Below are 288,358 nucleotides of genomic sequence, written 5' to 3' on the forward strand. Positions count from 1 at the left end.
AGGGGATAGTGATGTGCGGGCCGACCTTGCAGTGCTCCACGTGGGTGGCGGACGGGTGCGGGTTGAGCTCTTCTCCTGCTGTCCCCGCCCGCCACCTTCAAAGCTGGCATCCAACTTCCGGGTTCCAGTTTTATAGTGTCGTGTCTGCTCGCCCCGCCCCTTTTGTGACATCATTGTGACGTCAGCGGCGGGTCTATAAAAGGACCCCCGGGAGCAGGTATTAGCAGGGCGGGTGCGGGTATTAGCAGGGCGGGATAGGGTCGTGTGCGGGTCAGGGAAACCCTGACCCGCACATCACTACAAGGTGGTATACTGTCCCTTTAACTATCCTATGGGTGTCATGTTGTCATGTTTCTTAAAATATATGTTCACCCTCAAATTATTACATTTTGCAGGTTATATGTGAACTGGCCTTCACTCTTTTTTCTTGTGGTTTAATAATTATGTATATATTTGCAGCATTTTTCCAGCATTTAAGCTGTTTCCATCTTACTAGGGTTCCACTAATTTCAGTGCTCAGGTCATATCTGTAAATGACACACTAGTGAGAGTAAAAGTAAAAGGATAAATAATACTAACAATTAAAGTCTATCCTTACAGTCAATACGTTTTTGTGCTGCTGTTGGAATTGCAATCTTTCGCAACCAGGGAGCATTTTAAATCTGGGGTTGGGGAATAGGCAAAATAGAAAGACAAGGAATTAGAAATAGAGACTACATACAAAATGGGTTAGAATAGATTATTCTTTTTTAGCAGTTAATTTAGGCTATATGTATGTGCAGCAATACAATTGAATTGTGCTCCAAGATTTATTTTCCTAAGCTTTAAAATGTTTATTTAAACACCCATTAGGATTGCATAAGCCATCAACATGCATTTTATTCATTTTAATTTCACCAACCCTAATTACAGACTGGGCTATACAGGTTTAGCCTACTAACATATTGCACTAGAACACATAAGTGAAGGAGTGCTATGGCAGACACCTTTATTCACATACATTGTAGAAAGCAGGAGACCATATCTCTTTTTCCCATAGAGTCCTGAAGAGCAAGCATTTTTACTATGTTTCTTCATCCTATAGTAGGTTCCATTCTCACTGATCACTAATTTTCCTAATTGAAAGTGCAGAATTGCATGTCATGTGTACCTGGGGACTGCCCCTCTAAACTACTGCATATGTCCCAACATTTTGTAAATAGAAAGAGGGACAAAATGCACTGTAACATTTTTTGACCATACCAATTTTGTGGCCATACCCCCTAATTACCATGTTAATTTTACAAAATTTGGCAAGTTATGAAAGTTTGAAGACATTTATGTGGTTTTTATGTGTTACTACAGTTTTGCTAATAAAGGTGAATTGCCCTTTAAGCTGCAAGTCACAGTTTCCCCAAGAGACCTGCTTATCTTAAATAGTTACAATTGTTTCTTTGCTTAGATAGTCAAGCAATGAAAAGACAATGGGGCAGATAAAGTGGCAAACGCTGGTGACAATTCGCCAGCATTACTGCCTGGGATAACCAGGGACATCTGCAATTTACTAACAAGCGCAGAGATAGTCGCTAGCACTCATTCGCACTCTATCGCCAGACGACAATTCGCTCTGGTGAATGGATGTTACTCCACAAATTACTAAAATGCAGATTTTACTGAATGTTACCTCTTTCGCCAGACTTCCCTTCGCCAGCTCAGACCAAGCAAAGTGCACTGGAGTGCATAGGTCTTCCTTAATCTTCTGTTGCTTACATCATATTCTGTGTGTAGAAAAAGTTCAAAAAACACTGGCGCAAATCGGTCACTGGACTGTTCCTCACTGGTGCAAATCAGTCACTGGACTGTTCCCCCTTAAAGAAACAGTCCAGTGTAAAAGGAATTATTCGGTATAAAAATAAAAACTGGGTAAATAAATAGGCTGTGCAAAATAAAAAATATTTCCAGTTTAGTTAGTTAGCTAAAAATATAATGTATATAGGCTGGAGTGACTAGATGTCTAATATAACAGAACAATACACTACTTTCTGCTTTTCAGCTCTTAAACTCTGAGTTAGTCAGTGACTTTAAGGGAGGCCACATGGGACATAACTGTTCAGTGAGTTTGCAATTGATCCTTAGCATGCAGCTCAGATTCAAAAGCAAACAGTTATGACCCATGTTCCTGCCTGGTAACCAATCAGTGGAAACCAAAAGAGCTGCAAAGCAGGAAGTAGTGTTCTGTTCTATTAGACAAAAAAGATTAGCCAAACAACACAGGCTATTGTAGCGGGGATCTCCCCTGCACGTTTATTTCGTCAAGTGATGTAACGTTTCGGGGGCGTGCCCCTTCATCAGACATGCAGATTCACTCTCAAACAGTGTTTAAAAACCCTTGGTGATTTACATAATTAACACAATGGTTCAAAATATAAGTGAAATAATTAAGCAAAATGCATTTTGAACAGTAATACTACGTGAACAATTTTATCCAAAAGCTATTAAGACATTATAAGCACTTTAAAAAAAGCTTATTAAAAAGTTTAGAAAACATTAAAACTTTTAATAGAAAAATGATTTATATGAAAAAAATTATTTGTGGCCAATTACAGTAGTATTAGTCCCAATTTCCAAGTGATAAAAGTCCTCTTCTATAAAGGCCGATCCTTGCTGCAAAAAATTCAGAAATTGTGCAAAAATTGAGCAAAAAAAGCTTTTTATATTAGATCAATAAATATAAAGAAGAAGATCCATAAACCTAATGAATAGGGAAGAACACAAATACAATTGTATGTACTGCACGAGAACATTATTACGGTATAAATGAGTCCAATGTATAAGACTATCTTACCCTATCCGTAAGCTGTCCCTGGATAGTGGGTTGTTCAATGCAATTATCTATAAAAAATCAGAAGTTAGTGCATCAAACTGGAAACATTTGATGTAAAAATACAAAGAAACAATTTCTAAGAGCGTTAAAAGTTGGATACATTCCAAAAGCACTTATAAGTTGGATACATTTTAAGCTACAGATAGCAGTTCATATTATACTCCTCATTTAACCCACGTGGATATTTAGTATAATATGAACTGCTACTTTAGTATAATATGAACTGCTACTAAGAAATTGTTTCTTTGTATTTTTACATCAAATGTTTCCAGTTTGATGCACTAACTTCTGATTTTTTTCAGTGCCCCTCCCCCAATGCTATCTGCCCCCCCCCGTTCGTGTTTAGCCATCAGCAAAGGTGGCAACCTTAGTTCAAGGGTGGCATGGCACAAGATGCAAGGTACCTCATGCATGTTCAGGACATGGTCATTTGTTAAATTATTCTCCAGCCCAAGCAACAGAGTTCAGATTACACCCACTCTCGATAAAGGTACAGTACAAGTTCTTGGCATGAACTTTTTTGCTTGTTTGTGCTCTAGACAAGTGCACCATCAGCGGGCACAGGAAATACTGCAGTCAGGGCCCCTGTCAGAGAGTGCCACAAAAAGTGTGGGGGTTACACCTAGGGTACAGCTAGACAGGAGCTTACAAATGGCCTGGGGCTTATCAACATAGGTTGTGTGAAACATGGGCAGGGTTTTGGTATAAGGGAGTGTGAATGTGGTTGGTGAGGTGCACCCATTCAGGTATAAATAGCCACGGTATGGTTACCTAGAGAAAGGTCCAAATGTGGATCAAAACAAGGATATGATTTTTTGCTTGTCTTTAATCCTGGTGTTGACGATCTTTTTTTAATATATATTTAAATAAATCCAGGGCCTACTGGGAAAGGGCCCTGCTAACTTAGTAGTAGTATAGAGCCCTGGTGGCTCAAGCATTTGCAGGGAAAAAATAAAAAAAGTCTTCCTTGGGTATACTCTTCTTGATGAAGGTAGCATGACACTGGCTCATCAAAGTGACCTCAAAAGGCTGGGGTTGTGCAGTAACATAGACATTTAAGCAAGTGTCAGTTTATTCAGGTATGACAGTCTTGTGGTACACTGTTACAGACAGCACACAGCACCATTGCTTTGCTATTATCTTCTGCATCCCACGTGCTTGGCTGAGACTCTTGCACCACAGGAGGGAGGAGTAGACTCACACGAGCAGCCGAATCCACATTTGTTTCTTACTATCCAGCTGCTCTCTCACTTCCAACTCACAGCCATTGTCATTCACTCAGCTGTCTCCACCCAAAACATTCTCTCTTCAACACCCTCCAAAGAGACCGGCAGAGGGACTGCTCTCAGTGAACTTTTCCACTGGGCTGGAACCATTATCACTACACAGGGAGGTCTGTTATGTGAATTCATTCAGAGCAGCAGGGAGGGAGCAACCAGAGGAGACAGCTACACACTTGTTTTACTAAGCGTGGACTATATACACATCGTTATTGTGGATTTATTCTATTGATCTGCCTAATTAACCATTACTGGTAAGTACAGGCTTGTTTGGATCCTTCCTAACACTGTTTATTCACATACAGGCCTGCAATCGTATGGGACCACCTTGGGTTTATTTTTATTTGATTAGTAAAACTGTGCATGGAAACAACCCCACTGTAGGGTAGGGGAGCTGATCACATTTTGGGTTTTGCTCAGAGCAAACATTTGATTTTTTTTATGTCAGGGCACTGTATTGTGCTGTTACGGTCTATGTTGGGGTCTAATGTTGCTACACTGAAATAAACTTTATTAAAAACACTTGTTTAAACCTAATGGAAAGTTCCAGCATGTGACTGGGCACACCATGCGTGTTCTTGTGCAAACTCTTGCAAAAACAATTCTTGTGATGTTGTGCAAACTGACTGCTGCTTTGTGTGTGACCGTCGCCACAATATAAAACTATCGCTAATGATTATTCATAACAGACCTGATGGATCTGAAGCTTCCGTAGTACCAAAGCAGCTTTTCAGCACCCCCAACACTGTACATTAAAAACAATTAACTGTGTTTCACCGTTATGTTTGTGTTTTACATTATCCCGTAATGTGTTCGAAAGCACAATGCCCCATTGGCTAGCACAAACAATTGTATTTGGCTTTTTTATTTACATTTCTCTGAGGTAAAAGTAGTGTTTCGTCATATTAACTTGGAAATTTCTTAACATAGTTCATCAAACTCGTCATGTATTAATCCATGTAGTGCTTGCTCAGACTAATGCATTGCTCTCATAGGCTCAGACTTCAGAACATTAGTGTCTTTGTGATGTTGTCTCTCACAAGATAAATTGAAGGTGTGTATTGTTAGTATATCTGTAGAAATAAGTCAAATAAACTGCACTTGTGTTTTTCTTGAAGACGTTTCACCAGTCATCCAACTGGCTTTCTCAGTTCAGAATTGAAACTTATTTCTACAGACATACCATGACCTAGATGAGAATCTTCACACACGTGTATTGTAAGGGTACAGCTAGACATGAGCTTTTGTTGAAGGTCTTGACATTGACTCAGGACATTGTTTCACATTTTTAAAAATAATAAAACTGATTTCATCCGGCACAGCATGACTGTAGGAAGGGAATGCTATATGCAGCCTGTTTCATTTTAGCGTACACTGACTGGCAGATGTAAATGCATGAAAATAAACCATGCAACTTTATCTCATTAGATTTGACATTACAGTATGGAGGATCAGATTATGTCACATCCCACAAAATGTTACACAGTTATGCAGTGTCTGACCAAAGTCTCTTGTGTAGTTCTGCCACAAGGTTTTTAAGCACAATGCATGCTATTCCTTTAAGTTTGCATCAGGTTCTGTATAGATTTACTGGTCAGAGAGTGGCACTTTATTGTTAAATTTACCACTTTGCGGGTGCTCCCTGCCAGCTTTATTAGCTTGCATTTTATGAGGGAATTAATGATCCTTTACAGTGTTTTAAAGTGGCTTTCCAAACAAGTTTCACAAACTTTTCATCCACAAAGCTTGCTGTTCCCATAAGAAATCTTTGGGTAATAGATAACTCTTCCAAATGCTCTTTCTTTATAGATGTATGAACTATATCATACAAAGGAACTCGGGTTTTTCAATCATTTGGATCACTTGGATGACTTATGCTAATGGCACGTGGGTCATTTTTCCTACTGGGGTATATGTAACATATTTACATGGATTCTATGGGACAAGACATTCAAATTATTCAGAGCTTGCTGGATATCACGATTCCAGATGAGACATTCCACACCTGGGTATACATTCTTTTCCCAGGATTGTTAGCTTTTGTATGTATTAAATGGGGAGCATACTTGTACCATACTTGTAAAATGCACTAGTCTGGTGTTCTTTCTATGCACGTGCTGCACTACCAGTTTAGCTTATTCTCCAAGGGATCCTCGCTGCTGCCCAAGGCTAGCCCCAGCACATTATCGCATATTTTTTACATTTACTGTAGCGGCTGGGCTAAAAAAAAAGTGATTTGGAAGAGGTTGGTGCGTAATAAATTGGCACTCTATATAAATTTGGCTTTCCAAGTCCTTTTATACATAAATGTTGCTATATTATCAAATAAGTGCAGGTCAACCCTTTGAATGTTCCTAGCACTGTCGTAATACTTTTTATTAAAAGTTTAAAAGTGTGTCCCTTTAATATGAATACAGTCTGGTTTGTTTTGTAAATAGTGTCGATGTAATGTTTTATGCATAAGAAAACAGTTTGAAACAGGACATTTAATAGAAAAACCACTGAGCCATACATGCTGCCTGTAGCAAACCTATCTGTAAAACATCTCATCAGAAATGGTTCTTTTAAAAACCTGTTTCTAAAGATCTTATCGGACACTAAACAGGGCCCTTCTGGAAGGAATGGAAGGGGGTGCTCTCTAATCAGTATGGCAGTTCAATTCACTGGCTACCAATTAGATTGTGTCTAAATGGGGCTAGTACTTTTTTTGACTTCAGTTATTGTAGATAATCGCTGCCAGGGGAAGTACTAATGCTTTAACAATAATGACAAAGTACAAGGGATATGCAGGATAGCTAGTGGTACGTTATTATAACCTTTAAACTAGGCAAGTACCTGTAAATAAAATCTGATACTTAAAACTGTGGATGATCAGCCCTATCAATATCTGCCCCAGCATATGAACTAAACTTCTGTTTAGTGCTGCCAAACTGTTGTGTTTTAGTACAATTCCCTCAGCATCTTCCTGCCTTCAGTTCCTGGTCAGAAGCCCACAATCTGCTTCCATTTCAGGACACATTTTGGATTGTGGAGTAGGTCATTGTTTTTAATGTCTGTTGATGCATCATGTTCGTTTATGTGGTCCCGCGATGCAACCATCCATATACCTGTGATTATGAGCCGATAGTTGGACCCTAGGGCCCATGATCCGATGAGCCCAATATTGCCAATCTCAAGGTGGGCATATCGGGGAGCGATCCACTCCTTTGGTGACATCGCTAAACGAGCGAATCTCTCTATGTACGACCACCTTTAGGCACATGTTATCAAAGAGATTTAGCAGTGGGAAAAAGGAACTGGGAATGATGACACACTGGCATTATGTAGCCATCAATCTTTTGTCTTTTGTTCTCTAAAATAAACCGAGCACATATCCTCTGTTTGATGTTGGTTTGTCAGAACTGCTGGTAGTGTGGCAGCACTTTGATATTGTTAGTTTATTTGTTTCTGGGATGTGCTGCCTCTGATGGATTGTGCTGCTACCTGCCTTGGGCCAATAGCAATTATGAGTCACTTTGACCTGGAAATCCTTTGTGTGGCTAATGTTCAGAGACACATATTCAATAGGATGGTTTTAGCTAAAGGATGAGGATTACAGGAAATCCCTTTACAGAAAAATAAAGAACTACAGTGTTTTGTGGTAGCCAGATATGAAGGGTCTCTGCCACTGCGATGTAGATCTAAGCTTTGGCTATTTTCTGTTATAGCCATAAGGCATATAGACCTGTGAACCATCTATAATGATTTAGTTACTTAGTGATCTATAAGCTGTCTTATTAGTTTTAGTGAAATATGACACAAATTCCAACCCAATTCTATTTATTTTCTCTTTAAAATACATCAGGTTGATTCAGTAATATAGGTGTTATTTGCAGTTATGGCACAGGCAGAGAAAATGCTCCTCTCCACCTGTTATAGAAATGCCAACCCCGATCCAAACTGATCCAGGGGCGTCTTAGCTGTGTTGGTCATGCTCCTGGCCATGCCCTTTTTCCACCCCTCCAGTGCTCCATGCTTCACTGCTTCAGAGGATATAGGAGAATGTTGGGTTATGATTCTATGCATTTCAATGGATGGGTAAGTTAAGTTTTGGGTGCAAATTACTGACAGTGGGAGACAGACCTGTGTGTTAACAGATGAAATTCCTGACAAATACAGGGATATTTAACAAATCTGCTGTCACCGACCCTAATGTTATATAGTGACAAGCACCCTGGCTGACAAACATGGAATGGTGAAAGCACTCAGTATCAATGAAAATGGTCTCATTGATATCTAATTAGGGCTTCTTCAATTATTAATTAGTCATACTCAAAAATCAGGTCAGTTTAGCAGATTTCAGCCAAACTGTCCTACCATTTGTGTATGTATGGGTCGACAGCTGAAATTTTGGTTATTAAAGGAGAAGGAAAGCTCCAAAACAGTTTATTGCCAACAGATTAGCCACAATAGTGCAAGCTAGAATGCTATATTTATTCTGCAGAATGCTTTACCATACCTGAGTAAACAGCTCTAGACACTGTCTGTCTGTTTAGGATAGAAGCTGCCATATAAGCTTGGTGTGACATCACTTCCTGCCTGAGTCTCTCCCTGCTCACTAACAGCTCTGAGCTCAGATTATAGCAGGGATGGGAGGAGGGAGGGAGGGGAGAGGAGCAAACTGAGCATGCTCAAGCCCTGCCCTGGAGTTTATGCTGTAAACAGGAAGTCTGATACAGAAGCCCATGTGTACACAATAAAAGGAAAACAATGCTGTGTTTCTTTTGACAGAGGACTCTGTCAAAAGAACTTTGAGCATTACTTTGAGGGTTTACTGGTGTATTTATATAGACCTTTCTGATAAAGCTTACTTAATTTTAGCCTTTCCTTCTTTAAACAATGCAATGGCACTCTCTGCACCAGTGATGCGACCAGGGTGCAGAATATTGGGATCCTTTCAATCAGATCACTATCATGGCCAGACTTCTGATGCTCCATCTTGGCACATGGATTAGTCACAAGTAGACAAGGAAGTGAAAGAAGCTGTAGCTCCTCTCCTTTTATACATCGGTGCCACTGGTGTGACCAAATTGCAATATAGCAGCATTTTGTTCACAGGAGGATTGTTGCATGAATGCCAAATTGGACCACTTCAAGGCAAAATAATCACAGATGGATCATCATCATTTATTTATATAGTGCCAGCAAGTTAAGCAGTGTGTTACATTAATTTAGAACGAACAGTTGTCTTACAACAAGGATTTCAGGGTAAAATTAGGATCAGAGGGCCCAACTCACAAAAGCATACAATTTAATGTATGATGGGGTTAGTTATATAGTGTTAGAATTATAACTCTACAGTTCCAAAAAGTATTTTTATTGTGATGTTTTAAAAAAGTAGGAGAGATAGGATGTGTGATGGAATATGTATGAGTTATCACACATGTTGAACTAAGGGGCAATTTCGTATGTGTGCTAAAATGTAATGTTAAGTTCTGCAGTATCAAAATTTGTCAGAGTTGGATACCCAGGGCCCTGATACAACCTTTCAGATCTGATTCCCCTCCTGCTCAAAAAGTGTTAAGCTGGCCATAGACTCAAAGATCTGATCGTACAAATCAAGGATTCGTATGATTTTCGGACCGTGTGTGGAGAGTCCCGACATTTTTCGTCCGGTGGAGATCGGTTGTTTGGTCGATCGGACAGGTTAAAAGATTTCTGTCGGCTGCGGGTAATACCTCTGCATGTATTGCCGATCGTACGATCTTCAGAGGGAGACTGTCACTAGCTTTTGTCGGACTTAACTTTCGTACGATTGCTGTCAGGGGCAGAACATTGGCTGATCTGTTCTTTTGTACTTAATTTGATCGGAATGGTTACTTAGCAGGTCGGGAGATGGGAAAGTCCGATCATATGATGATTCGTACGGTTGGATATTTGCGTCTATGGCCATCTTTACATCAGTAATGAGGAAATTCCATCATCTTGCAGCCTATTTGTGATTATGGTTTGGTATTGTCTGTTGTTTGGTGGCCCCCTAATGGAAAATGGTCTGTGCTATTATCTGCAAGGGTGCTGTAAATAAATCAGGACACACCAGACCTAATTATGTATAGCAGATAAGTGATAAAGCAATTAGTGAGCTATTTCTAGAGAGAACACAATACTAATAGAGTATTTTGTTAGCCAACACAATCTGGTGCAATTTTGTTGTTTTGAATGGTTTATAACTTATATTTTAACACTTTATTGATTTAATGATTTTGTTTGAATTAAGTGATTCAATCAAAATGCAAAATGAGAGTGAGAAAAGTGAATCTTGTTTATAATATAATGCATTGCAATTAGGACTGACACTGATGAGGCAGCTTTACATGTTTGTGTTATGGTAATTCATATCCTTTAGTTCATTTACAAATACATGATCAGTTCATTTAAAATAGCTTCTTGTGCATTGTTTAGGGAAAACAAGAAAACAACATAGCACATTACATTACCATACTAAAAGTGGCATATTCAGGAACTGGGAAATTGAATGCTGTTGCAAATATTGGAGGGAAAAAAATGTAAAAGTATATTACAAATTTATCTTTGAATAGGTTTTAAATAATCTAGATAAATGCCATATTAAGCCTATTCTCAGATGAGTTGGTGGCATTTAATTAAGGTAATCAAGTAATGTGCAAAACCGCAGATTATGTTGGCACTTTATAAATATCTGTGCTAATAATTATAATACAGTAATGTAGGGACACGGTACAATATTGAAAATAGCAATGCTATGTAAGTGCTGATAAAGCAACAGCCAGAGATGTTGCTTAGTGGCCTGTTGGGTCAGTGCCGAAACTACAGAGGAAACAAATTCTGTAGTCTCAGGGGGGCCAGGAGTGTAAGGGGCCATGTGAGGCCTGAATTCATTATCAACTTCAAAATATCTTGATAGGATAAGCCAATTTATCAATGTTTTGGGGCCCTAAATCAAATTTGCTGTGGGTCCCTGAAACATCTAGATATACCACTGTGATGGATGTTTCATGTCCCAGTGTCAATATTGCACCTAAACAGTTGACTGGGTTTCTATGAATTTGCATGTCTTTGTTCCCAGCATATGGCAATCTTTCATGGAGATGAGGCAAGATAATGACACCTATTAATGGCTGCCAGGAAGTGGTGTTAAGAGAATACCTAATGATGTCAATGTTTGGCCCTAAGGTCCAAAGCTTCAGTGTCCTATTGATACTGTAGCTGTTTGTGAGAGCCACAGACAAAAGATCACAGCCCCAGGGCAAGAAGTTAGATGTCATCACAGAGAGCTCATTAATATTGACATTCAGTGTAATGATTTGATAATAAAGTAGTTAAATCCAAATGTACAACAACAGCATGTGGAATTTTCATGGAAAGAAAATACATCCACTTAAATTAAGTTACATATAGTCAATTTGTGCACATTTCAAATATACAAATATAAATAAATCAACAATAGCTATGAGTTAAGAACAAGCATGTCTCTGCCTAGACTTTTTTGTTAAGTTGTTTTCATAAACAAAGGCTGTTGTTGCTCTTGCATTAAATAGTGTCTGATTTACGTCAAACAAAAAGTAAGCAAAATATGGCGTCTGTCGTTTCTAATAACTTTCCTGTACAAAATTTGTGCCTATTACTATTTAAAGGAAAATCCATCAAAAAAAAAAATATATATATATATATATATATATATATATATTTTTTTTTTTTTTTTAAACTCTGACTCAATATACTGTACTTTTGGGGGAACGTAATTAAAGTCGCAAAGAGCAAAACAATTTGCACCAATAAGACTAAAAATCCACATCTCGCAAAGTAATATTGTTCCTTAAAATGTAATTGCATTGCGAATTTTAATTGCACCCTAGGAATTTTAATTGTGCACTCTTAAGAAGTGCTTGAAGGTGTCGTAATCTTTTGGAGCAAACAAACGATTTAATGTTTTATTACATTGACTGTACGGTGGCGCAAACTATAAAATCCGCAAATGGTCTTCCACTGTCGGAAGTGGTGGCTAAACAGTTTCCGGATTTGCAAAAGCTATAATAAATTCACACAAAGCAAAATTTGTTTGCGCAAAGGCAAAACTTTTTGCATTGCGAATAGTTTTTCCATTACCGACTTTTATTACATGTTTCCACTGCAGAAGTTGTTTGTTCTTAAATAGTATTATGTGAAAAAAAATCACCTTATATTGAAATCTGGGGAAAAAGATTGTTCTGTAATATTTATCGCTCACTTTTTGGCTGTAATTTGAAAAGGGCACAATATCCGGGCCTGTCTCTGTGAGTGTGTACACTGTAATGCACTGGTAGGCAGGGGTGGGCAGAAGAGGCACCTGTCTAGGGTGCAATGATGGGGGGAGCTAGGCAGGTATCACGAAGATAGGGGGTAAGGTCCTTCCTCCCAATGCTGCCCCCCATATGGCAAACAAGGGAAGGGGGTAAGGTGGCTGGCCAGGTTTCCTACAGTGGCCGGTGGGCTTGGACTGTCTCTGCTGGCAGGTGAAATGCCATTATGATTATTTCACTTATGGCAGTTGAGCAAGTTATATATAGACTTAAAGGAAAGCTATACCCCCCCCCGAACAATGTAGGTCTCTATGAAAATATTTTGCATAAAACAGCTCATATGGAAAGCCCTGCTTCAGGTAAATAAACCATTTTCATACTAATATACTTTTTTAGTAGTATGTGCCATTAGGTATTCATAAATAGAAAATTGTCATTTTAAAAAATAGGGGCCGCCCCCTGGGATTATAAACAAACTAAACAAACTATACATGTTAGGTCGCATGAGACAAGTAACAGAGTTCTGTTTTTTGCTTCCGCAATTCTTCCTGTTATACATAGTTAGGGGGTTATTTATCAAAGTCTGAATTTATCTCAATATTTTCTGCTACAAACGCCAATCAAATCTGCTTGGGTTTTCTATGCTTATTTATTCTTACATTTTCCCGAAAATTTGCTTTGTGGGAAATTTTGTTTGGATTTTTTCATCCGATTTTCAAGATTTTTTCGGAATATTCACCAGAAAATGCCGAAAACTTCAGGGTATTGCACAAAACCCAGCGCACATCAAAAAATCTTTGGGACTTCTCCCATTGACTTTTAAATGCAACCTCGGCAGGTCTGAGATGCCGGATTTTCTGATTCAGACTTTTCCATCCTCAGGGTTTAATAAATTCCAAAAAATTCGTGATTTTTTAAAAGTCCAATTTTATGGAAAAAAAATCTGAATTTTTCGTGTAAATAACCCCCTTAGAGTTTGAGTATTTCTGGTCAGATGAGGCAGTACAGAGACCATCACAAAATGGTGGTTCAAGGATAAGATTCTTTAAAATATGCCACTTAATTTTATATGAACTATCTGTTGCTTAAGTATTCATTTTGGGGTTATAGTTTTCCTTTAAAAGGTTGAACTTGATGGGTGTGTGTCTTTTTACAAGCTAACTTACTTTTATATTTATTTATATATGTACCCTAATTTTTTCCAAAAAAATTAAATTTATAAATGAGGCAAGTATAAGCAATGTCTATGTAGCCTTTCTTGAAAGGAGAAGGAAAACTAAAATCAGAAAATGGGGTGCCAAATATTTAGGAACCCCCCTGGAAGATAAAAATGGCTCATCTAACTACTGTTAGATGCCAATGCATTTCATTAAAAAAAAAAAAAAGCGCCTGGAGTAGGAAATAAGCAACATTTGCCATTATGCATCATGATCTGGGGTAGCACAAGAGTTATTTCCGTAGCTGTGCTATAACATGTAATAAAAATTGTAAGTGGAAAAATGTGTGTAACGCTAACAATTTTCCCTTGTGAGAACAATAGGAATGTGAAAGTCATTACATTATTCAAGCATGCCTTAACAATGTGCTATTATAACATTAAAATTAGCATTGTAATTACTGAAGGCAATTTACATTGACAAATTCACATTATTGTTCTTTTTTTATTCAATTTTTATTAATTTTGTTTTATTACATTGTCCCACTTGTTCGAAACTTTGTGTCATGCTATTGAATGTGGTACATATGGATGTCACAATATGTTTCTTCAGTAAGAGCAGCTTGTGTGCTGGCGTTAGTAATTTAGTAAATGTTATATTATGCTCTGTGATATGTGAAGATCTGTAATTTCAGAATTAGCACCCGCCACCATTCTGTCAGTTGGAGCCATGAGATCATGTTATTTGTATCAAACTCTGTCTGCATCACTCACTGTACCTTTCTGTTTATTGCTTTCAGGTTCCTTTTTTATCTCACTAAACCTTTGCTTTGTTCTGGCCGCTGTCTTAGAAATTTGCCTTACAGTTCATATAGGCCTGTACGACGCTGTAATTGTATTACCTAAATGATAATAATGTAGAAAATGTACCTAAAGGAAACCGTGATACACAGACCATTTCCCAACATCCCTTAGCAGAGGGACTTCAAGTGCCAAACTCAATCTCTACACAATGAAAGAAGGTGAGGGAGGAGTTGCATCTAGATGTATATGCTGCATATCATAGTTTCCTAGTATTTATTGGGCTGCTTATCCAGCTTAAGTAAGTACAGGTATGAGACCTGTTATCCAGAATGCTCGAGACTTGGGGTTTTCCGGATAACAGATCTTTCCGTAATTGGATCTTCATACCTAAAGTCTACTAGAAAATATGTAAACATTGAATAAACCCAATAGGCTGGTTTTACTTCCAATAAGGATTAATTAATAAATTGTAGTTTGGATCAAGTTACTGTACAAGGCACTGTATTATTATTATTACAGAGAAAAAAGAAATCATTTTTAAAAATTATTTGGATAACATGTAGTCTATGGAAGACAGCCTTTCCGTATTTCAGAAGTTTCTGGATAACGGGTTTCCGGATAACAGATCCCATACTTGCACTAACACTACAAACATATCATATTATAGTTTATGTTTTCAAAAAACTTATGTCAGTACAACTGAGCTGAAGCTGTATAAGATTCAAATTGGAGGTAAAATAAAATATAAAATGAAATATAACTCTTGAATTCAAATCAATTGATATCACTGTAGCCTGACGAGATAATTGTGTGTTTGTGATGCTTCATGTTGAACCCTAGTTAGTTGAAAGCCTATGGGGCAAATTCACTAACCTCCGGAAACTCACAAGAGATGGCTTCGCTCACATCGCCACACTTCGCCAGGTGAAAATTCTCCAGGACAACGCCAATTCACTAAAATGTGAAGTTGTGTCCAGGGTGATGTACGATGGTGAAGTTTCGCTAGCGTTTGCTAATATGCATACGGCGGGAAGTTAAATTTCAATGGACGTATATGTTGCAGCAAATACATTACACTACACAAGCCCAGGGAAACTTAATAAAAGAAAATAGAGTTGTTATAATGCCCTACACATGTGCCCAGTGTATAGTTTATGTGCCATATTTAAGGAAATGTAGGGGGGAAGCTGGGTACCCTAAAATTTACGATCTTTTGTAGCCTATCACCCTGAAAAACTGAAAAGTCGCCAGCGTTTTTGGGACTTAGAAAAATCTTCAATTTTTTTTAAGAACTCCTATCTACTCTATTGCACTTCGCCTGGTCTGAGGTGGCGAAGGGAAGTCTGGCGCAAGAGGTAACGTTCATTAAAATCTGCATCTTAGTGAATTTGTGTAGTTACGTCCATTCGCCAGAGCGAAAATTCGCCTGGCATTATAGTGCGAAGTAGCACTACAGTCTATCTCCTTCGCTAGCGAATTAACACCAGCGCCCGTTAGTAAATCGGCAAAGTCCCGAAATGACGTCACGCGTTAGTCACTTCGCCCTTTAGTAAATTTGCCCCTATGTGTGTACCAGTTTCGGATTCAGCTAAATCACATTTTAGTCAGGCAGATACTTTTCCTTGTGTGACTAATATAATCTCTATACAGTGGCTGCCACACCTGTACATTATATTCTGAAATTAACTCCTACTTTAGATCATGTTTATTCTTGCTCTGCCAGGAAAAAACTAATGTATTACTTTCTGCTGAAAATGCTTTGAAAGGAGATGTGGCTGTTGGCAGAACAACAGAAAAAGGCTCACGTGATCCCTCCTGGTACTGGGACCTGCAAAGGAACTGCAACATAACAGCACAAGCATTTGTTCTAGTGCTCAGATGTTCTCAATTCCATGTTTACAAAACTTTATCATAGGAAGTTGACAAAAATAGCAATTGTGGTTTTGGCTTTCCATGTGCTTTGATGAAATTACAACAAACCCCAGCAGCCATTCTTAATTGTGAGGTTACAATTTAACAGAATTCATTTCTGATATTTAGTAAACAGAAGGCTGTGCAGGAAAGGTGGGGTGCTAAGAAGTGGGAGTACTGTATCTGAAACAGTATGCTGCTGTCTTTATCAACAGCATTAAGAATGAGGCAACACAATTCCAGAATGTTCTGTAACATAGTAACCCTAAAAAATTGGTCACCTATCAGGACTAACTAGAAAGTAACACCCATTGCTTATTAACACCACAATGCATGCTATAATCTCTGAAGATGTATTTCTTTTTAATTAAAGGGCGATTATGTTACAAATATAAACATAGTGTTTAAACTTCCGTGAGAGTACAAGTGACTTCCTTTTTAATTTTTCCCTAGCTAAGCAACTGTTAGTAACCATTATTAACTAGGGGTTGTCATTTGAGGCAATTTTACTGTTATATCTCCATGGCATTGCAAGGCCTTCTAGAAATGGCGGGCTGCCAGTTTCAAGTATTTTATGCTTTTTGAGGATTTTCAGCAAAGTTGCATTCAATGATAATTATAATAAACATAAGTTATTCAGGTTTCCATGTTGGCTTCACATAGTGTACATCATATTCAGCGGTGATTCCGGTGAAGAAGCCGCCTGAGGCAGCTCCTCAAAATGTAGGCCCCCTCGCCGGCTTACCCATCTGCAGGGGAGGCATCCGAGGCAGTAGTCAGTAGTGTAAATGTCCAAACAAATACAACTATGCTTATGATACAAGTAAGGGCTCATATACATGCACAAAAGTCCAGTGGCGGAACTACCGGTGTTTAGGGGGTTTGGGGCCCGCCGGCGGTTTTGTGTGTACACAAAACTACAGTGAAAATTGTTTCAGGATGGGGGGCATCTGCATGGCCTGCACCCGGGCCCAGTAACTTATAGTTACGTTACTGCTGAAGTCATAGTGTAAATAAGCTCCATTCATTAAAGGTACCTGCATACAAAGCCTGTTACTTCATTAGCAGACAAAATGTGCTGTGAAAATTGTTCCTATGCTAGTGGATATAAACACCGGAGGAGCAAATGATATGTGATACCTAATTTTTTAAAGATTTGTTTTGAGGGTCAGACACAGGATAAATGGAAATGTTTTGATGGCTGATGCCTTCTATAACCCCTCTTTGATTACCATTAATAACAATTGTTTTTTAATAGTCGTAAAGGTGGCCATACACGGGCAGATTAAAGCTTATCTGCCAGTTTATGGGGCTTGCGTCAGGTCTCCCCGATCGATATCTGGCCAAGATATCGATCAGAGAGGTTTGATTTTTCTGGTGATCAAGGATTGCATCGGCTAGTTAATACGGTCCTCATCCTGTCGTCGCCTAGTCTCTTTGTTGTAATCCTAGGGCAGAACGTTCCGATTAACCCGATATCGCTCTGCCGTTGGTGGGCATATCGGTAAAGATCCGCTTGTTTGTTGACCTTGCCAAAGAGCGGATCTTATTGTGTATGGTCACCTTTAGTAACTATGTTGCATGCGAAAGAAACCACTATTCCTTGCACACTTTACTTAAGAGAAAATACTTCCTGTAACCAATTATTTATATTCCAAATAATTAACTTTACAAAAATACATGTAAATGTAACCTCAAACTATTTATTTTAATTGTACATTAATTTGCTCAGGAAAGTTTTCCTTTTCAATTAAACTGATTAGGTAAAAATGCATTCTCCCTTCCTGTACCATATTTGAAGTTGAGGACTGCAAGGACTAACAAGTCACTCACTGAGAAACCATGTTCTATTGTCCAAGTGTCTAGAGTCTTCTGTCTGGGGTATTATTTATTATGTTACATCATCATTTAAATATGATTTGTCTTTCAAATGTCCCATGGTAAGACATCGTAAGTCATTATAGGGCTCATTTACAAAACATGAGTCTAATTGCGGTCACAGTCGTTATTTGAATCCGTGCCATAGGTGCAACTTGCACCAGATTTTAGTAATGAATGCTTATGCAATTTTGTTCATTTTGATCACAGCAGTACCAAGGGCAAGATAGTGGAATTGTGGGAAATATGGCTGCATTGTTCATTACTGTGCTCTGAGCTCTGCCCTTAAACTTGTAAATGAGCCATTATTTCTATTTCAGTAAACTTTTGTTGTTCGGGTCTATTTATGTCAGGAAGGAAGTGGTAGTCTCCCTCTCTAGGTCAGTAAAGAAACGTATTGTGTGCCAAAGCCATATCTGCTGCATTAAAGCCAGGACTTTCAGGACACATTCTGCTCTGTACATTTCATTAAAAGGACAGTAATACTCAAATCTCCTCAATGCCAAATGTAACTTTCATATATATGTTTAGAAATCTAGGGCTGAAGATTAAGGGCATGTGGTCTGATATCAATGTGGATTTGGCAAGCCAATCTGATCCATAATTGAAATCTACACAGCTGAAGCAATACCCTGGGGTTTCTTACAGCCTATGTTAGGCAGAATAGCTGCTTTAACTCATATGGAAAACAGCAAATATGCAAAGAATACAAATATACTTGAGACAGTATGCATAGCTGTGACATACAGTATGCATAGCTCCTGCTGGATATATATACACACACACATACAGTGCCTTGCAAAAGTATTTACCCCCCCTGGCATTTTTATATGTTTTGTTGCCTCACAACCTGGAATTAAAATAAATTGTTTGAGAGTTTGCCCCATTTCATTTACAGAACATGCCTACAACTTTGAAGATGTTTTTTTTTTTTTTTATTGTGAAGCAAACGACAAATAGGACAAAATAACAGAAAATTTCAGCGTGCATAACTGTTCACCCCCCCCTAAAGTCAATACTTTGTAGAGCCACCTTTTGCGAATATCACAGCTGCAAGTATCTATTAAGACAGCTGATAAGTCTCTATGAGCTTGCCACATCTTGCCACTGGGATTTTTGCCCATTCTTCAAGGCAAAACTGCTCCAGATCCTTCATGTTGGATGGTTTTTGCTTGTGAACAGCAATCTTCAAGTCTGACCACAGTTTCTCAATTGGTTTAAGGTCTGGATATGACTAGGCCATTCCAACACATTTCCCTTAAACCACTCAAGTGTAGCTTTAGCAGTATGCTTTGGCTCATTGTCTTGCTGGAAGGTGAACCTCTGTCCCAGGCTCAAATCACAGGCAGACTGATACAGGTTTTGCTCAAGAATATCCCTGTATTTAGCACCATCCATCCTTCCCTCGACTTGGACCAGTTTCCAAGTCCCTGCTGCTGAAAAACATCCCCACAGCATGATGCTGCCACCACCATGTTTCACTGTGGCGATGGTGTTCTTGGGGTAATGGGATGTTTTGGGTTTGCGCCAGATATAATATTTTATTTAGTGGCTGAAAAGTGCAATTCTAGTCTTATCTGACCAGAGCACCTTCCTCTATACATTTGGGGAGTCACCCACAGGGCCGCCATCAGAAATCGCAGGGCCCCATATGGAAAAATTTCCTGGGCCCCCTGGGCTGCGCCCACCACAAGCCCCACCTTCAGGTCCACCCTCCCCACCCCACAGGTCCACCCCGCACACACACTAAAAAAAAAAAACATTGGTGGCTATGGACCCCACATGGGGGAAAAATTGGTGGCCAGGGCCCCCCAACCACGTTATAAGAAAATTGGTGGCCAGGGCCCCCCTTAAACGTCCATGTAAAAAAGCTTGCCCCCCCAGAAGTTTAAAAAAAATTTGGTGCAAAGGGCCCCACCACACAACAGGGACCACAAAGGGTTACCTTTAGGGGGGCCCTACCATGTTACTCTTACTTCATTAATGTGGCCAACCTGCTGTCAGTGAGCTGCCAACTACAGAAGGGAGGAGGGGAGCACAGGTGGCTGCATCTTCTTCCAGTGACAGCATTTTCTTCCCTTATTGGTCACAGAATTTCAAGTCCTGGTAAAGCTGCATGGTGATTGGATGAGCTGGATGAGAAGTTCAAACTTCAGCTATCCAATCCCTAAGCAGCTCAACCGGGACTTAAACTCAGTGACCAATAAGGGGAAGTAATGGACAGAAGATACCTCTCCTTGTGCTCCAGCTCCTGCCTTCCCGAAGTCAGCAGCTCTCAGAAAGCAAGGGGGCCCAGCTAATCAAGAAAGTGCGGCATGGCCCCCTACAACTCCCCCCCCCCTGTCCCCCCCTGATGGCTGCCCTGGTCGCCCACATGCCTTTGGCAAACTCAAAACGTGCCTTCTTATTTTTAACTTTAAGTAATTGCTTTTTTCTGGCTACTCTTCCATATAGCTCAGCTCTATGGAGTGTACAGCTTATTGTGGTCCTATGGACAGATACTCCAGTCTCTGCTGTGCAACTCTGCAACTCCTTCAGGGTTATCTTTGGTCTCTGTGCTGCCTCTCTGATTAATGCCCTCCTTGCCCGGTCTGTGAGTTTTGGTGGGCGGCCCTCTCTTGGCAGGTTTGCTTTTGTACCATTGTTGTGGTACAATGTGAGAAAAGGTGTGTTTATACTGACAGATCATGTGACACTTAGATTGCACACAGATGGACTCCATTTCACTAATTATGTGACTTTTGAAGGTAATTGGTTGCGCCAGGATTTTTTAGGGGGTTTCATTCTTTTTTTTTATATATATATTTTTCTTATATCACTCCACCAACTTAGACTATTTTGTACAGATCCATAACATAAAATAAGATTAAGAAACATTTAAATGACAGGTTGGTATGTAACAAAATAGGTAAAAAGCCAAGGTGGGGGGGGGGTTGAATACTTTTGCATGGCACTGTATATATATATATATATATATATATATATATATATATATATATATATATATATATATATATATAATATATATATATATATATATATATATATATATATATTTGTGTGTCCTTAAAATTGGGGACTTTTATTCAATGAGCCAAGTTGCAAAGAGAAGTGTATATTCACTTTGTAGGAGGTTGCACCAGTTCATCCAGTGGTTTTCATGACCACACTCACAGTAGGATGGGAAGTTGTTGATGTTTAAACTAAAAATGAAAGGGAAGAGAAATAATCTACTTTCTATGCAGATACTTGTTTTACTGATGCCTTAAAGAGAATTGGCAATGAAGAGTACAGTTTCATAGTGACTCATTAAGGAAGCGTGCAATTAAAAACACAAACTATCACTCAACTTGATACACGTGATTGAGAAATTATTTTGTAGAAAGAACAGATACTGCTCTGACTTGCCTCAGAATCTCACGTGAGCCACAGTTACAAAACGTCATTTCAATAAGTGATCACAATATTTATCCGGAGAGGTTTACCTCTTTCTTCTGCTACCATAGCATTTGTTTTAAAAATGTAACTATGTTTCCAAAGGGTCTCGACGGAAGTCATTACTAATTAGTGTTAATGAACGTTTTCAACGCGGTGGATTTTTTGGCAGTGAATTTTCGCCACACTTATGAATTTATTTACCAGTAGCGAAACACGGAAATTCGCCACAAATTAGCGCCTGGCGAATTTATTCGCCCATCACTAAATATAATCAATTAAAACTTCTGTGCCATTTCTGAAATAATTAAGTTTATCTTTACTAACCCTCTCTCAGCATCTGTTTCTGTTTTCATGCAGGAGTTGGGTGTCAGATAATCATTGACAGTTAGATCCTTTATATCTCATAGGGGGGCTCCTTTTGCCTAGAAGATGTATTAAAATCGCCAGACATCATGTCTCTCAACATGCAGGATTTGTGCAAAAGGCAGTTATTTTGTTAGATTTTGTTTGTACTGAAATCAGTTATTTGAGTGAGCTCTAATTAATAAAAAAGGATAGTTCGCAATAGTTCCCCTTTAACTTGAATTATGTGTACTTCAGCTAATGCTAATATTCTAATAGTGACCAAGACAGACAGCTTGTAAGCAGCACATAAAGATGTGTATTTGTTAATTTCAGTAACCCATTTTTCAGTAACACAGACAAAGGGCGAAGTTACTAACGCTGGCGAAAATTCGCCAACGTGACGTCATTTCGGGACTTCGCTGATTTACTAACGGGCGCTGACGTAAATTCACTAGCGAAGGAGAGACTCTAGCGGTACTTCGCACTCTAAGGCCAGGCGAATTTTCGCTCTGGTGAATAGACATAACTACGCAAATTCACTAAGATGCGGATTTTAGTGAACCTTACCTCTTGTGCCAGACTTGCCTTCGCCACCTCGGACCAGGCTAAGTGCAATGAGTTCCTCAAAATTTTTTTTTAACTTTTATCTAAGTCCCAAAAAATGCTGGCGACTTTCAGTTTATCAGGGTGATAGGCTGCAAAAGATCGTAAATTTTTTTAGGGTACCCGGCTTCCCCCCTACATTTCCTAACATGGCACATAAACTATACACTGGGCTCATGTCTAGGGCAATATAACAACTCTTTTTTCTTTTATTAAGGTTCCCTGGGTTTGTGTAGTGTAATGTATTTGCTGCAACATATACGTCCACTGAAATTTAAGTTCCACCCCTATGCAAATTAGCCAACGCTAGCACAACTTCGCTTTGCTTGCCGAATTAACGCTAGCGAAACTTCGCCATCGTTCGGCACCCTGGACGCAAATTTGCATTTTAGAGAATTAGCGTTGTCCTGGCTCATTTTTGCCTGGCGAGTGTGCCGATGTGAGCGAAGCCGTCGCTGGCGAATTTCCTGAGGTTAGTGAATTTGCCCCAAAGTGTTCTGACAGAGAGTTGAAATCCATGCAGAGGAGGCTGATATGAATTTAAAATGAGTGAAGCAGTGCAACAGCACACACTGGAGTGCAGCAGACATGGTAATAACCAGAGAAATATAAGCTGGCTGCCGTGAGTTGTCAATGTAATAGGGGTATACCCAGGCAGATAACACTGCATATCCATTTTCTTTCAGACACTAATTTATTATTTTCTGAAATCTACTCCGACCAAATCTGCACGGGTTATTTCCCCTTATTTATCAATACAATTTTCTGAAAATTTCCAGTGCGGGAAAAAACCTGAAAAAATTGTGAAAAATTTGAATCATATGAATTTTTCAGATTTTCTGCCCAAAAACTCTTTTCGGATTTTTGCCCGAAAACCACAAAATCTTCGGATTATTGCATGAAACCCAACACAGATCAGGATATCTTCGGGACTTCTCCTGTTCACTTATGTACAACCTCAGCAGGTCTGAGATGCTGGATTTTTGGATACTGACTTTTTCCATCCTCAGGTTTTATAAATCCTGAAAAAATTTTCAATAAAAATTCAGATTTTATAGTAAAAAAAACTCAAATTTTTCAAGTTTTGGCATTCAGACTTTAATAAATAACCTCCTAAGATGTGCAGGTCTCTAAGGTTAGATGTGTCATTAAAATTTTTTTATTTAAAACTTTTCTTCTATAAGTGAATACTGCTAATATTTCATTTTTCCCTTTGGATTAATTATGTCCCCTTTAAACATACTGGTGATAGGCAAGTTTCCTGATGATTGTGTGTGCATAAATTGTTGATTTATTAAAAAGGAAATATAAACGTGTATTTGACATAAACCAAAGTAATTTGACATATATGTTTATGGGTATAAATCGGTGCATACTTTTTTTGTGCTGTACTTTTGGATTTATTTTTTGCTAGATTTACTGGATTTGTATTTGTTGGAAGAGGGCTTCTTTAGATGAGTTATTCTAATACCTTCACCTGGTGGGCAGTTGGAGCACCATAGTGCTGTTTTCCATATTCTTTAAAGGGATACTGTCATTAAAAACATGTTTTTTTCAAAACGCATCAGTTAATAGTGCTACTCCAGCAGACTTCTACACTAAAATCCATTTCTCAAAAGAGCAAACAGATTTTTTTATATTCAATTTTGAAATTGGACATTGGGCTAGACATATTGTCAGTTTCCCAGCTGCCCCCAGTCATGTGACTTGTGCCTGCACTTTAGGTTGGAACTACTTAATGTAACTGAATCAGTCTCGGTGGAACTTGGCTTTTACTATTGAGTGCTGTTCTTAGATCTACCAGGGAGCTGTTATCTTGTGTTAGGGAGCTGCTATCTGGTTACCTTCCCACTGTTCTTTTGTTAGGCTGCTGGGGGGGGAAGGGAGGGGGTGATATCACTCCAACTTGCAGTACAGCAGTAAAGAGTGACTGAAGTTTATCAGAGCACAAGTCACATGACTGGGGCAGCTGGGAAACTGACAATATGTCTAGCCCCATGTCAGATTTCAAAATTGAAAAGAAAAAAATCTGTTTGCTCTTTTGAAAAATGGATTTCAGTGCCGCATTCGGCTGAAGCAGCACTATTAACTGATGGGTTTTTAAAAAAAAACATTTTTTCCCATGACAGTATCCCTTTAACTTTACTTATCCGCTTTCTGCGTTGATGGGAGCTTGCAATGTCCCTGCAGTTTATCTATGGTTGTAGCCACCTATCCTTTAACCCAAGGAAAAAATGGCATATGACAGATGAGATATAGGGTGCATGGTAGGGTTAGGTATGCTTGTGAAGACAAAAAATATGTCCCTTGTGGTTCAAGAAGTCCAGGATTTACAGTGGAATTGCTTACATCATTTAACTAATGTTCAGTTATGGCAGAATGAATGAACGTCAGGATTCTGTGGGCTGCAGGGGTTTTTATTTTGCTGGTGGTGCGTATGCTTTAGTCTTTTTCTATTAATTGCTCCAATAATATCTTAATTATAGAAATTGATTCTAAAATGTGTCTGTATCATATTTTACTATTATAGTTCTTACTTTAGTACAGTACTCCCCTAGTATAAAAACTGAATATTTTTTGAGTAACCAATTACTATACTTATTAACTTTTACTGATTGTACTCCATGCAGTTACTGTGAAAAAAGGTTGAAACATAATTTTCTAGTGTAGTGAAATATGTTTCACTGTATATGTGACTTTCTTTGTAAATGATTAACAATTTATTTTTTTAAGCCATAGCCTTCACAATCCGTTACTTGTGATGTATTGATGCTTGCTTTAGAACACTGCTAGCATTGTAACTTCTGATGGAACCCTTATCTGTAGAACACGTTGTAACAAGATGCATTTGTTTTTCAGCAAGACAGCTGTGATTGAGAGACTCTGCTATCCAGGCTGCTGGCCAACATTTCTGATAGAATGTGCATTCTGTAAGTTTGGAAATAATTGATTCCTAAGTGAACAGAAGAGTACAGCTTTGGAACACCATTTTATACTTCATTACAAGATTCCTTCAAGATTATAAGCTTGGTTCATTTACAAACGTTTTATTTCAATATTCTTTCAACCAGCTCCCACAGTTACATTAGATATTAAAAATAAATAAAATCTATAAAAAGCAAACCTAGACTGTTGTACAAGCCATTCCAACTGTATCCAGAAAACATCTCTGAACCTTTTCAGAACCTCTGTTAACAATGAAGGGCTTGTAAACAGGGTGATGCCTGTGATGCATACCATGGGAAGCCCGGAATGTGGCTTTTCCCGATCTTCCCAGCAAACTCTTTCCAGGAGTCACTGCAGGAACATCAAGCAAAAGATCTCCCAGTGGGAAGGGAGAACCAGTAACAGTGGCTCGTGCGGAGACCTACTGAATGGAAAACCAGAAAGTCCTCCTAAAGATTGCAATGCACACACATTATCAACTGCAGAAAGATTGGGCGGCAGGAATACGGGTCTGCACAGAACTAGACAATTTGACCTGGATTTCAGGTACAACAGATTTGATGGGGACAATAATAAAATAGCTAAAAAAGATTCTAGTATATATGAGGAAGAGCTAGAAAGCAATTCTTCTTGTTTTAGTGGAAAAGAGAATGAAAATGAGTATGAACTTCCTCCAGGAAATTTTTATACGTCCCCAGGGATGTTCAAAAAAGGTAGTGTAATTTCAGAAGACAACTTGAAGGAAATGGTCCTGGAATTTAAAAGGAAAAGGGGGCGAAGCTATTCAACCGATGGAGAGCTTGATTTAAATAGTTTAAAAAGTCAAAATTTTACAATGAAAAGCTTGGAAAACATTTATTATGATTCTGTGGGGTTGAAAGACATTCCTTCTTTTAACCCTGTTCCCAAGCCCAGAAGGACATTTCGATATAGCACCGACCGTCACCATGAGGAGCGTAAAGATTATAACCACAGAAGGAGGAAGTCTGTGGATGAAAGCGACACAGAATCTTCAGATCCTTCAGTTCCACCTCCAGAACCTAAAAAGACTGGGAACAGAAAGCTCAGACCTAGATCTAAAAGGTCAGTATTTGTTTAGTGTTTTGCCATTTTAGGGTTCATTGCAAGTGTTTTTCCTACACACAGGAACTATTTTATTAAATTAAGCAGTTTGGAAAGAGCAATACCATTTACCAGAATGTACTGTGTAAACAAAAATATTAATGTTATTATTTGAACTGTATTCATATTTTTGTAATAACAGGGCTATTCCTTTTTAACCCTGCATAAGCCCATGTGGATAGCAACGAAAACTTATTGGTTATTAGGTATTACCTGCTGTGATCTTTTTTACATCTAGGAAATCATTTGAATTTGAAGATGTTCAGACTTTCAGAAGGTTCATTCATCAAGCAAACCACCCTGAGATCTCAGAAGGACCCAGGAAACCTTCAAGATCTGCTCTATACCACACTGTGTCAGAAGACAATATCTATGAGGATATTATGTGTAGGTGCTTTCTTAGTCTGCTTTCTTTATTAATTCATATTTAAATATGGTATGGCAGATTAGTTTAAAGGGCACAATTTATTATGTAGGTAAACTTTAAGGGGGTTATTTATCAAAGGTCGAATTTTAGTAATGTGAGTAATGTGTGCATCAAAAAAACTTGATTTTTATTTTTGACACGCAACTTTTTTTTTCCTCCCATTGGAGTCTATGGGGTGTCATTTTCGAAGCAAAACATGTAAAAAATTTGTCTCATCACTACTGTTAACATCTTCAAATAGTTTAAGGGACCTCTGCCATTGACTAGGTGAATAGTCGAATTGGAACTGTTTCTAGGGCCGAGGTGATAAATCAAACATTCAAATTCAAGTTCGAGTTTGTGGTTTTAAATTCGAATTTGTGAGTTTTGACCAAGAAAAAAAACTTGCAAATTCGAATTTACCATTCGAACCTTAGTAAATCTGCCCCTAAATGTAAATGAATTCCCTAAATGACATTTAAAATAAAACTAAATTAATTTTGTTTTTTCCTGATATCTTTTTTTTCATAGTTATTTACATATACACGCATATATATGCATGTGTGTATTTTAGTGATGGGTGAATTTTGCCACGAATTTGCGGCGAAATTCCGCATTTCACTATTGCAGCAAAAATTTGCCCCAGAAAAATTTGCTGCAACAAAAAAATTGCAGAGAAAAAAACCCAATGATTTTAATGCATGTGGATCGACAATAATCATCACATGCGTAAAAAATATCAATACCCATTGACTTCAGTGTGTTTCGCTAATTTTTTGCCGTTTCACAAATTTTTCGGTGCAGCAGAACGGGACAGATTCGCTCATCGCTAGTGTGAATATATATATATATAATGTATGTGTTTATATATATATATATATATATATTCCAAAAGAAGACCAGCAACACCGGGATATTTGTGCATCAAAATAGAGGTGTATTCACATTTTGCAGGGACCTTCCATATATATATAGAGTCCCACAGTGCCTGCACTCGATCCAAAGGATGAAGCCAGAGGTGCACGATCCAAATATAAATGATATATGAAAAGAAGATCAGCACTCTCAAAAATCACATCTTATCCGACGTTTCGGTCCCACATGGGGACCCATGTGGGACCGAAACGTCGGATAAGATGTGATTTTTGATTAATAAATCAACACAATTTCACCAAACTACAGAGAGTGCTGATCTTCTTTTCATATATATATATATATATATATATATATATACATACAGGTATGGTGGAAAACATAATATGGGGGAACGTAAAATCACGGTTTGACCAGAATTCTGGTGGACTGCGAAAATACAACTTTAAAATGCAGGAAGACTTCCCTAAAAGCAATATTTTCTGTCTGATATTTTCAGATCCACCTAAGGAGAATCCTTATGAAGATATTAAAATATCACCTTTACCTGTATGGCGCGTCCCATCAACATGGAAGTTACCACCTCCACGATGCACCATCAAAGCACCAAAGGTACCAATTTCAGTTGACTGTTAATGGATAATTATAGAAGACAAGAGGCAGTAATTTTGAGCTCTATTTTCCCCAGTTACCATTAGCTTTGTAGCATTCAATGCTAAATTACTGAAGTTAAGATCATATGCAAATAGTATAAATGACTTTAAGATTCTTTATATCAGTTTAAATGATATCATATTTGGTCTGTTTGTGCATCTGTGAAATTTAAAAGTTCAACAGTTTCTTTATATAAATGGTCTGATGATTCCATTTTAAGTTTAATATAGACTTGACTATTTCAGGTTATAAGTAATCAGATTGTAACCTGATACTAACATTTTTACTTTTTTTTTTTTTTTTAAGATGCCTTCAAAGCCAAATTTTCTAAAGAGGCAAACATTAGAATTAAAAAGCACAAAACTGTATCTTCACAAGAAAGCACCAAAGGATTCTACCCTTCCAGTAACATTGATGGAGTGGAAAGTTTTCCGCAGTGGAGGAGAGTCAACTAAAAAGAGGAAGGCATTCCCACGGGTACGTTGATGCACAAAAAAACCCAATACATTGCTTAGAGTCAAACCTTTATGTGCCTCTCCATTGCAGGTGGTGCCAAGATCTGTGCTGGGTGTAGGGTTGCCACCCGGCCAGTATTTTACAGGCCTAGCCGGTAAAACACCTGCCAAGGCCGGGGCCGGTATTACAAATTTACCGGCAATGCAGTTGCAGTAATTAGTAATAATTTTTAAAAAAGCCCTCGGCCTGTCCCCAATTCGCGCAGAACATACAGTACCTTTTTTGCAGTGTTCTGGACATTGGCGTGATGTTGCTCTGCCTCCTTTGCATCACGCTGCGTAGCCCGCCCCTTTTTGCATCATGGACTGCCCCCTTTTTGTACCCGCCCCCCACCAACTAATTTTTTTTCAGTAAAGGTGGCAACCATAGCTGGGTGGTAAATTTAATACATTTGTCTAAAAGTTTACTCACAATGTCAGGGGCAACGTTGAGTGCGATGTTGATGTCCGTATGCATGGTCCTCAATTGCACTGTTCAGTAGGTACAATAGCGAGCACCAATTGGTGCACCAGGCAAAGGGAACCCTGTCCTCAAGGGAGATGTTAAAGGGGTTGTTCACCTTCAAATTAACTTTTAGTATGATGTAGACTAGAGAGTGATATTCTGAAAAATTTGCAATTGGTTTTCATTTTTTATTATTTGTAGTTTTTGAATTATTTAACTTTTTATTCGGCAGCTCTCCAGTTTGCAGTCTCAGGCTCCACATTACCCTAGTTAACCATGCATTGATTTGAATAAGAGACTGGAATATGAATAGGAGAGGGTCTGAATAGAAAGATGATTAATAAAATCATTTGTAGCCTTACAGAGGATTTGTTTTTTTAGATGGGGTCAGTGACACCCATTTGAAAGCTCGTAAGATTCAGAGGAAGAATGCAAATAATTAAAAAATGATAAAAAAATAAACAATGAAGACCAATTGAAAATTTTCTTAGATTTAGCCATTCTATAATATACTAAAAGTTAACTTGAAGGTCACGCACCCCTTTAAGTACAGGGTTCCCTAACATCTGAATGCACTGTGCCTTGCTTCTGATGTGCCAAGGGGACTAGAACAGGCAGGGTGGCCCTATAGCACAAGTAGGCACAATGACATTTAAAGAGTGCAGTTCTGCATCTTATTTGCACCTAGCTCTTTGCTTTGCAAAATAAATTAGCCCTGGTAGTGTTTGTAAACAGCAAAATATATCAATGTTACACGTATGACCTCTGCTGGTAACATTTTTAATGTGCATACTTTTAGGACCAGATTTATCAAGGGCTGAATTTCAAGTTCATTGGAGTTATTTAAAACTCCCATAAACTCCCATGAACTCGAAATTCGACCAATCGCAATGTATTAAAAAAAAATCAAATTTATCAATATCAGGTGAATAGGATCGACCTGCAAACTCGAATCAAATCAAATTAGAATTTTAAAAACTTGAATGTCAGCAAGGCTGCAAACAACACCAAATTGATCCCAGGGCGTCTTCCATAGGCTAAAACAGCCATTCGGTAGGTTTAAGGTGTAGAATAATCGAATTTGAGTTCTTAAAGGGCCAGTGTACGATACATTTCGAAAATCAGATTTTTTTTAAAAAAAACTCAAATCGGATTTTAATAATAGAATTTTTGAATTTTCACTTTGAACCTTGATAAATCTGGCCCTTAATGTAATAGTAAATATGCTTCATATTTTTTTGCAGCTTGTTATGAAAATACAAGACATTTTTGATGCAAAGCGTGGAAAGAAAAGAGTGAAAGTTCAGACATTTACAGGACAGGATTCCATCCCATCAAAAGGTACACTTAGCTAATATAAAAACTATACGTACTACACTATATAATATGTGGAATCACTTACTGCAGCCAATAGTTAGCATGTAAAAGTGCAGTGAAATTGCATTTATTAAAATAGTCCAGTCTTAATTTTTTGTCGTGTTATTACTTGCTCAGGTGAAACCAGTGAAACTGAAAGTGACACAGAAGATCGTCAAAAAAGTAAGCAAATGCGATGGAAACCTATGTTAAAATATCTGGCAAGTGGTGTGAATATCAAATTTAAGGACTATAAAGTTAATAACGTATTGCCAAAATGAGGTGAAACAAGGGCATTGTATATCACGAAGGAGCAACACTCAGGCCCTTGCATTATGTACTGCAGTAACATAAGATTCCACTATACTAAATGCCACTGTTAATATGCATAGTTGGAGGTGGGTTTAAAAGCTTTCAATCTTTGCATTATGTTGCTAAATCATTTATTATTGCTTAGGGAAGTAATAAGTGGTAATTTATTAAAAGGATACTTGTCTGGTATCCCAAAGCAACTAATCGGCAGGAAGCATTTACCAAATAGCTGTGTGAAAACAAGCATCTCTTGTTGCTATGGGTTAGTATACCCAGGCAATCTTTAAACCTTTTGTTACATTATCCTAATAGTTTTTACAGGTCCTGCAAAACAACTGCCCTCTTTAAATATAAATCTTTGAAGATCCTTCCAAGTGCTGCAACTGAATAAGTACCATCTTTGCTTCAATGTAAAAGGCAGATAATGATTTAAATGAATCCTGCTTGCCTGGTTGTACTGGATGGACAGACCATATTTTGATTCATGGGAAACAAGTGCAAGTGTTCATCTGAGGTTTGGGCAGTACCGCTCATATTGTTGACACCCATAAACATGTTTGACAACCCTTTAAGAGAGTAGATTCTGGTTTTGAATCTATGAAGAAACCAGCAGCAACAAGGTCCCTATAACTATGTCTATAAACATAAAGCCCATAAAGCTTGCAGTTTCATTGCTTATTGAATAAAGAACTAAGAGAATAAGTAGCTTGCCCAAGGCCAGAAGGATTTGATGTAAGAGTCAACAACATCACTAGACAAGAAACACAGGTCTCCCTTAGTAAGAGGCAGGCATATCATCTTCCACTGTCTGATGCGTGCTTCTCTGGCCTTTATGATGTGGAATAAAACTGCATGGGTATTGGTGCTTTGAAATCCATAAAATGCTACTTGAAAGCATTACTGCTAAAATAATAAAGATGTAAAACACAAAGTTGCTTTAGATAATATTACAAATGAGTGGTGCCCTAAAGATGGAAGAAAGGAGAATATTACAGTCTTCTGTTTCTGTATGGGTTTGAGAAATAATCTCAAGGTATCTTTTCTTTAGAGCACTGTAAGCGGTTGGTTCAGGTGCCGAACTCACTGAAACGGAACCCGCATTATCAGACACTTGAGAGAGATCTCATCGAGCTTCAGGAGCAGCAGCTTTTCGAACTCTTCGTTGTTGTGTCTCTACAGTACAATCCACCAGGAGATGGTTACATTCCTGCTGTAATACAACAGTACCCCCCTAAGGTCTGTCTTAAGATCAGTTCCACTAAGTTGTGTTTCCTTCTTCTTTAGACTAAAAGACTGTAAAGCAGAAGCGGCAATTAGCAACTTCAAAACGGCTCCAGTTAACATGCAAGCTATCTATATAACCACTAATGTAGCAAATAGCCAGCTACCAGCTGCAGTTAGTACAAGTGTGTGTACCAAAAACAGGTCTGTTTAGCAGCTGCCTTGTCTTACATTGTATCAACAGTCTAAAGCTGGCCACAGACGCAAAGATCAGATCGTACGAATCAACGTACAATCGGACATTCCCATCTCCCGACCTGCCACTAACCATAAAGATCAAAGTCTTACCATTCAGAAGTAGTAAAAGAACAGATCCGCCGATGTTCTGCCCCTACAGCAATCGTACGATAGTTATGTCAGACAAAGCTTGTGACAGTCTCCCTCTGAAAATCATACGATCGGCAATACACACAGAGATATTACCCGCAGCCGAAAGAAATTTTCTAACCTGTCCGACCAAAGACCGATCGAAAAATGTCGGGACTCTCTACACACGGTCCGAATATCGTACGAATACTCGATTCATACGATCGGATCTTTGCGTCTATGGCCAGCTTTAGACATCAGGCCAGAAAATAGAAAAGGACAGACAAACACTGCTTTCAATTACAATACATATACAAATAACTTAAAAACCATACAAAATTTTTAATGAATGTATATGGCAAAGTTACTTAGAATAATGTTTTCTTGTATTAGGCAAAATTTTATTTTGGGTTTGACTTGCCCTTTAATTTGGATATATTCTTTTATAAACTGCAATAAAGTAAAAAAAAAAATCATCCTTTTCTTCTTTATAACTTATAATATTCTTAACAGAATGAGACACCATTAAAACAGTCAAGAGACATGGAAGATAGGCTTAAACTTATTCCCCAGTTTTGCTTTCCTGATTCAGAAGACTGGACCACAGCATCAGAATTAAAAAGGTAAGTAGAAATCTGCATTTAAAGGAGAACTAAACCCTTAATTAAAAAAAACCCTACCTCCCTACCCTACATAGACCCCCTCCCTGCTCCCCCCCAGCCTAGCTACTAGTCCGGGAAAATGCCCCTAAATCTTTACTTAATCCTCGGTGCAGATTCAGGGCATCGGAGTTCACGGGCACCATCTTCTTCACTTCAGTAATCTTCGGGAAGCAGCACATGTGCAGTTGGAGCAATCTTCCATTTCGTGACAACTGTGCATTCGCAGAAAGTTATGGAGATTGCAGGGAGGGGGTCTATGTACGGTAGGGGTTTTTTTTTAATTAAGGGTTTAGTTCTCCTTTAAGAACTATGTTCAGAATGTCTTTCCTTCCCTTTTATAAATACAGTGGGGCTAATTTATAAACACTGGGCAAATTTCCACCTGGGCAGTAACCCATAGCAACCAATCAGTGATTAGCTTTTTTTCAGCCAGCTGTAGGTTGAACACTGGAAGCAATCATCGGATTGGTTGCCATGGGTTACTGCCCAGGTGGAAATTAGCCCAGTGTTTATAAATAACCCCCAGTGTGTGCTGCTCCAGTGCATTGCAGTACTGGATTTCTGCTCCCTTTACTAACATACAACATGCAGTGTCAGTAGCACTTAATTTATCTTTCTCCCAATGTCAAGTGTCAGGAGGCCGTCTCTGTAAGATGTTCTTGTTACGTGGCTATGATGTGATTAAAGTGCTATTTGCACAATCACAAACCACAATTTACCAAAAGTATCATTCCTAAGTCCTCAGAAATGCTTTCAACCCAATCACTGATTAAGGTAGAGCCAGTGAAATTGGTTCTATTCACAATAGAATATAATAATATAATAATAACTGAATGATTTCTCTTTCAGTGAAACATTTTCCTTTGTTCTCACTGGAGAAGATGGGAGCAGGTGGTTTGGCTACTGCAAAAAGCTTCTGGTGAGTTTATGTAACTGTAATTATATACTAATCATTTTTCTTGTTACTCTGACATTTGCTCTCAAATCGAAGGTGTTGCTCATCACACAGTGTTTTATTAGCTTTGTGAAATTAAGGGATTTATTAGCTTTAAGAAGGAAAGAACCTTTAATATATACTTTCACACAGTCAGATACAAGAGTGACTCTCAACTTGTTATTGTTCATTCGTGCTGCAAGTTGTTCTCTCCTCATAATTAAGGTATAACTAGTAGTCATTAAGCTCAAGAGGGGGACTACCATAAAGCAGACCGCAGGGGGGGGGCCTCTGACTGCAGTCCTGTATCTTGCAGTGAATAATAAATGTGACTGTTATATCTGATTACCTGCTTTAACCACCAAACTATGTATCTGAATGATATAATCAAGCATTTTCATATAAGTATAGTAGTTTAATTTCCTTTTTATTTTCTCAATTACAGCCACAGGGGAAGGGGAAACGATTGCCTGAAGTATACTGCATGGTCAGTCGGTTAGGCTGCTTCAACCTTTTTTCTAAGGTAAATACCAGCTACTGTATCACTACTGCTGCCATGTGGGTAAAAGTGCTGAGAATAAAGGATTGCTTCTGTAAATCATGTTGCAATACTCCATGTGTTGCCAGTTTCAGCACACAGTCCCAGTTTTGATTTGCTTTCTTTGTAGATACTTGATGAAGTGGAAAAAAGAAGGAAAATGTCAGAGAAGAAAGATCTTGTGTCAATGTTCATGCGTAGTGTCATGGAAGCACCCTTCCCTGCACCTGGACGTACAATAACTGTGAAAAGTTCCCTGCCTGGTTCAGGAGATGGGGTAATTAGACATGCAGAAAATAATCTTCATTTATCCTGTGTTTTCCACCCAGACATTAAAACAAAACATTTGAAAGCCTTAATCTTACTTCTTGTATTTTTCTAACAGTAATAATTGTTGAATTTTTGATTTAAGAGAATATTAAAACTACATAACAACAGCACCCCCCGTTTATCCCATTTAGGTCATAGAGCTATGCAGACCCATGGATTCCAGACTTGAACATGTAGATTTTGATTGCTTATTCAAGTGCCTGAGTGTTTCTCTTCTCATCAAAGTGGTAGCTTCACTTCTGCTTGAAAGACGGGTCATCTTTGTCGCTGATAATCTTAGGTGAGGAAAGCATCATACATATCATTACATTACTGGTACATTAGAACTGCAATACAGAGACTAAGAATAATTCAAGCTTTTCTAACCATTATAGAACGTAGGGGCGGTGTCATGGTATATACATATATTTGGCGTGTAAATATAGCATGCCAAAGACACTGTATTTGCTTCCCCCAACTGATATAATAATCCAAATTATATGAGACTCTCAAATAAATGTTGCAAAATGTGTATGAACTCTTTTAACCCAGAGTAACCAATGTGATATTTGCTTTAAAAACAGTCAGTGATCCTTGCTGGTTGTAGTGTTATTAGGGGGCAAACTTTGTGACAGTTATTACAATATCCCTTACAATACCAATTTACTGTATATATTTTTCTTTCTAATTAATGCATGTATTGATGTTACTGTTCTTTTAATTAAAATACTTTTGTTTTACAAATAATTATTTCTTTATATTGTATATATCAGTTTTCAAGAAGTGCAATGTCTATTTGCTTTGATTATAATTTTCTTGGAATATCCACACCCATGTGGCCTCTCTTGGGTGTTTTTATTCACTGTAATAAGAAGCAACAATAGTGGGTGGTGTCATTACTCATCCCCTTCTTCATGGAATTCATGCAGTGACTTGGGCCTTGCCCACTAAGGCACGCAAAGGTCAAGAGGTACTCTAATTAGATAAGACTGATTTAATTTACTTCAATATAGGGGCCGATTCACTAAGGGTCGAATTTCGAAGTTAAAAATACTTCGAAATTCGACCCTCGGATTGAAATCCTTCGACTTCGAATATCGAAGTCGAAGGATTTAGCGCTAATCCTGCGATCGATCGATCGAAGGATTTTCCGTTCGATCAAACGATTAAATCCTTCGAATCGAACGATTCGAAGGATTTTAATCCAACGATCGAAGGAAAATCCTTCGATCAAAAAATCACAGGCAAGCCTATGGGGACCTTCCCCATAGGCTAACATTGACTTCGGTAGCTTTTAGCTGCCGAAGTAGGGGGTCGAAGTTTTTTTTAAAGGGGAAGTACTTCGACTATCGAATGGTCGAATAGTCGAACGATTTTTCGTTCGATTCGTTCGAATTCGAACGAATTTAACCAATTCGATGGTCGAAGTACCCAAAAAATACTTCGAAATTCGAAGTATTTTTCATTCGAATCCTTCACTCGAGCTTAGTGAATCAGCCCCTAAGTGCTGCCATAATGCTTTCTGTGCAAAGGCAAAACAGGCAAAAGCACTCCACATAACAGTGGCCCAGGTGGGCACATTGTTACAGAATGTTTGCTTGGAGTTGTAGAAAGGTAAATACTGAACTTGACATCTCATGGTTTAGAAGAACTCTGGTTTTGCTTATTAATGAAACTATACAGATTATACATTATGTCAGAGTCCAAATCTGGTCAATGTAACGTCTTTGTAAAGTGTAATGCTTATGATGTGGGCAAATTCTTAACTATTTTTCCTTTTTTTTTTTTCTACTTTAGTACCTTGTCTAAATGCGCCCATGCTGTGCTGGCTATACTTTATCCATTCACATGGCAGCACACGTATATCCCTGTTCTTCCAGCTTCAATGATTGACATTGTCTGCTCACCTACTCCTTTTCTGATTGGTATTCTGTCTTGTTCCTTACCACTGCTCAGTGACCTTCCCATTGAAGAGGTGAGTGCCTAGCTGTTCTCATCACAATTTTTAGTGTAGAAACCATTTTTGGTGTTTGCTCAATGGGCAAGATTTATTTTTAAGTCTCTTGCTAACTGGGTCAAAATTTCCTTTTCAGACAGCAGGCAGTAGGAATGTAATAGAATAATTTCTTCCTTTCTTGAAGGGTGAAGCGTCAATTCGGCCCTTTTAACCACATGGGAAGAGGGTTGTTATTGGGGTACTATGGTGGTGTTAGGGTATTAATGTAAATGGTATAACCCAAGGTCCCTGATTGGCCTGGATGTAGTGAAAAGTGAGTGGTGGGAAAACAGTCTATATAGATAATAGATAATAGAGGTGCATAAGTGGGCTGAAGGCTAGCTGTTACCTCAGCGCTGGCTGGAGAGAGGTTCCCCCACTCACCCATCCATACTAAGGTATATATTATATTGTTAAATAAAAAGTATTGTCGAAGCTGGAGGAAAGTGGAGAGAACATTTAAGCATTTATCCCATGGCTGGGGAATAAAATTCTAAAACTATATAGACAGACTGCTGGATAAAGAGCAGGGGCTAGCTAATGGGTATTCTAGTTATTGGATTTAATAAAGCTGCTGGCCTGTCTCCAACCTAATTTATTGTGTGTTGTATTTATTATTGCGGTTCAAAATTATACAACCTACCTTTACCATGTGATCCTGAGGCTTGCAGTAGTCCAATCCAGAAACATTTAAGCACAAAACATAACCAATCTTTGTGGAATAACTCACCAAAGTAGACGTGTGGCCCAGGTGCTCCTGCCCCAGGCCCTCAACTCAGGGGAGTGGACAATCCGTATGCAAACAAGTGTTGGTGCAAGGCACACTGGTGGACCACGTATAGATCAGACAAAAAATTGGCAGATAAAAATAGATACTTTTATTTAAACAAACATCTCTCGCCTAACGCGTTTAGTGTCACCTATGACTAAGGGTCCTAGCGACACCAAACGCGTTAGGCGAGAGATGTTGGTATAAATAAAAGTATCTAATTTTATCTATCAATTTTTGGTCTGATCTATACGTGGTCCACCAGTGTGCCTTGCACCAACACTTGTTTGTTTTTATCCTGAAGCTTGCCTGGGTTACAGTACAGCAGAACAGCAAAGTGAAGCAGTGGCCTGCTCACCTCAAGTTTACTGGGCAGTGTTTAAAGTAGCACAATTCAAGGAACACAGTTTCATTATTATGGAAATTGTCTTCATTGCTATTACCAGGCAGTAATGGCAAATATATTGATGAAAACAGTAGGCTGTGAAAATTATGATTTACACACTTCTCATTTCTAGCAACCCTATGGCAGTCAGTAATTACACAGCTACCCTGTTTGTGCAGTGGCTACTGATGGTATGCAATTGTACTTAAAAATAAGATATAGGTCAGAATAGTGGCTGAACCACAAACGGAATGCTTTTTGGTGCTGACTGGAAGATGGTTAACTGGGTACAAGTGCATGTCCTAATGCAACCTGCTACCTAATGCAATATGATAAAAGCAGCACATACCTTAAATAAAAAATGCAAATGAGTTGTAACAACAGTGGTATCCAGGGTGGTGTCCTGCAGCAGAAATTGCACTTGATATTAAAAATCCATTATTTTCTAATGATAGATATAGACAGAGGCAAACACCCAGATGTAGCATTTACCCAAATGAGATAATACGCAAAGACTGAAAACATTAGTGTCAAACTAGCGCTAACTGCAATAATAGAAGTGTACCATCTTTGTACCAATGCAAAACACTGTATACTGATTTAGTTGTGATAGACAGAACAGTGCTGTTACACATTGCCTTAATGATTTCTTTCTTATCTAGGTACTGATAGTTGATCTCTGTGGAAACAAGTTCCTGCAGACGGTAAGGCTTTTTCCAAACTCTATAGTAATTTAATTATTACTATCTTTGTCTTCTGTGCCAAAATTGGTTTGACCCTATTTCTGCTGCCATTTTGAACACGTATATGTGAATAGAAATTGGGAGATTTGTTGAAAGAAAAAACAAACTGGTTTAAATATTAATTAGTGGCAGTAAAAAAATTCTTGAGCTAGTCTACACAGCAGAGCTATGACATGAGACAGTCCTGTTGCACTGATTTTCCCAGAGTAAGTAACAGGGTTATAAGGTACAGTTTGGGTGGAACTTGCCTCGCTAAGTGAAGCCTAGCAATTATTCTCATATAGGTCAGTTTATTTTGCATTGGGTCAAATTGCAAAATTAGTTCCCACTTAACAGCCCTTTCTGGTCCCCATGGCTTTTAGCCAGATATTGGGAGGTTCCCGTTGTAATTCTGGCTTTATTCCAGTTTCCTCCACCCTGTGATGTTGCCCAAGGTAAAAACCACACTCTCTGTTTTCTGTGCATGTTCTTTTTGTCCATAACCAGTTTAACATCTGGTTAAAAGTGCCACTGATGGCTTACATGTATGCAGATACTGAAATAAATTGTTTTAATGTGGCTCAACCTAACTATTCTTTCTCTATGGCCGTATTTATTCTTGTGTTATATAGTGGCCGAACACCAAGGGGCAGATTTACATATGGTCGAATATCGAGGGTAAATCCTCAAATATCGAAGTCGAAGGATTTAACCCGCATTTAGTTCGATCAACGATCAAACGAACAACCGTTACATCGAACAATTAAATCCTTCGAATCAAATGATTTTTCTAAGACCAAAAAAACATAGGAAAGCCTACCTTGCACCTCGGTAGGTTTTAGGTGGCGAAATAGGGGGTCAAAGTTTTTTTTAAAGAGACAGTACTTCGACTATCAAATCATTCGTTTCGAAGTCAAACTCGTAGTTGAAGGTCGAAGCAGCCAATTCGATGGTCGAAGTAGCCATTCTTTCTTTTGCCACAGTTCCTAATGGCATGGTAAACTGAGCTATTGTTCCTATAGGTGTTTCCATTTATCCCCTCTCTATAGATGGCAACCAAAAGAACAGGCAACCAGACTTTTGCTCCCTCCTCAGAATTCTGCTTATTGCTTTGTTTGCATCTCTGTAGTAACTTAATGTATTTGATATGATTTTGTTACTGGCAGGTAGGATGCCAGAACATCTGTTGCCCATTAATTTCTTGTGCTTTTTCCTGCAGTTATCTGATGAAGACAACATATTACCTCGCAAGCTTCAGGCTGCCTTAGTCCAAATATTAGAGCAGAGAGATCACATCATGTTTCATGAGCAGCTCATTGAAGGTTAGCTGGGAATCTTCTTTCACTGCAGCAGAGGAATAACTTTCCTATACCTTTTTGCTAACTGCTAGAAATACCTAAATGTTATGGTAATGACTACAGGTTTAACAGATCTCCCTTCATTTATATTTTTTCCTTTCAGCAATTTGACAGCACTTTTTCTTTTTACCCCTATTTGGTTTTTTTTAAGATACAAACCCTGCGAGTGCCATCACTGTATACTTTCTATGAACTTTGCATGCATGAGCACCCAGGTTTCGACTATTTTCAGGGTGTGCGGCCCTATATATATATATATACTCACAATTTGGAATGAAGCATTCCCAGGCCAGCACTGTGATGTGTGAAAAATAAAATCACTTGATTTACTAAGGGAAGTGCTGGCCTGGGAATGCTTTATTCCAAATTGTGAGTATATGATTGATATTTGGCCATGCACCCCTGCAATTGCTTTATTGGCGTGCGGATACTGAACATATATATATATATATATATATATATATTCTCCAAAAAAGAACCAGCAACACTGGGATATTTTTCAAAATCAAAAAAACGTGTATTTAGTGAAGCTTGTCTTAGCCAACATAATGTTTTGGTCCCCACTGGGACCTTTCTCAAGTTGGGGACCAAAACGTTACGGAATTTTTGCATTAAGTTATGTGAGTGCGATCCTCTGTCTATATTATAATATATATATATATATATATATATATATATATATATATATATATATATATATATATATATATATATATATATATATATATATATCTCTACAGTCATATGAAATATCTAATATAAATAAATAAATAAAAAACAACTGGACTTGCTGAGTAATTATTGAAGACGTTTCACTGCTCATCCGAGTAGCTTCATCAGTTCAACTAACTGGTGTGAGAATTCTTGGCACAGAGGGGCAAATTCACTAAGCGCCGAAGCGCCGAACGCTAGCGTCAATTCGCTAGTGTTACTTCGCACCCTTACGCCTGGCGACATAACAGACGTAACTACGCAAATTCACTAATGCGCGCAGTGTACTGAACGCTACCTTTTACGCTAGACTTCCTTCGCCACCTCAGACCAGGCGAAGCGCAATAGAGTAGATAGGGATTGCTTCCAAAAAAGTTCAAATTTTTTCTAAGTCCCGAAAAACGCTGGTGTGTTTTCTATATTATGGGTGATAGGCTGAAAAAGATCGAGAATTTTTTTGGGGCTCCCCTCCTTCCCCCCGACATTTCCTAACTCATGGCAACTTAACTATACAGTGGGCACATGTGTAGGGCAAAAAAAAAAATGTATTTGATGTTTTGAAGGTTTCCCAGGCATTTGTAGTGATTCTACGTATTCCTCCATTGAAATTTGAATTTGGCACCGTATGCAAATTAACCTTCGCTAGCGTAACTTCGCTTCACTTAGCGAATCAACGCTAGCGCAACTTCGCAACCTTACGCTACCCCTGTGCGCAACTTCGGATTTTAGTGAATTTGCGGAGCGCTGGCGAAACTACGCCTGGCGTAGTGCGGTGAAGCGCGGCGAAGTTGCGCCTGGCGCGGCGAAGTTGCGCCTGGAGCAACTAGGAATCTTAGTGAATTTGCCCCATAGACTCTTCCACTGATCCAATCACAACAGCACAATGTAACTCTTCGATACCACATACAATGCTGTTCTAACATCTGTACCCCGGCGGTTTCAGAACACTTCACACATCCATTCATGCAACGATCACAAGTAACACCTGTTTCTAGGAGTTGCATGACACATTGGTAAAGCTATCACAGTAACTACACAGAATCAACACCTCTGTGAATTTCAGATGTCACCTCTCTGAGAGTTACAATGTGCCGTTGTGATTGGATTAGTGGAAGAGTCTATATGCCAAGAACTTCCCACACCAGTTAGTTGAACTGAAGAAGCTGCTCGGATGAGCAGTGAAATGTCTTCAATAATTACTCAGCAAGTCCAGTTGTTTTTTTTTTAATTACTTATATTAGATATACCATGACCTGGATATACTCCTATAGTCATATGAAATGTTTGGGAACCCCAACAGAGATATTACATCAATACTTAGTTGAGCCTTCTTTTGCAAATGTAACAGCCTCTAGACGCCTCCTATTGCCTTTGATGAGTGTCTGGATTCTGGATGGCGGTATTCTTCAACCATTCGTCCATAAATCTCTCCAGTTCAGTTAAATTCGATGGATGTCGAGCAAGGACAGCCTGCTTCAAATCCTCCCATCGATTTTCCATGATATTCAAGTTGGGGGACTGTGACAGCCATTCCAGAATACTGTACTTCTCCCCCTGCATAAATCCCTTTGTAGATTTCGAAGTGTGTTTAGGGTCATTGTGTTGTTGGAATATCCAACCACTGCATAACTTCAACTTTGTGACTGATGCTTGAACATTATGCTGAAGAATTTGTTGATATTGGGTTGAATTCACCCGACCCTCTTCCGCCATACAAAGCACTTTTTGTTATGACCATATAACAAAATTTTTGTCTCATCAGTCCAAAGCACTTTGTTCCAAAATGACTGTGGCTTATCTAAATGAGCTTTTCCATACAACAAGCTTTTTGTGGTGTGAGTGGCCTTTTTTCTCATCACCCTACCATACAGATGTTCTTTGTGCAAATTGCGCTGAATTGTAGCTGTACAGATACACCATCTGCAGCAAGATGTTCTTGCAGGTCTTTGGAGGTGATCTTTGTGTTGTCTGTAACCATTCTCACAATCCTCTGCATATGCCGCTCCTGTATTTTTCTTGGCCTGCCAGACCTGGATTTTACAGCAACTGTGCCTGTGGCCTTCCATTTCCTGATTACATTCCTTACAGTTGAAACTGACAGTTTAAACCTCTGAGATAGCTTTTTGTAGCGTTCCTCTAAACCATGAGACTGAACAATCTTTATTTTCAGATCTTTTGAGAATTGCTTTGAGGATCCCATGCTGTCACTCTTCAGAGGAGAGTAAAACAGAAGCACAACTTGCATTTGGCTACCTTAAATACATTTTCTCATGATTGGACACATCTGCCTATGAAGTGAAAATTATTATGCAGGTTGAGAGGGGTTCCCAAACTTTTTCATATGACTGTATATATATACAGAAAGTGAATATTCTCAGCATGAAAAAAGTCCAATTGTTTTCCTGTTTGCATTTTTCATTTATGTTCTGTAATGTAAATTAAGAATCGTGTGCTGCTGCCCAATTAGCAGCTTTGTAAGCATTTCATTCTCCCATAGAAGAAGTGACCCTGAATTCCCTGGTATCAGAAGCCTTTGTCTGGTTCTTTGTGGAAATTGTGGGACATTACTCCCTGCACATGTACGTGAATGAGAAGGGTGAGCGTGTTTTCCAGAGAGAGCCGTTCCGCAAATCCCACACATCCAGAAGCACACGCCAGTTCCTTGACATCTTCATGGAAACCCAAATGTTTGCAGGATTCACTCAAGATCGGGAGCTCAGGAAGTGTGGGGTGAAAGGTAAAACAAACAAAATTATTGTTGTTGCAGTTAATTACATATAGATTAACTTAAAATAATTTGTATCACAGCCTTTAGATTAAAAGTAGATATTGGGCATTAATAGTACTATATAAAACTTTGGGAGGCATCATTTTGATTGAGGAGCTTTAACCAGATAAACATTCGTGGCCTTTGGGTGTCAGTGTGTAGAATACTAGAAATACACTATTGGTGGGGCTCGCCTTGGGAGGTCAGAATATAGGTATACAATCTGGAATGCTTCAACATTTCATAATGCCTTAAGGAATTGTTTCCAGAACTGTGAGACTGGCCCCCATGGGGGGTCTAGAGCAGTGGAGCAGAAATCCAATTAGTGTGTTATTTGGTAGAATACTACTTATTTATTCTTCAAGATAGTCCTGGTAGCTTAACTTGAAGGACAAATAAAGTGGGATTTGGGGGTGAATACTTATTTATAAATTAAAAGTATAAATAGAAATTGGCAACAGAAAAGAGATGCATTATGAGCAAAATATACAAATGCTATCTGCACCCAGCATCTAACTTTTTGATTGATCAAGTACAGTAATAGCAAATTTACAGCTTATTGTTGAACAGCAATTAACTTGACTGTAACAGTTAAGGAATAAGTTCTCCATTTAGTGCATGCTTAAAGGGATACTGACATGGGAAAACATGTTCAAATCAGTTAACAGTGCGGCTTCAGCAGGATTATGCACTGAAATACATTTTACAAAAGAACAAACAGATTTTTTTATATTCAATTTTGAAATCTGACGTGGGGCTAGACATACTGACAGTTTCCCAGCTGCCCCCAGTCATGTGGCTTGTTCTCTGATAAACTTCAGTCACTCTTTACTGCTGTACTGCAAGTTGGAGTGATATCACAAACAAAAGAACAATGGGAATGTAACCAGATAGCAGTTCCCTAACACAAGATAACAGCTCCCTGGTAGATATAAGAACAACACTCAATAGTAAAAGCCAAATCCCACTGAGACTGATTCAGTTACATTAAGTAGGAGAAATAACAGCCTGCCAGAAAGTAGTTCCATCCTAAAGTGCAGGCACGAGTAGTAGGAGTAGCACTATTAACTGATCTGTTTTGAAAAAAAACATGTTTCCCATGACAGTATCCCTTTAAGATCCTGAAAGCAGATGAAATCAATTGCTAATGTACATGATCTATATATGCAGCTCTCTTATTTACCAGGCTCATATATACTAAGCAGAGACGTTTAACAGGAGCTTGAGAGCATATACCTGATATTATCTTGCCTTATTCTAGTGCTTTCTGACATTCTGTATGTTCCTATCCTTTATACACAGGATTGTTTGAAGTGCGTGCTTGTGAATATCTGAAAACTCTCCCTGAGACAGAACCCAGTGGAGTGAACAAATTTTTAAGGGGATTGGGTAAGAGAGAAAATAGAATTACATAGCGCAAACCTGTAAATGACCATTAAAACAAACGTTTAGCATCTTTGTTGTTCTTCAACAGGAAGTAAGATTAAGTTTCTCCAGAAGAAGTGATCTATTGAGTGAAAGATTGGCTCTTCGATGGAAGATAATACAGTTTACCTTTTCGTAATGAGATTTCATTGCTGGCTGTGCTCTCCCCACTCAGTGTTAGATCCGCCTAAAGATCTGAAGGATGATTTGGAAACGTAGTGAAGGAGATGGCTCCATCTTGACTTTTCCTCTGCTGAAATGAAGGAACTTTACTTCATGAGGAGGCAGATTGTTGTCTTTCTCATTTCAGTAAATGAGGGGATTTTCTGTTTAGAAGACAAATGAAGTCAAAATCAAACTTAGCAACACTCCAGCACTACACATCCTCCCAAGTAGCTGGTTTGTTGATCATCAGTGAATCCCAGTATAAGGCATCACTTGCTTTGTATGCTAATAAATATGAAAACTGCAGTGTTTAACAGACAATACGCCATTGTAGTTTCTAGCACAGTGAATAAAAAGCTGAGACAGACAAGATGATGGATAAGGTGAAATTCAAGATTCTACCTGGATGCTCTCTATCAAATTCATCGATAAACCACCTGATGGCATCACATTGTACTTTTGCACAATAACAATATACATTTTAAATAAACTTTAACTGAAGTGTTCACAGTAAAGCGCCGAATCTCTGCATAAATAATTTATATCTAAGTGTAATACATTTCTAGAATCATTGATTTGCAACCCAGACCCGCGACTTCCGATCAAGAATCAGGAAGTGCTGTCATTGCAAACTGGAAGTGACAGCATCAGAAGTAGGTGTGATCAGAAAAAGGAGTAAAAATAGCTATTGAGAAGACCCGCGCGGCCCAACCCGCAGAACCGCCAACCCACGTCTATACCCGCACCCGTAACTTGTACCCGCAACCCGCAGAGTACCGCAGGTTTTTGCTGGTAACCCACGGGTACCTGACCCGCTGCAGGACTCTAACCAGAATACACAACTAGTTAATCAGTTACTGCTTTGATAATTAGCACTTACTTGCTTCAATCATACATTGTGGACTGTAAAGCTACAACAGCTATAAAGCTAAAATGGATAGTGGTTAACAGGTGACTCCTTCAGTAAATAGTAAACCTTCAGTAAATAGTAATCAAGAATTTAATGCAACCTGTTTCAATGATATGAGATGTATATTATGTTGTGTGATCTATAATCCAGAAACTCAGACAATGCCTATTATAATAAGGTACCTTAATAATAAGACAATTTACTGTTCACAAACACATCTTGAATCCATATTATTGGTAAAGCTGGCCTTCACTTGTCTGATCTAAAGGTAACCATTCAGATTTAAATTATAGGACTAAAGTAGGAAAAATAAATAAGAAGATGTTCTGGTCATTCATTTATAGACAGCAATCATCTGAGAGTTATTCCTCCGGAAATAGTAGGCACAGTCACATGCAAATATATTTTCGTTACCTGACAGATATTTTCTAACCTGTCAGATCAGCTAAACAACCAATTGCCATGTTGCGAAAATTGGCGAATATTCCGCTGACTCAATTTCGTACGACTATATCTGTGCATCTATGGCCAGGTTAAGAATATAGAGCTGTGCAAAGGACTTGCCATATTTCTCTCCTTCTCTGGAAAATTATATATATTTATAATATTTGCACTTATAAGAGAACTAAAGCCTAAATAAAGATGTAGGCTAGAAATGTTGTACATTATGTTTTGGGCTTCTATACCAGCCCAAGGCCACCACAGCCCTATACCAGGGATGATCTGTCCTCCAAAGATGCCCCAGTAGCTCCCGATTTTCTTTTCTGCTGATTCACTGCACATGCTCTGTGCTGCTGTCACTTACTGAGCTTAGGGACCAACTCACAATATACAGTGTATACAGAAAAGAAATGTCACAATATAAGATTGATTAGTACCTAATACAGATAATTATTACACGTCAGCACAGAAACCAGTGCTATGAGCAGCAGAAATAAACAGCCTTGTAGCATCATCTTATGTTACAGACCATCCTCATTTTCTGCTTCATATTTTGTGTCAACCCCTAAGCTTACAGTAGCTTCTCAACAGCTGCTCAGAGTCCACTGAGCATGCGAGTGTCACAGACACTTTCCTGTTTAAAGTCCTGGATCATTACTGCTATTGAGAAGCTGAAACTTTAGGATGGTGCAATAAGTACAGTTTGTAAAATACAACATTTTTAACCATAGTCATTTTTAGGTTTTAGTTCTCCTTTAATTCAGATCTGGCTCAACCTACCCACAAGTTTACAAGTTCAAGTTAGGAGGCCTAATAATCACATAATCAGTGTGGATAACTAATCCCATTCCTGAACCTTTTTATTACGTTTGATAACATGTGTGGCAGGTAGGGTTGCCACCTTTTCTGGAAAAAAAATACCGGCCTTCCTATATATTTATCTTTTTTCCCTATTGATAACATTGGGATCAACCATCATTTTTACTGGCCAGGCCAGTAAAATACCGGCTAGGTCAGTAAAATACCGGCCAGATGGCAACCCTAGTGGCAGGGGACTGCATTACTCTGCTATTTATGTTACATTCTGGGTTGTTCACACGTCAGATTTGCCAGTAAATGGGCAGTAACCCATGGCAACCAATTTGTTGCATTTATTGTTCTACAAGCAGCTGGCTGAAAAAAAGCCAATCACTGATTGGTTGCTATGGGGCACTGCCCACAAGCAAAATTTACCCAGTGATGGTAAATGAACCCTACTATTTTGCTGAATTCTTGAATTTGATCGTTTTCATCTTTAAAAATAAAGCTCATATTCTTTCAGTTTTTTTCCTGATTTTCTGCAAATAAAAAACAGCCCTTGAAACAGTTTATAGGCAAGTTTCCATAAAGTATGATGAAATGTAGAAATTGTCTGCATGCCGCAATAGCTGAAACAACATAGTAGATCTCTGTATCTCTCACCGTGTGACAGCAATTCCTCTCATCTGTTTCAGTCTAAGAACGGAAGACAAGTTCACTGCACTGTATTAAAGAAAAAAACAAACAATATTTGGTATATATTTAGGTATTTAAATGTCGGATGGTTAAATCAAGCCACCCCCATGACTTTGAAATGAAACATTGTGATCTCTGTATTGTGCTTGCATATGCGTGTACATTGACAGGGCCACAAGTGTCTTAAAACTATGTATAATAATTAACTCATATTGAGTTTGTATGAATATATAGATTTGTTTTATACATAAATATTGCTGCTTTACTGTGTGAAAACTATTCTAACATTTTCACTGTCAGAAATAAAGGAAAAATGAAAATAACCTTGTTCTTGTTTGTTTCATTTCAATAGTAACAAGAGCAATGGATTTCATATTTAGCAAATGCCTCATGTGAACAGCAATGTGGGTAAAACTGTCACATTTCCCACATAAAGCAGAGCAGGGGGCGGGCATTGGAAATAGACTGGGACTGGCAGTGTGGAAACTGTGGCAAATGCCATTGCTTCTTTGGTGAACTACAATAGTCCATAGTTAATATTGGGACTTTGTTTCATTAAAATACTAGGGCCTATTTTGAATCCCCGCCCAGAGATGTTTGGAAGAAGCAGAATGTGAGTTTTTGCTTCTGAAATGATCTTATTGACTGGGTCAAGACAATAGACTATTTATTTTGCACTGCAGCAGATGAATAAAGAACCTGGATGGTTAATATGGTTGCAGTGGGCTTAATCTGCTACAGGGGCCTAAGAAGATGCAAGAGTCAGTGATGTGACTAGTGATTTCATGCTGGTGGCGGTTTCACTATTGGAAGGAGTATAGATAGCTTAAAGGAGAAATCAACCCACAGGTTGATTTCTGCTTTAAAGGACATGTAACCCCCCCCCCCCCACACACACACAAATTAAACAGTGAACAGCCTGTTTTAAATGTTTAAATACCTGCCACTCCAGTTGTTCAAAGGTTAATAGCAGGGGCAGGGCTGCAGCATCCACTTAATCACTTCGGATTTCTACTCCTGTAACCCACTTTCCCCCTTCCTCAGAAGTTTGCTTTGGCTGTTGGCTACTGAACATGCTCAGTTCTACTTAGCTCAGATTACTAAACCATTACAGTGCTCAATCTGAGCAGAACTTTTTATCAAAGTAAGTTGTGCTCATGTAAGCCTGCATTCTTTGTTGCATGAACATGTGCTGTCTGCAGATGAAAATGTCATTGATGATGTGTCAAGAGGAAAAATGGCTGCCAGGTAAAAAATGCTATTTGTTTTAGAAAAAATGTGATAGTGCTGGTGAATGGAGGGGATATATGCAGTACAATTGATGACTTTAGGTGGAGGAAATGTGCCCAACTTATATACATGGTAGGAAAATGTAGGCTTTACACATAGGCTGATTTTAATGAAGGCTTGGGGAGGCTAAGCCTCTCCAAACCTAATTCCTCTGTAAATTTAATTTAGCATACAGTATTCTGCTACACGTGAGTCTAACTCATAATCATGAGGGACACAACAGGTTAAAAGCATAAACTGGCAATGCATGTCAGCGTTCTATGGGGAAGTGAATGGAATAGGTATGCAAGTGGAAGTAATCGAGCCACGGTGTTCTTCACCTTGCAGGCAAAGGAGAACTTCTTTGTCTCAGACTCTGCTACTCTTGCCTGTCTTCCTTCCCAGTGTAGGTTTAGAACCGCCTAGCAAAGGGCGGGACTACACAGAGGATCACTGAGCAGAGAAACTCATGTAGATAGAAGCAGAAGGTGTTTAGTGTAACTTAATAATATAATAAGCACCCAGATATTCATTTATTTAACTTAGCTGCTATGCTGTACATAGGATTTTTTTTTTTTTTTTTTTTTTTAATTTTTTTATTGCATATTAAATAAAGAATATCAAATACATATCAGCATAATTATAAGTTACAATATTCTTTTTACACGATATCTCGCTTTCTTTTATTATTTTTCATTCCCTCCTACCATTTCATTAAGTCAGAACTAAACCCAAAAAAAAAAGGGGGGGGGGCTTTAAGTAAGAAGAGGAGCAAGAAGCAGAGTCTTATGTATCTGCATTTTTTAGAGCGCAAAGCGTTATTACATCTCATACAAAAAGTAAAAAACAGTAATTCTTGAATCTCATTAACCTAGACCCATGTCAGTTGGAAATCTGGCAATATAGGGTTCCCAAATAGTTTTAAACTTCCCCAGTTCATTCTTTGATATAGCTGTTATTTTTTCCATAACTAGAATCTCCCCTAGTTTAGCTTGTATGGGTTCCCAGGTCTGAGGTATTGGGCCTTTCCAATATTTAGCAATAACTAGTCTAGTAGCCAAGCATACCTTATATATCAACATTTTTATATTTTCCGTATAGTCCTCCTTTTTTATTATTAGGTTAAGAAGAGCAATTGTAGGGCACGGGTGAACCTGAATATTACATATCCAACTTATTTCCTGGAATACCAGCTCCCAGACTTTATTTACCTGTGGGCACTCCCACCACAAGTGTAGATAAGTTCCTGTTTGTCCACATCCTCTATAACAGAGGGATGGTATCAAGTTATTTATTTTATTGATTTTCTCCGGGGTCATATACCATCTCATTATAGTTTTATAACAATTTTCTTTTAACATAGTATTTATAGAAATTTTTGAAACATTTTCATATATTTTATTCCAGTGTTTTTCTTCAATTACACCCCCTAAATCTCCTTCCCATTTAGATTGATACATTGGAGATCGTCTATCCACTTCATGAATCATATGATAATACAGTCGGGAAATAAATCCTCTGCTTTTTTGACCGGATTTACATTCCACTTCATATTTAGAGTAATTAGCTGCACACCCTTTCTTTATAAATTCTTTTAACCAGTGTGACAGTTGTAAGTACCTAAAATATTCATGGATGGTAATATCATATAATACTTTAAGATTATTAAAAGTGACTACTTTATTCCCTTCTACTAAATCTCCTACCCTTAATAACCCCTTTGATGACCACCAATAGAAGTCAGCTGCAATAGTACCTGGTAAAAAATCCTCATTCCGAAACAAAGGAGTCATTAAGGATCCCTGATTACATAGCTTATCTTTCCATTTATAAGTTGCCCATAATTTTAATGAATGAGCTACACAGGAAGTAGACTGCTTAATCTCAGGTGAATACTTGAGTTTCCATATGCACTCAGACAGATTTAATTTTAAATGTAGGTCTTGTTCGAGTTTGACCCACCTTGGTTTATCCACCTTTAAATGCCATGCCTGCATTTGTGCAAATTGGGCCGCCTTATAGTAGGAAAATAGGTCAGGAAGCCCCAGACCTCCCCTAAGCTTATGCCTAAAAAGGGTTTTTCTGCTTATTCTGGCCTTTTTTCCTACCCACACAAATTTTTCCATAGCCTTTTGTAACGCTCTACATTCCTTCATCGGGTATTTAGTAGGAATTGTTCTAAACAAATAGAGAATCCTTGCTAAAACATTCATTTTTACGCTATAGATACGTCCCAACCATGATATACTATACCCTTCCCATGTAATCAGATCTTTTTTAAGTTTTTCCAGCAGTGGTACATAATTAAATTTATTTAGATCTTGATATCTTTTAGTTAACCTTACCCCCAAATACTTAACTGCCTCAGGTTGCCATCTAAAGTTGAACGAATCTGACATCCTTTCAGCAATTTCCAGAGGGATATTAAGATTCAATGCCTCACATTTTGATAAATTTACCTTATATCCCGAGAATCGACCAAAAACTCCTAGGGCCTTGTATAGGTTTGGTAATGAAATTTGTGGTTGACCCAATGTTAATAAAATATCATCGGCGAATAAGCTTAACTTATACACCTCCCCTTCAATTTCTATTCCTGTAATATCTACTTTTTGCCTGATATACTGTGCCAATGGTTCTATGCAAAGGGCAAACAAGAGGGGGGATAGTGGGCACCCCTGTCGTGTCCCACTTTTAATTTCAAAAGCTCCCGATTTGATATTACTAGTTCTAACTTCTGCCATTGGTTTGCCGTAAAGGCGCTTGACCGCGTTTAGAAATGGACCTCCAATGCCAAAGGTCTCAAGTGTTGCACAGAGATATCTCCAATCCACCCGATCAAACGCCTTTTCGGCATCCAGGGATAGCACAATAGTCGGCAGCCTTTTTTTGTTCACTATATCCATTAAATTTACTGTTCTCCTGATATTGTCAGCAGCATCTCGCCCCCTTATAAACCCCACTTGGTCATAATGTATCAGCTTAGGTAGCTGCAGATTTAACCGTTCAGATAAGGCTTTAGCAAAGATCTTTATGTCTGTGTTAATTAATGATATGGGTCTGTAGCTTGAGCACAGCCTGGGATCCTTCCCCTCTTTGTGTATTACTATTATTTGCGATATCAACATCTCAGGAGGGATTGGTGTATCCCTAAGAAATGCATTAAACATTCTTGTCATGTAGGGAATTAATTCTTTAGCATAAGTTTTATAATATTTCCCCCCAAACCCATCTACCCCAGGAGCTTTTGAGATTTTCAATTTCTCTTTTATTACTACCTCAATTTCTTCCGATGTAAATGGTGCATTTAATAATTGAAGTTGCGCATATGTAAGTTTAGGGAGTTTGCAGTCATGTAAAAATCTACCCATCTCCTGTTCTATTCCCCCTGATTTAATAGTTTTTTCACCGTTGTATAGGCTGGTATAAAAATCTACGAATGCTTTATTTATTTCTAGTGGATCCTTAACCAGTTCCCCCCTTTTTGTCTTAATAGTATCAATCGTTTGTTTTTTCCGTACCCCCCTTAGCATTCTAGCTAATAGAGTGTCCGGTTTATTAGCCCTTTCAAAAAAATTTTGTTTAGCCCATAGCATTGCTTTACATGTATCTTCTGAGAGCGCTAGATTTAATTCTGTTTTTGCTTTTACCAAATTCATATATACTTTATTATCTCTATTCCTTTTATACTCTTTCTCACATTTTAGTAGTTTTTCTCTTAGATTATTTAATTTCTCTCGTCTCTCTCTTTTGCGTTTTGCTGCCACCTTAATTAATACTCCGCGCATCACTGCCTTATGTGCTTGCCATAACGTGGTTATTGAAGTTTCGCCTAAATCATTTTCCTTAAAATATATTTTCAGTTCCGACGCTACACTTGTAACCACCTCTGGAATACATAGCAACAATTCATTCATGCGCCAAGAAAACCCCTGTCGTTCCGAAAAAATGTCTACCAGTGAGGTCACCACCATAGCATGGTCGGACCAAGATATTTCCCCTATGTGGGAGTTAGATATTTTATCAATAATGGAGTGGTTAATCAGCACAAAATCTATCCGAGTATATGTTTTATGAGGGTGGGAGTAAAACGTATAATCTTTGTTTGTGGGGTTAACCAATCGCCATGTATCAATTAGGTTATGATCTTTCACGAGATTAATAAATCTTTGTCTATTTGGATGAGTCTCACCTGCTTTTCCTGGTGGGGATCTGTCAAAAATTTTGTCATATATCGTATTAAAATCTCCCGCTATAATTACTAATGGGCACCAATTAGCATCTAATATCTTAGATAATATTTTATAGAATTGAGCATCTGGATGGCTCGGTGCATAAATATTTCCCAGAAGGCATTTTTTTGAGTTCAATTCACCCTTTAGAAATAAGTATCGACCTTCTTTATCTATAATCATCTCTTGATTTTGAAATTTTAAATTATAATGTAACAGGATTGACACCCCATTCTTTTTCCTAACATCCGCTGCATGGAAAACAGTTGGATATGTTTTATCGCCCCATTTTGGAATTGACCCCTTCATGAAATGCGTTTCTTGGATCATGATTATATCTCCCTTAGCGGCCTTATAGTATCTTAATGCTTGTCTACGTTTTTGCGTTTAGGCCCTTCACGTTATGTGAGATTACATTAATTGCCATCTTACCTTATTTCTTACTCCCCTAATGCTAAACGCTCTATTGCTCCTACTATGCTCCAATATTTGTATTGCATTTATTATTGCCCAAAATAGATACACATAATTATAATTCATTGCGGAAAAAAAAATAAAATACAATTATATATCCTAGATATACCCCCACACAAAAAAAAAAAAAAAAAAATTTAGAAAATTTTTTTAAGGGAAAAACAAAATAAACTATTTTATCACCAATATCAGGATGTTTCCCCAACCCCAACTCCTGATATATGTTTTTTTTTTTTTGAGGGTGAATGGGTCAGGCCGAGGTAGAATAGACCTTAGAGCCACACAATCCCTGTGGGGTATTCTTCTGATACATTATACATATATTCATTAAACAAACCAATATACTTATGGTAACACCATATCTTTGAGGAAGGATAATAAATTATCGGTCGGGTAACTTCATATAGTCTTTCTTCACCAAATTAGTCACTCAAATAAATCCCATCCTAATTGGAATCTGTTTCCTTCACTCCGAGCTTTTGGAGCCAGCTTGGGCCTTCCATAGGGGATCTAATGAAAGTCGTTACGCCATTCAATGTAACAAGCAGTTTGAAGGGGAACCCCCATCTGTATCTTACCCCACATTTTCTCAGAGTATCTGTAATTTGCCGCATTTCCCTTCTCTTTGCCAAAGTAGATGGAGAAAGATCTGTATAGAGCTCAGGTGTTGAACCCTCTATATTGATCTTACTATTCCGTGCAGCATGGAGAATTTTCTCCTTCACAGAGAAATAACACATTTTAATCACTATATCTCTTGGGCGCTCACCCGGTGCTGGCTTCTGTCGTGTTGCCCGATGAATCCGCTCCATTCGCAACTCTTGCCTCGGGATCTCCGGTAGCAGAGTATTAAAGAACCGCATCATAAAATCCTCTATTTCTATAATATCCTCCGACACCGCCTTTACCCTTATATTTGATCTGCGCGATCTGTTCTCAAGATCTTCATGCGCTTCCTGCAGAGATCTGACCTCCGATTGTAATTCACGGACCGTTGTTTCTAGTTTTATAGTTGCTTCGGTACATTCATCCTGACGATTCTCCAGTCGCTCGGTTCTATTACCGATCGCTGTTATTTCCCCTGCCAGCTCTGCTAGGCCGCTCTGTAGATTATCCTGCAGATCCCTTTTCATCGTCGCGAGATATTCACGTAACTCCGCAAAATCTTGCTTCGTACATGGTTTCTCACCTTCTTGTATCGGGTTGCCCTGGGATTTATATTGTGCGTCCTTTGCAGCCTTAGTGTTCATAACATCTTTTGTTTTAGCTTCTTGCAACACCATATCTGTAGCCGCAGCTGCGGCTGAGGCTGAGGCTAATGCTGTAGTTGGAGCTGACGCCAGGGCCGTGTGTGGGAGTATTGATCTCTGCACAGTTCTTAGTAGAGGTTGCGGTGCCGATAATACCGGGGATTTCTTACTCCTTTTCGCCATGTGGGAGAAGATAGCCTCGCCTTAGCCTGCAAACCCCTGTCCGCACAAAATTTCTCCTCTCCTCACGGGGAAGCCTCGGTGTTAAGGAAAGCTGAAAGGTATTCCTTCACACGGTGTTAAAGAAAGCTGAAAGGTATTCCTTCTTTTCGGTTAGATACCCCACATTGGGTTAGCTGCACGCTCACGCGGCCATTTGCCTCGAGCGCAGACTCCTCCCTCGCCACTTTCTAAAGTAAAATCTCACCAGGATTTTTTGTGATATATGTGAGCTGAAATGTTTGCAAGATTTTCCTAACTGTGATTAAGCTTGGGTTTCTATAAAATTCCCTAATACTGACAAAACAAGCAGAGCCTTGGAGCTACAGAATTAAAAGTCTTGGGTCAGGATCTATTGGGTCTGTATGGGATGATATAGTTCTGCTGGGGTGTATGGAGGATTGTCTGGCTGCAGGGTTATTGCAGGGGGCTGATGAAAAATGCAAAATAAGTTTGGGGACTGAAAAAAAGTGTAAGGTATGGAATTCATCTATTTAGAAGGCTATAGGACTGAATGTAGTTAAAAAAGGCGCAAGTTTAAAGGACCAACAACACCAAAAGAATTGGATATTTCTGTTCCCCTGCACTGTTACTGACAGAATCTTTGCTTTAGCACAAAAGAGTTATCAACATGTGTGTGACAAAAAAAATGTTTAGGTGAAGGTGGACATACACAATAAAATCCTGCTCATTTGGCGAGGTCGCCAAATGAGCGGATCTTAACCCAATATGCCCACTAACCTCAGGGCGATATCGGGTGAATCCGAACGTTTGGCCCTGGGGCCGAGCGATCGGATTACAATGCTGCAAATGCATCAAACTTGCCAGATGGACATCTGCCCAATTTTTGGCCTGTTATCAATTGGAAGACCCTGTCGGGAGCCCCCACACATGGGCAGATAAACTGCCGAATCGGTCTAAAGGACCCATAACAGCAGCTTTATTCTGCCCGTGTATGGCCACCTTGAGTCTAGGACAGGTCAGCAACCTTTACTAACAAAAGAGCCATTTTGCCCCCTCTTCCACTAAAGAAAAATAGTCTGGAGCCGCAAAACATAACACAGTTTATAAACCTTTAAAAGTTTTAACCTTTTTTTAATTTTAACAGAACAGAATTACAACAGAATACAACAGAAGTGCAGTGTGTATGTGTAGGCCTACTTTGAAATAAATTAAACACTAAATAGCCCTGTGACAGCGGTAAGATAACCGCTAGCTTACCGCGGTCGCACACTCAAGAACACAACAGGCAAAGCAGCAAGACCGAGCCGCAGCAAGCAGGATGAAGAGCCGCATGAGGCTCCAGAGCCGCGGGTTGCCTACCCCTGCGGATAGACTTTTATGGAGTTTTCATCGCATAATCTATACAATATATACAATAATTAAATGCACAATTAAATAATAATCAGCACTGGTACTGGCATGGTAGTTTTGGGTGCTTACTAGTTATTTGAAATACACCAGAAGTATGCAGTTTTGAGGAATGGTGCTTTGGAAATTTGTTAGTTTTTGATTTATACAAGTCAGAAGTCTCTATAAAACTATATATATTTGGTATTGGCGCGTTCAGGAGACATAGAACTTTCCAAATCTGCTGTGTTCTCTTACATTAAAAAATAAATTATATTTCTATTATCTGTGTTTGTTTTATGGGAAGCCTGATTTTTTAATTTTTTTTTTTAGATATGGCTAGATTATCTTCAGAGCGGCTGTGGGGATTACCTACGGAGCGGTTGGGAAGATTATCTGCAGAGCGGCTTGATTATCTTCAGAGTGGCTGGGAGGTTTATCTTCAGAGTGATTTTATTATCTGCAGAGCGGCTAGGAGGATTATCTTCAGATCGGCTGAATTTTATTTGGAGCGGTTGGGATGATTATCTTCAGAGCAGCTTGATTATCTTCAGAGCGGCCTGGTGGATTATCTTCAGAGCGGCTGGATCATTTTTGTAGTGCCTAGATTATTTTCAGAGCAGCTGGATTATTTTTGGAGCCCTGGGAGGATTATCTTCAGAGCGGCTGGGAGGATTATTTTCCAAGAAGCTGGGAGAATTTAGAAGTGGATTAGAAGATTATTTTAGAGGTGTCTTGGATGATTCTCTGCAGAGGGCCTGGGAGGATTATCTGCAGTGTGGTTGGATTATCTTCAGAGCAACTGGGAGGAAAATTTCAATTTAGAGATGTCATGGAGCAGCCCACTTAAACACAATGGTACAGCCAGAGGAGTCCCAGAAGGGCACAAAAATGGGAGGATTATAGGCATAACAGTAATAGGGTGCCGAGTTTCTTTTTCAGAAGCAAGGAGTAGGAGGAGGAGAGCTGGCTGCAATGGAGGAGGGAAAAAGAGGAGAGACAAGAGGATGCGGGGCCTTCAAAGAGACAAATAGGAAGAGAGTCGGGCAAATCTGGTACAGCTGTGCATTCAGTGCAGAAGGAGGGTACAGTTCAACGAGAATTAAGCGCTACAGGATCTGCGCGGGAGACATCTGTGGGTGAGTTGAATGTACAAATGAATGTATCAGAGTTAGATTCTGAGGGTTCAGATAATGAGGAAGAAGGTGGAAAAAGATAGCATTGATTAAAAAATATTTTAAAGGAAAGGAGGAAGGTAAAGGGGAGGGTAAGAAAGCACAGGAGAAGGGCCAGGAAAGGTTAATAATGAAGCAGGGAAGTTTGTTGACATTTCTAAGTTAACCAGGGAAGCGGTACTGGCGAAGGAAGATCGGGGAAAGCAAGAAGAGCAAGGCAGAAGGAAATCAATTTTTGATTGGTTGAAGGGGTTTTTAGTTTCTGCCAGTGTGTATTTAGAAAAGAACCCTTAGGGCTATTCCACACGGGGAGATAGCCACGCGTTTGCGGTCGCGGCGTCAAAGCGCCGCGCCAGTCGCCGCGACCGGCGCAGGCGACAGTTTTGTATGGGCGCCTATGTAAAAACGCCTGTGCTAACCACACGAGGCGATGCGCTTTTCAACAGTCGCCTGAAAAAGCCTGGCGAGGCATTTTCAGGCGACTGTTGAAAAGCGCATCGCCTCGTGTGGTTAGCACAGGCGTTTTTACATAGGCGCCCATACAAAACTGTCGCCTGCGCCGGTCGCGGCGACTGGCGCGGCGCTTTGTCGCCGCGACCGCAAACGCGTGGCTATCTCCCCGTGTGGACTAGCCCTTACGGGAAGGAAAACTAGTGATGCATTCTATTACCAATAGATTTTTCACAATAGTGCAAGCTAGAACACTATATTTATTATGCAGAATGCTCTACCATACAGCTCTAGAAGCTCTCTGTTTGTTTATGATTGCGGCACCATATCAGTTCTGTGTCATGTAACTTCCCTGCTGAGTCTGTGGCTGCAGGTTCCACTCTAGGACTAGATTAGAGCGAGGGAAGGAGGGGGAGCGAGCGAACTGCGCAAGTACAGCTGCCAGAGGCAGAGGGTTTGAGCTGTGAAAAGAAAATCTCACTCCAAACCCCTATGTAAAACTTGGAGTATAGGGATCGGTGGCTCTCTGTGTTGGCTATGAGCAAATTTAGGGAATGTTCCTGCTGAATTGTGCTTAGTACAGGGTAATATCTATGCTGTCATTTGTCATTTGTCACTTTTGTACAGGCCATGAGCTATTTGGAAATGTGGTAGTGTACGGCTTGGAGCTGTTTATCTATACAAGTGGGAAATCTCAAAAAAACAATATCGATTTGGTATTGGTGTGTTCAGGAGACATAGAAATGTCCAAATCTGCCGTGTTCTCTTACATAAAATAAATTGTTTCTGATACGTGTTTCTATTATGGAAAAAAAAATTGTTTCAATTTTTAGAAGTTTAGAAGCCTATATCTTTTTGCAGAAGTGGAATTACACCAAAATTCGACCATATTTCGAAAGCTTAGGATGTCCTGAAAAAAACAATATATTGTTTTTCTGGGTAAACTAAAAGACCCTCCCAGGAAAGGCCCCTAAAGTGAAAGAGCGTAAAATGTTCAAAAATGGGCTGGCAATCAGCCAAATCAGCTGGCAGTGAAAGGGTTAAAAGCTCCATCCAAACACTCTCTGTCTGTTCCTTTCAGTTCTCTGAACTGTTGGTTCTGACTCCTGAAACCATGCATCTCTTAGCAATTTCATGCAACTCTTAGACTTCCTCATTCTCCCTAGGTTTATAGTCATGTGTAACTGTCATATTGATATGGCTGTTACTCTCTTTCTGTCACTTTCTGTTTTTTGAACTGCTGGTTCTGACTTTTGAAATAATGTAGCTCTAAGTAACTTCCCAATATAAATGAATTCCTCATTCCCACTAGGTTTATAGTCATGTGAAACTGTCATAGTGATTGTCTGTCACCCTTTTTTTGTACTTTTTGTTCTCTGAACTGTTGGTTCTGACTCCTGAAACAATGCATCGCTTAGCAACTTCCCAATATCAATTAATTCCTCATTCTCACTAGGTTTATAGTCATGTGTAACTGTCATAGTGATTGGCTGTCACTCTTTTTCTGTTCTCTGAACTGTTGGTTCTGACTCCTGAAACAATATATTACTTAGCAACTTCCCAAAGTCAATGAATTCCTCATTCTCACTAGGTTTATAGTCATGTGTAACTGTCATAGTGATTGGCTGTCACTCGTTTTTCTGTTCTCTGAACTGTTGGTTCTGACTCCTGAAAAAATGTATCGCTAAGCAACTTCCCAATATCAATTAATTTTTCATTCTCACTAGGTTTGTAGTCATGTGTAACTGTCATAGTGATTGGCTGTCACTCTTTTTCTGTACTTTCTGTTCTCTGAACTGTTGGTTCTGACTCCTGAAACAATGTATCTCTTAGCAACTTCCACATATCAATTTTTTCGTTCTCACTAGGTTTATAGCACGTGTAACTGTCATTGCTATTGTCTGTTACTCTCTTTCTGTTCCTTTCTGTTCTCTGAACTGCTGGTTCTGACTCCTGAAACAATGTTTCTCATACCAACTTCCCAATATCAATTAATTCCTCATTCACCTTAGGTTTATAGTCATGTGTAACTGTCATAGTGATTGCCTGTCACTCTTTTTCTGTTCTCTGAACTGTTGGTTCTGACTCCCGAAACAATGTAACTGTAAGCAACTTCCCAATATCAATTAATTCCTCATTCTCACTTGTTTTATAGTCATGTGTAACTGTCATAGTGATTGTCTGTCACTCTTTTTCTCTTCTCTGAACTGTTGGTTCTGACTCCTGAAACAACGTATCTCTTAGCAACTTCCAAATATCAATGAATTTATCATTCTCACTAGGTTTATAGCCATGTGTAACTGTCATAGTGATTGGCTGTCACTTGTTTTTCTGTTCTCTGAACTGCTGGTTCTGAGTCCTGAAACAATGTATCGCTTAGCAACTTCCCAATATCAATTAATTCCTCATTCTCACTAGGTTTATAGTCATGTGTAACTGTCATAGTGATTGTCTGTCACTCTTTTTCTGTACTTTCTGTTCTCTGAACTGTTGGTTCTGACTCCTGAAACAATGTATCTCTTAGCAACTTCCACATATCAATTAATTTCTCAGTCTCACTAGGTTTATAGTCACGTGTAACTGTCATTGCTATTGTCTGTTACTCTCTTTCTGTTCCTTTCTGTTCTCTGAACTGCTGGTTCTGACTCCTGAAACAATGTTTCTCTTAGCAACTTCCCAATATTAATTAATTCCTCATTCTCCTTAGGTTTATAGTCATGTGTAACTGTCATAATGATTGGCTGTCACTCTTTTTCTGTTCTCTGAACTGTTAGCAACTTCCCAATTTCAATTAAAAGATCATTCTCACTTGGTTTATAGTCATTTGTAACTGTCATTTCTATTGTGTATTGTTCTCTCTCTGTTCCTTTCTGTTGTCTGAACTGCTGGTTCTGACTTTTGAATATTGTATCTCTTAGCAACTTCCCAATATCAATTAATTCCTCATTCTCACTAGGTTCATAGTCATGTGTAACTGTCATTTCTATTGTCTATTACTCTCTCTCTGTACCTTTCTGTTCTCTGAACTGCTGGTTCTGAGTCCTGAAACAATGTATCGCTTAGCAACTTCCCAATATCAATTAATTTTTCATTCTCACTAGGTTTATAGTCATGTGTAACTGTCATAGTGATTGGCTGTCACTCTTTTTCTGTACTTTCTGTTCTCTGAACTGTTGGTTCTGACTCCTGAAACAATGTATCTCTTAGCAACTTCCACATATCAATTAATTTTTCATTCTCACTAGGTTTATAGTCACGTGTAACTGTCATTGCTATTGTTTGTTACTCTCTTTCTGTTCCTTTCTGTTCTCTGAACTGCTGGTTCTGACTCCTGAAACAATGTTTCTCTTAGCAACTTCCCAATATCAATTAATTCCTCATTCTCCTTAGGTTTATAGTCATGTGTAACTGTCATAGTGATTGGCTGTCACTCTTTTTCTGTTCTCTGAACTGTTGGTTCTGACTCCTCAAACAAAATATCGCTTAGCAACTTCCCAAAGTCAATGAATTCTCATTCTCACTAGGTTTATAGTCATGTGTAACTGTCATAGTGATTGGTCTGTCATCTTTTTCTGTTCTCTGAACTGTTGGTTCTGACTCCCTGAAACAATGTACTTAGCAACTTCCCAATATCAATTAATTCCTCATTCTCACTTGGTTTATAGTCATGTGTAACTGTCATAGTGATTGTCTGTCACTCTTTTTCTGTTCTCTGAACTGTTGGTTCTGACTCCTGAAACAATGTATCGCTTAGCAACTTTCCAATATGAATTAATTCCTCATTCTCACTAGGTTTATAGTCATGTGTAACTGTCATAGTGATTGGCTGTCACTCTTTCTGTTTTCTGTTCTCTGAACTGTTGGTTTGACTCCTGAACAATGTATCTCTTAGCAACTTCCCATATCAATAATTCTCATTTCACTAGGTTTATAGTCACGTGTAACTGTCATTGCTATTTTGTTACTCTCTTTCTGTCTTTCTGTTCTCTGAACTGCTGTTCTGACTCTGAATGTTTCCTTACAACAATTCATTAATCTCATCTCCTAGTAATATTCTAATCATAGGATTGGCTGTCATTTTTCTGTCTCACTTTGTTCTGTCCTAACATGATCTACTAAACTTCCAATCAATTAATTTCCTCATTCTCACTAGGTTTATCAGTACTTCATATGATTGGCTGTCACTCTTTTTCTTCTCCTGAACTGTTGGTTCTGACTCCTGAAACAAATTAATTACACTTTCCAATATAATTAATTCTATTCTCACTTGGTTTATTCATGTTCTGATATGACTCTACTTTTCTCTTCTCTCTGAATGTTGTTCTACTCTTAACATGTACTGTGCACTTCCATATCAATTATTCCTCATCTCACTAGGTTTATAGTCATGTAACTTCTCATTCTTTCTCTCTCTTTCTTTGTCTCTGAACTGCTGGTTCTGACTCCTAAACAATGTTCTTTCTAGCAAACTTTCCCAAATCAATTAATTCCTTCATTCTCATCTAGTTTATAGTCATGTGTAACTGTCTATGATTGGCTGTCACTTTTTCTGTTCTCTGAACTGTTGGTTCTGACTCCTAAACAATTTTCTTAGCAACTTCCCAATATAATTAATTCCTCATTCTCACTAGGTTATAGTCAGTGTAACTGTCATAGTATTGCTGTCACTCTTTCTTTTTTCTGTCCTGAACTGTTTGATCCGAACAATGTCTTAGACTTCCAATATCAATTATTATTCTAGTTTTATCTGTCATTATGTCCTTTTGTCTCTAACTGGTTGACTTGAAATTCTAGCAATTCCAAAATTCTCTCTCCTGGTTATACATGGTACTGTCATATGTTCTCCTTTTTGTCTCTGAACTGTGGTTTGATCAAATTATGTGCAACTTCCCAAACAATAATCTCATTCTTAGTTATTATGTACTCATATGATTGCTTCATCTTTCTGTTCTAACTTGTCTGTCGAAAACTAGATCCAATCAATAATTTCATCTCACGTTATAGCATGTAACTGTCATAGTTTCTGTCCTTTTTCTGTCCTAACTGTTGGTTCTGACCGAATGTTGGTTCTGACTCCTGAAACAATGTATCGCTTAGCAACTTCCCAATATGAATTAATTCCTCATTCTCACTAGGTTTATAGTCATGTGTAACTGTCATAGTGATTGTCTGTCACTTTTTTTCTGTTCTCTGAACTGTTGGTTCTGACTCCTGAAACAATGTATCTCTTAGCAACTTCCACATATCAATTAATTTCTCATTCTCACTAGGTTTATAGTCACGTGTAACTGTCATTGCTATTGTCTGTTACTCTCTTTCTGTTCTTTCTGTTCTCTGAACTGCTGGTTCTGACTCCTGAAACAATGTTTCTCTTAGCAACTTCCCAATATCAATTAATTCCTCATTCTCCTTAGGTTTATAGTCATGTGTAACTGTCATAGTGATTGGCTGTCACTCTTTTTCTGTTCTCTGAACTGTTGGTTCTGACTCCTCAAACAAAATATCGCTTAGCAACTTCCCAAAGTCAATGAATTTCTCATTCTCACTAGGTTTATAGTCATGTGTAACTGTCATAGTGATTTTTTTTTTTTTTTTTTTTTTTTTTTTTTTTTTTTTTTTTTTTTTTTTTTTTTTTTTTGAACTGTTGGTTCTGACTCCTGAAACAATGTATCGCTTAGCAACTTCCCAATATGAATTAATTCCTCATTCTCACTAGGTTTATAGTCATGTGTAACTGTCATAGTGATTGGCTTTCACTCTTTTTCTGTTCTCTGAACTGTTGGTTCTGACTCCTGAAACAATGTATCGCTTAGCAACTTCCCAATATCAATTAATTTCTCATTCTCACTAGGTTTATAGTCATGTGTAACTGTCATAGTGATTGGCTGTCACTTGTTTTTCTGTTCTCTGAACTGTTGGTTCTGACTCCTGAAAAAATGTATCACTTAGCAACTTCCAGTAGCAATTAATTCCTCATTCTCACTAGGTTTATAGTCATGTGTAACTGTCATATTGATTGGCTGTCACTCTTTTTCTGTACTTTCTGTTCTCTGAACTGTTGGTTCTGACTCCTCTGAAACAATGTGTCGCTTAGCAACTTCCCAATATCAATGAATTCCTCATTCTCATTAGGTTTATAGTCATGTGTAACTGTCATAGTGATTGGCTGTCACTCTTTTTCTGTTCTCTGAACTGTTGGTTCTGACTCCTGAAACAATGTATAGCTTAGCAACTTCCCAATATCAATGAATTCCTCATTCTCACTAGGTTTATATTCATTTGTAACTTTCATGGTGATTGGCTGTCTCTTTCTGTCCCTTTCTGTTCTCTAAACTGCTGGTTCTGACTCCTAAAAACAATTCTTAAATCAAGACTTAAAAATACTGATGAAAATAATGGCAGACAGACTATAACAAATACTATCCACACTACTTACCGAACATCAGGTAGGATTCCTCAAACAACGTCCTCCGGTCAAAGCTCTTTGTAAAATAAACGAGTTTATTACAGCAACCTAGAAAAAAGAAAACATGGCATTTTAATACATTTAGATGCAGATAAAGCATTTGATAGGATATCACATGCACATTAATTAAAAATAAAATATAAAAAGTAATATTAAAATGCTTAAAACTGTAGTTAGAGTTTAACAACCTGTTTTAAGCATCGTACAGGATTCTGATTTGATTCTGATCAGCCTGTAGTCATCTTGCTGATCTAAAACTAACACAAGAACTTATACTTACTAAAACTTACACCACTGAACTAAATCTTACACCAGATGCTTGAACTATTTTGCTATATAATAGCTATGTGATGTCAGAAACACCTTTTATTATGCAAGGAACATACATTCAATTCACTTCTTAAACCTTAATTCATGAAAAGCTAACAAACCTGCTTATACATTTTGTGAATTACTAACCTAAACCATTATTAGTTACTTTTAAATTTAATTCGGAAAATCATGAAAATTCTCCAAATGACAAAATATTTTATTTTTGCAATATAGTTTATTTCTTTGCTTTCTACTCATAAAGAAATTCCACGTATTAAGGCAATTTTACTGCATTGACCATCTGGTGATAGAACGCAGAGATGGGGGGTGGTCACACAGACCTGGATTTATATCTTCAATCTCATAGAGCGTCCCCTGGGGAAATCAATGAGTCTGTGATTTGGGCAGTGGGGAATAGTCTGGCAGCTGGCCATGAATAGGTAGCTATAAAAATGAAAGGTGAAAGGACCTGACCATTCTAGAGGTTGTAGAGTGTGAGCCCAGGAAAGAAAAAAAGAGTCTCAAGAGACTTTAGAGTAAAACATGAAGAGAAGTCAGCAGGGATCATGTGCACTTGACAGGTGACAGACAAAATGAAAAGTGAGAAAATACATTTATGAAACCACAGAGTCTGTTGAGAATACGTTCCATGTGAAAGTTCACATAATTGACAGGTCTGGTTGCATCTCTTATCCCACAGAGCTCAGTTTCCTTAAGCTATATGCTTAAGGTTTAGCTATAATGGATTTGCATAATCGGATGTTTCCAACAAACAGGTATCAGGGCAATTATTTTTTACAAAAAGGAAAAACAAAAATGATTCTTTATAGATAGTCACATGATGGTAACACAATGCATTCCAGCGGCTAGTAAGATTTGTAGTTATATTAATGTAACCACAAGCTAGCTAAGAAAGCCTATTCTGTCTGTCTCTTTAGACATAAGCAGACTGTGTGCCTATATCTATAAGTGTATATAGTCTGGGAAATGAAATGTACTCTCAAATAGTACAAATGAATTAAAGTGTTGATCAAAACAGTAATAGGCCTTAGTAAAAAGGCCAGCGCGCCTATGCATACAGATACACCAGATGAAAATGTCACGTACAAGAAATTATCTTTAGCTGTCTCTTTAGGGTTATAAACGTAAAAACTCCTGATTTTACAAAGAACCTCTCTTTAAAGGGGTCATTCAACTTTAGATCAGCTTTTAGCATTTCAACTGGTTTTCATTATTTTATTTTTATAGTTTAATTATTTGCCTTCTTCTTCTGACTCTTTCCAGTTTTCAAATGGGGGTCACTGACCCCCCATCAAATGCTCTGTAAGGCTACACATTTATTTATTATTAGTCATCTGTCTATTCAGCCACTCCCCTTTTCATATTCCAGTCTCCTATTCAAATCAATGCATGGTTGCTAGGGTAATTTGAAACTGGAGAAATACTGAATAAAAAAAGCTAAATTTAAATTTAGGGGCACATTTACTTAGCTCGAGTGAAGGAATAGAATGAAAAAAACTTTGAATTTCAAAGTTTTTTTTGGCTACTTCGACCTTCGAATTGGCTACTTCGACCTTCGAATCGAACGATTCGAACTAAAAATCGTTCGACTATTCGACCATTCGATAGTCGAAGTACTGTCTCTTTAAAAAAAACTTCGACTACCTTCTTTGCCACCTAAAACCTACCGAGCACCAATGTTAGCCTATGGGGACCTTCCCCATAGGCTTTCTAAGTAATTTCTGATTCGTTCGATCGATGGATTAAAATCCGATTTTTCGTTTGATAGAACTAAATGCGGTAAATCCTTCGACTTCGATATTCGAAGTCGAAGGATTTTACTTCGATGGTCGAATATCGAGGGTTAATTAACCCTCGATATTCGACCCATAGTAAATGTGCCCTTTAATAAGCTAACAGTACAAGCAATGTATAAAATCAACTCAGGGACATGGCCCTATTGCCACCTGAGGCAGCTTTCATTCTGCCAACCCCCCTCCCCTATGTCACCTTTTTTGACATAGAAGGGGGTTCGAGGGGGGGGGTCCATGTTGCTAGTGCAGTTTCACTTGCTGTTTCTAACTTTTCCTCTATGCTAATCACTGCCAAAATGGCAGCCCCTCTTCCTGCAACTTAAAAACAATAAATAGTCATGTATTAAAGGAGACCTAAAGCTTAACTAAAGAAGTAGGGTAGAAATGTTTTACATTATGTTTTGTGGTTATGTACTAGCCCAAGGGAACCACAGCCCTTTTAGCAGGAAAGATCTGTGTCTCCAAAGATGCCCCAGTAGCTCCTCATTTTCGTTTCTGCTGATTTACTGCACATATTCTGTGTTGCTGTCACTTACTGAGCTTAGGGAATGACTTAAAATATACACTATACATAGATTATAAATGGCAGTATAAGGCTGATTAGTAATTAATACAGATAGTTACTGCATGGCAGCACAGAAACCATTGCAATTAGCATAATCATTTAATAATCAGCCTTGTAGCACTCACTTATATTACAGGCCAACCTCATTTTCTGCTTGATAATTTGCGACAACCCCTGATCGTAGCTTCTAGAGATGTCGCGAACTGTTCGCCGGCGAACTTGTTCGCGCGAACATCGGGTGTTCGCGCTCGCCGGAAGTTCGCGAACGTCGCGCGACGTTCGCCATTTTGGGTTCGCCATTGTTGGCGCTTTTTTTTGCCCTCTCACCCCAGACCAGCAGGTACATGGCAGCCAATCAGGAAGCTCTCCCCTGGACCACTCCCCTTCCCTATAAAAACCGAAGCCCTGCAGCGTTTTTTCACTCTGCCTGTGTGTGCTGAAGAGATAGTGTAGGGAGAGAGCTGCTGCCTGTTAGTGATTTCAGGGACAGTTGAAAGTTTGCTGGCTAGTAATCGTTTTGATACTGCTCTGTTATTGGAGGGACAGAAGTCTGCAGGGGTTTGAGGGACATTTTAGCTTAGGTAGCTTTGCTGGCTAGTAATCTACCTTCTACTGCAGTGCTCTGTATGTAGCTGCAGTGGGCAGCTGTCCTGCTTCTGATCTCATCTGCTGACTGCTGCAATAACAGTAGTCCTTGTAAGGACTGCTTTTATTTATTTTTTTGTTGTTTTACTACTACTACTACTACTACTATAAGAGCCCAGTGCTATTAGTCTAGCAGTGTTGGGGAGTGGGACTGGTGTGCTAATCTGCTGCTCCTAGTAGTTCAGCAGCACCAACTTTAATTTTTTTTTTTAATATTCATTTTTTTTTATTTTACTTTTTTTTATTTTACTACCGCTGTAGTAGTGTATAAGTTGACCTTTTAGGCATTATTTGCCCTCTAGGCATTATTTGCACAGTGTTTTCTTCAACCCGCCATCTAGCTGTGTGACCTTGTTCACATTCTGTCTAAATATCCATAATATTACCGTCTCCAGAAAAAACACCGGAGTGACTTTTTTCAAGCAGCCATAATATATTTTACGTAATCCGTATCCACCGCTGTAGTAGTGTATACGTTGACCTTGTAGGCATTATTTGCACAGTGTTTTCTTCAACCCGCCATCTAGCTGTGTGACCTTGTTCACATTCTGTCTAAATATCCATAATATTACCGTCTCCAGAAAAAACACCGGAGTGACTTTTTTCAAGCAGCCATAATATATTTTACGTAATCCGTATCCACCGCTGTAGTAGTGTATACGTTGACCTTGTAGGCATTATTTGCACACTGTTTTCTTCAACCCGCCATCTAGCTGTGTGACCTTGTTCACATTCTGTCTAAATATCCATAATATTACCGTCTCCAGAAAAAACACCGGAGTGACTTTTTTCAAGCAGCCATAATATATTTTACGTAATCCGTATCCACCGCTGTAGTAGTGTATACGTTGACCTTGTAGGCATTATTTGCACACTGTTTTCTTCAACCCGCCATCTAGCTGTGTGACCTTGTTCACATTCTGTCTAAATATCCATAATATTACCGTCTCCAGAAAAACACCGGAGTGACTTTTTTCAAGCAGCCATAATATATTTTACGTAATCCGTATCCACCGCTGTAGTAGTGTATACGTTGACCTTGTAGGCATTATTTGCACACTGTTTTCTTCAACCCGCCATCTAGCTGTGTGACCTTGTTCACATTCTGTCTAAATATCCATAATATTACCGTCTCCAGAAAAAACACCGGAGTGACTTTTTTCAAGCAGCCATAATATATTTTACGTAATCCGTATCCACCGCTGTAGTAGTGTATACGTTGACCTTGTAGGCATTATTTGCACACTGTTTTCTTCAACCCGCCATCTAGCTGTGTGTATTATCGTTTCCAGAAAAACCAACTGAGTTTTTGTTGTTGTTGTTGTTTTTTAAAAAATAATGCCAGGCAAAGGCAGGCCGCCACGCAGAGGCCGTGCTAGGGGCCGTGCTGCTATGCAATCCTGTGGCCCTAGCAAATTGCCCAGTTTTAAAAAGCCAATGACCCTGAACTCCCAAAATGCTGAAGAGGTAGTTGACTGGCTTACACAGCACACCCCATCCTCTACCGTTTCTAACTTTACCACAACATCCTCCTCATCCTCCACTGCTATGGCCACCCCACGTAACACTTCCTCCACCACCGGTGCCCCTTCTTCACTGGGGTCAGAGGAGTTATTTTCCCATGAGTTTCTTGAACTGAGTAATGCGCAACCATTATTGCCAGAAGAAGATGAAGGAGATGAGGACCTTACACCAGATTTAATTCTGGCAGAGAACACGACAGAGATGGACATAATGAGTGATGAGGAGGAGGTCCCCGCTGCTGCTTCCTTCTGTGATGTGTCAGAAGAAATTGATGCATCTGAGGAGAATGATGATGAGGAGATTGATGTTTTGTGGGTGCCTAGTAGAAGAGAGCAAGAGGAGGGTAGTTCAGATGGAGAGACGGAGAGTCAGAGAGGCAGTAGGAGAATAAGACTTAGAAGAAGCAGGGAGGACAGCCCGCAGGGATCAGTAGGGCAACAACATGTATCGGCACCTGTGTTCAGCCGGCCAACGCACCCGCCATTGCCGCCAATGCCGCCAACTTCTACTGTTACCGCCAGATCGCACACTTCCAAAAAGTCAGCAGTGTGGGATTTTTTTAATGTGTGTGCCTCTGACAAAAGCATTGTAATTTGCAATGAGTGCAGTCAGAAACTGAGCCTTGGTAAGCCCAACAGCCACATAGGTACAACTTCTATGCGAAGGCACATGAGCGGCAAGCACAAAGCACTTTGGGAGCAACACCTCAAAGGCAACAGGCAAACTAAAAGCCACACTCCTTCTGGTCCAGCATCTTACTGCTCTACCTCTGCTCTCCTTGACCCGTCTGAACCACCCTCCACTCCGCCTTCCACCTTGACCACCTGTTCCCATTCCCAGTCATCTGCCACCAGCCAAGTTTCTGTGAAGGCCATGTTTGAGCGTAAGAAGCCAATGTCTGACTGTCACCCCCTTGCCCGGCGTCTGACAGCTGGCTTGTCTGCACTCTTAGCCCGCCAGCTTTTACCATACCAGCTGGTGGACTCTGAGGCCTTCCGCAAATTTGTAGCAATTGGGACACCGCAGTGGAAGGTACCTAGCCGCAATTTTTTTCTAAAAAGGGAATACCACACCTGTACCAACATGTGCAGAGCCAAGTTACCGCATCTCTGTCACTTAGTGTTGGGCCAAAGGTCCATATGACTACTGACGCATGGTCCTCCAAGCATGGTCAGGGCAGGTATGTCACCTACACTGCCCACTGGGTGAACTTGGTAATGGCTGGGAAGCAGGGAATGGGTAGCTCAACAACAACAGTGGAGTTGGTGTCACCGCCACGGATTGCACGCGGTTCTGCCACCACCTCTACTCCTCCATCGCTCTCTACCTCGTCTTCTTCTTCTTCTTACTCTGCTGCTGGGTCCTCCTTCTCCTCCTCCACACCTGTGCACCCCCAGCTCCCCCTAGGCTATTCGACGTGCCAGGTACGCCGTTGTCACGCTGTCTTGGGGATGACGTGCCTGGAAAGCAAAAACCATACCGGATCTGTACTCCTGTCATCTCTGCAGTCACAGGCCGATCGGTGGCTGACCCCACACCAACTGCAGATCGGAAAAGTGGTGTGTGACAATGGAAGCAATCTGTTGGCAGCGTTGAGACTAGGCAATTTAACACATGTGCCCTGCATGGCACATGTGTTAAATTTAATAGTCCAACGTTTTGTCTCCAAGTACCCAGGATTCCAGGACGTTCTCACCCAGTCCAGAAAGGTGTCGGCCCATTTCAGACGTTCCTACACAGCCATGGCACGCCTTGCTGACATTCAGCAGCGCTACAACATGCCAGTCAGGCGTTTGATTTCTGACAGCCAGACTCGCTGGAATTCAACGCTCCTTATGTTGGAACGTCTGCTGCAACAACAAAGGGCCGTCAACGAGTACCTTTTTGAACTGGGTGGTAGGACTGGATCTGCACAGCTGGGGATTTTTTTCCCCCGTTACTGGGTGCTTATGCGCGATGCCTGCAGGCTCATGCGACCTTTTGAAGAGGTGACAAATATGGTCAGTCGCACCGAAGGCACCATCAGCGACCTAATACCCTTCGCTTTATTCCTGGAGCGTGCCGTGCGACGAGTGACAGATGAGGCTGTAGACCAGCGTGACGAGGAGCTGGAAGCGCACGATTTCTGGTCGGAATCACCAGAACGAACCCAGGCACCTGCTGCAACGCAGGGAGAGGTGCCAGAAGTGGAGTCAGAGGAGGAAGGTGGCTTTGTGGAGGAGGAGGAGGAGGACCAACAGGAGCAGGCTTCCCAGGGGGCTAGTGGTGACCTTTTGGGGACCCCTGGTCTTGTACGTGGCTGGGGGGAGGAGACCGTGGATGATGCAGTCCTTGATAATGAGGAAGCGGAGATGGATAGCTCTGCATCCAACCTTGTGAGAATGGGGTCTTTCATGCTGTCATGCCTGTTGAAGGACCCCCGTATCAAGAGGCTTAAGGAGAAGGACCTGTACTGGGTCGCAACGCTACTAGACCCTCGGTACAAGCATAAAGTGTCAGAAATGTTACCAACATACCACAAGTCCGAAAAGATGCGGCATTTACAAACCAGCCTGCAAAACATGTTGTACAATGCTTTTAAGGGTGATGTCACTTCAGGAACTCATCAACATTCCAGGGGCAGAGGTGCCAGTAATCCTGCCACGAGCACACCTGCAAGGACAAAGCCCTTTGGCCAGTCTGTAACGTCAGACATGCAAATGTTTTTCTGTCCAAGGCAGCGCCACAACCCTTCTGGATCCACCCTCAAAGAACGCCTCGACCGGCAGGTAGCGGACTACCTGGCATTAACTGCAGATATCGACACTCTGAGGAGCGATGAACCCCTGGACTACTGGGTGCGCAGGCTTGATCTGTGGCCAGAGCTGTCACAATTTGCCATGAACCTCTTGTCTTGCCCAGCCTCAAGTGTGCTCTCAGAAAGGACCTTCAGTGCAGCAGGAGGGATTGTAACTGAGAAGAGAACTCGCCTAGGTCACAAAAGTGTCGATTACCTGACCTTTATTAAAATGAATGAGGGGTGGATCTCGGAGGGTTACTGCACGCCGGAAGACTTGTTCTGACTTCTATGCAGCTGTCCTTCTCTTCAAGCCTCATGACTCCACACACAGCTGTCCTTTAGCGTCCTCCTCCTCCCTCCGCCACCGTTACAAACTAGGGTGCAAACCCTACTGGTTTAATTTTTTCTGGCCTCTGTGCTTCAGTGGCTGCAACCAAAAAAACTGGGCAAACAATGTCTACAAGGTCAACGTATGGCAAAAAATGACTATTTTCAGCATTTATATGGCATATTTTTTCTGGCAACTGTGCTTCAGTGGCTGCGTCCAAAAAAATGCATATTTTCTGCATTTATATGGCATAATTTTTCTGGCCTCTGTGCTTCAGTGGCTGCAACCAAAAAAATGCATATTTTCAGCATTTATATGGCATAATTTTTCTGGCCTCTGTGCTTCAGTGGCTGCAACCAAAAAAATTTATATTTTCAGCATTTATATGGCATAATTTTTCTGGCCTCTGTGCTTCAGTGGCTGCAACCAAAAAAATGCATATTTTCAGCATTTATATGGCATAATTTTTCTGGCCTCTGTGCTTCAGTGGCTGCAACCAAAAAAATGCATATTTTCAGCATTTATATGGCATAATTTTTCTGGCAACTGTGCTTCAGTGGCTGCGACCAAAAAAATGACTATTTTCAGCATTTATATGGCATATTTTTTCTGGCCTCTGTGCTTCAGTGGCTGCGGCCAAAAAAACTGGGCAAACAATGCCTACAAGGTCAACGACGTTGACCTTGTAGGCATTGTTTGCCCAGTTTTTTTGGCCGCAGCCACTGAAGCACAGAGGCCAGAAAAAATATGCCATATAAATGCTGAAAATAGTCATTTTTTGCCATATACGTTGAGTCAACGTATGGCAAAAAATGACTATTTTCAGCATTTATATGGCATATTTTTTCTGGCCTCTGTGCTTCAGTGGCTGCGGCCAAAAAAACTGGGCAAACAATGCCTACAAGGTCAACGACGTTGACCTTGTAGGCATTGTTTGCCCAGTTTTTTTGGCCGCAGCCACTGAAGCACAGAGGCCAGAAAAAATATGCCATATAAATGCTGAAAATAGTCATTTTTGCCATACGTTGACTCAACGTATATGGCAAAAAATGACTATTTTCAGCATTTATATGGCATATTTTTTCTGGCAACTGTGCTTCAGTGGCTGCGACCAAAAAAACTGGGCAAACAATGCCTACAAGGTCAACGTATGGCAAAAAATGACTATTTTCAGCATTTATATGGCATATTTTTTCTGGCAACTGTGCTTCAGTGGCTGCAACCAAAAAAACTGGGCAAACAATGTCTACAAGGTCAACGTATGGCGAAAAATGACTATTTTCAGCATTTATATGGCATATTTTTTCTGGCAACTGTGCTTCAGTGGCTGCGTCCAAAAAAACTGGGCAAACAATGCCTACAAGGTCAACGTATGGCAGTTGTTTAAAGAGAACAGTAGATTACTAGCCAGCAAAGCTACCTAAGCTAAAATGTCCCTCAAATCCCTGCAGACTTCTGTCCCTCCAATACAGAGCAGTATCAAGCAGATTACTAGCCAGCAAACTTACTATCATCTGTCCCTGAAATCACTAACAGCTCTCCCCCTACACTATCTCTTCCAAGCACACACAGGCAGATTTTTCAGATACATTTTTGCCCTTGATCCCCCTCTGGCATGCCACTGTCCAGGTCGTTGCACCCTTTAAACAACTTTAAAATCATTTTTCTGGCCAGAAATTTTTTTTTTAAATGTTAAAGTTCGCCTTCCCATTGAAGTCTATGGGGTTCGCGAACCGTTCGCGAACCGCTCGCGTTTTTGCGCAAGTTCGCGAATATGTTCGCGAACTTTTTTTCCGACGTTCGCTACATCCCTAGTAGCTTCTCAACAGCTGCTCAGAGCCCACTGAGCACGTGAGTGTCACAGACACTTTCTAAGATGGTGACCCCCTTGATGGTGACAAGTTTGAAGTCCTCAATCATTTCTGCTATTGACAAGCTGAAACTTTAGAAGTGTGCAATAAGAATATAAAATATGGCATTTCTAGCCATATTCATTTTTAGGGTTTATTTCTCCTTAAAAGAGAAGGCCAACTCGCAAGACTGATTTAGAGGTTGGTGGGATGAGCTGTGTTCACTGCCCCCAAGTCAGTGTGCTCTGATTCTTCCTCCATCCCTTTCCCAGCAGCTTATTTACAATACTTACACCTGCCCTCAGAGAAGGGCAGGCATGGGTATACTGTATAAGCAATGATGGAGCACCCGGTCGAGTTCCTTTTGGGTTGAGAGAGTGTGGCTCTAGATCGGTCAAGAGCCAAGTATGTGTCAACCAGCACATGTATTATGATTTATTGCTTGTGTACATGTATTGGGCCCATTGAAACCATAATATAGTGAATTTCTCTTTACATTTTAAGATTAATTTCAGCTCTTTAAATCTTTATTTTTCAGGTAGTTTATTAAAATTACATTTTTTGTGGTTTTAAAGTGTTTTGTAAATGCAATTACATTTGAAAGCAGTATTCTTTTGCTTTACATACTGTAGTTAATTTGTGCTGAACAAAGAAGACAATAGCCAATCAAATTTAATCCCATTTACCAAACCACGACTTTTTTAGATCTGGCTTTTTGTCATCCGTGATTTATTATGTGAAAAAACCACAACAATTCTGAATGTGAAAACCTCCAAATAAAATTTTTCTAAACCATGCAGAATTCAATGGCAGATGTCCCTTTAACTGGAAGGTCTTTCTTTTCTTTGTGGTTTTTAAGGTTTTACAACAAAAGTCGCACTTATTGTGAAACAAGTAAAAAAAGCTTATTAGCTTAATAGGATCTTTTAATAAACAACCGACATTCATGGAAATTCGTTTATTTGTGGTTTCTTAAAAATAACAAAAGATGCAGCACACACACTTGTGCCTAAAGAATGGGGTACAGGTGTCACACACACAAATGCCAAACCCTGGAAATTATGCCAGACAGACTTCCTCACAATTACATCTGATTTAAAGTGAAATGCAAGTGTGATTGCCGTAATTTTGGTGAATGGGATGCAATTGCAGTTGGAGCAGCGGAAGTGTGACAATCTTATCACCCCTTTGCAACCACAATGCCACTGGAATGCTGGTGTAAGTACTGTTATTTATATAAGGTAGTTAAATGTTATTTATACCCAAGTGAATACATCAACACTGAACCTCAGCTGGCAAGGACCAAGGACAGACCCCTGTGGACTCTATTATAAAATGCTCTATTTACAGTACCTTCACTTTTTGTACAAATATTAAGTTCCAGTTCATTATTTCTTAAAGGGCACCTGTTGGTTGGCTAATAGAGCCTGCACTCCTGTTGGGGGTAACAGAGCTAGGCCACCCACACCCGGGATGGAGCTCCCGGTATGAGTGGCCATGTTGGGGCACAAGCATGTGTATAATGAGTGCTGCAACTTGCTCATTATTTGCTTGCGCGTGACATCATAAATGCATTTGCACATTCACACTGACTGACATGGCTGCTGGCACCGGCAGCTCCCTCCCAGTGCAAGTGTCCTATCGCTGGCAGGGGACAATCTAAAAAAAAACTACGGTTACCCCCAACTAGAGTGTGGGCTTTGGTAAACCCTCCAACAGTAATGAATATATGAGTTACAAAATCTGATAAACCACAAGGCTTAATTGAAAAATATATAAAACAGCAAAATCAAAGAGAGACATATTTTCATGACTTTTTTTGTAATGATTTAATTTGTTTTATTGGTTGGTACACTCATGATTCTAGAAACAAATCACAGCTGGGAGAGAATTTGGGTACATTAATATAGGAGGTATAATTCTTTCACAATTTTTTGTCCATCCGGTATTTTAGAAGATATCCAATTTAATTATTAAACTACAGTACGGGGCAGATTTACTAAGCTCGAGTGAATAGTTCGAATAAAAAAATATTAGAATTTCAAAGTATTTTTTTGGGTACTTCGACCATCGAATTGGTCAAATTCAATCGAATTTGATCGAATCGAATGATTGGAACGATTCGAAGTAAAAATCGTTCGACCATTTGATAATCAAAGTACTGTCTCTTTAAAAAAAACTTCGACTTCATACTTCGTCAGATTAAAGCTACTGAAGTTAGCCTATGGGGACCTTCCACAGCACTTTTCTACGTTTTTTTTGGTTGAATAAAAATCCTTCGATCGGTCGCTTAAAATCACTCGAATCGCTCGATTCGAACGATTTTATCGTTTGATCGAACGATTTTTGTTTGATCTAAACTTTTTGTGCTAAAATCCTTCGAATTCGATGTTCGAATTCGAAGGATTTTACTAAAAGGGTCGAATTTTTTAACCCTCGAAATTCGACCCTTGATAAATCTGCCCCTACGTGTTAAACAAATCTGTGATTATAGATAATCTATCAACTGCTCTCAAAGTCCAAATTTATCTCAATATTTTCTGCTAAAAACTCTGATCAAATCCGCTATGTTTTTTTACGCTTATTTATTACATTTTCCCGAAAATTTGCTTTGCGGAAAAAAGAAAATCAGATTTTCACAATTTTTTCTGATTTTTTCATCCTATTTTCACGATTTTTTTTCTGAATTTTCACCTGAAAACTCCGAAAACGTTGAGGTATTGCATGAAACCCAGCGCACATCAAAAAATCATTGGGACTTCTCTTCTCCCATTGACTTCCATGCAACCTCGACAGGTCTGATATGTCAGATTTTCAGTTTAGACTTTTCCGTACTCAGGGTATAAATTCAAAAAAAAAATTTAAAAGTCCGATTTTATAAAAACAAAATCACAACATTTTCGTGATTTTTGCATTCAGAGTTTAGTAAATAACCCCTTTGTTCTTAAACTGGGTGGGGAGGATTTTGAATTACTGGAGACAATTTAAATCATGTGAAACTAATCTGCGATTACCCCAAATCCCCTTTATAAATACTCCTGAAAACCAGCAATTGGAAAAAGTTTTAATGATTTAATGCCCTAGATTGTTAGGCCATAAGACTTTTATTAAATTCTTAATGCTATTTTTTTTATTTTAGCTGTATTATATTTTAGAGACTTTGCTGTGACTTGATGTAAGAAATCTGCTGTGCAAAGAAGCAGTTACTTATTATGTCAGACCCTTCTACAAGCTACTGGCTAAAACAATGGAAGCTGTATGGGATCCATTATCCAGATTACAGGAAGACCATCTCTCATATATTCTAATAAATCATTGTCTTGTACTTGATCTCAACTAAGATATAATTAATCATTATTGGATGCAGAATTATTTTATTGGGTTTAAATAATGTCTTAATTATGTTTTAGTAGACTTAAGACATGAAGATTTAAATTACAGAAAGACCCCTTATTTAGAAAATCCCAGATTCCAAGCATTCTGGATAACAGGTTCCATACTTGTACTCGCTTTCTTTCTCTCTCTGTGGTGCTGTGTTTGCCAGTTAAATGAATGTTTTGAAATGGACAATGACAAAAGGAAAGGTGATATTACTGGCTAACAAAGATTCTATAACATAGACTCCATTTTATCCAAATAATCCAAAATGTAAACAATGATTTTTTCTCTATGATAATAAAAAAAGTACCTTGTACTTGATCCACACCACGAGATAATTAATCCTTGTTATAAGTAATGTAAGCCTTTTGGGTTTATTTAATACATTAGTAAACGAAAGGTTATATATATGAGGAGTTTTTTTGTCCAAGAGTCGCATGGCATAGTTGTAGAGAAATGATCTTCAATAACTGAAGCTTAGCAGACCATATAAAAGCATTTCTGTCTGTCTTGTGATTTTTCACAGGATATTTTCATTTATTAAATTATTGAATTATAAACTAATTAGGATCGAATGGATTTGTAAAGTATTGTGAAATATTCATCTGCCAATAGGGTAGTTCTAGCTGGCCAATGGCTTAATGAAAAATAGAGAGGCAATAAACTCTATCCATCAATTTATTTATCTATATAAATCTATCAGGAGCAAAAAAGTGACCAATATCATATTGTTATCTTCTGTTCATATTTTAATTCTTATGGAATTAATAAAAATTTCCTATCATCTCTCTATTCTAACACTATATCAAGCACTGCTAAAACTTAACATTTTCTATTCTTTGCATGTTTTACCGGTATCAGGAAGGTAATCTGTAATGCCATACCATGGTGAAGCTGGAATCAACAAAAAATGTACTTGGTTGACATGGCATTCCAATTTAAGTCTAAGCAATCTGCAAACAGGTAAAATGTTTAAGAGAGAACCAAAATATGATATTCTAACCCTAAAACTTTGATTAATGCACAATTAGAGAAATCTGCTTCTTTTAATAAAGAAAAGTTGCATGAAAACATATAGAAGTCAGTGGGAATTGCCTCAAGCAACTATATTTATTTCTCAGTTGATTAAAAGATTTGTGGTTTTCAGCCTTATTGAAAATTAATGGAACAATGTGATTTTTGCTTGTGTGTGACTTTCCATGCAGCCATGATCATTCAGTGTGAGTTTTCTTAAATAAACTAGTGCTCAAGAGTAAAAAAAAATAAGTTGTGTCACTGTATTTATGCGACCGTGTTTTTTCCCAAATTTTGATTTGATTATCTACCAATCACAGTATTTAATTTGGTTTCTTATGTTATATTCATATTAAACAAATATTGCGATAACCACCCTAAAATATGCGACTGTGTTTTTGTTCCACTTGAAATCAAATATTGATTTGATTTTATACCAATCACTGTATTTAATTTGGTTTCTTTTGTAATATTCACATTAAACAAATATTGTGCTAACCACCCTAAAAAATGCTAAGTATGCATATCAAACATATTCATTAAGAATGATATTGAAAATGAATCTGATGTGGTTCAGGCCTGAAAGTTGGAACATTGGGACAAGTCATGGTTTTTAGTCTTTTTGTCCTATTGGTCAATAAAAGAAAAGGCCCAAATCACAAGAGCATTGGCAAGCTGGTGTCAGGAAAAAAAGTTATTAGAAAAAGATGCTGATACTCGGGGGGGGGGGGCGATTTATTATCAGCTGATCTTCTTAGCTCTTAATAAGGCTTTTTACATTGATTGTTTTTTTGTTTTTTTTTTTAAATATATAAATCTCAAAGAGATGGGTTTCAACTATGCCATACAACCATCATGATTAGATGTTGGTGACTGTATTACTTTGGAGTTTAAAATTCCAGGGAATTCCCTGACACTCAGTTGAACTAAAGAAGCTGCTTGGATGAGTGGTGAAAAATTCTCATGAATAATTTAAGAAGTCCAGTTGCTTTAGACTTATGTTTTTTTTGTTTTTTTTTAAGAATTTAATTCCTAAAGTTCCCTTTAGACTGTATGCCTATGCATAGGGCCTTCCTCACCTTTTTGTACCTGTATTGATTGTGATGTTTGTTACTCCATATATTCTATATATGTAATTCCTGTGATGTAGTTGTATAATCACGTTTACTTTACAGTGCTACGCAATATGTTGGCGCTATATAAATACATGTTAATAATAATAATAAAGTTCTAAGGTTAGAAGAACAGTACGTCTATAAAAGTCTGTGAGGAAATGTTTACAGCTATGAAGGATTGAATAAAGTTTAATGCCTGGCTTATTTTAATCTGCCCTTCTTATTGGACACAGATTTGTCATCCTTGTTTCAATCTGTGTTACCACGGCAACATCTTCCTGAAATGATTTTCCACCTGCAATAAAGTAAATCACTGATGTAGAAAACATCATACATGGTGCTTCCTTTTCCAAAGTCACCTTGTCCTGTTTTAAATGACAAGGAAAGGTATAAGTGCTGTAAAAAGTGAGCCCCCTGTGTTGGGTGAGAGCATGCATAGAAGATGCCTGTTTATGCCCCTTGTCTTCCCTTTATTTTTAATACTTCAATGATGATTTATGGGCCACATGATCCTTCAGAATTATTTATTAGACAAAACATAAATGTAACTTAACTTCTTGTAACAGGGCGAGTGCACAGTTGCTGGAATACATCAGATAGTTTCCTAGGCACAAATGTTGCAAGCCTTGTGGTCTATATCTGCCAGCTGCAGACAGGTATGGCAGTTCTGTAGCTACAATTCTATTTAGTGTCCAAACTCATGTTAATCCTTTGACCTCTGGCAGCAGGGCCTTGACATTATAGGAGCACAGTCTTATATTTCTTTATTGGACCATCATTTACACTCCTGCATCCACCTGGCTTAGGTTAGTCTCTTTGTATTGAGGGACCCGGTGTGGGGGGGTGCAGTTGACATTTTATATTATACGCTATAATTTGTCCCTTTATACAGACTATTACCCGTCATGGGTTGGCGGTTCTCACCATTTTATTGTTAACGGCACTCTTAAGTTGCAGTAATGTGTTAAGAAAAATAAAAACATCCACACACTATGGCTTAAAGGAGAACTAAACCCTAACAATGATTATTGCTAGAAATGCCATATTTTATATACTGTACATTCTGTACTAGCCTTAAAGGGGAACTATCACGAATATTAAAATTTAATATAAGCTTCATCATACTGAAATAAGAAACTTTCTATATAAAATCAATTAACAATTCTGTACTGTACATAATCAAGTTTATGTCCACTATTCCTCTCTCAACATGGTTTGCTTCATTCTCTCTTCCTGCAGTTGGGTGTCAGATAGTCAGACAGTTAGATCCAATATATCTTATAGGGGGGCTCCTTTTGCCTAGAAGATATATTAGAGCTCACTCTATTAAAATTACCAGAAATCCTGTTTCTCTACATGTAGAATTTGTGCAAAAGGCAGTTATTTTGTTAGATTTTGTTTGTACTGGAATCAGTTATTTGAATGAACTCATCTGCTAGGAAAGCAAGCCCCCCTATAAGATATATGGGATGTAACTGTCAATGAATATCTGACACCCAATTCCTGCAGAATGAAGACAGAATGAAGAGAAACAGATACTTCAAATGAAGAATAAACTTTATTATTTCATAAAAGGTACAGAATATTTAATTCATTGTATTTAGAAAGTTTATTATTTCCGTATGAGGAAGTTTATGTAAAATTTTAATTTTCGCAATAGTTCCCCTTTGAGGTTCAGCAGCTCTATAACAAAAATGATCCAGGCCTCAAAGGAGCTCTCCATCTTGGATTTTGTGTCAGTGCCAGTGACAAGCACCTGATCAAACATCACATCCTAAACAAGCTAACTCCACCTGTAACATTGGGACCTTTTAGAACAAACGGACGATCCCTCCATTTCCCTGAATATTCCAAGGAGAGTGTCTATGTTGTGTATGAAGACACCCAGCCCAGGGTCTTTTGTTTATTGAAAATAGACAGCCAGCCTAGCGTCTCTTGTTCATTGTTTACTGGAAAACAGAGAACCAGTCCAGAGTCTGTTGTTTTATATATTAAAGCCTGTAGCCTACTGAGTGAGTAGTGGTAAAGTATAAATATTCAATTTCAATTTTGACACTAAACATGTGTGAAAGCCAACTTTTGCAGTATCTATTTCACACCAGCATATTCTTAGCATACTACAAGGAAGAAAAACATAGGATACTGCAAAATAAGTTCTAAAAGTATCATAAAAAATAATGTTAACAAATGAAACTTAAAAAAAAATGAAGACCAATGGCTTTTGCATTGCTATAAGCATTCCTTGCCCTTTCTAGATTCTTCTGAGGCAGGGGTGGGTCAAGCAAACGGAATACCTTAGCCCCGCTGTGAGCATACACAGTGATGCTGAATGGGGTGATGGAGCACGTTGAGGAGGGAGTGGGAGCAGTAGCAAGAGAGCCTAGACTAGGCAGAAGTCTCCTCTAAAAGTGCCTGCCCAGCGAGCCCTAAGCAGGTGCCTCTTTTGCCTAACCCTAGTTCCAGCCTTGTTGCCCAGAGGGAAGAAGAATGCTTACTTGCAGGCTGATTTGGAAGAGCAGTCTTAAAAGAATCTGCCAGGTGTCACCCAGAGCGAACATATATAAGGGGGAATTTAATTAAAATTACAAGTACTTCTAAAATCATTCGCTCATTAGATATTTTGGCGCAAAAAGGTTTTGTGGTTGTGACATTTTCAGTTTAGTACTTGGGTACCAGTATATTTAAAGCATACAAAACCCTTTTTAAGGCATTACTGAATAAACATGAAGGGGAGTGGTCTACTAACCTAAGTGACATTGCATGGTCTCCCTGAAGTTTAGCAAGTCAAACAAGGCTGGACATAGAACACTCCATAGCAAGGATAAATCTCTAGGTATCAAATAAATAAGGGTGGCTAAATGCAGTGCTAATAATCTAAAGCCTGGATAAACCAAAGCTGGGTCCTGCTACGGCTGGAAATCAATTAGTAGAAATTTAACTTTTAACCAACACAGAAGCCATAAATACAGCACTCTATTTATACCTTTAACCTATTCATAAGGTGCATTTGAAGCATAAACTCACCACACTTAACACATTAAAAACACATAATACCTTTACCATCAATAGAATCTATAGTGGGAGCTCCCAGAGCACACTAAATACTGTACAACTTGTCACACTAGCACCCAAGCTTTTTTTTATATATATGTAGAAATCAGGTAAGCTTATAATAACTTATCTTAACCGCAATTTATAAATGAGTTCATTTTTCTTAATATGTCCAGTCCAGACACCCACAATCAAATGATGTCCAGATAACACACATTAGTTAGTAATTGTGCATGTTGTGTCTCAGTATGTGGGAGTTCTAGTTGCAACTAATTAAATCCTAAAACACAATTCACAATGGACTTTTTCACCGCACTTGCCTTATTAGCATCCGGGGTCCTGCAGGCACATTTAATTTTCCGTGTGGTATTTCTTGGTTGTTGACTGATTTGCCATTTTTAAATGACAATGTGAATTATCAAGAGCATGCACACAGCTTAGCTGACACGCGTTACACTGTAGTATGGGGCTTCTTCCGGGATTAGCTTTTAGGGTAAGGCCAGACGAGGAGATTCGGGGAGATTCGGGGAGATTTTGTCGCCTGGCGACTTATCGCCACGTCTTTTGCGCGACTATCTCCCCGAACTGCCTCATCGTTTTTTCCCCCATAGGCTACAGCGCAAAATCGCCTGCGCTAATGCACACGTGGCGATGCGTTTTCAATAGTCGCCCAAAGTTGCAACTTTCCCTATTAAACAACCTGGCCGAGTTGGTAAAATACCAGCCAGGTGGCATCTTTACACATCAACTGCCCAACTGCACATACAGTATCTGCTGGCAATAACCAGGTACCCCATGCTGTGACTAGGAGAATAGGAACAATTCCTAAAGTTCCCTTTAGACTGTATGCCTATGCATAGGGCCTTCCTCACCTTTTTGTACCTGTATTGATTGTGATGTTTGTTACTCCATATATTCTATATATGTAATTCCTGTGATGTAGTTGTATAATCACGTTTACTTTACAGTGCTACGCAATATGTTGGCGCTATATAAATACATGTTAATAATAATAATAAAGTTCTAAGGTTAGAAGAACAGTACGTCTATAAAAGTCTGTGAGGAAATGTTTACAGCTATGAAGGATTGAATAAAGTTTAATGCCTGGCTTATTTTAATCTGCCCTTCTTATTGGACACAGATTTGTCATCCTTGTTTCAATCTGTGTTACCACGGCAACATCTTCCTGAAATGATTTTCCACCTGCAATAAAGTAAATCACTGATGTAGAAAACATCATACATGGTGCTTCCTTTTCCAAAGTCACCTTGTCCTGTTTTAAATGACAAGGAAAGGTATAAGTGCTGTAAAAAGTGAGCCCCCTGTGTTGGGTGAGAGCATGCATAGAAGATGCCTGTTTATGCCCCTTGTCTTCCCTTTATTTTTAATACTTCAATGATGATTTATGGGCCACATGATCCTTCAGAATTATTTATTAGACAAAACATAAATGTAACTTAACTTCTTGTAACAGGGCGAGTGCACAGTTGCTGGAATACATCAGATAGTTTCCTAGGCACAAATGTTGCAAGCCTTGTGGTCTATATCTGCCAGCTGCAGACAGGTATGGCAGTTCTGTAGCTACAATTCTATTTAGTGTCCAAACTGATGTTAATCCTTTGACCTCTGGCAGCAGGGCCTTGACATTATAGGAGCACAGTCTTATATTTCTTTATTGGACCATCATTTACACTCCTGCATCCACCTGGCTTAGGTTAGTCTCTTTGTATTGAGGGACCCGGTGTGGGGGGGTGCAGTTGACATTTTATATTATACGCTATAATGTCCCTTTATACAGACTATTACCCGTCATGGGTTGGCGGTTCTCACCATTTTATTGTCAGTCAGTGTAAATGTGGCCATACACCATAAGATCCCCTGGTCTAGCGAGGTTGCCAAACAACAGATCTTTCACCAATATGCCCACCAACAGCAGAGCGTTATCTGATTAATCCGAACATTCGGATTACAACAAAGAGACTGGGCACCAACGGGATGAGGACTGTATCAACTAGCCGATGCGGTCCTCGATAGCCAGAAAAAGCAAACCTCCCCGATCGATATCTTGAAAGAATAGAAATTTAGAATAAAGTTAATTCAACCTGCCATAATGTTGGCAAAGTGAATCTAGAACACTGTATTTTACCCATTCCGCTTATCTCTTGTCCTTATCTCCTTATACTGTATTAGCACCAACATACTCTGCAGTGCTTTACAGAGATTACAATTTTTCACATCAGTCCCTGTAAGAAACACACAGATTCACAGGGAGAACTTCTTTTTTTGCCCACAGAATTTTAGATATAAATCTGTGTATTTATATATTAATATGTGTGTATTATATATCCACACATTTAAAGGAGGATGAAAGCTATAATACAAGAGGGTGCCATATGTTTAGGCAACCCCCAAGGATTTTTTTTTTTTTTTTGCTCTACTGCCTCTGTTGGTCTCAGGATTTTCAAGAAAGAAGAACAGGATCACTTGCTCGCTAGTGCCCTGGGTCAGTGCAGTTTTCTGCACTGTTTTCAGGAGCACCGGCCCAGGGTATCAGGTAATCCTGATTCCCCTCAGATGGGAGCTTTCCTTCTCCTTTAAGGGCATATTCGTAAAATAGTTTGCCACAGGGAACTTCCACTGCTCTTGACTCCCCTCTGTAGGTTTTTTAGGGGACTCTATATCAAAATTTGAACACTTTCATGCTTTGATACAGATGATGCTAAAAATGAAATAAAAGCAAACAGAGGGCGTCAAAATTTACCTCTGGCAACTTGTGGAAAGCTATATTTCACTTTTTGCTAAATATGGTCCAGTATATTGAACTATTATAAAAACACACTAAATTGTATGTTTCATAAAGCTATTAAACATGTATTTATTCTACATATTGACCTAGTTATGAATTCTGCAATCTAAGAAGTTTTTTCCAGCTGCCACCAATACACTCAGCTAGTTAGAGTAGGTTAAATCTGTCAGCGTCTGATTTCTTTATTAACAAACAACATTGCAGTGGGAAAACAAATTGGGTTGAAGAAGCACTATAATAATCCAAACAAAAAAAAAAAAAAGCAAAAATAAGAAAACCTGTTTGCTAAAAGGAATTATAAAGCCATACGGGTTGGATGTAGTGTATGTTTATTTTAATGGCGGTTTCCCTTTGTAAGCATGACCTGTGTCCCCTTGTGCCCACTAGATGTCTCCATTCTCCTAAATTTAAATAGATTTAAAATGGATACATGCAGCTGTACTTATGAATCAAAGTCAAAATAGAACAACTAGATCTTAATGGAAGTAAATGGCATGTTCTACTATGGTAGAGAACAAAAAGGGTATTTGATTTGGGTATTTGATGTCCCAGCATCACATTGACCCCTAAAGGGAAAAAGAAGCAAAATGACATATTATCATTTCAAACAAGTGTTTATTTTTTTCAGGATAAACATCAGGTATGTCCATACTGCAGCAAGAGCAGTCCTTGGGGTTTGGATAGGGGGTAACTGCCCTGTGCCCCACTCAACTGCTCAGTGGGGCACTAGCATGTGTTAAGGTAGAGTTTGGCAACTTTATATCATTGGACCTCTATAGCACAGAGTGCTAGAGCAGCACTGGCGGGTGCCATTATATGGAGGTCGTACATGCAGTGAAGCAGCCTCCCAGTGACATTTTTGAATATTGATCAAAAACTGCACTTGCCACCTGCAATAAAAATTTTCCACAACCTTAAAATGTACTTGCAATGGCACAGAAACGTGAGACAACCACAGAAGAAAAAAAAAAGTAAATGTCCCTGCAGGATTACTATGGATTATGTAACTGAAGTATTAATGTGAATTATAGGACAATATCCCTGTTTAATTACTAGGGTTTATGTGTCTGCAATGATAATGGGAATTGTAATAATGTGTCTGCAGATTACTGGGGATTATGTGACCAAATTCCTATAGGATTACTGGGGATTGTATATCAATGTACCAGGTGGCTTAATGGACACTATGTGCCAATGTATCTGCAGGATTACCTGGGAATTATATATCAATGTGCCAGCAGGTTTAATGGGCATTATGTGCCTGCAGGATTACTGGAGGATTACATATTAATGTGCAAGCCGGTTTAGGGGTTGTTCACCTTCAAACACTTTTTCCAGTTCAGTTGGTTTTAAACAGTCCACCAGAAATGACTTTTTCTAAGTACTTTCTATTTTCTATTTGTGACTGTTGTTGTTGAGTGTAAACTTTTATTTTTCACCTTCTAAAGCAGCTCGGGGGGGGGGGGGGGTTCGCCGACTCTTCAACTATTCTAAATGGAGACATTTAGTTGTTACATTTATTGTCTTTGTCCCTGCTGAGCAGAATCCCTGAATTAAACATGGAAAGCAATTGCTAAAAGTCTTTGTTTATGGTCAACAATCTAAAAACAACTCAACTGAAAAAAAGTCTTTGGAAGATGAACAACCCCCTTTAATGGGCATTATGTGCCTTCAGGATTACTGGGGGATTCAGGACCGGGCTGGCAATCTGCGGGTTCTGGCAAATGCCACAGGGGCTGCTGTAAATTGCTATAGATAATGACTATTTATTGGGATGGTTGGGCCCCTATGGGTGCTGTATGGACCTCTGTCTACCCAGAATGCCAGGGCCTATTGTGAATCTCAGTCCAGACCTAGGGGGATTATATATATCAATGTGCTAGCAGGTTTAATGGGCATTATGTGCCTGCAGGATTACTGGGGATTATATATCAATGTGCCAGCAAGTTTAATAGGCATTATGTGCCAAAATGCCTTTAGGGTTACTGGGCAGTGTAAATCAATGTGCCGGTATATAATGTGGATTATATACCATTGTGCCTGTACAAACAAGTCTACAGGATTAGAAGGAATTATGTGCAAAAGCATTTTATAAATATTCTGGATTATTGGCTCTTTTGTCTGACATTTTTTAGAAATGCCACTTATCACTTGAAATCTCCACATGTTATAGAATATTTCTAATCAAATCTAGCAATCTGACAATCTCCACACAAGGAGCGCTCATAGTGCTTGATCGTAGTGCGCATGCGTGTGATGTAGGCTTGGTCCAATCTGGTGTTCTCTAATAGAATGAGGGCCAAGTTACCGGTAGACATAACAGCTCGAACTGTTAATCTATTCTAAACTCTGCCATCAAAGTTCACTGTGCCGTCGGCGCACGCGCACTCTTCCCATTTGTGCTCGTCGCTGCTTCACGCTACATTCTTATTCCATCTGTGCGCACGCGTGACGGGCACTTGTCTTCACGTATGCGCTGACGTCAGGCCGCCGTGGTCGTTAGAGCGGAGCAAGGGAAAGAGGGGTGGCGTGCTATACGTGAGCTGGTGGCGTAGCGAAGCGGTCAGTTCAGGGGTTCAAAGAGGAGAAAACATGGCGGATAACAAAGGAGGAGGAGGTGGTGGGGGAGAGACTGAGGGGGACGCGAGCAGTAATAATAACAATAATAGTAATGGCGTCGGGGAGACCGGCACTTCTGGTGACACAGAGAGCCAAGCAGTAGAGGAGTCGGAGAGTGCTGAAAAGGCCCCCGTTGCGGCGGTCCCTACAGATACCCCTGCAGAGGAAAACCCTGCCCCGTCCTCTTCGTCTGTGGCCCCTTCTTCTGCTGCTCCTGCATCATCATCGTCATCATCATCTTCCTCGTCTTGTCTAGTGGTGAACTTACTGGATACGTGCGCTGTGTGTAAACAGAGCCTGCAAAGCCGGGACTCTGAGCCCAAGCTCCTGCCATGTTTGCACTCATTCTGTCGCCGCTGTCTGCCAGAGCCCGAGAGGCAGCTCAGTGTCCATTTACCTGGAGGAACTAATGGAGACATCCAGCAAGGTGAGGGGGTCGCTATCCTTTCCCAGCTGCTGTTGGACTGCACCTCCCACATTCCCCGGAACTTCAGCATCATCCGGACAAGTTGTTCCAGTTGTTTTACCTTCGCTCTTGCCAGTGGAGAGATGTAATTCAGCTGCAGCTGGAGCAATCCACAAGGACATAATTATGACCAAGTGCTTTGCATTCTCTCCCAATTATTCCTATCGGAGTTGGGAGTTGTAGCTCAGCAGCAGCTGGAAAGGTTTGGTGTACTTGGCAGTGTATTGTGCATGCTGCCCAAATGCTGTGCTGGTACTGGAGCCTGGCTTCTGACATATGGGATGTGATACCTGAAAATATAATTGTTACTTATGACTCCAGCTTTATTTCCACTGCTGCTGTTCCTGTGCTTGCAGATATTCTGAAAACTGTCAGATATTTCTAAAATGTGCTAATGGCGCTTTCAAAGAGTGACTCATTGGTTTAGGTTTCAGTGTAAGCATGTTCTTATAGTTGGATGCTTTACGCAAAGTTTGGTTTAGATGCAGAAACTTTGTGCCTGTTTAACTGTACCTGCAACATACACTTTAGTCAGCTTCTGGAAATCCTGGGTGATCAGACCTGTCACACGTTCATGAATGAGCATGTGGCAGACTTTCATCTGACTAGGCTGTCTATCGTTAGCTTTGTGATTTAAACCATTTAAACCATTTATCTCCATTTTTACTTGTGCAGTAAAGGCTATGGTTGAGCGCCAGTTCAAGTTCATTGTATTTCCCATTAAAGCCTCATGTCAAAATCTATTTCACTTTAAAGTAATAACATAATTATTATTCTGTGTGCTCTGTATCTTTTTTTTTTTTTTTTTTTTTTTTTTTTTTTTTTACTAAGCATGGGTTGGATATATAATGAATAAAGTACCCTCTCTTGCAAATTGTAAGGATATTATTACTGAGGAGTTTCATGACCATTTCGGCTTTTATACAGGTCATGGAATTCCAAGGTAACTTCTAATATCCTCATATTTTACAATTGGGGGTACTTAATTTATTATAATACACAAATTTCAATGAGTCATGTGACAGAAATTACATCAGAACTCACCGTTTATAACTGATGACATCGGAACTCACCGTTTATAAGGATATAATTTACAGGATATTCATGGATTTTGTGTATTATAAGATTATATCACAGTTTGAGAGTCAGATTTGAATTTATCTAATTTGTACAGATCCTGCTACACATTGCTAATGGTCTCTCATTGCCTATTCAGTAACCTGCATGGTCATTTTAATTTCATTACTCTTTCACAGTAGATGCTGGGTAATGGCTGTGAGGGGTTTAGAATTTTTTAGGACGAGTAAAACTTGTTCTATATTAATAGAATTGGAAGTTGCCGTTCATTTATGCATGGCAAACTTCTTTTGCATTAGGCCTCATGAATACTGGTATTATTCAATCAATAGTTATGAATATTTGCACGTTTTTACTTTTGTGCTGTTTGGTAGAGAACAGCAGTGGTCAAAATGCCCTGTACAATGCTACTGTCCTTGAATGAAAAGTCAGATAGTAGAAATAGGAGCTGTCAACAATTTTTTTTGGTGGGGGCTTAACCTTCCTTCGTCAGGAGGTCCCACGGAAACGTTGATATGGTAATGGCTGAATAAATTGGTTATTGAAATGGGGTGATAATGAAATGTTGTCAGGCTTCCAGGGAATAGCACCACCTAATATTCACACACAAGTTAGTGTGGGTAGTGTGGCCAGATGGGTAAAAGTATCCTTGAATCAGAAGGGCCACATATTAAACATATGCAGCGGATAGTGATGGCTGGGCGATTCTGACCAGTTTTGTTGAAAATTTGCAAACATTTGGCAAATACATTGAAGTTTATGTGCAAAAAAGTTTTTTCTTTTTTGACACTCGACAATTTTGTTCACCTATTGGAATCTATTTTGCAGCAAAATCTTGCGAAAACTTTCACTCATCACTAGCAGTGGAGGTTCACTTGTCATCATTTCATCTTCACATAGTGTTTCTACATCAGCAAAATTGGAGGTGCTGATAGTTGGTTGCTCTTTTGTGCCATAGGCCTTATTGTGTGAGGAGCTTACACTTGCAATACATTTGCAGTGTTCAGTTCGAAAATCTTGCAGTAGCACATATATTGTGTATTTTAACTTTAATTTTTAGATGTAAGCTGAATGAATGTTGTGTATAAAATGCACTCAAAAGCACTGAAGCTAATTTCACACTAAAATCGCATATAAATGTTTTTTTTACAGATCACTCTTCATGGTTATTCTGGGGAATTTCAATAATTATGGCACATGTGCACAACAGTTCTTTTACAGGTGCATGATGGTACTAAAAAGGGATTATTCAGCTTTAAATTAACCTTTAGTATGATATGGAAAATTATATTCTGAGACAGTCATTTTATATTTGTTTTTGTATTTAGATTTTTATTCAGCAGCTCTATAGTTTGCAATTTTAGCAGTCTGGTTGCTAGGGCCTGAATAGTAATAAAATAAGTAATAAAAAAGTAGCAATAATAATAATGTGTATGTGTAGCATTACAAAGCATTTGTTTTTTTAGATGGGGTCAGTTACCCTCGTTTGAAAGCTGGAAAGAAGACAAATAATTCAAACTATAAGAAAAAAATTAAGGATAATTTAAAAGTTGCTTAGAATTAGCCATTCTTTACCATGCTAAAAGTTAACTTAAAGGCTAACCACACTTTTTACTGTATTTGCTAGTTATATTTGATATTGACAATAAAAAGGGCATTTAGGCTTAAATAGAAAGCAAGCCATGTTAAGATAGTCATTTAACTTTTTTAAGGTAAATAATAATTTAAGTAAATGGGCGTTGTGCGTGCATAACTATAAATACTTGATTCACTTATCTGAGTGCTGCTGGATTTATTGCTATACTGAGAAGCACATATATCACTCCAGAGTACCCCAATATTTGGTAAAAAGGAAAAGTCATTCAGTCATCAACGCATTTTTATTTTTGAATTTCTTATTCAGTGTTTTGTTGAGTGAATTTCTCTTGTTTGACAGTTTGGAGTTTTCCCACTGCACCTGGATAATTACGAATTGTCTTTAGTGATTTGCATTGTTGGTTTTGCTAAAGCGCCCAATGCTTGATGGTTCCATTTCAGTTGTGAAATAATGCTCTGTTTGCTTTGTCCAGTACAAATATCATGCATTGCTCATAGTGTATGCTATATGTGCCATATTTATCTCTCAATATGGTCACCAGGCCTAATAACCCTACTAATTTGCCATTTTTATGTCAGACTGAAGGATGATTAGCTTTATTAGAAAGGACAGAAGTTATTTAAATAATACCAGTACTAATCCAGTCTCAAAAAGTTTCTGCATTTTGGCTGTTGGGTCATCAAAGCTACCAACTGGACAGTGTTCTAATTTTCACAAAAATGGTGGTAATTGTAAAATATGGAAGGAATAATTTCAAAGATGCATTATTGATTTCTCCTATATTTTGAAAGGATACAGACACAATAAGTTCTACCAAAGAACGTAAGTTATGTTGCACCATCATAGGATGCCACTGTTTCTGCAAGGCCTGTTGCCAAATTTCTGTTCTGCTAGAGCTACCCCAGTCAACTGCTATTGAAGTCAAGAAGTGGTAGACCACACACAGAAAGGGAGCAGTGAATTCGGAAGCACGTAGAACATAAAAGTTGCATGAGATCTGTCTTTGGAAAGCAACCTTAGCACAAACTCTTCTAGGTTACTAAAAAAACATGGATTTCCATGGTTAAGAACAATGTGTTCAAGGAAGTTAACCAGTGTGGAGCAGTGGAAATTCGTTTTTGTTGTGCTACCACCATTAATGTGGATATGGTCTCAAAATAATAATATGGTTTAAAGTGAGTTTAAAAATGGGATTGGTCAACACTGGCTTCCATTATTGGCCCTCCACCACATAGGCTAGAAAATTTCCAGACCTCAGAATCACAGAAGTTGGACAACACTATTCTAGAGCATAGTTATGCTTGCATAGACCAAGTGTTCTGCAAAACAGAGTCTCCTGTAGGCTGCCAGTCCACACGGGGGATACTAATTAGCTAACCATAGCCCTTATTTGGCACCACAGGGATTTTTTTTTAAAGAAGGAAAGTCGTCTTGCACTTGGGGGTGCCAAATGTTAGGCAACCCCAAGTGATTGTATTTACTTACCTGAAACCCCAGGCCGGTGCTCCTATCAGCAGAAAACTGCACTGTCCGGGTGTTTTTCCAGCGAGCATCACAGAGCAATCCTCTTCCAGCTTCTTTTTTCTTCAAATTTCCAGGTGCAGACGCATGCACAGTACAACGAAATAGGCAACCTTTTAGTTAAAGTTCAACTTTTCGCTCTGCTGTGCTTGCACAGCGGTGCGAAGAAAGAGGAAGGCGGAAGATGATTGCTCCGTGGTGCTCACTGGAAGAACCCCGGGCCAGTGCAGTTTTCTGCTGATAGGAGCACCTGCCAGGGGTTTCAGGTAAGTAAATACAATCACTTGGGGGTGCCTAACATTCGGCACCCCCAAGTGCAAGACAACTTTCCTTGTGTGTGTGCTGCTCCCCAACTTTCTTTATTTTTAATGTGTCTCAAGGGTAAAAAAAAAAAGTCTGGGGACCCCTGCTGTGAAGGTTTGTGGAGATGAAGTAATGGCTAGAGCTGTAGGATAAGGCCCATAGTTGGAGTCCAGGTATTCTTCACAGTTCTGTACTTACTTTGTAACACAAGTGTAAACAATACCAATGTAATAGCATTGAACAAGTGTAAATACAAAGTAATATATTCATCCACTCTTCAGTGCTTTATTTTATTAAAGCATTGTTCTAGATAACATATGGAACTGTTTTAGGCCATTTAAGCAGGTACCGTTTGAGGCAGAAGCAGTAAAGTTAATTTTTTTTGATTGCTTGCATTCCTGTTTATAACATGTGTGACACCTCCAGACTTTTGCATCTTTTTGGATTTGTTGATTTTTTTTTGGAAAATTTTAGGAAAAGCCTGGGCCTGTCTCCGCACACTAACCATATGCACAAAGTGAGGCCTGTATAGTATTGGTTTTCTGAGATGGCAATGGTAGATTTCTTTTGAATGGCTTACACTGAGCCTTAACCTCAACCCAACTAAACACCTGTGAGATGAATTTGAAGGGTGAACCAGGCCTGCATGTCAGACATTGGTATCCAGCCTCCTTAATGCTGTTGTGGGTGAATGGAAACACATTCTACCAAAAGTGTCCCAACGTGTAGCAGAAAGCCATCCCTGAACAGTAGAGGATGTAAAAAAGGAGTACCAACTTTGTTTTGCATAATTGGGGAAATGCAATCCTAACTAATTTTAAAACAGTCTAATGTTGTTTTTAAATGCAATTGCAATTGAAAGCAGTGTTGTTTCAAAAGCCAGAACCAGGACAGAGGAATGCAAAAAAATAGGTAAAAAGTACTGCTTTATTTTGCAAATACATTTACTGAAATTAACCCACTGAACATTTTTCAATATATAATCTAAAGTATCTTAGATTTGTTTTTAATACAAACACAATTTTTGGATTCATAGCAACTCTTATTGTTTCATAGTGGTTTTCTAAAACTATCTGTAATTAGTCTGCAGCTACAATGCATGAAAATGAAACTTATGAAACTATCTGGCTCCCAGAACTTTTATTACTCCAGCAACCAAACATCTGGTTGGAAGTCAGAATGTGAATGAAAACTAGAGAGCCTGAATAAAAAGATGAGCAATAAAAAAAAAAAAAGTTTCACATTTACATTGCTTTGATTACTGGTGTCAGATACTTTGCCACCCAGACAATATTTTTAGAGCTACAAAGATGAAGAGGATGGCTAAAAATACAGGTATAGGATCCCTTATCCGGAAACCCAATATCCAGAAAGCTCCGAATTGCGGAATGTCTCCCATAGACTCCATTTTATCCAAATAATCCAAATTTTTAAAAATGATTTCCTTTTTCTCTGTAATAATAAAACAGTAGCCTGTACTTGATCCAAACTAAGATATAAATAATCCTTATTGGAAGCAAAACCAGCCTATTGGGTTTATTTAATGTTTAAATGAATTTCTAGTAGGCATAAGGCATGAAGACCAAAATTACAGAAAGATTCGTTATCCGGAAAACATCAGATCCCGAGCATTCTGGATAACAGGTCCCATACCTGTACTAAATAAAAATGAATAATTTGGTAGAATAATTTGAATCACTACAATATCACAACATTCCTTATTTAATTATAGCCCCAGTAAGTTATGCTTTGAAGTAATTTTATATCGAGAAGTTTTAAAATTAAGAAATTAGTTAAAGAATATAGCATTTGATTTCCTGTATTGTATTATTGGCAATGTTTTGTAGTTCTCATACACAGTTGTTTGCAGATTGCGTTGGGGATACTGTCATGTTTTTTTCAAAATGCAACAGTTAATCGTACTGCTCCTGCCGACTTCTGCACTGAAATCCTTTTTTCAAAAGAGCTAACTGGTAGATATAAGAACAGCAAAAATCCATATCCCTCTGGGACTCCTTCAGTTACATTAGGAGAAGCAATAGCCGGTCAGAAAGCAGTTCCATAGTGTAGCACTGGCTCTTTTTGAACCCACATGACCAGTGATTGCTGCCTACACATCAATATTATAACTAAAAAAAATACACTTGTTGGGTTAGGAATGCCATTTTAGAGTTAATTATTTGCAGTGTAAATGTGTACTTAAGAAATAAATCTACACCATAAAATCACGTTGAATATATATCATATGCTCACATTATATTATTCAGGAAAATGATATGGTGCAGTGGTAGCCTGACTGAATGTCCAGCATCGAAGGAGAGCTTGTGTCAAAAATGTTTGAAAACCACTGCATTATTGGAATCCGTTATTTTGTGTTGCAGTTTGTGTTTTCACTTCTAGAACTGTTGAGCCCAATAATTGTTCTGGTTCCAAGAGTAATTGCCATCTTTTTAAGCATTTTTTTGTTACTATATGCACGTTGACCACAATAAGATTGTGAGGCCTGGGTAAAAAGAGACTGAAAACCATTGATTTAGGAAAGTCTGTATGCAGGTATTGGATCCATTATTTGGAAACCTTAGGGAACTCCAGTGGAGCTTGCTCTAGTGGTTAGCTGCTCTTTAAGTGTGTGCTCTGTAAGTGGCGTTACAAACACGGGAGGTTCAATCTGGTCAAAAGTTTGTTCAAAACCTTTTTTTTTTTGGTTCTATTTTGTTGATCTGTAACTGGGATAATGAGCACTAGCAAGATTGAAGGTCTCACCCAGTGCACAGTCAGCCATATGTATGCAGTTTTGGGACAAGAGGTTACCAAACTGCTTTCATCTGTGGCGTTTGTAAGCAAACTGCCACTTTAGAGGCTTGTGTTGGAGCATAAGAGCAACATACTGAAACCTTGCAGTTAATTGAAAATCATGAGAGGAGAGACTCTTACCAACTGAGCAGGACCTAGCAGGGTTAGATAGTTGGGGGGGCAGAACAGCAGCAGGATGATGAGGCAGTTAGCCGGGTGACAGAAAAGGGAGGCTGCTCCGGTGTTTATACAGCCCAACAGATTTGCCAGATTGTGTGAAGAAGATGGCAGTGTGAACTCTGGATTGGCAGTTATATGTGGGGCTGATCACTCTAACAGCCAATAGACCAGTTTCTCTAGTAGTTGTGGGGAGGAGAGCAGAGTCAGGCCTAAACAGATTGTGGTTGTAGTAGGTTTCAATTATTAGGGAAGTGGATAGGGTAATCTGTCATCTGGATCACTTCAACCAAACAGTTTGCTGTCTTCCTGGCTCAAGCCTTGGTGTAGGAAGGAAGGGTTTTTGTTTCTAGAGAAAGAATTATGGGGAAGCTAGGGTAGATGGGCCAGTGGGATTAGTAAGGGCTCATGGGGGAGGACTGAAGGGGCATACAGTTTACCAGCTAAGGAGGTCCCTCTGTTACAAGGAAAACAGGCTAATACTAAAGATTTAATTCTCCCTTAAGTAATGTACATATCAAAAGGAAAAGTAGTAACAACCGCTGTATGCTGGCAAATGCATGGAGTTTGTCGGATAAAATGGGAGAGCTAGAGTTAATTGCATGCTCTAAAAATTATGATAGAATTGCTATCACTGAGACCTGGTGTGATGAAACATGTGACTGTGCTGTGAATTTAAATGGTTACACCCTTTTTAAGAGGGACAGGGGGAATAAAAAGGGTGGAGGATTGTGTCTGTATGCATTAAAGTCATGCACTAAAAAAAATAACCATTGATGCCACTGAGGAGGGTGTAGAATCCCTCTGGGTAGAGATTTCAGCTGGGCAAATGGTTACAAAGAAAATTATCATTTTGTATGCTACATACCACCTCATATAAGTGATGAGAATAAAGCCCAGCTACTTTTACCAATAGAATCAGCTTTGCAACTATTTCAAGTTATTATTATGGGTGACTTCAATTACCCAGACATTGACTGGGGTAATGGGGTTACCAAGGCAGAAAAAACTAGCAGGTTTGTAAATATGCTGAATGACAACTTTTTATTTCAGCTCGTTCAAGAACCTACTGGGAATGATTCTCTTTTGGATCTTGTAATAACTAATAACACTGAACTGCTCTCTAGCATTTGCGTGGGTGAGCATTTAGGGAATAGTGATCATAACATGGTCTCCTTTGAGATTATGTTGCAGAGGCAACTATATAAGGGAGAAACTAAAACACTCAAATTTTGACAGTATAAGGGCATCTCTGCAGCAAGTGGGAAATGCTTTTCACAGGGTTAAAAATGCTGCTTACTAAATATACATGTCTGTATATTCCACTCGAAAGCAAGGAATGTCATTGCAAAACAAAAACTTTGGTTCAATTAAAGTTTTGATGTTGAGGTGGGTAAGAAAAGACTTATGGCTTTCAAGTTAGTTGGGATAGCCAAAAGGTTTATCAGGTACAAGGAGGCCAATAAATCATGCAACAAAGCTAAAATCGAAATGCAAAAGGGTATAGCAGCAAGCAATAAAAATAATCCAAAATGATTTTTTAAATATGTAAATAGTAAAAAAAAATTAAGCAGCATGGGTTGGGACCCTTAATATCAGCGGGGGGTTAGCTGGTTGATGAGAACAGAAAAAAGCTGAGATTTTGAATTATTTTTTTGATTGTCTACACAAATGAGGAACCAGTTAATGAAGGTTTCCTTCTTAATAATTTTAGTAATACAACTAATGATGTATAGTTCACACACAAGGAAATTCAATAGAGACAAACATGTTAAGATTAACAAAGGTCCGGGACCAGATGGCATTCATCCCATGGTACTTAGAGAGTTTAGCTCTGTGGCTGCCAAATCTCTGTCTCTACTACATTTTTCAGGATTCATTGAGGTCTGGTATAGTGCCGAGAGAATGGCAAATTGCTTACGTGATGCTGCTATTCAAAAAGGGATCTAGTTCTCAGCCTCAAAACTTTAGGCCAGTTAGTTAGCTTTTCTAACAAATTAAGATACTTGACTTCATTGCAAGTCATAATGCTATGAGTTTGTGCAAGCATGGTTTTATGTGTAATAGATCTTGCCAGGCTAATTTATTTATTTAGTTTGTAATCAGTTTTATTAACAAATACGCATAATGTCATACATTTCTTATGCATCGTTCATCATGAATGTTTAACAATTGCCTCGCAGGGCCTGCATTATAATTATACATAATTTCTTAACAAAAAACATTTCAATCAATAGTATTTAGGCTAATTTATTTTTATGAGAAGATGAGCAGGTACCTGTATCTCAATTCTGGCATGGCAGTGGATGTGATCTACTTTGCTAAAGCATTTGATACAGTGCCACACATAAGGTTACTGGTTAAATTATTTGTACCTGGATAGAGAACTGGCTAAAATATAGATTACAAAGAGTGGTGGTAAATGGAACATTTTCTAATTGAACCAGTGTTGTTCGTTGAGTAATACAGGGCTCTGTACTTGGCCCTTTGCTTTTCAACTTGTTTATTAATGAACTGGATGTGGGCATTGAAAGTACTGTTTTTATTTTTGCTGATGATACTAACTTGTGCTGAACTATAGGTTCCATGCAGGATGTTGCAGAGTGATTTGACTAAATTGGAAAACTTTGCAGCAAACTGGAAAATGAGGTTCAATGTTGATAAATGTAAGGTTAGGCACTTTGACAAAAATAGTATTAATGCAAGTTATACACTAAATGGCAGTGTGATTCCTTAACTTTGAAGGCTCTATGGGGTTTTTGTGGATAAAAAATTGTCTAATTCTATGCAGTGTCATTCTGTGGTAACTATTAGTACTGTCTTGTATAAAAAAAAGGGCATGAAACCATTTTTATAGGTAATGCCTCACCTGGAGTATGCAGATCAGTTTTGTGCTCCAGTGATAAAAATGAGCTGGATAGAGTGCAGATATGAGTATCTAAACTGGTAAGAGGGATGGAAGACTTAAATTATGAGGGTAGACTGTCATGGTTGGGGTTAATTTCTCTGGAAAAAAGACACTTGCGAGGAGACGTGATTACACTTTATAAGTACATTAGAGGACATTATAGACAAATAGCATGGCCCTTTTCACCCATATAGAGAATCACACCACCCTCTGCCCTTCAGACTAGAGGAAAAAAACTTTCATTTGAAGCAACGTAGGTGGTTCTTCGCAGCGAGGTTGGGGAATGCACTGCCGGATGATGTTGTGATGGTCGATTCTGTTAATGCTTTTTGGCTTGGATGATTTCTTGGGACAACCATAATATCCAAGGCTATTGTGATAAATCTATAGTTAGTATAGATATGGCTATACAGTATATAGTTTATGTGAGTGTATAGATGGGTCAGTGTGTTAATGTATGGATGCTGGGTTTCATTTGGAGGGGTTGAACGTGATGGACTTAAGTCTTTGTTTAACTACAGTCATATGAAAAAGTTTGGGAACCCCTTTTAATTCTTTGGAGTTTTGTTTTTCATTGGCTGAGCTTTCAAAGTAGCAATTTAATTTTAATATATAACATGCATTATGGAAACAGAAGAATTTCAGCAGTGACATAGTTTATTGGATTAACAGGAAATATGCAATATGCATCATAACAAAATTAGACCGGTGCATAAATTTGGGTACCCCAACAGAGATATTACATCAATACTTAGTTGAGCTTCCTTCTGCAAATGTAAAAGCCTCTCTTTGATGAGTGTCTGGATTCTGGAATTCTAAATTTGATGGCTGCCGAGCAATGACAGCCAGCTTCAAATCATCCCATAGATTTTTGATGGTATTCAAGTCTGGGGACTGTGACTGCCATTCCAGAATATTATACTTCTCCCTCTGCATAAATGCCTTTGTAGTTTTCGTAGTGTGTTTAGCGTCATTGTCTTGTTGGAATATCCAACCCCTGCATAACTTCAATTTTGTGACTGATGCTTGAACATTATCCTGAAGTATTTGTTGATATTGGGTTGAATTCATCAGACCCTCTACTTTAACAAGGGTCCCAGTCCCTGAACTAGCCACACAGCCCCACAGCATGATGGAACCTCCACCAAATTTGAAAGTAGGTAGCAGGTGTTTTTCTTTGAATGCAGTGTTCTTCTGCCATGCAAAGTGCTTTTTGTTATGACCAAATACTCAATCTTTGTCTCATCACTCCAAAATGACTGTGACTTGTCTAAATGAGCTTTTGCATACAACAAGCGACTCTGTGGTGTGAGCGCAGAAAGGGCTTCTTTCTCATCACCCTGCCATACAGATGTTCTTTGTGCAAATTGGGCTGAAATGTAGAACGATGTATAGATACACCATCTGCAGCACAATGTTCTTGCAGGTCTTTGGGTTGTCTGTAACCATTCTCACAATCCTCCGCATATGCCGCTCCTGTATTTTTCTTGGCCTGCCAGAGCTGGGTTTTACAGCAACTGTGCCTGTGGCCTTCCATTTCCTGATTACATTCCTTACAGTTATCTCCCATGTGGCACCCCTTCAAGTCGCTGACTAAGAGTTAGCTAAAAGCAGGAAGTTGGATTCTGGCTATTATGTTAGACATCTGTTCACTCCAGCCTTTATAACTTAAATTTTTGGCTAACTATATTAAAAACATTTTTTATTTTGCACAGCCTATCTATTTAGCAAGTTTTTATTTTTACACTGAACTGATCCTTTAATTGACTTAGAGGCAGTTTAAACAATATTTGGTTTGATAATTATAACTTTTCAGTAGAGTGTTGTTAGATTCACAGTAGTCTGATCTAAATTCTTATCTTTAATACATTTGACCTCTACTTCTATTTGATCAGAAATGTAACAAGGTTTGGTTCAGGATATGGAATCTTATATGAATGATTCAGTATTTGGTCAAATCCCAAACTGAATCTGAACCCTAATTTGCATGTGGGAATGAGTTGGTTATTTAGGGTTCAGATTTGGTTAAGCCAGGCACTCAGGATTCAGCTGAACCTGATTGTTACAATCATCCGAAAATTCAGTTCGTCCCTAAAATAACCATTCTGTGTCTGTATGTTTTCAAGCAATTTTTGTGGGTCCTGAATTTGTTTGCATTGCTTCTCTTTGAAAAAACAGTCAATGGTGAGCACCAGTATGCCTTTATCAGAGTAACAGTACAGTATTGTGGTTTCCTTTCCTAGGAATCCTGATACAAAAATCATTGGACTGAAAAAACCCATGCTAGTTACTATGGGGCATATTTATCCATTTGTGAAACCCCTATGGGATTTTTATTATTAACATTATTATAAGCATGTATTTTTATAGCACCCACTTTTATTGCAGTGGGCTTGCATATTTATCAGTGGGTGAGAGTTAAGATTTTGTAATTTGGTAAATAAGCTTCTAAAAAAAATCCCATAGGAAAGAATAGAAAATGGGTTTGTTTTTCTACGCTTAGCTCAAATATCACACTTTGATAAATCTGCAGCAAAATTGTTTATATAGGTTACTGTCCCTATCCGTTTGATAGCTGCCTTGAACTGAATGAATTCAGTGACTGAATTTCTATACAGTGCACTTCCTAATATTAATATACTAAAACTTAATATACTGAATAACTTACTATAGATAACAACTGCCTGGCTGCTAGGGCCATATTAAAAGTAGACTTATGGGCAAGTAAAGAACCAGACTGACTGCAACTACTGTCATAAACAAAAGATTGTATAAAGTTTATTTTAAGCTTTATAGAGTAGGTCAGCGCTATGCAAACTGATACTCCCGCTTCTCTCCCCTTCTTTTGGTGACATGCATGTACTAGTAATAAACTTCTGTGTATGGTCCCTGGGCTGATAGATGTGACTTGGAAGCTGTGGTTGCTGAGGTGGTGGTCTTTGCATAATCTTGTTTACTTTCAGCCCTTGCCCACTTATGCAAGGGTGCACTGAAATGAAAGCCTACATGTTACCACATCTGTGTTACATGTTATTTGGGGCTTTTCCGCACTATCTATACTAAAAATTTGTGGAGGCCTATTTATTGATGGTCCATGTCTATGATAAAACCATGAATGTCATAGAATTTATTAAAAGATCTGATTATAAAAAGTATGAAGGGAAAATGTGCTGAAAGGCCATTGGTTAATTATAGGGATGCACCGAATCCACTATTTTGGATTCGGCCGAACCCCCGAATCCTTCGCAAAAGATTCGGCTGAATACCAAACCGTACCCGAATCCTAATTTGCATATGCAAATTATGGGTGGGAAGGGGAAAACATTTTGTACTTCCTTGTTTCGTGACAAAATGTGACACAATTTCCCTCCCTGCCCCTTATTTGCATATGCAAATTAGGATTCAGATTTGGTTCGGCCAGGCAGAAGGATTCAGCCGAATCCTGCTGAAAAAGGCAGAATCCCAAACCGAATCCTGGATTCTGTGCATCCCTAGTTAATTTCTCCTAAACAAACTACCCAGTTGGTTAATTTTTTCCCTTGCATTGGCTGCTATCTTGTGCTCATTACTTTAGTCTCACATAGGTAAAAAGACCCAGCATATCCCAAATCTAACAAATTTTTACTATGCAAATAAGCATATACATTAAGCACATCTTTCTCTGTATTTGGCCCCATTTGAGAGTCTCTGTCCCCAAACATAAACATCCCAGCCTTGTGACAAACAACCACACAGCCATGTAGTGGCTGGTATTTCACCTGGCTGGTATTTTACAAGCCTGCTAGTAAAAATGATGCATGTTGTCAGTGTCCAAATTACCCTAGCAACCATGCATTGATTTGAATAAGAGACTGGAATTTGAATAGAAGAGGCGTGAATAGAAAGATGCCTAATAAGGTGGCAATAACAATAAATGTGTAGCCTTACAGAGCATGTTTTTTTATGGAAAGTTGGAAAGAGTCAGAAAAAGAAAGCATATAAGTAAAAAACTAAAAAAAAAATGCAGACCAATTGAAAAGGTGCTTAGAATTAGCGATTTTATAAACATACTAAAAGTTAGCTTATAGGTTAACCACCCCTTGAAAACTTTCCTTTAAAGGGGTAGTTGACTAACCCTTTCACTGCCAGCCAATTTGGTACTTTTAATGCCAGACCGTTTTTGAACATTTTTTTGCTCTTTCAATTTAGGGGCCTTTCCTGGGGGGAATTTTCAGTTTACTATATTGTCAGGACAATCTAAGCAAACTACCCAGTTGATATGCTTTCCTAAAGTAACCAGTTTTTTAAAAATGTTCTGAACCCCAGAGTCTACAGTTTTATGCCCAATATGCATATACTGTATATACAATAGTATGTTGTTATGTATGGACCCCAAATGAAAATAGTGCATATAAATTTTCACCTGATCAGGCAAAAAGACACCTTTCTATACCAAAGTACAAAACTGCAATGCTATGCTAAAACACATAAGGAACAATAATACAGGGATAAAATTGCGTAATTAGTGGTCAAAATAGTCATCCCATAGTCACGCTGCCAAAATACGCATTGCTTTGGAGTGCAGAGAGTTGCTGCAATTTTTATAAGTGCAGAGAAGGATGCAAATGCAAAACACAGAAGTGATCTGTCATCTACTGCAAATGCACCATACTAGAACAGGGGACACTTGGAAGGAAGTGTGTGTGTGTGTGTGTGTGTGTGTGTGTGTGTGTGTGTGTGTGTGTGTGTGTGTGTGTGTGTGTGTGTGTGTGTGTGTGTGTGTGTGTGTGTGTGTGTGTGTGTGTGTGTGTGTGTGTGTGTGTGTGTGTGTGTGTGTGTGTGTGTGTGTGTGTGTCCCCTATCATTAAATAGTAACCTTGGGCTGTAAGTGTACAAGACCATTATGTAATGGGTCAAGTACATGTGTGCGCATTTTATCCTTTCAGAGGGTAATCAAAACCGCAAGTGGGTCAGATGCATGTGGATGTGCATGCTTATTGGGGTTTTTCAGTCTGATTAACTTACAGACACTTTTCTTCTTGCCCGCAGGCTATACATAGCAGGTTGGAGCTTATAGTATAATAACATGATGATGATCTTTAGATAATTAAATCATTGAGATGTACAAGCAAATGACACTGCTAACACTTGCCCATATACCACAATCTCTGGAAGGTACTTTGATATAATTTGGGTGATTTAACTTACACTCCCCAAAAAGGTCCCTTTTTTTATGCGCTTTTCAAACTGCAAAAATGCACTTTGGGCATTTTTGCCCAACTTCTTCAAGAGCACTTAAACCTGCACGCCCCTGTATTCAGTTTAAATGGGTTCAGCCATAGTGGAACACAGGAAAAAAACCCTCTTTTAAATGGCCCCCATACTGACACAGGCCCATGTAAGCTCCAAACACAGAATGTTGAATTCTACCTGCATTCGGAGCTTATATGTGTCTGTCAGTATGGGCCCCTAGTGTGAGTCTCTCCCTGTGCTCCCCTGTGGCTGAATGCAGGTTTAGGCGCTTGTGAGAAAGTGTGTTTGTCAGTTACAAATGCAACCCTCTATTTTATTGATATCTGAACGCGTGGCAAGCAAAAGAAAATGCAGCATGTGGCATCTTGATGAAACACTTAAACCTGCACATCAAATGCATAAAATAACACCCCTGTGTATGAGCCATACTTCTCTAATCAGCATCTAATAACTCATACCTTTGGTTTGGTATATATGTTGGCCTGTGGTGAATCTATCTTGCCACTTGTGACAAGTCCGCCGAAAACGCCTCCCCTTTGCCTAAAATATATATTACGCAGCAACCCAAATTAATCACAATACAATTGCCTTCTTTTCCATATATTATGCTGGATCACCACTATGATGTTTTGGAGATTTCTTGCCCATAGTCAACATGAACTACAGGTATGGGATGTGTTATCCAGAATCATGGAAAGACTGTCTCCATAGACTGCATTTTAGCCACATTTTTAGAAATTATTTCCTTTTTCTCTGTAGTAATAAAACAGTAGCTTGTACTTGGGTTTATTTAATGTTTACTTCATTTTCTAGTAGACTTAAAGTATAAAGATCCAAATTCTGGAAAGATCCCCTACCTGGAAAACCCCAGGTCATGAGCACTCTGGATAAAAGGTCCCATACCTGTATCACAACAAATATCCATGTGTGCCAGGGAATTCTTCTGCTTTTGGCCCATATGTAATAGTACCCTTACTATATGTGAAAAGGAAAAAATACCACTGCAAAGTCCTTTCTAATTCTATAATCAAATATATTTTCCTTCATTGACACAGCTACACGAGAGTTGAAGGTTAATGATATATATCCCAGGGCTGTCTGGTTTTTATATCATGAACAAAGGATGTGATTATAGAGAAATTAACACTTTCAGTTGGTGTGTAAAATAAGTCCTCTTACTTCAGCATATACTGCTTAAATGTAATGTTCGTGACGCAGGCAGAGTTGAGTTTGGAAAGGTGCAGTCATTTCAGTATAGAATGCAGGCAAAATAAGAACACCATAGCAGAGTGATGTTGATGTTATATTGCTTATTTATTTGTACAGCTTGTTGAAGTATCATTTGAAAGATACTCCAGAAGCAAGATGAACACACCCTCTCAAGATTTATTCCCCTCTAGAAAATGGCAGCCAGTCCACTTGCAACTTACCCCCAAACACTGAAAAAGTCATGTCAGCTCAGTCCTGCCTGAAAGTGACTGACATCTGACTCCCTCCACACAAGGCTTTTCACCAGCACTCCCCAAGTTCAAAATGACCGTTTTCTCCTCACAAAACCCATTATAACACAGCCACCCTCCACACACACAAAAAACAGAGTTTTCCTTCTTCACATGTCCCCACAAGTGACAGACCTTCCACCCAGCTCTGACTTTACCTTCCCCCACACACAGACACTCCATGAACTCCTCCCTCCCTGTGGATCACCGATTTGTCCCTTCACATAACAGCTCCCTCCTCCATCATTTAACCCCACACAAGCTACCACACCAAGTCCCATCAGAAGAGTTCTCCTCTCCGCACGTGCTGGCCAAGCCCCACCCTACAGAGCAGTGTGTAATAGCCTTACACACTCATTGTTGGAGTGTGCTTCACTTTATAAGTCGCATGAGTGCTTCAATTTTAATTGTATTGATATATAATGAATAAAGTACCCCCTCTTGTAAAATATAAGGATATTATAAGTTACCGAGGAGTTTCATGACCATATAAAAACACGAGGCCGAAGGCCGAGTGTTTTTATACAGGTCATGGAACTCCGAGGTTACTTCTAATATCCTCATATTTTACAACTGGGGGTACTTTATTTATTATAATACACAAGTTTCAGTAAGTCATGTGACTGAAATTACATCAGAACTCCCCGTTTATAACTGATGACTTCAGAACTCACCGTTTATAAGGATATAATTTACAAGGTATTCATGGCTTTTGTGTATTATTTATATATATATATATATATATATATATATATATATATATATATATATATATATATATATATATATATATATATATATATTCCAAGAACTCCGAAATATCCGGATATGCCCTCCTTAACAACGGCCAGTGTCTATGTATTATGCGGTGTACCTTACGCACACAAGGATGGTAAGTATGCACAAACGGAATACGCTTCCCTTCTCGCTTCACTTGCGTTTTCTCCTGAATAATTGCTCCGCGGTCCAACGTTTGGACCCGTGTCACTTCCTGACTCAACATCTCACTGGGGTACCCTCTCTCAACAAAGGAGGGCATATCTGGATATTTCGGAGTTCTTGGAACTCCCACTTAGGTCGTATAAACGACCGCGCAGTCTTGAGGGACAGGCTTGTTAAATCAGATTTGGGCACAGTGAAAGTGAGTCCTCAGAGACTTTTGGCTCCACTTAGGAATGGCATGCACCCTTGTGGTAGGTGTAATCAGTGTTCTAGTGTGATACGCACCAATGCTTTTTCACATCCTTATACAGGAAGGAAGTTTGACATACAGGGTCACTTCACTTGTGATTCGGAGTATGTCGTGTACATGTTGAAGTGTCCATGTGGGCTGGCTTATATTGGTGAAACCATACAACCGATCCGTGACAGGGTCAGCCAACATAAATCTACTATACGTAAAGAGATGCTGAAATTACCGGTTCCACTTCACTTCCAGTGTGCACGACATACTGCAGCAAGTCTGAGATTTTTGGTGATAGTCTGTTGCCCCCTCCTACTCCAAAGAAGGGAGAAATTTTGGATACATACATTACAGACACTGCATCCTAGAGGTCTCAATAGGGAATACGATTTGTATGCATTTATGTGAATATGAATTTTGTGAATATGGGGTGGGCAAAGGGACTTTGTATGTTAACACACAGGGAGATACTGTTACTCTTTTCTGACCCTATTAGGTTTGGCTCAGTAATGTTACAAGATATTATATGTTAAGATGTCCATAGTGCCGAATATGTACTACTGTCTGTACTAGTTAATTGTATTTAGTATAGCGAGGGTTAAACCTTGTGAGACATTGATTCACCTGTTGAGTGTGTTAATTAGTTACCTTTAAAAAGGAAATGATGACACAATGTTATGTGATGCTTGACAAAGAAGCGGGAGCTTCGAAACGTTGTAGCAATTTTTGCACATAAAGGACTTTTTTTTACTTGCAATTGGAGTCTGGACTTATTTGTTTGGATATATGTTTTGTCCATAATTTGGACTAAGTCACGGACTGGGATACCGCTCCACATCAGTTTGTATGGATATAGATATATATATATATATATATAGTTTTGTTATTGTAATTATGATTCTTGCCTTTTGGGAGTACAGCATCTCTTTTTCTGGGATTTCACACTGGAATCCTTGAAGACTTGTCAGTTCTTGAGGGACCATACATCCTTGTATGGTGTTTTTCATAAAGAAAAACAATTTTTGTTTCCCAAAAGGGTTTCCAGATCTAGAATGTCTTTTATACTGTTACTATACCGGCATTGTAGACAAAGTAATCCAACCCAAAGAAATTTTAATTACATTTTTATGGAGATAAAACCACTGGATGCTGCTGCATGTGTGCCTAACTAGGACCAGCCCATGAATGTATTCCTAGTTCATTGTACCAGTTAAAAGTAATAAAAGTGACAATATGAAAATACAAACAGAACTGAACTGCCTTTCCAATGGACATATATATATTTCTGCAAAAAGTCACTGCAGTTTAATAATAAAGGCTCCATTATTTTTGGGTGTGTGTATAGATGTGGGTTGCGGGTCTTCTCTATATTTCTTATCTTATGTTATATTGTCTATATTTTACGCCTTTAAAAATATTACAAAAGTTTTTTTGGTCTCTGCCCATTTTTGATGTCTTTTCTGGTTTGCAGCACTTCCAGTTTAATAGTGGTCAGTGGGTTGTGGATAACACAGTTGCGGGCAGGGGTCGGCAGATCCAAGTAGGTAAATATGCTTGTTGCAGTTCGGGCTGCAGGTCGGGTCCGGGTGGTCAAAAATCTTCACAGGACTCTTAGCATAAGCCTAAAAAAAAAGTTCACACATGAACTACTTATTTAAATAGCCTGCTATGGGAAATGATTTTCCCGTATTTTTAGATAATGAACTGCTCCTCTTTAATAACAAAACATGTGTGTATGTAAATGAGGACAAAAGTAACATTCATGAACACACTGCAAAATCGCTGATTATCGATCAGAAACCATGAATTAATCATATTATTGTACAACACCCGGAGCAGATCATGATATCTTCCAATTGTAAACTGGACATCTGCCATTGACTATTACATGACCTTGGCAGGTTTGAAATGGTGTTTTTTTTTTGGGGACTTTAACAGCATCTGGGTTTAATAAATCACTAAAAAAAATTCTTAAAAAAAGTGGGTTTTTTCCCCTTTAAAACTCCAACCAGAAAAAAATTAGAGTTTATTAAATAACCCCCTCACTCTTCTATCAAGTCATAAAAGTTTTGCTTTCTAATTTCTTCTCTTGTGTGCAAATGGAACGGGGAGGCACATTTATCAGAGGTCGAATTCATGTGAGGTGTTTTTTTTTGTTTGTTTTTTTTTTAAACTCCTTTAAATTTGAATATACTTATTTAATAAAATCGAATATCTAAAACTCACACAAATTTTACCAACACGAAAATTTTAAACAAATTCGAATTGAATTTGACTAAGCGTTTTGTGTAAGCTCACAAAGTAGTCAGAAGTGCAGGGGGGCTTGGCTTAGGGAACTGTCAGAAACCATTAAAAATTATGAAAAGTCTGCATATTTTTAATTAATGTATATTGCAAAGTTGCTTGAAACTATGTTTACTTTTCAAAAAGCTTATGTTTTTGTGGAGTTCTCCTTTAAAATGGCCTCAGAGCTTGATTATTAAAGCATCTTATTTCCCACATATTTTTATGTCCCATGATCAAACACCCTAAATATGAATGCCAAGGGACTACTTTAGGATTTTGGTCCAAATTATTAGGGATGCACTGAATCCAGGATTTCTTGTGCCTGGCCAATCTGAATCCTAATTTTCATATGCAAATTATTGGCAGGAAGGGAAAGCACATGATTTTTTTTTTCACAAGACGAGGTAACGTTTTTTTCTCACTTTCTCCTTTCCTGCTCCTAATTTGTATATGCAAATTAGGATTTGGTTCAGAATTCCGCCAAATCATCATAAATTATATATATGTGTACCAAACCTTGTGTTGTGTAAAAAAATACACATCTAATTCAAAATAGTGCATGCACATTCTTCACAGGCCAAAAAAGTAAGCAAGAACAATACAAAATGCAATAAAATCACAAACCCAATAAAACAAAACTTTTCTCTAGCCAAGGGCAACAGTCAACCTTAGTTTTGCTGGTTCAATGATGTTTACAGAAAGTAACATCTTGGCAGAACTTAATGTAGTAAAATGGCTGCAACTGCAATGGAATCACCAACGATGCAATATAATCATTGAAATAAGATAATTGATTAACTCTTTGTAGACGTGTCTTGGTTTAAAATACTGTATGTTTGTGTGTGTGTCACTCATCAGGCACAGGCAGGATAGAAAACAGTATAAACTGGAGGGCCTCAATATCAGTTTAAAGGGTGGTGGAGGCTCAGTGGTGTCCAGGATGTGAGGGCAGCAGCTGTCCTGGAACCTTTAGAGCGATTGCATCCCAAGAGCTAGACGTTGTCCTTCTCTGCTCATTGCCTGTGGGTTGAGAGCCATTGATCTATTTATAGCAGTTATTGCCTTATTTGTTTAAAATAATCCTGACTTTTAAAATGTCTCTCAAAATGTGCAGGGTTATTGTAGAAATGCAGGCAGAGAAAATAACTGGTGTTACACCTGTCTTAGTGATGCTTTGGCTGAGTGAAATTTGTTATTATGGATGAAGCTCTAGGTATACCCAGTGCTGGGAGATATGTACTGTAGCTGCATCTCTAGTGTGACTTACTGTTTGATTAATTGTTCTCTGGGTTGAAATAAATGTAATACAACTGAGGAGAAAGCAAGTGTATAAAATAATGAACGGTTTGACACACTTTGCACTAATTTTTCCAGGGCTGTCATATTTGCCAAAATATTTTATAGCACAGTGTATTCCATACAAGTATGCATAATCTATAGATGCAGAGCCACATGCCAAGCATTCTTTATATGCTCAATGTGCAATATTTTATTTGGAATGTATGTAATTTATCTGGCCAATGTAGTATTTGTTTAAAGAGATTCTATCATGGTTTTTATGGTATTGTTTATTTCTAAATTACACTGTGTACATTGCAAATAAGTCATTACTAATTGAAATGTTATTCTTGAACTAATGTATTTTTAAGTTTTAATATTTGTGTTTAGGCACTCTCTCAGGTCTTTTTGCCTGGTCATGTACTTTCGGAAAGAGCCAGCTCAATATAAATGCTTTCAGATAAGCTATTGTTTCTCCTACAGGTAGTCCTGGCTGGGCTTGGGTGTTGAGCACTATTCTCATCTACCACTAGGTGGGACATGCAAGTATTTTTAGCAATGCAGCTGTCATGGAGCTGTTGCCTTCCCATTGTTCTGCTGATGGGCTGCTTGTGGTGAAGGGAGCAAGGTTATATTGCTCCAACTTGCAGTGCCACTAGTGTCACCAGTCATATTACTGAGGGCACATGGGAATCTAACAACATATCTAGCCCCATGTCAGATTTCATAATTAAATATTAAAAAACATGTTTGCTCTTTTGAAAAATATATAAAAGTGAAGGATTCTGGATTTTTTAAAATGACATGTTTTCCCATAACAGACTCCCTGTAAATATCTTCCCTTGCCTTTAAGGCACCTTGCATATTATCCTTTACAGATGTCTACATTATAAAATAAAATAACCATTTGACCATAAGCATTTATTTCTACAGATTTAAATGTAGAAGTACATCCATCTGACCAAGTACATTTTGTAAAATATATTCTTTATTTTTATTTTGCATAATTTTTACTTGTGTATAAAACAAATAAAGTAAAAAATCGCTGACTCTTTAACTGTTCTAAATTGATACGTTTAGTGTTTTAATTGAAAACAATTAAACTGAAAAAAGTGTTTGGAAGGTGAACAACCCCCTTTAAGATTTTTCTTTCCTTAACGACTGAATTTAGTGCGATCCAACAAATCTGTCAAATTATAGTGAGGTTAGAGAGCACTGAACGATCGTGCATGTAATGATTTTTCATCTGACATTGGGCAGAGAAAAGAACGGTTAGATGATTTTCATTGTTCACAGTGAATTGTATCCATTGTCTAATTGTTTGCAGGGCCAAGCAGGCAGCTACCCACAGTTTTCCTAGCTTCAACTAGATGGCATCACTTGAAATTGTCTTTTTAGTTGTATATTTAAATGATTGTTGAAGATAAGCTTTGTCTTGCGATAACTAAAAGATCTTTTAAAAATCTTCATCTATGGCCACCTTAACTGGGTTAATAAGGGTCATTTCAGGTTGCTACCATTTAGAAACTATCAGGTGCTGAGCGTTGGTGAATATTATATTTTTGTATTCAGAGGACTCTCAGAATATATTTTTTTAATACAAATATAACTGTAAGAGATATTGCTGTTAATATTATAGGAACACTTGTGGTACAGTACGGTGTCCCTTGAAACTGGTCAATATAAGAGGAAACAAATGCCAGAACTCTGGCTTCCAAACCAAAATTTGATAAAGAGGCCCACATAACACAGAAACCCCTAATGTACCCATCACAGTTACCTGTTTCTTCAAAAAGTATGAATAAATGCCATTTTCTATGGTGAAATCCAGCTGTTTAACAGTTCTCTGTTTGCATCATTTGAAATCCTGTCAGGGAAGGAGGGACTAAAACATTGATGTTACAAATTGTAACAACTTCTCCACAGTTTACAGACAGCATGCAATAACTACTGGTATTGGGTTTCTGCATAAGGGATCCCATACCATAACGATCTTTATATTTTGCCATGGCTAAATGTGTTCTCTTGGTAGTCAGCACAAACTTATACAATATCATTTTCTGTTGGGTGTGTGCAGGTGGCTTTACAGAAAATGTTAGTCATACATAATTACAGGAGACCTGTAAGTTATCTTTGTCTGGTACGTTTGTTGTGGAGAGCCCTGGGACTGTATAATGCAGCCCCTTGCAAAGATTATTTTACCCTTCTGACAGAAATGTTAGAGAATACTTATTTAGTTAGTCTTTGTTTCTAAAATTAATGTAAGGTATTTCAACAGAAACCATTTAATCAAGGCAGGGCTGTATTTAGCTCAAGTGCTCTCCTAAGCAATGTACTTTACTACACCATTTGTAAATCGATGCATATGCAGACTTTCCTCTATATGCTTCCATCGTGGAAGCTCTGCTGGAATTAGCTGCAGGTATCTGTCATTGGGGTGGAGGATTTTTTTTTTCTTCAAGTGTGTGTTCTTTCTATACAGCTTATCCAGAATGCTCTGGACATGGGGCTTTCCAGATAACTGATCTTTCCATAATTTGGTTCTTCATACCTTAAGTCTACCTGAAAAATCATATAAACATTAAACTAACCCAATAGTCTGGGTTCTGCTTTAAATAAGGGTTAATTATGTTTTTGGATTAAGTACAAGGCACTGTTTAATTATGTTTTTGGATTTAGTACAAGGTACTGTTTTATTATTACAAAGAAAAAGGAAATCATTTTTTAAAATTTGGATTATTTGGATAAAATGGAGTCTATGGGAGACGGCCTTTCCGTAATTTGGATCTTTTTGTATAACTGGTTTCCAGATAACTGATCCCATACCACCTGTATTGACATTTGAATGGTGCCTATATATGAATACTACCATGTCTTCAAGAAATTTCAGATTCCGTATGATCTTGCACAATTGTTACGTGTTTAGTTGCTGACATGCAGTGTATCCTACACATGGGGCAGATTTTTGACAGATGTGTGTCAAGTCTGTGTCTTCTAGGACCGTTCTAAACTAAATACAGGCTGTAAATTGCTTGAAACTCTGCAAGTGTGTTTCATGTTAAAGGGATACTGTCACGGGGAAAAAAATTTTTTTCAAAATGAATCAGTTAATAGTGCTGCTCCAGCAGAATTCTGCACTGAAATCCATTTCTCAAAAGAGCAAACAGATTTTTTTATATTCAATTTTGAAATCTGACATGGGGCTAGACATATTGTCAATTTCCCAGCTGCCCCAAGTCATGTGACTTGTGCTCTGATAAACTTCAATCACTCTTTACTGCTGTACTGCAAGTTGGAGTGATATCACCCCCTCCCTTTTCCCCCCAGCAGCCAAACAAAAGAACAATGGGAAGGTAACCAGATAACAGCTCCCTAACACAAGATAACAACTGCCTGGTAGATCTAAGAACAACACTCAATAGTAAAAACCCATGTCTCACTGAGACACATTCACTTACATTAAGAAGGAAAAACAGCAGCCTGCCAGAAAGCATTTCTCTCCTAAAGTGCAGGCACAAGTCACATGACCAGGCGTAGCTGGGAAATTGACAAAATGTCTAGCCCCATGTCAGATTTCATAATTGAATATAAAAAAATCTGTTTGCTCTTTTGAGAAATGGATTTCAGTGCAGAATTCTGCTGGAGCAGCACTATTAACTGATTCATTTTGAAAAAAAAAGATTTTTTTCATGACAGTATCCCTTTAAGCTCTTTTGGGAAGGCCCCGCTTCACCTTTTGTGTTATTTTTGTCCATCTAATCTATATATTCATTGAATACACCCATTTATTGTACTGTGCTCTCTAATATGTTGGCACCTTATAAATGTATACGTGTATTACACATATTTTATCGTATCAGTACTAATAATAATGTTTCACGTATTTGATTTTTTTCTCCAATTTACAGTTGGGGTAATAAGGTGCCCAGTGTGCAGACAAGAATGCAGGCAGATTGATCTAGTGGATAATTATTTTGTAAAAGATACCACGGAAGCACCAAGCAGCACAGATGAAAAGTCTGAACAGGTATGCAATTATTATTATTATTTTTTACAACTACTTTAAGGGGGACCCATCGCCCAAAAAAAAATATTCAAAATCCTAGTTTATCGCATTAGTCAAGCAAAATGAACTTTAATTACAAAATTATCTGAATCTTGTTTCCTTCACTCTGGGAATTCATAATTATAACAAGCAGACAGGAGCCATTTTGTGGACACTGTTATTAAAGCAAGCCTTGCATCATCTCAGAATCTTGTTTGTACACCAGAATGGTGGACTTGATGTCCATCCCAATGCCCTGGCTACACAATTAAACCGTGAAGAGAACAGGGGAATGTGTGGAGAGCAGTGACATCTAGGAAGTGCTGAATGGAAACTGAAAGTAATTGTCTGCCCCGCCTCTATGTCCAGAGCAAAGAGGAGGGGCAGTCAATTTGACAGCTGAGATTTTTAAATGAGCTTACAACAGCTATGAATGCTTTAATAAAAAATAAAAATTGGATTTCATGTTTAATTTGAAAATAACTTTTATTATACAGAATTTTGTTTCTGGGTGACAGGTCCACTTTAAATATTGAAACTGATTAATCATTGCAAAGTAGTTGTTGTTTGCTTGCTTTTGCCTGTAAGACATTCATTGCATAGTGAGACTAGGGGAACTTGATATTTTTACAGCTGTGCGATCATTATTGGATTTCTAGTGATTTTATTGGATTTTTAATTGATCTTGCCTACTTGTTTTGTCATACATTGTTTTATGCACAAGATAAAATGCCAAGATGTTCTATTTCTGGATATCTGTGCAAAAATGCATACTTGAACTTATCTTAGTAGATCGATTTCTCTTCTGCCACTTGTGACACCTTAAAACATTTGTGTGCTCTGTTTTCATTCAGTTTTATTTTCTACATGTTAAATAGAAACACACATGCCATTGTCATCTGTTATAAATCTTGATGAACTAAATTTTAGCTATTCCTTCTTGCATACAGTAGAAGTTTTAGCAAGTTTATATTACAGCGTGGGTTCATATACTGTAGTAAACAAAATGTGCAATTATCATTTTATGCTTATAGAACAGAGATGTACCAAATTCACTATTTGCTTCAGGATTCGGTATTTTTCAGCAGGATTTGGATTTAGCCAAATCCAAGTGCCTAGCGGAACCAAATACTTAAGATCAAGTTTTCATCGCACAGTCAAGAATACTTTTTTCCTATTTAACCCTTCCTTATCCTAATTTGCAGGATTTGCACAAATCTCAAAATAGTGGATTTGGTTCATCCCTATTATAGATCTCCATTAATGGAACAAGTGTGTGCCACTTACCTTGGTACTAACTGACAGGAAGACAGATGTCATTGGAGGGCTGAAGAATGACCCAAGATGGCAGGGCATGATGCTTGGGACCTTCAGATGGAAGGGCAACCTTTCCTGGTGTCCTTTGTTTTCATAGGCCCCTGTGTTTATGATATAATTTGGGTCACTAATTCCCCTGCAGCAGAATCAGTCTGTGGCACTTTGACATAAGCACAATATTAATGCAAAATAGGAATATCTGCAAGTGACTGGGATATGCAATAATGAAATAAACTACAAATCACATTCCTTCTTTTAAACAAAATACATTTCATAGTACACTCAAAACATTACTTTTCTGCACATTTGTGGCTCTACATTTGAGAGGTAACTGCATATTGCTTGACTGTCCATAAAAACAAAGGACTCAACCCTTGCTTGCATTGATCTGTGATCAAAATGAAAATTATCAAAAAAATTCCCACTTGCTTTTCATGCAATCAGTCCAGCAGTGGAATGTGATTGGGTTTTCAGCAAATCCATTGAATGAACCTAGGCAATCACTGAACTTTTTCATTGTAACACCCCTGTAAAATCTTATAAAGCAATAGTTTTTCATCTGTTTTTGAGAGTGAATTCTGAATTCTATATTTATTAGATTTTTTTCAGGGTTTACTAAAACTAGGAATGCACTGAATCCAGAATTCGGTTCAGGATTAGGCCAGGATTCGGCCTTTTTCAGCAGGCTTCGGATTTGCCGAATCCTTCTGCACGGCCACACCGAAAATCGGAATCCTAATTTGCATATGCAAATTAGAGGCAGGGCGGGAAATCACATGACTTTTTGGCACAAAACAAGGAAGTTAACAAGGTTTTCACCTTCCCACCCCTAATTTGCATATGCAAATTCAGATTTGGTTCGGTATTGGGCCGAATCTTTCGTGAAGGATTCGGGGGGTTGGATGAATCCAAAATAGTGGATTCGGTGCATCCCTAACTAAAAGCATAGATTTCAAAAATTTACGGTCAGTCTGTAACATGCATGCATTATATTGGGTTTTAAAAGCCCTTTGCTTCTATCATTTGTATACTTGACTACATTGATAGCTTCTATGTCGGTGGACCAGGAGTTCACTGAAGATACAGGCAGCTTTTTTATTGCTGCATAGCCTTTCCTTTTTCTCTCTGCCCTGTTTTGTCCTGTGAGTTAGCACTTGTTTCCTCCTGTTTTACAAGCAGGATATAGCTAAATAAGACTGTTCTACTTTTATGAACGAAATGTATATTTTACCAGTGAATCACCTATAGCATACTTTACCTGAGGCCAAGATGTGTTGGGTGAGTTTAGCAAATTCCAGTCCCTAAAACATTCATTACAGTGTTTCAGTGGTTTTAAATTTATTTCTTAATGTAATTGCTAAAGCTTCCTGAAAGGGCACCTGTGTAGCATTATTATTATTATTTCCAGACTAGAGGAAGCAGGCTGATAAAACGTGCACCCCCGGTTAAGGGAAGCAATACTATTTTGCCAGAAAATGCTCCTTGTGAACGGCCATTTTAGGGTACATGCAAGCGCGTGTGTTTACCCTCGCTTGCCCAGTATGTGCATGCATGTGATCCGGGGACAAGTCTACCAATCCTACTTGATTCACATGAGTGAGCTGCGGTTCTCGTTACTCATTATGGGCATGTATAATGTAATGCACAGTGCATTATACAATAAAAGATAAATGAACTATATATTTCTCCAGAGGGAAATTTGATTGCTGACTGGTGATATTTCTAATGATAATACATTTAGGATGGCTTCTATTTTGTTGAACTTTATTTTCTTATAGGTTTGTACAAGTTGTGAAGATAATGCAAGTGCAGTTGGCTTTTGTGGGGAATGTGGGGAATGGCTCTGCAAGACATGCATAGAAGCCCATCAAAGGGTTAAATTCACAAAAGACCACGTAATAACAAAGAAAGAAGATGTATCCTCCGGTAAGAAGTAGCAACCTATGAGAAAGCTAACATTAATAGATTATATGAAATATGCTCACCATATATAGAACGTATGCCCCTTGTTCAATGAATTGGGCTTATGCTGTACAAGAAACTTGTTTTTGTTATTTCTTGAACAGTGAAAATGTATCTGTTCCATGATTGGTTCTTGTGAGGTTGATTATTAGATTCCCAGTGCACAGATATTTAGAAGTCCATTATGTTGGGGGATTATCTATGTACAGATAATCTAATTATATATGTAGCAAGAGCCAAACTTGGAAAAGCTTTCATTTCATTGTTTGCCCTGTTTTGTTTCTTTTAAAGGACAAATAAAGGCCAACAACCAGTGGAGAAGGGAGTTTTTAAAGGGGAAGGAAACCTAGTCGGCGCAAACCCCCCACCCTCCCGTTTGTTGCCCACCCTCCCTCCTCCCCCATGGCCTACCTGTCCCGCTGGGCAAATGCCCCTAACTTGTTACTTACCCTTCTGCGCAGGTCCAGTCCAGGGAGTTCACAGACGACATCTTCTTCCACGCGATCTTCTTCCTGCTTTGAACGGCGCATGCGCAGTAGGAGCATTTCGCCGGTACGATCTACTGCGCATGCGCGTGACTTTTGGCGCATGCGCAGTAGGATCCGTTCACAGCAGGAAGAAGATCGCGTGGAAGAAGATGTCGTCGGTGAACTCCCTGGACTGGACCTGCGCAGAAGGGTAAGTAACAAGTTAGGGGCATTTGCCCAGCGGGACGGGTAGGCCAGGGGGGAGGAGGGTGGGGCGGCAACAAACGGGAGGGGGGGTGGTGGGTTAGCGCCGACTAGGTTTCCTTCCCCTTTAAGGCACTCTCCTGAGTTTTTAGTCGCCAGCCTTTAGTTCTGGGCACTGTTTTCCTGGCCTTAGTGTTCAATGTGAAGCTATAGTCTACCAGCTGGGATCATAGCTATTTCATAAAACATGCACACATATGACTCCTTTTAAATTGGTATGCCAGTTAAAGGAATTGTTCAGTGTAAAAATAAAAACTAACCAAATGTGCTGTGCAAAATAAAATGTTTTCACTATATGTAGTTAGCAAAAATATAATCTATAAAGGCTGCACTGACTGGATGTCTTACACAATAGCCAGAACACTACTTCAGGCTTTGCAGAGTAACCAATCAGCAACTTGAGGTGGGGGCACATTGGTGTCATCAATGTTAATGATAATGTTTTCTTCACACAAATACAAGCAAAAATTAAGGCATGCTGGGCATTTACAGTTATTCCATAAAGCTTTATATGATAGAGAATACAAGTATTGTATTGGTTTTATTATTTACAATGCTTGTGTCCTTTCCGTTTGTGACCCCACATTTTAAAAACTGTTAAACCATTATTACTGTTTTGCCACCAACATTGATTTTTGCCATTTAGTACAAGGTACTCATTGTAGAAAAGCTGTTATCAGTATGATACCTTTCAATTCTCTCACCCGTGTGGAGCTTTCCCAATTGGTTCCAGACAATCGCGTGTCCTGTTCCCTGGCAATGGATCTTCTTCACAACATCATAAATATGGATTCCTTGGACACGTTATATTCAGATGAATAAAAACGTCTTTATTAATAAAAATAATTTGCATGTCAGCTCTGACTCAGCTCATTAATTTATTTCTACTGACGCGTTTTGTGACACATGACACTTCCTCAGAGTCTAAAAAATTTTTCATGGGTAGCTATAAAGTTGTGTGTTGTGAAAAAAAAAAAGTTATGTGACACGAAACGCATCAGTAGTAATGAATTAATGTCGTTGAATTAATGAGTCACAAATGACATGCAAATTATATTTATTAATAAATAAAGAGGTTTTTATTCATCTGAATATAACGTGTCCAAGGAATCCATATCTTTGATGATACCCTCCTTCTCTATCTTTCTTGTAATATGTACAGGATCTCAAAATAATCAATATTCCATACTAATCATTCAGATTTTTTTTTTCTAATAAAACAGTACTTTGTACTTGATCCTAACTAAGCTGCATGAATACATATCCATGGAAAAACAATCCTATTGGATATACAGTTATGGGTTATGTTATCTGGAAACCAGTTATTCAGAAATCTCATAATTATCGGAAGGCCATCTCCCATAGACTCCATTTTATCCAAATAATCCAAATTTTTAAATGATTTCCATTTTCTCTGTAATAATAAAACAGTACCTTGTAATTAATCCCAACTAAGATATAAAAATCCTTATTGGAGGCAAACCTATTTTATGGGTTTTTCTTCATGTTCAGATGATATTTCAGTAGATTTATAGGGGTCTCCTTCCAAACACTTCTTTTTCAGTTCAGTTGTTAGTTCAGTTGTTAGATTGTTCTCTAGAAATAAAGACTTTCAAATGCTTTCCATTTCTTCAAAAACATGTTGAGAACTTGTTGAATGTTAACGCTATTGTTTCCCCACACATGTAAAATTCTAATATTACTGAAGGAATCTTCTGTGCTCACTCTAGGAAATTCTAATTTTACTGTGATGTATGGGATGTATATTAAAAGTTTTTTTTATATTTTTTTTAATATTTCAAGCTATTACAATGGTATTTTGTTCCTAAAAGGAACAGTGGTCCAACATTTGAAGTGTTTCTCATTCCATGTATATGTTCTCTTTCTGTAGAATCAGTGGGAGCATCTGGTCAACGTCCAGTTTTTTGTCCAATCCACAAACAAGAGCAGCTCAAATTATTTTGTGAAACATGTGACCGACTAACATGCAGAGACTGTCAGTTACTAGAGCACAAGGAACACAGGTACAACACGACTATTTTAACTGTTGGCTAAATATTGGGCTTTTGGAGGTATTCGTTTGGTCTTTTGTTCCTTGATTTTTAAATATTGTCACACGTTCACGTAGGTTTGAGATCAGGACTTGACTGATCCATTGCTGGATATACTACTTTGGGCCAGTTGAGGTGAGAATTGGGGAGAATGAGCATTTGCGCTCATAGGTCAGTCCGTGTGAGAATTACGATAAATATTTTTTGTTCTACATATTCAAGCTATGACAGAATAACAAATATTTTCTTTGATCTGTGCTCTTTTCATGAGCTAAGTGATGCCTTGCCCACAGGATGGGCGTTAATGGGGAGAGTGAATGGAATACGTTGGCTTGTCAGCAATATTATGCCATTTTAAAACCCAACTCTAATAGTCTTTGTGTTGCCAGTGTCACACTGGAGGATTACGACAGACAAATTTGGGTGATAACAGTGGGATCTGGTACAGCCTCCCTTTGCTCCTAATGCTATTAAGAACTATTTGTTTGAATTATCCATACAGGTTATCCATGCTGCTGTGCACCCCTCATAATAGCAGACTGCACCTTTTTTATAATTACTACATCTTAAAAGAAGCCACTAGAGTTCCTGAAGTTTGAGACACTATAAAGTTGAGTAGTTGTAAAGCAGATAGAAAATAGTTACTTTAGTGTATAGCTCACAAGTTGTTTGATCTTCACAGTGAGCTGCGTTAATCCAAATGCCTTTATTGTCTAAAATGTCTTTCGGAGGCGGAGTCAAGATGGCGTACTGATCACACGTGTTGCTGCAGAGCTCCGTCACTATAAGCTGATCCTGCTCATCATCCTGCCGTTCCAGCCTTAAAACTGCCCAGGGGGAACCCTAAAACCCTGTGTGACCAGATGGGAAAGCACGGTCCAAAAGCTCCTGCCACAAGTATGGATAAATACTTATCTCCGGCACCACCGCCGACTGGGCCTGGCACTCCTGCAGACCAGGCCGCTGATACGCAGCAGGCAGCCAAGGGCGCTGTGGGGCCGCTACCGCCAGAACCCTCCAATACCGACTTACTCGCAGCGATCACCAAAGCACATGCTAGCATGTCGTCCCAGCTGGAGTCCATTACAATCGACATCTCCCACCTCAGGCAAGATGCTCAAAAATTGCGGGAGCGAACTACGGAGGTGGAACAGAGGGTCTCGACGCTAGAGGATTCCACTAGGCCCATTCCGGCTGAACTGGCAAGACTGGCTAAGCAGTTATCGGAGGTATCCACGAAGGCGGAGGATCTGGAGAATCGCCTCCGCCGCAATAACGTGCGACTCGTGGGCCTCCCTGAAAAGACGGAAGGTAACAACCCTGAGAAGTTTGCAGAGGAATGGCTGAAACTTACCTTTGGCGCAGATACCTTCTCATCTCTACTAACCATCGAGCGAGCGCATCGCGTGCCAACCCGTCCCCTGCCCCCGGGAGCAAACCCGAGATCCTTCATCATGAGGTTTCTTAATTATTGGGACAGGGACGCGGCGTTGATGGCAGCCAGGCGGAAGGGCCAGATTCTGCATAATGGCGCCCCAATCTCCATTTTTCCTGACTACTCTGCACTTGTCCAGAAGCAGCGGGCATCCTTCATGGGAGTTAAACGAAGACTCAAGGAGGCAGGCTACACCTACTCGGTTCTCTTCCCTGCAAAGCTATGTGTAGTGGATGATGATCAGACCAGATTCTTTGCTTCGCCAGAGGAAGCCGGGAAGTGGCTAGATGCCTGTAAACGACGCACCAGGTCACAGAGCTGCTCGAGTCGACGCTGAATGGGGAAGATCGTCGCAAGTTTTCCTGTCGGTTGATATGTTGGTCGCCCTCGGTTGGAACTTTACATTGTTGGTGAGGATCCTCTCCAGGCTCCTGGTCTCCCAGTTTGAAGGCGACTAGTTGTTTTTCTTACTTCACGGCTTGGACGTCCAGTCTGATAGCGGTGGAGTGGCCCTGACTTGTTATTGTTTCTCGGTGGTGACTGTAAGTACACTTTAACCCCCTTAATGACTATATGCCACTCTTGGGACCCCCCATCTCTGCCATCACCCACGGATTCTACTTTTGTGAATCGCAATCCCAATACCCCCCCCCTTTTTTTTTTTTCCCTTTCCCCCCCCCTTTTTTTTTGCCTCCTCTCCCCCCATGGCTTGGATATCCTTACCTGCGCAACTCTGGAATTGGAACTCTATAATGTGGCGGAGACCCCGCGATGACACGGGACTGACCGCAGTACTACAACACCACAACTTCTCTTCAAGTTAAACTGTTTGTTTGGGGATTCAGGCCCACCTCAGTTTCTAGGTGGACAAGGGCGGGGTAGTGGGACTTTCGGGACTGTCACTGCTTACTTCTATTTTTTCCTTTTCCTCCCCTTTTTATCTCTCTCTCTCACTCTTGTGAGTGCTATTTCTCCACTTCTCTTCTTTGTTTCTCTTGAACCGTCATGACTATGCATATTACTATATTGTTGCATATGATGTTTTTTGGCATATGTGTTGCTTTGAAATGTGTTCTGGCTCAGTGGGTGGGTTCCCTGTATTTGGCTTCCCCCCTTCAATACTTCTACTGCCTCAGGGATGCAGTCTCTCACAATTGTCTCCTGGAACGTTAGGGGCTTGAATTCAAGGTTTAAGAGGGCCTTACTATTTAATTATCTTAAACAATACCGCCCTTCCTTGCTACTCCTGCAGGAAACACACCTTACGGGTCAGAAACTATTATCACTCAAGAAGCCCTGGGTGGCCCATGCCTATCACGCTCCATTCTCCACCCATTCAAGAGGAGTCTCTATTTTGGTCCGGAAGGGCATCTTGTTTGAATTGCAGATGATTCGGACAGATCATTACGGTAGATTCATCATTCTCCAATGCAAACTGAACAATACTCTTCTCACCCTGGTGAACATTTACCTCCCACCACCCTTCAAGACAACAATATTAGACCTTATTACGACGGGATTAGCCTCCTTCCCACCGGCACCAGTGTGCATCCTTGGAGACTTCAATGCCACCCTGGACCCAGTGCTCGATAGATTGCACCAGGGGGGTCTCCCTAACCAACAATTAGCTCATTGGGTGGAGGCCCTGGCCCTTAGAGAGATATGGAGGTGGAAACATCCGTTGGATCGGCAATACTCGTGCCACTCTGTGGCGTATGGTTCCCTTTCTAGGATAGACTTGGCATTGGCCTCAGCAGATTTCTGCCAGTTGGTGGAAGATGTCACGTACCTCCCCAGGGCCTTCTCTGATCATTCGCCTCTCATGCTTCGGATTCTGCCCCTCACTGCCTCCAACCGCACTACCTGGAGACTCTCCCCACTGTGGTTGACGGTACCCTTGATCGCGGAACAAGCCCAGACGAACTATCAAAATTATTGGGAGATTAACCAGACATCGGCTCCACAGGAAATGCTATGGGAAGCATCCAAGGCGGTAGCCCGTGGTGAACTTATATCGCTAATAGCAGCCGCCAGGCGGGACACTAAAGACAAAGTCACGGAAGCAGAGCATCGCCTGTCACAAGCTGAAGAACAACACAGGTCTGGCCCTACCTTGGAGACTAATGCCACTTTGTCCAATGCCCAGAGAGACTTGGAACTTGACCACACTCAGTTGACTAAAAAGAACTTACTTTATGCGGACTATCGCATCTTCGACCAGGGAGATCGAGCTGGTAGACTCTTGGCCTGGCTAGCAAAAACTAATGACTCACGAACTTGCATTCCTAGGGTTCGGAACGCAGCAGGGCAGTTAATCACTGTACCCCGAGAGATCCAGGAACTGTTCCGCACTTACTACTCTCAGCTCTATGACTCTAAAGCTACATATACCCAACAACAATTGGGTGACTACCTAGACAATGTCGTGTTCCCTAGGCTCCCGCAACATGAAGCGGCCGCTCTGGACGTGCCAATTACTCTTCAGGAGGTCCGAGAGGCAATAGCTGCTCTTCCGCAGGGAAAAACTCCGGGACCAGACGGATTTCCAGCGGCGTGGTATAAATTCCACACTGAACATATACCTGGGCACTTATACCGCACTTTCCTGGCTGCAATAGAACATGGGGCCCTCCCTCCCTCATTCTACGAAGCAGTGATAGTTCTGATACACAAAGAAGGTAAAGACCCTGAAATCTGTGAGTCTTACCGGCCCATATCTTTGATTAACACCGACACCAAAATATTTGCCAAAATCCTGGCTACTAGGTTGGCTGCAGTAATAGAATCGATGATCCACCCTGACCAGTCTGGGTTCATCCCTAGCAAATCAACAACTATTAACTTACGGAGAGTATACACCCACCTACAGATTGAGCACGACAACCCAGGATCCAAAGTGTTGGTCTCCCTTGATGCCACCAACGCTTTCGACTCTGTGGAGTGGCAATACTTGTGGGAAATTATGCGAAGATTTGGGTTTGGCCCCGGTTTCATCGACTGGGTTAAGCTTCTATACCTACAACCGACAGCCAGAATCAAGACCGGTGGGTCCGTCTCGGATTCTTTTCCGCTTGCCAGAGGGACTAGGCAGGGCTGCCCCTTGTCTCCCCTCCTTTTCGCATTGGCCATAGAGCCTGTAGCAATTCTTCTTCGGCAGTCGGCTCGGGTGATGGGCCTGAGACGGGGGCCGTTGGAGGACAAGCTGGCTCTCTACGCTGATGACCTCCTACTATTCTTGGCGGACCCGTACGACTCCCTACAAACTGCACTTGATATCCTAGATCGCGTCGGTACCTACTCAGGCCTCACAATCAACAAGTCGAAGTCAGTCCTCCTGCCGATTGATCCGATCCCGGCTCCATCTCCCGAAGGGAATGTGATTCCTTGGGTCACGAGTTTCAAATACCTGGGCATAGTGATCTCCCTCCAGACTTCACGCTACTTGGCTGATAATTTAGAGCCCCTTCAACAACAACTCAAGTTGTCCCTAGCCAGATGGACCCCTCTACCAATCACTCTTTGGGGGAGAGTGAATCTCTACAAAATGATCTTCCTGCCGAAATTGCTGTACCGCTTGCATAATTCGCCAGTATGGGTTCCCCAAAAAATCTTTGTTCAGATTGTGTCCATGCTCTCGTCCTTCATCTGGGCAAATAAGGCGCCCCGTTTGTCTTGGAAAAGTCTGACGGCTGCTGTGGAACACGGTGGCCTGGCTCTCCCACATCTGCAACTCTACTTTCTGGCTGGCCAGCTCTACCATATCCACACATGGTTCCATTTGCAGGAGGAGGACCCGGGTGCAGTCCTACTGGCGCAGCTGGTGGGCTCCTGGGCTGGACTCCGCAATCTTCCTTATAGACGCCTGACTGACTACAACAAGCTGCCAACTACGATCACGACTCCCGTTAAGGCTTGGAGGGCTGCATCCAAGATACTGCAGTGTGACCCCCCAATCCTCTCCCCCTATCTGCCACTTTGGTTAAACAGCAACCTTGCCCACCTCAGAGACTTACAAGACTTTAGCTACTGGCCTCTACGGGGCGTTAAGCTGCTGGGGGAGCTGTTGGTGGACATGCAGTTCCCCACCCTCTCTCAAATTAAAGACCAAACCGGGCATCGGGATGTTCAATTATACCGCTACATGCAACTTCGACACGCATTCCGATCCCAGTTTTCGGGGTTGACTATACAATATGTCACTCCCTCCTTCGAACTTGTCCTCCGAAACCCGCAGCGCAAGGGGCTGATCTCCAGGCTCTATAAAGCCCTGCTCAAAACAGGCACTACTCCCTTTGACAGGGCCTTGCCCAAATGGCAAACTATGCTTCCAGCACTAACAGACGAAACATGGGAGGAGGCCAAGGACTCGATCTACTCTGGCCTGATTGCTCTGAAAGATAAACTTGTCCAACTTAAATTTCTGCATCAAATATATATCACGCCAAGCAAATTGGAGAAAATGGGCAGGAACCCGGGAGCCATTTGCCCTAAATGTGGGGGGGGAGGAGCGGACTTTGCCCATATGACCTGGTCATGCCCTAGGATCAGATCCTTTTGGAACTCCATTATACTATACCTGTCTGAGGAACTGGCCTTCCCAGGACCATGTACGCCGGAAGTATGCCTCCTTGGGCTGATAGACGAAATTATTCCTCTCAATAGGTTCAGACTCTTGTTTCGTGCTCTGTTATTTTATGCGAAGAAACTGCTGATGACCAAATGGATGGCCCCCCAGCCACCTACGAAGCAGGCATGGATCCAGCAGACCAACAAAGCACTGCCCCTGATCAAGTTAACTTACGAAGCCAGAGGGTGCCCGGGGAAGTTTACTCAGATATGGTCGCCCTGGCTGGAGGCAAACCCGGATCATGACCTGGTGCTTCCCCCCCTCCTGCAGGGTCCCGAATAGGCCGTTAAGCCCCTGACTATTTCCTGTCCCACCCACTGAGCTACACCTGTTAAATGCCACTACTGATTTTATGATATATGTACTTCTGTATTACTGAGCGATGCAATGTGTGATGGTTCACTACTGCTGTTCTTACTCTCTGTTGTAAGTTAAACTGTATAAATAAACACTTTTAAAATGTCTTTCACTTAACTTGTATGGGAAGCACACTTGTTGTGGAATGCAGGTAGTGCCTGGAAATTACTGTTTGTGATATCTTTGTATATAAATACAAGTATGCTCTGTAGACCATTATCTTTCTATTCAGGTCAAAGGAAAGCGCTATAAATAGATAAGTATGAACATTGCAATCCTGCCGCTATCCACAATACCCACATATCAATCATTTTAAATCACTGCAGTCACATGCTGACATCACCCACAGCACTAGCCAGCATCTGTGAGTTAGAATTGGTCACACTCAAGCAACATTCCTTTTTGGGGAATTCACTCTAGTGACATATCCAAATGGCATAAGTGTCATTTAGTTTACCCCTGATGACAGTAGGCATGGCTATGTATGTGGCTATCTTTAGGGTATCACCAGCACCTGTATATTTGACCGCTCAAACAGAAATTCTGCATCATCTCCTCACTCCCTGCCCCACAGAACATTTCTTCCTGGGTTGCATATCACACACATGCATACTGTGGTACGTATTTTCACTAGGTATTCTGTAGGTTCTCCTAATGTTTTTGAGAACCAAACTCAATTAAGATAGTACACTTGCTCCAGTTGAATTTTAACAACTGTACCACCCTGTTTAAGAGTAATAAGTTGTGTAAATGTTTGCCTTTCCCCATGTATGCTGATAATCCTAGTGCATTGTTGAAAACTTTGTTTAGCTGGTCCTAAATTATTATTGGGTGCATTGTTCTTTTGTGATGATGTATGTTGTACTACTGCATTCATATTTCAACTTGACAACACAATTAGTTAATTTAGGAAAAGTTTAAATACTGCAATGTCAATTAGAGGAAAAAAAAACAATTGTTAATTAACTTTCATGCACTATAGTAAAATGTACTTAATTAAAATCAAATTGTAACAACCATGAATTCAGTTTTTAAATTCATTAAAATCTTGCTTATGTGGTTAGTAGAAAATAGTGATTTAAAGGAGAAGGAAAGGTTAAAACTAAGTAAGCCTTAACAAAAAGGTCCATCTAAATATACCAGTAAACCCCCAAAGTAATATTGCTCTGAGTCCCCTGTCAAAAGAAACACTGCATTTCTTACCTTCTATTGTGTACACATGGGCTTCTGTATCAGACTTCCTGCCTTCAGCTTAAACCTCATTGCCCTGGGCAAGAGCATGCTCAGTTTGCTCCTCTTCCCCCACCCCCCTCCCTTCTCTACTGTAATCTGAGCCCAGAGCAGGGAGAGACTCAGGCAGGAAGTGATGTCACACCATGTTAATACTGCAGCTCCTAGCCTAAACAAACAGAGAGTTTCTAGAGCTTTTAACTCAGGTATGGTAAAACATTCTACAGAATAAATATAGCATTCTATCTTGCACTATTGCAGCTAATCTATTGGCAATAAAATGCATCCGTAGCTTTCCTTCTCCTTTAAGCCCTTTTTAATGGCATTTGTTAACAATGAGGTTTATATTCTTTGCTGGTTACTGTTAGTAAAATAATGGAAACCCCAACAAAGCAGTTGGCATTGTGAAGCCTTAAAAGAACAGTAATACCAAAAAGAATATAAAAAAACACAAGTCTTATCAAGTAATGAAAATATAATGTACTGTTGGCCTGCAAAGTAAAACTTGTGTTTGCTTCAGAAACTCTACTATAGTTTATATAAACAAGCTGCTGTGTAGCCATGGGGGCAACCATTCAAAGCTGAAAAAGGAGAAAAGGCACATGATATACAGCACATACCATATAAACTCTGTAGTATATAATGGGATTCTACACTTCTTATTTGTTATCTACAGTGTATCCTGTGCTTGTGTGGTTGCCCCCATGGCTACACAGCAGCTTGTTTATATAAACTATAGTAGAGCTTCTGAAGCAAATACACCAGTTTTACCAGTGCAGGGTAGATAGATATAAATATAGTCCGAAAAATGGGTGCACACTGAGATTTTGTAGATTAAAAATCCATAAATGTATTGGTTACATTAAAACAGGCCCCTTTCTAAAACCCATGGCCTGTTTTAATGTAACCAATTCTTAATCTACAAAATCCCAGCGTGTACCCATTTTTCGGACCATATATAACACAGCAAATTGAGGTCGCACCTGGGTTTCTTTTCCTGTGAACTGTGTGCAGTAGGTCTATGAAGTGTAAATTTTTATATATATATATATATATATATATATAAAATAAAAATATATTTTATTTAGATCGACGTTTCGATCCTCAGTGGAGCCTTTATCAATTGATAAAGGCCCCACTGGGGGTCGAAACGTTGATATATATATATATATATATATATATATATATATATATATATATATATATATATATATATATATATATATATATATATATATATATTCTGTTGGCATACGTTGAATATATATATATATATATATATATATATATATATATATATATACAGTATATATATTCTGTTGGCACCAGGGCAAGATCTCCTTTTTTGAAGTGTGTGCAATATATATAGATAGATAGATAGATAGATAGATAGTTTTGAATAGAGCATTTACCTACATGCTTCTTGTTTTCCTCGTAACTCTGTCTATTCTACAAAGAGTCATTTGCCTGGGGGAAAACAATGCTCTGGCTTGCCTGTCACAGCCTCCCACAAGTACTGAAAATGCAATTCATATTTTCCATAGAGATGTTGGGGGAACTCAGGAAAATGACAGATGGGCTCTTGGCTTCATGCGGCAGTTTGATATTTTGACTGCTACCTTTCCTGTAAAATAGCCTTTTTGTTTAAATCGTACCTTCATGGCCTATGCTAAGAGCTTATGTGGGCAGTGTTTGTCACTGAATATAAATGTTTGAGGTACTTATTTTCATCAACTAAAATTTGATTGGATACCCACTAACCAGTTAGGGCTGTCCCCAATAATCCCTCCTTTTTTCATTGACCCTGGGTCAGACATATTCCAATATCTAGGGATTACTGGACATCCAAAAATAACCTGATTTTAGTGTGCTGTCAATCAAACACATGGCTACCACTAACAATTTCAAGAAGAGTGTATTGCTTTAAAAAGGGCTTCCTAAGGAAATTCCTCTATCTAGCTCTGCTTTACATAATTTACCAGCCAATACTCAAGTGATCTGTGTTTTTATGCTGTGTAGCAATGGAGTCAAATGAAATAGGGCTAAATAGCAGAATTTCATTATATTCTACATACATAGTATATCTGCTATGTTACCCGTGCCGTCTCTTTCAATGGCTGCCGCGATGGCTACACAGCAGCTTATATATATTTTACTATATAACTATAGTTGTGTTCTGAAGCAAACACAGCTGTTTTACCAGTAGAAACAGTGAATTATATTTTAATTACTTTAAAACACATTTTCTGGTGTTGCTGTTCATTTAAAAAATGTATCCAACATTAATGTCCATGTTAATAATCCTGATATCTGCAAATATATTCTATTTTGAAGAGGTTACACAGCTTGAAGGACTTAGAAAGCCATATTTTTTTTCCTCCATAAACTTTTCTTAATAGTGTAAAAATCCTATTATTCTTTTCAAAGGTATCAGTTTCTCGAAGAGGCTTTTCAAAACCAGAAAGGTTCTATTGAAAACTTACTTGCAAAGCTTCTAGAAAAGAAAAACTATGTACATTTTGCTGCTACTCAGGTTCAAAACAGGTAATCTTTAATGCTTTAAATGTTTAGTTTATTAGTAACACACACACACGCACACTGTTATGCATAATGCATTTCCCTAATTTACACCATTTTTTTCTGGTCCCCTGAAAAATGTAAAATTGGCGTTCAACTGTATATGGCCGTGTGTGTGTGTGTGTGTGTATATATATATATATATATATATATATATATATATATATATATATATATATATATATTTGTTTGTGTGTGTGTTAATATGTCTGTATAGTGTTACCTTATGTGGGGGTAACTTTTGGTTTCTGCACCCAGTTAGATTTTTTATTAGACTTACATATATCTGGTGTGCCCTCCATTTACTGCTAATTTTGTATGTTAATATGTCTAACACAGTTTCTTTATTGTGCATTATAGAATAAAAGAAGTAAATGAAACCAATAAGCGAGTAGAACAGGAAATTAAAGTGGCTATTTTTACTTTAATAAATGAAATTAATAAGAAAGGAAAATCTCTTCTGCAGCAGTTGGAGGTAAGATGAATATTTTGCTTTGCATTGAATTTATTTTTTACTGTTTAGTCTGCTGGTTAAGTGCAAATATAAAGAAAAGGTTTTCCTGGCATTTATTAAAAAAAAAAAAACTTAGTATGTGAGGTGTTTTCTCCCCCCATTTTCATTAGGTAGACCATAAAGTGTGAGGGCATATGTTATTCTGTGCATGGAATTTGTGACATTTTTGTTGTACTTATTGATCTTTCTCTGCTTGCCCTAAAATTGCTCCAAAGCTTTAACCTAAATAAAAAACTCCATAAAATAAGGGACAGATGCATTGGGACATCTTTTAAAAAGTGCTTTGATGCAATAGAAGTATGATGTGTCAAAAGAAGAGATGAGCAATAGTACACTGGAGCCTAACATCCCCGTGCCTAATACCTGGCATAGTCTGGAGTTGTGTAAAGGGTGCTGCCATTAGACTGGAGCAGTGGTGATGGGTTCTTTGAAGTGATGATAGCTGCCGTCTGGCAATAATGAGTGTGAGTTTTGCAAATGTCCAAAGAAGGCTTCCTGTCTGAATATTGAATTAGTACCTATCGTAGAAAAAATGTTCCTTTCCCCCAAAACTGGAAGTGCGATTTAGTAAACTCTGCACAGTGCTATTTTTGCAAGAAAATTCCCTCGCAAGCACTATGCAGCTAGAACCTGGAGGGGATGGAACCCTGTCCAGACGACCATGTTGGAGAACAATCCTGCCCATAATGAGTGAGTGCTGCATTCCTGTGTCACATACATGTTTGTAACAAGCATGCTGTGGCACTAGTTATGCATATGTATGTGCTGTAACAATGCTGCTTGCACCAGATGCTTGATTTCATGATTCATATATATACTGTAGGTGGTTAAAGGAGAAATAAAGCTAAAAAATTAATATGGCTAAAAATGCTGCATTTTATATACTGAATTTATTGCACCAGCTTAAAGCTTCAGCTTCTCAATATCAGCAATGATCCAGGAGTTCCAAACTTGTCACAGGGGGTCACAATTTTGGAAAGTGACTGCGACACTCACATGCTCAGTGGGCTCTGAGCAGCTGTTGAGAAGCTAAGCTTAGGGGTTGTCGCAAATTATGAAGCAGAAAATGAGGTTGGTCTGTAATATAAGCAGGTGCTACAAGGCTGATTATTGAATTCTGATACTAGGTGCACTGGTTTCTGTGCTGCCATGTCGTAATTATCTGTATTAACTACTAATCGGCCTTATATTGGGACATTTATATTCTATGTGTACTGTATATTGTGAGTGGGTCCCTAAGCTCAGTAAGTGACAGCAGCACAGAGCATGTGCAGTGAATCGGCAAAAAAGAAGATGGGCAGCTACTGGGGCATCTTTGGAGGCACACAACTTTCTTGCTAAAGGGCTATGGTTCCCTTGGGCTGGTACAGAAGGCCAAAACATAATGTACAACATTTCTAGCCTACTTCTTAGTTAAGCTTTAGTCCTCCTTTAAGGGCTAGTCCACACGGGGAGATAGCCACGCGTTTGCGGTCGCGGCGACAAAGCGCCGCGCCAGTCGCCGCGACCGGCGCAGGCGACAGTTTTGTATGGGCGCCTATGTAAAAACGCCTGTGCTAACCACACGAGGCGATGCGCTTTTCAACAGTCGCCTGAAAATGCCTCGCCAGGCTTTTTCAGGCGACTGTTGAAAAGCGCATCGCCTCGTGTGGTTAGCACAGGCGTTTTTACATAGGCGCCCATACAAAACTGTCGCCTGCGCCGGTCGCGGCGACTGGCGCGGCGCTTTGTCGCCGCGACCGCAAACGCGTGGCTATCTCCCCGTGTGGAATAGCCCTAAGGGCGCCTTCATTTCCTTATGTTACCGGTCCTTTAAATTGGGCAAAAAATATATAAAAATGTAAAATTAAATAGTACATATTATGGTACAGTTAAAGTTTTTGCTGGTTATGTATCTGTTTCTTTTTGGATCATTTATGCAGGTAATATTACAAAAAGCTCTTTTCTGTTTAAGAAATAAATAAAAAATATGGGCAGGGATTACTAGTTTGAGGCTGCTTCTTTAGCACAGTGGGGGTGCCTAAGACAAATGCTGTCAGGGACACAAATATGTCCCTAGCAGCTGTCTTAAGATGGTAGATGCATACGACCCAGCTTTCGTGGGCAATAAAGTGCATGCAGCAGTGAGATGATATTGTTTCACACAGTAGCACCCTCATGGTTTCATCTTATAGGGACCGTGGCTTACTTCTTTTTTTTGGCAAGGAGCACATTTTTAGGTCTCCCTCAAAAAATGATTATATTTTTCTTCATAAAATACATTATACAGTTATGAGATCTGTCATCCAGAATGCTTTGGACCTGAGATTTTCTGGATAAGGGGTTATTTCATAATTTGAATCATCATGTCTTAAATCTACTACAAAAAATTTAGTAGTTTGCCACCAATATGGATTTTTGCAGCTTGGTTAGGATCAAGTACAAGGCACTCTTTTAGTATTATTACAGAGTAAAGGATATCTGTTTTGCAAATTATTTGCTCAAAATGGAGTCCATGGGAGATAGCCTTACTGTAATTTGATGCTTCTTAGATATCGGGTTAGTTTATAATTATAGTTTATGTTACTTTAATTTTGTGTAACCTAAACCACATTTTATCTGCCGTTTGTCTGGGTGCCCAAAAATTTTAGTGGGAATCTCTCTTATGCTATACTCTTTAACTACAACTATTTGGCAGAAGCTCTTGGTTTTTTGCTAAGGCTATTTTCCTTTTGTAATGGCTCAAATTATTCCTAGGAGAACCTAAATCATATGTGTTGTGTGTAGGCGACACATAAAAAAAAATATGGCAATTAATCAGTATGTGGCCTATGACTAGATAAGTAAAGAGGTGCTTTCAGACAAGAAGCTAGTGCTTTCAAGATTATTTTTTTTGTGTTGTGTATGCTGTTTGGTTGAGAGATATAAGCTTAAATGAGGCAATGATTTCCTAAATGGTTAAAATGATATTGTCAGATTCCTTTAGATTACAGGACTTTTCCACATCACTGTACCTGTTTTCAGGTCTGTATTTACTGTGATTTTAGGTGCAGTGTTGGCTTTTATCATATTGAGCAAGATAGTATTCAGAATGCTATGGGCCTGGTTCTTTCCAGATAAGGGCTCTTTCCCTATTTTCGATCTCCAAGTCCGAAAAATTAATTTACGGTAAAATAAATTAAACCAAATGGGATTTTTCTGTCTCCAATAAGGTTGAAATTATATCTTGGTTTGGAACCAAGTGCAAGGTACTGTTTTATTACAGAGAAAAAGTATATAAAATATAAAAAAATGAAATTATTTCATTAAAATTGAATCTGTGGGAGATGGTCTTTCTGTAATTTGGAGCTTTTAAATTAGAAGTTTCAGATAACAGATAACAAATCCCTTGCCTGTAGAAGTCTAGCTAAAGTCTAATTGTAGTTATTCTGTTTTATTTCCACAAACACTGTTTATAAAGTAACAATTCACTGGAATTGCTAGGGGTTCTTTTGCAGTGCAATATTAAACTGACTGAATAGCTGTATTTGTTCAGCAGATTTAAAAACACATCTTATCATGTTTGTGTTCTGCTGTAGCCATACTTGTAAAGATATAGTCTAAGTTTTCATGACTTGCTTGTCCAAGGAACAGTCAGACCAGACATCCTTGTACTACTTATATTTTGGCACAAAAAAATTATTTTTGTATACTCGATCTTATAGTAGCAAAGGATGTTCCTTTCTGATTTCTGACTTTACATTCATGGCCAGTCTAACAACCTATGTTTCCCAAGATAAATCATATTTGTAAGTTAGCTGTCTTCATGCTAATGATTTATCCTTCTTTATACCCGACGATCCACATGTTTGGCCACCTTTAGTTATTAAAACTGTCATTGCATTCTTTTGAAAGAAAACAAACTTCCTGTTGTGTCACACAATCTAGTCAATGCATTTGTTCAGGATTTAACTTGTTAGTTCAAATAAAAACCCAACTGTAGTCTTTTGCCATTCCTGTAGTGATAACTGTAACACTGGTTCTTTTAGCCTATTTTGTTGTTTGGCACACTTTAGAGAAAGGTGATGGCAGCAAAGTCCCCAAGGGGAGCAGTTTGGGTGTCAGTGCATTTTAAAATCTACAGTAGATTTGATTCAGTTCATTCAAACAAATCCAAATCTTTGCAAAAGTGCTTATATTTCTCTTAATCCTGAAGGAAGCCCTGGATTCTTTGCATTCCCAAAACAAATTGTAGAATGAATAAAGTCTTTTTCCCCCTAATGCTTCTGTTGCTTCTGTTAGGGTTGTCAGCAGCCAAGTATTTTACATTTCACCCATATCTGCATCCATAGTGCATAATATTCCTTGCAGCTATTGACCTCACATGCCTTACAGACAACGTGTTTGTTTGTGTACTGTACAGGCAATGTAGAATGAGACTAATTTTCTTTTTTTTAATTCTTCAGAGTGTTACAAAGGAACGACAAATTAAACTTGTACAGCAGCAAAATGATATCACTGGTCTCTCACGGCAAATAAAACATGTCATGACCTTCACGAACTGGGCAATTGCAAGTGGCAGCAGCACCGCCTTACTGTACAGCAAACGCTTGGTATGTCGTCGTCCCCCTTCAGCCAAATGACTATTCTTTTTGCTGTTTTGAACTGAACCTTTCTGTAACCAAAATATGTTATTTTATAGGTCTTTTGTTTAGTGTGTGTTTTTCAGCTGAACGGAGTAATTTATTCAGTGCCTTCCCAGTAATTTATGTATTTCTCCAAACAAGAATGTAAAGCTGCATTTTTAAAAATTCCCTATCACTTTCACAGTGATCCACTGTGCCATCCCTTCCATTACTTTATGGATGCACCGAATTCACTATTTTGGATTCGGCAGAACCCCGGAGTCCTTCACGAAAGATTTGGGCGAGAACCGAATCCTAATTTGCATATGCAAATTAGGGGTGGGAAGGGGAAAATATTTTTTACTTCCTTGTTTTGTTACAAAAAGTTACACAAGTTCCCTCCCGCCCCTAATTTTCATATGTAAATTTGGAGTTGGTTCGGCCTGGCAGAAGGATTCGGCCGAATCCGAATCTTCCTGAAAAAGGCACAATCCTGGCCCAATCCCGAATTGAATCATGGATTCGGTGCATCCCTACTTTTCTTATACCAGGCCCATGTGAAATACAGTTTACCTTACAGCTAATAAAATATAAACATAAAAATAAGTCATTAAATCATTGAGAAATAGGAATTGTTTGGTTATAATGGACTATGTTGGAGATGCCATTCCTGTATTTTGGAGTTTATATTATTATATACAGTTAGGTCCATAAATCTTTGGTTCTGTTCATTACCACAATGAATTTTAAATAACAACTCAGATGCAGTTGAACTGCAGACTTTCAGATTTAATTCAGTGGGTTGAACAAAAGGATTGCATAAAAATGTGAGGAACTTTAGTTTAGTTTAGTTAAGCCTTTTTTAACACAATCACTTCATTTCAGGGGCTCAAAAGTAATTGGACAATTGACTCAAAGGCTATTTCATGGGCAGGTGTGGGCAATTCCCTTGTTATGTCATTATCAATGAAGCAGATAAAAGCCTTGGAGTTGATTTAAGGGGGGGTGGTTGTATGTGGAAGATTTTGCTGTGAACAGACAACATGCGGTCAAAGGAGCTCTCCATGCAGGTGAAACAAACAATCCTTAAACTGCAAAAACAGAAAAAAAACCATCGGAGAAATTGTTGCAATATTAGCAGTTGCAAAATCTACAATTTGGTACATCCTGAGAAAGAAAGAAAGCACTGGGTGAACTCAGCAACGCAAAAAGACCTGGACATCCACGGAAGACAACAGTGGTGGATGATCACAGAATTATTTTCATGGTGAAGAAAAATCCCTTCAAAACAGCCAAACAAGTGAACAGCATTATTGATATCCAAGTCTACCATAAAGAGAAGACTGCTTGAAAGTAAATACAGAGGGTGCACTGCAAGGTGCAAGCCACTCATAAGCCTTTAAAGGAGAATTCAACCTGTAATTACCCCCCCCCCCCCGGGAAAATGCCCCTAACTTTTAACTCACCCCTCCGTTCAGATTCTGGACTCGCAGTTCACCGCAGCCATCTTCTTTCTTCTGTCTTTCTTGGAAGTTTTGGAGCATGCACAGTTGGAGTAAATTTCCGGTACCGGACCACTGCACATGCGCCGAAAGTCACAAAAATTTTCGTGACTTTTGGCGCATGCGCAGTTGTTCGACTGCGCATGTGTCCAAAATGCCGTCAAGACACGAAGATTAGCAGAGAAGAAGAAGATGGCTGCCATGAACTCCAAGGCCAGAATCAGCACGGAGGGGTGAGTAAAAAAAATTAGGGGCAGGTTGAATTCTCCTTTAAGAATAGAAAGGCTAGATTGGACTTTGCTAAAAAACATTCTTTGGACAGATGAACCAAGATCAATCTCTACCAGAATGATGGCAAGAAAAAAGTATGGAGAAGGCGTGGAACAGCTCATGATCCAAAACATACCAGATCATCTGTAAAACGGCGGAGACAGTGTGTTTATCCATGATGTGACACAGGACAGAAGCAGCCAAATGAATTCTGAGGTGTCTGCTCAAATCCAGCTAAATGCAGTCAAATTGATTGGGAGGTGTTTCATAATACAGATGGACAATGACCATACAGCCAAAGCAACCCAGGATTTTATTAAAGCAAAGAAGTGGAATATTCTTGAATGGCCAAGTCAGTCACCTGATCTGAACCCTATTGAGCATGCATTTTACTTGTTGAAGACTAAACTTCAGACAGAAAGGCTCACAAACAAACAGCAACTGAAAGCTTCTGCAGTAATGGCCTGGCAGAGCATTAAAAAGGAGGAAACCCAGAATCTGGTGATGTCCATGAGTTCAAGACTTCGGGCTGTCATTGCCAGCAAATTATTAGAAATGAACATTATATTTTCAGTTTTTTAATTTGTCCTATTACTTTTGAGCCCCTGAAAAGAAGTGATTGTGTTAAAAATAGGCTTTAGTTCCTCACATTTTTATGCAATCTTTTTGTTCAACCCATTGAATTAAAGCTGAAAATCTGCAGTTCAACTGCATCTGAGTTGTTTCATTTAAAATTCATTGTGGTAATGTCCCGAACCAAAATTAGAAAAAAGTTGTCTCTGTCCAAAGATTTATGGACCTAACTGTAGCTATGTTTTGTGTGTTTAAAATCAGTTCTTGAATGTTTCTTTTCAGATCACTTTCCAGTTGCGTCATATCTTAAAGGCACGTTGTGACCCCGTCCCAGCAGCCAATGGGGCAGTAAGATTTCATTGTGACCCAACTTTTTGGGCAAAGAATGTTGTAAATTTAGGTAATATTTTATTTATTATTTGTTTAGGAAAAGATCTGCTTTGAAATGGTATCTTATTTGTTGAATAGTTTCCATGTATTTTTGAAATAATTTAGACTCTCGAGTATTTGGTCAAATATGATTGATAACTGCCATAGTGCAGACAATGTTCCCTCTAAGTTGTGTTGAAAGGGTGCATAGTGTCCATTTAACTTTGCTGTAATACCCTGGTCTCATAGAAAGTAGGTTAGTCCAAAGATTGGTTAAAGGGATATTGTCATGGGAAAAAAATTTTCAAAACACATCAGTTAATAGCGCAGAATTCTACTCCAGCAGAATTCTGCACTGAAATCCATTTCTCAAAAGAGCAAACAGATTTTTTTATATTCAATTTTGAAATCTGACATGGGGCTAGACATATTGTCAATTTCACAGCTGCCCCAAGTCATATGACTTGTGCTCTGATAAACTTCAATCACTCTTTACTGCTGTACTGCAAGTTGGAGTGATATCACCCCCCCCCCCCCCCCCCAGCAGCCAAACAAAAGAACAATGGGAAGGTAATCAGATAGCAGCTCCCTAACACAAGATAACAGCTGGCTGGTAGATCTAAGAACAACACTCAATAGTAAAAACCCATGTCTCACTGAGACACATTCAGTTATATTGAGAAGGAAAAACAGCAGCATGCCAGAAAGCATTTCTCCCCTAAAGTGCAGGCACAAGTCACATGACCTGGGGCAGCTGGGAAATTGACAAAATGTCTAGCCCCATGTTAGATTTCAAAATTAAATATAAAAAAATCTGTTTGCTCTTTTGAGAAATGGATTTCAGTGCAGAATTCTGCTGGAGTAGCACTATTAACTGATGCGTTTTGAAAAAAATATGTTTTCCGATGACAGGATCCCTTTAAGATTTGTTGTCACACGATTGTTACACTATTTGACATGGCATTACATAAGTACTTTAGCACAAGATTTGCTATTGAGCTTTTTAGGTTACCTTGAGTTAACTGGATTTACAGAATTTCAGCATAATGCAGATGTGTTAATGTTCTGTTGTGCTTCCTCTTATGTACTTGTTTATTCATGTTTCCTTAAACCAATGCTTATTCAGGTTCCATTCTTCTCTGGGCCTTCGCTGTGTAGTTAATAAAAAAAAAAAGGGGAAACTTAAATAGAGGAAGTAAAACTAAAGTTGCAGAACACTAAAAGAGGAAAAACACAAAGGTTTTTCCCCAATTCAGCTTCCTTTTTGAAGAAGGGGAAAAAAATCACTTCACTTTTTATTTGTTGCAGTGCTAGTATGTACGTATTGTGATGTAGTAAAATGTCAGTACTATCCACTGTAAAATGCTTCATTTCATATTTGGAATGTAAACAGACCTCAATTAGTCAGGCTTCTCAGTAGTTGTAAATAACATCTATAGGATTCATATAGCAATATGTAAAGCAATGGTCAAGCTGCAATATCAGACAATTGAATTATGTAATGATAGTAAATGATAAAAATGGTGTTGATGCTAGATTGTACAAATAGATATAAAAATGCATAGCATACACTGGTATAATATGGACATGGCACACATGTTGTATACACCCTTTAAACAAGAACAAACTGACACATTGTTGTGTTATTGGACCTTCTACACTCCCTGTAATCAGGGTTAAAATCTTAATAATGAGCTTTGTATATAAAAACATTCCTCTCTCACCCTCAAAGATTATTTAAATAATATACATTCATTAAGTAGTTTAAATAGCTCTTCTGCATGGATAAGCTATAGCATTGATGGGTATAATCTTTCCTTACTAAGTAGCTAAACATTCTGTTTCTAGCTGGTAATATAGTACCAATTCTTTTCATAGTAAGGACTAACTCATAGTATATTTCATGTTCCAAAAAGATGTTGGGTGACTCCCTAATAAGTTGAATTCATTCATTATATTATACAGTATGAGACAACAGAACATGAATCTAAAAAGAACTTAGAAATAGCTTGGGAGTCCACAATTCACTCAAGCACTCAGAAAAACAAGTCCCTTCACTGGCACTTTCCCGTCTATGTAGTGACTTGTTTTTCCTGTATGCTGGATAAGACAATTTGTAGAGTCTGGTTGTCTTCTCCTCTGGCTGGGTACAATATTGAACAGCACTGGAGGCCCTCTAATGGGCATAAATTTGGCTGTGGGCCTTAAAATGGCTCTTGTGCCTATAAACAGATAATAGGCCTGTATACCATTGTGCCCCTATGTTTTAAAATGTAAAAATTTAGTTTTGGAATTTGAACAAAAAATCATGACATGTTAATGGGGGCTTGCAAGCTTGGAGACCATTGCAAACGAAAATTAAAGGGATTCTGATAACTCTAGCTAAGCCTTATTGTAAGAGTTGCCTTGCTTTTTTCTTCCCAGGTAATCTTGTTATTGAAAATAAGCCAACCACTGGTTTTACTCCTAATGTAGTGGTTGGCCAAGTTCCCCAAGGAACGAACCATGTCAACAAACCACCTGCACAAATAAATTTAGCTCAGCTCCGGCTTCAGCATATGCAACAGCAGGTGTATGCTCATAAACAGCAACTTCAAATGAGGATGGCCCAGCCACCTGGCCAGCACCAGAGACCATCTGTGCCTCAAGTGATGCATCAGCAGGCAAGTCAGCCACTAAGAATGGCAGCCATTTGGCCAGAATGATAATGTATATGTCCATAAATAATTACACATATTTGTAGTATAGGGTGTTATGTTCAAAATGTGACCACATTTATCATGGCTACCCATTAAGCAAAGAATAAATAAAATTATTCTCATGGCTAAAGTCTTTTATTCCTCTACACTTCACCATGTCTGTTCACTTTTGCCCATACATTGGAGGCCACCTCCTCTATTAGGGTTTTAGCACACGGGCAGATTTGGGAAGATTTAGTCGCCTTCGGGCAACTTAGGAAATCGAACCGCCGCGAGTGCATTGCTGCAGGTGATTTTTTATTTTAGCAGAAGGAAGGCAGTGGGCAGGCAGTTTGGGGAGATTGTCGCCCTGAAGAAGAGGCGATTAGTCACCAGGTGACTAAATCTCCCCGAATCTGCCCGTGTGCTAAAACCTTTACTTTCTGTGCTCCCTCCCAGTCACACGCCCCACTTCCACTACCTAGCTTTAAACCTTTCTCTCTTTATCATTTTCTCTGGAAATCCATTACTGAATTGCTCTGTAGAGAATCCTAACCTCTTCATGACAAAATTAAAAGACTACTTCTTGGAGCACTGACATAACATCTGATTTTTGATGCAAAGCGCTGACGGCTGTAAATTGCAGCAATTATTATTCTCCTATTATTGTCTATCTGTGCGCATAGATTTTTCGCTCCCTGGGCCAGGTGCATGCTTCTTGTGTCTTAACATTAGCACTTAAACTTGAATTGAATTGCTTACTTTGTTTGCATTAGTGTTCTTGTCTTGGATTGTTCAAAATGTTTCATTATTAAGAATTCTTGGCACCTGGATTTTTCCTGGAATTTGAGTCACCATACCTTAAGTCTATTGCAAAAAAACTCCCCCACACATTAAAGAAAAACTATATCCCTAAACACTGTAGGTTTTTTCAAAAATATGTTTCATAAAACAGCTCATATGTAAAACCCTGTTACATGTAAATAAACCATTTACATAATGACATACTTTTTAGTAACATGTGCCATTGGGTAATCATAAATAGAAAATTGTCGTTTTAAATAATAAGGGGTTCCCCCTTGGATGATAGGATTCACAGTGCACACAAACAAATCATACATGTTAGGTCACATGAGCCAGTTAACAGACCGAGTTCTGTCTTTTGCTTCTGATCTTCTTCCTTTTACAATTAGAACTGCAGAATTTCTGGTCAGGTATTCTCTGAGGCAGCACAGAGACCATCACGAAATTGTGGGTCAAGGCAAGATATGTAAAGGAGCAATATAGTTACTAAAATATATATTCCAGTTTGGTAAGATTCTTTAATATGCAGCTTAATTTGATATAAGCTATCTGTTGCTTAAGTATTCATTTTGTTTTATAGTTTTCCTTTAAATAAACTAAAATCGATTTTAATCCAGATTTATTTTGCTGCCAATATGGAGTTATGTAGCTTATTTGGGTTTATGCACAATTACCTAATAGCATCAGTTAAAGCTGATGGTAAAAGCAGCCAGTGGCCCTCGCTAAAAACCCTTGATTACTAACCAGTACTTAACCACAATGTTTAAGTTATGTAATTTCAAATGGCTTGGTGAGATAGTATATTATAACAAAAATAGTTATCCCCCTTATTGTAAAGTATAATGATAGTAGTAGTCACTTTGGCTTCCTATGATCTTTATAAAAGCACTCCGCCTTTGTATGTTCAGAACTTGTTGATGACTTGTAATATTTTTTGTGTGTACATTACATTCAGACAGTTGTGCAAGTGGTATTTTCTTTCTTCTTTTATTTTACTTTACATTAAAGGGCACCAATCATCACTAAAATCATTTACTAAGTAAATACACTATGTGAAAGTTCAAGAAATCAGATTTTTAAAACAGTTTGTATAATGTAAATCATCAGCTCACTATACCTTCTGCAAGATCTCCCCTATCTCCACTGCAGTTCTAGCTGAGGCAAGCATCTTGGATTTCGCTGGCTCCTCCTACCTATATCTTCCCAGCCAACTGTAGCTCTGAAATCTTGCACATGCTCAGTTGAAATTCATTGGTTGCTTATCAACCCTACTAAGCTATTTTCAAATCAGCCAAATCTCTGTGTTAGCTGCTGTTCAGTAGTGCTGCCAGTTAGTGTGCCCTTCATTTGCATAATGACATCACCAGCAGGGGACAAGATAGAGAAATCTCGTGATACTTCTAGTGGAGGAGTTTACTAAAACAAGGCATTCTGGGTTGAATACTCAAGGTTGTGCTACAATCTGAGCATGCTCCTGAAATTTGCATATTATAGTCTCAGTATGGACTCCCTCAGTGAAAGAACCCATTTGACAAAGTAAGAGATTTTTTTAAAACCTGCAGTTTTGTCAAAAAACTATATATGTAGTTTGATTAAACGTGTTTAGCTTGTACTGGTCAGATTGATATGTGTTTCATTTTGGCTGTGATAGGTGCCCTTTAAATTTGCAGTTGCTTTTTTGCTTTAGTTATTTTTCTGATACTATGTCAGGCAAACTTTGCTTGGAAATGGTGCAGTCAGTTTTTCTGAGCTACGGTCACCTTTGAGATTCCAGGGGATTGCTGTTCAGAAAAACGGAGAGCATGTTAAGTGGTTCCTGCCTAGGTTATTATTTACCTGGACAGTGCCTGGAAATGCTATTGACTTTTATAGCAGTTAGCTAAATGCATGTATTCAATTAGGCTGACCGAATATCAATTCTATACTGATAACCCAACAAGCTAATTCTGTGATATTGTTAAAACCAGGGGTCCCCATCCCTTTTTTTTTTTTTTTTTACATGAGCCATATTCAAATTTAAAAATAGTTGGGGAACAACACGTGCATGAAAAAAGTTCCTGGGATAAGGGCTTTGATTGGATATTCGGTGGCCTATAGTAGTCTCTGTTTGGTAATACACCTGGTTTTTATGCAAGCAAAATTTGTTTCCAAGCAATGAAATCAGAAATAAGCACCAGCTTTGATGTCACTGGGAGCAAAATCCGATTTGTTCTGAGCAACATGTTACTTGTGAGCCACTGTTTGGGGATCACTGGTTAAAACATTCTACTGCTCTTCTGTTTAAGACACCAATTATTTTATTTGTTTTAAAGGTAATAAACATTTTTTTGGTAATTGCAGCCTCCACGGTTAATAAGCATGCAGAACATGCCAAGGACTAATATGAACTGTGGCCCATTTCAAGCGCATCAAATGAGAATGGCACAAAATGCAGCCCAGAATGCTTCCAGGATGCCTGGTATCCCTCGTCATAATGGACCGCAATACTCAATGATGCAGCCTCATCTCCAAAGACAAGTAAATATTATTTACTCTGCACTGTCTCCGTTCCATTGTGTTTTAAATACCCATGCAGAAACAGACTTTCATTTTAGACAATACTCAAAAGCATGAAGTGCAGCCAGTCAGTACATATCACCTGGCTCACAGTAGTGTGTAAATAGGAAAATGGGTAATTGACTTGTTTGGTGCACATATATTGTCATGGCTAAAATTATGCATGAATTAACATCAAGGACAATATCTAACCTTTTTCTTAAAGGGATACAGTCATGGGTAAAAAAAATTTTTTCAAAATGAGTCAGTTAATAGTGCTGCTCCAGCAGAATTCTGCACTGAAATCCATTTCTCAAAAGAGCAAACAGATTTTTTTATATTCAATTTTGAAATCTGACATGGGGTTAGACATATTGTCAATTTCCCAGCTGCCCCAAGTCATGGGACTTGTGCTCTGATAAACTTCAATCACTCTTTACTGCAAGCAGCAGTCAAACAAAAGAACAATGGGAAGGTAACCAGATAACAGCTCCCTAACACAAGATAACAGCTGCCTGGTAGATCTAAGAACAGCACTCAATAGTAAAAACCCATGTCCCACTGAGACTCCTTCAGTTACATTGAGAAGGAAAAACAGCAGCCTGCCAGAAAGCATTTCTCTCCTAAAGTGCAGGCACAAGTCACATGACCAGGGGCAGCTGGGAAATTGACAAAATGTCTGGCCCCATGTCAGATTTCAAAATTGAATATAAAAAAATCTGTTTGCTCTTTTGAGAAATGGAGAAGTCTGCTGGAGTAGCACTATTAACTGGTGCATTTTGAAAAAAAACATGTTTTCCGATGACAGGATCCCTTTAAACGAAGTAAGAGATGTAATGGAACAGTTTATTATTTTTTATAAATATTATATAAAACCTGTAGATACTAGAGCAATCCCAAACAAAATAGTTTCTCGGTAGTGAGTCAACAGTCATTCTTTTTCTCCTCCAAAACCTTCTTGGAGTTAAATTCCACTTGTTCTGGAAGCCTCTAATATATTTAGGACACAATGTAAAAAAATATAAATTTTTTTATTTAAAGTTTTAATTCCATTATATTTTTAATGATAATCTGAGGTTTAGAAAATGATTGTATCCTATACACTGGACAATAATTCCAAATATTATACCAAAAATGCAATGAGAATCTTATCATTTACAAGCAGATCACCTTTTGCCGTGTAGGGATATGCCAGCTTGCACAAATTAAATGACTGTTCAGTATTTTCTTTATTAGAAAATTCATCCATAAATACAAGTGTATTGTGCTTTGTTTTAAGTTAGGAGGTTAGGAGCAAGCATAATAAAGGAAAAACTTGTTCATTCTCTTTAAAAGTTGCAGCTTTTCATATAAAGGACCTAGAGTTTATCTTGGTGCTATATTTATTTGTGACTGTGCACTTGTCTGCCTTTTTTATAACAGCTGAGTGATATGACTTGTGCAATTCTGGCTTTTGATCACCAAAACCTTCATGGAGAGACGGGCAGGGATCAAAGCATCCTACCTGAGTCCCCAGAAAGGGACAAGCCCCCGACATGTTTCAAAAATGTTTAAAAAATTAAACTGGGCCGTAACCCATAAAAATCAATCACTGATTAGTTTTCTTCAGTCAGCTACAGGTAGAAGCAATGAAAGCAAACATTTGATTGGTTGTCAGGTTATTGCCTAAGTGCAATTTATTCAGTGTGTCCCTTTGCTGAGACCACTGTAACACCCTTATAGTTTTGATTGGTTGTCAGGTTATTGCCTAAGTGCAAGTTATTCAGTGTGTCCCTTTGCTGAGGCCACTGTAACACCCTTATAGTTTTGAGCTAAACCAGATCAGAGTGATTTTTTTTCCTTCCTTATGACTGCAAACTGCCTCACATCCTCTTAAAGTGTAATGTCGGTGTTTGTTTTATTCTCCTCAGAATGCATTTCACCTAATTTATAGGAGACCTGTTGCCCTAAGAAATAATTACAAATCATATGCTACTGTTAATCCAGCAAAATAAACTCCCACTGTATAAGAATTCAAATATTGTTTTCCTTTATTCTTTTGGAATCCATATTCAAAGCAGGCAGGCACAATTTTCGTGGAAACTTATCAGAAAATTTTGCATCATCCCAGACTCTTGTGTGTATGTGCCAGAAAGGAGGATCTGATTCCCATTCACTGGCAACACAGTCATGGACAGTGAGAAGGGAAGGTTAATACAAGTCAGGCAGCGACATCTAGGAAGTACAGAATGGAAAGTGGAAGTAATTGCTGGACCTTGGAAATAGAGGCACTTAAAGCAATATATGAGTGACAGTTGAGATTTTAAAATATTATAGAAAAATAAAGAAGTTGGGTTCCCTGTTTAATCTAAAAAGGACTTTTATTATACCGTTTTTATGTCTGAGTGACAGGTCCCCTTTAATGAAAAAAAAACAAACAGATTTGCCTAGTTAATTTTATTCCATTTAAAGGAGATGTCCACCTAAAAACATTTTTTTTTTTTTTTGCATACAAAATGAAATGTTATTCTAAGCAATGTTGTGTAATGTTAGTGTAATTAAATTATTCATAAAAGTATTGTGGTTAAAAGAAATACTTGTTTGGTCATTTCAGTTAACTGTTTCTGGACATTCCACTCCCTTAACTATACAAACAATAAATATGTTTTGGAGACAAAAAGGAACACCAAGAGCCCCAATAGTGTAATATGTTTTTACAAGGAGTAATGGTAGAGTAAACAAGTTAATACTCACAAACCAGGGTTACCACTGTATAGGCAGGTGGGGAGATTATCCTGACCCCACTCAGGAATAGGACGTTTTACTCATGTTTTTTTTTTTTTTAAAGATTTTATTTATTTGTAATTATAACAAGGAAAAAAAGAGAGAGAGAAGAGGAGTCTCAGGGGGTCGCTGGGAGTGAACATTGTTACAGAGTACATCATTCCATACAATTACATTTACATTACACTTTTATGCCTGGGCTAATACCCAAGTTCCCCAGATCGCATCAAAACTTCCTAGGGCATCCTCTCGTGATATAGATTAACTTTTGCTTTGTAAGAGAGTCATTAATTAAATGCTTCCAGAGGTCAAAGGGGGGAGCGGACATCGACTTCCACTGTAGCAAGATCGCTTTTTTGGCATAATATAGTAATTGTAAATAGCACAGTCTTTGGCATTTACTCATAGTACAATCTGTTACGATACCCAGTAGACACGTAAGAGGGGAACAAATGCCCGGAAGATCAAGATCTTCCCCAGAACCGCTGGATTTCTGGGCATTCCCAGAAGACATGAAGATACGTTCCTGTTGCGTTTCTGCATTTGGGACAAACATCTAATGCATTAGGGAACATCTTAGCCAGTCTATATGGGGTATAGTACACTCTATTCAAAAACTTTATTTGAATAAACCTATCCCTCATTGAAATTGTTATTTCTGGCACTTGTTTCAATACATCCCTCCACATTTCCTCATCCAATTCAGGAAAGTCTCTTTCCCACTTTTGTCTGATTTTATCCAAAGGGTTAGTGCCCGCATTCAATAGAAGAGTGTAGCACATTGAGAGTGGTTTCCGCAACCCTGCTTTGAGTAGGTATTTCTCTAGTGTTGTTTCTGCAGTCAGTAGTGGCCTAGTAGGGAATTGTGATAAGAATGCATGCTTAAGTTGTAGGTATCGGAAAATCATATTGGAAGGGAGATTGTACTCCTGTTTTAGAGTTGGGAACAGTTTAAGTTCTCCCCCCACCACAATATCCCCTAGCACCCTAATACCATGATTGGCCCAACAACTAACATCTGGAACAAGTTGAAATTGGGGTAGATTACTGTTGCCCCATAGGGGGGTCCAGATGGACCAGGTTAAAGGGTCAGTCCATACCAGCTGCAGCGCTTTTTGGAATGCACGGGCCACAGTTAACATAGGCAAAGTAGTGTCATAGTACGGGGATGGACCCCTGTATAGTGACCTAGCCAGACCTTCAAAGGAGCCTACTGCTGCTGCCTCCAAAACCACAGCTTGGTTATCCAGTTTCGGGTTTAGCCACCAATGTGCGAAGACCAATTGGCTCGCCAGAAAGTACAGTTTGAGGTCTGGCAGGGCTAAACCACCTCCTGTTATGGGGGCATAAAGTGTCTTGAATGCAATGCGTGGATGACCCCCCGCCCATAGGAAGTTTCTGAGCAGTCTATCTACCCGCTTAAACCAACCTGCTCGTGGGGTTATAGGAGAGTTCTGGAAGGCGTAAAGGAATTTTGGCAGGCTAACCATCTTAAAGATATTCACCCTACCAGGCAGTGAGAGCGGGGGCTCTTGCCATGTAGTAAGTTTGGCAGAAAGGGCCTTCACTATAGGGTCTAGGTTGAGGGCAGCATATTGCTGCAAGTCCCTGTGTATCTCTATCCCAAGATATTTGAAAGTATCGACTACTTGCAAGTTCCCAATTCTCATGGGGCAATTCACTGGAAGTGGATCTATGGGAAACATAACCGATTTGCATTCGTTGACTTTAAGTCCTGAAAATTCACCAAAGGTGGCTACCGTTTGCAGGAGGGCTGTAAGAGCTTGATTGGGGTTCGCCAGGTAAATTAACATGTCATCTGCATATAGAGACAATTTTTCTGTCACCGCTCCCAACATAAGCCCCTCAACCTGCAGGTTAGCTCTGATTTGTATTGCTAGGGGCTCTATGGCGAGAGCAAACAATAGTGGCGAAAGGGGGCAGCCCTGACGTGTTCCCCTTTCCAAGTGCACCACACTAGACAGTATTCCATTTACCAGAACTCTCGCCTGAGGACGTGCATACAAGGCGCGAATCCAAGTTCTAAACCTCGGACCTATGTTATAGCAAGCCAGTACCTCCCATAAGTAAGACTAATCTACAGTGTCAAAGGCTTTAGCCGTATCAAGTGACACCACAACTCTCTGCCCTCTATTGTCATGTTGAAGTGAAGGATTAGTATAGAGACGTCTCAAGTTAATGTTAGTTGACTTATTGGGCATGAAACCAGTTTGATCCTGGTGGACAAGCTCTTCAATAATGCCCTTGAGCCGGTTAGCTAAAATCTTGGCAAATATTTTAAGATCACAATTTAGTAATGAAATAGGGCGGTATGAGTCACATTGGTCAGGTGCTTTACCAGGTGTAGGGATTAACGTTATATACGCCTGGTAGCAGGAGTCCGGCAGTGCTGTGTTTGGAGTAATATCATTAAACCAAGTGTTTAGTTTGGGGACAAGCAGGTTACTGTGCTGCTTATACCATTCAACTGGAATACCATCGGGGCCAGGAGTTTTATTTGGTGGAAGATCCTTTATGGCCTTTTCTATCTCATCTTGGGAGATATCCATATCAAGCTGAGCTCCTTGTTCATCAGATAACCGGGGGAATCCAATGGAACTAAGATACTCCGCAAGTTCAGTTGGGAGTGCAGACGGGGGGCAGCAAACGTGGATTGGTAGTATTGGCCAAATGTATTAGCAAGTTCTTGATGGTCAGTAACTAGGTCACCAGCGCTATTATACACCCCTCTTATGACAGTACGTGAAAGAGCCCCTCTTGCCAGCATTGCAAACAGCTTCCCATTTTTGTCGCCTTTATCGAACCAAGCAGCATTTCTATATAACTCTTTCTGGGAAAATGTATCCACATATAGTAAGTCAAGTTGCCTTTGGGTTGCGGCCATTTGGGTTGCCTTTTCAGCAGAGGGGGTCTCCGCCAACTCCTTCTCTGCCTCCAATAGCCTAGCACGGGATTGTGCCACCTCCGAGTCTACCTGTTGTCTTACTGATTTGATAAGTGAAATATAAGTTCCCCTAATAAAGGCTTTACCCGCATCCCAGACTACCAAGTCTGACGCCGTGCCCTCATTAGCCTCCCAGTATAGTGCCAATGCATGAGGTATGTCCTCAACCATTTTAGGGTGATGCACCCATTTGGGAGATAGTCGCTACTGCGTGCCACCACAATTGGTTTTGGTTCTAATCCTTAGGCTCATTGGAGCATGATCGGAACATATTCTGGGTAATATCAGTACTTCCTCCATTACTTGAAATATCTCATTAGTGACTAGATACAAATCTATACGTGAGAGAGCAGCCGTAGCTGACGAATAGCATGTAAATTGGTTGGACTGCGGATTGTTCCACCGCCAAGTATCGGTTAATCCTAAAGTTGCAGCCCACTGGGCAAAAGAGTGAGTCGTGGGGGTTGGGTTTAAGCCTATCTGTGTCAGGGTTCAGGACCATATTAAAGTCCCCCGCCCAAATCGTAGGTAAGTGCCCAAACATACCAACCTTCAGTGCTATTTCATTTAACAGTTGTGTGTCCGCTGGGGGGGGAAGGTAGACATTAATTATAAGATAGGACGTTCCCAAAATCTGAGCATGAAGTATTAGATATCTGCCAAACCTGTCAGAAGTTAGGCCTTGGAAGTTGAGGGATTTCCTGACGAGAATCGCCACCCCTCTAGAGTGGGAAGAGTTCTCCGAAGTATAAGCAGCGGACACCCAGTGGCGTTTAAGGGCACGTGTGCGTTGCCCAACTAAATGCGTTTCTTGGAGGAGCATGAGGTCTGCGCCAGACTTTTTTAGCGTATCTCAAATAACTGATCTCTTAACTTTGTTATTTAGCCCTCTGACATTCCATGTAAGAACTTTAAAGTTGCCAGCAGCCATATAGAAAACAATACAATTTGTTTGAGGCAGGCCATCCGGGGCAACCCCACGGCTCCACCGTATGTCTGACGTGTACCATTTACAGGCGGAGTGTTGCAGGCATCGAGCCCGGGGATGCCCCAAATGCCCGACCCCACAATAACATCACACTGATTCAAATTGACCCATGAGACAAAGATTAAGAAAAGAAAAAGAGCAAAGATCAGGTAAAAGAAATACATTCCCCAAAAAAAAAAAACCCTCCCAGTATCCTCCCCCAATTTAAAGATACATTAATCCCAGAACGTTTCAACCAACAAGAGTGAGGTCCGGATTAGATCCTTAGATACTTAGAGTTCCGAACCAAAAAAAGAGATGAGAAAAAAAACAAAGCTCACACCATCATATTGAGTGCAATAATATAAGCTAGAGGGGTCAGAGTTGTCTGGAGAACCCCATAAGTAGGCGGGTGAAATCAAGCCTTGTAACTCAGACACAGTCCCACAAAGTCAAAGTATCAGGTATCCATAGGGGAGCTAGTGAAAACATATTCCGACCATGCATAACAGAGAAATTTGAGGTAATCAGAGTAATTCACTGCATGGATGTAAACGGGACTTCCATGGTGCCTGCCTGTGGCTCACTCAAAGTAATCAAACATACATCCTGTATAGGGGTAGGTCAAAAAAATAAAAAATAGAAAACAGTCGCTACAGTTACATCATGAGCTTGAGTGGCAAATAAGCCGTTGCAGCCTGGGCCCTGTGACCCCAAATAGTGGCCCATGTGACACAGTGTAGTGCCATAGATATGGCACTACTGTACCGGTCCACGGCCCATGATCAGCTATTGGATGTCTCATATGGGCAAACAGGAGATCAGCTGAATTAAGGTTGCGGATTCTGCAGCGGAACAGGTCTGCGATCCAGCCAATCAGCCACCAACTCAGGTTTATCAAAGAAAAGTGACTTGTTTACCTCTTGGATTTGTAGTTTGGCCGGGAACATCATGGAGTATTCGAGCCCCAAATCTCTAAGCCAGCGTTTGACTCCTTGATAGGAACTCCTTTTTTTCTGGACTACCGTGGAGTAATCCGGATAGAGCGACACTCGGGCTCCCTCAAACAATATGTCTCCCTTCTTCCGTGCCGCTCTAAGGGCTGCATCCCTATCCCGATAATTTAGGAGCTTAAGGAGGAAGACTCTTAAGGAGGAAGACTCAGGTGCCCCCGGAGGTAGGGGCCTTGTAGGGACCCTGTGTGCCCGTTCCACAACAAATTGCGTTGAGAAATGCTCCTGTACCAGCGTGTCTTTGAGCCGCTTCTCAGCAAAGAACTCCGGATTGGGCCCCTCATCGCGTTGAGGAAGGCCTATTATCCTTACATTGGACCGTCTCTGCCTATTCTCCAGATCATCAATTCTATCAGTGGCTGTTTGCAGGAGATCCTTTAGCTGTGCTATATCCCCTGGGACCCGATCTGTACGGTCTTCCAACCCCTCCACCCTCTCCTCCAAGCGCCCTGTGCACTCTCTCATATTCTGCATGTCCTGCTTAATGAGGGAGAGATCAACTGTAAATTCCTCCAGTTTGGAGGTGAATGTAGCAGCCAACGTCGTTTGGCATTGCGTAATAGCTGCCATTAGATCTGCAGGAGAGGGATCTGGAGGTGCAGATGCATCTGCTAATGGAGGCTCAGGCGGCAAGGGAGGAGGTGACGGGGCCCGCTGCGGGGCGCATGCTGAATCGGCGCCATCTTGGGGAATCACTGCATATTGTTCAAGCCGCACGGCTGCTTCAGATTTATTTGTGCGCGTATGCTTAGCCATCATCAGTGCGCCCGGGGTTCAGCAGGTAATAGGCGCTTATGTGCCACGAATTTTGTGCAGATGGTGATTGCAAATGGGCAGACAGGATAGTAGAGGTTCGGAGCTCCTCGAAAGTGCGTGCAGCTAGGTCGCCATCAGGCCACGCCCCCTGTTTTACTCATGTTTAATACTATTCAGTACCATGTGTGTTGTATATCTTTTTTTTTTTTTTTTTTTCAAACTTTTCTCATGGACTTTCTATTTTTTTCTTTCTCCAGCAGCATTCAAACCCAGGGCATGCTGGACCATTTCCAGTTGTTTCAGTACACAACAACACAATCAATCCAACTAGTCCTACAACTGCAACCATGGCAAATGCAAATCGGGGACCAACAAGCCCATCCGTTACATCTATAGAACTTATCCCATCTGTAACAAACCCAGAAAACCTTCCTTGTCTTCCAGACATCCCACCAATCCAGGTCAGTATGGCAACTGAAATAGACCTTATTAAAAAACATTGTTATGCACTGTGAATTGTGTTCTGAAAGGTGTTTTTTTTTTTTTTGATGTGTATCTTTATACACAAAACTAGTCACGGTATTTGAACAAAGCCTTCAGAGCTATATGCATATAGTTATAGCTTAAAGTATTTACATTGGGGCATTTATTGTTCAGCCTGCAACTGACTGAAAAAGCTTATCACTGGAAATGTTATTCCCATAATACATATATCTAAAACATGCTTGTAGATGTATGGTCAGTACTTTTATTTATTGCAGTATCAATTTGTTATACTTTTTATCTTCACTTTTTCAGCTCGAAGATGCAGGATCTAGCAATTTAGACAATTTGTTGAGTAGATATATTTCAATAGGTCATCAGCTACCACAACCAACAAGCACTATGAATCCCTCCCCTGCACCTTCTGCAATGTCTCCAGGATCTACAGGTATTCATAATTTGTTTTTATTTTCTCCAATTTTTATTTCAGGTTAAACCAAAAACCTAGTGGACAATTTTTGATTATTATTAAATGCCTTGTTACACCATTGATAACATAAGATGTAATTGGTGCACAGGGTTTTAGAAGAAAAATTTGACTTTCTGTTAACAGATGCACTTGAAATGTGTTCCCACTTGCCATGTACACGGTGATGCTAAGAATCTGTACTGTTCCTGTTCTCAGGCTTGTCCAATTCACACACACAAGTGAGGCCGCCCAGTACATCAAGTACAGGCAGTAGAGGAAGGTGAGTGATTTATATTGAAATGTGTCTTTGTTAACTGCAATGTATGAGTAGTGTGTGTTCATATATATTTATATGTAATGTAGCAATATATCTGTATAAAATATTTAAAATACCTGAACAATAAGTACCATGTAAATACATTTAGAAAACCGTGGATCTTAGTTTGAATGAGTTTAAAGAAGTCTGCAGGTCTCGAACTATATAAGCACTCTAATAAAATAGGTTGTCTGCTCTAAAAGGAAAAAAAATGTACTGGATAGAAAGAGCTACTGGAGGTATAAAGGCAATTAAAGCCCTATAAGAATTGGTGTTGAAATTCCTGGTAACGCATACTGTATGGATAAAAGTGCCAATGATCCTTTTAAACTGCATATTCTTAGAATACTCATCCTCACTACTGAGTTCTAAAGATCTGCTTGAATGCTTGCCAGAAGGAAAGAAAACACCTTGCTTACTGTTAACATGGAGATACATCCATTATGTTTTGGTGACGTGCAGCAGCCAGTGGCACAGGAATCATTGTACGTGTAGAGGGAAGAACAGATTTGATTAAATATCAGCAGATTCTGGATGTTGTGCGCATGCACAAGGCTCCTCAGTAAATAAACTGCACATGCTTGTGCCATGCAGCAGAGGTACACTTTGCAAAACAGCATAACACATATTTTAAAATCTATAACTAATGGTAAGAAAACGTACATTTTATTGGCAATCGTTAAAGCTTTATTGTTAGCCTTTCCTTTTCTTTTAAAGCATTATTGTACTTCCCCCTACAAAGTCAGTTTGACACTAGAACAATAGCTCTGCAAAGTTGTCCTTCAATATTTTATCAGCAAATATGCCTGGACAGATAATTAATGTGGTAGTTCATCTTAAAATTTACTTTTTATATGTTGTAGGCAGTTATATTTTGGAGTTTAGTCTGTTGTTGAAAGATTAAAATGTTTTTTGCTCTGAAACACTTAGGTAATTTTGTAGCAAATTATATTATCTCCAATCCTAACAACCATACAATAATGTTGAAGTTCAAATAGGAGAGTGGCTGAAAACAAATATATACCGAATAAAGAATACAGATTGGAAATCTACTTAGAACAGGTCTAACATATAAACATCCCATTTAACAGCTAAATCCTTTGTTTTTTTTTGGATGGCTTTGACAGATATAGCTTATTCAGGTATTCAAGTGAAAAGCTTCTATCCCCCTTTACAATAAATGGCATAAGAGTCAAGAGTGAGTTTATTGTCATTTCATCCATATACGTTTGTACAGTACACGGGAAAACGAAACAACGTTCCTCTAGAACCATGGTACTACGCAACACAACATATATGGTCCGGACAACAGACAAAAAGTACAAGTGCAAAAATATGCAACTCCTGCAATACAAGTCAGCACAGTGCAGGGACAGGACAAGACAGTGCACACTCAGCAGATGTAATATGTTAAGTAAATAATGCTAAACGTCAGACATGATGGGTGTATCATTGTGACATGACAGTAGCAAGAACATGATAAAGAACATGACAAAGTGCAGATGTGCTCATAGGGAACAACTGTATCCAATGGCTATTCATCCATACAATGGCGTACAGTGGCTGTGTAACGTTGTGGTATATAGCAAGGTCAGATGGAATGTATGTGTGTGTGAGAGAGATCTGTCCGGTCCCTGAGTATTCAGGAGCCTTATGGCTTGGGGGAAGAAACTGTTACACAGTCTGGGAATGAGGGCCCTAATGCTTCGGTACCTTTTTCCAGATGGCAGGAGTGTGAACAGTGAGTATGAGGGGTGTGTTGGATCAGCCACAATGCTGGTGGCTTTACAGATGCAGCGAGTGGTGTAAATGTCCGTGATGGCAGAAAGAGAGACACTTATGATCTTCTCTGCTATCTTCACTGTCCTCTGTAGGGTCTTGCGCTCCATGACAGTGCAATTCCCAGCCCAGACAGTGATGCAGCTGCTCAGGATGCTCTCAATAGTCCCTCTGTAGAAGGTTTTGAGTATGGATGGTGGGAGATGGGATTTCCTCAGCTTGCTCTCCAACCCCTTGGATGTTGCTTTCCGTGTCCTCAAAGCAGGTGCTTATTTTTGAATTCCAGGCTTGGAAGCAAGTTTTATTTGCATAAAAATTAAATATAGTGCCAAGTAGAGCCTCTTGTACGTTGTCAGTCCACAAAGGGGCTACCAAATAGCCAAACACAGCATTTATTTGGCAACCCAAGGGAATTTTTCATGCTTGTGTTGGTCCCAAACTCTTTTTACATTTGAATGTGGCTCACAGGTAGGGATGGGCGAATTCTTTTGCCTTGTTTTGCAGCGGAAATGACTCCCATAGACTTTTATGGAGTCACGCGTCAAAAAAAAAAAAAGACGCGCATCAAATAAAATTTTGTCGCCCATAGTCTTTAATGGGCGTCACCGACATTTTGTTGGTGGCAAATTTTTTACGAAACGGGTCAAATTCGGCCATCACTACTCACAGGTAAAAAAGGTTGGGGACCCCTGGTTCAGATAAACAAGCTATTGTGTAGCCATGGGGGCAGCCAGTCAAGCACAGGATACACAGTAGAAAACAGATACATTCTGAAGAATCCCATTGTACACTACAAAGCTTATTTGTGAACTGCTGTGTCCTGTGCCTTTTCTGCTTTTTTCAGCTTTGAATGGCTGCACTCATTGCTACCCAGCAGCTTGTTTATCTAAACTATAGTTGTGTTTCTGAAACACACCAGATGTACCAGTGCAGCACACCAGTACATTATATTTTCATTACTTTAAAAAAACTTTTATTTTTTTTGGTGTTACTGTTCCTTAAAACTGTGGCTATATACTTTTGCTTACCAAGAGATCTTCAGAACCACTATACCTTTACTTGGAGTGTAATTTTTTTTTCTTTTCCAGTTGTGGTTCAAGAACTGAAAGAAATTCTGGCTTTAAATCTGACACTGTCAAAGTTAAACAAGAACCTGGAACAGAGGAGGATGTGTGTAGTTTCTCAGGACCAGTAAAGCAGGAGAAGGCTGAAGATGGCAGGAGAAGTGCATGCATGGTAACTAAATTGGCATTTATTTATATCAATATTATTGCTCTCTTATAAGCCTACTATGCTTTCAATTGTTTTCTTCTTTGTATTTGTCTTTTGGGAATATTAAATTATTCAAATTCATGGTTATCGGTTATTTCTGTTGTGGAATTTCCACCCGTGCAAGTATCCACTGGCCCTCTGACTTGTTTTTCTCCTACAGTGTCCTCCACAATGTTTATGGGGAAACCTAAAACAGAAGCTAACAGAGCTTTGATATTAAGTCCATAAAAGGAACATTTGCTTAAATGCCAGTAATTGTGTTAAGCTAAATTACATAATGGCATCATATTACAATAAAAATTCTTATCCCTTTAAAGAAGTCTGGTTGTGAAGTTTCTTTATGTTTTTGTTTTTATTTGTCTGTTTCTAGAAGTATTATATAGATGCCATTTTGTCTGTTTTTATACACATCACTAAATAGGTGTTTTTCCTATAGCTGAGCAGCCCGGAAAGCAGTCTGACACCTCCACTGACCACCAATGTACACCTTGAAACTGATCTGGAGTCACTGGCCGCTTTGGAAAATCACGTAAAGACCGAACCAAACAGCACAAGCCGAAGCTGTGGGCAGTCATCTCATGTTAGCCTTGTAAACGGAAAATCCCTGGTACGGAGTTCATTGCATCGGTCGCCTAGGGGAGGTGGTGGTGATGGCTCCAACAAAGATGATGACCCAAATGAAGATTGGTGTGCCGTGTGCCAAAATGGAGGAGACCTCTTGTGTTGTGAAAAGTGCCCTAAAGTTTTTCACCTTACTTGTCATGTACCCACGCTGCTTAGTTTTCCAAGGTACGTTGCATGCACATATTTGTTTACTTCCCATTTTTAGCCACTTATATAAATTCCAATTTTTAAGCAGTTTCATAAGTAAATGTTAAGCTCCTTCAACACAATATTTTTAGTGCTTTATGTTGCATATAGCACTTGATAGTCTGGCAGTAGAGCAACAAAGCAAGATTGCTAATTATCTTTGTGTATTCTGGCTCTAATAAACCCATAGGGTTCTTCAAAACCTTATTTACTCTGGTTACTTTTACTGATTTCTGAGCATTCCAACATTAAAAAGTAAACTGGCCAGTATACGTCACTTTTCAGCTTTAGATTTTGCACTAAACAAGAAAATGAAACCAGTTTCACTTCCTGTTCTTCCAAGCAAAGGAGGCGGTAATAAAACTGAATACCAGCCCACATATAATAATCCCTTTGTATAATTAGCCACTCTTTTTATATCAAAAGATGGATGTAACCACTGACATACGAGATAAGTCAACCCGAAATTCACCTTGTTGCCTCTGGGGCGACTAATCTACTTGAGTGCAAGAACCCTTAGGTATCTGAGATGGGGTTCAATTCTTCTTTCCCTTCTGTGAGCAGGATCATACGAACAGACGGGTCTTGAACAGGACAAAGTCCATTTATTGTTCACATATAAAGATTCTGTGAGCAAAGCAGCATAAAACAAAATAAAACAAAACAAAATCCTTGCCACACTTGGGCTGTAATACACAGTGTAGTTTCCCTCTCTACTACCGGTCCCGGTCCTGGGATTCCTGGTCAAACACAAACAGTACAACTCCCCAGAGTCACAGTACCTTTACAAAGTCCTTTCCTTTTGGGGAAAAATAAACAGCCGCTTCCAATGGCTGCACTCAGCTCCCAGCTCTCCTCAGTGTGTGTCTCAATCTTCCTCTCTGAGCCCCAACCCTCTCTAGCAGCTAGCAGATATAGCCTGCTAATTATTCCCCAGGTGAGACATTCTAGGGGAATTAACCCACTCAAAACTGCTGTACATATGTGAGTAAGACATGAACCTAGGGGAAATATATCTCCCTTCACACTGTGTTCCAGTTACCGGTTCATACTTCCTATTTATTTAACCTAAAGCAACGTGTGTGTTTTTCTTTACTGGCAAGGAAGAAAGCATCTTCAGATAAGTCCCCTGCAGAAGTGCCATAGTGACTAATCTCCTAGTGTTCTATAACCCATATACAAATTGCTCTGTGGAAGATCGTACGGTCATTGAAAACTAATTTTGCATTATTTTATAATAGAAAAAAGTAGGATTTTTCCCCCCCTCCTTATTAAAAGAATAAGCATTTTCAACTTGGTTCCTATTTATTGTACACGTATTTAGCAAAGGTGTTTTTTGATGTATATGCCCCTTTAATGCTTTGGAAAACAAAAACATTGCGCAGTATTGTCTTGCAGCATGAGCTTCACTGTAGTATTTGATATGTTCTATGGGGCTTCCTGCTAATAATCAGATTTTTATTTCGAACATATTTATAAAAAATAAAATAAAAAAGATTCAGTATGGCAACTTTTAATAATCCTTTGACGAAAAGTACAGTACCTCTTTCTTAAAGCTTAATTCCGCACAAAATGAATGCAAATAAATGAAGTTATAAGGCACATACTGCTTCCAGATGCAATAACTCTTACAAATTACTCTAAAAAACATTAAATATTTTCAATACCATATTGTAAAGTATTTTCCTTTTTAAATAAAAACACTTGTTCGTTTACACATGAGTGTGTCAGGAGCTAGAGAATGACTTTTGTATTCCAAAGCAAACCTCACTAGGTATATAAGTGGATGTTAACAACAGTTTAATCTGCTAAAATATGTTTTGCTTCCCTTCAGCGGTGAATGGATTTGTACGTTCTGCAGAGATTTGAATAAACCTGAAGTTGAATATGACTGCGATAATTCTCAACACAGCAAGAAAGGAAAAACCGTACCAGGCCTAAGTCCTGTAGACCAAATGGTATGTATCTTTTTATTATCTGAGGTATTGAGCAGTCGGGATCAGAATACAATGTACATCTAGTTTGCTACAGATAGTTTCCTAAAGACAGACCTGGTGAACCACCACAATCAACATTTGCTTTTTTGAAGTGATAATTATAACACAAGGGCTAAGTTATTTTGGTAGCTGTAAAAACTGGTGGGATATACAGTATATAAACTTGTGTATACTTACCCCCACCCAAGCTAACATAAGGAATAAGTAAAACAAATGTAAAATGTGGTTCAAACTCATACCCATCATAGTCATGAAATTGTATGTTACCTCTCCACGTGAATCTTCCAGACGACACTGATTTCTATGCAGACATGCAGAATATATCTACTTTAATGGCCTATTAGCCATATAGCTTTCATTTTATGCATCCATTTTAAAAAATGACCTATACATTCTTTACCAAGTTTAATTTTAATTGTGAAATATTGCTTTTACATCTTTTTATGCTACAATTGATGTTGCTGTGTCTCACATCTAATATAGGTCACCTATGCCTTATGTTTCTGTAGGGTAACATTAGAACTAGGGATGCCCTGAATCCACAATTTTGGATTCGGCCGAACTCCCGAATCCTTTGTGAAAGAGTCGGCCGAACCGAATCCAAATCTTAATTTGCATATGCAATTTTAGGGGTGGGAAGGGGAAAACATTTTTTACTTCCTTGTTTTGTGACAAAAAGTCACGCGATTTCCATCCACACCCCTAATCTGCATATGCACATTTGTATTCGGTTCGTCCAGGCAGTAGGATTCGGCCGAATCTGAATCCTGCTGAAAAAGGCAGAATCCTGGCCAAATCCCAAACCAAATCCTGGATTTGGTGCATCCCTAATTAGAAACTTTTTTTTTTTTTTTTCTGTAACATAACTCTTTAATGTGTCTTGCAATAAACGTGAGTTTCAGATGTCTTTATGCCAGTCTTCTGCAAAATAATTTTGTCCAGTTACAGAAGCTTTGTGTCATTTTACCTGTTAAAAAAAATTTCTCCAATCCTTATTTTTGTGATAAACAAAGAAGAAGTTATTGGGTCACTTGTGATGTACTTGGTTAAAAGCTCCATCTGTTTAGTATATCAACATTTTTAGAATTGGTGAAAGTTAACCATGATAAGCAGTGCTTCTTGTGCAATCAAGAATATGAAAATTTTTATAAAAATAACCTTATAAATGTTATCTATTTGTCGCACATCATCATATCTCCCAACGTTTGAAAAATGTAAACAGCTATACTACGCTTGGCGAAAGCTTTCTTTACACACATTGAACACTTGAACACATTTCTGGCAGTATAATGTCATGTTTAATCTGTTAGAACAGTTTTGGTAATGGAGGTGAAATTCTCCTTTCTCTGTTCTCTCAATAGATTTGTTTATCTTAAATTATAACAGGTACAAATGTATCTAAGTTCAGGATCTGCATATTCTGGGCTCTCTGCCAAAAGCCTCTTTAATTAAGTTTCAGAAACTTCTATCTTTTTCTGTATTCAGTGCAGAAAATGGGCCGTTGGGAGGCATGCGTTATGGGTAAAGGCTGTGGGTATTTGACAAATGCTTTGGTAAAGTCTGTTCCATCATAATTAGGACAACAAAACCTGTAGCCTGTCCATTAGTGATGGGGGGAATCTGACCCGTTTGCGTCAACAAAAATTTGCGAAACAGTGAAGATTCTCCAAAATGTATTGAGGACTATGGGCGTTGAGTTTATTTTGTGGCATGATGTGGAGTGTCAATTTTTTTCGTTGTGTGACACTTTTCTTACCCATTGGAGTCCATGGGCGTAATTTTTGTGGCAAAACCCCATGAAAAATTTCACTCATTGCTACTGTGCACCCGACAGAATGCTGCAACAAAATGAATGAAGAGCACTTCAGCAATAGCCATAATTTATATTATATAATCATTTAAATAATAATATAATTAATTAGTAAGATAGGTGTTCTGACTGATAACATCACCAAAAAAAGAAATTCTACAATAGAATGTTCACAGAGCCAGAGGAAGATATTAAACCAGAATTTTAGAATACTAATAATTGATTTGGTAATGGTGTGTTACCTTGGGTTCTGGTTAATTGAAAAGCAGTTGTTTTTCTTTGGCGATGAGCAGGCATTTATAATGGTCACTATTTAGCAATGCTGCCCTTGTACTATAGCTTGATATCCCCCTCACACACACACTTTTCTGATGTTAAAGAAATGCAAAAATACATGCAGAACAGGAGTACAGTTCTCAGTTCTGTTTTGGGTATTCTTCTATGTTCAAGCATTCTTTTGATTGATTCTCCCCTTTTTTTTTTTTTTTTTTTTTGGTCATGTCTCTTACAAAGAAATGTGAACGGCTTCTGCTTTATCTCTACTGTCATGAATTAAGCATTGAATTTCAGGAGCCTGTGCCAGCTTCGGTAAGTAGGATGTGAATGTTATTTTTCCCCAAAGTGGTCAACTGTGTATAAATCTTTTCCAAAATATATTAAATTAGTTGCTTTTATAGGTCCCTCAACTTTTTTTTTTTTTTAAACTCATGAGCCACATTAAGGGTAAGGCCACCCGAGGATATTCGGGGAGATTTTGTCGCCTGGCGACTAATCGCCTCGTCTTTTGCGTGACTATCTCCCCAAACTGCCTCAGCGTTTTTCCCCATAGGCTAGAATCAAAAGTCGCCTGCGCTAATACACACGCGGCGATGCGTTTTCAATAGTCGCCCAAAGTTGCCTCAGAGGCAACTTCAGGCGACTATAGAAAACGCATCGCCTCATTCTAGCCTATGGGGAAAAACGCAGAGGCAGGAGATAGTTGCGCAAAAGACGAGGCGATTAGTCGCCAGGCGACAAAATCTCCCCGAATATCCTCGTGTGGCCTTACCCTAAAATGTTAAAAAAAAAAAAAAAGTGGGCTGTGATTGTCTTATTTGTAGCTCTTATGTGGACTGGCAGCCTACAAGAGGCTCTGTTTGGCAGTGCAGTTGATATTCTGCAACCAAAACTTGCCTCTGAGCCAGAAATTCAAAAATAAAGCACCTGCTTTGAGGCCGCTGGGAGCAACAGCCAAGGGGTTGGGGTGTAACATGTTGCTCACGAGCCAATGTTTGGGGATCACTGCTTTAAAGGCAAAAGTTGAGCCACACCTATCGAGACTTTAAAGAGAAACACTCTACATTTTGCTTCCCGCGTGCAAGCAGTTGCATGGTTTGGTTTGGCATTTTCCCTATTTCATGAAAGAGTTCCAGCTGTAATGGAGCCAAGTAATAACTTCAAAGCAAGGATTTGCAACCCCCAGATCCACAGCTGTTGCTTGACAGCAGCCCTCCGCATTCATTGATGTGCACCTGGAACATGTACACTCGTTCACTGCAAATCTCAAATGAGCTCAATGGAAGGATATATTTAATGAACCGTGTGGGACAGAATATAGCAGTTCTCTAGAAAAATACTACACACCTGTACCAGCTGCTGAGTTAATACATAATAAACGCTGCTCACACCAGTAGCACTGTAAAAGTAGAGCTTGTAACATGAGCACTATTGAATTAATATAACTTCTTGAATGTATTTCCATACTTGCAAACAGCAACTGCAATTTGCTATTCATGGAGCAAGCAATGTAGAAGAGTTTACGTCAAAAACCCCCAGATCCTTTCTATTTGGCATAAACAACTGTTCTTCCTTTGGACTGATTTTTAATCAGTCCAAACCGACAATTCCTATCACCATATTGTAATCCTGTGGTGCAGGGCTGCCCAAAAGGTAGATTGGGACCTACCAGTAGACCTTTTGCTGGTGATCAGTAGATCTCAAGACACTCTCAGCAAACAGCTTGTCTAAAGCACCATCTTATTTCATGCTTTTCATTTAGATATTTATTATGTTAAGGTTAAATTGCAAATAGTTGCAATAGCAATATGCATTTCCCCACAAATCAGTATTTAAGCAACAGAATGCTAACATGCTTTTATGAATGTAGATCATAATGGGACAACATTAGAAAAAGTAGACCTCGCATTAGTAAAGTATGGGCACTCCCGCTGTAGTGGCAAGATTATGATTGGGGCAGCCATTCAAAGCTGTAAAAAGGAGAAAAGGCACAGGATATGGGATTCTTCAGAACTTATCTGTTCTCTACTATGTGTCCTATGCTTAAATGGCTGCCTCCATGGCTACACAGCAGCTTGTTTATATAAACTATAATAGTCTTTCTGAAGCAAACACACTTGTTTTACCGGTGCAGGGTAACACTACATTATATTGTCATTCCATTAAAACACTTTAAATTTTTGGAGGTTTTTTTTTTTTTAAGGGGATGGTGCAGCATTACGGTTAACCTTTTAACAACCAGAGTGGCAAGTATCTAAAGATTTCAAAGAGGCTGTTCACTGATTACATTTTTGTGGGGGGGGGGGGAATTACATTTTAATAAAATGTATATTTTGCCTTAAATTACTTTGACATTTTATAAATGTGCCACAGTGATGGTCAAAAGTCTTGAGCCTATCACAACCTGGCATCAACTCCCAGCCATGTATAGAAGCATGAAATTTACCCTAGCACACTGACATTTATGCCAAGGCTTAGGGACCTCGAAATGTAATATACTTAATAAATTTGAATTGAATTTTGTTTTGTGGTAAAATTTAAGCTTTGATTTTTCAAAAGGTAAAACCCTTTTCGTTATATATGCTTTGATTTTCTTATTCAAAGGGTTTACTCTGTAAGTTACTGCTCCAGTCATTGATTTAACTTTGCCATTTTAAGCATTTTATTATTAGACATATCTGACATTTCTCTAGGTCTGCTTGGGGGACACAGGGACAGTGGGGTATAGCTGGAACCACTAGGAGGCAGGACACAATAAAAAAAAAATAGAAACTTGACCCCTCCTCCTCCTGCTATACCCCTCCCCTGTAGGCAGAGACACTCAGTTTCGTTGTGTCCTCAGGAGGTTAGGACTGTCTCCTGCATTCAGGAGTATTTTACTATTTATTTTGCTCTTTTATTTTTATTTCATTACAATTCCTTCACATCATATGGAGCTGGACAGCTACACTGAGTAGTCTGATCCATTACTTGAGGATGTCACCGAGGTCTCTTGTGCTCTGCACTGACCATCCAGTATTGATTCCCTCCCTCTGACATCCAGAGAGAGGATGCGCTGGCCGGGACACAGGGTTGAGGTATAGCCAGGTTCATCCTGTGGCTCATTCCTCCTTATATGCCCCAAGGATCCCTAGACTAAAGTCTGGGAACTCCTGCCGTGGCTCATTTAAGGTAAGCATATATCCTTAATAGCAGCCTATTCACTCTCTGAGCACCCTCCCCTCTGCAACCTGCAGGTCACTAGTTCAGACCCAGGCAGTATCTTAATCAGCCTCCACCAAACACACAGGCACTTGATAAAGGGCTTCTGGCATGTTATGTGCAATAAAGAGCACCTAGCAGCAAGTTCTGCCTTTTCACTTGCTTCTCTCAGTTCTCTAACTAATTGGTTCATTTCCTACACCTGGAGCGGGGGTGCCTTACTGAGATTGAGAGCACAGCTGCCAAATCCCCAGTCATCTCTACAAATTGTCCAGAATGGGAATGGCACTTATGTTTCCTACTGTCTTCACTGTCAGCAGCAGAGAGTTATTGTGGGCTTAGCGCCGGTTGTGCACCACTATTTTACGAGAGACTTCACTGGGGCTGTCTTTCACTCTACCTGGGGAGGCAACGGCTGGGGCAGATTTTGCACTTACTGTACTCCCACCCTGTGCGCAACCCAAAAAGTGCGCGCCAGTGCCTTATGCAAGGTGTGCGTCTGCACCATACGTCACTGCTAGGGGAGGGGCCATTCTTCGCACTCTCCATTGTGCGCCCAGGCAGCTACTTCCCATTGATTCTGGAGGAGGTTTCATTACTAGCAGACTCACCACGCTGGGCAGAACTCTTCCCCAGCTTCTCTTCTGCGCAGCCCCCCCGCCCCTGTTTTTTTGAAGAACACAACAGGGCAGTTATTCTGACACAGTGGGGTTTTTAGCTATTGCCACAGGGCAGCAGGCTTTGTAATTACTGCCTTATCAGGCTTTACTCTCCTCCAAGGCTTTGCTCCCAGCAGTACCCTGGGGAGGCATTTTCAGTTATATATATAACCTACATTTTATATATTGTTAACTTAATTCCTCTCTTACAGGAACAGCTTGTGTACACCATGTCTGAAGGTACAGGTGATAACCTTTTTTCCAGGCCAGCAACTACTTCATCGGTTAAGTATTTAGCTTGTGCCAAATGCCGCATCTGGTCACAAGGACCCTCTGTGTTCCACGTGCAAGCCACCTGAGGCAGTTTCGGAAACTTCAGAACTCCGTCCTCAGGTAAGCCAAGCCTCCCATGGGGACCCATCAGGCCAGCCCTGGGACTCCACCCCCCCTGGACCCCCAGCCTCCCCCAGAATGGGCATCTAAGCTTGCCACCGGCATTCCTAAATTGGCTCTCTCCCTTGATAAACTGCTAGCGTGGCTAGATAAGCCTCGGCCTAAGCCTCCAAAATGTAGAGCCCCCTCTCCTTCTGAGGATGAGTGTGAGGCGGATCCATCACTACTTCATCCCTGCCGCCTGACTCAGAGGAGGATCCGGCTCTTTCTGATGGTGAACTATCTCACAGTTCCGACCCAGAGGAAGGGGAATCCCCCCAAACTCTCCGAGGCCATTGATTCCCTCATTTCAGTATTAGAGACCCTTCACTTAAAGGAGCCTGAACCTAGTTGCAGTACCTCCTTCTTTAAGCGCCGCAGCAGGTCCTCATCTTCCTTTTCCCTCTCATGCTCAACTCGAGCAAATTATCCAACAGGAATGGTACAAGCCAGAGGGATGTTTCCAGGCTAACTGCCGTTTTCTCAAACTATATCCTTTTCCACAGGATCTAACGGAAAAGTGGACCTCCCCACCTTAAGTGGACGCGCCTGTCTCGACTATCTAAGGACACTGCTTTACCAGTTCCTGATGCAGCCTCCTTCAAGGACTCCATGGACAAGAAGATTGAGGGCATTCTTCTCTCTTCTCTGCTTCAGATACCTCCCTCCGGCCGGTTCTAGACTCGGCTTGGGTAAGTAGAGCCGTCCAAACTTGGTCGGACGCCTTATGCCGAGCGATTGCCACAAGGGTCCCCCGTGAAGAACTCGCTCATTTGGCCTCGCAAATCAAGGAGGCTGACTACCTATGTGAAGCCTCCCTCGATGCACTACAGGTGATTAGCAGAACTTCAGCTGACTTGACTTGTCGGTATCTGTTAGCAGATCTCTCTGGATGAAATTGCGGACTTGTCTTCAAAAAAGTCTCTCACGACACTCCACCACCTGCAGAGGACGCTTCAGTGGAAGGTCCAGGCCATCCTGGCAGTCCCGCAAGCCCACGTCTGCATTACTCACCCCTTCTTCCCTTCAGCGACTCAGCCGTAGGGGGGGGAGACTTTGCTGGTTTGCCGACTCCTGGAAGAATTTTACTCAAGACGCCTGGGTACACAAGGTCGTGAGTCAGGGCTACCACCTAGAATTCGCTTCTCTCCCGCCCCACCGGTTCTTCATGTCCAGATATCCTCAGGGGCATCAAAAGGCTCAGGCGCTGCACGACGCAATCTGCAAGCTTATCCGTTCAGAGGTCATCATCCCTTTAACGACTGAGGAGAGATTCTGAGGCTATTAATCAAACTTGTTTGTAGTTCCCAAGAAGGATGGATCTGTTTGGCCAATCCTGGACCTCAAGGACCTCCATACTTTCATCCGACCGTGAAGGTTCAAGTTTGAATCCCTCAGGTCTGTCATTGCGGCCCCAATTTTCTGTCCCCATCATAGATTCTTGCGATTTGCCTTCCAAAATCGCCACTTCCAACTCACGGACCTTCCCCTTGGCCTGAATTCAGCCCCTAGTGTCTTTACCAAGATCATGTCGGTGGCCACTGCTCTAATCCGCGCTAGGGGGATCTCCATAACTCCTTATCTGGACGATCTCCTGATCAAGGCACCTTAATTTGCAGTGGCCCAGCAGGCGTTGCACTTCACCATGGTTTGATTACAGGAGTTTGGTTGGTTCATCAACCTGGACAAGTCCTCGTTAACCCCAAGCCAATCCATGGTCTTCCTCTGGATGCAGATCAACACCCAGACACAAACTGTCCCAGTGACAAGGTCCAGCATCTACGGACCCTCGTGCGGTCTCTCCTCTCGAAGTCCCACACCGCGAGATTCTACATGAAGGTGTTGGGAGTCATGGTTTCGATGATAGAATCAGTTCCCTTCACCCAGCGTCACCTCAGGGAGCTTCAGTGGAATATTCTTGCGGCCTGGAGGCATAAATCCCTTCTCCTGGAATTTCGTTTATCCCGCAGGATTCGAGTCTCTCTCTCTGGTTGATGCAAACCAGTCACCTGACCAGGGGCAGACCCCTAGGGGATCCACAATGGTGACTGCTCACCACAGATGTAAGCCTCTCCGGTTGGGGAGCAGTGCGTCAGTATATGAGCAGTGCAGAGGGTCGGTCAGCGCAGGGTCGCTGGTCTCTATCGGAACAATGTCTTCACATCAACCTTCTTGAGATACGGGCAATCCGACTCGCCTGTCAGCCATCTTCATTCCAGGTCTCTTAAACTGGGAAGCAGATTATCTCAGCAGACAATCCTTAGATCCCTGCGAGTGGCCTGTAAATGACAACATCTTCCACAAGATCACTCAAAGATGGGGGATGCCAGAGGTCGATCACATCACAATCGTAAAGTTCCTCTCTTCTTTGCAATGTCCAGGGACCATCTGGCGGCAGACGCCCTCACCTCTCCCTGGGACTTCCATCTTGCGTTCATTCCAAGAAAGATCAAGAAGCTTCAGAGAGAACTCATTACACTTATCCTCATAGCTCCAACATGGCCCCGTCGATCCTGGGTCTCGGATCTAGTACATCTCTCAGTAGAGGAACCTTGGCCTCTCATCCTGGACCTTCTCTCTCAGGGTCCAATCCTTCACCACTGTCCTGCCAACCTCAATTTGATGGCGTGGCTACTGAAACCGCGATCCTGAGACGGAAGGGGTTCTCTGACACTGTCATTCTACCATGCGTGCAGCCCGCAAGCCGGTCTCTGCCAAGACGTACCATCGGGTCTGGTTCACTTACCATTGGTGGTGCCAATGTAATGGTTTCAATTCACTGAATTTTCCACTCCACTCCTTCTGGCCTTATACAGGAGGGACTGTCCCTGGACATGTCCGTCGGATCACTGAAATCTCAGTTTTCGGCACTTCCATCCTGTTCCAAAGACCTCTCGCCTTGTTCCCAGATGTTAGGATTTTTCTTCAGGGAATGGCCCATATAAAGCGCCCGGTACTTTCACCGGTGCCAAATTGGGACTTAACCCTAGTCCTACGTGCCCTGCAACACGCTCCCTTTAAACCCATGGATTATATTCCACTTCAGTGGCTCACATGGAAAACAGTTTTTTCTGATGGCTATTGCCTCAGCACGGAGAGTATCTGAGATCTCTGCCCTCTCCTGTAGGTCTCCTCTGTTGACCTTCCACAACGACAGGGCAGTACTTCATACTTCTCCCTCTTTTCTTCCCAAGGTGGTTTCCACTTTCCACCTCAACCAGGAAATTACGATTCCTACCTTCTGCCCATCCCTTTCCAATGCGAAGGAAGCAGCACTGCACACCCTCGACCCCGTTAGGGCCCTCAAGTTTTACCTGCACCGGGTCGAGGACATCCGTCTATCGGACTCCTTGTTCGTCCTTCCCTCAGGCCCTTAGAAGCACACCAGCTTCTTAGACCTCCATTTCCCGATGGATAAAACAGGCCATCCAGAGATCCTATTCATCACAGGGTCAGGTTCCCCCAGATCAATCAGGGCACATTCCACCAGAGGGCTTTTCGAAACCAAGCCTCAGCAGAACAAGGCTGCAACGTGGACTTCAATCCATACTTTTGCCAAATTTTACCAGTTTGGCACCTTGTGGCATCTGACACCCGATACAGCAGGAAGGTACTTCAGGCTGCAGTGGCTGGTTCCACGTAGGCCTCTACTTCCCGCCCTAGATTCAGGGGACAGCTTTGGTACGTCCCTGTGTCCCCCAAGCAGACCTAGAGAAAAGGAGATTTTGTGTACTCACCGTTAAATCTCTTTCTCTTCAGTCGCTTGGGGGACACAGGGCTTCCCTCCCTGGATAGAGGCCTTCTCTTGGCTTCAGACTTGGTTGACTCTGTTCTTCTTGTAATTAGTTATCAGATTTTCTGTTGATTATTAATAACCTACTGTTTCTCCTTTGGTACGAACTGAGTGTCTCTGCCTACAGAGGAGGGGTGTAGCAGGAGGAGGAGGAGGGATCAAGTTTCTATTTTTTTTATTGTGTCCTGCCTCCTAGTGGTTCCAGCTATACCCCACTGTCCCTGTGTCCCCCAAACGACTGAAGAGAAAGAGATTTAACGGTGAGTACACAAAATCTCCTTTTCCTTGTTCTGATTTTTTTTTTTTGCTTTGCAGATACCAAACTACTACAAAATTATTAAGAAGCCTATGGATCTTTCTATGGTGAAAAATAAGCTACAGAAGAAACACTCACAGCACTATCAAACACCCGAAGATTTCGTTGCAGATGTCAGGCTAATATTTAAGAACTGTGAAAGGTTCAATGAAGTATGTTTACCTTCTTAATTTAAAGTTAATATCTGCAGCATATAAAAATCCTGTCAGTGTGCTTGAAACTAAAGAACTAGCTTGCACGGTGCAACATACGGGTCAATAACACAACCAAGTTTATTGCCCCCTACATGTCACTGAGAGCTAGAATGGGGCCAGACATTCAGAGATGGAGGGGTACCCATAGTCTTTATAGGGCAGCTGTTTGGGGTCCACATTTAGAAGACAAAAGGTTTAATGAAGAAGCACATTTAACTCCTTATTTTCTATGTAGTGGCATTTCAAGCCAGTTTTAACATTTTTCGACCATTTATTTTAAATAGCAAACCGCAGTTGCAGAAACTGGATATTTAATATTTAGCCACAATACCACATAGATTACCATGTAACATAAGAAAGTGCTGCAGATTTTTTGATCTGTGGCATGTAAAGGGATAAAGTAAATGCAATTCTTAAATCTGATTTATTGTGCTTAAAGGAAAACTATACCACCAGAATGAATACTTGAGCAACATATTAAAGAATCTTACCAAACTGGTATATATATCTAAGTAAATATTGCCTTTTTAAATCTCTTGCTTTGAACCACCGTTTCAAGATGGTCTGTGTGCTGCCTCAGAGATCACCTGACCAGAAATACTAAAACTCTAAGGGGCACATTTACTAAGGGTCGAATTTCGAAGCGGTAAAACGTCGAAATTCGACCATCGCATTGTAGAAATTTGATAGTTGACGTTTTTTTAAATTTAGTTGTTTTCTATCTAATTCAAATCGTTCGATCAAACGTATAAATCGTTCGAAACGAACGATTTTCAAAAAAAAATAAAAAAACTTCGACTATAGGTCCTAGGAGGTCCCCATAGGCTAACATAGCAATTCGGCAGGTTTAAGGTGGCGGTGTCAGTCAGTTTTTTAAAGAGACGGTACTTCAATTTTCGAATGGTCGAATATTCCAAATTTTTTCAATTCTAATCGAATTTTAGCCTATTCCATGGTCGAAGTACCCAACAATTACTTCAAAATCCGAAGTTTTTGAATTCGAAAATTCACTTCGAACTCACTTCAACCCTTAGTAAATAGGCCCCTTACTGTAACACGAAGAAGTGTGGAAGCAAAAGACAGAAATTTGTATGTTAATTGGCTCATGTGACCTAACATGTATGGTTTGGTTGTGTGCGCTGTGAATCCTAGGCCCTTATTTTTTGGCAATTTTCTATTTATGATTACCCAATGGCACATGCTACAAAAAAAAGTATAGTAATTTGAAAATGGTTTATTTTATTGAAGCAGGGTTTTACATATGAGCTGTTATATGCAATATCTTTTTATAGAGACCTACATTGTTTGGAGGTATAGTTTTCCTTTAACTGAAACTGAATCCATCCATGAAACTATAAAACATTTTTTTCAATTCAGGTATTACGTCACTTTTGCATTTTAGAGTTATTAAAAATGTTTTTGCAGTATTTATCAACAAAAGGCATTAATAGTTGGTTATTGCTCAGTTATTTTGCTAAAACCTAATTGCCTCCCGGTTTATATATGTTGTAGAACAGCTGTGGCATTCAGAGCATATATGGAAAGTTATCTTGTGACCATATCTGTCAGATCTTTTGTCAAATTTTCATTAGTGCAGAGGAACTAAATGAATGTGGCATGACAGTAGAGGACTGCCCATGACTATATTGAGTGGTGGTTGTTCAGGAGAAACATTCATGTAAAAAATCTGATTGCTAGTGATAGAGAATAATACTGTATGTGACAAGGTTCTCGAAATATGATGCTAGTTTTGCAAGTTGAACCAGTTTGCCTTAGAGCATATTACAGGAGCATATTACAGGCAGATCTGTTTTAAGGAACGTCCACTTTTAATAGCTTTTTATAAAACAACCAACCTATTCATCTTCCAATCGGACATTTAGATTATATAATTTAAAATTTGTCATGTTCCTGCAAAGGCTGGTGCTATACATAGCAGAGAATGGCTCTCACCATTTCTTGTTTGCGCAGAGAACAGTATTGTCCTTGAGCACACACTTGGAGCAAATTTTGATGAGAGAGATGCATTTTCATACTGAAATCTACCCCGTATACATGTACACTACTTGTCCACTTGAATATCAATTCCATTGGGGAAAGCGCTTTGTGTGCCACTGGCCTAAGACTCTATGCTGTACTATCTTCCATGCTGCTGTTAACCCTAGGAACCATTTCAATTCTAAGCTTAGGGACTAAAGAGAAAAAAAACCCCACAAATAACTTTTTTTTTTTTTTTTTTTTAAATTGAATAAAAAGAACTACTTGCAAATTGATCTAGAAAACTACTGACCACGCCACCCTAAAAGTAAATTTTTAGGACTACCCTTTTTAACAAGTACCAATTAATTACTTTACTGTATATAAGAAATGACTTGGATATCCAAATGGCAATCCTCCATCTATTTCTTCTAGCTGCTTTAACAGCCTAATAACGATGGCAATATATTATAATTAATAGTGAACCCTGGGATGTTAATAGTGACAAGGAATGTCAAATTTGCCATCCTGCAGTTAAATTGAAACCTCTAGCATCCTCTGGAAGCACTTATAAAGAACACTAGGAATTATACTTCTACGGTTTTGTTAATTTCTCATCATCCCTGATATATTTCCTAGTTTCAAACACAGGTTTGTGTTACAAATTAATTTCTTCAGCCAAGAAACTATTTTTGTAGGTGATAACGTTTTCCCTCTTGCCTGGGGTTTTGTGCATCCGTATTACCACAAACTATAGACTATAGGTATCTGCTACAGCAGGGGTTGTCGGTCTCCATGACTTCAGCCATTATGATTGTTTGCTATAACCAAAGTAATTGATCCCAGCTAACATAGTTAAAATGGGTATACGAACTAAAAATGTGTTTACAGAAATAAAATAAGAAATAAAATCCCATCTTTTATGAAAAATAGATCTATCTCCAATATATTTTAATTACAAATTTGTACCGTTTTTATAATAAACCTGACTGTATGCAGAAAAATTCTCCAATCATTTACTTGCTCTGACAGCTGCAGATAGGAAACTTCCCTAACTGTTCTGCAGGGAAACAATCATACTTTCAAATGCAGGGGGAGCCCCCACCTTCTGTGGCCTTGAGCAGCTTTGTTTGTTTCCCTATAAAGCAGCTGGCGACTGTGTAGAGATTTTTATCCGCAGATCCAGTACAGTCTGCATATATTTATTATTAATCAGTCTTTCTGTATCAGCTTCTATGGCAGATATTATTTGACTTGTGCTGTTTTGATAATTTATGATGATCCCTAAACTTAACCTCCCAGCTGAAGCCCAGATCACACTGAGCATGTGCATAATCTTTGTCTTGCAAAGATGTTTAACAAAGTTACAAGATGGTGAACCCCCCTGTGGCCAACTTTGAAAACATAAATCATTTGTTTAATTAGGCTTCTGGTGCAGTAAGTTCATGTTTGTTTAGTATACAAAATACTGAATTTCAATCATTATTTATTTTAGACTTTAGTTCCCCTTTAATGAAATTAATTAAATAAATCACTTTTCTTTGCAGGCATGTCATATATTTAAATGTGTAGAGAATTATGCAAAGCACTAGGCCTGAAGAAAATATGTGTGGGAAAAAAATCCCTGGTTTTATCTGGTGCATAAGTTATGCGACAATTAAAGTAAATGTTAAATCTAGTTCTTGACAGCTGTCAGGACTGCCTAATGTGTGAGATGACAAGTGAAGCAGTAGATATATCGCGTTTATAAGGAAAAATTATCTGATGCTGTAAATTTTCAGTCACCAAAATCCATAGGCAGAGTTTACTTTTTTAATGGATTTCACATTCTGCCTGACACTGACAATTTTTTCTGGTCATTGACCAAGAGTAAATCACATGTATCCATAAATACTAAAGAAGACTTAAATACCTTTAAGGCGAAATAATATATTTGGATAATTTTGTAAAAATTAACACAATTTTGTCGCAAAAAGTGAAAATTATGTTTGAATAGAAGTATACTCGCATTTAAAACCTGAATAACACGCCTTCTCTGATCAGAAGAGTTTTACCAGACTTCTTTCTTTTTTTTTTTAAATTTGATGCAATCTGGTCATAACTTTTTTCCATGTTATGACCTTATTTGGTCTTAAACCCTACTTATGAAGCTTAGAAAATATTGAATTTATTTTTTTTTGACTCTGGTGTCCTTTTTAGATGATGAAAGTTGTTCAAGTTTATGCAGACACACAAGAAATTAATCTACAGGTAAGCTTCTAAAAACACGCAAACTTGGCAAAGTTCTGTGCATAACCCAAGTTAAAGTCTTTTTCTTTTTCCCCACAGAATGACTCCGAAGTTGCCCAAGCAGGAAAGGCTGTTGCATTATATTTTGAGGACAAACTTCCGGAAATCTACCCGGACAGGACCTTCCAACCATTGCCAGAGTTTGAACCAGAGGATGATGATGGAGATGTAACAGAGGATTCAGATGATGATGATTTTGTACAACCTCGTAAAAAACGACTGAAGTCAGAAGAGAGACCGGTGCATATAAAGTGATAAGAGCACGGATTTTGTGTAGAGTTTAAACAAATTTAAAATGAACTTATTTAAATATTTCCGGAATATCGTCACTCCTGCATCAGCCATCTTCATGAAGAATTTGGCAGCTTTTAGACAGTATTAGATCAACGAATATTTGTACAGATAAAGAGCAATCTTTCAAAAATAAATTGGGGAATTTTGTCATTTTTTTTTAGGACTGATGGACTCCTGACCTTTGGAGCAATTCTTGCATTTTCTTGATTAGGTGAATGTTAAAAGACAGTCTCTTTGGTTGTGTGTCCCCCCCCCCCCCCCCCCCCAGCAGTTCTTTGTACAGATAAATGAGTGAACTCGGTGATTGTGCTTCTTGTTGACCTTTTTTTGTTGAACATTGGACCATTACCTTCAGTTTACTGTAATATATTTTCTTTCTCCACCAATGAACTAGCTTGATGGGGGAAAATGGTACTTTGGGATGGCTTCATCATACTTCTTTACAGCATTTTTTTATTTTGTTTTTTTCTTTTAATTATTTTTGAGCTTTTACATTATTCGATTATGGGGATTGGATTGTCCTTCAAGACTCTAAAATATATTTATATATTTTGTGAAGGAATCGGTTTATCTTGGTTGAACCTACAGTAACTTTGCTTTGTAAATAGAAGGAAGCTTCTTTGTGTTCATATATTCATTATGCATTAATTTTGGGCAACAGGTTATCAACTCTTACTGTTGTCTTGCATCTGACCTGAGGAGAAATAAATGAATATCTGGTTAAATATTCATGATTTCTATCCTGTTTTGTAATAGGAAAAGGATATAAGAAAATTAATTTAACCTACAGCACATTTGACAACTGTGGCTTCTCATCCAGTCTTCCATATCCTTTTTACAATTCATATCAAATGTATACTAGTCTAGTATTTAGAATCTTATTTTTTATTTTTCTGATGGGAGTGGTTGCTGTTACTGAAAAAAAAACCTTTCTTCTACAAGAAACTTAATAAATCCATACTTGGTATAAATAAGAAAGCACTTAGCCCTCCTGTCACATTCCTAATGTGTTTATTAATCTTTCTTCTGCCGCCTTTTGCAATTTTGACATATCAGTTGTTAAAATCCATACTGCTTTAAAATAAGATCAGGTAGTAAAATAAATATGAGCTAACGTAAGCTATTCTTGTGGCTACTTCAGTATTCCCAAATGGCCTTTAGTCTCTGTCTTTAGTTTAGTAGTAGTAGTACAGGTATGGGACCTATTATGCAGAATGCTTGGGACCTGGGGCTTTCCAGATAACGGGTCTTTGCGTAATTTGGATCTTCTACTAGAAAATCATGTAAACATTAAATGCACCCAATAGGCTGGTTTTGCTTTCAATAAGGATTAATTATATCTTAGTTGGGATCGAGTAAAAGGTACTGTTTTATTATTGCAGAGAAAAAGGAAATCATTTTTTAAAATTTGGATTATTTGATTATAATGGAGTCTATGGGAGACGGCCTTTCCGTAATTCGGAACTTTCTGGATAGTGGGTTTCCGGATAACGGATCCCATACCTGTAGTAACATGTTTGAATTATGCTTCCATTGTCTTTTAAATACTTTGTGCAAAAAAGCACACATGAACTTTTCCCTTTTTTTAAAACTGTTTTTGTATTTTATTTTTTTTGTGATAGTGTTGAATTGCCCAGTGTCTAGTGACTAACATGAGTGCAATTCCTTATTGAATTTGAGGGATTTATTGGATTACTTTAATTATATTACGTTTTCAGTTCTGCATTGCTGTTTCTTGCCTTTTTGTGACTGTAAAAAGCTAACTGTTCATACAACCACAACCAATCTCACCGTGCAATTTATTTTTTTGGATTTTAGTGAAGCTATTGCATTCCTCATTATTCATTGTAACTTTTGTTCTTTGTCGGCTAAAAATTAGCAATATTTTTATTGAACAAAACATGGTTTTGTATTCCTGCACGTATTAAGCTGGCCATAGATGTTGAGATTTTTAAAAGATCATATCCTGATCGTGAGACCACGATCTTCTCAGATTGTACGATCGTACGAATTTACCATCAACTAAAAAGACCAATTTGCCAGGAAAACAAAGGGGAGCTGCCTGCTTGGCCCTGCAAACATAGATTGCACTGGGACCGACAAAGATTTTTTGACCTGGCCGAAAAAATCGTAAGATGTACGATCGTTCGAATCCCACTAACCGCACGATAATTTCGATGGATCGGTCCGGCTTCCCTAAAATCGGTCGTTCGGCAAGAAGAATCGTCGTGTTTATGGGGAGCTTTAATATGAATTCCAGGTTTTCAATGAACCCTAAACTGGGAGATAGAATTTGTAAAATGTAAATTTTGAGGCAATTGAGCAAAGCATTGCTGTTTGGTTGTTTGGAGTAGAGACATATTTACCCATTTGGTATTTGTTAGAATGTACATAAAATATATGGGTTTTGGGATGAACTTACTCTAACGGGCTCCTTTGACACACAAAACAAATGCAGGGTGCTCAGTCATTACCTTCATGTTGGGGTCTGATATATGGGTAATTCTTTGCATATTGGATTGAAACCATTCAGAAGTTCCCTGTTATGTTTTAGGTGCTTTAACTTTGCATGGATGGTGTACTGCCCTCACAGCACTGTACTGTGTGTGTGCAGCTAGACAGTCAGCTAAACAATAGCTAGAATCTTCAATAAATAAAAGTAAGTTCATGTTTGTTTAGTATACAAAATACTGAAGTCAGAAGAGAGACCGGTGCATATAAAGTGATAAGAGCACGGATTTTGTGTAGAGTTTAAACAAATTTAAAATGAACTTATTTAAATATTTCCGGAATATCGTCACTCCTGCATCAGCCATCTTCATGAAGAATTTGGCAGCTTTTAGACAGTATTAGATCAACGAATATTTGTACAGATAAAGAGCAATCTTTCAAAAATAAATTGGGGAATTTTGTCATTTTTTTTTAGGACTGATGGACTCCTGACCTTTGGAGCAATTCTTGCATTTTCTTGATTAGGTGAATGTTAAAAGACAGTCTCTTTGGTTGTGTGTCCCCCCCCCCCCCCCCCAGCAGTTCTTTGTACAGATAAATGAGTGAACTCAGTGATTGTGCTTCTTGTTGACCTTTTTTTGTTGAACATTGGACCATTACCTTCAGTTTACTGTAATATATTTTCTTTCTCCACCAATGAACTAGCTTGATGGGGAAAATGGTACTTTGGGATGGCTTCATCATACTTCTTTACAGCATTTTTTTATTTTGTTTTTTTCTTTTAATTATTTTTGAGCTTTTACATTATTCGATTATGGGGATTGGATTGTCCTTCAAGACTCTAAAATATATTTATATATTTTGTGAAGGAATCGGTTTATCTTGGTTGAACCTACAGTAACTTTGCTTTGTAAATAGAAGGAAGCTTCTTTGTGTTCATATATTCATTATGCATTAATTTTGGGCAACAGGTTATCAACTCTTACTGTTGTCTTGCATCTGACCTGAGGAGAAATAAATGAATATCTGGTTAAATATTCATGATTTCTATCCTGTTTTGTAATAGGAAAAGGATATAAGAAAATTAATTTAACCTACAGCACATTTGACAACTGTGGCTTCTCATCCAGTCTTCCATATCCTTTTTACAATTCATATCAAATGTATACTAGTCTAGTATTTAGAATCTTATTTTTTATTTTTCTGATGGGAGTGGTTGCTGTTACTGAAAAAAAACCTTTCTTCTACAAGAAACTTAATAAATCCATACTTGGTATAAATAAGAAAGCACTTAGCCCTCCTGTCACATTCCTAATGTGTTTATTAATCTTTCTTCTGCCGCCTTTTGCAATTTTGACATATCAGTTGTTAAAATCCATACTGCTTTAAAATAAGATCAGGTAGTAAAATAAATATGAGCTAACGTAAGCTATTCTTGTGGCTACTTCAGTATTCCCAAATGGCCTTTAGTCTCTGTCTTTAGTTTAGTAGTAGTAGTACAGGTATGGGACCTATTATGCAGAATGCTTGGGACCTGGGGCTTTCCAGATAACGGGTCTTTGCGTAATTTGGATCTTCTACTAGAAAATCATGTAAACATTAAATGCACCCAATAGGCTGGTTTTGCTTTCAATAAGGATTAATTATATCTTAGTTGGGATCGAGTAAAAGGTACTGTTTTATTATTGCAGAGAAAAAGGAAATCATTTTTTAAAATTTGGATTATTTGATTATAATGGAGTCTATGGGAGACGGCCTTTCCGTAATTCGGAACTTTCTGGATAGTGGGTTTCCGGATAACGGATCCCATACCTGTAGTAACATGTTTGAATTATGCTTCCATTGTCTTTTAAATACTTTGTGCAAAAAAGCACACATGAACTTTTCCATTTTTTTAAAACTGTTTTTGTATTTTATTTTTTTGTGATAGTGTTGAATTGCCCAGTGTCTAGTGACTAACATGAGTGCAATTCCTTATTGAATTTGAGGGATTTATTGGATTACTTTAATTATATTACGTTTTCAGTTCTGCATTGCTGTTTCTTGCCTTTTTGTGACTGTAAAAAGCTAACTGTTCATACAACCACAACCAATCTCACCGTGCAATTTATTTTTTTGGATTTTAGTGAAGCTATTGCATTCCTCATTATTCATTGTAACTTTTGTTCTTTGTCGGCTAAAAATTAGCAATATTTTTATTGAACAAAACATGGTTTTGTATTCCTGCACGTATTAAGCTGGCCATAGATGTTGAGATTTTTAAAAGATCATATCCTGATCGTGAGACCACGATCTTCTCAGATTGTACGATCGTACGAATTTACCATCAACTAAAAAGACCAATTTGGCAGGAAAACAAAGGGGAGCTGCCTGCTTGGCCCTGCAAACATAGATTGCACTGGGACCGACAAAGATTTTTTGACCTGGCCGAAAAAATCGTAAGATGTACGATCGTTCGAATCCCACTAACCGCACGATAATTTCGATGGATCGGTCCGGCTTCCCTAAAATCGGTCGTTCGGCAAGAAGAATCGTCGTGTTTATGGGGAGCTTTAATATGAATTCCAGGTTTTCAATGAACCCTAAACTGGGAGATAGAATTTGTAAAATGTAAATTTTGAGGCAATTGAGCAAAGCATTGCTGTTTGGTTGTTTGGAGTAGAGACATATTTACCCATTTGGTATTTGTTAGAATGTACATAAAATATATGGGTTTTGGGATGAACTTACTCTAACGGGCTCCTTTGACACACAAAACAAATGCAGGGTGCTCAGTCATTACCTTCATGTTGGGGTCTGATATATGGGTAATTCTTTGCATATTGGATTGAAACCATTCAGAAGTTCCCTGTTATGTTTTAGGTGCTTTAACTTTGCATGGATGGTGTACTGCCCTCACAGCACTGTACTGTGTGTGTGCAGCTAGACAGTCAGCTAAACAATAGCTAGAATCTTCAATAAACAGAAGAAGTTGCTTTCTTGTAATATATACTGGTGGATTCTAACGTTCTTATATCTTTTATATTGATATTTTTGTGAAAAGACAATTGATGTCCCAGGATTGAGGAAGAAACACCCAGAGTCATGAGGAGAAAACATACAAAGTGAAAGCAACTCTAGAACTTCCTGGTTTAGGTCACTTCCTGTTTTCATATTTAATAGAGTACCTGTTTTTTTAGCTGCCTCGGTGAGAGTGGCCACCAGATGGCAGTGCGCCTATCAACAATGCAATTCTGCCAGAATCACTATGAGGGCATCACAGATGGATATGTAGGAGGAAAGGGTCATTAAAATGCAAGACAAATTTTGTACATTTTAAGAACAGCTTAATTCAGCAAAACTTTGCAGTTTTGTAGTTTTTTTTGTTTTTATTTTATTTATGACCATAGTCGAAATTGCACTTTGTCAGAGCCAATTTACGAACAAAGTCTTATTTTATCGAGACTCCAGCAGTTTCTCTGTCTGAGCCCACTTTATCCTTTCTGATAGACGGTTGCATCACTATAGCCCCTGACATAATCATCATCATCATCCCAGGATCAAAAGTTGAGAGGTTGTCATATTTCTGACTTAACTGACTGTTTTCCTTCAATGCATAGCATTCTTTTTCACAACAGTTTTATTTCACTAGTGTTAGAAAACCACTAGTCTTCTGGTCAGTGTTTAATATTAACTGAACTGATGTGAAAATGCTGGAGTTTTCTATTTAAACCAAAATGAGCAGAGGCAGACAATGCTACCTTGCTGCCTAAGTGAAACATTTTGCTACCACCACCCATGCATTGAGCAGGTGTTGATGCCCAGTAACATTAAACTCCATGCCAGCTAGCCAGTTGCTTAATCACTTCACTGTTACCTTTTGGCAGGTTCTGTAGCATTGCCAAAATGCCTCCCCTCATCTGTCATAACAATGCAGAAAGGAAAAAATGAGTTCCAAATCCAAATGTGTTCTTTTATTAAGAAACTTCAGCTTCCATTATACTTGAAGGATTTATTTTATGCTTAAAAAAAATGATGCTATATTTTGGGAGCATTCTGTTTTCAGGCAGCAATGATAATTTGAAGGCACATTCATGCTAATGATATGCATTTCTGCAGTGCTTACCAGTGACATTCAGCCAGTGAGTTGGAACTTGTTAAAGGACCAGTAACGTCAACATTTCTTTTTAAAAAATGTGTTTTTATATAATGGAAAAAAACCACCAAGACATATTTAATTTTAAAATCGCAAAGTCTTTATTAAAAAATATCTCACCGAAACTCCGCTTGCACTCCTCTTCAGAAAAGGCGGCAGGGTGACGATCCATCGTGCGGTGCTCGATTTCTCCTCCCTGGCTATCTCCTATAGAAGGCAGGGAGGAGAAATTGAGTGCCAAACGATGGATCGTCGCCCTGTCGCCTTTTCTGAAGAGGAGTGCAAGCGGAGTTTCAGTAAGTTATTTTTTAATAAAGACTTTGCAGTTTTAAAGTTAAATTTGTCTGGCTGTTATGTTTTTTTTTTTCATTTTATAAAAACAAATTTTTTTTAAAAAAAAATTATATTACTTGTCCTTTAAGGTGATTAGAATGCTGTTACAATTAAGATCTGTTATTTGTATTTATAAGTATCTGAAAGCCTGTTATCCAGAAAGCTCTGAATTAGGAGAAGGCCATCTCGCATATACTCCATTTTAATCAAATACAGGTATCCAGAAAGTTCCGAATTACGGAAAAGCCGTCTCCCATAGACTCCATTATAATCAAATAATCCAAATTTTTTTAAATTATTTTCTTTTTATTTATAATAATAAAACAGTAGCTTGTACTTGATCCAAACTAATATATATTTAATCCTTATTGGAAGTAGAATGAGCCTATTGGGTTTATTTAATGATTTTCTAGTAGTCTTAAGGTATGAAGATCCAAATTACGGAAAGACCCATTATCTGGAAAGCCCCAGAAAAAAAAAAACACGCTAGTTCAGGAATTTAATTTTAATGGTAGAGTGAATTATTTGCAGTGTAAATAGTGTAATTTAGAAATAAAAATTACACCATAAAAATCATGACAGAATCCTTTGATGATAAAAATTACAGAAAAACTCATTTTTTGGTCAACCCCAAGTTCCCGAGCATTATTATTATTATTATTAACATGTATTTATATAGCGCCAACATATTGCGTAGCACTGTATTCTGAGCATTCTGGATAACAAGTCCCATACCTGATTAGTATCAACTATTTTGTGTCTGGAATGTATTTGACATAAGTGGCTCTGAATGGCAGCAAGCCATTCGCTGTTGTGTAGCACAGGGGTCCCAGATTCCATTTATACTAGGGTTTGTGCATGCTGTTTGTATCCTGATACTCTAGTTTCCTCCAGCAGTCCAAAAGCAAACTATTTGGTTAGGTTTTCCTTAGTTTAAAGGAATTGTTCAGTGTAAAAATAAAAACCCTGTAAATGGATAGGCTGTATAAAATAAAAAATGTTTCTAATATAATTAGTTAGGCAATAATGTAATGTATAAAGTCTGGATGTATAACATAATAGCCAGAACACTACTTCCTGCTTTTCAGCTCTCTTAGTTTAGGCTGACTGGTTACCCTGGTTACCAGGCAGTAACCAATCAGACACTTGAGGGGGGGGGGGGGCACATGGGTCATATCTGTTGCTTTTGAATCTGAGCTGAATGCTGAGGATCAATTGCAAATTCACTGAACAGATATGTACCATGTGTCCCCCCATTCAAGTCGCTGACTAACTCAGAGTTAGAGAGCTGAAAAGCAGGAAGTAGTGTTCTAGCTTTTATGTTAGACATCCAGTCACTCCAGCCTTTATACATTCTATTTTTGCCTAACCATATATACTCGAGTATAAGCCGACCCGAGTATAAGCCGAGGTACCTAATTTTACCTATGAAAACTGGGAAAACTTATTGACTTTAGTATAAGCCTAGACACAACTACAGCCCTGTCTCCCATTCTGCCAAAGCGACCCCCCCAGCGATCAACCGGACTTCTTTGCAAAGTTGATGGTGACAGAGAATTGCCAAACGGATTACTGTGTGCATTGTCCCACTACCATGTGCAGAGGGGGCTGTGTGATATTGCCATCACTGTTAATCTTTCGTATAACCAACAGAGGGCGCTGTGTGATATTGCAGTCACTGTTATTCTTTCATATAACCAACAGAGGGCGCTGTGTGATATTGCAGTCACTGTTAATCTTTCATATAACCAACAGAGGGCGCACTGTTATTCTTTCATATAACCAACAGAGGGCGCTGTGTGATATTGCCATCACTGTTAATCCTTCATATAACCAACAGAGGGTGCTGTGTGATATTGCAGTCACTGTTATTCTTTCATATAACCTACAGAGGGCGCTGTGTGATATTGCAGTCTCTACCCAAGCGAACTGTTGGTATAGGAATGATTAAAAGTGACTGCAATCTCAGCTACTGCCCGCTGACCCGAGTATAAGCCGAGGTAGACTTTTTCAGCACATTTTGGATGCTGAAAAACTCGGCTTATACTCGAGTATATACGGTAACTATATTAGAAACATTTTTTATTTTGCGCAGCCTATCTAATTTACATAGTTTTTATTTTCACACAGAATTATTCCTTTAATAAATTGAAAAATTATATTGTAGCTGCTGCGGGAAATGTGAATGATTGAAAGCTCTCTGTAAAAAACTGTGGAATATGTATGCACTATATGGATAAAATGTAATAATGTTACTAGGCAGGAAACACTCCCCATGCCATCTGTGCATATAAATGGGATGAGAAGAACAATTTATTCACCTTCTTTCTCCAACAGATGTAGTGATAATTTGCTCAAGCCATCTTTGATGAATTTGTAAGTACTTCTTTGGGTCAATTTTATCTAACAACCTGACCTGTAATTACACCAATTTACAACAAACCTTCTCCTTACAAACTGCCAATTCCTAATTACCAAGCTTCACAAGGAGAGGTATTGAATACCCCACCCCTCAAGGATACTACTTTCAAACATAAAAGGCGATCATTACATAGAAAATTTTCAAGGAGTGTCTTCTTTCAGCTATTCTCTTTTGCCTTTTTCTACATTATACTGTTTTGTAAAAACGGTAGTCTCATCATTTTTTTAACCCCCATGTCATAGTTACCAAAGTAACTGAATATTTCTAATTAAAAAAAGGGTTATACTGAAAAAATTAATGTTTGTACAGGAACTTCTAATATTTGCTGCCATTTTCTCTATAATAAATAGTCTTATATTTGTTCTGCATAGTTTATCAACCTACAATATAAACACCAAGCTGACAAGGACCAGAAGATTGCATGCGGTTCAAGGTTAGTCATTTATTTTGACTGGCTGCTGCCTAAATAACGCAGTGAATTTGGTTTCTTTGTCCTATACATTTTTACAGATTTCTGGTATATTCTCAGCAGTTTGAATTGTATCTTGTTTATCAATTATCCATACCCTATAGGTTGTAAGTGTTTGTAGACAGGGCCTTCATTAACTAATGTAGAGATTTGCTTGTGAAGGGTGTACTTTTATGTAGAGTACTGAAAATGCTGGTGCTTTATAAATGCAATAATGAAGGATCAGTAATCAAGGAAGAAGGCAAAAAGGAAAAAAAGTGAAGGTAAGTAAAAGAGAAATGTGAAAGACCCTAAAGGAAGGATAAAAATGGCCATCTGTCCTTCCCACTCACTTTTTCCTTATTTTCTCTTCTGCTATCTGGCCTGTATTCTAAATGTTGTCTACTCAGACCTATGTCTATGGCCTGCTTACCAGCCTTTGTATTTTCATGTTCTGTGTGTAGTTTGCATCATCCTGCCACCAGGATACTTATACAATATAATAGAGAAATCCGTTATAGTTGGCATATACAATTGTGTTCAGAATAATAGCAGTGTGTAAATAATAAACATATATAGCAAGAAATACTCCCAGATCCTTCTCCATCAAAGGTTTTCTAACTTAGTCCCATTAAAGATATGAGGCATTCATAATCTTAAATTAAAAATGCAAACCCTTGGTTGGCAATATTAAAGCACACCTGACACTTTGCCAGTTTGTTTACATCCCCCTGCAAGGATGCCACTTCCTGGATGGAATTTTCTTTCATAGTTTTATCTGCAAACAGACACATTGCTGAGAATGCCTTCTCAATCATTAATGAACAAAATAGTGACCCCTAATACAGACCCCTGTGGCACCCCATTAAGAACCTACTCCAAGGAGTGGATTTCCTATTGCCAACCTTTGTAAACATGGACCTTTAGCCAGTTCTCTATCTATGTACAAACAAATGTAAAGTTGTGTTCAGAATCATAGCAGTGTGTTTAAAAATGCCAATAAAGCTCAATATCCTTAAAATAACTTTAATTTCCATACACACAAATGCATTGGGAACATTGCACATTCTATTCCAAATCAAAACATGAAGAAAACTCAAATTTGTTTTATTCCTTTACAGAAAGTGAAGAAAATGAAATATGAGGCTGTTCCAAATAATAGTAGTGTTCACATTCTTCTTTACAAACTCAAACATTCACTGTATAAACTGAAAAATGTTTCAAGATTTAGCTTTCCTTTGAATCACTGAGCTAATATTTAGTTGTTTAAGCAGTGTTTCTGAGAACTGCTACACATGTGTTGCATGGAGTCCAACAAATCTGCATTTCTTGGTTTTGCCTCAGAAACTGCATTTTTGATGTCACCCCACAAGTTTTCTATTGGATTAAAGGGGGTGTATGGTCAAAATGTTTAATCTCCCTTTGCCTTTGGGGAGTGAATAGAAGGATTTTTCAAATTGCAAAAAATTATATATGTTTTGCAGTTTTTTCATATCATATCCCCCACATACCTGCTCATGCTGTAGAAGCGCACAAAACCTTCACGGCCTGTGGTCGTCTCTTCTTGCCCTGCCTGCCTCTTCTGCTAGTCCCGCCCACCTACCAATGAAAATTTTTTGACCATACATCCCTTTTAAGGTCTGAGGATTGGTCTGGCCACTCCATAACGTTAGTCTTTTTGATCTGGAACCAAGATGTTGCTCATTTCAAGTGCATTTTCTCTTCAGCAAAAGGAAACATGACCTCTTCAAGTATTTGTATTGAAACTGATTCATGATCCATGGTATGTGATAAATAGGCCCAACACCATAGTATGAGAAACATCTCCATATCATGATGCTTGGGCCACCATGCTTCACTGTCTTCACAGTGTGCTGTGGCTTGAATTCAAGCTGTTCCGAAAAATGCAGACACTATTTTTTTTTTTTTTGGAACAGTATAATCCCTTTTCTTCACTTTCTGTAAAGGAATAACACAAATTTGATTCAAATCAGCACATCATTCCCAACAGATGACATCTCCTACCTCTTTCTCTGCTGTTCTCCCTCTTCTCCAAGCTAACTATTTTCCTTGTTCTCACTTTTTTACTCATTTGTCTCCACCTTTCCCGTTAATTGATAGCACAGCAGTATACCCTTGTCTTGTAAGAATTTCTGCTTCATCACTTACATGCATCTTTAAAGGGGATGTAAAGGCAAAATAAAAATCCCATTTTTACTTTCTTTAATGAAAAAGAAATCTATCTCCAATATACTTTAAAAAAAAAAAAAATTGTACCATTTTTAGAATAAACCTGACTGTATGCAGTGAAATTCCCCCTTCGGTTTACTTGCTCTGACTGCTGCAGATAGGAAAGACGGTCCCTAACTGCTCTGCATGGAAACAATCATACTTTTAAACGGCAGGGGGGAGCCCCCCACCATCCCAGAACTCAAGCAGCTTTGTTTGTTTCCTTGTAGAGCAGTCGGCAACTGTGTAGAGATTTGTATCCACAGGCCCAGTGCAGTCTGTATATTCTGATTATTAATTAGTCTTGCTGTATCAGCTTCTATGGCAGATATTATTTTACTTGTGCTGTTTTGATAATTTAGGACGATCCCTAAGCTTAACCTCCCAACTGAAGCCCAGACCACACTGAGCATGGGCTTGGTCTTGCAAAGATGTTTAACAAAGTTACAAGTTGACAGCCCCCTGTGGCCAATTTTGAAAACAAATTTGTTTAATTCGGCAGTAAGTTTGTTTAGTTTACAAAATACAACATTTCTAGCATTATTCTATTTTAGACTATAGTTCCCCTTTAAGGGCCCCTGTAAGATACACAGTGTAGAGTATAACCTTATTGACTGTATGAAGAATATTGGTACAGAAACTGGCCCCTTTGTTCTGATCTTTCAGCGCAGATACACTTGTGCAGTTACGCATTCAAAGTCTATTTTACTAGAGTCAAATATAGGCTGGCCCTGGAGTTTTGGAGACGTTGGCAACTATATTGTGTCAGTGAAAGAGCGACAAGATAGAATAAGTGTAAAGGTGTTTTCTCTCTCTCAGAATTACAATGCAGTTCTGCTATAAGCTGAACCTTGAGATTTGGAGGTCAATTTTATATTCTGTCCATAATGCTTCACCCTCTATCAGTGTCTGACTGGGACACCAGGGGCCCACAATAAAACCTTAGACCAGGGACCCACTCTCAGTACTATTATTCTTCCTCTCCTCACTCAACCTCTATTCTCCTAGTCTGTTTTCTTTACATACAATAATCTATTATTCCATCTATTTAGCCTCTTTGTTCTTATAGAAATAGGGAATGGCCATGAAATAGGCCAAATGTTGAGCAGAATAAGGGCCCACTGACACCTGGGCCCACCACGAGTTTTCCTTGTATCCCAGTGGGCCAGTCCGACTGCCCTCTATTATTTCACAGAAAGAGATCAAGAGACACACATGGAAGGAAACCCTTGCCTATACTGGTTGCTATAGAAACTGCAAATAGTAGAATGGATGAAGGTTATGGTAAAAATGCAGACAGTTCTTAAAATAAGCAAAAAGAGGTTATAATTGGTGCCAATAGAAAAGAAGGTATCCCTGTGATTATGACTTACTGTATAATAACCAATTATGTGTCTGCAACTATAGAGGTTAATGCAGCTACCCTTCTATTTGTGCCTGTAAGCTAACCACCCACTTACAATGTAAGCTTTGTGGGGAAGAGACAACTCTTTTGGTTTTCATTTGAATTAGTTTAGTTCATTACCTTGTTCTGCTTCTCTCCGGTTGGGAATTTCTTTGCTTACTTGGTTTTAGGGCCTGTATACAAAACGGTCTATGCAGCAGGTAGCATTTTAAATTCCAAAACAAAATAAAGTAAAAGTAAAAAGCTTTCAAGTAAAAGCTTTCCTATAACACTTAGAACATAAATATCTACAATTTCTTTCAGGTTCTGTTGTATTGTTCTAATGTACAATACCAAGCATGCAATTAGAGCTGCATAAATAAAAAATATTCATAATGCAACTCATTCTGTTCTAAGTAAGCGCATTGCTGAACTGAATCTGCCCCACCACCACCAAGACTGAACATTATACAAAGCATTATAGTTCTAAGGAGAAAGAAATGCACAGAGGTTTATCCAAGACTACGGGGTCTCCACAATCCCATATCTTTTAGTAATTTTGTGCAGAGGTTTCTCCTACCATCATAAGTTTTCAGCACTAGTGATCCCAATGTGTATTTCCTACTTTTTCTGTGAAATGTACCCAATTAGCACCATATGAACTAAATACATTCAGTTATGTTCAGAATAATAGCAGTCCAACATCACTTACCAACAATCATATATTGCCATAATTTTCTGTATGGCAAATAATTTACTAGTAAGTGTAGTAGAGTGATAGAAAACCAACAGACCCAACAGTCATGACATGCATGCTGCTGATTCTGTGTAATAGCAGTGTTCAAAATAATAATAGCTTCTTCCAAATAATAGCAGTGTGGATTTAAATTAGTGAGCTCATCCATTCTGTGGAAAAAACAGGCATCGGTTACGGCCCTTGTTTAAGTTGTGCATAGAGTAAAGGGGAGCTGGAGCACAGAAAATCATGGTTTCTATGAAAACTATATAGATTTTTTTTAATTAAAGCAAATTGAAGGTAGGTTTATTTTTAGGCAGTGGGCCTGTTCAAGTATTTTACTTTTTTGACTTTACATCCCCTTTAAATAGTTGATTGGAGAGGGGAAAACATACAGGCCCATAAATCTTTGGACAGAGACAACTATTTTCTAATTTTGGTTCTGTACATTACCACGATGAGAACTCAGATGCAGTTGAACTGCAGACTTTCAGCTTTAATTCAATGGGTTGAACAAAAAGATTGCATAAAAATGTGAGGAACTAAAGCTTTTTTTTAACACAGTCCCTTCATTTCAGGGGCTCAAAAGTAATTGGACAAATTAAAAAACTGAAAATAAAATGTTCCTTTCTAATACTACGCTGAAACCCTTTGCTGGCAATGACAGCCTGAAGTCTTGAACTCATGAGCATCACCAGATTCTGGGTTTCCTCCTTTTTAATGCTCTGCCAGACCTTTACTGCAGAGGCTTTCAGTTGCTGTTTGTTTGTGAGCCTTTCTGTCTGAAGTTTAATCTTCAACAAGTGAAATGCAGCTCAATTGGGTTCAGATCAGGTGACTGACTTGGCCATTCAAGAATATTCCACTTCTTTGCTTTAATAAACTCCTGGGTTGCTTTGGCTGTATGTTTTGAGTCATTGTCCATTATGAAATGCCTCCCAGTCAATTTGACTGCATTTAGCTGGATTTGAGCAGACAGTATGTCTCTGAACACCTCAGAATTCATTTGGCTGCTTCTGTCCTGTGTCACATCATGGATAAACACTAATGTCCCAGTGCCACTGGCAGCCATGCACGCCCAAGCCATCACACTGCCTCTGACATGTTTTACAGATGATGTGGTATGCTTTGGATCATTTGTTCCTCACCTTCTCTATACTTTTTTTCTTGCCATTATTCAATTTTTTTTTCTTGGTTTCATCTGTCCAAAGAATGTTTTTCTAGAACTGTGCTGGCTCTTTTAGATGTTTTTTTTGGTTTGTTTTTTTAGCAAAGTCCAATCTAGCCTTTCTATTCTTGATTCTTATGAGTGGCTTGCACCTTGCAGAGCACCCTCTGTAATTACTTTCATGCAGTCTTCTCTTTATGGTAGACTTGGATATCAATACACCTACCTCCTGGAGAGTGTTATTTAATTGTTTGGCTGTTGTGAAGGGTTTTCTCTTCACCATGGAAATGATTCATCCACCACTGTTGTCTTCTGTGGTCATCCTGGTCTTTTTGCGTTGCTGAGTTCACCAGTGCTTTCTTTCTTTCTCAGGATGTACCAAACGGTAGATTTTGCCACTCCTAATATTGTAACAATTTCTTGGATGGGTTTTTTTTCTGTTTTTGCAGCTTAAAGGGATCCTGTCATCGGAAAATGTTTTTTTCAAAACGCATCAGTTAATAGTGCTACTCCAGCAGAATTCTGCAATGAAATCCATTTCTCAAAGAGCAAACAGATTTTTTTTATATTCAATTTTGAAATCTGACATGGGGCTAGACATTTTGTCAATTTCCCAGCTGCCCCTGGTCATGTGACTTGTGCCTGCACTTTAGGAGAGAAATGCTTTCTGGCAGGCTGCTGTTTTTCCTTCTCAATGTAACTGAATGTGTCTCTGTGGGACATGGGATTTTACTATTGAGTGTTGTTCTTAGATCTACCAGGCAGCTGTTATCTTGTGTTAGGGAGCTGCTATCTGGTTATCTTGTTTTTTTGTTTGGCTGCTGGGGTGGGGGGAAGGGAGGGGGTGATATCACTCCAATTTGCAGTACAGCAGTAAAGAGTGATTGAAGTTTATCAGAGCACAAGTCATATGACTTGGGGCAGCTGGGAAATTGACAATATGTCTAGCCCCATGTCAGATTTCAAAATTGAATATAAAAAATCTGTTTGCTCTTTTGAGAAATTAATTTCAGTGCAGAATTCTGCTGGAGCAGCACTATTAACTGATTCTTTTTGAAAAATTTTTTTTTTCCCATGACAGTATTCCTTTAAGGATGGCTTGTTTCACCTGCATGGAGAGCTCCTTTGACCGCATGTTGTCTGTTCACAGCAAAATCTTCCACATACAAGCATCCCCCCCTCAAATCAACTCCAGGGCTTTTATCTGCATAATTAATAATGACATAATGAAGGGATTGCCCACACCTGCCCATGAAATAGTTTTTTAGTCAATTGTCCAGTTACTTTTGAGCCCCTGAAATGAAGTGATTGTGTTAAAAAAGGCTTCAGTTCCTCACATTTTTATGCAATCTTTTTGTTCAACCCACTGAATTAAAGCTGAAAGTCTGCAGTTCAACTGCATCAGTCAAAAAGGATTTAGGGGTTAGGAGCAGTCGGTAGCCAGTCGGGAGCGCCCTTGGAACAGGGAATCTGCACGCCGATATATCCCAGGGAGACCGCTCTGGCTGCGGCTTGCGAACACTTCAAAAAACAGGAAAGGGACTTCACCGGACAAACTTAGTCATCACGTGGAAACCATCTTAATAAAATCGTACATACTTTATTGAGAATCCTTCTAAAATCACAAGCGGGCAGGGGATGTGTGCTTGACGCGTTTCGTGACCTCTATGTCACTTCATCAGAAGCAAGCAGATCAGTCAAAAAGGTCCTGTGCAATACTGAACCTAATCATTGCAACAATTTTCAAGTAATTTATTGAAATCTTGTAAATTCACTTACTATTCCTATCCCCCTGTATGAAGGAAGGGAATCCAAAGAATTGTGAACATTCTCATTCTTTATTCCACTGCACCAAATTATATACAAATAAATCACTGCTTCTTGCTCTGTATTTTCAAAATGTTCCTCCTAAAACTGTTATAGCTCCTTTCATAACTTTGAATTCAGTGAACAAAAATGATAGTTTAATCAAAGAATATTGTTTACCTGTAGTAATAAAACCCATAAATAGACGTGGGCATGCATTTTATTGCTTTCAGCAGGACATAAAAACATATCTTGGAGTCTTCTGTATATCTGTGTGTGTGTCTCTATATTGTATGTACTGCTTTTGGTTCTATTGTTATTGTTCCGATTCCACATTCCTTTTCCTGGAATAGAGCAATTTTTTGGCAGCTGTGGAAGTCAGAATCTGACTGAGGTTTTATCGTGGCATAGGCTAGAGCTACAGGTAATACAACATGGAATATGTTGGTGGAGATTAGCGAGACAGTATCGGTTCTGAGGATGCCTCTGTCCTGAAGAATCCAGTGTCTATTCTGAAATGAAATGATATTCAGATGAGACATATAATAAATGAGATCTGTATTCATTTCTGATGACGGAGTGTTGTCCAAGTCATAAGCAGGGAGCCCAATGTCCTGGAACTCCCCCACTGAGCATAGCAGATTTCATGTCATCCATACACTCATAGTCTGTCCTTTGTTCTCAGATTAGAGATAAATTCCAAGCCATCTGTTCCCATTACTGCCAACCCATCTGTTTCCCTCTCCTGCCAGCTCCTTTACATCAGATGTGGCTTCTGCACTCTCATCTGTCCATTTCAGCCCCACGCATTTTGTGCTTTCATTTTTTTTCCTTGGAAAGGGCCAGATGCTGTAGCAGTTTATCTGCAGTTTTAGCCCATTTAATTGTATAGTATAGATGGTTGTTTACACTGAACACTGCAGATCTAATTTCCCCTTGGAATTAACCTTTTAAGTTCACTGCTTTGTGATCACTGCAAAACTGGGAAAATATATGTGATGTGATCCTAAAAATAGCAAAAAAACCCCGAATATCTAGATATCTTGCCTACTGCTGCATCAATATAGACTATGCCAGGGTTTTTTATATTGATAAAATACATGGTGGTCCAACTGAGCCTTACTTTTCCTATCAAGTGCCACACTTGATTTCAGTTCTAGTTTGTAAATTTGTAGACACATAAAGCAATTTGCATTGAAACAGTCACTCAAATGTATGCTGTGCAGAATTAAATGAAAAAAACAATTGTGCATCCAGTACAAAATAAAAAAACCAAAAGGCTCCGCAATGACTGCGTGTTGTAATGGTTTACGTTCCAATATTTAAAGCCTCATTTTGGTAGATGCATATGGGAATATTGCAGAACTGTCATAGCTATCTGTTTAGCAGAAAAAATAGGCATGCATGGAAGACATGGAAGCACCCCCAGCATTTCTCAGAAAATGAACACTACTGAAACAGAGAATCCAAAGTATAGCTACTAACCTGGTAAAGGGAATGGAAAGTATTTGTTAGTTAAGAGGAAAGGCTGGCCAAGTTAGGAAGGTTTATACACAAAAAGAGAGACTATTTATAACTATGGGGGGGTGACTATTTATAACTATGCAAGTAGTCCATACACTGATGCTTTATTTACCATTCAATCCATTCAGATTCTAAGGTTTTATCTTAAGGTGGGAAAATGTTCTTTTGCAGACAAACCTATGTTGCTATTTTACATATAGGCATGCATATGGCTATGTTGCTCCAAAACTTGCATATATCGTTCAATGTTAGGGCTGAACTCCACGGAACAATGGGTAAAGATTCGTTGTGCGTTGACAAAACGCACGTGCCAAATATAATGAGTCGGATGAAGACGCATCGTGCCGTGTTCACATCCGACAGTCGTGTCGGATACTATGGGGTGTCGGATACTATGGGGTGCCGTTTGTCCCAAATACATTCTGTATACAAAACTATCCCTAATACACAGAATGAATGTCTCTCGTGTTATATAAGTATTTGTGACCATACACAGATAAAAAAATATACAAAAGACTTATTTCTATTAAAGAATGAAAACAAAATCTGGTTAGTGCACAAAAGGATGTCATTATCTCACAAACTCCATTCTGTACAGTTTAACAAGCAGTCTGTCTCACAAATGTATAACCTCTATGTAACGGACACACTTATGTGCAGAGTTACTTACAGAATGAATTATGTAAAAACAAAGTTGGACATAATATATAATAGTGTAACTAACTAGTGCATGTCAAGCTAGATTTGACTGACAAAATAGATATCTGTGACAGAAAGCAAGATTTTATAGTACAGGATTCATTCTTTCCACAAAATGACAGTTTTGTTTCACAAAACAGATAAAATAACCATTCTGTGAAGCAACACTGTCAGTCACATTCCTGAACCAATAAGAACAAAGCTTATTGCCATATACAAACAAGATGATCAGTGGCCAGCTCTGCTCCACATGGCTAAGGCAAAGTATCTGACCTGCTATAGAGGGCGCCCTCTAATGTCCCCTGTGCTGATAGTAATAAACATGAACAAACCTTTCCTAAAAGAGCTGCTGTTAAACAATACAGGTTCATAAATGGAAGTTTTTACAAATGGCTGAGAAATACAATGCTGCACTTATAATGATGGTAGAGAAAGAAAAGTATGCAAAACTTATATAAATATGATCATTTTAGGTGATATGGCTATTCTTATTGTAGTAACCTGCTTGTGTGGCCATTTTGGTTAAGGGCATTCCTGCTGTTTTGCCATTATCTTATGACTGACTCCTGTTCCTCTTCCTGTCTATGCTGAGAGCAATAATGGGACAGGCCACACCCACCTGCCATATTGTATTAAATGTACCAGAAGTTACTGTGCTTGTCTGGCTGCTTTGCCTTACTCTCAGAGACAGTTATACGTTTTGTATATGATAGTTAGACTCAAATGTCTCCTCCTAGCTGTAATCTTGCACCAATTAGCTTGTAGTAGTCTCTTAATAATGTGCTTAGCTATAGTTCAACTACTACATAATAGATTTAGCCAGAGACTTGGGACTAATCATGTGCATCACACATTGTGTATAGTATGATGTGTAGGTTATATGAGCAGCCACTCCTGAGTACAAAAGGCTTCAGGACTTCAACTTCACCTCCTTTCATGAATTCGGGTCTTTTCACCGCTTAGGGACTTCAACTTCGTCTTTTCGGCACTTCCGCATTCTGTAATATGCGAAATGGCCGCACGGCTCGGGCGCTCGTAAAGGGGACCCGGCTCTTTGAAAAATGCAGCACTTCTGGGCCCCCCTTCAGGCCCGGAACACTTGTCCCCCCCTGCTGGCAGCCCTGGACATGCATGTGACATGGGCACAGTTGTGCTCTCTGCTCTAGTGTTGTGCCCCCCTCGACCCACTATGAAGTGAAAGGGTTAAGCACTGGGCAGGTAAGGGGACGGCATAATTAGAGTCTTTTGTTATAAATAAATATAAAGCATTGTATAGCTTGTTGCTTCTATATAAATAGATTATGATCCCCTAAAATTGTCCCTGCCTAAATGACCCCCTTTTGTTTACACACAGTACTCAGGAGTGGCTGCTCATATAACCTACACATCATACTATACAGAATGCGTGGTCATACCTCCCAACATTTTGGAAGTAAAAAGAGGGACAAAAATTTTTTTTGACCACACGCATTTTTGTGGCCACACCCCGTAATTACCATGTTCATTTTACAAAGTTTGGCAGGTTATAAAAGTTTGAAAATATTTCTCCTTATCTAAACTGTTAAAATTACTTATTTTCTTATCTCAAAATTGTTACAAAGTATCTTAGTTGTACCTGTTAGCTGTACTGGCCTCTCTGCCAAAAGACAATTAAGTTAGAAATTTTGGACACAAAAAAGATCTTTACACTTTGAATTGGTGCCTGCTGGAAGTCTGCGTTCATCGAGTGCCTGCTCCTTTTTACATTTTGGTTTGTCCGCCCCCTATGCTGAGGGCACATGGCAGTGCACCTGGGCCACTTCCCTTACGTGGTGAGTAATTTGTTTACCCATTTGAAGTACCCATACTACAGATGACTTCTTGTAAATTAGAAATTTTGTTTCTTTTTCTGGCTGTTCAGTGCAGAGAAAAGAGGGACTTTCCAGTACATATGAGGGACCTCAGGTTGAGCTGTCAAAAGAGGGACTGTCCCTCTGAAAAAGGGACAGTTGGGAGGTATGTGTGCACATGATGAGTCCCAAGTCTCTGGCTAAAGCTACTATGTAGTAGTTGTACTATATCTAAGCACATTATTTAGAGACTACTACAAGCTAATTGGTGCAAGATTACAGCTAGGAGGAGACATTGGAGTCTAACTATCATATACAAAACTTATAACTGTCTCTGAGAGTCAGGCAAAGCAGCCAGACAAGCACAGTAACTTCTGGTACATTTAATACAATACGGCAGGTGGGTGTGGCCTGTCCCATTATTGCTCTCAGCTTAGACAGAAAGAGGAACAGGAGTCAGTCATAAGATAATGGCAAAACAGCAGGAATGCCCTTAACCAAAATGGCCTAACAAGCAGGTTACTACAATAAGAATAGCCATATCACCTAAAATGATCATATTTATGTTTTGCATACTTTTCTTTTTCTACAATCATCAAGTGCAGCATTATATTTCTCAGCCATTTGTAAAAACTTCCATTTATGAACCTGTAGTGTTTAACAGCAGCTCTTTTAGGAAAGGTTTGTTCATGTTTATTACTATGCAGCACAGGGGACATTAGAGGGCGCCCTCTATAGCAGGTCAGATACTTTGCCTTAGCCATGTGGAGCAGAGCTGGCCACTTCTTATCTTGTTTGTATATGGCAATAAGCTTTGTTCTTATTGGTTCAGGAATGTGACTGACAGTGTTGCTTCACAGAATGGTTATTTTATCTGTTTTGTTAAACAAAACTGTCATTTTGTGGAAAGAATGAATCCTGTGCTATAAAATCTTGCTTTCTGTCACAGATATCTATTTTGTCATTCAAATCTAGCTTGACAAGCACTAATTAGTTACACTATTATATATTATGTCCAACTTTGTTTTTACATAATTCATTCTGTAAGTAACTCTGCATATAAGTGTGTCCGTTACATGGAGGTTATACATTTGTGAGACAGACTGCTTGTTAAACTGTACAGAATGGAGTTTGTGATATAATGACATCCTTTTGTGCACTAACCAGATTTTGTTTTCATTCTTTAATAGAAATAAGTCTTTTGTATATTTTTTTCTCTGTGTATGGTCACAAATACTTGTATAACATGAGAGATATTCATTCTGTGTATTAGGGATAGTCTTGTATACAGAATGTATTTGGGACAAAACGGCACCCCATAGGATACATGTAGTTTGTACCTGTGATTTCTCAGTCATTCCTATTATATTCGGCATATATGACATGTCGTATGCGTTTTGTTGCAGATCGACTAATCTTTCCCCCTCGTTATGTGGAATTCAGCACTTAATTGTGCCTCTCTAGCTGTGCAAGTTAACCATACCATATGGATGTTTGCATTTGTATGCTAATAAAAGCTTCTCCTCTTAAGTTCTGGACTTGGCATCCATGATTTCAAAAAAGAATCTCAAATTTTAATATCAGACCACAGGACAGTTTTCCACTTTGCCTTAGTCCATCCTAAACAGGGCCGGAACTAGGGGTAGGCACGTGCCTAGGGCGCAAAGCTGGGGGGGCGCCAGGCACGTACCTGCTCTGTCGCCTACCCCATGTCCGGTCCCATCACTCCCCATCTTCCTGCACGGTGCTTGGCCTTTCTGCGCATGTGCGCATGCCGATTTGCGATTGTGCGCATGCGTGCTAGCGTCAACACGCGCATGCGCACGCTCAGCCGGTGCCACGGCGGGACAGGTTGCCTAGGGCACCTGCACCATGTGGTCCAGCTCTGAACCTAAATGGATCAGAGAAGGCAGTGGTGATTCTGGGTTATATTTATATATATGGTTTCTTATTTGCATGGTAGAGTTTTGACTTGCATATGTGGATGCAGCGACGAACTGTGTTCACAAACAGTGGTTTTCAGAAGTATTCCTGAGACTTCTGGTTGATTTCCACTACAGAATCATGTGTGTTTTAATGCAGTGCTGCCTGAGGGCCAGAAGATCATGAAGATCATCCAATACTGACTTTTGGCCTTGTCCATTGCATTCAGACATTTTCCTGGAATTTTTAAAATCACTAATGTTATTTTGTACTACAGATGGTGAAATCACAGAAATTCTTCATTGAAGAAATTAAATTGATTGCAAAGTTTGCCACACAGTGTTTCACAGAGTGCTGTACCCCTCTTACAGGTATGGGACCTGTTATCCAGAATACTCGTGACCTGGGGTTTTCCGGATAACGAATGTTTCCGTAATTTGGACCTTTATACCTAAAGTCTAAAATAAAATGATGTAAACATTAAATAAATGCTTCCAATAAGGATTCATTATATTGTAGTTCGGATCAAGTATTATTACAGAGATAAAGGAAATTGTTTTTAAAACTTTAGATTATTTGGATAAAATGGAGTTTTTGGGAGACTGCCTTTCCGTAATTTGGCGCTTTCTGGATAATGGGTTTCCGGGTAATGGATGCCGTACCTGTATTAAGATTACACAACTATTTCAGGCTTTTGTTGCCCCAATCTAAGTAAAAATTAGCATATATTTTTCAGAAAACAGTAACATTTCTCAGTTTCAACTTGTCATTGTCATGTCATTGATATGTCATCTTTGTACTATCTGCAATTAAATTTAGGGGTTAAATGGGCATTATCCCATTTTTTTATGCCCCAATTTGTTTTGTTTTTAAGGGTTTTCTACAAAGTATTTACAAAGTATTTATAAAATTTGTTCCTCAAGGAACACAAAGAATATTTAATACACGGGTAGTCGTATGAGTATAGAAGGACGCCAACCTAAGCTATTGCAGGGTGTTCCTCTCTGCATCCATTACCAGCCAGTTAGGCTACAGATAAATAGATTCAAAGGAAATTATCAATTATGACAACATTATTTTATATGTAAGTGGTGTATTTTAATGCTTCTAACGATAGCAATATAAAGTTATGAACATATGCCAGTAACACAGTTTCAGCTCAGAGCTAACTGTTATGTGCTTTTTAAAGGCAACCCATGCACTGGCAATTTTTTATCCTTTTTTTTGTGTACAAATATTGGCTTTTTATAGTTTGTTTGTTTTTATAGCAGCTGGACAACTAAAGAATGTGGGTTACTGGGTTACTGTGAGCACTGGCACAAGGGTGCTTCTAGCACCCAGTCAACACCTTAGCAAATTGAAGCCAAATATTTCCTATAGTTGCAATTCAACCTTTAAAGCAGGGACTTATGCACAGGTGTATGTTAGTTTGCTGGGGCTTAAAAGTTCCCTTTTTCACTAGAGCTCCTGAATGAAGGGTAAGTGCACTATGGTCTTACTACTCAGTCACACTGTATGCTGGGGAACTTGATTTTAAATAGAGATGTCGCGAACTGTTCGCCGGCGAACTTGTTCGCGCGAACATCGGGTGTTCGCGCTCGCCGGAAGTTCGCGAACGTCGCGCGACGTTCGCCATTTTGGGTTCGCCATTGTTGGCGCTTTTTTTTGCCCTCTCACCCCAGACCAGCAGGTACATGGCAGCCAATCAGGAAGCTCTCCCCTGGACCACTCCCCTTCCCTATAAAAACCGAAGCCCTGCAGCGTTTTTTCACTCTGCCTGTGTGTGCTGAAGAGATAGTGTAGGGAGAGAGCTGCTGCCTGTTAGTGATTTCAGGGACAGTTGAAAGTTTGCTGGCTAGTAATCGTTTTGATACTGCTCTGTTATTGGAGGGACAGAAGTCTGCAGGGGTTTGAGGGACATTTTAGCTTAGGTAGCTTTGCTGGCTAGTAATCTACCTTCTACTGCAGTGCTCTGTATGTAGCTGCAGTGGGCAGCTGTCCTGCTTCTGATCTCATCTGCTGACTGCTGCAATAACAGTAGTCCTTGTAAGGACTGCTTTTATTTATTTTTTTGTTGTTTTACTACTACTACTACTACTACTATAAGAGCCCAGTGCTATTAGTCTAGCAGTGTTGGGGAGTGGGACTGGTGTGCTAATCTGCTGCTCCTAGTAGTTCAGCAGCACCAACTTTAATTTTTTTATTTTAATATTCATTTTTTTTTATTTTACTTTTTTTTATTTTACTACCGCTGTAGCAGTGTATAAGTTGACCTTTTAGGCATTATTTGCCCTGTAGGCATTATTTGCACACTGTTTTCTTCAACCCGCCATCTAGCTGTGTGACCTTGTTCACATTCTGTCTAAATATCCATAATATTACCGTCTCCAGAAAAAACACCGGAGTGACTTTTTTCAAGCAGCATTCATATATTTTACGTAATCCGTATCCACCGCTGTAGTAGTGTATACGTTGACCTTGTAGGCATTATTTGCACAGTGTTTTCTTCAACCCGCCATCTAGCTGTGTGACCTTGTTCACATTCTGTCTAAATATCCATAATATTACCGTCTCCAGAAAAAACACCGGAGTGACTTTTTTCAAGCAGCCATAATATATTTTACGTAATCCGTATCCACCGCTGTAGTAGTGTATACGTTGACCTTGTAGGCATTATTTGCACAGTGTTTTCTTCAACCCGCCATCTAGCTGTGTGACCTTGTTCACATTCTGTCTAAATATCCATAATATTACCGTCTCCAGAAAAAACACCGGAGTGACTTTTTTCAAGCAGCCATAATATATTTTACGTAATCCGTATCCACCGCTGTAGTAGTGTATACGTTGACCTTGTAGGCATTATTTGCACAGTGTTTTCTTCAACCCGCCATCTAGCTGTGTGACCTTGTTCACATTCTGTCTAAATATCCATAATATTACCGTCTCCAGAAAAAACACCGGAGTGACTTTTTTCAAGCAGCCATAATATATTTTACGTAATCCGTATCCACCGCTGTAGTAGTGTATACGTTGACCTTGTAGGCATTATTTGCACAGTGTTTTCTTCAACCCGCCATCTAGCTGTGTGACCTTGTTCACATTCTGTCTAAATATCCATAATATTACCGTCTCCAGAAAAAACACCGGAGTGACTTTTTTCAAGCAGCCATAATATATTTTACGTAATCCGTATCCACCGCTGTAGTAGTGTATACGTTGACCTTGTAGGCATTATTTGCACAGTGTTTTCTTCAACCCGCCATCTAGCTGTGTGACCTTGTTCACATTCTGTCTAAATATCCATAATATTACCGTCTCCAGAAAAAACACCGGAGTGACTTTTTTCAAGCAGCCATAATATATTTTACGTAATCCGTATCCACCGCTGTTGTAGTGTATACGTTGACCTTGTAGGCATTATTTGCACACTGTTTTCTTCAACCCGCCATCTAGCTGTGTGTATTATCGTTTCCAGAAAAACCAACTGAGTTTTTGTTGTTGTTGTTGTTTTTTAAAAAATAATGCCAGGCAAAGGCAGGCCGCCACGCAGAGGCCGTGCTAGGGGCCGTGCTGCTATGCAATCCTGTGGCCCTAGCAAATTGCCCAGTTTTAAAAAGCCAGTGACCCTGAACTCCCAAAATGCTGAAGAGGTAGTTGACTGGCTTACACAGCACACCCCATCCTCTACCGTTTCTAACTTTACCACAACATCCTCCTCATCCTCCACTGCTATGGCCACCCCACGTAACACTTCCTCCACCACCGGTGCCCCTTCTTCACTGGGGTCAGAGGAGTTATTTTCCCATGAGTTTCTTGAACTGAGTAATGCGCAACCATTATTGCCAGAAGAAGATGAAGGAGATGAGGACCTTACACCAGATTTAATTCTGGCAGAGAACACGACAGAGATGGACATAATGAGTGATGAGGAGGAGGTCCCCGCTGCTGCTTCCTTCTGTGATGTGTCAGAAGAAATTGATGCATCTGAGGAGAATGATGATGAGGAGATTGATGTTTTGTGGGTGCCTAGTAGAAGAGAGCAAGAGGAGGGTAGTTCAGATGGAGAGACGGAGAGTCAGAGAGGCAGTAGGAGAATAAGACTTAGAAGAAGCAGGGAGGACAGCCCGCAGGGATCAGTAGGGCAACAACATGTATCGGCACCTGTGTTCAGCCGGCCAACGCACCCGCCATTGCCGCCAATGCCGCCAACTTCTACTGTTACCGCCAGATCGCACACTTCCAAAAAGTCAGCAGTGTGGGATTTTTTTAATGTGTGTGCCTCTGACAAAAGCATTGTAATTTGCAATGAGTGCAGTCAGAAACTGAGCCTTGGTAAGCCCAACAGCCACATAGGTACAACTTCTATGCGAAGGCACATGAGCGGCAAGCACAAAGCACTTTGGGAGCAACACCTCAAAGGCAACAGGCAAACTAAAAGCCACACTCCTTCTGGTCCAGCATCTTACTGCTCTACCTCTGCTCTCCTTGACCCGTCTGAACCACCCTCCACTCCGCCTTCCACCTTGACCACCTGTTCCCATTCCCAGTCATCTGCCACCAGCCAAGTTTCTGTGAAGGCCATGTTTGAGCGTAAGAAGCCAATGTCTGACTGTCACCCCCTTGCCCGGCGTCTGACAGCTGGCTTGTCTGCAATCTTAGCCCGCCAGCTTTTACCATACCAGCTGGTGGACTCTGAGGCCTTCCGCAAATTTGTAGCAATTGGGACACCGCAGTGGAAGGTACCCAGCCGCAATTTTTTTTCTAAAAAGGGAATACCACACCTGTACCAACATGTGCAGAGCCAAGTTACCGCATCTCTGTCACTTAGTGTTGGGCCAAAGGTCCATATGACTACTGACGCATGGTCCTCCAAGCATGGTCAGGGCAGGTATGTCACCTACACTGCCCACTGGGTGAACTTGGTAATGGCTGGGAAGCAGGGAATGGGTAGCTCAACAACAACAGTGGAGTTGGTGTCACCGCCACGGATTGCACGCGGTTCTGCCACCACCTCTACTCCTCCATCGCTCTCTACCTCGTCTTCTTCTTCTTCTTACTCTGCTGCTGGGTCCTCCTTCTCCTCCTCCACACCTGTGCACCCCCAGCTCCCCCTAGGCTATTCGACGTGCCAGGTACGCCGTTGTCACGCTGTCTTGGGGATGACGTGCCTGGAAAGCAAAAACCATACCGGATCTGTACTCCTGTCATCTCTGCAGTCACAGGCCGATCGGTGGCTGACCCCACACCAACTGCAGATCGGAAAAGTGGTGTGTGACAATGGAAGCAATCTGTTGGCAGCGTTGAGACTAGGCAATTTAACACATGTGCCCTGCATGGCACATGTGTTAAATTTAATAGTCCAACGTTTTGTCTCCAAGTACCCAGGATTCCAGGACGTTCTCACCCAGTCCAGAAGGTGTCGGCCCATTTCAGACGTTCCTACACAGCCATGGCACGCCTTGCTGACATTCAGCAGCGCTACAACATGCCAGTCAGGCGTTTGATTTCTGACAGCCAGACTCGCTGGAATTCAACGCTCCTTATGTTGGAACGTCTGCCTGCAACAACAAAGGGCCGTCAACGAGTACCTTTTGAACTGGGTGGTAGGACTGGATCTGCACAGCTGGGGATTTTTTTCCCCCGTTACTGGGTGGCTTATGCGCGATGCCTGCAGGCTCATGCGACCTTTTGAAGAGGTGACAAATATGGTCAGTCGCACCGAAGGCACCATCAGCGACCTAATACCCTTCGCTTTATTCCTGGAGCGTGCCGTGCGACGAGTGACAGATGAGGCTGTAGACCAGCGTGACGAGGAGCTGGAAGCGCACGATTTCTGGTCGGAATCACCAGAACGAACCCAGGCACCTGCTGCAACGCAGGGAGAGGTGCCAGAAGTGGAGTCAGAGGAGGAAGGTGGCTTTGTGGAGGAGGAGGAGGAGGACCAACAGGAGCAGGCTTCCCAGGGGGCTAGTGGTGACCTTTTGGGGACCCCTGGTCTTGTACGTGGCTGGGGGGAGGAGACCGTGGATGATGCAGTCCTTGATAATGAGGAAGCGGAGATGGATAGCTCTGCATCCAACCTTGTGAGAATGGGGTCTTTCATGCTGTCATGCCTGTTGAAGGACCCCCGTATCAAGAGGCTTAAGGAGAAGGACCTGTACTGGGTCGCAACGCTACTAGACCCTCGGTACAAGCATAAAGTGTCAGAAATGTTACCAACATACCACAAGTCCGAAAAGATGCGGCATTTACAAACCAGCCTGCAAAACATGTTGTACAATGCTTTTAAGGGTGATGTCACTTCAGGAACTCATCAACATTCCAGGGGCAGAGGTGCCAGTAATCCTGCCACGAGCACACCTGCAAGGACAAAGCCCTTTGGCCAGTCTGTAACGTCAGACATGCAAATGTTTTTCTGTCCAAGGCAGCGCCACAACCCTTCTGGATCCACCCTCAAAGAACGCCTCGACCGGCAGGTAGCGGACTACCTGGCATTAACTGCAGATATCGACACTCTGAGGAGCGATGAACCCCTGGACTACTGGGTGCGCAGGCTTGATCTGTGGCCAGAGCTGTCACAATTTGCCATGAACCTCTTGTCTTGCCCAGCCTCAAGTGTGCTCTCAGAAAGGACCTTCAGTGCAGCAGGAGGGATTGTAACTGAGAAGAGAACTCGCCTAGGTCACAAAAGTGTCGATTACCTGACCTTTATTAAAATGAATGAGGGGTGGATCTCGGAGGGTTACTGCACGCCGGAAGACTTGTTCTGACTTCTATGCAGCTGTCCTTCTCTTCAAGCCTCATGACTCCACACACAGCTGTCCTTTAGCGTCCTCCTCCTCCCTCCGCCACCGTTACAAACTAGGGTGCAAACCCTACTGGTTTAATTTTTTCTGGCCTCTGTGCTTCAGTGGCTGCAACCAAAAAAAACTGGGCAAACAATGTCTACAAGGTCAACGTATGGCAAAAAATGACTATTTTCAGCATTTATATGGCATATTTTTTCTGGCAACTGTGCTTCAGTGGCTGCGTCCAAAAAAATGCATATTTTCTGCATTTATATGGCATAATTTTTCTGGCCTCTGTGCTTCAGTGGCTGCAACCAAAAAAATGCATATTTTCAGCATTTATATGGCATAATTTTTCTGGCCTCTGTGCTTCAGTGGCTGCAACCAAAAAAATTTATATTTTCAGCATTTATATGGCATAATTTTTCTGGCCTCTGTGCTTCAGTGGCTGCAACCAAAAAAATGCATATTTTCAGCATTTATATGGCATAATTTTTCTGGCCTCTGTGCTTCAGTGGCTGCAACCAAAAAAATGCATATTTTCAGCATTTATATGGCATAATTTTTCTGGCAACTGTGCTTCAGTGGCTGCGACCAAAAAAATGACTATTTTCAGCATTTATATGGCATATTTTTTCTGGCCTCTGTGCTTCAGTGGCTGCGGCCAAAAAAACTGGGCAAACAATGCCTACAAGGTCAACGACGTTGACCTTGTAGGCATTGTTTGCCCAGTTTTTTTGGCCGCAGCCACTGAAGCACAGAGGCCAGAAAAAATATGCCATATAAATGCTGAAAATAGTCATTTTTTGCCATACGTTGACTCAACGTATATGGCAAAAAATGACTATTTTCAGCATTTATATGGCATATTTTTTCTGGCAACTGTGCTTCAGTGGCTGCGACCAAAAAAACTGGGCAAACAATGCCTACAAGGTCAACGTATGGCAAAAAATGACTATTTTCAGCATTTATATGGCATATTTTTTCTGGCAACTGTGCTTCAGTGGCTGCAACCAAAAAAACTGGGCAAACAATGTCTACAAGGTCAACGTATGGCGAAAAATGACTATTTTCAGCATTTATATGGCATATTTTTTCTGGCAACTGTGCTTCAGTGGCTGCAACCAAAAAAACTGGGCAAACAATGTCTACAAGGTCAACGTATGGCGAAAAATGACTATTTTCAGCATTTATATGGCATATTTTTTCTGGCAACTGTGCTTCAGTGGCTGCGTCCAAAAAAACTGGGCAAACAATGCCTACAAGGTCAACGTATGGCAGTTGTTTAAAGAGAACAGTAGATTACTAGCCAGCAAAGCTACCTAAGCTAAAATGTCCCTCAAATCCCTGCAGACTTCTGTCCCTCCAATACAGAGCAGTATCAAGCAGATTACTAGCCAGCAAACTTACTATCATCTGTCCCTGAAATCACTAACAGCTCTCCCCCTACACTATCTCTTCCAAGCACACACAGGCAGATTTTTCAGATACATTTTTGCCCTTGATCCCCCTCTGGCATGCCACTGTCCAGGTCGTTGCACCCTTTAAACAACTTTAAAATCATTTTTCTGGCCAGAAATTTTTTTTTTAGATGTTAAAGTTCGCCTTCCCATTGAAGTCTATGGGGTTCGCGAACCGTTCGCGAACCGCTCGCGTTTTTGCGCAAGTTCACGAATATGTTCGCGAACTTTTTTTCCGACGTTCGCTACATCCCTAATTTTAAATGCACTACAAACTTATAATGGTCACAGATGGTGTAGGAGTCACATACAATGAGGGGCCTTGATGTGGCACGTGAGCTTACATATTTTGGCCAAAGTGCATTTGGCAGATCTGTGGCGAGGCCACAAAGGCACGGGCCTCGAGCGTTAATATATTAGGGGCGGCATGCCGCCCAGCTGCTTACTGAGGAAATCCTGGATCCATCCGATGCTGGGCAGAGACTTGCAGCAGCCGGGGAGGGGGGTTATCCAAGAGGTGGCTCCAGCAGCAGTGCCAACAAGCAGCCGCCCAACTGCACACACATACAGCAGCGGGCTAAGGTTATGCTTGTGCAGCTCCGGGGCATTGAATGGAGTGGAGAGCAGCACCCAGGCTGGCCTGGAATTCTCCATGTGAGAAATCAGCCCCCCCCCATGAACTTTAAATCCACGTGCTCACAGGGGGATGCGAGGACGGCGGCCGATAGGACCGCACAGCCTAGGGGTGCCCGCCGTCTTAATCCGCCCCTGACAAAGTGTGGTACGAACGCCTCATTTTTTGTAATAATTATCTTTAAAGGCAAACCGTAATCTGGTAATAGTTCTCCTTTTTAAGTAAATAATAGGATGGAATTCCAGTTGGTTTGGCTGCTGTCTTCCAGCAAATGCAGTGTGTAACATTGATCCAGCTATGCATTTAATGCTGCAAATACATGTTAGTAAAGAAAAAGTGATGCGGAGGAACAAGACTACTTAATGAGTGAAAAGTGTATGGAGCATTCCACTATGAACTGAAAATGAGGAATATGCAGCCCATTTTACCTGTTCCTGGGTGTTATACAGTAACTGGCAACTCATTCCCTCAAAAAGTTCCGACGCTGTCAGGCTGTGCCACAATATCCCTCTTCATACCCCCCACCCTCTCTCCCTTGAGGGCATGCCTGGCCTATGGAGGGTCAAATGGAACAATGTCATAAGCTGTCAGAGTCAATTACAGTAATTGCTGTCATTGTAACCTATGACTGGCATACAAGGGAATAGGCATGAGCAGCGTCAGTCATTTTTCGCAGTGGGGAAAAAAATAAGCACAGTTAAATCATTTTTATAAGAAATATAGAAAGCACTGACAAACCTAAAATTCCAGTGACATCAATGGAATAAGTCAATAAACAACAAAGTGAGCATTAACTGAGCTTGAATTATATAAGCGGACTATGCATCTTGGTAACTCTCAAACGAAATATTGAACTTTCATTAATGCTTAAGCTTTCATATGAAAAGGCAACAGCCATGTCCACGATTCCATTAGACATATTTCTGGGAACAAAATAAGCCTTAAATATGCTGGAAACACCCTACCCAGTAACAGATATTTGCTTTCGGAAGTCTCCTTTACGCTCTGCATATTCTCCAAGGTTAGGGGCTCTCAGTATAGACAAGCAACCCCAATGGTTCTTTTCAAGAAAACTGATGGAGCTGTCATGTTTTATTTATTACTGCTTCTAAAATATGCAGATGTAGCATTTGGCAATTTAGTGCCATAAACGAGAACTAAAGCTTAACTAAAGAAGTAGGCTAGAAATGTTGTACATTATGTTTTGGACTTCTGTACCAGCCACAAAGGTCTGGGCCTAGGGTAGGGTCCTTATCCGCAACCCAGACCCACAACCCGCTGATCATCAGGAAGTGCTGTCATTGTAAACCCAAAGTGATATCATCGGAAGTGGCGTGATCAGAAAACAAAAGGCGTAAAAATCGCTATTGAGAAGACCTCCGACCTGCGTTTATACCCGCACCCGTAACTTCTACCCGCAACCCGCATGGACCTGACCCACTGCAGGACTCTAGCCTAGGGTGGGAAACTGCTGAGGGGGACATGCCGCTAACTAGACCACCTGGTCCCCAGTTCTGGCAAATGAGGGAACTGAAAATAATAGTCAGCCCTGTAGCATCAGCTTATATTGCAGACAAACCTAATTTTCTGCTTGATAATTTTTGGCGACCCCTAAGCTTAGCTTCTCAACAGCTGCTCAAAGAGCAGACATTTTCCAAGATGGTGACCCCTGTGATAATTTTGAAGTCCTGGATCATTGCTGCTATTGACAAGCTGACACTTTCGGTTGGTGTAATACGTTCAAAATATAAAATATTGCATTTTTAGCAATATTCATTTCTAGGGTTTAGTTCTCCTTTAAAACCATTATTTCAGCTGCACACAAAGGCTTTGATGGTGTTTTTTTAAGTGCAGAGCTTGGATTCACAATAAGGTCTCAATAAACCAAGAAGATTAAGCACATTTGCTGGTGTGATTGTCATCTGATTTTCTACATATTCATGTCTGAGACCCACTCCTGACACGCTAGTAGCGGAGTCTTGTGCCACGTTAGCCATTATAGCCATTATTTGCATTATAAACAGGGTCTAACTGGGATGTCCAGGGGGGGGCAATGTGGACTGCCTTCAAGGGCCCCTGCATACCCCTTTGCGCCCCTGTATGTTTTTACCTCCCTTTCCATCTATGATTATGGAGTGGGGTTTGTCTGGGACAGGAGAGGGGACAGTTCTGGTGGTGAGAAGGGGCAGTCCAGGCACAGGAGCAAGCATCTGTGCAGAGCAGTGGGTCTGTGTGGTGGAGTGGGCCTGGGTTGGTGGGGCCCATGAAGGCCGGGGCCCAATGGGTTTTTTCCACAGTTTTATAATAATAATAATATTCTTTTTTTCAACACTCCTACGGCGTTCCCTAAATTAAAAAAATACTCCAGAAATAAATCTAAAGGTAATAACAATAGCTCAAAAGCTTCTGCTTTCTGCTTGAGTCTTCGTGTTATTAATGGCAGTACTAATGGAAATCAGTAACTCAACATGACACGGTTGTCACAATTGACATAATCTCTGCAATGAGCTTCTGCTGGAAAAGGAATCATGTAGTGGCTAATATAGAGCAGTATAAATCTAGGCATCTTGCTGATCCCTTTCTCCTCCTAGGCATAGTATGATGAGGCTTCCAGGTTCTCTGTGTGACTCATTTTATCTTTGGGACATTGTAACTGGCATCCCCTCATACAATTGTTAGCAAGCAAGGCCCCCTGTTGCAAATGGCTGGTAGATAACAGATGTCAAGACAGAAAACTGCTTTTGCATTGCTGGACAAATGTTTGTGGTCTCCTTTTTCTTTCGTTACATAGTTTATGAGTAAATGAATATTAACTCTTTGATTAACAGTGCTTTTACCCTATACTGTATATCAGATATTGATATTGGGGCAGATGAATAATATTATGCTATTATCTAAGGGGGACATGTCGGTAAAAACAAGAACTAATTAAAAAAGAAATTCTCTTTTGCTCATATGGATACAAATGATCACATGCATTTGATTAATATAATACAATTACTATTATAATATTATTAGATAAATATTAAAAATATTCTATTATTATCTATTATTATCTAATATTCAAAGTACATCACACATTTCCATAGACACGTTTAGAAAATAGCCTGCAAAAGACAAATGTTCAACGGCTATGGTCTCTGCATTTGGTAATGTAGTATTTTGTATATAAACTAAGGGCTGACCTTTGACAGCTGATATTATTTACCTTCAAAGATAGACCCTTTCTCAATTGAAATTGTGAATAAAGAATGCATATTTGTTTACAGCCGTGATTGGGTCTAAAGTATCCTTTTTCTCCTTACATTTTATATATTATGTCCTAAATTTGGTCCTATACTTTGTAATTGTTTTTATGTCTCATACTTCCCTGTTTTTTAAGGGCTTCTTATATTGGCTACAGAGACACATGTGGAGATTCAGGGAGATTTAGTCGCCTGGTGACAAATCACCTCTTCTTCCCCGAACTTCCTTCCCACCAGTTAGAATCTAAATCGACGGCGGGATGGCACTTGGAGTGCTCAGCACTCAGAAAACGAATCGTTCCGTATGCCATCCAGCCGACGATTTAGATTCTAGCCGATGGGAAGGCAGTCCGGGAACATTAGTTGCCCAAAGAAGAGGCGGTTTGTTGCTGGGCAACTAATCTCACCAAATCTCTACGTTTTTCTCTGACCTAGGACTTTACATTGCCCTTATGTGCCATAAAAGTTACAGGTACCCCAGTGGCGTGCCTACTGGGGGTGTGATCAGACTCACTGGAGCCATAATAAACATATTTCAGGTGCCAGGGAGGGGGCCCAGATGCATATCCTGCATTAGGTCCTTGCTGCAGGCAGTTATGTAATTAAAACCAGTCTGCATGAGTAAATTGGGCATAGAATATTCTTTTCTTTGCAATATATTTTAGATGATTTTTTTTCATCCTCTGATAAATATGATCCTACAACTAGCACTCCTTTGTAATCTTATACAGTATCACAGCACAATAGACTGATGATTATTTAACATACCCAAGATAATAAAATATTCACAAGCAATACCCCTGTATCTGTTCTCATTTCCCTGGCCTGCAAAAGCTACTAGCTATTGGGTGATAAGATATTCCTATCAGAATTGGTGATTATATGAAACATTATATAAATAAATTTTTGGTGCAGTAAATCTGTGCATTGTATAACTGCATTGCTTGGTGAATAGTTGCATTGCTGTACAGCAGTTACATTAGTGCACCTACTATGACTGTTGTGACCACATTTGTAAGGCCTTGTTGTAATCATTCAGTGTGATCATAATTATATACTCAAATTTCCTTCATTATTTCTAACCAGATAATAACATTTCAATTTAAATTTTCTATTAACCAGAGCATGGCTGCATGGCCCTTTATTTGTGTCAGACTTGGGTGTCTGGACCCACCAGGGCTACCACCTTAGTGCACCCCCTCGCCCCAGTTGCAGCCCTTTGCTCCACAGTCCTGCCCCGAATAGCTTTTCGCCTTTTGCAGTCATTAAGAGATGAGCGAGGGGAGTGCGCTGAGTTCACAGCTGACATTTTATATGGGATTCCGGGGCCCACCGAGAATTTTCCTGCCCAGTCCAACCCTGCCCTCTATCAATTTTAGGCCTGTCTTTAAATGCTGCTGTATTATTAGAGTAAAAACAGCAGTGAAAATAAGTGAATTATATCACCAATTTTATGATCATAACTTTGTAACTAAACCCTGTTGAATGATTGCATTTTAGGGCATGTCCAAAATGTCTGGACAAGGCCACCTTTTGGATCATAACATCTGAGACATTTGTTAGAAGGCAGATTAACCATTTGAAATTTCCGTTCTGGGGTTAGGTAAAAGTTATGTAAGGTCTGTAAAACCATCTCTTGATATGCTGGTAGTGTTGTCGTGATGCGGTTGTTGAGTTTTAGAATGTCTGCCACAGTTGCATCAGGTATGGCAGCAGTCCACTTAAATGTGGTTTGTGGTTCTGTATCTGTATGGATCAGTGAAAGAATGTTTTGATAAATAACAGAAGTCGATCATTTTATAGTTATGTCTTATTCAATTGAATTAGTTTTCTTTGCCTATGTCTTTGAGATGGTTTATGGATTGTGCAGACAAATTGTGTATTTGTTGTTTCAGAAATACATGCGAGGACATTAAAGGTATTTCTTGTTATTTCTGGAAGGAAGACTAGAGGGTAGATTTGTTTCATCAGGTATGGAAGCCTTTTGACATCTATTGTCTTAGGATGGGGTTTTGTAGTCCGAGGCAATTCTTATTCTGTCCATGTGAAATATTGTGAATTATACGGGGGGGGGGATAGATTGAGTCTGTGTGTGATAGACAGAATGCCATACATGTTGATGAATAATGGGTTTGTCTCATGGCTAGGGGGAGATTAGTTAACAGTGTATGGAGAAGATAGTTTAAGATGAGACCATTTGCTTGCTGTTCATCTAAGCTTATGGTAGTATATACATTTCTGAGAAGTAGCCAATCTCTTGCATGTCTAAAAAAGGTGGCTTTGTTATATTCTCTGATATTAGAGAGGCTGACACCGCCAATTGTTTTGGGCTGTTATAATTTAAATAACCCTATTCTAGGTCTTCTGGTTTGCCAGATAAAAGTATGGAAGATGCAATTTTAATTGTTTGAGGTTTTTTTGGCCTATGTGGTATGTCAGCATTTACACAGGGTGCAACAACTTTGGAAATGTTGGTGCTCAGTAAGTATATGAGGGAAGATTTGTTGTAATCTATTCACCATAATCTCAAAGTCAAAGTCAAGTCAAAGTAAACTTTATTGTCATCTCAGCAGTATACGTATATACAGTGAGACGAGACGATGTGGCTCCAGCTAGTACATATCACAAAAAGGCACTTATAAAATACACAATAAATATGTAAACATGAAATGTGCAATATATAGGCAGAAATTGGATATATACATGTGTGAACCTTTAGAATTGTGCAAATAAATTAACAGTTCACAAAGTTAAGTTCACAGTTCAGGTGTGTCTGGAATGTAGTGGGAGGACAGGCAGTGAGTTGAGGAGTCTGATAGCTTGCGGGAAAAAAGCTTTCGCGCAGCCTGGTTGTTTAATACTGCAAAAGCGTCTGCCGGATGGGAGCAGTGTGAACAGTCCGTGTGAGGGGTGTGTGGAGTCCAGTGCAATGCAGGAGGCCTTTCTTACACAACGCTTGTGGAAGATGTCCTGCAGTGATGGAAGAGCCACTCCAATAAGAGCCACTCCAATGATGTTGCCAGCTGCTCTGACAGTCCGCTGTAGACTTTTCTGGTCAGCAGAGCTGGCACTACTGTACCAGATGGAGATGCAGCTCGTCAGGACGCTCTCTATGGTGCCCCTGTAGAACACTGTGAGGGTGGGAGGTGGAAGGCTGGCCCGTTTCAGTCGTCTTAGGAAGTGAAGACGCTGCTGAGCCTTTTTGGTAATGGAGGCGGTGTTGGTGATCCAGGTGAGGTCATCAGAGATGTGGACTCCCAGGAATTTGGTGTTCTTTACTGTCTCTACTGTGGAGCCGTTGATGTTGAGTGGTGTGTGAACAGGGAGAGCTCTACTGAAGTCGACGATCATCTCTTTCGTTTTATCCACATTCAGTGACAGGTTGTTCTCATTGCACCAGACCACCAGCTGCTGAACCTCATCTCTGTATACCGACTCGTCGTTGTGGTTGATGAGCCCCACCACAGTTGTGTCATCGGCGAACTTGATGATGTGGTTTGAGCTGTGTCTAGCTATGCAGTCATGTGTCAGCAATGTGTACAACATAATCTTTGTTATTATTTTGATGTCTTGATTTTAATAGGAGAATAGGCCTATAAGAGCCAAGGTCAGTTGGGTCTTTTTCTTTTTTTGGTAAAATAATTATTCATGCTACGTTCTTCTTATGTCATAGTGGGGAGCCTTGGAGTGTTTCATTGTATGAAGTTTTATAGAGTTCTGCTGAGAACCCATCTGGGCCTGGGGTTTTCCAGTTTAGTTGAGGTGCATTCAAGATGTCTCTTTTCTGAACTGTGAGTTTGGGGAGAGTTGCCTCTTCAGGAAGTGGCACAAGAGAAGACTTGTCACCTGCTTCTGTATTTCTGAAAATATCTCTCCCTTCTTCCACATTTTCAGCAATTAGGTTCAGCAATTAGGTTCACCTCAAGTATTTTTTATGCTGTGATCTGAATGTTATTTAAGGGAGAGGAATTTTCGGGAACATTGTTACGGTTAACAAATCTCCCCTTCTGCTGACAATAAAATAATGATAATGACAAAAGAAAAATGAGAAACACCCTATTCCATGACCGGTAATTAGCTAGTATTCAGGACTACTAATATAAATTAAAGATCAAGACCTCTCGTCCTGGTACATACAGAGGCCAGACCTAAGACAGATAGCGGAGATGGGAAGGGTGATGGTAGTGGTCTCAGGTAATCAAACAATGGCATGCTTTGCAGACAGAAGTCAAACAGCACTTAGATACAGAAGTGTTGCTTCAGAACTACAGATGCCCATCCTGTCTCAAACTAGCAGACATAGATTTTATGGTTTGTGTATGTTGGAATCAAGGAACCATAAAATGGTGCAAAAGGTATTGCAATATTTACTATAGTAAGCTTACATGCCTTCCAATATAGAAGGAGGGCTTTTGACCATGTATGGTATACCCTTTGCTCTTATGCTCAGTAAAAAGGTATAAAAGCTTATTGTAAGAGGAGTGTCTTTGGGAAGTTCTTCTGTCACAATTCACTGCCAATGTCCCTAAGGCAAGAACTCAAACTGCTCTCACTGAACGGCTCTTCCTCCTGCCACATAGACAGCACAATTCTGTCAGATGATAAACAGGGACACTTTTACTACTGTACCACTGTCGCATTGCTATGTATGCAAACAACCTCAGACACAGATATAAATAAATAAAAATGTGCAAATGCAAAGTTCGTCTCACTTTCTCTTTTGTTTCTTCTTTTGCTATTTTCTGATGTATTTCTGTCCTGCCGTCTTCCACTTTCTCTTTGTCTTTTCATCTTCTCCCAGCATTTCAGCTCTTATGTGCATCTCTTACTTTTCTTCTCTTTTAAACTTTCCTTTATACATATTTCAGCCACTCTCTAACCTCTGGCAGTGGATAACCCACCTTTCCTTACTTCTCAACATACTTTTTTCTCCCTTTCGGTATCTCTACTACATTCACCATAATTTTCTCACTTTCCACTGTACCTCTTCTGACCAACACTTTTTTTCTCTGCTATTTTTTCTTGTCTCTTTCCGCTGGTCCAATGGCGATTGGAGGTGGGCTGGACCATTTAGGGTTGGGATGGGTGGTGCAGTAGGGGTACAATCACCATACACTGACAGCATGGAGGCCCAGCCAATACAAGGAGTGCAGCATTGCCGGGCCTCCCTTGAGATCCAAAATCTATGGGGCCTGGTTAAAATCCAGGATTTTTTTACATGAATGTGTTACCTGACAATGAACCTTCACTTTCAGTAGAGAAATACTATATTTTAACAGCAGGTTTGTATCAGTTCTGTGAATATTATCGCATAAGAACAGCATGTCAGACACGTCCCACCACAAACAGTAAAACAAAATATTCCTTTACATCGTAGGAATCTAGAAAGCACCACAGAACAGCAGTGGTAGAAGTGCTTTTATTTGCTTCACTTCAAGTATATCCAGAGAATCAGCTGAGCTAAATAATAATAATGAAAGGTTGTTGTGTTATTGAGCTCTCAGTGACGCTTGAAACAACTCTCCAGTCACAAGGGAGTCCCTTATTTCACTTGCAGGGTTCTGGCTATAAGGAGTCCCTCAGAGAATTGACTGTTATTAACTCAGTTATATTTGTACACATTATTTAGACTCCCACAAAAACACCTTCACTCCCCTGTGAAAACATGTATTATTGTCAATAATTTTTTCCCCTGTTCTCCTTTCATTTAAAATTCTGATCTTTGTATAACAAAGTAATGAGCATATTGCATAGAGGAGTGAATAGCAGAGATTTCCCTTGCTTGCTGAATCATTCTAATATATATATATATATATATATATATATATATATATATATATATATATATATATATATATATATATATAATTTCACATGAATACAGAGTGCTGGTCCTTCTATCAAGATGTATGACAAAATTTGACCATTGCACGGATCTTTAAACCCGGTAAGAGTGCAAACACTGTACTTGAAATATGTATATATATATATATATATATATATATATATATATATATATATATATATATATACTGTACCTCATTTATTAAATTTTTTACTGATGCGGGTAATTCAACTGAAATACTTCCATGGAACAAGTCATATAAATTTAATAGTAGCAAATTTGAAATATTTTGATTTATGTTTCCAGTTCCTTCCTGTGGGTTTTATTCTTGTGTGATCACTCATAACTCTGGATGATTTAAGTGATCCTTTTGCAGTTGTAAGAAAATTCTAGTCTAAGAGAGCCAGCCTGCTGTTATTTCTGTGTATTCACTAGGGGCACAAAAACACAACCAATACAATATAATTACATGATGCTAAATTGCTCCGGTGATTTGTTTTTCATCTGAAAAACAGTGTATTTTAAATTAAAAAAATAAAGACTATAATGCCTGTTTTCCAAATTTCTGTGGCAGTTACTTACCCCAGCCTTTATTATTGGAAGAAATGTAGCAAGGATTTTTGAACCAGCCTGCTCCTCTCCCTATGAAAAAGTCTATTATCATACTAAAATTCCGTTGTTACTTTGAAGGAATATGCACCTTATATATTAATAAAAGATTTTACCCCTTCTTTTCCATCATGCAGTAGGTTGAGCCCTTGCTTTTCATACATGACAGGAGCTCCCTCTCTTTCTTTACAGAGAATATCTGGTGCAAATTTCCTCTTCTACATTGGAAATGCTCTAAACAATTATATTTTCTTTTGTATTTCTAAATTAAGACAATGCATTCCATTTTTTCTTTGTTAACAGTTTTCCCAAGGAAAGCCATGTAAACACTTCTATACAGTATCTCTGCAGATTTATGTAACCCTATGTGCTTCAGGTTGGGTGCTGACGACGACAAACACATATAAGGCCATAGTGAGAGAATATTGGCAACTGCTCTTCTAATGAAAAGTCTCCATAGATTTTATTGTATAGCTCCTTTATATATTAATAGGATGCAGTTATAGGGTATGTAGTTATTAAGCCTGAGCTGGTACACCTTTGTGTCTAACTGCCCCTTCAATTTCCAAAGAGAAAATTCTAATAATATTTAATATGCATACCTGAGTAATAAATACCCGTGTGATTTTAGTGCAGCTGGGAAAGAGGCTAAAAGTCACAGTATAACAGTGATGGAACAGATATTGTCAGAATGATTGCAAAATTGGAAGCAGTAAAATGGTAGACCAATGGGTGTAACCACAGAGGAAGCAGGGGTGGGCAGGGGGTATAGGGGCTCCATGAGGTCCTAATTCATATACAATGTCAATCAATATTGGTAAAACAAGTCAACCTCTAGATATGAAAAACTATTTGCTGTGGGGTCCAGTAATATCTAGTTACGCCACTGGGTAGATCAATTGACTGAAGTTACCTGTCCCTGGCACTGGGTCACTTCACTAAGTAATAGGTCCTGGAGGCAGCCACCAAACAGATGGATCTATAAACCCCCAATTCTAGTTTGATTCTGTGGAGTTGAGATCATGAATTTAAAGTCAAGAACCACTTGATGGACAGGTGATAGAACTGAGTAATAATAGTCTATTTCCATAGAAAAAGGTTATACAGGTATGGGACCCATTATCCAGAATGCTTGGGATCCGGGATTTTCTAGATAAGGGATCTTCTGTAATTTGGATCTCTGTACCTTAAATCTACAAAAAATTATTTAAACATTTAATAAACCCAATAGGCTTGTTTTGCCTCCAATAAGGATTAATTACATCTTAGTTGGGATCAAGTACAAGGTACTGTTTTATTATTACAGAGAAAAAGGGAATCACTTTTAAAAATCTGAATTATTTGTTTATAATGGAGTCTATGGGAGCCATCCCGTAATTCGGAACTTTCTGGATAACTGGTTTGTGGATAATGGATCCCATACCTGTATGAAGTTTTGTGAGGGCTTTCCCCTATGACTCAATGGACAGAAATTATTTTTGATGAATCTAAAAAACATCTAGGCACTGCAGTCAGCCTTTCAGCATTTACAAAAGACATTGCATTTCTTCTATCACATTTAAACTTTTACCAGTGAATATCACCCCATAGCTAGAACTAATCTGTTGTCTGCATTTGCTGGATATGAAACAATACAATACAATACAATTACTGATGTTCATTTTGAGCATTCTGTGTCTAAGAAGTGTGGTGTGATACTGTTTATCTGTTTAAATGTTGCCCTTTCTTTATTTTGATGGCAAAAACAGGGTTAGCTCATGCAATATATGAGTGTATTATTATGAATAAGAAAGGTAATGTTGTAATGAAAAAAAACTTTGTCTTTTTAAAGTATTTATAAAAAAAAATAAAAAATAAAAAATATATATATATAGTAAAAAAAAAAAGGTAAAAACTGGCACACTCAGGGTTTGTATATTATGCAAAAAAAGCTTACCTTAGCAGTTTTTACCTTTTGCTTTACATTCTTCATTTGGCACCCAGGTATGTATGTGGAGTGCACCTAAATACAGTCATATGAAAAAGTTTGGGAACCCCTCTTAATTCTTTTCTTAAGTTTTGTTTATCATTGGCTGAGCTTTCAAAGTAGCAACTTATTTTTAATATATAACATGCTTTATAAGGTTTATTGGATTAACAGAAAATATGCAATATGCATCATAACAAAATTAAACAGGTGCATAAATTTGGACACCCCAACAGAGATATTACATCAATACTTAGTTGAGACTCTTTTTGCAATTGTAACAGCCTCTAGACGCCTCCTATAGTCTTTGATGGGTTATAAATTTGATGGCTGCTGAGCAAGGACAGCCTGCTTCAAATCATCCCATAGATTTTCCATGATATTCAAGTCGGGGGACTGTGACAGCCATTTCAGAATATTGTACTTCTCCCTCTGCATAAATGCCTTTGTAGATTTCGAAGTGTGTTTACGGTCATTGGAATATCCAACCCCTACGTAACTTCAACTTTGTGACTGATGCTTGAACATTATCCTGAAGAATTTGTTGATATTGGGTTGAATTCATCTGACCCTCAACTTTAACAAGGGCCCCAGTCCCTAAACTAGCCACAGCATGATGGAACCTTCACCAAATTTGACAGTAGGTAGCAGGTGGTTTTCTTGGAATGGGGTGTTCTTCTTCCACCATGCAAAGCGCTTTTAGTTATGACCAGATAACTAAATTTTTGTCTCACCAGTCCAAAGCACTTTGTTCCAAAATGACTGTGGCTTGTCTAAATGAGCATTTGCATACAACAAGTGACTCTGTTTGTGGCGTGAATGCAGAAAGGGTTTCTTTCTCATAACCCATGCCATCTTTATGCCAATTGCGCTGAATTGTAGAATGATGTACAGATACACCATCTCAAAACAGGTGTTTATTTTTTATTTCCTGGCTTGGAGGCAAGTTTTGGTTGTATAAAAAACGGTTGTAAAGCCAAACAGAGACTACTGTAGGCCGTCAGTCTTCATTGGGACTACCAATAGCCAATCACAGCACTTATCATGCACCCCATGGAACATTTGTCATGCTTGTGTTACTCCTCAGCCCTTTTTACAACTGAACATGGCTCATTGGTAGCAGGGCCGTCATCAGGGGGGAACAAGGGGTACAATTGTACAAGGCCCGGGGCCTGAAGGGGGACCTGACAGTGCTGAACTTTTTGAAGGAGCTGCCTTGACAGCGCCGAAGCTGTGCCGCCTCCTTCCGAAGTCCTGAACAGCCGAAATGCAGTGCCGAAAGTTCCGAAGTCCCAAAGCGGTGAAAAGACCCAAAGCAATCAAAAGTCCTAAGGCTGCGAAAAGAACCAAAGTCACGGAAACAGTCGAAATTGAAGTCCTGAAGTGGCAAAAAAAACAGTCACCAAAGGAGGGAAGTTGAAGTCCTGAAGCCACGAGTTCAATTCCTCTGAACACCGATTTGTGTTTTTTTAATTTTTTTAATCCCCTGGCCACCAATGTATTATCTTAATACTCTATAGACCCCCTGCCATCAATGTTTTTTTAAAAAAAACTATTCTTTGGGGCCCCAATTTTTTTCAACTTATAAGAGGGGCCCTGGCGCCAATGTTTTTTTAAAAAAAATAATCTTTGGGGCCCCAATTTTTTTTCTACTTGTAAGGGGGGCCCTGGCACCAATGTTTTTTTTTTTTTTAAATATTCTTTGGGGGCCCAATTTTTTTTTACTTGTAAGGAGGGCCCTGGCACCAATGCTTTTTAAAAAAAACTTTTTATGGGGGGGCCCTGACGCCAATGTTTTTTAACTTATAGGGGAGCCCTGGTCCCCAATAGCTTTTTATAACTTGTGTGTGTGGGTTACCTTTTTTAACTCTGATGTCTGTGTGGTCTTTTAACTGTGATGTGGAGTTGGCGGGATCTGGGGTGGGGCTTAGGGGTCGGGATGGAAAATGTTGTCATACGGGGCCCCGTGATTTCTAACGGCGGTCCTGATGGGTAAAAAAAAAAAGGTTTGCGCACTTTTGTTTCAGAGAATAAGAAAAAAAATAATTGCATACTGTTTTTTGATCTGCGGGTGGCAGTAGAGCTCTTTTATGAATATTTAGGGAAAAAAACTCTATATAAATTGTTATTATTGGTGCATAACACTGCAGATGGTATTGTCAATAGTTAAGCATTAAGTTCAGTGACAGTTTATGGGCTAAAAGAATCCTTTTGGGGGGGTGGGGTCACAGACTGTGTAAACTGTTCTTTGGGTTCAACTGTAGGCCCAGATGCAGCTGACTCTTCCTTAAATGGCTTTACTCATGATGAAGCATGTAAGCGCCAAATGCAGCTGAAACGCAGCAGGTGGAGCCCTGACATTTCTGCCCTTTACCCATAACATTTCAGCAGAATGTATACTGAATGTGCATAAAAGTCAGGGCCCCACTATGTCCCCTTTAGTCTAAGGCAAACATACTGTAGTTCAGGACACACTTTTTGGGTTATATGGTAAAAGGAACATTTTTCCCAAGGAGCAGTTACTCATAGCAACCAATCTGCAGCTGGCAATCACTAGTTATCTGTTTAAAAGCAAACAAGCAAACATCTATATGAATTGCTGCACCTGGGCAATCTTAGTGCCTTTTATCTCATATGGGCTTTCAACTTATTTTATGGAACAGATCAGTCAATTGTACCTCTGAGGGGCCATTAAACCTTTTGTATTATATTTAATCCTACTAAATGTGCTACTCCTGCAATCTGTAGTTCTCCAGCTGCACTACTTATTCCAGTCTTCGCTAGACAACTTGATGCTTCCGTCTCATTAATTGTTATGTGACCAGGGGCATAATCTAGATGACCTCATTTGCATCACCAAAATGGCCACTCTCAAGACAGTTACAGTCCTGTCACACTTTAGTGTGAATGTCATGTCAATGTACATATGTAGCTGCTTCTGTTCTCACATGAAGGGGTATATATATATATATATATATATATATATATATATATATATATATATATATATATATATATATATATATATATATATATATATATCATACCGTGTGTTTATCAAAACTGAGCATTGATTTTAGGTGAGTGTCTAAAATTATGACCTAAAGCATTGACTGCTTGAAGATGCTGTGTAGAAACACTGTCATTGTTTTCCTGCCATATTTTTCACCAATACATTATCATTTACAGCAGAAGTTTAGACTGTTTCCAGGTTCCTACAGTATCATCACCTGCCAAACTTAGAAAACATAATGTTTCCTAATCCTTCTGCTTGCCCAGCATCTTACACAGCATAAGAGCAAGGCCAGACGTGGCGTTTTTACGTTGCGTTTTTAAAAAAGCAGCCAGGCATAAATACGCCACTGAAACCACATGCTACCGTCAACATGCGTTTTTCATGCGTTTTTCAGCACGTAGGATTCTTTTCCCAACATGCACTTCTCATTGTTTTCATTGTTCTCATTGAGAATTCGGACGCCATATTTAAAATACGCTGCGTATTTATGCAAAGTGTGGTTTCAAACTTGCAGATCCCATAGAGTGTATTGATTTGGTAGTTTCTTGACGTATTGGTGTCCTGTGGTGGATTTCAGCTAGCAAGCGCCCTGTGGGCGTTGCCATAGTGCGTTTTCCATTAGTTTCAGTGGTATGCAGTTTACGGCTGTTCTTTTTTAAAAATGCAGCAAAAACGCTACTTCTGGCCTTGCCTCTGTCTTCCAACTGCTACAATGAAAAAACACCTGCGACATGGCACTCGAGGCGCTTCGTTTTCCGCATTTGGAGCAAGAAAAATGTTTATTCAGGCTCAGGTTTGTAGCTAGGCCATAAATCTGCAAAAATTTGCGGACGGCATGCTGCCCGCATCAACACTGGGGACAGGGTGAGAGATTTTGACTCTTCTACTTGCTGCCTGTCTAGTCCTTATCTGAAGTAATTGATTGCGTTGGAGCAGAGGGTGCTGTAGGGCTCGGTGAGTGGCAGGGAGAGGGTGTGGGTATGGAGGGTATGTGAGCACCGAGTCTAGGGGAAGTGTTCAATCATGTTGGAGAAGAGGAAGCTCCGGAGCTGGGAGAGGCAAGTTGTGAGTGGTGGGGAGAGGGTACAAGGAGTGTGTGTAACTGTAAACGATGGGCCTAGGGATGCAAAATCTTTAAATCTCATCCTGCTCGCATTGATTTCAATGCATTTGTTGTGATAAAATACTACCATTTGGCACAAGAAAAAATGCAGCAAAAATATTGTCATTGAATCCAATGCATTTGCAAACCTTTGCTGGAACAGTTACCCTCAAAAAATAAAATTAAAATCTGTGAAAATCCGTGAGTTTTCTTGCAAACATGGTATAAGCAGCCAAAAAGACTTAAAATACAGAAAAACTAACATTAACGGGATTTTTTTTTTATAAAAATAGGCAAAATTATTACAGAAAATGCAGGAAAACATACTTAAAATCCAGGATAATGTGCCCCATCTGAAGTGACCTTAAAAATAAGTAAATGTAAAATCAAGGAACATAGGTGGATTTTAATGAAGGCTTGGGGAGGCTAAGCCTCTCCAAACCAAATTCCTCTGTAAATTTAATTTAGCATACAGTATTGTGCTACACGGGAGTCTAACTCATAATCATGAGGGACGCAACAAGGCAACTGGCATAAACTGGCAATGCATGTCAGCGTTCTATGGGGAGGGTTAAGAAGTGAATGGAATAGGTATGCAAGTAGAAGACCGTAATAATCGAGCCACGGTGTTCTCCACCTTGCAGGCAAAGGAGAACTTCTTTGTCTCAGACTCTGCTACTCTTGCCTGTCTTCCTTCCCAGTTTAGGTTTAGAACCGCCCAGCTGGGTGGGACTACATGGAGGATTACTGAGCAGAGAAACTCGTGTAGATAGAAGGAGAAGGTGTTTAGTGTAACTTAATAATATAATAAGCACCCAGATATTCATTTATTTAACTTAGCTTCTATGTTGTAGATAGGATTTTTTTGTGATATATGGGAGCTGAAATGTTTGCAAGATTTTCCTAACTGTAATTAAGCTTGGATTTCTATAAAATTCCCTAATACTGACCTAAACAAGCAGAGCCTTGGAGCTACAGAGTGAAAAGTCTTGGTTCAGGATCTGTTGGGTCTGTATGGGATGATATAGTTCTGCTGGGGTGTATGGAGGATTGTCTGGCTGCAGGGGTTATTGCAGGGGCTGATGAAAAATGCAAAATAAGTGTGGGGACTGAAAAAAAGTGTAAGGTAGCTGTTGGTATGGAATTCATCTATTTAGAGGGAGAGTTATAGGACTGAATGTAGTTAAAAAGGCGCAACTTTAAAGGACCAACAACCCCAAAAGAATTGGATATTTCTGTTACCCTGCACTGCTACTAAAAGAATCTTTGCTTTAGCACAAAAGAGTTATCAACATGTGTGTGACAAAAAAATGTTTAGGTGAACGTGGACATACACAATAAAATCTGCTCATTTGGCGAGGTTGCGGATCTTAACCCTATATGCCCACTAACCTCAGGGCGATATCAGGTGAATCCGAACATTTGGCCCTGGGGCCGAGCGATCAGATTACAATGCTGCAAATGGGCGCAGATGGGGCGCAGGACCGCATCAAATTTGCCAGATCGACATCTGGCCGATTTTTGGCCTGATATCAATCGGGAGACCCTGTCGGGAGCCCCCACACATGGGCATATAAACTGCCGAATCGGTCTAAAGGGCCCATAACAGCAGCTTTATTCTGCCCGTGTATGGCCACCTTGAGTCTAGGATGTTAACGGTCATTGCAGTTATATACTTAACACTTTTTAGCCTCCCCAAACAAAGAAATCACCATCTGCCTATGTCAAGGAACATATAATGGGGGTTTGACTGTTCTTATAATAAAGTTTACGGTTGTTTTACTAGGCCTGTTCATGGGATCTGTATGTCCTTACTGGTATCTTCTGTGATGGAGATTGCTGATGATGCATTCAGATTGTTAACTGGTTTTATTAGTTTTTGGAAAAATAAAAAACAGTTTTTTTACTGCAGAGAAACAATTTGGCAGATAAATGATATTTATCTTTTGACAGTTATCCACCAGCTTCAGCTTTTCTATTACAGGCTTCTTATTCCTGATGTTCCTTCACTCACAAGAAAAATACATTTCAGATGTCTCCATCCTCTGACTGTGTCGATGGGCCTGACGCAGCATTTTGACAATCAAAGAAAAGCTATTGGTCTTTTATAACTCTGAGCATATGCAGCACAGAAGAGGACAGATAAGGAACCCCAGGAGTTGTAGATTTGGCATTTATCCTTTCACTCTGGGGTGTGAACTAAACAGATTTGTGAATGGATGTCAGTTTAGCAGCTTTAAGTTCTATAAATTGCACACGCAGGTTAAAAGCTTCTAATGGGGATAAAAAGAATCCTCTGTATCCCATATCAGTGCCAGTGAAAAGTCAACCGAGCAATCTTTCTACAATATATTGTATTTTAGGCATTTTTATTTCCTTTCAAGCTCTGCTTTGGTGCTCTACCAGATAATTCCAAAGCAGCTATAAAACAAGTCAATAACCAACACTATATGTTATATATCTCAGCTTCTTTCTAAAAGCCAAACAGTAAAGTTATTAGAATCAGCCTGGAGATTTTCTGGGAAAATAACTTTTTATACTATTATACTATTCATATTTGCATGCTCTTCATTGCATTCAGCCCCATTTATGTTTTTCACTATATAGTGGAAGGATTTTCTTTGAAGGTCCAAATTACAGAAATATGCATTTTTCAGAAAGCCCCAGGTCCTGGGCAGTCTGGATAACAGATCCCATATGTGTACTAGTGATATTAAAATAAATGAATTAAAGTTTAGTATGCTTCAGACAGTGATATTTTGATACAATTTGCAATTGGTCTAAATTTTATATTTTTACTTATTGTAAAATTTGTTGTTTTTTTGTTGTTCAGCAGCTCTCCAGTTTGCCATTTTAGCAGCCACCTGGTTGCTAGGGTCGAATCGACACTAGCAACAAGGCACAGTAACATAACTTGAGGGGGGCTGGCCCTGGCGTGGGACGTGCAGCCGGGCTCCCGCCCCCCTCCGTATGCCATTTTCTGCTGCCGGAGTCAGTGGCGCGCGAGCTGCTGGGGGCCCTGAGGGGGTGCGGGGACTTGGCCCAATCGCACCCCCTGCTCCCCTGGTAGTTACGCCACTGACCACGCAGAAATTTGAATAAGGAAAGGGATAGGGGAGGGTATTAATAGAAAAATAAGTAAGAAGAAGAATAAAATTGTAGCCTTGCAGATTAAAAGTTTTTGGGGTTTCAGAGTCTCTGAATCCAATTGAAAAGCTGGAAATAGGCAGAAGAAGAAGAAAACAATTTATCAAAAATGATGAAAAATGAAGACCGATTGAAAAGTTGGTAAGAATAGGCCGCTCGGTAATATAACTTAAAAAGACAACATTCAGATACAAGTGTGTTTGAAGCATACTTTACCCTTGTATTGCTGCTGGGTTTAAAACATGCTGACTTGTAGAAGCTGGATGGTCACAAGTTGGACTTCCCTGATATAATTATTGCGGTGTTACCAGGAAATTAGGCTTGTGACATCAGTTTAATTATGATTGCCCCCAGTTAATCGCATAGAGCTTTTCTGAACTGCAAAAACATCTCACTGCATAGCACATAGAGTACTCACTCTCAAAGCACTTTGCTGGTTGTATGCGTAGTCAAGCTGGATTGGTTTGTTTGGTTACTGTAATTGTACATGTCAAGAATGTCTAGAGTTGTGGCTTGACAGTAGCCACAGACTGGTCCTGATTAGGTGAAATGCAATCAAATTGACTTGCAGGGAAGAAAGGATATGTGTCCAATCAGCACTGGTTGCTAAAGTGTGGATGCAAGGGATGGCTGGAACCTGCTTGAATCTAAATTGTAGGTGGGATGGCACTCAGAGTGCTTAGTTTTCCGAAGTCGCTTGAAATATACTTGTGAGGCAACTTTGGGAGCACCGATTGCCATCCCGCTGGCGATTGACATTGTAGCTGATGGGAGGGAGATTAGTCGCCCAGAAGAAGAAGAGCTTTGTCGCTGGGCAAATAATCTCCCCGAATCTGAGCGTGTCTCTGACCTTAATCTCCCCGACTCTGAGCGTGTGTCTCTGCCCTTAATCTCCCCCATTTGTCCTGTTTTGTTCAAGAAATAACAAAAACCTTAGACTTTTTGTGAAACAATAGGTAAACATACTGTATGTTCAGCACTAGCCCTTGTCATTTACAAATGAAGTAGTTTGGGTCTTTGTTTAAAGAGGTTTTCACATGCCAGAACTTTATCAACACAATGCTTAACAAAATATACTTTAAAAGGGGACATATAGCATATATTTTCACAATGCAGCAAACCATGTAAAACAGAGCTGTCCAACTGGTGACCCCCTTGTGTGGCCCCCCACATGAAAGTCTGCCTGCTGTGTCTGCTTAACATGTGTAAAATTTAAAAGGTATCACTACAGAGATTAACTGGCCCCTGCATTGTTTAAACATCAAATTCAGACTAATCCCCTCTATTGTTCACACATGTAATCCCCACTGCATTGTTCACACTTGTAACCTCTATTGTTCAAGCCCTGTACTGTTCAAACCTGAGACCCAGACTGAAATTGCCCACATAGTTCACCTGTTTACACTCAAACAAAATGCTGGAGAAGCACCAGCACTGTGTGAACTGTACATCTTATACTGGTCCTGATATGTTTCCATGTCTCTGGCTCTGTTCTGCCTTCCCCATGCTCCCTGTGTGTGCCTTACTCTGCTTTCCCAGTGCTTCTTGTGTGTGCCCTACTCTGTTTTCCCAGTGCTTCTTGTGTGCGCCATACTCTGCCTGCCCAGTGCTGCTTGGGTGTGCCTTACTCTGCTTTCCCAGTGCTTCTTGTGTGTGCCCTACTCTGCTTTCCCAGTGCTTCTTGTGCCAGTCTCTGCTTACCCAGTGCTGTTTGGGTGTGCCATTCTCTGCTTGCCCAGTGTTGCTTGGATGTGCCATTCTCTGCTTGCCCAGTGTTGCTTGGGCGTGCCATTCTCTGCTTGCCCTGAGCTACCTGTGGGATGTAAGCCTGGCAGGGGTTTGTTCTGGGGATTTGTTAGTATTTGGAAATTGTTGTTAGGGGCCCCTAAGGTGTTTAATCATGTATTGGGGGGTACTGTGTTATCCACTGGGAAGGAGGCATATGGATTTAAGGGCATGTTTTAACATGACTTATATTTTTCACATATGAATGATGAGGGATTTCCCTGCAGTGAGCACCAACCATTTGTTTTTTTGGTGTGTTACCACCGTTAATGTGGACATGATCTTAAAAGTTCTTGCGATAATGTGGGTGTGGTTTACAGTGGGTGTGGTTTAAAAGGGGGAGTTCCATTATCGGCCCTCCACCACGTAGGCCAAAAAATTTCAGCCCTCTGTACCACAGAACTGATGTAAAATAATGTAAAACAGAAGAAATAGTTTTTATTTTAATACATTTTGGGTGAAAAAAGTCTGTATTAGCTTGAAAACTGTGCTCAGCCCACCCTTTGCAAGCTTTCAGTCCAGGGGTTTCCAGTATCAAGGCTCTGGAGCTGCCGGCACCTTCTGCCTGTTGGATACCATCCCACACCTTCGGTATAAGAGAATATAAGAAAAAATGCTTCTGTGCTCCACAGAAGATTTCTTTTGTCCATATACAGTATCTCTTTGTCCTTGTAATACAATAATTCAACATTTTTTTTTGTGCCTGGTGCTGATTAGTAGCCTCTAAGTTTCCAAATGACAAGTGGTGACCAAAAAGTAAAATGCTCATAAAGCTCACGGCATACAATGTATGTTATGATCAATGCGCATGTTTTTGTAGAATATTTTGTAGGTAATTTACGATTTACGATTATAAAATAATGACAATGCTCTTTTCCTTTTTTTATCTCTTTGTGTCCATACAGCCACAGGCTGTGAAAATTCGGAACGTTTTTGCAATATTATGTTTCAAAAAGTTGAAGGTAGCTCTGAAATATGGTTGCTATTAGGCACAAAAGATGAATTAATCCAGAACAGAAACATTGGTTCTTCGATCTTTTAATTTGCAAACACTACATTTCTATTTCACAGATAAATGGAACGCAACATCTCTAAGGTATTCTAAAGTTCTTTGTGATTAACCTCATTCTACACTATTGCAAGTTATATGATGAAAATGATGCTGCTTTGTTTATATCACTCCACAAGGAATTCTGGAAATGCCAAATGCCTTATATTGCTTGTTTTGGTTTATTGACATGAGGCAGGTATAGAGTTGTCCCAAAACAACTTAAAAATTCAATTTGTACTAATACAAAGTTCTTTGGGGAATTGTGATACATTGGACACAAAAAAATAACTTACTTAGATGTAATAGCATTATAAGGTATCATGAAGAAGCAGTAAAAATCCCTAACCAAATTGCCATTTAAAGGAGAACTAAAGCCTAACTAATGAAGTAGGCTACAAATGCTGTACATTATGTTCTGGGCTTCGGTAAAAGACCAAGGCAACCACAGCCCTTTAGCAGTAAAGATCTGTGTCTTCAAAGATGCCCCAGTAGCCCCCCATCTTCATTTCTGCTAATTCACTGCACATGCTCTGTGCTGCTGTCACTTACTGAGCTTAGAGACTAACTCACATGTACAGTACACATAGAATATAAATGTCAGGCCGAATATAAGGCCGATTAATAATTATTACAGATAATTACTACATGGCAGTACAGAAACCAGTGCAATTCATATAAGAATTTGATAATCATCCTTCTAGCATCAGCTTATATTATAGGCCAACCTCATTTTCTGCTTGATAATTTGCGATGACCCCTAAGCTAAACTTTTCATCACTTGCTCAGAGCCCACTGAGCATGTCTGTGTCGCAAACACTTTCCAAGATGGCGACCCACTGTGACAAGTTTGAAGTCCTGGATTATTGCTGCTATTGAGAAGCTGAAACTTTAGGCTGGTACAATAAGTTCAGTATACAAAATATGGCATTTTTAACCATTTTCATTGGTTAGGGGTTAGTTCTCCTTTAACATTGGATACTTTCATTTAATTTTTATTTACTTTCATTCACAAACTAAAAATGTTCTTATATTGGTTGCATTTACCTATATTAAATGGTGCTGCAGGAATAAGGAGCACAGAACTGCCTCCTAGGACACATATACGCGCACCCCTTAGGGTTCATACCTAACGTCAGCATATTAGATTGTCAGTTGTTTAGAGACATTTGATGAACCTTCCTTTCTCTTCCTGAACTGCATCACAAAATAACCCAATACTGCCATGCCTATGACACCTGAAAGAAAATTTGGGATTGCTGGTGGCTGCACATCTTGGGCCTCTTGACTTCATTTTCCCAGATCTTTTCCCTCCAGGAGCATGTGAGGTTGAAGCTGATTCAGTTTTGACATCAAGTATGTATGCTTTTGATCAGTTATCACTGGGAAATGTATATCAAGTGCCCCAAAATGTTGTCCACCAACCCTTCTCCAGAAGGGGTCTAAACATGTTTAAATTACTTTGATTCTTGTTAAATTACATTGCTTCCGAGAGCATCAAATCCTCTGACAGTTTGTTTTCATTTATAAACCTTTCTGTATTTATTTTGCGAATGACTGACAAGAATTTTGCTAATTGCAAAGTATGAGGGCTCATTTACAGTTCATGGTACAAGCTGCCATGTTTTTTTCACTTTGATTGGCCATCCTGTCCAGGTCAGGTGCAAATCTTTGCACTTTAGTATGGAGCAGAATGACCTTCCATTGCTGCTCTATGCAATTCTTGCAGGACTTCAAATAAAATATGTATATAAGAGAGAAGGGGAGCTAAATGATTTAAGGCAATTGTGTGTAGAAACGAATGAATGTACAATGTACAAGTATAACAATAACAAAGTATTGGGGGAGGATAGAAAATATAAAGTCCAAATACTCCGATGGTCAAATACAAATGTTCGATAAACATTAGGGTTAAATGCAAATTATCGGACAACTCCAACAAATGTTCTATGTGGGGTGCTGCCTCCTTAATCGGCTGGTCCCAAGCAGACACAGTCTACAAATAGACAATAAATATATATTGCACTTACAATTTATTAGAAAATGATTATTCAAGTCTGTTAGATCGGTTCCCAGCACTGTCACACTCCACCTCTCTTGAGAAAGTCGGGACATGGTGAAATGCATCGGGAACAGATTTAACAGACTTTTTTGATGGACAATCATTTTCTGCTAAATTGTAAATGCAATATATCTTTATTTGAATAAAGACACTGATACAATTTTACACGATGGGAGTTCTTTTATGTTTATTTGTAGGATTTAAAATAAATTTACATTTCGAGGTAAAACAAAAAAACCTTCCCATAAACCTATTTATACCCATTTACCCACCTTCATGCCCCTAACAGGACAGAGCCAGACAGACAATCAACCAAATGAGTCCATAAATCCATGTAATCACTGTTTTGATCTTACAAAACACATGGATTATTTTGTATATGACTTTTAAAAAAACAACCTTATTCATTCTGATTAAGTGTTCACGAACTTTAGATACCTTTCTGATACATTTTTAAATGAGAAACGGGTAAATGCAGCTTTTAAGGCCACATTTCCTTCTTGAAGATTTATTATTTTTGAGATCTCCTGGCTCTTACCTTTCCTTTGTATTCTGAGATCTTTAAATATAATTCAATAACATTTCTGTCCTTATTACACGTTTTTTTTTATTCTACAAACTAAAGCTTTTGGTGCTTTTTAAATTATTGATAGTAATAATTATAATGTTAAAGATACATTTAAAGTACTTAAGAAATCTTCTGTAACTCCTCTGCAAGGACATTCTCATTAGCGGCAAGATCATCAAACACTCTTGTTATCAATGGCCTTCCACATATCTAAATAATTGACTTATGGGATCCTCTCACATTTGCCAGTTCAATAAAGTATTGCAAATACCAAAATATGGAGCATTCTAAGGCAAGGTGGCATTCCCAACGGACACCCAAGAGCATACTGCAAGCTGTAAAGAGATACAGTATGTATAGCAAAGAAACAAAACTCATCGAACAATCTGTAAATTATTTAAATAGTAAACGTAAAGGGTTCCCTTTACTGTTCAAGAGTCCTGCACCAATACATAGACAAATCAGCTTTTTGTGTTTTTTGGCAGAATACGCATACATTTGCTTCTTATCAAAACTCCCATACGTTTAGGCAGGCAGGCAAAAAAAAAAAAAACAAAGTGGGTCACGGCTCACTAGAGAAACTAAAAAAACCTTATTCTTGGGCACATTTTTCTACTGATGTGGCCAAATATGCTATAGTATGGTGTAAGCCAGATGTAAATCTTTTATTCAGAATGAGAGATAAGAACATGATAGCTCCCAACTACACTGTAGCTACTGTTATTATTTATTTATATTGTTGTGTACCTTAGGGGCTTTCTTAGCCACTACTTACTATATTTTGTAAGAAGGTAAAAACAAGGTCATGTATTAACTTATCTGCTACCTAGGGAAAAAAAATGGAAAAATAAGATGCCTGATCATTCACATGGTTTCTTAGGGAGTCAGGGGGTCTTATAAACTTAGTATTCTCTGCCTCTGAAGCCATGCGCTCCAGGCTGGAATCATGGTTTATTAAATAATCCCTTGTTGTCAATGTTGCTTTTAGTTTATTTTCCCACCTCTTTATTTCCAACCTCTTCAAAAAAACCCTCGAACAACTCACCCTGAAGGAGCCCTCAGTGATACTGTGAAATCAAATAGATTTGATGTTCAGGGCTTTTTAGCACTTGAAATTTATGTTTGTTAAAAAGAAATTAACATAAAATTGTCAATGGATTTCATTTCAACACAGAGAAAAAGAGTTGCTTGCATCTTCATGTAATGATTCCATTATGCCTTACCCAGGGGTGTAATAAAGGCTAATTTTTATTAGAAACATGAACTCCAAAGCATCAAAAAACATAGTTTGAATAAAATACTTGGGCAGGTTACATAACAGAATAAATTCATTATACATTTATATATTCTAAAAACAAGAGAAAGCAGTTAAACCCCACACTACCTTACTAAAATTAATTGAGATCTAATTATATAAGTGCTTAGTGCTATTATAAACATATGCTTAGTTCTCAATCAATTTAGCACCAACATACAATTAATGGTATTTCAATCCACTGTGTTAATACAAATAATTATGGTTAAAGTGCTTAAGTGCTATAAATTAGGTGCTGTGACCTTCAACAAAATGTATCTACACACAATTGATGAATAATCTAAAAGTTCATGGTTCTTATATGAATTAAATAAGGTGCTAGTGCTGTAGTTATAATTTTAAAGTGAGTTCATGGTATCAAACAATTAAAATTAAAGCGTCAGCAATTCATGAATAAAAGTTAGAAATTAGAAAATAGTATAGAGGTGGAGTTGTCCCGAAGAAACTAGATGCGTTGTTCTAAGCCCTGGGACACTACACGTGGGAGGAAGGCAGAACACTGAGGACTGTGGTCTCGTTACTACGTTTACGTAGGGAGAGCTAACTTTGCTATAAAAACCAACAAATCCTCAGTGCCTTAGAGATAAAAGAGAATAAAAGGAATGAATGCTGCGCTAATAGCGCTACAATTCCATTAAATTTCTCTGGATCCGAGATTCAATTAAAGTTTTAAAAGGTAAGATTTCAATAATGAGCTTTTTTTTTTTAAAAAAAAAAAGGGTTTGAAGACTCGCCGACGTATGTTTCGCTTACGCTTTATCAAGGCATATGTTTATAATAGCACTAAGCACTTATATAATTAGATCTCAATTAATTTTAGTAAGGTAGTGTGGGGTTTTACTGCTTTCTCTTGTTTTTAGTATCCCTATTCTGGTTTATATACCTCTACACAGCCTGAAATTGGGTAATACAAGTGAGTGAACATTAATTACAAGTGAACTATATTTTTGTTTGTGACATTTATACATTCCCCATGTTTTGCAAATGGTAACCAGGAGGGGACAAGCATCAGCTGAAACATAATTGCTAATTGAGTGATAGGCACATTATGAAATAACTGTAAACACATAAGTGCTACAGTACATTTCATGCCAAATTATTTTTGCACATAATCACAATCACAGCATGAATTGCAGGACAAAAAATATAGAAAATTGTTGAAATTACATCTCGCAAAGTCCCAGGCAATGGGAGCAGAAGACTATGCCAATCATTTTATTAAAGGACAATGACAATGACCCAAATGGAAAGGCAAGAGCACCAGAAAATTTCCTTCTGGGATCTGATGTAAGTGACTCCACCCAACCTATTTTGGAATGCAAAGACTTGCAGCAATTCATCTAGGGCAGGCTGCAGCACAATTGCATACATCACTCTCACAACGAACCGATCAAGATAATGCAAAGTGCAATTGCGTCCAAGTTGCAAATAAGTGCAAATGCAACTGCAGCAATTTAACCCTTCAGCCACAACTGTGTCAAGTGCATCTATTCCTGGTGACCACAATTACACTAAAATCATGAAATAACCACTACATTGTGGGCAATAAATGTTGTGAATGCACCTTACATAAGAACTTTGCCCATTGCGGTGCTGTAAGTTAATGCATACATGCAAGAGCCCAGAAAATTAATTATTTCTGACATATTAAAAAAGGCTAAATATGTCTTATACTGTCTTAAGCTTTGCTAAAAAAAACAAAAATGCAGAACTAAAAAATCTCAATAAAAATTCAATAAAATTATTTAAATCATTAAAAAATGAATTGGGCAATGTGATCCCAACTCCTATATGTGTGTCATTCAGCCATGGAAAGTGGGTGGCAATAGTTCACACTTAGGAGTGTTGCAGGTCACCCATTATTTGTGCATTCCACTACATGTGTGTGTGCGCGCTTGTTGAACTGTGTGCAAGTAAATATTTGAATGCATATAAAACTGTTAAGTGTGAACTATGCCCACTGGTGCCACCCAATTTCCATGGCTGAGTGATGTGCAAGATAGGGGGCAGGAGTTGAGATTTCTTCCTGTGCTCATGATTACAGTGCTGGTTCAGTGCTTTATTCACGGGGGCACACACAGTGTGGGTAAATACATGTATCAAGGATAGCAGGAGCACCAATGGACACACAGGAGAATCCGTTTTAAGGTGGCCATACAAGGGCAGTTAAAAGTTGGTGATTTTGGTCTTTTAGACTGATTCGGGAGCCTATCTGGCCATGTATGGGGCCTTCCGACAGCCAAAAATCGGGTAGATATTGTTTGCCAATTTTGATTTTCCCCTGTGATCTTTGTCTAGTTGGCACCCATTCCCAAAATTGTAATCCGATTGTTTGGCGAATGATCAGATTAGACCAATATCGCCCTGCTCTCGGAGGAAAGATAGATTTCTTTGGCGACCTCGCCAAACGAGTGGATCTCATAGTGGATGGCCACCTTTATACAGCAGAAAGTCTGGAGGGGAGAGCTGGGGACTTTATTATCATAGAATTTCCATGCAAGCATACCTCTTCAATGCAAAGCCCCTATGACGGTTCTAGTTATTTACCTCCGTTCACCCTTTTCATAGGCTGCCACTTCCATGCATGGCAGCATTTAATTATTTAGCATATAAGCTTTGTTTCAATGTAGAATTTTTAGTTTTCAGCTGATTCTATAGTAAAACCTTGATAAATCTGTCATTGTTAGCTCATTCCAGGTTTATGATAACATCTCCATTGTGGACTTTGTCCAAAGCGTTGTTGAGATTCCCATTATAATTGCAATCCTGCTGGACTGCTTCCCACCACAAATGTAAAGATTATTTCATCCTATTTACATTCTAGACCAGAATCTTTAGTATGGGCTTTTTTTAAATTTAAAAAAAAAGAAAATAATAACTTCTTTTGAGAAATAGGCCTGTTAGAATTTAATTCTCCAGATTTGGCATTGTCTATTTTAATTCTTTAAATTTTTCTCCAGTGAAATAAGAAACATTTTGCAGCTGCAGGTCAAGATAATGAATGTGAGTGTGAATGAAGTGAGTAAATAGCAGTTAGAGGGTAAGGGATTTGTTTTTCATTTAGATTTTGCTCTGTGGTTTCAGATGTTTCTTCGATAGGCATTTGCTAAATCTGTCACTCTTAGTTCATTCAAGTTTTGTTCCATTGCTGACAAGACACATGACGGATAATGAAAACCACACACAATTAAAATACCCTTTTTAAGTTTAAAAAAAATAAATAAACTGAAAGGCCACATTGTTGTCTGTGAGAATTGGCCATATTATGAATTGGGGCATATTATGATAAGCTTTAGAGGTGAAGATTATTTTCATCTCTTTTTATAGAACACAGAGGCTGCAGAGATAATGAGACACAAAATTCAAAGTTGTTATATGTTTAAGATGTCAAATAAAACCTCTGGCTTTTTCATGCTGCATCCATCTTAGCAAATACATATGATGTATGCTGTACAGTAACTTTTTCATTAGCGATTTAATTAGAAGATTTTCTACTCTAAAAGTCTTTCAAGCACTTTTACCCACTCGTGTTTGATATTTTGACCTAATGAAGAATGATGAACTTTAAAAACTAAAGTACTTCAAGTGAACCTGGCATGACTAAATTAATTTGCTGACTGTATAAATGGATAGTAACGGAAGCTTAAACCCAGATATTTTATTTTAGGGGGAAGGATCCAATTTTTTGGCTCTACAGCCCTCTTGTAAGGCTAATATTTTATGTATTTGCCCAGTCTTCTAGTAAATCCATGTGTATTGAAAAATAAATATGCTATAATAAGATAGTTTTTGTATTATTGATCTTTTGGGTTTCCTTCCTACACACCCTACCTACGGTTTCTAGTGAGGAGAAGAGAAAATCTTTTAAGGGATACTTTCAATTCAATGCTCTAAATGGCGATGATTTAAAGATGCATTTACCTGAGATAAAGAATGCGCTATTGTACCTAATTTAATTCATCGTGATATGGAATTTATTGAATTTGAGTAACGTTCTTTTTAGCAGTACTGAGTTATCACGGTTTCCATGATGGAGCCCCGTTCTTTGCATAAACTGTTGGGTTTTTTTCCGCAAATCAAGCTGCTACGTAACATGCAAAATACTACCTCTGTCTGCAATTGCATGAATACAACATATGTCAAGCTCATAACTTTTTCATTTTTTCATGAGGAAAGTAATGTCCGGTTACACTCTATAGGTCCATGTTGCCTAAACTTTTTATCAACATCTTCTATTGGCTCATCACAACCAATCAACGGTTATTACTTATAGCAATGCTATAAAAAGGAGTTTACTCCAAATATTGGGAAGAGTGACAAATTATATCAACATTTCCACATAGAAAAATGACTCCGATTTTAACATTCTTAACCCCCAAAAAATCAAAACATGGTCTAACATTACAACCATTAAACTTGTGTGATCATCTGTCTGTCTATGTGTCTCTCTCTCTATAATCTAGATAATACTGTAATAATGTAATAATAATAATGTAACAAAATAATCTATCAATTTAATTGAACTATGTCATATATCCATCTATATCCATCTATATAGCTAAATAGTGTCTAATTTCTATGTTAAGGGAGAGAGAGAAAGAGAGAAAGAGAACTATATTTTGAAGGTAACACTTAATCAAAAACTCTGCATAGGCATAAGGAATAGCATCAATATTTTATGAACATTCTGCCATTTGCTTATGGATGATTAAAACATTGTTGTATTTTCTACAGACCTTCAATCAGAAAAACAACCACCACCCACATGAGATCTTGTGCTGTAGCACAAAAAAAACAACTTGGCCAAAAATAATAGCACATCTTAAAGCACTTTAACAACGATTGCAGTTTCAAGTAACATTCCTAATCCAACAGAAAAAGAAATGGCAATTGTCCATCATCCTGAAAAAGTGAGATGATCAACTTTTCCTAACTGGCCAACAACACAGCCATATAGTGCAGCAGTACACAACATATTTGCTGATAATAACCCAACAACAACACCACTTCATGATGTTCCAACAGCTAGCCATCATGATCACAGTTACCATCCACATCCTTATTCCAATGTGTCTCCTTATATGTTACAAAGTTACATAGTTAAATTGGGTTGAAAAAAGACAAAGTCCATCAAGTTCAACCCCTCCAAATGAAAACCCAGCATCCATACACACACCCCTCCATACTTTCACATAAATTATTGTGGTAGAGTGACTAGGAAAAGGTGGAAAAAGGTCACTCTAGCCTTTAATTTCTCCCCAGGTACTGAGATAGGCTCCAGGAAGGGAGTTATTAAACAGAGAATTAGTGCTCTGTTTAAAGACTTTAGTAGCCAGGGACTCCATTCCACAGATCCAGTCCAGAGATTGGAGTTCACCTTCCACAGGAAAGCTGTCCTGTGCAAAGACTATTTAAAGTTAATTAGGATGGGAGAGTGTGTCTCTCAGCAGGACACAGCAGGTAGGAGACCTGGCTGTGTTAGGAACTTCCAGAGGAGCTGGGAGTGCCGCCTGATTCTGCATGAAGCAGAGGGAGCCTGTGACCCTGACAAAGTTGTGCCAGGAGGCTGAATAAACACTACAGGAAGGAGTCCTGTGAGTACAGGGGTGAGCCAACCAATACTGTTATGTTTTGACTGGTAGTCCACAAGGGGCCCAGCCTAGTCAGGGACTGCTCCAAAGTTGGAAGGTAGTGCCCAGTGGGCTAGGTTTTATTTTATGATTTCTTTGTATGATATAATGGTCACCCCTGTGTCTGTGCCTAATTGACTGTTTGTGCAAAGTGGGAAAATAAACCTGTTTTCCTTGAGAAGCCTGTGTGTCCCTGTCTTTCTGCTCCTTTGTCCTATGCTGCCTGCCCACCATTGACTAATTCCCCCAAAAGTTATGTTTTGAAGCCACCAGCTTGCCACATAATATATACCCATACCTATACTAACTATAGAGTTTAGTATCACAATAGCTTTTGATATTATGTCTGTCCAAAAAATCATCCAAGCCATTCTTAAAGGCATTCTTAAAGCCATCACAACATCACCCGGCAGTGCATTCCACAACCTCACTGTCACTGTGAAGAACCACCTACGTTGCTTCAAATTAAATTTATTTTATTCGAAGGGTGGACTCTGGTACAGTGATCCTCTTTATGGCTAAAAAGGTCCCATGATATTTGCCTATAATGTCCTCTAATGCAATTGTAAAGTGTAATCATGTCCCCTCTCAAGCACCTTTTTTCAAGAGAAAACAACCCCAACCTTGACAGTCTACCCTCATAATTTAAGTCTTCCATCCCTCTAACCAGTGCACATCTCTGCACTCTCTCCAGCTCATTTATATCCCTCTTAAGGACTGGAGTCCAAAACTGCACTGCATACTCCAGGTGAGGCCTTACCAGAGACCTATAAAGAGGCATAATTATGTTTTCATCCCTTGAGTTAATGCCCTTTTTTATGCAAGACAGAACTTTATTTGCTTTAGTAGCCACAGAATGACACTGCCCAGAATTAGACAACTTGCTATCTACAAAAAAACCCTAGATCCTTCTCATTTAAGGAAACTCCCAACACACTGCCATTTTGTGTATAACTAATATGTGGCCTACACAAAAGCCTTTTTTGCAACAATTGATACCTGCAACAGCAATGTTCTCTCCAAAAACTTTAAATACTGAAAAAGCAAACACTGCATCAGAACAAAATGATCCAAGAGCTTTAATGAGTGTTTCTACAAGACCAAATATTGACGTTGTTGATAATGCAACAATCTGTAGTGAAAAAAATGTAGACAATACTAGTCATACTGTAAGTGAAGTAGAATGTGAGGAAGAAGAAGCACAATCACATGATGATGCTGTATTTTCAGAGGAAGAATCAGGAACCATCAGAAGATGGCCATTCTGATGGTTCACTGGGTCCATTCCATGTGTCTGATAAGGCATTCCAATCTTTCAACAATTCCTACAGTATGTGGAAATACAAATAAGATGCCATAATGATATGGTTAATTAGCAGTGTACAAAAAATAGAGAAATGTTTATATTACATTTGCAGTTAGTAAGAAAGGAAAATCAGTATTATGATTGAAAAGAATGGAGCACAATCAAACTGAACTCCTTAAGCAAACTTTGACCATACAACATCTCCTGTTTGAAATTAATAGTTCATTGGCAGATATCGCTTCTTCAATTTGTAGCAAACACTCAATAAAGTTCTGAATTAACTCTCATATCTAGTGCCGACAACACACCAACCACTTCTGAATTGTTATGTGACACAATGGGCAAAGCAAAAGAGATTGTATAAACAATATTGCAACTTGCTGAGACAACAAAGTGTTATGTCCCACTTCAAATATTCCCCAAAAAAAGGGTAAGAAATAATTGTTTAACACACAGTATAAATTCATATATTTTTTTTTTAAGACTATTGTCCTAATATGCTATGTTTGCTATGTGGATTTTGGTTGTAACATTTGCAGCAAAGTGCCTTTTTATTCGACACCAATAGTCAGGTGTTTGTAAGGGGATAGAATTGTATCTTTGCAACATAAGCCACAACAAAAAGAATCCTGTTGTAAGGATTTTTATTTATTTCCCATTGTAAGGAATTGTATTTATTTTGAGTAAAAAAATTGGTGGCAAAGATTTATTTTTATTGATGAATTAAGGGCCATCATTTAGTAGCCTACACTTCTAACTAATGCAGAAGAGCAAAGGGTACAGTCTCACTCATGTACTCCAAACCTAGCTTACATATTCAAAATAAGATTTACTTACATCCAGTCAAGGTTTACTTCCAATTCTATAGAAATGTGTAGATTAAGGGAAAATGTCATTCACACATACACATAGAATATTGTTTTATAATTGAAACATATAGCTTTGGTTAGAACACTTACACTACTGATTTACTGAGATGTCTGGCTGATAGGGCACATTTTACAATTGCAAGCAGCATGTTTGAATGAGAGAATATAATGTGAATTGGAGAGGGTTGTAAGAGACATACCTGGTGGTCTAGTGGGGGGACGGCCCGCCGCGTCGTGCGGGCTCTGTTAGGCCGTAGGCGCCGGATCGCGTGGGAGCACGTTAGGCCTCTGTGGTATTTAAAGGCGCAGGCGCTCTGACGTATGACGTAAGCGCGCAAAGGCGCGAAATTCAAAATAATATTTAAAGGCCATTCTGTCTGTTGGTAATTGCCCGTGATAGAACTTGCAAATGGCAGACGCACCACGTGCATGCACGAACTACAGGCCCATCGTGCACAAATGAAAGGCCAACCGCGCACCTGTGCTAATGGCAAGCACAATGCGCCGCACAATTTTTTTTTTTGTTTGGGGGAAAATCTAGGACCGGGTCTGGCCCACCGGGTTTTTCCCCGGTTTCCCGCCGGCCCAGTCCGACAATATATACTGTATATATCTTGATAAAGGTCCTAGAGGTGGACCGAAACATTGACCTTTTTCAATGTAACGTAATAAAATTTATTCTTTTTAAACAAATCCCAGTGTGCACCCATGTCTTCTGGACGGACTTATATATACTGTATATATATATATAGACAAATACAAGAGATCCTCTGCACTCAACCCATTATCAATATATTTGCAATATATTTAAGCTGGCCAACTACGTCAAAGTCATCCCCGATATGGCCAGTCCTACACTCAATTTTCATCTGATTCATTAAGAATTCAATTGTCCTTAATATATTGATAATGGGTTGAGTGCAGAGGACCTCTTGTATTTGTCTGTGTGAATTTTTGTGGTCACAGCCTTATTGCACCCCCCGCTTAATGTTTTTAAAACTTAGTGGTGAGCACAACTTTCCCTTGTTTATATATATATATATATATATATATATATATATATATATATATATATGTGTGTGTATGTATGTATGTGTGTGTGTGTGTGTGTGTGTGTGTGTGTGTGTGTATTTAGAAGAGATTTTTTTGCTTTTCCTTTAAGATTTGTATCTCCAAACTTTCCTGGCCTTTATTTTAACGGAAGCCTGCAAAATGAATAGGGAATGGTGTAAATAGAAAGAATGAAAAAAAAATAATATTAATGAACACGACAACCAGAAAGAATTTCAGTTTCTGGTTAGGTAAAATGAAAAGACAGTTAAAAAATATTAAAAAAAATAGAAAATAGTTGCAATATCACTACTAAGCCATCTCAATAATTTTTTAATGGAGATCCAATTTGAAGTATTCCTGTAGAAATTCCTGCCCACAGGTGATTCCTAGACCTATTGTTCCACACCCTCTTGATCCATCTGGTTCTTTCATTCATTCTCCTATATCTCACCATCCCCAGGAATCTGTATTATTGCTACCAAATGGCACTGGCATAATGACCAGGGGCAGAGGGTGTGACTCTATTGGGTCCATGTTTTCAAGGAGAATGGTAGGGAATGGTCATTGCCACAATGAGAGCAAGCTATGAGCTTCCAGTGCTTCACTTATTTCTCATATTTCTATAAAATTGGCTTTAGAACAAAATAGTACAATCAATGTTTTTAATATGCACAGATATGCTGCTCAGTATGAATGCATCTTTTGGTTTTAGTGATAATGACTGTAAAATAAATACTCAAAACCATTTTTCTTAAAAAGTCTTTGTGTGGGAGTAAAATAATTACTGTAAAGTGAAGAATTTTTATGTAGATGTGACCGAAAAAAAGATAAAGTCCTCAAAGTAAAACTATTCTTTAATCATAGTCTGTCCTTTGTCAGATCTCATGCTTTAAAGATTTAACTTGAACAAAATATATTGCATACCAGTTTTTAATTGTATTCCACTTCACATTTCCTTTGTGTGTATAGATTCACTTTTTTCCTGGTATTGAAAGGTACCTAAAGTCAGATTCAGAAACAGACTCTAAACGCAGCTTCTGCTGAAGCTTGAAAAATAAAAAAAAATGCTAAAATAACTCTGAATAGGGATGAGCAAATGATTTTTCTGTGAAAAAAACACCCATAGAATCTAATGTATAGTAAATGAAATGTTGCTCAGTTTGAAAAATATCACACAAAAAACGCCCATTGACTTCAATGCTTTTGGCAATTTTTTTGCCATTTTGCAAATTTTCAGTGAAGCAAAACTGGTCAGATCCGTCCTTCACTACTTCTGAAGGCACCTGTGTTAAAGAATATAATAATACAGGTATGGGATCCGTTATCCAGGAAAATCTGCTATCCAGAAAGTTCCGAATTACAGAATAGATGTCTCTCATAGACTCCATAACAATCAAATAAGCCAACATTTTAAAAATCATTTCCTTTTTCTCTGTTATAATAAAACTGTACCTTGTACTTAATTCCAACTAAGGTATAATTAATCCTTATTGGAAGCAGAACCAGCCAAGATCCAAATTACAGAAAGATACGTTATCCGGAAAATCCTAGGTCCTGAGCATTCTGTATAACAGGTCCCTACCCTGTATACTGTAGCTAATAAAAAGTGAAGTTATTTCTTGATCTTAACAGGGCTAACAGGGAAATGAAAGATACTCTACATCCTGGCCTTGCTAAATAGATAATTAGATTATCAAGACACAGATACTCCCCCTACCAAATGGGCGCCTGCTAACAAATTAGTCACAAAGGGTGTTTAACACTGGTAAAATCATTACTCAACCTCACAAGGACCAAACATGGAGTAGTTTTATTACACGTATAACAGTTCAAAATTCTTTGTTTAATATGCTGTGGTGCTCTATCTGGAAACCTTGCTGCATAAACCAGTTCCAGTAATGTAGAAAATCAGATGGCACACACTAAGTGATTTATTGAGATCCCCACACAAGGTTTCGGAGGTACAACCTCCTTTCTCAAGTGCTCTCATAGGTGTAACTCAATCCACAGGTACAGAGGTGGAACACTCCTCCCCTCCAATTATGTGACATCACAATGTGCATCTGCATACTTAATATAGGCAGTGATACTTAGGGGGTTATTTATCAAAGTCTTAATTTATCTCAATATTTTCTGCTACAAACTCCAATAAAATCCGCTCAGGTTTTTTTTGCTTATTTATTATTACATTTTCCCGAAAATTTGCTTTTTGGGAAAAAAAAAACAGATTTTCACGATTTTTTTGGATTTTTTCATACGATTTTCATGGGTTTTTTTTGGGGAATTTTCACTCCAAAAACGTTGGGGTATTGCACGAAACCCAAAAATAAATGGGACTTCTCCCATTGACTTATATGCAACCTCGACAAGTCTGAGATCTTCAGATTCTGACTTTTTCATCCTCAGGGTTTAATTTCAAAAAATAAATTTATTTAAAAAATAAATCACAAATTTTTCGAGTTTAGTAAATAACCCCCATAGAGTTATATCATTATATTGTAACAATACCTGAGTATTGACAATAAGTGCTTATTAGTGTCCAATATGTAGCAATAAAGACGAATAAATCCATATATATCTATGCATTAGCAAGACTTTTCTTGTGACTGTGAAATAAAAAATAAAATGAATTAACTAAAATATCCCAATTTAGGGTCATTACAAGTCACTATATATTCAATAACATAAAGAAAGGACATCACTATTTCAGAAAAAGCAGGAATAATTCAGGTATTTATTAAGTTCCATCGGGGGCCATAGTATTTATACTATAAATCCACATAATCTCGCTCTGAAGTAATACTCAATTGTAGTCGCCCCCTCTGGGGCCCTGTTTATCTGAAGAAAATAATAGAAAACCATAGATTTAGCATGATTAAAACAATATAATAGGGCATACATCCTGTTCATTGCAGTCATGGGAGTATGGGAGTATAATTCTCTTTTAGATTAACTTGAACTTTTAGCTGGAGTGCAAAGTATAAGCTGAAATAATTGTACTACAGGTATTTCTAAATCTTTTTTGCAATATATTTTATATAATAAATTGCATGTCTGTGTTCTATTGTAAAAGGCATCAGACCTCTGTAAATGTAAATAATAAAGCATAAAAGAAAAAAGTTGAGGCACATCTTCTCAAATTAAATATGTCATAGGGTTAGAGATGATATTTTACACCTCCAAAGTTTTATTTTTTTTCTTTCCATTCTTCTTCTGCACACAGTTGAATATTAAAGTGGTTGAATCCAGGAACAGGTTATGATCACAGCAATTCGGACAAGAAGTTCGGTTGATTTGACATGTTCCATATAGGTGACAAATTACATGAGTGACGTTATAGCAAGCTGCCAACAATTCATTTTGATCATACCATTACAAGTTTGGTAAGTGAAAGCAACAATCTGATTACTATGGGTAAGTGCACTCTTGCAATTTAACACTGTAGGGATACAGAGGGTTAATTCCCCTCTGTTCCTGAAAATCTGAACCACATGGTGGAAATTCCCTGCCTGTGCAGCTACAGGGTCTCCTAGAGTCTTGGGAGGGGCAGGAGCCCTTGCCCTGTGAAGCATGGCTGGCAGATACTGGAGGGTGTCACAAGGTGTTGCTGCTGCACCACCTTTGGATATATAGGAGAGCCATGTGCTCACAGTCATTCCTGCTTTCACTTTCATGGAGAGAGGGTGGACAGAACTGCTGCAAAGATGTAAGGGGCTAAAAGGAGTTTGATAGCCCTGCGGGCTGAAGCAGGGTACTCCAAAGCCTGGTAAGCTCAACCATGCCGGTTTGGAGCTTGGATGGACATCTTGTGTACTTGCGCTATGGAGAGAGCATGGAGCTGTAGTTCTGCAGAGGAGTATATCTGTGTCACTATGGACTGTGCTGAGAGCTGTGCTGTGAGGAATAAAGGGGGTTTGTCATGCTCATGCTGTTGGTAGTGTTGGGAGCAATACCCTGAAGAGTTAAAGCAAGCTGCATGTGCTTGGTTAAAAGGACTTCATCGCTGTGGATGCCTGTTCCAGCTCTGGAGGAACCTACCCATCTGTGTGAATCCCAGGATGAGTTGTGCCCAAGGGAGGGTAGAAAAAGAAAAGGATCCAGTATGTCTCCTGTTGTGATACAGGCTTTTTGTGTGCTTGCAATGAGGGAGCAGATACCTTGTCCAGCGAGAAAGGTATTTGGGCAGGTAGCGCTACCTGGGGACACTGGTACTCTTAGGGGAAAAGGGACTGAGAATCTTTATCAGCCAAAGGGAGTAGTGTGGGACTTTGCCTGGCAAGGAAGTGCCAGAATGGACTGCCACAGGTTCCGAGGGTAGTGGGTCATTTATGTTGATATAAATTAAGATTATCTTTGCCTTTAAATTTTGCATAAAGTTATATTTATTACACAATAAAGTGTGCGGTTGAATGTTTTCCTATGGGGCCACCCGCATCTGTATTCTGGGATCCCATTAGGTGGAGGCACTGCCAGGAGAAGAAATTCCCAGTACCCTTTCACCTTGCAAAGGGGACTCAGGATCAGCATTGGATGTTATTATTATTATTATTATTATTAACATGTATTTATATAGCGCCAACATATTGCGTAGCACTGTAAAGTAAATGTGAATATACAACTACATCACATGAATTACATATATAGAATATATGGAGTAACAAACATCACAATCAATACAGGTACAAAGAGGTGAGGAAGGCCCTATGCATAGGCATACAGTCTAAAGGGAAGGGAGTAATACACAAGGTGTGGGAGTGGGCAAAATCGAAGTAAGTGGGTGAGAAATGTGGTGTTGTATGTGGTGTTGCGTTTGGTAGTTAAGCAGAGTGAGGGTAGGCTTCTCGAAAGAAGTGAATTTTCAGAGATTTTTTGAAAGCAGAAAGGTTGGGAGAAAGTCGGACAGACCGTGGGAGAGCGTTCCAGAGGAGGGGTGCAGCCCTTCCAAAGTCTTGAATGCGAGCATGTGAGGAGGTAATGAGAGAAGAGTTGAGTAGCAGGTCAGTAGAGGAGCGTAGTAAGCGAGTGGGTGAGTATATAGAGATGAGTTCAGAGATGTAGGGTGGAGCAGAGTTGTGAAGTGCTTTGAAAGTCAGTGTCATTAATTTGAATTTGATTCTGAAAGGTAACGGAAGCCAGTGCAGGGATTGACAGAATGGTGAGGCAGAGGAGGAGCGGTTGCTGAGGTGTATGAGCCTCTCAGCAGTGTTCATTATGGACTGGAGAGGTGACAGTCTCTGGAGGGGGAGACCAATTAAAAGAGAGTTGCAGTAGTCTAGACGCGATATGATGAGAGAGTGAATAAGAATTTTGGCAGCGTCTTGGGTGATAAATGATTGTATTTTGGAAATGTTCCTTAGGTGGAAGTGACATGATTTAATAAGTGACTGGATATGAGGAGTGAATGACAGGGCAGAATCTAGGATAACCCCAAGGCACCAGGCTTTGGGAGAGGGGGTGATAGTGGAATTGTTAACTATGATGGATACTTCGGGGATGCTACTGGTGTTAATTGGAGGAAAGAGAACCATTTCAGTTTTAGAGAGGTTTAATTTAAGGTAGCGTTGCGACATCCAGGTAGAGATAGCGGACAGGCAGGAGGAGACGCGAGTTAGGAGTTCTGGGTTGAGATCAGGAGATGAGATATAGATCTGAGTATCGTCAGCATAGAGGTGGTAGTGGAAACCATATGAATTTATTAATTTGCCAAGGGAGGAAGTATAGAGGGAGAATAGTAATGGTCCCAGGACAGAGCCTTGAGGAACTCCAACAGAAAGAGGTAGGGGAGAAGATGATACTCCATTGTAGGAGACACTGAAGGAACGATTGGTGATGTAAGAAGAGAACCAGGACAGGGCTGTGTCACGAAGGCCAAGCGACTGGAGGGACTGGAGGAGGAGAGGGTGATCTACAGTGTCAAATGCGGCTGAGAGGTCAAGCAGTATTAGAAGTGAGAAATGATTGTTGGCTTTAGCGGTTAAAAGGTCATTAGTTAGTCGAGTCAGGGCAGTTTCCGTGGAGTGTTGTGGCTTAAAACCAGATTGTAGGGGGTCCAGCAGGTTATTGTCAGAGAGGAATGAGGTAAGTCGGTTGTAGACTAGGCGCTCAAGTAGTTTAGAGATGAAAGGTAGCAGAGAGATAGGTCGGAGGTTGTCAAGATTGGAGGGATCAAGAGAGGGTTTTTTCAGAATGGGGGTGACAAGAGCATGTTTTAGTTGAGAAGGAAACAGTCCAGTTGAGAGCGAAAGATTAAATAGGTGAGTTAAGGCTTTGATTAGACAAGGATTGGTATTGCGGAGAAGTTTTGAGGGAATTGGATCAAGCGGGCAGGTGGTAAGGTGAGAAGAGGCCAGAAGCTTTGAGACTTCCTCATCAGTGTTGGTAAGAATGTACAACCTTGGCACCGGGGGGTCGCTAAGAGGTTGTTACAACACCTTTGTGCATGTAGGTTTTATTGCATGGATGTACACATCTCATTAACCATTTTGGGACCCACCTGCAATGAACATTCCAATGAATTCAATATCTTCTCACACTTAGTTAAAGACATTTTTTAATACTGCCTACTCAGATGCTTGATTTTTCTCATCTTTAGACACCTTGCTCTATTGAAAATCTCTTTATTGCACAATTTAGGACTAAACTCCATGACCATGAGCTTTTGTGAGATGGTGTTAGATGCACCTAACAATTCAGATGGTGTTGAATGCGTCAAAATATAATGGAACTGATATAAAAATCTGATGCATAAACTAAAAAAAATGTGAACGCTGCATGCTGCTTCTTCATCTGATAAGATAAAAATGGATGGTGTCGGACAGACTTTTTCCCCCCTCATTATATATATTGACTGTGGGATATAAACGCATGAAGAAAAGACTCCTTCTGACTTTACATTCTAGCCTAGGGGGATCAGATTTTATAGCATCCTACAAAATCTTGTGTTGTGTGGTGTTGCATGAAGGATCAAATAAAATCTGACTCACAAAATCTGATGAAAAACTCTTGTGGAGTTTTACCTAGAGAGTAGTATAGACAGATATACTGTACTAAGCATACCATAATGGCTAATTAATTAACTCTTATTGAGTGGACAGTCTTATGTTAAACCTTACTGATTTTTACATTTATACCAGACTTGTTCTGGTATATACCTGTAGACTATTTCCAGCACAAATTGAGGAATGTGAGATATATACAAACAGAGTTAGATCATGTTTGTTCAAAGATGTGCTGGGATTTGCTTCTGGGAATCAATGGTTCTGGTTTTTAGGAGAAAGTTAGTAAAAAAAAAACTCCTGATGTTTTCCTTGTCAAGAGACTTCAATAAGGCTCTCTGCATCTACAGGGACTCTACCAAAATAGATTCATGTGTCTTAGGGTTGATGGTCAATAGCATGTGTTCTTTTTTTTTTTTCTCTGTCTCTGCAGTTAAATCCTTTAGCTCAGTTTGTCTGGTTTAAAAATAAACCAGTGTTTGTTTTTTGTGAGTTTGACTTAATATACACTTATTGGTGTGGATTCTTTGTTTGCTTGCTCGAAAGAACCGTAACCCTAGAAAGAGGTTGAGGTATATTATTATTATTATTATTATTATTAATATATCATAATCTTACACACTTACACACATTGTGGACAATTTTATTAGAAACTCATGCAAGCACTGGGAAAACATATATACTACTTGTAGTGCCTGATATTGAACCTTGGACTCTAGGTAAGGCAGCAGTGCTTTCTATTGCACCACCATCAGCAGTGGTTATGTTTACTAATGATTACATTATAGCTGTTAGATTGAATTTTACTTGTCCCCTTTTTTCTTTTCAGAAATGTTCCTTTGAATGTCCGTCAGACATTCCACTTTTTGTGGAAAGAGGTTCTATGTCCTGCAAGCACTGAAAGTTCACATGCGGACTCACAATGGGGAGAAACCTTTCCTGTGCTCAGAGCCAGGCTGCAGTAAACAGTTTACTACAGCTGGCAACCTGAAGAATCACCACCAAATCCATACAGAGTGGTAGCAGAAATGTCCATTTAAGAAAAAAATCACTCTAGGAGCACTGATGGTACGTGTTTATGTGACCACTGTGAGTAGCCCATAGAGCTGAATACAGACATCTTAGTTGTATCTAATTGCATTGCTGCTACCCTTTTGTTATTGTGGTTAAAATTAGGGAGCTTGGTATTTTTCTGTGTAGATTTCCACATGTTGTGTTTAAAACTCTCTAATAACAAATAACAAATTGCTTCTTATCTCAGATTCCAGTTGAAATGTGTTAATAAAGGGTATATAGAATATAATACAGAGGGGTTGCTGTAAGATTCCATAGACCTGTGCTTTCATTTGGGCCTGTAAGAGAGCCAAATGCATACATGTATAGTGCTTTGGGTAGCAGAATTTAAAGTGCATATAGATGTTGACAAAGAAAGGACATAAAACTTCCTTATAATGGCAAACTACTGACCTTCATTAGAATGGCAGACTACTGGCCTGCTAACTGAGCAGACAGATGATCCAAGGATTTTTAACTGTTTGTGGATTTGTTGTTCTACAGACCAAAATACCTCATCCCACTGCACACATACTGTACAAGAGATTCTGCAGCATTCCCATCTGCTTTCTGTGGTATCAGAAAGGCCAACATACGAAAAGGATGTGTCCATTTTGTTGAACTAAATACAATTATTTAGACTTTTTTTGTTCATCTTAAACCCTTTGGTCTATGTGGGATTACAAGTAGTCGTTCTCTAAAGAACAAAGCATAAGCAAATGATGTTTCGGTGACAAAAATGAGCTTGCTGCAGAGACGATGTGGAAAAACAAACCTGGATTATATGAATATAAGACCCTGTAGCAGAACACTTGGGGCCCCCTTCCCCCCAGGTGTAGCCTAGTCTCTCACTCCCCAGCCCCCAGGTAAGAACAATGGAGGGGGCTAACATTGGAGGGGAAAAGAGGGATGGGCTAGGGGAGGAGGCAAGGGGAGGAGTCCTGGTTTGGAAGGGTTATTAAGGGGATGCACAGTGAAATTCAGACTTACTTGTGTTTTTAGTTTGAGCAGGTCTAAGCTGGGTCAGAATTCCGGTGATGCAGGTATAGCAGCTCAGACATGCAGTGGATCGACCGGGAAAATACAGGGAGGATTCACCACCTCAAGGCCAGGGTAAGTCAAGAGCAGACCCCATAAAAATGGATGGTGTCGGAAAGACTTTTTTCCCCTCATTATATATATTGACTGTGGGATGTAAACGCATGAAGAAAAGACTCCATCTGACTTTATCTAACTTTACATTCTAGCCTAGGGGGATCAGATTTTGTAGCATCCTACAAAATCACAAAATCTGATGAAAAACTCTTGTGGAGTTTTACCTAGAGAGTAGTATAGAGAGATATACTGTACTAAGCATACCATAATGGCTAATTTAATTAACTCTTATTGAGTGGACAGTCTTATGTTAAACCTTACTGATTTTTACATTTATACCAGACTTGTTCTGGTATATACCTGTAGACTATTTCCAGCACAAATTGAGGAATGTGAGATGTATACAAACAGAGTTAGATCATGTTTGTTCAAAGATGTGCTGGGATTTGCTGTAAATACCTCTTCTGGGAATCAATGGTTCTGGTTTTTAGGAGAAAGTTAGAGGATTTAGAAGCTTTTGTCAAAAAAAAAACTCCTGATGTTTTCCTTGTCAAAAGTCTTCCATAAGGCTCTCTGCATCTACAGGAACTCTACCAAAATAGATTTATGTGTATTAGGGTTGATGGTCAATAGCATGTGTTCTTTTTTTTGTTTTTTTTTCTCTGTCTCTGCAGTTAAATCCTTTAGCTCAGTTTGTCTGGTTTAAAAATAAACCAGTGTTTGTTTTTTGTGAGTTTGACTTAATGTACACTTATTGGTGTGGATTCTTTGTTTGCTTGCTCGAAAGAACCGTAACCCTAGTAAGAGGGGTGAGGTATATTATTATTATTATTATTAATATATCATAATCTTACACACACTGTGAACAATTTTATCAGAAACTCATGCAAGCACTGGGAAAACATATATACTACTTGTAGTGCCTGCTATGTGAACCTTGGACTCTAGGCAAGGCAGCAGTGCTTTCTATTGCACCACCATCAGCAGTGGTTATGTTTACCAATGATTACCGTATATACTCGAGTATAAGCCGAGTTTTTCAGCATCCAAAATGTGCTGAAAAAGTCTACCTCGGCTTATACTCGGGTCAGCGGGCAGTAGCTGAGATTGCAGTCACTTTTAATCATTCCTATACCAACAGTACACTTGGGGAGAGACTGCAATATCCCACAATGCCCTCTGTTGGTTATATGAAAGAATAACAGTGACTGCAAAATCACACAGTGCCATCTGTTGGTTATATGAAAGAATAACAGTGCGCCCTCTGTTGGTTATATGAAAGATTAACAGTGACTGCAATATCACACAGCACCCTCTGTTGGTTATATGAAAGAATAACAGTGCGCCCTTTGTTGGTTAAATGAAAGAATAACAGTGACTGCAATATCACACAGCGCCTTCTGTTGGTTATATTAAAGAATAACAGTGACTGCAATATCACACAGCACCCTCTGTTGGTTATATGAAAGAATAACAGTGACTGCAATATCACACAGCGCCCTCTGTTGGTTATATTAAAGAATAACAGTGACTGCAATATCACACAGCGCCCTCTGTTGGTTATATGAAGGATTAACAGTGATGGCAATATCACACAGCACCCTCTGTTGGTTATACAAAAGATTAACAGTGATGGCAATATCACACAGCACCCTCTGCACATGGTAGTGGGACAGTGGGACAATGCACACAGTAATCCGTTTGGCAATTCTCTGTCACCATCAACTTTGTAAAGAAGTCCGGTTGATCGCTGGGGGGGTCGTTTTGGCAGAATGTGCGCTGCTGGGAGACAGGGCTGTAGTTGTGTCTAGGCTTATACTAGAATCAATAAGTTTTCCCAGTTTTCGTAGGTAAAATTAGGTACCTCGTCTTATACTTGGGTCGGCTTATACTCGAGTATATACGGTACATTATAGCTGTTAAATTGAATTTTGCTTGTCCTTTTTTTTCTTTTCAGAAATGACGGTCCTTTGAATGTCCGTCAGAAGGTTGTGGAAAGATGTTCTATGTCGTGCAAGCACTGAAAGTTCACATGCCACTCACAATGTGGAGAAACCTTTCCTGTGCTCAGAGCCAGGCTGCGGTAAACAGTTTACTACAGCTGGCAACCTGAAGAATCACCTCCGTATCCATACTGGTGTGTGCCAATTTCTACAGACCTGGAATGGGTATAAGGGAATATTATGTTTAACCCCTGTTCATATGTTTCTGCAGGAGAGAAACTATTTATTTGTGAGATGGAGGGGTGTGGACATTCTTTTGCTGAATATTCAAATCTTCGGAAATATCAGGTTGTCCATTCAGGTACCTTCATTTATTTCCTTTAACATCCAGTATTCCAGGACTAATTCATGTGTTTAACATCTTAATCTTGTTTTTCATGGGTAAAATCTCATCGGTGCCCTGTGTGTGGTAAACTTTCTCTCAGAGTGGTAGCAGAAATGTCCATTTAAGAAAACATCACTCTAGGAGCACTGATGGTACATGTTTATGTGACCACTGTGAGTAGCCCATAGAGCTGAATACAGGCAGTTGAAATCAAGGATTTGAAAAAAAAAACCTGGCATCTTATTTGTATCTAATTGCACTGCTGCTACCCTGTTGCTATTATGGTAAAAATTAGGGAGCTTGGTATTTTTCTGTGTAGATTTCCACATGTTGTGTTTTAGAACTCTCTAATAACAAATAACACATCGCTTCTTATCTCAGATTCCAGTTGAAATGTGTTAATGAAGGGAATATAGAATATAATACAGAGGGGTTGCTGTAAGATTCCATAGACCTGTGCTTTCATTTGAGAGAGCCAAATGCATACATGTATAGTGCTTTGGGTAGCAGAATTTAAAGTTCATATAGATGTTGACAAAGAAAAGACAAAAAACTTTATAATGGCAAACTACTGACCTTCATTAGAATGGCAGACTACTGGCCTGCTAACTGAGCAGAGAGATGATCCCAGGATTTTTAACTGTTTGTGGATTTGTTGTTCTACAGACCAAAACACCTCATCCCACTGCACACATACTGTATAAGAGACTCTGCAGCATTCCCATCTGCTTTCTGTGGTATCAGAAAGGCCAACATACGAAGAGGATGTTGAACTAAATCCAATTATTTAGACTTTTTTTGTTCATCATAAACCCTTTGGTCTATGTGGGATTACAAGTAGTCGTTCTCTAAAGAACAAAGCATAAGCAAATGATGTTTTGGTGACAAAAAGGAGCTTGCTGCAGAGACGATGTGGAAAAACAAACCTGGATAATATGAATATAAGACCCTGTAGCAGAACACTTGGGTGTATTTTGCTAAATAATGCAAGTGTCCTGGAGCAATCTTGGTATGTTATCAGCCTTACAGAGTGCAAAATGTACTTAAAAGGACAGACAAAGGTATTTGGTGTTACTTCTGGGTTTTTGTTTATATAGTCTGAAATAAATGTAATTGCAGTAAGGTGGAAGGTTACTGGTTGTATGAAGAGCAGGTGTACTCACACACAGCCATTTGCACAAATTTGCACCACTGAATTGAGATGTTTGCATTCATCATGAACAAAGTCACTAAAGGCAATGCACAACTGAGTTCAGTAAATCAGTAATCATAATTCTCAACAAATCCTGAAGGAAGCATCCACAAAATATTGTTTATTTGTTTCATAGAATATATTTAATTTTCAATTTTGTTTTGTTCTTTTAATTCTAGGAGAAATGCTCTGAGCAATTTTACAGAAACAGACACGTAAACTTCCCTGCCTCCACCTGGCCTCGCAGACCCTGGTTCGCAGAAATCATGCAGCTAACAGCAGACACTCCTTTCTGACTTCTGATCAGGGAAGATCTCCTAACACAAGGACCTATTGTCCACCCGAATTCTCCACGGCTGGATTTAACAGGGTGGTTCTTGAGGCCCTGATATTTTCCAGATCTCCAGAGTCCCACAAGAGGCCTTACTGACCTTATTGAAGGCCAGAAAGCCGGTATCAGCCCGTATTTACCATAGAGTATGGAAGACCTTCATAGCATGCAAGAATAACTCCAAAGACCCACAGATACTGGATGAGGCAAACATACTGCGTTTTCTCCAGGAGGGACTAGACAAGGGACTAGCTCTTAGCTCACTGAAGGTCCAAGTATCTGCACTATCCATTCTATTCCAACACCAGTTGGCGTTACGCCCAAACATCCAGAAGTTCCTACAGGGTGCTCTTAGACAGGCACCACCATACCGTCAACCGCTTTCTCCAACGGGATCTTAACTTGGTTCTATCAGCTATCCAGGAGCAACCTTTTGAGCCTATCAAGGACATTCCCTTGCTTAAACTGACAATGAAGACTAGCCATCACTTCAGCTAGATGAGTATCTGAGTTGGCAGCCTTATCTTGCAAACCTCCGTTTACAATTTTCCATATGGACAAGGTAGTACTAAGACAACACCGGATTTTCTACCTAAGGTGGTCTCAGAATTCCACCTTAACCAGGACATTATTGTACCTTCCTTCTGCCCACAGCCCAAGACACAGATGGAGAAGTTGCACACTCTAGATGTGGTCCGCACTCTAAAGATATACATTTCAGCTACCAAGAACCGACAGTCTCTTCATCATTCCGGAGGGACCAAGGAAGGACCTCCGGGCATCAAAGACAACAATCTCAAGATGGATTAGGTCTGCCATTTCAAAGGCTTATGCAGATAAAGACAAACCTCCACCCTTTTGAATTGAGCTCATTCAACCAGGTCGTTCAGCACTACTTGGGCGGTACGCCACCAGGCTTCCGCTGAACAGGTTTGTGGGGCTGAGGTGTGGTACACACTTTTTCCAAGTTCTACAGGATACATACTTTTTCCTCAGCAGAAGCAAGCTTTGGGAGAAAGGTGCTACAGACCATTGTTAACTGAGCACTGGGGTGTAAGTCCCGCCCTCATGGGTTGCCTGTGTCACCCAATTTAGGCAAGAGAAAAATAGATTTTTGTACTTACCGTTAAATCCTTTTCTCTTGTCCTACATTGGGGGACACAGGCCTTCCCATCCTGAATTAAATTCTAGTTCAAACATTACAGTTTAGGCACACCCTAGAAGGGTAACTTATAATGTATATAGTTATAAGTGGTGAGAGATTCTCTTCTGTTCACACATGGTTATAGTAGGGTTGTCCTTCCTTCTTCGTCCCGAAAACTGAGGGTACAGGAAGTAGGCAGGGGATGAAACCCAGTGCAGGAGGAGGAGCTTCGTTAACTGTTTAGTGTCCATCCTCCAAGCAACAGGATCTTCATCCCCATGGTGCCTGTGTCCCCCAATGTAGGATAAGAGAAAAGGATTTAACGGTAAGTACAAAAATCTATTCTTTCTGAAGCCCTAGAACAGCATTCAAGAGACCACTGGGACATATTATAATATGGATGATTCAGTGGCAGCAAAGGAAAATACTAGGATTTTAATGTACCCATTGGTAGAAGTGGTGCAATTTTCACTGCAGTACCTGTTAAGACACTAGTCTGCCTTAAAAATTGAATTAGTGATGTGGTGAGATGGACCAGTTGGATGGACATTCTACAAATGTACCCATTGGTAGAAGTGGTAAAATTTTCACTGCAGTACCGTTTAAGACACTAGGCTGCCTTGCAAATTGAGTTAGTGATGTGGTGAGATGGACCAGTTGGATTGTTTTTTCTAATTCTCCATACCCACACATGGCAGCCAAATGGCTGGTAATTATTCTGTATTCATATAGTGCCATATTCTGGAGAACTAAGAAATCTAAGGTCCCTACACTTCTAAGAAATTGCCATCTTGGTTTTGATATATATATATATATATTTTATTATATCTATTCATGTGGTCATGGCAATTGGGTTTTACCCAGTGTATATGGTAATGTATCCTTAGTAGGAAACCAGTTGTCGAGGAAACTTACATTCCAAGTCACACCTTTACCCAAATTATACACATCAAATCGTTTCTTGGGGATGGAAGAGGGGCTGTATGTTGCGACTGGATCCATATAACTCATTTATGTGTGTGAGAAACTCGCTCAACTGGATGTGGGCAAGTTGGGGGTTTTTATCTCCGCATCTGATCAGTTGGGAAGTGAGCTGTGGGAGCAGGTATCACCAACCAGGATTAAAGAACACTGGACAGCAGCCTGGGTGAGTGAGATGAAGACAGAAGCAGACTGGGACAGATGACGGAGCAGACTGGTGTAAAGATGGGAGCAAACGCCATCAGAAGGCCTGAATTAAACTATGATGGGCCTGATGGTAACAATGTAGACTATATAAAACATCTGGAACTGTAAATACTGGGTTAGTTTAATTGTAATCCTTTATGTGTAACAGTCAATTGATTTATTAAACAATATAATCACTTTAAAGCTACAGATTATTATCTCAAGCTAAAAATGCCACATTTCCTTTTATAAAAGAGTTTTTAACCCCAATATACAACAGATGGAAATAAATGCAGCACACTCAATACAACATTTCAGAGTCCCAAAAGCCAAAAAATTGTGTTTAATGTACAGCACTGGGTATATTTACAAATGATGCTAGAGCTAGTTCATTCTGACATCTGATGTTCTGCTCTAGCTAAAAATAACTTTAATGTCGGTTGCATAAAAGCTATATTGTATGCAGTTTAATTACAAACATAAAAAAAAAATCCACGTTGTTAACTGCAGATCATAATATTTCCATCTAATGAGTTCCTGCTGTTGGCATGAAAATAAATTTGCATCCTTGGAAACAGTGTCTTTGTTTTACTATCACTTCTTTTTATTAGGGATTGCATTGCGTTCTAACTGGCAAAGGTTTGCATGTGCCAAAAGGAACAAAAGTCATATATATATATATATATATACAACGCATTTTGGCTCACCTGGAGCTGACGACAGCTCCAGGTGAGCCGAAACGCATTGATACACCATGCACCAATAAATGATTTGATGATACACGCTGGATGGCGACTGCTGTGAGTGCTTTCGTGGACTGCTATAACTATTTATTGGTTAGCACCCAGCAAATGACTATGTGAATGGTGAGTGCCGATAATCTCTAAATATAAATATATATATATTGTGGGATGCCGGCACAGCTCGTATGACAGTATACGTTGCCTGGGTGCAAAAAGCCTAAAAGGTAAATGTAGAGTAAAAGGAGGCTCGCACTCACAGGTCTTAGAAAAAAATAAAGGTGTTTATTTAAATCAAAAAACAGCTAACGTTTTGGCTAGCACTCTAGCCTTTCTCAAAGTGACTGAAAGACTTTTACATATAAATCTCTATGTGGAGATTTATATGTCTATCATCGTAAAAACCATGAAAACCTCTAATGCCAAACTTCGCCAAGTAAAAGTTGTTGAGGTGCTACAGAAGTCGATGGTCCTATTGGGCCATTTTAAATCAATTCGGACTTTTAGAGGATTTCGTTTTATTTTTCTTAGCTAGAAATTGTCCGAAAAGCTCACATTTTTAGAGGTCTTTGTATTTTTTAGTGCATGTGTGTGTCCAGAGTTTTTTTTTCCGTTCCTACTTTTTATATTCGGATCTTTTAATAAAGTCAATGACAATTGTGGTTTTACAATTTGTGTGTTTAGTCGTGGTTTCAAAAACCTCTACAACCACTAAAATCTACTTTAATAAATAAGCCTCCATATAAACTAAATAGACTGGTTGTGCCCAGATTTCAGCCTTGGCTGCCCCTAGGCCACAGGCTCCCGACGCCCTCACGAGCGTGCACCCCGCACGCAAGCTCACGCATTCATCGGAACACTGGGGATTACACATACAGGAGTACTCATCTCCAGCAGAAAACAAAGAACCATTATAGCTTGTGTAAAATGTAAAGAATACTCCAAGAAAGGAATGATTATAAGATGGCATTAGTCATCTAAGTGCCTGATTTCTTGCTTTGCAAAACCAATGTAGCTTCACCCTGTAAGTATTCTTGGTACATTGCTCAGACATCCATTCTTATGAGTAATAGCTACTATATATATATATATATATATATATATATATATATATATATATATATATATATATATGAAATTTGTGTGCAAAAAACTGCAGATAAGCTCAATTAATTCTAAAATGATGAAGTAACAAAGTAGGTAAAAGGTAAGTGGCAGCACCTGTTTAAGACCGGAGTTTACCATTTTAAAATACAAATGGATTCAGTCAAAACTGGTTGCTTGTGTTAATGAAGAATATGGCCTACCCAACGTTATAATATTCTTTGCAAACAAACATTATTATTAATGGCAAGATCATTAAACGTCAGGCCTATGTGGGCAGACTGCACCTGCCTTTTGTGACAAAAGAACTCATTATTTTCACCTCATTTATTTTAATTTAAAGAATAAAACAAAAAGCATCTGAAAGATTGGTGTGACCTTTTGGACCTTCTGGATGTTTTGCTCTATCTGAAAAGGCAACGAGTAAGCAAATGGTTACAATAATATTTATACTGTCATTTCCAGAGACTGTGGGGTAAATAAATACATTTGTTCCTGTTTTCAGCTTGACCATTGTCAAGCCATTGTGCCTATATATTTATAAACTGAATGAATCTTGGCATCCTGTGTGATATAATAATATCTTTAGTGTTACAAAAAGACATAGAGGCCAATCCATTATAATTGGAAAACGAGTAAAAAAATAAAACTTTGCACCCCCGCCTAATGGTTTTAAAAATTAGTGGTGAGCACAACTTTCCCTTGTTTGTTATAGTTTATACAGGAGCAATGACCAGCTCCATGTTGTAGCTCCCACCCTTCCCAGCTATAGTCAGGTGATCCCACTGGTGTCTAATAAAAGTGCAGCCAAGTTTGGGAGTTTTACTTTGAAAGCAGCAAGTAAGTTGCAGGTAAAACTCTGTCCTTTTGTAAAATGTATAATGAAGCAATATAATTCTTAATGAATCAGATGAAAATTGAGCGTAGGACTGGCCAGATATGGGATGACTTTGACATAGTTGGCCATCTTAAACATATATTACAATATATGGACAAACAATCCCTGTTTTGCTTAAAGGGTAAGGCATTTTTCAGTAGCAGTATGCACAAAATGTATCTGTCTTAAATATATTGATAATGTGGGCTTCTGTATCAGACTTAAACCTCCAGGGCTAGGACTTGAGCATGCTCAGTTTGCTCCTCTCTCCCTCCCTTTACCCCCTCTCTCCCTCCTCCCCTCCCTGCTGTAATCTGAGCCCAGAGTTATGAGTCAGCAGGGAGAGACTCAGGCAGGAAGTGATGTCACACCAAGCTAATATGACAGCTGTGATCCTAACCAAACAGAGAGAGCTTCTAGAACTGTTTACTCAGGTATGGTAAAGCATTCTGCAGAATAAATATAGTCTTATAGCTTGCAATATTGTGGATAATCTATTGGCAATAAAGCTTCGGCAACTTTCCTTCTCCTATATCATGGTGATATAGAATGCAATATTCCAAGAAAAAATGCAGTTGACTGAACATGAAATATGTATATAAAATTTGAAAAACAAGATTTAACATTTTGTTCTGAACCATGCAGAGGGTACTTTAGGCAGATGAATGGTTGGTAGGATATATTATTCCTAGCAATCAATCATTAATTTGGAAAGTCAGAAATCAGAATGGAAGATGAACAGGATGGATGAAGTCTGAATAAAAAGATAAACACTGCAAACAAGAATAACAAACAAGATTGGTATATAGGTTACTAAGGTTTTTAACCTCAAACAGAAAGCTGTTTAAATCAAGAGCCAGAAAGACTAAAAAACTAAATAGGAAGTTGTCAAAAACAAAATAAAATAAGTGCAGACTATTCTAATGACAGTTGTTGGTTAATAAGTAAAATGATAATATAATGTTGTTTCCCTAAATATGGTTTTATCACATACTGAACCCCTGTCCAGGCTACAAAAAGCTCAGGGACAGTCAGAGACAGACCTACTGTTTGATCAGGAGGTCTTAAACAAATACATTCATTTGGAGATTCCCCAGAAGAGGGGAGGAGGAACACTACTGCAAAAATCAGAACAATATGTTCCCCATAGAGACACATCTAATTGAATTTCTGAAAATGTTTTCATTTTCTCAAACTTGGCAGCACTAGGTTGCAAGGTTGGATGCTCTGCTCTACCTGAAAATGTTAGTACTGATACATAATGAACATCTGTCAAATGATTTATCTGCTTGGTGTGCAGCTGGCAGCCGATTATTGTAATGTAGTGGAACTGACCTTTGTAACACCAAAGTTGCCGGCCATTTGCATGTGCCACAATAACGTTGTCATGTGCAGTCTACTAGAAAATTGTCACAAAGCTAAAAGTGCTTGTGCTGTTTGTCAGATAGAAAAGATTTGCTGCCTGGCATCATGTAGCAGGGAAACATCCCCAATAGGGATGCTTCTTCACATTTCCTCTGCCTTCTGCCTATAGTCACAGTCTATTCTCTATTAAGCAAGCACACAAACCTGATCCTAAATCTACTTGCAGCATTTATAAATACAAGGAGAGTTCACTGCATACAACTGCAGCTCTAGTATGAGATGGAGCGAATCAGTATGTGGTACTGACATGAGCAACATAATGAAACAAATAAATATAGTCATATAAAAAAGTTTTGCAACCCCTCTCAGGCTGCTAATAATTTACTCCGCTTTCAACAAAAAAGATAACAGTAGTATGTCTTTCATTTCTCAGGAACATCTGAGTAGTTGGGTGTTTTCTGAACAAAGATTTTTAGTGAAGCAGTATTCAGTTGTATGAAATTAAATCAAATTTTAAAAACTGGCTGTGCAAAATTTTGGTTACCCTTGTAATTTTGCTACTTTAAATGCATGTAACTGCTCAATACTGATTACTGGAAACACCAAATTGGTTGGATTAGCTAGTTAAGCCTTAAACTTCATAGGCAGGTGTGTCCAATCATGAGAAAAGATTTAAGGTGGCCAATTGCAAGTTGTGCTTCTGTTTGACTCTCCTCTGTAGAGTGACAGCGTGGGATCTTCAAAGCAACTCTCAAAAGAGCTGAAAACAAAGATTTATCATAGTTTAGGGCAGGGGTCCTCTACCTTTTTTACTCGTGAACCACATTTAAATGTAAAAAAGAGTTGGGGAGCAACAAAAGCATGAAAAAGTCCATGGGGATGTCAAATAAGGGCTGTTACTGGCTGTTTGGTAGCCCCTATATGGACTGGTAGCCTACAGGAGGTTCTGTTTGGCAGTGCACCTGGTTTTTATGCAACCAAAACTTGCCTCCAAACCAGGAATTCAAAAATAAGCACCTGCTTTGATGCCACTGGGAGCAACATTGGTGAGCAACATGTTGCTCGTGAGCTACTAGTTGGGGACCACTGGTTTAGGGGAAGGCTACAAAAAGCTATCTCAGGAGGTTTAAACCGTCAGTTTCAACTGTAAAGAATGTAATCAGGAAATGGTAGGCCACAGGCACAGTTGCTGTAAAACCCAGGTCTGGCAGGCCAAGTATAATACAGGAGCAGCATATGCGGAGGAGTGTGAGAATGGTTACAGACAACCCAAAGATCACCTCCAAAGACCTGCAAGAACATCTTGCTGCAGATGGTGTATCTGTACATCGTTCTACAATTTAGCGCAATTTGCACAAAGAACATCTGCATGGCAGGGTGATGAGAAAGAAGCCCTTTCTGCTCTCATGCCACAAACAGAGTCGCTTGTTGTATGCAAAATTTATGCTCATTTAGACAAGCCACAGTCATTTTGGTACAAAGTGCTTTGGACTGATGAGACAAAAATGTAGTTATTTGGTCTTAGCAAAAAGCGATTTGCTTGGCAGAAGAAGAACACTGCATTCCAAGAAAAACACCTGCTACCTACTGTCAAATTTGGTGGCAGTTCCATCATGCTGTGGGGCTGTGTAGCTAGTTCAGGGACTGGGACCCTTGTTAAAGTCGAGGGTCGGACAAATTCAACCCAATATCAACAAATTCTTCAGGATAATGTTCAAGCATCGGTGACAAAGTTGATGTTACACAGGGGTTGGATATTCCAACAAGACAATGACCATATACACACTTCGAAATCTACAAAGGCATTTATGCAGAGGGAGAGGTACAATATTCTGGAATGGCCGTCACAGTCCCCCGACTTGAATATCATCGAAAATCAATTGATTCACATTACATAAACAGCTTATAAACCACCAGGACGTTCTGCATAAAAATAGAATAATAGTGACCATAACCTAGCTTTCTATTAATATCTAAAGGGGTGGTTCATCTTTACACTGACTTTTAGTATGTTATAGAATTACCAATTCTAAGCAACATTTCAATTGGTCTTTCGTTATTTATTTTTTTATGTGTTTTTAATTATTTGCCTTCTTCTTTTGACTCTTTTCAGCTTGCAAATAGGGGTCACTGGCCCCATCTAAAAGTCAAAAACTCTGTAAGGCTACAATGTATTCTTTTTGCTACTTTTTATTACTCAGCTTTCTATTCAGGCCTCTCCGATTCATATTCATGTCTCTCATTAAAATCAATGCATGGTTACTAGGTAACTAGGGTACTAGCAACCAGATTGTTGGAATTTGCTAACTGGAGAGCTGCTTAATAAAAAGCTAAATAACTCAAAAACCCAATATAATAAAAATGAAAACCAATTGCAAATTGTATAAGAATATCACACTCTATATCAAACTATAAGTTAACTTAAAGGTTAATATCCCCTTTAATGATTTCTATGACGTTTCAGTTGACCATGCATCATCTTTCAGTAATGTAACTAAACCCCTAAGGCCCCAGGAGCAAAATTATACCCAACCTCCCCTCGCTTGTACCTTCTACTGCTACCGCCATTTGTTTAATCACAGTTCACACCACCTTCATGGTTTCTCACAGGGGGCTGGCCCTGGTGCTGTTGCACCTCCAGCGCCTCCCAGTATAGGATGGGGAACTGGCTGGGGAAATGTCTAGGCATGGTTGATAAGGGTGGCAAAGCTTTGGTGCTTTTACAGTAAATTTGGTATTTAAAATACAGGATCTTTAGCCATCTTCTTCTTAAGACTCCTTTATTTTTTGTAACTGTGCATATTTTTTTTGTGCCCATTGTCTGTTAATTTAATTTAAAAATGTACAGCTCTTCATACACAAATAAGGCTATGTAATTAGTATCTATATACTACCAGTTGCCAGAAATAAGCATTATGTAATTCTTTATTTCAGCTTACATTAAAAACATAAACTGCAAAATTCAGTTTAGGAAGAGATTTAGTACCTGGAAAAGTCAATTTGCCAACAATGTGATCTCACAATCGCTAGCTGTACAGATCTAAGCTATCTTGTTAACAATACCAATTGAATAGAATACATTCATAAGCTGCAATTGTCTTTATATGTATAGCATTGAATCCTCTGTCAATATTATTACCATATTATTTATCTACACATGCTTCTATCACGGTACACTGTAAAGCAATAATTCCAGCAGCACTCCGATATGTGAATCAAAAGTTATTTATTCATGCCATTAGCAGAGCGACGTTTCGGGCTATTCCAGCCCTTTATCAAGCTAAATGCACTGTGTAACAACATACTTAAATAGGTGATTTAGGGGGAGGGGTTACATCATGGTTCCCACCTCCCATTGTGGGACACAATTCCCAGCATTCCCAGTGAGAATATCCAGAAAATTGGTGAATCAAATACATTAGTGACACATATCGGAGTGCTGCTGGAATTATTGCTTTACAGTGGAATTTTCCTCGGGCAGAGAGGAACACAGCTGTGCACCCGACGCTACAAAAGGCGATCTAGTGTAAGTGTGGCACCTTATTGATTTGATTTGATTCTATCACGGTACACAATACCACAAGGGTAAAGACCCTGCATAAAATACAAATCACTTACATAAAAAGCAGCATGCATCGTGTTCATTAACATTGTTAAAACATTATTGCTAACCCTGACAATAATAATAATAATGAAGCAAATGGTTTCCAGACACCATAACCAGCATGTGAAAGCATACAGCTTCTCTATTGTGTTTATTGCTCCAGTGATTTCTCAAGGAGTAAAAATCAATTCTGTTTCGTGAAAGATGTGATAGGGTATTTTTATAGCACTTGGTTAATTAGTAAAGAAAATGTAATATTAAGATGAGTTAGAATTTCATAAAATTTAAATAGAAGGTTAATTGAATGTTCAGTAAAAACAATGTTCAGGAGTTTGGAATGTCCTGTGAAATACAATGTTCAAGTGAAATGTAATGCTCAGGCCAATACAACAGTAAATTGAACTGCATGTTTAGATATAAGAAAGGTTTTGTAACTGGAGTGCTATAAGAAATGAAACAACAAATCTTTAGAATGTTCAAGCAAGTTGACTGGTCAGTTGAACAGAATCTTTAGGGGAATGGAATGCTCAGCTGAATACAACATTCCACTGAATTGAATCAGTAAAATGCAAGCAATGCTAAGATAAACATGTTTCCAAAAATAGTAGAATGTATATGGAACATTTGGGTGAAGAGAATACGTCAAAAATGTAAAATATAATCTTTATTTAAATTGAATATTTTTGAAAACAGAATGTTTATGGAATTGGTATGTATTTTGTAGTTTTACATGTACAAGCACTGCCTTCCAGTTGGAACAACTGCACTACTATATCCCTTCTGATCACACAAATGGCTTAAGAAAGAGCAGACTTTAAAAAAAAGGTTAAAACCACCTGAGGTATGCCTATCAATGATTTAATTATTATTTTCCTTGTCCTCTAAGAGATTGAAGTTTTGAAAATGAAAGTTAAAATGGACCTGTCACCCAGGCTGTATAAAAGTTCTTTTCAAATTAAACATGAAATCCAATTTTTTTTATTAAAGTGTTCATAGCTGTAAACTCATTTAAAAAGCTCAGCTGTCAATCAAATATTGTCTGCCCCTCCTCTATGTGCATTAGGCATAGAAGCGGGACAGGCAATTACTTTCACTTTCCATTCAGTACTTCCTAAATGTACCTGCTCTCCCACATTCCCCCAGTTCTCTTAACCATTTAATTATGTTGCCAGGGCATGGGGATGGACATCAGGTCCCCCATTCTGGTGCACAAACAAAATTCGGAGATGATGCAAGGCTTTCCTTAAAAACAGTGTCCACAAAATGGCTCCTGCCTGCTTGCTATAATTATCAGTTTCCAGACTGATGTAAACAAGATTCAAATCATTTATTGAAATTTATTAAAAGTTTTGCTTGACTAACATGATAAAATATGATTCAGAAATTTTTTTTGGGTGACGGGTCCCCTTTAATGTAAAATAAGTGAAATTATGGATAGAAGAATGGAAAGATAATAAAAACTGGACATTTGGAGAGATATTTAGGTTAATTCAAATTAAAGAAATAATATGCTCTAGTAATTAAAAATCTATAAATATTTGACATTTTAAAAAATTATCAAATGGTGAACTTTAACTCATTTATAAATACACACTACAAATTGACTAGAAAATGTGTGGGCTTTTTGTGGTAAACTCTAATCTTACATTTTGATAAATTTGCCCCTATATGCATTTTCAGTTAGAATAGAATCTTTGGTAAAATGGAATATTTATACAAATTAAATTTTCAGGTGAATTATATGAAAGTTTGTTCTATGTTAGCCACTGAGGGAAACAGGTAGGAGATTTAGAAAAATGAAAATGGCTTACCAAATAGATGTTTTGTTTGCATTGTTTTTTAAATAGAAGGTTCATGTTCAGGTCAGTTGAATGTACATGTGAATTCATGAATTTCTTTATGGAAAGGCTCGGTGAGTGTAAGGTCTAAAGAATTGTGTCAAAGTGAATGAAATCTTTATAAAGATGGAATATTTAGATAAAAACAATGCAGCAAAATGTTGTTTTGTGTTACACAATGATAGAAGCTAGAAGAGATTGAAGTGAAGCAATACCAAGTACTGGACAGCCATATAGACTGATAATTACAATCTTTAAGGATAATGGGATTTAAAATATTGGTCTTAAATGCTCGCCTATATTCAGTAAATGAGGCACTTATTGATTTGACATTTTTATACCAATGTAAAGCTCAGAAAAAAATATTTTTAGACATAAGTATTATTTTGGGAATAAAAGGTCCAGAGCAATGGAATGTATAGATGAATAGCAGGTTCATGGAAAATGGAAACTTAGGTGGAGGGAATGTTACATGAAAAAGAAATTCTGAAGTGAAAGAAATCTTTTGTGAACTAAAGGTAAGTCTGTAGTTCAAGAAAATTAAATGCCTAGGTGAATGGAATTTATTTGTTATTAGAATACCCAAATAAATAGAAAGTTCTGGTGTATGAATTATTTAGGGTAAGGCAATATTCAAATGCATGGAATAGGCGTGTAACTAAAATAGTATTTTCTGTAAAATGGAAAGTTTATGTGTAGACTGTCAAGGAAAAATAGACAGTAAAGTGGAAGTTAAAAGTTAAGATACAGCAAGACATGTTTAGTGATGATCAATTTTTTTTCGTATATGGTTTTGTGGTGAATTTCTGAGTTTTGCCACCAGTGAAAAATTTTGCGGAATGGCACCATAGATTTGGCAAACAGTTTCACAAGCGACAACAAATGTTGTGCATGCAATAAAAAATTACGTATGTGTCAGAAAATGATTAAATAATTGCGGTAGACAAAAAAGTTGTCCATAGACATATTTTGCTACAAAAAAGTTGCTGTGACAAAAATGTCACCATAGACTTTAATGTGTTTCAAAAATTTTTGTTTTAATGTTTTCCGCTTTTTAGCGAATTTTCTTGTAGGTTTGCAAATTCACTCACTGCTACAATGCAAATTCAGAAGACACAAGAATATAACAGGACACAAAGCAAAAGGGAGCAGTGTAATACACTTAACATACACAATGTCATGATTCCTTATATTAAATACATGTCTATAGAATCTTTACATCTTGGGATACAGACATTTAGAAAAAAACACATAGAAGCCTGCAAATTTAGCCTTGGTTGTTATGTGAATGAAATTTTCAGAGAATGGCATTTTCAGGAAAAGTAATGGTTAGAAGAATAAAATATTAAGGGTAATGAAATATTCAGTAGAAAATAATCATTGGGGAGTTTCAGGTTCAAAAAATTCAAGTGAATGGAATATTCAAAAGCATCATAATGATTGGTGAAATGTAACATCTTTGGAATTGCAATTTTCAGTTAAATATTAATAGAATGTGCAGAAAAATGCAATATACAGTAAAAAAATTTAATTATACAAAAAACATTACATTGATGATTTATGCTGAAAGTTAAGATCCCTCCAAATGAACCCCAGCACACATATACATACAGTACATACTTATGCAGACTCATTTATACTCTCACATATATAACTATACATAGCATTATCTATACTAATTAGCTGTAGATATTAAACAGATACTGTCATGGGAAATCATGTTTTTTTCAAAATGAATCAGTTAATAGTGTTTCTCAAGCATTTTTCCATCCATTTTTCAAAAGAGCAAACAGATTTTTTATATTTAATTTTGAACTATGACATGGGGTTAGACATATTGTCAGTTTCCCAGGTACCCTCAGTCATGTGACTTGTGCTCTGATAAACTTCAATCACTCTTTACTGCTGTACTGCAAGCTGAAGTGATATCAACCACCTTCCCCCACAGAAGCCCATCGGCAGAACAATGGGAAAGTAACCAGATAACAGCTCCCTGGTAGATATAAGAACAGCCCTCAATAGTAAAAATCCATGTCCAACTGTGACTCCTTCAGTTACATTGAGAAGCAGAAACAATAGCCTGCATGAAAGCAGTTCCATACTGAAGTGCTGACTCTTTCTGAAAGCACATGACCAGGCAAAATGACCTGAGATGATTACAACTAAAAAGAAATGCACTTGTGTTAGAAATTAAATTTACATGGTAAAGTGAACTATTTTCAGTATAAACAATGTAATTTAGAAATAAAAACTCATAAATATCATGACAAAATCCCTTTAAGATTCCATTTACCTTATATTTTCATGTTAAGCCAACAGAAGATTTTGGAATCCAGATTTATGTTTCATGTTTTTTTTGTGCTAAAAACAAAGATTAATTTAAATTCGACTTTTCAAAACTCAAATATTAAAGATTTATTAAGTGCAAAAAACACAAAGAAAATTGAAAAGTTGCTTGGAACTGACCATTCTATGACATACTTAAGATTCACTTTTAAGGAACAGTAACACCAAAAAATGTAAGTGTTTTAAAGTCATTAAAATATAATGTATTAATAACATGTATTATTAAATACATGTTAATAATAATTTTAATAATATCAATCAAAATATAAAACTTCTCCTAAGAAATTTAGCAGCTTCCTGTTTTTAGTGGTGCCGCTTTGTCTCTCTTAACCTTTCCCTGAAGACATGACATCTGGGAGGTGTATAGTGCTCTAATGGTGCTGTTGAAGACTGTTGCACTTGCTACTGATAAAAATCAATTTGATAAGACTTGCGGATGGCAGAGGAGAATTAAGAAATGGTCAGTAACCTCATCTTCATGAACTTAATATTACATAAAACAATAATTAGTCAAAGTGCAAAGTAATAAATGTGCTAGAGTAAAATATTATACAACTGGCCTATGAATTCCCAATAAATAATCTTTATTTATACATATATATTGTATGCAAAGTTATTTAAGCCTTTTGGTAGACTACAATTAAAACAGGTGATATGTAAATGAGTACAGGTTTCTGTTATCCAGAAACCTGATATTCAGAAAGTTCCAAATTACAGGAAGGCCATCTTCTAGAGACTCCATTTTAATATTTCAACATTTCCTTTTTTTCTTTAATAATAAAACAGTGCCTTGTAATTGGTCATAATTAAGGTATAATTAATCTGTATTGGAGGCAAGAAAATGCTATTAGATTTATGTAATGTTTAAATGATTGTTTAGTAGCCTTAAAGCAAGGGTCCCCAACCTTTTTTTACCCATGAGCCACATTCAAATGTAAAAGAAGTTGGAGAGCAAGATAAACATGCAAAAAGTTCCAGAGGGTGGCAACATGATGCTCACAAGCCTCTGGTTGGGAATCCCTGCTGTAAAGTATGGAAATCCAAGTTACAGAAAGACCCCTTATCTGGGAAACCCCAGGTCCTGAGCAGTCTGCATAACAGTTCCCATACCTGTATTAAAAAAAAGGAAGGACAGAAAATAAAAAAATGACATGGGCAGTAAAAGAAATGGAGGCAATAATATGGCCTCTTACACTAAACCTTGAGGCCAAAGGGGAAAACATAGTCAGTTGGATATTTTGGGCCACTCCCTACCTCATCCAACTCCCTATATGTTAAAAAAAAGTTTATTTTTACTGGCAAATCATAGTCTCTTTGATGAACATTTTTCCACTAGGGGCACCAAAATGCTTCCACCACAGATGCCAAGCAGCCCTGAAGGCTTTGCAAGTATTTTTCGCCACTCTTTTTTGCCTTAATCTGATCTAGGGGAGTCCCAATGTAAGGATACTATCCTTCACCTCTATTGATGAGCAAATTTTTTTGGCAGGCATGAATTTGCAGCGGATTTCTGCATTTCACCTTTTCAAAATTTTTTTGCAAAACTGCAGAAAAAATACACCGTAAGAAATTTTGCTGAGACAAAAACATCGCCATAAGAAAAATGCCCATTGATTGTAATGCAAAAAATTGTTGCGCGCATAAAAAAGTTGACACCCATTGACTTCAATGCGTTTCATGAATTTTTTGTCGTTTTGAAAATGTTGTCGACATTTAGCTCATCACTATTCACCTCCTATTCAAGCTAAGGTGTTTGCCTGCTTTTTCAGAACAACAATTTCATATCATAAATAGATAATAAATAGTTGTAAAATTATTACTATTACCAACAAAATTCCTAGAATCACCAATATGTGCATGAACAGTATAACACTGAAAATAACAAAAATGGCTTTAGAAGGAAAAGGCTGTCATTGTCTTTGTAGTTTTATTGATTTTGCTTGTCATAAATGTTATTGTCCTGATGTATCCAGCATAAATGGATTTTTTTGTTTCTAACTGCTGCAGAGTGGATTTCCATAAAAAGGCTTTTCTCCGCATAAATGTCCACATAAATGGAGAATAATCGGCTGCTGCTGTCAGAGTAAGAAAAACAATGTATACTTTAATTTAACAATCCCTCTCCTGAATGAGATGCCTTCACAGGTGCTTGGTACTGTTTCTTATGCTGACCAAGAAATCTTGGTTCACAAATTATGATCTGCTGTCATCTAAGGACAAACCGGCCGGGTGGCAAACCTAGACCCATGAGGCCCTAATTCATATACAGTTTCAATAAATATTGCAAAACAAGTCAACCTCTAAACATTTTGGGGGCCTGAAAAATAATTTGCTGTGGGGCCCTGTAATATCTAGTTACACCACTGAGTCCAGAAGTTACTGTGCTTGTCTGGCTGATTGCCACATAATGAGTCCTGCCCCTAAGCCCCTAATGTCACCTGCCATGCCCCCCCCCCACATCACTCAGCTGTTTACTGAGCCACATATACCAGATTAATCCATATGGGAAACATTTACACATGGCTTGGCTCTGCTCACTCACAAAATGTTACATTGCTTTTGACAAAGCTGCCATAGTGATAAAATGGAAGTTATTTAGTAGTTAAACTACAGCTAACTATGTGACTAAGAAACTGCTTATAAGGCCCACACATCATACTATTCAGACTGTGTGTGAGTCCCCATTGTCTGGAGTGGCTGACTAAAGGTGGACATAGACGGGCCGATAAAAGCTGCCAAAAGAACAAGTGGTCCGTAGAGCCCATGATCAGATCAGACAAACATCACCCAGTGGGCATACTGGGGCAAGATATGCTCATTTGGCAACCACTCCACTCAAGACAATGGGGACTATGAGTAGGCCTTATAAGCAGTTTCTTGGTTTAAATAACTTCCATGTCATCACTATGGCAATGAAAGATATGTATAGACAAACCAGTGCTAATAGCTCGGGGTAAATAGGAGACAAAAAAAATGAAAACAGTATATAGTGTAGTATTTCCTTATTGGATATAAGACACCCTTGTGTGTGCTAAAGGTTAATAGTGTCTCTTCACCTGTGGGGTTAAATTACTCTACAACCATTTACCAGCATAAAAATACTTCACCGCCTGTGTTGACAAATTTTTATACTCACAGACGTTTTAAATTTTTGCTTGCTTGCATATGCTGGTAAATGGTTGTATGTTTTGCATACTTTTCTTTCTCTAAAATCATTATAAGTGCAGCATTATATTTCTCAGCCTTTTGTAAAAACTTCCATTTATGAACCTGTAGTGTTTAACATCAGCCCTTTTAGGAAATGTTTGTTCATGTTTATTACTATGCAGCACATCTGTCTAGTCCCCACCCCCTGCCACCTACTTCCCGTCCCATGCCGGAGTTTCCTTGTCGCCTGCATCCCCCTTCCTTGCAGCTAAAGCTGGCCATAGACATGCAGATTTGTATCTCATAGACGATCGTACATAGCAATCTTCCGACCAAGATCGACCAAATCAAACAATGACCAAATCAAACAATGTTCTGGCCATGACAGCAATTGTAAGAAAGTTATGTCAGACAATAGCAGTGACAGTCACCCATTGATATCGTCAGGTAGGCAATACATTAGGACAGTGCTGTCCAACTTCTGTGGTAACGAGGGCCAAATTTTTATAGGCCTATGTGGTGGAGGGCCGATAATGAAAGTCAGTGTTGGCCACTTCCCCTTTTAAACCACACCTGTAAACCACACCCATGTTACCACAAGAACTTTTAAGATCATATCCACATTAACGGTGGTAGCACATCAAAAAACCTAAAGACTGGTGCTCACTGCAGGGAAATCCCTCATCACTCATATGTGAAAAATTTAAGTCATGTTAAAACTGCCAAATTTCTGGTTTAAAAAGTTACCAGGAGCAGCATTTTTACTGCCCCTGGTAACAAGTGGAGCGCTGCAACCTGAGGCGAGTTTCTCAACTTGCCTAATTTGTGCATCGCCCCTGGTTATTCTTTTCAGCTATAGTTGATGTCCTTGAATAAAGTAACATTAGCAGTACACAGGTAGGTTATACAGTAAAGCACATCAAGTATTTATCCAGTGAATGCTAAATATAACAGACTAAGGCCTAACTCCTTGTGGTGACTACCTTAAATGATAGGTAAGTGGAGGATTGAACAATTGTGAACCAGGTTTATGTTTTACATGAGTACAGTAGCCATTTACAACCATAGGCGAGTGACTTACAACTATTGCAAAAGGGAAGGTTTCCAACAATAACTTGGAATTAACTAGGAAGAAAAAGTAATTTGGGAATGTAGGGGCTTTTATGCTCCTTTCTTGCAATTACTTACATATCGCATATCAGTGTGGTACTGCATTCAATCTTTATGTACATAAATGGATTGTTTATACTGCAGAAGTGAGACCCTCCTTTCAGACTTTTTTCGTTATCAGGAGCCAGCAGTTATGCAATGTAAACTCATTTGTGTATCCTGTATTTCTCAGTGATATTTAATGCCTTAATCTTTTAGTAAACACTTCACTCATGGTCCTGATCAACCCTGCAGCTGCAACATTGACATGATTTATGATTTTTTTCCCATTAGCTTGACGCTCCACCAGTGACATAGCCATCATTTCCTATATTTTCACCTGCGTTCTGTAGTTCTGACTTCCAACACACAATTTACAGAAAAACCTATTAGGTGTTGACCTGTTTTTATCAACAGGATGTGCCTGACAAATCCTCTTGATAACTGCTTTGTTTAATATAAAATAATTCAGGCATGTAAAGCAAATAAGCAACATCTTACATAAAATAGGTTGTAACACCGTCATTTTGCATATTGCAAAGTAGGGTGAATCTCCTCATATGTGATTGTGTTTTCCATTATGTTTCCTGTTTTTCTCCTAAAGGGGTAGCATGCCCATGGTTCAACATCAGCTCAATGAATAGAGGTCATGCTGAACATACTTTTTTGTTTGCATTTTGTTATTCCATGAGCTAAACATGACAAACAGGGAGATTGAAGTGACTCCATGTTTTGTCCTTCCATATAATTGAATTCCCAGTCCTTTGCGGTGACTTTTTTTCATTATACAGGAAGTTTATCTGTGCACTAATGATCTACCTGGCAAGGACCAAACATGGAGTAGCTTTCATTTCCCTCTTTATTCATTTTAGTTCATAAAATACACATCTTTTTTCTGGGATCTTGTTTTCAAATATAGATATACCTCTACAATTTCATCTTGATCTCACAAATTAAGTTTTTGCAATTTTTTTGCAGGTATATAATAGGGGTCACTGACAATCAGGGCCTCCAGCAGGGGGGGGAGGGCGATGACTGTATCAGGCCCAGTGGTTTTTAAGTTGTAAAGGGGGCCTGGCAGTGCTGCATTTCCTGGATCAGCCGCCCCCCACCCCTTGAGTAGCTGAAAAGGAGCTGAAGCCACCAAAGACACAGAAGATGGATGGATGGATATATGAAGAAGTGGAGAATGATGAAAACCTTTAAATATGAGTTCCACTGAATACCAATGATTTTATCTTTAAAACCCCTAGCAACCATTTTTATTTTTCAACTTTTATGGGGGACACTGGCCACCAGTGTTTTTAAAAAACTTTTATTGGGGAGCCTGTCTTACAATGATTTTTAACTTTTGGGAGGCCCTGGCCACCAATTTTCATTTTAACTTGAGGGGGGCCTGACCACCAATGTCTTTTTATAACTTGTTGGGGGGCTATCCACCAAGGGCCCTGACCACCAATTGCTTTTTATAACTTGTGGGGGGGACTGGCCACCAAGGTTTTCTTTAACTTGTGAGTGGGACAGGCTACAAAAAGTGATGGTTGAATCTGTGCCATTTCACAGAAAAATTTGCAAATTAGCTGTGAAATTTAGGAAACGGTGAAAAATTCATCGAATCGCATTGAAGTCAATGGTCAACAAAATTTTTGCACTGCGATTGGCAATTTTTATACGCAGAACTATTTGGTCCAAATTCATTATAGTCAATGGGTGTCCAAATAATTTGGACGCACGTCAATTTTTATGTGCGCCCCAATTGTGACTCACGCAAAATCTTTTTTTGATGCAGCAGATTTTTCACTGGCGAATTGTCACCACAGTTTCACAAATTAATTCGCTTGCGCCAAAACGCGGAAATTAACCACAAATTCCTGTCTGGTGAATTTATTTGCCATCACTAGCCACAAATGTTTCTTTTTTATTTTGGAGGTGCCAGGCCCCCAGTATTTTTTTTGAGCAAGGGACCAACTGGCTCTTATATGTACATTAGAAATGCAGACAAATTCTAAAACGAAGTGCATTTAAGGTTACAGTAGATCTTGCTTAAAAAGAGTCTACCTTGAAGTGGTGGCAGGCTTTATAATCCTTTGGCCAAAAGGGTTTTCATGTTTTTAGCGCTTATGTCTGTGTGGCCTTTTTACTGTGGTGTGGGGAGGGTGAGATCTGGGGTGGGGCTTGGAGCTGGGTTGGGGTGGGCGGGACCCAGAAAATGTTGTCGTACGGGGCCCCATGATTTCTAATGGTGGCTCTGAGGCACTGTTCAAAGTGCATAAACCAGCACAATATGTACTGCCTTTGCCACTTGCACAAGTGGCCTATTTTTCTGAACTCCCCTCCTGAAAAAAAGTGTTGTCAGTGTAATAATAAAAACTTGGTTAATAGATAGGCTTAATATGAATATGAATATACTGATATTAGATGTTATTGTCACCTTTTAGCTATCACTTGAATTCTAAATTTTTGAAACATGCTCAACACATTGCTTTTATACACCCAATATTTGTTCCATCTCCTTTAACCAACTGGTCCAGTGTTACTACACATGAATGCAAATATGTCTCAAAGAAGACTCAAAAAATGCGGCAGATCTCCAATTTCAACTTTAAGGTATAAACTGAAAGTGATACTTTCACGTATTGAAAAAGTCACTAAATATATTTCTCAGCATTCTCAACAATTCTTTTGCTAGAAATTCATTAAAAACAAATTTGCCACAGACTCATGTGCCTATGTTTCTGTAGAGTCCCTCCTGTCTTCAAGGGAATGTTTTATGCTTACAAATGTAAACTTCATTATTCATGCCTATAAACAATTATTCCCATCAATCAAATGAAAATGCAGTTAGCACAATGATATAATAAGTATACAATCTGTTTAGGGTAATATCCCCTTGTGCCATCCAATACACAGAAGTATAGCATTAACAAAACATACTAACACAAAATGGGGGCTGATGTTTTAAATGCATTTCCGTTTGAGGGATGCTTATGGACTATAAATAATTAGCTTGGTTGAGAAAAGTTAACTGTCCACCAACTGTTACGTGGAAAGGAGAACTTGCTGACTTTGCTTCTCATTCTGTAAATACACAAACACTCACATATAATATATATACATATATATATATATATATATATTTGTAAGGAGGTGAAATCTACTTTAATATGAGGCAGTGCCTTGCTGAGGCACTTACCATTTGGCCTAGAAACATCACACCAGCAGGCAGCATCCAAACCTATGGGGAGGTTAGTACCGTCAGGGCTAGCTAGAGTTAGAGAGGGCTAGAGAACACAGATAGCCTGTTGTCCCAGCAAGGAGTGACTAGGTGGGGGAAAGTCACCTAGTCTATAATAGCTAGGCTATATAGACGTCTGTTGGTGGGTCCACCAGGAGGTATAGGGGGCTTTATGAGGCCTTAATTAAATAGCAATTTCAATATATTCATTGGTAAAACAGGACAACCTCTGGATATGTTGGGGGCCTAAAATTAATTTGCTGTGAGGCCCAGTAACATCTACTGATAATAAACTATGTGTCACCTGGTATTTCTATTCAGCACAAGATACTTTTTATCTCTCACTACACAATGGACATGCTTAATAAATGAAAAACCGTTTGGGGCAATGTCACACCACAGTCACAGGGATGGTTTGGCATTTACCTCATCTCTAATATAAATTACTTCTGTTGACTTTTCAAGGTACAATAAAATTGGAGTTTAATAATCATCCACATTAAAATGCCTGTAGCTTCTTTATTTAAGCACCGCACAGGGTTATGGCTTCCAAGTGTACCTTGTTATAAAGCAAAGGACATGAGATATTGCCCCTGTTGTGTAAAACTCAGTGTTTTTCCTCATATAAAGACCATTGGAGAAAACTGATTTACTCAGCTGTCTAAACTAAAGCAAAAGCAAGTGAATAGAAAGCAATTTTCTTCTACAAATGATAAATTACTACATGGTACATGGCGAATATTCGAAGATGTATTTCTGACTAGAGCAGCATTTAGCGTCTGAGAACAGATTTGTTGTGTGCCATGATGGCCTCTATAATACAATGTCATGAACTTTAATTTACTGTGAATATAAGCCCTTGATGAAGTCTAGTAGTGCTTGTTTATTCAGTTGCCTAGGCACAATATACTGTAATAGCCAAGCTGAATTGAAGAATTAGTTAACTGTCGGGAGTGTTGAAAGCTCCTGCATTAGGTAAAATTACTTTTTTATGCAGGAGGAAACACAAGGCAAGTGTAAAGCTATATAAATTGGCTCTTTTGCAATATGTGGCCTCCAGGAAGTGTGTCAGTACAGGGAAGGGGAATTACTGCCACAAAAATGTATATTAGTGCATATGCATAGAGATAATAACCCGGTGAATACGAACAAGTGTATTAAACGGCAAAATACCATTTTTATATCTCATAGAGGAAGAAGTAAAAGAAATGTTATAACTTTTTTCTAATACTCTGTACATGATTATTTTTTCCCCGTGCATGTGTTCTTGTACATGTCAGGGGTCAATGTCACCAGGACCATTATTGAGGATTGAGGAAGAGCTGGTAGTGGTGAACACGTAGGTCTGGCAAGATTGGTACTGGAATAACAGGCTTTGCTTTTTATTAGGGCAGAAAACAGGCAGACCTATGTGTTATCACTAACACTTTTTTTGTGTAGCTGTTATATAAGATCTGTGACTGAACTTAATTTCATGTAATGTATGGCTTAACCCCCCCCCCCCAGGAAGTTTAAATTAGGATGTACAAGCTCTGGACATAGTTCTGTTTAGCTGGGTTTGCATTTGTCAGTAGTAGTGCATTTGACTTTCTTAAAGTGATACTGACACCAAGGGGGTCATTTATCAAAGTTTGAATTGAACTCAATATTTTCTGAAAAAAACTCAAATCCGCACTGTTTTTTTGGGCTTATTTATTAATACATTTTCCTGAAAATTTTGTTTGTGGGAAAAAATCTGAAAAAAATCAGATTTTCCAGATTTTTTCGGATTTTTCACCCGAAAACTCTGAAAACTTTGGTGTATTGCCAAAAACCCAGCGCACAAAAATCATTGGGACTTTTCCCATTGACTTAAATGCAACCTCTGAGATGCCGGATTTTCAGATGCAGACTTTTCCATCATTGGGGGTTTAATAAATTCTGAAAAATTTGTGATTTTTTTAAAAGTCCGATTTTATAAAAAAAAAATCACACATTTTCGTGATTTTTGTATTCGGAGTTTAGTTAATAATCCCCTTAAAATGTTCTTTTCAAAATATTAATCTACATTAAAATTTACCTATAGGTCATGTTGATCGTTTTTTGCTGATAGTTCTGCTTTAGTAAGCATTTATTACTTGAAGTTCCTAAACCTGACTGTTTTGCCATCCTGACAGTCCCATTTTAGTCTGTCAGTTAGAGTTTTTAATGCTAACCAACTACTACAAACATGGCAGCCCCCTCATAGAGGAACATCGGGGTAAGAAAGGTAATATAAAAGCAAATATTTTTATTGCAAAATTATAAATAGCATTCAAAGATAATGTTTTCTGGTGTCAGTATCTTTAGAAGCCTATTTATACATTCAGAAACTAAAATTAAAAAGCAAAAACAAAATAAAAACAACCGAGTAAAAGATATACAGTATATCCAGTATACCGTAGGTATCAAATGCATAGGTTGATATTAATAAAGAATGAATGCTACAAAGAATACTACTACACCTCTGTTACACAATGCAGATTTGTAGTGTTTGATATAATATTTATTTAAAATAAGCCTTATAGCACATATAAAATAGAGAATTGTGGGTGTTTTGTTTTTTGCATTCCAAACTTTATTACTAATGTGATTACAAAGGACATGCATAAAACTATAGAGACACAAAGGAATGGATGGTGGATAGCTCTCTGGGCTTATGCATATTTCTACATTCTCTGACATAGAGGGGATATATAAAAGTTGGAATTGTGGGTGTTTACTGAAGTGTTAAAACCCTGGGGAGACTGAACAGGCTGCAGAGAGGCTACATTAGGAACAGGCCTTGGGTGGGAGGAAAGACTTTCTAATATTGGAATGTGTGAATTAAATGGAAAATGTGGTAAGAAATGCCAGCTATTTAAAGAACCTACATATAAGAATATTACATTTAAATTGACATCATCGTATCAGTCAAACCAAATAACTGTGGCTGTAATTAAAGAGAGAACTAAACCCTAAAAATGAATATGGCTAGAAATGTTATATAACATATACTGAACGTATTCAGCATCATTGTAGTAGTAATGATCCAGGCCTTCAAAGTTGTCACAGGAGTTTTACATCTTGGATTTTGTTAGCAGTGTATGTTACATGGACATGCTCAGTGGGCTCTGAGCAGCTGTTGAGAAGCTAAGCTTAGGGATCATCGTAAATGATCAAGCAGTAAATGAGGTTTGCCTGTCATATGAACTGATGCTACTGGACTGCTTAATAAATTCTGATGCTAATTGTGCCGGTTTCGGGCCTTCCATGTACCAATAATTATCTACTTATCAGCACTTATACTGTGACATTTGTATGATATATATGCAGTAAAGTGTGAGTTGGTCCCTAAGCTCAGTAAGTGACAGCAGCACAGAACATGTGAAGTGAATTAGCAGAAAAAACAATGGGGCATCTATGGAGACACAGATGTATTGCTAAAGGGCTGTTGTTGGGCTGGTACAGAAGCCCAAAGCATCATGTACACCATTTGTGACCTGCATCTTAAGTTAAGCTTTAGGCTAAGCCATAGGCTAACATAGCACTTCGGCAGGTTTAATTTGGTGATCTATTGAAGTCGAAGTTTTTTTAAAGAGACAGTACTTCGATTATCACATATTCGAAAATTCGACTATTTTACTTCGAATCGAATTCGAAGTAAATTCGAAGTCGTAGTATCCTATTCGATGGTTGAAGTATTCAAAAAATTACTTTGAATTTTTTTTACTTAGAAAATTCCCTCAAATTCACTTCGGCCCTTGATAAATCTGCCCCAAAGTGTATTTTGAAGACGTTATAAACTGCCAGTTAGAACAATACTCTTTAAAGTATTACTCAATGGACATAAAGCAACAGCACCCACATAGAATGCATAAACCCAAGACCCGTATTCACCCAGGATCCACCTGCTTTTAATTCTGACAGTACCCTTACTGGTGTGTTCTCAGGGGCAGGCTTGCTGGAGTTTGAAATGCACTGACTTTTTTAATAATGGCTTAGTTGACCTCCTGGGTGTTTTGTAAGTTGGCAGACAGCAAATCATATTATATAGTAATTAAGCTCCAGTCCACAACTCCTGGCTCTTATTTATACAGTGGCCCATATAAAGTTATGCAGGTCTCAAAAACCTCCCGAATTATATCCCTTATAATACACAAAAGCCATGAATATCTTGTAAATTATATCCTTATAAACAGTGAGTTCTGATGTCATCAGTTATAAACGGTGAGTTCTGATGTCATTTCTGTCACATGACTCCCTAAAACATGTGTATTATAATAAATAAAGTACCCCCAGTTGCAAAATATGAGGATATTAGAAGTTACCTCGGAGTTCCATGACCTGTATAAAAACACTCGGCCTTCGGCCTCGTGTTTTTATATGGTCATGAAACTCCTCGGTAACTTATAATATCCTTATATTTTACAAGAGGGGGTACTTTATTCACTATATATACCCATTTATCTTGTGATATTATGGTATTAACTAATTGCCTTGACCCTTCAACATAAAATGCTACCTTTGCACTCCAAAATAGAAATGCATATTTGTGGCACTGAAACCATTCCATAAGCGTTGTGTCAATGTAGACAGAATCAAAAAGATTGGTAGGTGCACAGATTTAAATTGCAAAATGACGTAACACCTATTTGGGCTGCATAGCACACAAATAGTTAAACTGTCCAGCTAGCAGTAGAAGCATGGGTTACACTGCGACTTACACAACAGGGTCAGGGCCTTTTCTATGTGGAAGTGTTCCCTCTATGGTGTAGTGCAACTACATCCCCCAGGCTACTGTGCATACAACAAAAGATGGGCGCCAGGAGGTTCTTGCAGTAAAACAGAAAACGGTTTATTAACTATACACGAGGCAAGTGACTTCAGGTTTAGTACTCATGCAGGAGCTGAGGCAATAGCAACATTTATCACACAGAGGCATTAGGCATTTCTCACAGAGGAAAGGTCTCCATTAGGCATTTGCAGAATTCACACACATTCCCTCCTGGAAGTTGTCAGGAAAGCAGCTTCTACCCTACAGTCCCTCTTCACTGAGGTCCCTGACTGGAGGCAACACACAGAACCTCTGGGAAGCTACTCCCTTACTGCAAATCCTTGTTGGAGCTTCAGCTGCTCTTTCTCTCTAACCTCTCTGCCTTTCTCTCCTAGAGAGACTATGACAAGTCTGCCCTAGTGTAACTATTCCTCATTCACGGGGTTACCTGGTCCCCGACTTCTTCTTCCAAAGCACATGGGCCTTTCTGGGCCTAGCTGTACCCAGGCGCCCCTGAGCACACCCAGCTGGATCAGCATCCACAGGCCAAAGAGGAAGTGGCCACTCCCTACACAAACTATATAGCAGTGTAGCAGGGGAGTGTCATTCTCTCCTGGCAGATCACTCTAAGAAAAGGTGGGGGCCTTAAAGCTGCAGATTAACCTGCAGGGGGCTCCTACAGACGTATAGCTTTTTTAGTTTATTAGCCACAGATGTGAAAAATATTCAGTGTTTCAGGAGGGAACCCTCTCAGAAAATATATTTTTCTCCCTATAGATAAATAGAAAGGGGTCATTTATGAACAGATCCATGAGTGCTCTAATACGAACACAACTGCAGAGTGCATATTGATGCAAATATCAAGGTACTTCCACATCATTGCCAATATGTCCTCCCTGCCCCTTCTAAAAAATGGTGTGCAACTGTACCTACTGATGCTGGGGAGCCCTAGAGATACCACCACTCTGGATCTGGGAGAAGCTCCATATTTAGCCCATGAATAAGTGCTTGTTGAGCACAAAATGCATAGGGCCTCTGGGTCTATATTTTAATTTTCATCTGTGGCCATGGGGATTTCCTAGAGTGCTGTGAGACCTGTGTCTGATTGTACATACAATTAACGGTTTACCACTCCCTGTGCTGAGGGTCTGGGTCTGGAGCACCTAGACCAATTATTCTGCCAGGTGAGCATATCCACAATTGTCACTTGTGGCACCTGTTTGTTGCTCCATATTTCTCATAGTGGGTTGCATAAATAGGTGCACCAGACTTGCAGGCAGTCAACTGCATGCAAATGTCATTCTGAATGTATGCTCTGGAAGTGACCCAACCCCACTCTGAAAATTCTAGACACATTTTGCAAACTATTTACATCAAAACACAAACACATGAGTGCAACTGCATCTCATGCATCTGTGGCCACAATTTTGCTGGAATTATGGGGAGAACTCTACATAAGGGCTGAAAACATGCTGTGTATTATTTTAATATGTACTGTATGTAAAAGCAAATGATGTTCTAAGTCAATGGGCCAATGGCAAATATTTATAACATTATGGAGATTTCTGATTTGTATTGACCAAAACATATGGTGTGCCATCAGAGTTTCTTTTTCCTAGACTTCAGGAACCTCCCCAATTTTTTGCAAAGCAACACAGATCAGTGTCTATTTATCAGTGGCACTTGCTCACCATGTCACAATTTAGCCTTTGGTATAAGTGTCTTTTGTTAACTTGATCATGCCACTGGTCATCCTTACACTCTTGGACTGTGTATTAGGGCTGACTTTTATATAACCTAAATATCTTTCATCTGTTCTGCTCTCAGTAGTCAAGGCTCACTATTGGAGTTTTACTGTAACCCATTTATGTGGTATAATTTGTCTGCTATTAATGTAGTCAGAGGCAATATTCCTGATACACACTCTCTAAAAAGTTAGGGGTGCACTGGGCTAATTTACCATCCAACGGGCAAGAGCCATGCCACCAGCTCTCCTTCGCCTGAGTCCTGTCCATCTGCATGAACCTAGGTGGAGGTGTTACACCCTACACTAAAAAAGACCTGTTAACGTATGGCTCTTACCTCTTGGAACACCTATTTTCTGTGGGGTCTAATAACATATCATTATGCCACTGTGCCCATGGTTAAATTCACGCTATAATTCTCCCAAAAAAAGACTTTCCACAGTATAACATTCGGATCGCTAAATACTACTTGTGGCGATCCATCTTAATTGCAGGAAATTGCCTCCCTTCCCTTTGTCTTGCAGTTAAACAAGATCACTGCAGAACTTAGGGGCAGATTTATCAAAATGGGAGATTAGAACATACCACAATAAAGCTCACTTTCTATTCATTCCTATGTGATTTTTATGAAATATTTATGAAATGGTGAACTCCATTGATTAATATTATTCTAAAATTCCCATAGGAATGATAGAAAGTTAATGAATTTTATTGTGGGGAGTTTTAAATCTGCCCCTTAATGTCATACTATGAAAAATCTTTTTTTGGGAGATTTTTTCACCCACTGTAGGGAAGATTTCCATGTGCCATCACCCTTACTCATTAGTGATGGCCGAATTTGGGGCGTTTTGGCGAAACGGCGAACAATTTGCCTGCGTCCATTTTTTTACGCCGGCGAATTTTCGCGGTGGTTTAGTGAATTTTTCACCGGTGGCAAATCGTGGGAATTCGGCGCAAATTCACGCCTGGCGAATAAATTCGCCCATCACTATTACTCAGTATTATGCATCAAGGAAAATGTTTTCTTTTGCTGTAAGTATCCCTTTAAAGCCAAACCTGAAGCACTTAAAAGAAAATTGCCCATCTCCCTTTTTTATTCACGTTCACAGTTTTGTGCGTTCTATTGCAAATTTTCCCTGACTATATGACAGCCATATAACAAATGCTGGAAAAGGAATTTCTTTATGTTATTATGTTTTTATGAGAATATGACAATACATTTTATGCTTATAACACCAGAAGTTTCTAACAATAACCACAATCCCTTTTTGCATTTTTATCTCTTTATAAGAAAAAAAATGTAACGATAGTAAAGTGTTTAAGTGCAACTGCAATATGCGTGTGGCTTTCTTTAAAGCTTACTTACCCTTTGCCTAAGGACATACATTTCTGTTAACACAGAAGCCTTTTGTACTTTCACTAAAATTTGTGTTGCTACAATGAGTGTGTTTGTGCAATTACTAGCTTTTCAGAGTTCAATTAAATTTAGAGAATAAGACTCAGCTATGTGCCCATGTCCTTACATGTATAGCTTTCACTTCACACTATTGATCAACCGAAATTCTGACTGAAGTTACTTCTATCTATGTGGGTCATTTCCCACTGAAAAGACTGCAAACATGCTGCAAGCAGCCCTGTGGCCATGATTATTGTGGAGTCATTAGAAGTGTTGGCTTATGATCCATGGCAATCAAAACAGTTGGTGTGCCAAAGCATTGAGTCTAGAAAAATGGTTTCCAGACTTTCAGGGTTCAAGTTAATTGTTTGCAGTGCAGAATTTGATACTAAAGAGAGCAAATAAGTATTCATTCTAAATCCTTCCCTAACTAGCCTTTAAAATAAGCCACCATCCACATGAGCGTCCATTAGAAAATTTTTAGGGGGGGGAGTCATCAATCATAAACAACCTGTTTTTCTAGACTTTGAAGCCTCTATACAATAACTAGGTGCCAAGTGTATATGAAATCAATTTATTGGCAAAGCCCATAAAATAGCCTACAACTTACATAACTGTAGGGGGTCTGTTTAAGTAGAGAGTATAAATCACGAGAATGCACTGCCCTATACATAACACAAAATCTATTTAAAAAAAAACATTTGATCAGAAGTAAAAATGCACTTATATCGCTATCCAAGCTGGGACTACTTAGGGCCAAAAAGCCTACTCTATGAGTTATATGAGAGCCAGGGAAGAGCCAGAACATATGAGACTTTATGGGAAGTGATATACCACAGAATCGAGTCCTGCGGCAGGTTAACCGCAAAGAAAGAGGGTACCCTGCGGAATGAGAGTAGGATTTTTGGGTGTGGGTATAGATGTGGTCTGAGGGTTGTCGTTCTCATCTATATTTCTTATCTTATGATATATTGTCTATATTTTACTCCTTTTAAGATGTTACAAAATGTTTTTCTATCTCCGTCCATTTCTGATGATGTCACTTTCTGTTTGCAGCAACAGCACTTCCTGTTTGATAGTGGTAGGCTGGTTGAGGATCGGGTTGTAGATAAGGCAGTTGAGGGCCGGGTCGGGTAGCAGATCCAAGGGGCAAAATATGCAGATTGTGTTTCGGGTCTCAGGTTGCTGATTTGGTCCGGGTCCAGGTCTTAAAAATTGGTTCTGCACAGGACTCTACCACAGAATCAGAGCTGTCAACATACTTACTGCTGAGGTACTAGGCGATTATGTGGTGTGCCCAGTGCACTAAGGAAATTTTTTCTGTTGGGTAATGTTTATGGGGGTCCTCTGCAACATCATCGCACATGCACACAAGGTCACTGAATATTCACTGCATGAAACTAAACTGGGGGAATCCTCTTAAATGATGTGACACCTGGGGTGGATAGGAAAATTGTGTGACTCCCAAACAATCTGGGAGAGTTGATAGATCTGCAGAAAAAATACAGAGGGGCAGGCAGGCCCGGACTGGCAATGTACATGTTCGGGCAATTGCCCGATGGGCCGTTCATCTCATGGTTAAAATGGGCCGGCTCGCTCGCAATATTGGCTCCGCCTCCGCTCCAATCGTAGCTTTAGACTTCAGCTCCTGCTTGCTTCTTCCGTCTCCAGGCTACGTTGGGGAGAGCAAGCAGGGGGCAGGAAGTCCGTCATTTCATTTGATTTAGTAGGAAGTGCTGGAAGCACAGATAGCCTCGCAGTGGGTTTTTTTTTCTCTCTTCGTTCTCTCCACCCCCTTCCTTGTATAATCATTCTCCTTCCCGGCCAGGCACGCAGCCTGACATGACATATGGAGCTGCTTCTACATTAGGGGAGGGGCGTCCCTGAAACATTACACTGCAGGTGCGAGTGCATGGAGAAAGTTTTTCTCTAAGAGAGGTCTGTGTGTGTCACTCTGTGAATGTCTCTGTCTGTGTGTGTCTGTCTGTGAGTGTCTCTGTCTGTGTGTCTGTCTGTCTGTCTGTGTGTGTCTCTGTGTGTGTGTGTCTGTCTGTGTGTCTGTCTGTGTGTCTGTCTGTGTGTCTGTCTGTCTGTCTGTGTGTGTCTGTCTGTGTGTCTGTCTGTCTGTGTGTGTGTGTGTGTGTGTCTGTCTGTCTGTCTGTGTGTGTGTGTGTGTGTGTCTGTCTGTCTGTGTGTGTGTCTGTCTGTTTGTGTCTCTGTGTGTCTGTTTGTCTATGTGTCTGTCTGTCTGTCTCTGTGTGTATGTGTCCCCATACAACCTTTTTGTGCCTGAGATAACTGGTAGGCATGCTGACTGGCACAGTCCCTGGGCTGGACTGTGTGTTTTAGACTTTTTTTGTGGAGCTATCACATGATTTTGCTGGAGTTCTTATTATTATCATTGTTGTTATTTTTTTTTTGGGGGGTGGGGGGCTGTTCGGGTCCCATGAATAGAAGGCATCTGTCTTCTTGCTTGATTAGGTAGATTTTATGTGCCTACTGCCTTACAGCCCATTGTGATCATGCCTCTGCTCCCCAACCCAGAAGTGCAGCAGATCGTAAAATCTACAATCTGTGGCACTTGAGTCCCTTTATCCGCAGATCGTAGATGCTACGATCTGTGATGCTTAAAGGGTTAACCCAATATATAGGCGTGGCTATCATCGCGTTTCCATGTGGGCTGCTTTGATTTTTTTGCCCGGGCTGCTTTATACTCCCAGTCCGGCCCTGGGGGCAGGGATTTGGCTGGTTTCCTTCACAAATAGCTATGCCCCACCCACACTATAATTACTAAAAAAAGATAATGGGCATATTTAACATAAACA

General features: G+C 39.1%; 2 protein-coding genes and 1 pseudogene across 7 annotated transcripts; all 3 read left to right on the forward strand.

Moving 5' to 3' along the window:
• The first annotated feature begins 3,674 nt into the window (after nt 1-3,674).
• dennd2c.S (DENN/MADD domain containing 2C S homeolog) lies at nt 3,675-47,293 on the forward strand. 2 transcript variants are annotated; one of them, XM_018249187.2, is made up of 19 exons: nt 3,675-4,397; nt 25,435-26,604; nt 26,882-27,030; nt 28,422-28,534; nt 28,883-29,053; nt 30,781-30,877; nt 31,031-31,075; nt 32,253-32,440; nt 33,305-33,414; nt 34,303-34,372; nt 34,833-34,910; nt 35,056-35,202; nt 35,387-35,535; nt 37,032-37,209; nt 39,047-39,088; nt 40,326-40,428; nt 43,673-43,912; nt 45,245-45,331; nt 45,417-47,293. In XM_018249187.2, the coding sequence occupies exons 2-19, from the start codon at nt 25,796-25,798 to the stop codon at nt 45,446-45,448; spliced, it is 2,808 nt and encodes a 935-aa protein (XP_018104676.1). In that variant the 5' UTR covers nt 3,675-4,397; nt 25,435-25,795; the 3' UTR covers nt 45,449-47,293. The 2 variants fall into 2 exon arrangements, with proteins under 2 accessions (XP_018104676.1, XP_018104677.1); XM_018249188.2 differs by having other exon boundaries at nt 43,676-43,912.
• A 41,571-nt stretch (nt 47,294-88,864) lies between these two features.
• Nucleotides 88,865-179,861, forward strand: trim33.S (tripartite motif containing 33 S homeolog). 5 transcript variants are annotated; one of them, XM_041583224.1, is made up of 21 exons: nt 88,867-89,489; nt 115,291-115,409; nt 118,523-118,670; nt 121,329-121,461; nt 131,565-131,681; nt 132,075-132,189; nt 136,653-136,799; nt 139,439-139,556; nt 141,950-142,188; nt 145,348-145,524; nt 154,264-154,467; nt 154,805-154,937; nt 155,175-155,238; nt 158,142-158,289; nt 158,762-159,114; nt 160,970-161,093; nt 163,456-163,530; nt 171,619-171,771; nt 175,990-176,040; nt 176,119-176,367; nt 179,133-179,861. In XM_041583224.1, exons 1-20 carry the CDS (start codon nt 89,036-89,038, stop codon nt 176,332-176,334), a joined length of 3,288 nt encoding a protein of 1,095 aa, XP_041439158.1. In that variant the 5' UTR covers nt 88,867-89,035; the 3' UTR covers nt 176,335-176,367; nt 179,133-179,861.
• A 72,154-nt stretch (nt 179,862-252,015) lies between these two features.
• Nucleotides 252,016-254,575, forward strand: LOC108709401 (annotated as a pseudogene).
• Nucleotides 254,576-288,358: the final 33,783 nt, after the last annotated feature.

Source organism: Xenopus laevis, chromosome 2S (assembly GCF_017654675.1).
Source record: "Xenopus laevis strain J_2021 chromosome 2S, Xenopus_laevis_v10.1, whole genome shotgun sequence".
In the NCBI taxonomy this organism is placed as follows: Eukaryota; Metazoa; Chordata; class Amphibia; order Anura; family Pipidae; genus Xenopus; species Xenopus laevis.

Coding starts and splice junctions, on each gene's coding strand:
- trim33.S (XM_041583224.1), top strand. CDS start 89,036: ATGGCGGATAACAAAGGAGGAGGAGGTGGTGGGGGAGAGACTGAGGGG. Junction 121,462..131,564: donor CTAGAGCACAAGGAACACAG/GTACAACACGAC, acceptor TTCTTTTCAAAG/GTATCAGTTTCTCGAAGAGG. Junction 145,525..154,263: donor AGCCTCATCTCCAAAGACAA/GTAAATATTATT, acceptor TTCTTTCTCCAG/CAGCATTCAAACCCAGGGCA.
- dennd2c.S (XM_018249187.2), top strand. CDS start 25,796: ATGCCTGTGATGCATACCATGGGAAGCCCGGAATGTGGCTTTTCCCGA. Junction 29,054..30,780: donor AGAGGAAGGCATTCCCACGG/GTACGTTGATGC, acceptor ATTTTTTTGCAG/CTTGTTATGAAAATACAAGA. Junction 43,913..45,244: donor CAGGAAGTGTGGGGTGAAAG/GTAAAACAAACA, acceptor CTTTATACACAG/GATTGTTTGAAGTGCGTGCT.